Consider the following 213498-nt stretch of genomic DNA (forward strand, 5'->3'; position numbering starts at 1 on the left):
CAGCATTGTCCTAGATGTTCAATAAAAATCCCACGAAGAAATTTATGTTCCATTCATTGGTCTACACCCCAGGTCCACTTCCACAACTTTGCTGAAACCCCTGGCAACAAACTCATCCAATGGCCTTCTTAATTACCAAATCTGTTGGCTTTACCTCTAATCCTCATTCTAATAGGCATCTGAGTAGCTACTGGCAGTACTATAAAGGTCATTTCAATGAAGTGTCTCTCAGAAACTTGGAAATAAGATTGACCTCTAAGAGTTAAACTAGTAAAAAGCAATTCTGTGGGAGTTTGGAAACCATCAAAACATTCAATCAGAGTTTCCTAGGAAGAATCTCAGACAGGAAGACTTGCGTTGGGATTGCAACTTGAAAAACCAAGTGTTACACTGCACTCCTTCAGGAGTAAAGAAGGAAGACGCTTGTCAGGCAACCATGTACTTAGAATTCAAGAAGGCAACTCTTCGACCAAGATATCCTTTAGGAGTGCTTTAAGCTGGGTCAGCTGAGAAATTCATGAGCTTAGCTATTCTCATTCCATAATCACAAAGTAACTTACTGAAATTTTGCCTTTCCTTCATACAGAACTATAGGGAGAAAGGAGAATGTGCTAGTTAGGCTAACAACCATCTAACAGTTGTATTTTTGTTTTAAACACTTTGTTTGTTTATTTTTAAAGATTTTATTTATTTATTTTAGAGACAGAGAGAGAGAGAACACAAGCAAGGGGAATAGCAGAGGGAGAGGGAGAATCAAGCTCCTCTCTGAGCAGCGACCTCATTGCGGGGCTGGATCCCGGGAGTCTGGGATCATGACCTGAGCCGAAGGTAGACACTTAAGCAACTGAACCACCCAGGTGCCCCAAACAGTTGTATTTTTATTAATAAATTGGCATTCTGGTATATATCCTAAATGAATATATTTGTGACCTCGAGTTAAAATCTGAGACCACATATATAAAAAATCAGTATATGTGATCTTGGATAAAAAGATTCTGTTCCTGAAAGATAGGACACTCACATGAGGGCAAGTTTGAATTTCTGGGAGGCAGACTTTGGCCAATGGGAAACTTACAAAGGTCAGTGCCCCATTGTGGGGGCCTGAGAAGTCATCCTTCCCCAGGTAACACTCCTCTGCATCATTAACCATGTACCTTAATATTTTAAATTGCACGCTGATCACCAACATCCTGTTTTTCAAAATTTATTTCTCTTGACTTCTAGGATACTACACTTTTATTCTTTCCTACTCCTCTGGCTGTTCCTTCTTAATCTCCTTTGTTGAATCATTACCTTACTCTTAATGGGAGGATTTTAACAATTTTGTCCTTGGATCTCCTTCAAGTTTTATACTCTCCAGATCACTTCCACCTCATAGCTTCAACTGCAATTTATATATTCCATATCAGTACTGTCCCACAGAACTTTCTGTGATGATGGAAATAATCTGTGCTATCCAGTACAATTGTCACTAGTCAGGGGCACCTGGGTGGCTCAATCAGTTGAGCCTCTGACTCTTGATCTCAGGTCTTGATCACAGGTTGGTAAGTATAAGCCCTGTGTTGGGCTCCAAACTGGGCATGGAGCCTAGATTAAAACAACAACAACAACAACAACAACAACAACAAAACAACAACAAAACAAAACAAAACAAAAAATCACAAGAAAGAAACAGGCACATGTGGGTGGCCTTGGAAGTTAAAGTGTCCAACTCTTGATTTCTACTCAGATCATGAGGCCTATTTAAGGCTATCTCTCTTCCTCTGGCCCTCCTACCATTCCTCTCTAAAAAATACAAAAAAACAAAAACCAATTGCCTCTAGTTGACCATCAGGCATTACTAATGCTTGATCACTAATGCAACTGAGAAACTGAATTTTAAATTTTATTTAATTTTAATTAAATTGGCCCCAGGGATTAAAATCACTGAGAAACCCTATTAATAGAGATCCTTGTTAGGTGTGGGGCAAGGTTCAAGTATTTATGCTTAACGAAAGCTCCCCCTGGTGATTCTGATCCACACATGCACAAGATTTTTCAGGCTTGGAACTTGGTAGGTATATAAAAGCTTAAAAAAGATCAGCAGTCTTTTAGAGATGTTGGTGCCCTAGCTCAAGAGTTTGTCAAAGTAAAGGAGATGATATCCCACCCTATCCACTCCTCAAGCAGCTGAGAGAGGAAATCCACCTGCATCATTGCTGATATTATAACAAATATCAAGAATAGAATACATTTTCCCTCTACGATGGCTTCAGCTTTTATGGTCCACAGGGGAGGGGACCTCCTCCATGTCACCAGAGGTGCTCACAATTTCTTCAGTCAATCTAAGCTGGGGACCAGGGCATGTTGGGCATGTACCCATGGTCTCGGAGGGGCACTGGATAGTTGTAGGGTGTGGCCTGGTTGATCATGGTGGTGTATTTGGTGAGGGGGCTGATGGTGAGCAGAACTGCAGAGTGGCCCTCAATGGTGAAGGACACAACCAGCACTGGCTCCTTGGCCCAGGCATGCTTGAAGAAAGCAACCAGTCTCCTGGCCATCTTGGTTTCAGTGGTGGCACCAGTCCATTTTTGAAAAAGACTATTTTTAAGGAACCTCTACACCCAACTTGGGGCTCAAACTCACAACCCAAGATCAAAAGTTGCACACTCCACTGACTGAGCCAACCAGGCAGCCCAAGAACAGAATACATTTATGAAATGAAGATATAGGAAGAGCCTGAAAGATCAACTCAGGAAGCCAAGTGACAAACGGAATGCCCAAAACCCTAAGTATAAATCATGAATTCTGTGAGCTAAGCCCTGGAAACAAACATTACCTGAATAAGCAAGTCAGCCAACTGTAAAGAGAGAGAGCAGTTTCAACAACTTGAGTTTTAGAAATGGAACTTAGAAGTTGGAGGATGCCATTCTCTAGGGACAAAGTAAAATGAAAGATCTTTATATAAACTGAAAATACAAATGGGGGTACCTGGGTGGCTCAGTGGTGGAGTGTCTGCCTTTGGCTCAGGTGGTGATCCCAGGGTTCTGGGATCAAGTCCCACATCGGGCTCCCCACAGGGAGTCTGCTTCTCCCTCTGCCTGTGTCTCTGCCTCTCTCTGTCTCTCATGAGTAAATAAACATAATCTTTAAAAAAATACAAACAGGAAGATTTTGAATGAGTTAAAAAGAATAATGAACAGTGGGGTCTGAAAGAGACTCTAGAAATTTTAAACTTTTAAAATTTCTTAAAATGAAGCACCTAGGTAACTCAGTTGGTGAGGCATCTCTTGATTTTGGCTCAGGTGGTGATCTTGGGGTTGTGGGATTGAGCCCCACATCGGGCTCTGCACTGCTCACTGAGCTTGGAGCCTGCTTGAGATACCCTCTCTCTCTCTCTCCCTTTGCCCCTCAACCCTCCCCTCACCCTGCTCTCTCAAAAATAAAATCTCTCAAAATATTTACCACAATGTGTTTCTAAACTTTTCATCAACATTATTTTCATGCCTCCTGACCAAATACTAAATTGAATGGCCTCTGAGCAGCCTTAGGACACTCCTTCCTAAAGTCTTTAGTCTTCCTAAAGTCTAAATTTATAAGCATTGCCTTATAAATCTCACTTATCACATGCAAATTATATTTTATTGGTGAGAATATTGATGAAAAGTATATCTTATGCCAGACCATAATACTAGTGGAACAAGAATGAAAAAGAGGCAAGATGCCTGTGTAGTAGACTGGAAAAGATATAAGCTTTAACTTATATTTTGAATCCTGAGTCTTCTACTGACAGTGAGACCTTGGGCAAACTTTTCAAGCTTCTTTTTCTTTCATTATAGATCTATACTCTCTGCAGTATGGCTCTAAGTATTAAATAACAAATTGTTTACAGTGCATGGCATATTCATAGTATGAATAGTGCCATATTCATGGCACTCTCTTCCTCTCAGTATCCAAGTTTAAAATACATTATTTCACCAACTATACCTTAATAAAAATTTTTATAAAGGATATCTTTCCCATAGATGATCCATTATGGAGTGGAATGGGCTGATTCTGATGTATATATATATATACTTTTAGGAATTGAGAATGAATTCCTACCATGATGAAAGTCCTTCTTCCTCCCTAGACTGACACTGTATTCCTAGGTCTAGTAAACCACATAGTGTCAAATACAAAATTTTAATATTGACCACCTCCGTAAAGTAATAGCTAAAAGGGTGGACAGAGGAAAGGACTTTCATATTTACTTTACATAATTAGATAGTGTGAAAAAATGACAGTGAACACATATTGCATGAATTTTTTTTAAGATTTTGAGAGAGAAAGCACAGGAGTAAGGGGAGGGAGAAGCAGACTCCCAATCGAGCAGGGAGCCAGACGTGGGGCTTGATCCCAGGACCTAAGGATCATAACTGAGCCAAAGGCAGATGCCCAATGAACTGAGCCACTCAGGTGCCCCTGCATGAGTATTTTAAAATTGAAAAAGAATTACTTTCATTCATGAAACTAATTAGGCAAGAGTGAGAATCCTTAGAATGAAGCTTTGAAGGAGAAATGTTTTCCTTTCTTTCATCCTGGGGGAAAACAGCAGAAGGGAATCTTCTTTTGAATGCCTTCCATTCAGTCCCTATTTCATCACTTACTCTTATCTAATAAGAAAATTTCCAAAGACTTCCTCAGTTTGTTTATGACTTGGAGTTCTTTAAAAAAATAAAAAATAAAAAATATATATATAATTTATTTATTTTTGTGGGGAGGGACAGAAAGAGAGGAAGAGAGAAACTGAAGCAGACTCCCTGCTGAGTGTGGAGCCTGATGCGGGCCTCCACAGGGAACTTGATCCAACAATCCAGAGATCTTGACCTGAGCCAAAATCAAGAGTCGGTGCGTAAACTGACTGAGACACCCAGGAGGCCCCGGAGTTCCTTTTTAAAGCAAGTTATCAGAATGGCTTCTTTTGTTAATCTGTGAAACTGCTCAGTGATCCTACAATAAGGGAGGAGATCTTTATTATCTGCCACAGGTGAACCGGTTGTCTGTTAGTAGCTTTACCTACAGGCCAACACTCAATTTATGAATACAAAGAGGTGTGACATGGGAAGTGTGGTCAAGGGACGCCTGGGTGGCTCAATGGTTGAGCGTCTGCCTTGGGCTCAGGGCATGATCTCAGAGTCTTGGGATCAAGTCCTGCATCAGGCTCCCTGCATGGAGCCTGCTTCTCCCTCTGCCTATGTCTCTGCCTCTGTGTGTCTCTCATGAATAAATAAATAAAATCTTTTTTTTTTTTTTTTTAAGGAAGTGTGGTCAAGTCTCAGCTTGTGAAAAAAGAAGGGCAGGAAAAGAACTATTATGCTAGAATTAGAGCCAGGGCAAGTGAGAGCAGACAGGGGCTGGGTGACATACCTCAATTGGAAAAAACCGTGTGTGCATAAGAGGTCCTAAGAAGAGGGATAAAATGTCAGTACATGTTTCCCTTAAACAAACTTGCCAGCAAGAGTACAGGATGCACCCAAATATTTCAATCATCTTCTTGAACTTTTCTTTAAAATACTCAGAAAGTGGCACCTGGGTGGCCCAGTCGGGTAAGTGCCTTTGGCTCAGGTTATGATCCCAGCGTCCTGGGATTGAGCCCCACATGGGGCTCCCTGTTTAGCAGGATGTCAGCTTCACCCTCTTCCTCTGTGGCTCCCCTTCACTCCTGCACACAACTCTCTCAAATAAAGATGCCTCCAAACATGGAAAACCATGGATTAGAAATTATTCTAGAAGGGTTATAGTGAGGTATCCACATGAAAAAGACACCTGCATGCAATATACATCACTAAATTTTGGATTACTGGAGAGATCAAAGAAACAACAACTTTTTAATTTAAAAAAGACATTTTGAGGGGTACCTGGGTGGCTCAGTGGTTGAGCATCTGCCTTTGGCTCAGGTAGTGGTTCGGGGGTCCTGAGATCGAGTCCCACATCCAGCTCCCCTGAGGGAGCCTGCTTCTCCCTCTGCCTGTGTCTCTGCCTCTCTTTCTAGGTCTTTTATGAATAAATACAATCTTTTTATTTTTTGAAAAGACATCTTGATGATTTAACTGCTTGGTGTTTTCTAAGTTTTATATAGATTTATCAATATTTACTTTGGTCAAATGTGTAAGAAATCCACATACATATATTGGAATGCTTATTTCAAGAATCAAATGACAGAATTTAAGAAGGCATATTATCAATCCATTTTCTCAATCCACAGACCCAGAAAGATTATAGAATTCCTGGAGTCAGTCCTATCAGATACTATTAGAGCTAGGACTACAGTCCAGATGTTTGGGGTCCTAATTCCATGTTTCCACAGCTTGAAAATTAAGAATAAATCTTCATAAATTTGTGCCATTGACTTTTTTTTTTTTAGCTTTATGGAATATCAATAGCTTTCTCTTTTTTAGCTGGTCTTTTAAAGATTTGAGAGAGCAAGCAAGCACATGTGTGCAAGTGGGGGAAGTGGCAGAGGAAGAGAATCTTCAAACAGACTTCCTGCTGAGCACAGAGCCTGATGAGGGGCTGGATCTCAGGAGGCATGAGATCATTACCTGAGCCTCATGAAACCATCACCTGAGCGGAAACCAAGACTCTGACGCTTAACCAGCTGAGCCACCCAGGCGCCCCGCTGGTATCTTAAAAGAAATTTAAAAGAGGCTTCTTGCTGGCCATCCACAACCTACATCTACCTACTCATCACTGGTCAGATTTCCCTTGAATAGTCTATCCATTAGCTGGGTCCCAAACTAAAGACCTTCCACCCTCCCAAATTCCAGAGCACTCACCTGGTCCTTGAGCCCCAGATCTCCTGGTGTGGCCTACTTGTGTGGTACATATTCTCTAACCTGCATTCACAAATTTGTACCAGCATTCCAGTATTTGTGCCTTATTACCTGATGCCCACTGTCCCTGCACAAACATCTACAACCACTCTTTGTTCTAAGGGGAATGGAGGGAGGGCTTTTGATGCATTTAGTCAAGTTCCCTTGCTCAGTGGTTCTTCTCTTCCTTGTTGCCAAATGCCTTCCTTTCATTGTGACCCTGAGCAAGAAAGTGATACATTTCTTTGGAGAAGAAGCTCAAGACATCTTCTCTATTGTCTTGCGAGCTTTAAAGCTAGAATGGAAACTGTCTGATGGCTACCAGGAATTTACTCAATCACATGAATGTCTCATCTAAAAATAAAAGCCAAATACACATTTCTTTGGGTTTTTGCATATATTTACAATATAAATACTAATTTGCTTTCAAAGTACATATTCTTTTTAACAATTTGCAAAAGTTATCTAGCATGGGACAGCAATTTAATGTAAAGCCTCTGTAGTAGTAATTAAGGAAAAATAGAATTGTTTGGGGGATAAGAAGTTCTAGAAGGAATATGAATGGGCATAATGATTTGAACTTGCAAAGGGAATGTGAAGCAGTTTAGTCCATACTGCACTGCCAAAACAGCATGTTAAAGGACTAGTATGTGAGGCAGCAACCTGGGTGGCGTGTTGTAAAAACTAAACCTGGGAGATATAAAAGGTACACATGCTTGCATAGTGCGTTAATCTTAAAGAAGCTCAACATTTCATTCTCATTTCCAATAAATTAAATGAATAGTACTTAAAACACATCACACAAAATTAAAGACTTGTGCATATATTTTGGATTTCAACATTAATGTCAAAAATACATAGTATGATTTTACATAGGATTTGTGCTACATTAGAACACTAGAGACAAACATCACTTGAGTATTAAGGAAAACATTAAATATTAAATAACTGAGAAATAAAATGTGTAAACACTAATCTAACTGGGGGGATTTTTGCTATTGCAACACGTCCAATGAAGTGGTTTCAACAGTACAAAAAGGATTATTAGGACATGAGTGTTTCCAGTCTACTTGGAATATGTGGATCTCATTCCAGGAATCCTTTAATAAAAACTGGTCCAGGATAACAGGAGAGGATCCACTCTCCTGGTTGTTAATTGGTACACTCCGTTCTACACTAATTTTTACTTTCAAACTTGGGTACTGAGCGAATACTTTAAATTGTCACTCCTTATCAACATCTTGGTGAAAACTGAGGGTTTGTTGGCGATTCAGTGTAAGATTTGAGTTCATATGCAGCACCGCTATCAACTTCCATGGACTTTCTTGAGAACAGGAGCCGTACATCTCTATGGAGGTAGATCTTTCCAGATTTAGAACTCTGGAACCTAAACAAACAAGCAAACAGAAAGATGCATCATTTCAGGGACTGAGTCTTTAAAACAAACAAACTTGAGTAATTAAAATTTCAAAATAGGAAGAATTAGTATTGCTACAATATTAAGAGTAACTCTCTAACAACATATTTATTTAGTCTTCTATGGCCAAAGTATGTGCTGGTATTTAAGTGCTTCTTCCTTACTACTCTCTAAACATTCCATACTCCCTTTGCTTTTCATAGTATCAGAGATGTTTCTTTCTATAAGGCTTGCTTGTTTCACACACCATCCTACTTTTCATCCCTGATACCATATCCCGTGCACACTCCCTCATCTACAGTGTCAGGTTTCAGTTCACATCAGTCAATCATACTACATTTGGGCTTTGCAGACCTAGTATCCTCTGGTCACATCCCATTTCATATAATGTGCCCTCTTCCAATTGTGAGTACATTAAAAGGGATTCCATACTTGAAAAGTCACCACAGAAAATAATCAAGTACTGAGGAGAATTACTGCTATCATTGGTAATGGCTAGGTAAATAAACCCTAATCATCATTAAAAAGATAAAAGTTTGTAGTGAAATGAAAATGGTTATGAAAACTGTGTATTGAACTGTCTATCCTCCCCTAATATCTATAACATAATACATATAAGCTTATCTGGAAGACGATCAAACATAAAATATACGCTTTAGTGCTAATCTCTCCGGTTTTCCCTTTGCAAAGCAGAAATACTCTTTGGGTTTGCGAATTTTACTTCTAAATTAGCTGAAAAATCTGGTCGTCAGTTATATGTGAGCTGAATGTCAGCTCACTCATTCTGTCTGAATTTTTTCACCTTCTCAATCTGAAGAAAACTGAGACCTTTAGGAAGTATAACATACTTGTACATATATGGTTTATTTCCCAAAGAGGTTTTTTTCCCCAGGATTTAAAGTATTTAATCACTATGTAGGGATTATAAAGGCTGGGGTAGTTGACGTTCGCTTTGGACAATGTTGGTTATGTATGGCTACAGTGGTTAAACTTCAAGAGGAATGGTATCAAATGAACGTTTAGAGAGAGTTGAATCTCATCCTAGATTGGGCTGGGAGCTATCCTTATAGTCTACTATTTCATATCATTTCTCTTTATAAAAGCCTTCCAAATCTGTTTTCAGATTTTCATTCCCACAATCTGTATAACATTTCCCATTAGGCTCATGATAGGTAGGGTAGAATTAGGTTTAAAAACACTGAACCAGTTGAACATGTCCTTAGGATGCAGAACCCCAGCAGAAGACCCCAAGGTAAGAGTACCAATTAAGCACTATGTGAGAATCCATTTATGGGCTTTTTCAAACATGGACTTGAGTGGACAGCTCATTCTTTATTCATTCCAGACACCACACAGCAGATCTACTGAAGGATAGCTGGTGGTCACCATCCACAGCAGATTAAAGAGGTCTGCTGCCTGCAGCCTTGATGAGAGGTGCCTCCTTCTTATGAATAGGGACTTTCGGAGTAAGGAGTTAGGCTAAAATGAATTACTCTCACTGATGTGATTGAGAACTTACTAAGAACAAAGTTATAAGTAAAAGGCTGATACTCAGCTCTCTGTTAAACAATAGATTTGCTCATTGCCTGAGAGCTACTACGATTTCAGGGCCGAAAACCTAACCCTAGAATATTGGCAATTTGGACCCCAAGGGCAAACAGTTTCCCACAACCTAGCGCTGTGATTTGGGTAGCAAAAGTTAGAGGAGAAAGTACTTCTGATGGAATTATTAGAATATAAACTCTTTGGGAACTGAGATTTTCACATTGCTGTTTCCTTAATGCCCAGAAGCATATCTGACACATAAATATTTGTTAAATGAATGAAGGTTAAAAACTTCCTTGCCCAATACAGTAGCCACTAGCTACATGTAGCTATTGAGCACTTGAAATGTGGCTAGTTCAAATTGAGTTGTGCTTGTTCATGTAAATCTATACTTGATTTCAAATAGTCTGATAAAAGAAAGTAAAATACCTCATTCATAATTTTTATGTTGATTATATACTCAAATTATAACATTTGGATATGTTGGGTTAAATAAAACATATTACTCTTTCCTTTTTCTTATTACTTTTTTTTAATATGCCTACTAGAAAATACGGAACCACATATGTGGTTCATATTAAAATTCTATTGGTTTTGAAAATGTTTCGACCACCCTAGATATGTCAGCATTTGTTTTCATATAAAATATTTTACATTACATAGCTACAAATGAAAACTCTCCTGATTCAACAAGTAACAATGACTGCAGGAAGATATGCCATGTGTTTTCTGCATCTTGGCATATGAAGAGTTTCCAAATAAAGCAAATTCCAAAGGACACTGGTCTAGTTAGAGTGACAGGTATTACACTAAAATTTTGGAGTTGTTCTTCTGAAGTAACGTATTTTCATATTTATCTGAAACATTACCTCAGATGTATGAGGTAGCGTAATAACCGTTCTTCTGTATGTCGGATGTTCTCTTTATTAACACTTCTCTTCATCTCTTGTTTAACAGGTACAGAAAAAGTTCTTTGTCGTAGGAATGTCTGATGATTGGCTGGCATATCTCGTAAGTCATATATCACAACAAACATCTTCACCACAGTCTTATTAGGATTAAATAAGGTCTAAAGAAACAACATAAAAATAATTCTTTAAAAAGTGACCTGTTGATTTGATGTAAGATGATTATGCCAATAAAAAAATAGGTTTTTAAATAATAAGTTAATCCCAGTGGATATAATTTTGGGAACTAAAGTTAACATTTTGAAGTTGATGAAGTTATATTCAATATTTTTAAAAAATGGTTTAATTTTTATTTCCCATTATAAAATCCTGTAACAAATAAAAAATTTTAGTCACAAATTTCATATGAGACAACACATAGCTTTTACTCTTTATTCAGATTTTAGGAAATGCTTCCATTAAAGTAAGCAAAATATACTCTTACTGAACACCCAGTTCACTTATTTCAAACATTAGCTTTATTACAGTATATCAACTGCAAAGTGCTCAGAATGTTAATTTTCCTCAAATTTTGATAGTGAGTAAATAGAAAAAATTTAAAATAAAATAGCTAGGTAAAACTAGACTTTTTTGGTATATTAGGTATATATAGTTATATAAAATAAAAAATATGTTCTCAAAAAAGAGAAACTTTATTATTTGGAAATTTTTCCAGGTTTAGAAAATAAAGTTCATTATTTTTAGTTACTAAGGAGGCTGAAAAATACTTAAAGTTCTCACAGTTGGATTCATTGCAAAAACTGTAGTGATTACTAAACTTTTAAAAAATCATCAATATCATAAGAGACCAAAATATGTATCCTTGGTGAAGACTGAAGTAAATTCAATTGATACTTGGCTATCAATAATTGGAGGAATACTATTTTTTAAAGTACTAATTTTTAAACAAGTCCCCAAGCTGCTGATCTGACTTTAACCAAATTACCAACACATCAATAGGTAACTTGGTGCCCATGCTTTCAGAAGCTCATCCGTGGCACTGGACATCACTCACTGAATCAAAATGAGAAATATATCAATATTATGATCCAACTTTCGAAATCTCGTGAGTCTTAAGATTAAGGCTAATACAGTCAACAACCACAACAACTAGTAAGCCAAGAGTTCAAACCATGTTTATACATAATTAAACCATATAAGGAATGAAAGATAAACCTAAATTTCAGATTTAAAATTAATCATTAAAGTTGCAGTCCTCAAACAGACTCCTTGCTGTATTCAAACAAAGGTGATGAGTAAAAGTGGTCTGGTAAAGCATTGATCACATTGAGGCCAAAAGTCATAAAAAGGTTTACTAAATTAGACCAGATTCCGAGTGTAAGGAACTTAGCTAGACTTTATTTTTTATTATTTATTTTATTTTATTTTATTTTTATTTTTTAATTTTGGCTTTATTGAGGTATAACTGAGAAATATCAGATTCTTTTCAGTCTGCAAGAGCCAGCTTTGTAATAGACTTCTGGGCCTGCAGGATTATCCTGGATCTGATTTGGAGATGAACTTAATCGCAAACTGGCCTTGATATCAAATAACTCTTCTGAGAATCCAAGACCAATGATGATGAATGATTGCTCTGGGCTAGAGGAATTCTCCTGAGCCAAAACTAGATCAACACCTAGACCAAAAGGAAAGGATGCCTTCTCTGCCCACACATCTGTCAGACTACATTTCTACCTTGTGTAACCATCTTAGTAAATTAACTTAGAAATTATTACACTAGGGATAATATAATTTTGTTCCTGACAAAACAATACTAATATTTGAGGTCTCCTTTTAAATAAGTCAATCTCAATCTGGCTAATTATATTAATAGAAGACACTAGTAATGTTAAATTCTAATTACATTGAAAATAGCTCTATTTAAGTTATGTAAACTGTCATAAACTATTTTTCTAAAGTATTCACCTTCATTAGATTATTTATGCTTTCCTTTTATGAAGGTCCCCAACATGGCCATTCCTGGGGCAGAGCAGGGAAACTCCAAAGAAAGCTGCAGCCCCACTGTTACTTACCAAAGTTGTTGCAGCAGCAGTAGCAGGAGAAAGGGCTAAGTTCTATATGTATGTGAGAGAATGATTATTGCAATTGTAGGCTATAAAACACATACCACTTGTATCGTTCCTGAAGGAGGTACTCGATAACCCCTTTTACCAAGGGACTCTAAAGTAATCACACCCTTGAAAAAAAGAAGACAAATTGAGTACAAACTCAAGCAAATTTATATAAAAGACTAAGAATAATAAATCACATAATTACTAAAATTTTAGAATTCTACTTATATGAAAAAATATTCCCATCAATAGATATATTAAAGGATGTAATAGTGAGGGTCCCACCCAAAAGAAAACAATTTACTGTTCTTCCTGGAGATGTTGCAATAAATAACATATCACAGTGCTTGCAGTTTCTATTAAGATATACAATACAGAAGAAGCTCCTTAACTAAAAAGGAAATAAAGGGAGAAGATAGGTTTATTCCCTTCTATATAACATGGGAAGAGGGAAATGAAGAAGCAACCAATGTATTGTTCTTTGGACATACGAAAAGTCAGGAATGCAGAAGGGCCTAGGTCTCAGCTAACAATGAAGTTAATTCTTCAGTCAGTAAGTTAAATTAAAATATGGATTTTTGACTAAAGACATACCAGCATCATCAGCATCACCTGTAAACTACTGAGAAACACAATTTATGGCTTCTCCCTACACCTACCAAATCAAAGCTGTATTTTAAGATCCCCCAGATGATATTATATATGTACATATGATAAAGTTTGAGAAGCACTACTGTACTATATAGTTTTCTGAGAATAAAATTCTCATCAGTACAGAAGCCCAAACAACGGGAAACAAGCATAAATTAAAATAAGGAAAGCTAGGATTTAATATGTGAAAGTTTCTAGGTAACCATGATGACCAAATGACAGGTGGTAACTATGATATTTAATTCTTAGATAGCTTTAAGAAAGGAAGGCTGATTCACTTGTTTTAACTGGGGTAACAGTTTTAAGTAGTTAAGTTGAATATTGCATATTCTATATTTCATATCCCATCATTTCATATTGTACATGCCAAAACATGACCTTAAGTAAACGTAAATATAAAATAGGACTGTCCCATCAAACATCTCTGTTGGATTTGTAAGACAGATCAAAGTTGAGGGGGGAATAAAGTGCACAAGGGTAAAAAGGAGGGCCAAACTCTGCTATGTGAATCAAGGGCCATCCTCAGACTATTAAATTAGCACATTAATATTACGAAATGTTCACAGAAAAGGGCACTGAAAGGACATAGGTCATTCTTGTCTAATCTGATTTACCACATGGTTATTTAAAGCATGAGAAAAAGCTTTCAACAAACTGTATTCCTAAACAAAAAGAGTCACTGATGAAGCTTAAACAATTTCTCCCTAATAATCTGCTTCATCTGAAAAACAGCTATGATATATAATGCCCCTCTACTTCCTAGTTCCAGAAAAAGTAAGTAAAATATACCCAAATAAAAGCTACTTTATAACCACATTGCTACGTGCAATACATTATTGTTCTTCCTTGCTACCTTCCAGTAAATACATATAAGAAAACTGGTGGGGCAAAACTTCTATAAAGCCTCTATTTATTTCCTTTAATACATACAATTTTAATAGTTTTCAGAACATGGTAATGGTAACTAAAATAAATTTATACAGACAGTATGCACATTTTAAAACCTTATATTTTATGCCAACACTTTACAATCATCTAAGCAATGTAAGATCAGTAGGGGTACTGGCAAATCAGGAATTTTAAACAGAAATTGAGAACTTACTTGGAATTTCATTAAGATTATTATAATTATTATTTATTGTATTTTAATAATTTATTTTAATGGGGCAGCATATTAATGCATCTACCTATTTTATTTTACATAAAGAAGAGAAATACGTTTTCTTCTGGCATTGTAGAATGGAATAGAAGGTTAATATAAACTAAGGTGGGTCAAAATCTCACACAAAAATTCCTCAAATTACTCTGCTATAGAAAATATGAAATAAGTAAAACTGAACAAAGTGTATCTTAATTTGGTGAATTACAAATACAAAAAATAATATGTGATCCTGTTAATAATGATAACTGAAGTTACCACTGGCATATATTCTTTAGACCATTTTACTGGTTTCACCAATTCAGTAATTTCTAAACAGTGAAATATTGCAATGTAGCAGTTGGAGAACTTTTTTTACCACTGATATCCAAGCTGGACAAAGAGATTATGTGACTCTGAGCTAATTTTTAAGGAATTATTTAATGAAAAGTCCTGTACCACTTCTACACCACAAGGACAAAATTTTCTGTGCAAAATTTTACTTTTATGAGTCATTTGTATTATTTGTGAAGAGCGGTCCCAAGGTAAAAAGTAGGAATTTGGTGTTTCAGTTCTGCTGGTCTATGATACACTATCTTATCAAAATGTGATCAGTCCTTTGAAAACATACCAAACTACCAAAATATAAATAAGATTCCCTGAAGAAACAAAATTAAGTTTATTAATTTATAGTAGGAAAGATTCGTGGTCTAAGATTTGAATTAGGTCATTTACAAAAGGAACCCATTCTTAATGAATAAACTAATCTAGAAAAATTTAATTACATAATGGAAAGTTTATTGAAGAATATTATAGAAAAGCAAGTCAGGGAATCTTAAAGGACAGATTAAGTCAACTCAATAACCTGATTTATACCCTTTCCAATATCAAAAGCTGTAATCATTTGTGTGTACTTTCTGGAGACAAAGTGACAAAACCTTTTATCTCTTAATCCTATGTTTTTAATTTAATTTAATTTTTTTAAAAAAGATTTTATTTATTTATTCATAATAGACACAGAGAGAGAGGTAGAAACATAGGCAGAGGGAGAAGCAGGCTCCCTGTGGGAAGCCTGATGTGGGACTTGATCCTAGAACTCTGGAATCATGTCCGGAGCCAAAGGCAGACACTCAACTGCTGAGCCAGGCATCCCAATCTTGTTTTTTAGATGTCAATCAAGGTCAAAGATTAATGCTGTTCTGCTTTTTAAAAGTGTAGTTCAGGGGATCCCTGGGTGGCTCAGCGGTTTAGCACCTGCCTTTGGCCCAGGGTGTGATCCTGAAGTCCCGGGATCGAGTCCTACAGCAGGCTCCCTGCATGGAGCTTGCTTCTCCCTCTGCCTGTGTCTCTGCCTCTCCCTCTCTCTCTCTCTCTCTGTTTCTCATGAATAAATAAAATCTTTAAAAAAAAGTGTAGTTCAAATTCTCTCTTACTTGTAAACTTCACTTAAAGATATTTATTTGAGCTGATTTCCAGCCATTTACTTTTATCTTGTTTCTAAGCCACCCTACTGGTCAATGGAGACTTTATACGTTATGACAGATTACAATATTGTAGACCTTATATCTCCATTCTGTAATTATTAAGTGCCAATAGAATATGCGAAACTGATGAGACTTATTTATGTCCTGGTAAAGCAAAATGGATACCTTTATAGCTCTATTCTAATATCATAAGCATTTTAGCATAATACATTTATTCTGATACTGAACTTAAGTCAATTGTACATTCCATGTTACTAGTTATCCGATATTAGCTGTTATTTTTTCAAAATCATACTGGAAAAGTGAATATAGCTTTCCATGGAAAATGAATTAACAGGTGGCTCAATTATCACAATTGGACAGGTTTGTGAAGGGGTGGATCTGTTTTTGATAATGCTGTACATCTTTAGGACTATGATCTATGATCCATAAGTGTAAATATTACTGGGGAAAGAAAACTTGAGTAAATGAGCAGACAAAACTGTTTTTCTTTTTTTTTTAAACCAAAGTGTGAAACACTAATCAGGCTCTTAAGTAAAATTTTCAGGGGCACCTGGGTAGCTCAGTCAGTTGAGTGTCTGCCTTCGGATCAGCTCATGGTCCTGGGGTCCTGGGATGGAGCCCAGGATTATGGGGCTCCTTGATCAGCGGGGAATCTCCTTCCCTCTCCCTTTCTACCTCCCCCTGCTTGTACTCATTCTCCCTCTCTCTCTGTCTCTCTCTCTCAAATAAATAAATAAAATCTAAAAAAAATTTTTTTCACCCTTAAAATGGAGTAAGGCTAAAATTACTTTTTTGAGCACACTGGGCCAATAATGAATAGGCTATATTTAGTCCCCCAAAATGTATAATTTCCTTTCCTTTGTTGTTTCTCAATTGCATAGAATCCCTTTTCACAACTTTTAGTCCTTGAAAATCAAGAAGGTTGAAGAGAAGGATCTTAGGAGACGAATCAATAGGACCATGTGGTAAGCTAGGAAATTCAAGTAGCAAGGCCAGAACAGTATAGTTCTGAGACTATAGCAATTTGTGCTTCTCAAAGTAAGATCTAACATGAAAACACAGATCTGACTCTGTATTTGATATCATCACTGTAAACTTCTTATAGACTTGTATCATTAGGCTCTTTTTCTTCTCTGTCCTTTGCAAAGGGCTGATACTAAACACACACTAGGATGCAGTATCATTTTTGCAGTTGAAGGCTTATTTTATCTTCAAGCGATCAGAATTTAAAAATGGGAAAGATGAAATCATAAGATCATAAAGTTCAGAACTGCTCTTACTCTCTCCATTAGAACATTAGTATGGAAACAGAAATAGCTAAGATTAGAAAAAAATCGTCTCAAAACAAATAGGAAAAAGGCGGTGAAAGGATCTGACTGAAGATTTAATTCACCAAATCTTTACCTAGATCTTCCTGAGATGAGGATCACGTGTGAAGATGACACTTGGGGACCAGTGAGCACAGTAAGCACTTGAGAATTTGTGTTAACTCTCAGAGATATGAAATTATAGTGTCACTAATCAAAGTTTTATCATGTTTTCAAATCACATAGAAACAAGTAAGTTTTCAGCAGATCCTCAAATGCCAAAGAGGAAATTTGTTGTTAGAGCTACCTGGAAAAGAAGTTATGAGGCAACATATTGATATTTTAGCCTCTACTCAGCCTTCAGTTTTGTTAGGAAATGCTTAATGTTTTCAAGCATTGCCAGAAAGCAGTCTTAAATCTCTTTGAATTTAAAGACATCTGTCATTAAATTGGTTGATTTTAGCCAACAAAGATTTTTAAAATACTTGCCATATAAGGAGAGGGAGCATTATCATCTGAAACACTGTAGAATGACACTTCGACTGGAAGAGTCAAATGTGTGGGGCAGAAAACACCACTTGCCCCTACCTCAGCAGTAAAACCATCAACAATGCCAAGAGGATCTAACCGATAGTTTAAGACAGATTCCTGGAAGACAAAATAATTTTTAAGAAAGAAATTTTAGAAGTTGACACATATTCATTTTTTTTTTCATTTAAAGAAATACATTATTATCTTTTCTGGCACTAGAAAATGGTAGCTACTCAAACAATCCAATAATACATTAAAAAAAAATCAGGGGCAGCCCCGGTGGCGGTGGCGCAGCAGCCTGCAGCCTGGGGCGTGATCCTGGGGACCCTGGATGAGTTCCACGTCGGGCTCTCTGGGTGGAGCCTGCTTCTCCCTCTGCCTGTGTCTCGGCCTCTCATTCTCTCTCTGTGTCTCTATGAGTAGATAAATAAAATCTTTAAAAAATTTTTAAAAATAAAAAATAAAATAAAAAAATAAAAATAAATAAATCATTCACCACAATCAAGTGGGATTTATTTCAGGGATGCAAGAGTGGGGTTCAATGTTTGCAAATCAATTAATGTGATATATAACTTCAATAAGAGAAAGGATAAAAACCATATGATCATTTCAATAGATACAGAAAAACCATTTGATAAAGTATAACACCCATTCATGATAAAAGCCCTCGACAAAGTAGGCTTAGAGGGAACACACCTCAACATAATAAAGGTTATCTATGAAAACCCCACAGTGAACACCATGCTTAATGGGGAAAAACTGAGAACTTTTCTCCCCAAGGTCAGGAGCAAGACAAGGATATCCACTCTCACCTCTTTTGTTCAACATAGTACTGGAAGTCCTAGCCACAGCAATTAGACAACCAAAAGCATCCAAACTAGTAAGAAAGAAGTAAAACCCTATTTGCAGATGACATGATACTATATATAGAAAACCCTAAAGACTGCATAAAAAAAACTACTAGAACTGATAAATGAATTCAGTGAAGTCTCAGCACACAAAATCAGTGTGCAGAAATCCGTTGCATTTCTATACACTAATAATGAAGCAGGAGAAAGAGAAATTAAGAAAACAATCCCATCTACAACTGCACCAAAAATAGTAAGATACCTAGGAATAAGCCTAACCAAAGAGGTAAAAAAGACCATACCCTAAAAACTATAAAATACTGATGAAATTGAGGAGGACACAAAGAAATAAACGGAAAGACTTCCACGCTCATGGAATAGAAGAACAAATATTGTTAAAATGTCTGTACTAGGGGATCCCTTGGTGGCTCAGCGGTTTAGCGCCTGCCTTCGGCCCAGAGCGTGATCCTAGAGTCTAGGGATGGAGTCCCACATCGGGCTCCCTGCATGAAGCCTGCTTCTCCCTCTGCCTGTGTTTCTGCCTCTCTCTCTCTCTCTCTCTCTCTGTCTCTCATGAATAAATAAAATCTTAAAAAAAAAAGTCTGTACTAGCCAAAGCAATCTACATATTTAATGCAAATCAAAACACTAACAGCATTTTTCACCAGAACTAGAAAAACAAAAAAACAAAAACAAAAACAAACAAACAAAAAAACACCTAAAATTTATATGGAACCCAAAAAGACACCAAATAACCAAAGCAATATTGAAACAGGAAAGCAAAGCTGGAGACATCACAATTCTAGACTTCAAGTTATATTACAATGCTGTAGTAATCAAAACAATATGGTACTGGCAAAAAACAGATATAATACATCAACAGAACAGAATAGAAAAACCAGAAATCCACAACTATATGGTCAATTAATCTTCAACAAAGTAGGAAAGAATATCCAATGGGGAAAAGTTTCTTCAACAAATGGTGCTGGGAAAACTAGACAGCCACATGCAAAAGAATGAAACTGGATCACTTTCTTACACCATAAACAAAAATAAATTCAGGGGCACCTAGGTGGCTCAGTGGTTGAGCATCTACCTTTGGCTCAGGTTGTGATCCCCAGGTCCTCGGATTGAGTCCCACATCAGGCACCCCACAGTGAGCCTGCTTCTTTCCCTCTGCCTATGTCTCTGCCTTTCTTTCTGTATCTCTCATGAATAAATAAATAAAATCTTTATTAGAGAAAATAGATTTAAAAAGTAGATTAAAGACCTAAATGTGAGGTCTGAAGCCATAAAAATTCTAGAAGAGAGCACAGGCAGTAATGTCTCTGACATCAGCCATAATAACATTTTTCTACATATGTTGCCTGAGGCACGGGAAATAAAAGCAAAAATGAACTATTGGGACTACATCAAAATAAAAAGCCTCTGCACAGCAAAGAAAACAATCAACAAAACTAAAAGGCAACCTACTGAATGAGAGAAGATATACGCAAATGACATATGTGATAAAGGGTTAGTATCCAAAAAAATGTAAAGAACTTACACAATCCAACACCCAAAAACTGAATAATCCAACTTAAAAATGGGCAGAAGACATGAACAGACATTTCTTCAAAGAAAACATATAGATGGCCAACAGACAAATGAAAAAATGCTCAACATCATACATCATCAGGGAAATGCAAATTCAAATTACAATGAGAGATCACCTCAGACCTGTCGTAAGAGCTAAAATCAAAAACATAAGAAACAACAAGTGTTGACAAAAACGTGGAGAAAAAGGAACCCTTGTGCACTGTTGGTGAGAACACAAACTGGTGAAGCCACTAGAGAAAACAGTATGGACGTTCTTTACAAAGTTAAAAATAGAATTACCCTATGATCCAGTAATCAAACTACTGGGTATTTACACAAAAAATACAAAAACATTAATTCAAAGGAATACATGCAGCATTTATAACAGCATTATTTACAATAGCCAAATTATGGAAAGAGCCCAAGTGTCCATCAATAGATCAATGGATAAAGATGTTGGGTGTGAGGAATGCTGGGTGGCTCAGCCTGGTTAAGTGCCTGCCTTTGGCTCAGGTCATGATCAGGGGGTCCTGGGATTGAGCCCTGAGTGGGGCTCTTTGCTCCCATTAAAAATTGTATTACCACTTTGTAAAACAGTTTGGCAGTTTCTTAAAAAGTTAAACATAGGGCAGCCCTGGTGGCTCAGCAGTTTGGAACCACCTTTGTCCTGGGGTGTGATCTTGGAGACCCGGGATGGAGTCCCGCATCGGGCTCCCTGCATGGAGCCTGCTTCTCCCTCTGCCTATGTCCCTGCCTCTCTCTCTCTCAATCTCTCTCTCTCTGTGTCTCTCATGAATGAATAAATAAAATCTTAAAAAAAAAAAAGTTAAACATATACCTATCATATTACCCAGACATTCCATTCTGGGTAGTTACCCAAGCAAAATGAAAACTTATGTCCACACAAAAATGCATATATGAATATTCACAGCAGGTGTTTTTGTTTGTTTTATTTTTTTTAGAGAGTACACAAATGACGGAGGGGAGAGGGAATAGAAAAGAATCTTAAGCGGGTTCCACGAGGCTCAATCTCATGACCCTGAGATCATGATCTGAGCTGAAATCAAGAATCAAATGCTTAACCAACTGAACTACCCAGGCACCCCTTACAACAGCTTCATTTGTAATAGACCAAAACTGGAAACAACCCAAAGGTCCAAAATCAGGTGAATGAATAAACAAATTGTGGCATATCCATATGGCGACAATAAAAAGAAATAAACTCTTGATACACAGGACAGCTATAAATTAAAAAGGACCTATAAGTTGGACAGTCTCAGAACTTCTCTGTACCTTTTTCCACTGAAGTCGAATGAAAATGTATGTATAACTGTACAAATGTACAAATACATTCCAGTGTACTAATCTTGTAACCATCTTCCCTTTCCTAAGGTTTTTACATGTCAGATGTTCTTTTTTCCCTTCACAAATTTTCTTATAATACAAAGGTTGCAGAACATCTGACACTCAGTGGCCTTATGCAATTTTAAAATACTGTCAGAGAATAGAGAGAGTTCAACATCTCTGAAGTGATATCTTGATCCCAAGTAGGACTATTCTTATTAAATAAAATGGCACATTACTGGAGACCTTTACCCATTCAATTTTTTAAAAATAGTCTTATTTTAGAATAGATTTAGATTTGAAACAAAGTTACAAATATAGTTTAAAGAACTATTTGATTTTGAATATCAACCTTCTTGATCATGAAGGGGGTGTTATCAGCCCACTATTCTCATTCCTGGGTATCAGAGTCAGTACTACCATGTAAGGTGTGGTTAACTCCCTCCTTTAGCCAGAGTAATGGACACCTGACTCCACTTTACGTAAGTCCTCTATCTTCCTCACAAGGTACCCAATTTGAGGATGTCACTGCCAACAATTCTAACTTTACTTCTTACAAAAAGTAAAGGCAAAAGGAAATGAAAAGGAAAGAAGGTGATTTCAAAGCTTTGAAAAATACAATCCATTTATTTACTTCCTTTTCACAAACAAATGACATAAATAACACCCTGGATCTAGGATAAGAAATGTCAACTCTTTAAATAATTCTTAAAAACATTACCTCAAAATTTCCTAAGAGACTAAGACTTGTAATAGGTGGAGCACTAGAACTCAGAAATGGTTTTTCATGAATATCTGGATCATCTTCAATGTTTAAACATGGTCGAGGACTATTAAAAAGAAAATTAACAAACGAACATATTAAACACAACATTTTCTAATTTACCTTTTGTACAAAATTAAATTAGGAGAATTTGATCAATTTCAAATTTACTTAAACTACATGATAAAAAATTAATCCTACCAAATTTTAAGATAGGAAATATCTAGTTTAAAATCCTGATTTGATTTTGTAGTCTGTGTTATAATATTTGACAAAAAATATAAGTAAAACTCTGGAAGGTTCCAGGATTGAATGTATAATTTATCATATAGTGGCATTTACTAGAAATATAATGCAGCCTTCTTTCAGTCTTCATTTTCAGTGAAAAATGAGAATACAAAGGCAAAATTATGTGACTAAAGAAAATAATGAAGGTATTTACTTGTCAACATGGAACACATTTCTAAGGCTTTTTTGCAAAGAAGCATAAGGCAAAGGAGAAGGTGACTGACCAGAAATACTCAAGCCCACTAAGTGTTAAAACCAAAGTGTTTATTATGATGACCAATATAGCTACTCATTGTCTTACTTTCTCCCTTCTTCACCCTTAATAACTGTGTGTGAAATAATATTGAAAATGACAACTAGAAAATAATATTCCTGTTAAAATTGTGATTTTTGTAGAAAATATTTATTCCCCAAGACTAGAAATTAGTGTAGTATCATTTCACATACACAAACGAGTTTTAGAATAAATACCTTCTAGACGATAAGCTTTTCAGATGCAGTAATGAAGAATCCAAATCAAAGCAACCTGATTGTGTCTTTCTTTGAGGAACCTAAGATCAAAATATTCATTTGTGATATTTAAAAACACTGTAATTTTTTTCTTGAATTGATAGAACACTTTTCAAAAGAAAGCTAAGCATATCTGACAAATAATAAAACTTCTCCCAAAACACCTTACTTACAATCATGCTCTGTATTACAAATTGTTCTTATGTTCTCATTTTATTAACTGGTAGGAGAAAACAGATAATTAATAAAAGCACTTTTACCAGGTTTTGACTTTTTAAGAAGCAGAATTTGTTTTTCTCTAAAACCAAATCTTACATGGGATCCTAATATATAAAAAAAGACTTTTATTTTTTACTTTATTATATACAGTTGACCCTTGAACAACACAAGGATTATGAGACACTGACCCTCTGCCCAGGGCAGTTGAAAATTAACATATAAGTTTTGGCTCCCCAAAAACTTTACTAATAGCCTACAGTTGACTGGAAGCCTTACCAGTAACATAAATAGCTGATTAACACACATTTTGTATATTGTTATATACTGTATTATATTCTTAAAGCTAAAGAACATGTTATTAAGAAAATTAGAAGAGAAAATACGTTTACAGAAACAAAACAAAACCCACATATATAAGTGGACCCGTCCAGTTCAAATCTGTGTTGTTCAAGGGTCTACTACACTTCTGTATTTTGTTGGGGGGAATAAAAGATTGATAGCTTTAAAATAAAAAGAAAGAATAATTAAATAGTGACGGGAGCCTGGAGTACTGCCCAGCTCTACCACTACCCCACTGTACATTTCCAAGAACCCTGGAGTTTTACAGAGAATAGGTCTGAAAAATACTACCCTGGATGTTCAACCACCATTGTATACCATATTACATTTAAGACACCAATCACACCACCGTCTAGCTAAAAATATCCTAAAAAATGAAAGATCCAGATATCAAAGGTAAAAACACATGCAACATGCAAATTAGAAAGACTTGTTTTCTAGAATATCATATATGTATCCATGCTATTTTTTGTAGTCAGAGCTCAATGTGAAGTTTTCTATCTAAACTCTCATGTCTTCGCCTGGGTGGCTCAGCGGTTGAATGTCTGCCTTGGCTCAGGGTGTGATCCCGGTCCCGGGATCAAGTGCCACATCGGGCTCTCTGCCAGAAGCCTACCTCTCCTTCTGTCTATGTCTCTGCCTCTCTTTCTGTGTCTCTCATGAATAAATAAATAAAATCTTAGGGAAAAAAACTCTCATGTCTTCAGTTCTGAAAAGTTCTTTACCTTAATTTCTTCTGACACTGCATTTTCCTTCTTCCATCTACTTTTTTGGAATTTGTACTAGACTTACACTAAACATCTCATTTTATCTTCCGTGGCTCTTTTACCTTTTACCATCTCTTTTCCCTTCTGTACTTCCATTCTAAGTGCTTTCTTAATATGTCTCCCATTCACTCAATTGCTCTTCAGCTGATTCTAGGCCACTGTTAATCCATCTGTATTTGTATGCACACGTGTGTATATACAGGAATTAAAATGTTTTTTCATATTTAGAATTTTGATTTAGTTGTTTTAGGTAGGTCAAATGTTTGGCATTATTTTAAATTGTTTAGAATTTAGCTTCTCTAAAATAAATTATAAATTAAAGTTATAAATTTAAATTCTAGATTTCTTATTCAATAATTATTTTTTAATATAGGCCAGATATTGTATGCTTTGAGTTTACTTAAAAAATACAGATAAAACAGCAAAAATTATCTTATGTTTGTAGCAAAATATACGTGTTTTTACTTCTGCTTTGATACTGATCACTTGCCTCAGGTTTAACTGAAACGGCAGGTAGAACAACTACTGACGGCTTACTATGTGTTAGAAATGATACTACTCATCCTCACAACACTAAAGGAGACATTTTCACCCCTTTTTTAATGATGAAGAGACTGAGGCTCAGATTATATTACTCAAATAAGGTCACAAATGTCACACAGGTAGAGTGAAGTCTTTGTGACTCGAAAGCAACACTCTTTTTTTTTTTTTTTTTCCAAAGCAACACTCTTAACCTTCACACTCTGACCTACAAATCTATTTGTAAATGTAGAGTGGGGAAATTTATATGTCTTAAAATAAGATGTTGCATGAGTTCCACATCAAAGACAACCACAAATTTGATTGTCAAATGATCCAGCTGTTGATGTCAACTAGCTTCAGTGTAAAGATAAAAATCTACTTACAAACCCGTTTGACACTAAATATTTCCTTTATATGTAATAATAATTAAAATATTAGACAAAAGACTTTCAGAGAAATTTTATAATCCTAATATTTTTATTCATAATTTTAGCCTTTGCCCATGTTAACACATAGTTATTAAATACATCAAAAAATAAAATGTTTTCTAACTGGAAATTTCTGTTAAAGGTATTTAAATTTTTTCAAACACAATTTGGATAAAATGATCTGTAAACATTTTAGATGTTTCCAATGTTAAATATGGAATAAGAGGAAAAAAACCTTACAGGACTTGAAAGAAGAGGCAATCCAGTTCGAGGATGAAAGGCTCTCGTTGAGATTCCATCTAAGGAATGAAAATTATGTTTCCGCCAGACACTTGAATGTTTCAGTGGTATAGTCTTCTGCTAGGAAAATAATTAGATTTTAATGTTAATATTTAAGTAATTTTTGGTTTTAGTCTTATTCTAATACGTAGTGAGGTATTACATCCTTGGTGGTGAAGATTTAATCAGAAAACAATTTCTAAATTTTTTCTAGGATACTGAATAAATTCAAATATTCTAAAGAAAGTATGTCCAAATATAATTGCCTTATCAATATATGGTCATATTTATAAATACTGAATCTAATATCTGGTAAGCTAACATTTGATATTTTTAATTTGTTAACTAAACAACTACTCACAGGTAGAAAAAATAGAATATTCTAAAATATAAAACTATGTTGATATTAAGAGCCATTCTCAGAGCATATAATTTGGTGGAGCATAACAGAGAAATATAGTAAATGCAAACTTAAAAATATATCTAACGCAGCTGCAGTACCATGTTTTTGAAGTGATACTGGAAACAAGCTAGTCCTTAACAATTAGGCAAGTTTAAGCGCAAAAACCAGAAATTCATGAAAATCCTGGGACGCCTGGGTGGCTCAGTGGTTGAGTGTCTACCTTCAGCTTAGAGCATGATTCCAGAGTCCCAGGATCAAGTCCCACATCAGACTCCCTGCATGGAGCCTGCTTCTCCCTCTCCCTATATCTCTGCCTCTCTCTGTGTTTCTCATGAATAAATAAATAAAATCTTAAAAAAAAAAAAAGAAAGAAATTCATAAAAATCCAGAAAGACTTATCTACCATTTACTAGCTTTGTGACCTTGGGCAAGATACTTAACTTCTCCAAGCTAAGGGTCCTCTTTTTTAAATTGGAGTTAGTAATAACACCTAACCTCATAGTTTAGTGGAAGGATTAAGTATGCCAACATGTGTAAAATATTCAGAAAAGGGCTTGGGTACTTAGTAAATTTAAGCATAACAATAATTTTCTAAAGTTAAAAATAGTTTGGTAGAAAGGTAAATCAAATGGAAATGACTGAAGTATCTTATTTACATAGTGCATCGAAGGTTTACAAAACTTTTTATTTATTTTTTATTTATTTTTAAAGATTTTATTTATTTATTCATGAGAAACACAGAGAGAGAAACAGAGACACAGGCAGAGGGAGAAGCAGGCTCCATGCAGGGAGCCCGATGCGGGACCCAATCCCGGAACTCCTGGGATCACGCCCTGAGCCAAAGGCAGACACTCAACTGCTGAGCCACCCAGGGGTCCCTACAAAATATTTAAAATTTGTTATTTGACTGTCACAACTGAGATAGGCACAAGAGATTTATCATTCTTATTTTAAAGCTGAGGAAACTGAAGTTTTTAAAAGTTACATGACTTAGTCAGTGTGACTTAGGGACCAAATTGTGAAGTCAGGACTGGAACCCAACTATTCTGACCAACAGCCTAGTGATTTCACCATAGACATTCCTAAAATCCTTAGCTGAGCAGTGGCATAGCACAATGGGGACACTGTTTTAGGCCAGAGCTGCTAACAAACAATACATTAAGTTAATATGAATTTCATTTCTGACGCCTATTTACTCTCCAGCAATTGTTCAGAATATTGAAACAACCAAAAATGGCAACAGGAAGAATTTACCTAACATTTGCTATTAAGATGGTTATTTTCAAAGGATGTTACTACTACTTTTATTGCAGGTTTATTTTAATAGACTGTGTGTATTATAATTAGTGGGCACCTTGGGCCTTCATAACTAAATTTCCTGTAAAACAAAATTCAAACTATAATAAATGAGAATTATATTTGAAATATTAGATGTTACCTACCAGTGCCTCTGTACTTTTTAATCGTTCACATGTAGACAAACAGTTTTTTATATTCTTTCTCTGAGAACAGTTTTGAAATTTTTCATCAATTGTCTCTTCTTTCTTATCCTGTTCATTTTTTAATTGGTCTGGCTTTTTGCATTTGAAAACTTCATTATTACTGAGATAATTTTCTATACTATTAAGTTGATTATTTTGCTCACATGTTTTGGGCCTTTTAAAGTCTTTATTTGAGCACTTGTTTTCATGTTTGTTCAAATATCCAGACATTTCCAACATAGCAGTTTTTATTTTTGAGTCATTTTTCTTAGAATCCTCAAATTGATCATTGTTAAAAGATTCTGGATTACAATTTTCATTTTTTATTTTTTCTTTATATTTATTTGTACAAATTTGTTTTTCAATATTGTTGCAATTTGAATACTGTTTATCAGTTTCATTGCTAATTTCTTGCTCCTTAAATTGACACTCAGAAAGTGTATTTTCCAATCTGACTGTCAAATCTAAGTTATTTTTTTTGCAGTGAGGCATATTTGAGGGAGTCAATATACCAGCGGTTTTGTTCTGTCTCTCTTGAAATGTATTTTGGATGATTTCACTAGGATTGTCCTGATACAGATTTCTTATTTGAGGTTTCAAAGAGGACTTGACTTTACTATCGCATTTAAAAGAACTCAATGATTTTTTGGGTATTAAGTTTGTCCCTTCACTGCTATCTTCCAAAAAGGAAAATTTTGTATTAGAAATGGAAATGGAAGTGTCATCCTTGTTTTTCTTCAACAAATTTTTATCTTCATACAAACTCCTAAACACCTTAGAAGGAACCGAACTGGAGTCATGCATGTTGAATGACTGCCGGGACAAATGTGATGCTGTTGGATCAATATGCTCCAAGTGTTGAGCAATCCTTGCGATAACATCTTGCCGCTCTTGGAGTAAGGAGCCTATCAAAGGATTAGTCTCACCAACAGACTGACGAGAATAAAGACCATCAGAAATGCCAGTTGCACTTCGAAGAGTTTCTGTTTTTACTTGAATTTTTCCCTCGCTGGTATCTTCTGAGGAGGAAAGCTCCGGACTACCAAAAGAAATGGAGAAAGGTTCTTTACATTTTCTCACGTTTTCATTTTCTTGTGCAACCCGGAAAAGTTTTGAATTAAGTGAACTAGACTCTTGCATATTAAATGGATGTCCAGGAACATGTGAAGTGCTTGGATCACAATGAATCAAATGCTGAGCAATTCTTGCAATAACTTCTTGTCGATCCTGAATTAAAGAACCTATTAAAGGATTAGTCTCACCAACTGATGGCCAGGAACTCTGGTGGCTAGATACACTGGAATCAATCATTGAAAATGATTTTAATGTTCTCACTGGTGTTTCGTGTGACTTTCTATCTCCTCTACCACTGAAGCCCAGAATATTAGCTTGACATGTTCCATAGTCAGATTTATTGCCAGTGCCTGGATACAGTTTGACATTTTTGACAGCTGCAGTATACTCTGAAGTTGTGCCATTTTTTGCGTTTTCAGGTGCCAGGGCCCAAGATTGTTTGCTACACAGACGCTGTGAACTATTTGTACTACATTGTTCAGCTTCATTAGAATTGCGGTGCTGATGGGCTTTAAGTTCATGTTCTTGAATTCTTTTCTCATAAAGGCCAATATTAGTGTGAATACTACAGGTCAACACTGGGTAATTAGATTGTCTGGGCAAGGACTGCACGCTGACTTTCAAGGCCACATTGTGAGAAACATTAGGAACAGGAAACACATGTTCAATTGGAGTCTGTGAAAAATTCCACTGCAGGTCTACATCAGCAGCACTGATTCTAGAATCATACAGAAAAATAGAGAATCAATGGATTATACAATTCATAACATTATAGTATATTATAAAAAATTTTAGGCAGTCATAGACTGATCTTTGTTTGCATTAATTACTATCAAGGCTTTACTTTCAGCTACTTTACCATGCATGTCATTCTGATAAAACCAAATAAAGTACAATAGTTTAGAACAGAGAGTATCTCTTTTTAAGATTTTATTTATTTATTCATGAGAGACACAGAGAGAGAGAGGCAGAGATATAGGTCGAGGGAGAAGCAGGCTCCCCATGGGAAGCCTGATGCAGCACTTGACCCTGGGACCCCTGGATCGTGATCTGAGCTGAAGACAGATGCTTGACCACTGAGCCACCCAGATGCAATACATTTTGAGAGATGTATTTTTTTAAGAATATTAGCCCACATAAGCATTAAAGCTTAAGAATGTTTTTATTATTATTTAAGATTTTATTTATTTATTCATGAGACACACAGAGAGAGAGAGAGAGGTAGAGACTTATGCAGAGAGAGAAGCAGGGTCCATGCAGGGAGCCCGATGTGGGACTCAATCCCAGGACTCCAGGATCATGCCCTGGGCCAAAGGCAGATGCTCAATGCTGAGCCACCCAGGTGTCCCTAAAGCTTAAGAATATTATGAGTTACTTGTCAAAAGAGAAAAAATGGACTTTGTATTTACTACTAAATAAATAGAGTCAGCTAATTCTTTTATACAAGGTGATTAAGAAATGCTCTTCATCTCATGGCCACCTGCCTACAGAGACAATTAGATAGCTGTTCAGCAGCCTGTAAATTTATAGTTTTCAAGATACAAAAATTAAGTAAGTATACCATTATGGAAACTCAGCAGCCCAGAAAGTTTTCTACTGTGTATACACTGGCAGCATTATATCCACTATTGGTTTTGAAAGCTAAAAAATGTTCTGAAAACTATTCTATGCCAAATTTAACCCAAAAAGCAAAACTCATACTGATTCCCATTTAAATTTCTCTAACTTTTGAGAAAAACTTCAGTAAATTTTATCTACTTACATTTAGGAATGAAGGAAATAAACTACTTAAAAGGTAAAATATTCAGTATCTAACCAACATAATTGAATATGCACTGTTCTTATTTTGCCCTAGACATACCTGTAAAGAATATTTCGTGGAATAGCACCATGAGAAACACTCAGCCAAGCACTTAATTGAGAAAAAAACACAAATGAGCGGACAGCCAATAGAAGAGTCTTTTCTTCAATAAATCGATCACCACTCCTAAGGGAAGTAAAAAGTATCATTTAAATGTCAGCAAGAAAAAAATAAAAAAAATAAAAATAAAAATAAAAATAAAAAATAAATGTCAGCAAGTACAAAATGACTGAATTGTAGAAAGATTGAAGCTAAAACATTTAGGATGTGTGCTTTCAAGAGTATAGAAGTGCACTTACTAGTGTTACTTCAAGTCACACAAGTATGAAATGTTTAAATTTTACTACATAAATAGAAGAATTCAATGACATGATAGATTATTAAAATAATTTATAGAAAGCAATGGAAAACCTGATCTACCAACAACTTATAACTCTGTGCAACTTACTGTCGAGGAACTGGCTCCAATATCCATCTTTCTAATAATAATGCATCTTGCTTAATTGCAGGATCATTAAGATCAATCCCTTCTGTGGTGGGTCCATCATCACTGTAGCAGCAGTCTGGTAGTAGCATCACTTCCACCATGATTGGAAGGTTGTTCTTCCACAACAATGAGACCTCAGACCTAGTTCTTCTGGCTTGGCGACACTTGAGAGAAAATGAATATAAGCAAAATGTCTTGATGGGCCAAAAATTTCATGTTTAAATTTTAAAATTATAATTGTAAAACAGACAACTCTATGACAAATGAGTTATCAATTGCAGAGCTTTGCTTAGGCTTGTCTATTTAGATTTCATCATTAAATAATGGGTTAACACTAGTGAGTTCTAGAGTGTGAGATGTAGCACTAAACATTTGTGATGCAAATTTTCTTGGAGGGATATTTTTGCTCTATTTTGCAGAAAAATAACTGCCACAACACAAATCTGACAGGCCTTGAGATGGCCCAGCCTAATATGTAAATTATATCATCATTACAGAAGAAAGATTCATTCTAAGTGGAAAGCAAAATATTAAAAATTAATTTTCATTAAATGATCAAAATAGATAAGATTTAAAAAGTGTAAAATTTGAGGCACCTGGGTGGCTCAGTGACTGAGCATCTGCCTTTGACTTAAGTCATGATCCTGGGGTTCTGGGACCAAGCCTGCATTGGGCTCCCTGCTCAGCAGGGAGTCTGCTTCTTTGTCTCCCTCTGCTCCTCCCCTTCTCTCATGCTCACTCTCTCTCAAATAAATAAAGAAAATCTAAAAAAAAAAAAAAAAAAAAAAAAGAAGTGTAAAGGGATGTCTGGGTGGCTCAGCAGTTGAGCCATCTACCTTTGGCCCAGGGCGTGATCCTGGAGTCCCAGGATCAAATCCATATCAGGCTCCCTGCTCTCTCTGTGTCTCTCATGAATAAATAAAATCGCAAAAAAAAAAAAAAAAGTATAAAATTTAAGACTATATTTAAGAAACAAACTATTGAGAAAAATCCTTATAACAAATTTTACTACCTACCAAAATAAATATTTTTAAACATTATATGATAGTAAAAAATATCTTGACATAGGAAAAAAGAAAGGACTATCAGAGAGAAATTGGCTAATGTGAGGAAAATAATCATGAAGATAATTCTACTAAATAAACACAAAGTCAATAGTAACAATAATTTTAAATCTGGCACGGGAGAAGGCAGGTATGAAATTGGTCGTCAACCTGCAAGCTGATCTACAAAGGCACCTGCTGTGCTTTCAAGAGCATTAAGATCAAGATTATTAGCCATGGTCCAGAATTAGGATTTTTTTCATTATAGTTTTAACCGATTTTATATTTAAATGTCAACATTATAATTACCACGTACCAAAGATGATGACCGAATTTAAACCAGTTGACATAAAAGATAAATAAAAAATACTCAACACATAATTCTTACCTGAGCCAGCTTGTCACTGCATTCATGTTTGGTAGTTGCTGGGTAACAGGACTGTGCTGGAGGGCAATGGAAACTTTCTGTGCGACCTTTTACAGAACATTCTGGTGTTCGTCCTTCTGTTATTAACAAGGCCAAAGAGACCAAGAACTCCTCTGCATCATATTCAAAATATTCATCTAAAGTATCTGGTACGTAAAAAAAGAAAAAGAGTCTCCAATGTAATGTATTCTTGATAAGAGCTCACCTTTTACGTCAAAAATATCTAATATCACAATCCATATTCAAGTATATTTACTAACAAAGAGGGAAAGGGAAATAAAAATGAGGCAATTAAAATACAGTAAACTCTTGATTCACAAGTTATACAGGGTAAGGAGAGGATGGATTATTCCAAATTTCAGTTAAGACAAAGATGGTTAAAATTACAGCACAAAATTGTTTCTATGTGAACTTCAATTCAAATGTGTAAGAATTCAGGAATACACTTATAATCCTATAGATATTTAGATTTTTGGATGTCAAGTGCAACAGTTTTCATATGTAAAATCCCACCAATAACCAAAAGATTAAAAAGGCTTGTGTCACATTTTTAGCTAAGATGCTTTATTATTATTGTCAAACATTGAAGATGTAAATTCAAATGCATGTTTCTCCCCTCTCCCTTGCTCCTTTCTTATCTATCTAGTTCCTTGTTCTCACAACCCCAGTTCTGTGCTGTGGACATTCAGAGTTATGGAGTCCTTCTCTGCCTATGCTATACCACAGTATTAATTTCAAAAAGAGTAATGCTGTAATTATCCACCAGGCGATGCAGACACAAATTACAACATATAAAGTGTGTTTTTTTGGTTACTGTACAGTTGAGAACAATTTAATCTGTAGCTGTTTTTACTTACTTGCAGTAACTTTTAAATTTCTCATAAATGCTCCAAGTTTGCAAACAAAACACAGTTAAATTTCAAAAGTGTTAACTTGCTACACAGGTTGAACATGTGTGCAAATGCACAAACACAAAATTCAATTTGTTGTGCAATCCAAGTAAACAACATATAACTTAAGTACTTACTACACTTATTCGGTGACGGGGATACAGAGTTGTACTGCATATAGCTCCTGGTTGCAAAAGGTTTTTGATTCACAAATGAGTTAAAAGCCAATAGGAGGGCAGCCCAGGTGGCTCAACAGTGTAGTGCGGCCTTCACCCCAGGGCGTGAGCCTGGAGACTGGGGATGGAGTCCCACATCGGGCTTCCTGCATGGAGCCTGCTTCTCCCTCTGCCTGTGTCTCTGCCTTTCTCTCTCTCTCTCTCTCTCTCTCTGTCTCTCATGAATAAATAAATAAAATCTAAAAAAAACAACAAAAAACAACAAAAACAAAAAATAAAAGCAAATAGGATACTACAGCATGTGATAAATTCCAATGTTGTTTGGATAACAGTGGTAAAATTTTGCAAAAGAGGTTGGCATTGAAATCAACAAAAAGCAGAATCAGACCTATAAATACAGAGAACAAATTGACTGTTCTCAGAAGGGGTTGGGGGATTGGCAAAATGGGTGAAGGGGAGTGGGGATACAGGCTTCCAGTTATGGAATAAGTCACAGGAATAAAAGTCTCAACACAGGGAATATAGTCAATAATACTGTAATAGTGTTGTATGGTGACAGATGGTAGCTATACTTGTGATGAGCATAGCATAAACTGAATTGCTATGTTGTACATATGAAACTAATATAACATTGTATGTCAACTATACTGAAAAAAAAAAAAAGAGGTAGGCACTGAGCAGAAGCAGGAGTTAGAAAATGGAGCTTGAGTAGAAAATTTGTATAGAGAAAGCAAGGAAAAGAAACTGGAGTCAGATGTGAATAGCCTTGAAGGGTATGATGAAGAATGCTTATTTCTAGCTTTAGGAAGGCTTTAAGGAAAAGAAGCAGCCTTAAAAGCTAACTTTATTGAGCTGGTATTTAAAAACCATTCAGAAAAATGTCCCTAAAATGTCCATGTGCAACACATAAAACAACAGCCAACACTTAGTAATATTGTCAGGCATTGCTAGTTCTAAGTACTTTCTATACATTAACTAATTTAATCCACAGAACAGCTCCAAAGGTGAGAAGTGTTAGCACCATTTTGCAGATAACTGAAGCATAGAAAAGTAACTTTCTCAAGATCATCCAGCTAGTAAGTAGCAAAGTCGGAATTTGAATCTACAGAGTCTAGCTCCAGAATCTAGGTCCTTAACCACCCCATACTTGCTTTCTTTCATTGCAACTATAAATATTGCTATGATATATCTTAACATATGTTTGTAAAATAATATATATGCTATATTTTAGTAACACATTTTAGAACATTTATTGTATAGAATTACAGACAATCCTTGATCAACTTATGATTTTTTGACTTGACAATGGTGTGAAAGTGATATATATTCAGTAGAAACCTTACTCTGAATTTTGAACTTTTCCCAGGCTAGCAATGTGGTAGGATATTCTTTTGTGATGCTGGGCAGCTGCAGTGAGCTCCAGCTCCCAGTCAGCCATATGATGGAGGGGGTAAACAACCAATACACTTACAACCATTCTGTACCCGTACAACCATCCTATTTCTCACTTTTAGTACAGTATTCAATAAATTTTACAACATATTCAACACTTTATTATAAAATAGGCTTCGTGTTAGATGACTTTCCCCAGATGCAGGCTAATGTCCTAAGCACATTCAAAGCAGGCTAGGCTAAGCTATTTTGTTTGCTAGCTAAGGAGTAATAAGTGCTTTTTTCACTTAAGATATTTTCAATTTACAATAGGTTTATCAGGACATAACCACTGGAAGTCAAGGAAGATCTGTAGTTTTCAGGAATAGGACTCTAATTTACAATAATGTGCAAACAAGAGAGTAGTCTTAGCTTTCAACTTTACTCAAGAAATCAATTAGATGGGGGATCCCTGGGTGGCTCAGAGGTTTGGCACCTGCCTTTGGCCCAGGGCGTGATCCTGGAGTCTCAGGATTGAGACCCACGTCAGGCTCCCTGCATGGAGCCTGCTTCTCCCTCTGCCTGTGTCTCTGCCTCTCTCTCTCTCTCTCTCTCCCTCTCTCCCTCTCTGTCTTTCATGAATAAATAAGTAAAAATCTTTAAATAAAAAAAAAAAGAAACCAATTAAGATTAAAAATCAAGGGTCTCCTGTGGTGTCCTTCAGATGGAAGCAAAAGATGTAAAAGATTCTACTCAATCCCCTTCTCTGTTGGTTCTGTGGATTTTCGAGGCTATTTAAGACTTGTCATGGGCTACATGGCATGATTTTGGCTCCTGGGAGATTTCTCTGGGCTCATCCTGTTTCTTCCCCTAAACTTGTCAGGTAATCCTGAAAAGCTAAGAATTGTGGTAGAGCAGTGGCTCCTAATCTATGGAATGCTGAGTGACGACGCCAAGATGACAGCTACTCCATGTGAATAACAAGGATGGTGGACAACCTAAGTAGTAAGTCTCATCTTTATGTGCTACTACTTAAAAAAAAGATCTGTAGTTCATCTGACCTGCTAAGTTTTTTCTTAAGAAAGGGGAAAGGGTGTGGATCCCTGGGTGGCTCAGTGGTTTAGCGCCTGCCTTTGGCCCAGGGCGTGATCCTGGAGTCCCAGGATTGAGTCCCATATCAGATCAGGCTCCCTGCATGGAGCCTGCTTCTCCCTCTGCCTGTGTCTCTGCCCCGCTCTCTCTCTTTCTCTCTCTCTCTCTCTCTCTCTGTGTGTGTCTCATGAATAAGTAAATAAAATCTTAAAAAAAAAAAAAAAGAAAAGAAAGAAAAGGGAAAGGGCACAAGAGTAGGGAGTATAAGAGTGTTATCCTTATGCCTGCCAAACTATATTTATCACTACAGTCCCAGCAGAGAATGGCTTACACAGTAGGAATCATCAAGTTGATAAAAACTAAACTATTGTGAAAAGTACTTTTGAATAACACAGCATTTGCTAAAACTTGGTTGAGTTAAGTCATCATCTCCTCAGATGGTAAGGTAAAAAAATTCCAGGGGTGCCTGGCTGGTACAATTGGTAGAGCATATAACTCTTGATCTTGGGGGCATGAGTTCAAGCCCCACATTGGGGGTAGAGCTTACTTTAAAAAAACCATAAAAAGCAAAAAAAAAAAGCTCTCCAAAATCATGACTGGAGTCTATAATCCTTTGGATAACTAACTGAGCTAGCCAGAGTATTAAATATTTAAATGAAAAATTTGAGGGATCCCTGGGTGGCGCAGCGGTTTGGCGCCTGCCTTTGGCCCGGGGCGTGATCCTGGAGACCCAGGATCGAATCCCACGTCGGGCTCCCGGTGCATGGAGCCTGCTTCTCCCTCTGCCTGTGTCTCTGCCTCTCTCTCTCTCTCTATCATAAATAAAAATTAAAAAAAAAAAAAAGAAAAATGTGAAACAAAGATTAGAGATGACAGTAGTTACCTATTAGTTATCTATACAAATATTACATAAGAATTACAAGGGGGCAGCCCCAGTGGCTCAGCGGTTTAGGGCTGCCTTCAGCCCAGGGCATGATCCTGGAGACCTGAGATGGAGTCTCATGTCAGGCTCCCTGCATGGAGCCTGCTTCTCCCTCTGCCTGTGTATCTGCCTCTCTCTCTCTCTCTCTCTCTCTCTGCGTGTGTCTCTCATGAATAAATAAGTAAACAAATCTTAAAAAAAAATTACAAGGAATAGCAGGGATTATACAGTGGTATTATAAAAACTAAAATACTACCTAAATGCATGTGGACTATGTGATGACAGTCTTTAGGAATTTCTCAGGAAAAATTTATGGGTGTCTGAATTTTAAGAAATGAGAATACTAAATCATGGTAGCCATTAGAAAAGTTGTATAGTTAAAATTTCTATAATGTCAATCTCTAAAACACCAGACAGCAGAGTTTACCATAAGGAATATGAATAGTAAATGAGAAATTTGTTATGCTAATGAAAATTCTATAGATATAACCTAATATTTTGAGGACACAGATTATTCCAGATATAAATTATTATCTTAGGGCTTCTGAAAACAATTTGCTTTTACAAAAAGTATTTCATATCTAGACAAATATGGACTGTTGGGGCTTACTAATAGTTTTAGAAGAAACAATTTTAGAAGAAATAATTTATTTGATGTAAAGCATAACATTGAAGAAAACAAAGCATTTATAAATTTTCAAGGTTATAAAGGATGTATCTTTGAAGACTGGTGATTAATGACTCAAAACATAGTTGTAGAGTCCTACCTCTAAGACTTCAATAAGGATTATGACTACATCCCAGTCTGTCTGGGAGCTATGCTGCTCTTGTAGTGGCCTGCACTTCTGGCTCTAGAGTTTAACCATGTTTTTTAAAGTTCCCCATCTGTTCAACAAAAGAGATAAACAATTTGGCCACTGGGAAAACTCTGATCAGAGTGATCCATAGATAAAATGGACTAACTCACATGAGAAGTAAATTCTTTATCATCACCAGTGGTATTCAAGGACAGATTCATAGACACATGCCAGGGGTGGGGGGTGGGGGTTGGAGGGATTTAGATTATCAAGTGGTAGCTCAGTTAGATTTGCAAGAGTTCTTTCCATTCAGAGAGTCTATGAATCTCTGTTATTCAGAAGTTGCTCAAAAACAAAACAAAACAAAACAAAAAACAAACAAACAAACAAAAAAACCCAGGAGAGAGGCCAAAACCACTATCTCCTTTTCAAGAGACCCTAACTAGGAGCCCATCTGAACCAGTACTCATCACATAGTCATTTAGAACAAAAACCCAGTATGGCTCAAAGCTACTTCAAGACTCTGTCTAGATGTAATGGAAGAAGAATGTCTTACACATCACTGGGCTGTTGTATATGCTGTTCAGTTTACTTTGAAAGCCTGACAAGGTAGTAGAAAGATTCCATGTTTTTCATGGCATGGAATACAATAACAAGAGAAGTAGAACAACCTGGGAGGTGCTGTAAAAATAATGTCCCTGGGGCGCCTGGGTGGCTCAGTCGGTTAAGTGTCTGCCTTTGGCTCAGGTCGTGATCTCAGAGTCCTGGGACTGAGCTCAGCATGGAGCTCCTTGCTCAGCGGGGAGCCTGCTTCTCCCTCTGCCCCTCATCCCGCTTGTCCTCACTCTCTCTTTCTCAAATAAATAAATAAATAAAATAAATAATAAAACATAAAATTTTATTGGATTTAAACTTCCTTTTTAACCTCAAGTTAGGCTCCTATATTTTTTAAAATATTTTATTTGTTTATTTTATACCTGAATTACTACAATAGTATCCTAGCTATGGTTTAGGACTCTAAGTCCCTTTTTACTCACTTTGTACCCTAGTCCAATTAATCTTCCTGAAAAGCCATTCTATTACATGCTTCTCAGCTCAAAGCTTTCTGTGTTTATTTTACTGGCTACCCAACTGCCTGTTGATCCCAAAGTGAATTCTTTAAGTTTGACATTAGGGCCAGAACCACCATACCTGGCTGTGCCCCGCCAGATTCTGAAGTGAATGCTGCCCCTTGGAGATATACAGTGAGGTGACCCTACTTCAGACTCCACCTATGGAGTCTTCATTGTCTCCACTTTTGCTTGTTCATCTCTTTTACTGCTCCTCACATAGTCTCTGTTCCAGCCAAATTGCTCCCTATACCATATTCTACTCATTTCCCTCCTTGTGCCACTGTTGCTTTTTTTTAACCTATAAAACATGGCTTCTTTTTCTCATTTCCAACAAGTCTGAGATTTCTGAAGAGTTTCCCGATTCCCAATTTTTGTCCACAAAAGAGTCCTTCCTAACTCACTTTCACACTGATCTTTCACAGATTTTATACTCTTCCCCAGAATTTACATCTAGGCTATGAATGGTTACTTCAGAGTCCTAGAGCACAGTCCCAAGCTCATGAATTTTACCTCCACATGGCTAAGTTTCACTGTGTTCTATGAACAGACTGTACTGCTAACTTCAGCCAACCTTTGCCCAGACATGGGGCACTTATCACAAATGTGGTCATGAAAAAGGAAAGGATAGTTTAGTGCAAATCAACTTTCAGGAATAACTCAGCATTATATTAGCCCAGCCATTTCTTTATAATAATATTTTTAATATTTCATGGATGAATATCTCCTAATGGATTAAAATCTATATACACCAAAAGGGTTTTGGTATCTCATCTATATGTTCCAATCTCAAAGGTATGTGTTGTATGGCTCTGTTTTGAGTGAGAATTGTAAAGGTTCTTAGAAATCATGTAGCCTAATCTACCTTACTTCCAGATGAAGAAAATAAGACACAAAGATGCCATCTTTCTTGTTCAGAGCTGTATACTATTGGAAATTAGAATCCAGTTTTCTTCAAGTGCAACTTGATTTACAAACCATAAGAAGTCTTTAAGCAGAGAATAAAAAGCAAAGCTGACTTTAGTGACTAGAGCAAAGAATAGCGGCTGTCACGATAAACAAGCAATTTCCCATGTGCACTATTATTTTATTAATATTATTTACACATAAATATTTTCACTTACAGAATAATTTCTTCACATACAAAAATATTGTTATTAAGCAACAATAAAACATAAAATGATTTTTTAAAAGTCCTCAGTACTCTATTAATAAAAAGGCAAGTGATCTATAAAGAAACTTATAATGGACTTACTTTTAAAAGCAACTTTCTGGACGTGTGTGTGGCTTGATTTCAACCAAATATTTTTGCTATACATCTACATAATACAATAATCACCATAGTGCAAAATTATAATTAAAGCATTGCAATATTCTGAAGTGTCATCTGGAAAACTAAGTCATATATATGTTTTTATAATAATCTATCTTTTCAAAAGTTGGCCATATGTTTTGTCACATAATCCAAGCATCAAATTAAACAAAGATGATTACCAACATCTTGAGTTGTGAAGTATTTTATCAAGTGCTTCTTCCTTTTAATTCTTATGATGAAGCATAGACTAATAGTTAAGAGCATGAACTCTGAGGTCAAGCAACCAGTTCTACTACTTGCTAGTTGTTTGGCTTTCTACAAGTTATATAGCCCCTCTTTGCCTCAGTTTTTCTATTAAATGGGGATGATGATAGTATCAACCTTCAGAAAGTACTTACAAGAAATAAGTAATTTGTTATAATTTTTAGAATATTACATAACACATAGTGATCACTATGGCAGTGTTTGCTAAATTTAAGATAAATACAAATACAATGACACAGGTCTTCCTTTCATTTTAAAGATGTGAAAACTAATTTTGTAAAATCATTTGCCTAAAGTCACATATATATTATCACAAAGTAGAGAATTATCTCTAAAAATCTGCTTACTGCTACCAATAGTTCTTAATTCTCAGTTACAGAAGTTCATATTTATTTTTCATTTCACACAAAAATGACTGAAGAGTCTAACCTACCAACTCAGACAGACATATCTTGAACGATTCCTGGTACTAAATGAATTTGGACTACTCCTTTCCTGACTTGTGTCTTCCCTGTTTAAAGTTCTTTCAATTTAGATATTATGGAAAGGTCTAGATTATGCACTTCTAGAAAGAGCAAGAAGATATCCCACCTAGAAACATTATTCTTATACTGTTTAGCAAAACTGTACAATTACATCTGCTTATAAATAAAGTGTCTCAATGTACTACTGTCTGCATTTAAAAACAGACAAAGGCATCCTGAAACGACCATTCTGGGAAGAATGCAGAGTAGTAGCCATGTAAAATGGTTAAGTCAAGTTAGAATTCACAGGAAGGCAATGGGACGCCTAGGTGACTCAGTGGTTGAGCGTCTGCCTTTGGCTCAGGGCATGATCCCAGAATCCTCCCCTCGAGGAGCCTGCTTCTCCCTCTGCCTGTGTCTCTGCCTCTCTCTCTGTGTCTGTCTCTCTGGTATGTATCTCTTCCCATGAAAACACTCTGAATCCTATTTTTTGCCACTGATACATAAGGGGCTTCCACCCAGGTGTATTTCCTCTATATTTATTATATGATACGAATTGCTACATGCGATGGTCACCCAAACTAAACCTGACACTTTCACAGTTGCAAAAGAAAAACTCTGAATGAGTTTTGAAAGCACCAAAGAGGGAAGAGAAGCAGGAATTAAAAGGCTTAACAAAAAAATACACTGTTACAAGCAGCATATTCTCTAATGGAGAAGTTGAAAATCTACCAACTTCTTTCTAGTTCCTGATTTCAGTTCAATTTCAACTTAGGTGGGAAGCAAATGCAGAAAAAAATCCGCTTATAAGCTTCATGCATTCCCACTGCAATTCTCACACTACTACGATGGCTGTATATCTCTAGACCATAAGCTCTACATCTGTAGGAGCCAAATATAATATAGTCATCATTCTATTACCAGTGCCTAGGACAGTGCCTGCCATATAGGAGATGCTCAATAAATCTATAAGCAAAATAAAAAAGTGTTTAAGTGTAGCTATTAGCATTTGTAGATCAACAAGATCTATGTTGAAGTATGACAAGCTCTGAAGAATTCAGATATTATAGGAAAGGTAAACTCAAATGATAAGCCCTACAACAAATGGCAGGTTGAAGGTGGTTAGGAATATCAAGAAACGTATGAGAAGTTCTTTCAGTTCTATTTTAACTTCAATTTACGTTTTTTGAAAATCTAACTTATTCACACTAGAATTATAATAAAGAGTTGTTAATTGCCTCTCCCACCACTAAAATTATTATACTTATATATGTTCCTGGACCTTAGTAGTCACTTTTCAAGATAATTTACTTAATTAATTACAACTTGATACCCACTTCTACCATCTGATAGTGTCCTCTCTAAAATACTGAGAGCAGGTAACTTTGAGGGGCAGGTCTCACAGACTTCACACTAAATCTCACAGAAACCAAAGGAAAGGCCGTGGTTCTCTAATCATAAATCCTCTACACTTAATAATTAGCACAACCAGTATAACCAATGGAAATGAACAAAAGGCAGGCTTAGGGATTTGACATGTGAAAATTAGGGTATTTCAATTATTTTCAATGCTTTAAAATGTTTTTCAAATTTTTCTAATGCTACTGCTCATGTCTGTAGACATTTGACTTACAGGAACTAGTATTTTGAAAATTTTATATACATACAAAAACTTAAGATAATTGTGAACAAATCCAACATAAGATATTCACTTAATCATTCTTAGGTATTTTAAGTTTAATAGTATTTTTTTTTAAGATTTTAATTTATTTATTTAAGAGAGAGAGGGAGAGCACAAGCAGGGGCAGCAGCAGAGTGAGCACTAGAGGGAGAGGGAGAAGCAGACTCCTAGCTCAGCAGGGAGCCCAATGTAGGGCTCGATCCTAGGCCTCTGGGGATCATGATCTGAACTGAAGGTAGACACTTAACCGGCTGAGCCAGCCAGGTACCCCAAGTTTAATAGTATTTTATAGAGCACTTTGAACTTTTTGGAACAGAATCTAAATAGTGTTTTTTTAAAAAGTTATTTATTTATTTGATACAGAGATAAAGAGAGCACAATTGGGGACAGAGGTAGAGGAAGAAGCAGGTTGCCTGCTGAGGGACTTGATCCCAGGAGGCTGGCTTGATCATGACCTGAGCCTATGCTTAACCGACTAAGCTACTCAGGCACCCCAGGATCTAAATAATGTTAAAAGCTGAATATTTCTAGTTTCTAGACTAAAAATTACCTTTAAAAATTCTGAAATGTGAGGTATGACAGGTCTTGTGTACCCAGAACTCAGGCCACACTTAGTTTCTTTTTTTTTTTTTTCACACTTAGTTTCAATGTTCTCTAAGTTAATTACAGCCAAGTAATAAAATAAGTAGTAACCGTTTTTCCATCTTTGCAAATATTGCATAATATAAAACAGCAATAACTTACCAAATTGAATTTACCATAGTCATTTACTATAGCAATTAATAATAAAATGTTTTATAGTTTTTAAAAACACTATGATACATTATAGCAAAACCTTAAAAAGGCATACATTTTATATCATTTAAACTGCTCAGATTGTATTAAATAGATTAAAAGCCTATATGACCAAAAAAATGGCCTTTATTAGCATTTACATATCTTCCATTAAAATAAAATTTTTTAAAGATTTTATCTATAAAAAAAAGATTTTATTTATTTATTCATGAGAGAGAGAGAGAGAGAGAGGCAGAGACACAGGCAGGAGAAGCAGGCTCCATGCAGGGAGCCCGACGTGGGACTCGATCTCAGGACTCCAGGATCACACCCTGGGCTGAAGGCGGCGCTAAACTGCTGAGCCACCCGGGCTGCCCTCCATTAAAATAATTTTAACTAAAAATGCTACAAAGGCATAAAATAAAATAAACAACTTTTTATAGTAATAAAACAATTAGCAAATTCATAAAAAGCTCAATGTAATTTGTGCAACTTTGTGTTGGCTTTTCCCCTCCAATTGTTAATAAAGATATTTTCTAGGCCACAAAAGAGTAGAGTTCATCAGAGGCTAAGGAAGGTAAAACTTTTATACCATACAACTCTGAAAGGCAATTCTCTTCCCTGAGGACTATAATGGGCAGTCATAACAGATATTTCCTTTCCTTCTTCAATTGCAATTTCCAATTACACAAAGCCTCTAGCTTATAAGTGCCATCTATATTCCCCTCCTGGCTCCTTACTAACTTCACTGTAGTCATTTGTGAGGAGATAAGGGTATTTTTAAGAAACAAACAGAATAAGATAATTAAGATTTGGAATCAAAATACAGAGGAAAAAATAAGAGGAAAGGAATAAAAGGAAACAAAATATATGAGGTGGAAATAACAAGAAAAATAAGAAGGGAGAAAATCTAAAAGAAGAATAAGGAAAACAGTAAGAGTAGAGCTAGAGGAAATTGAACAAATAAAGGGGGAGAAAACTTCTAAGGAAAGCCAATACTCTGTTTCCTAATTGTTCCTCAGACTCTTTTCCCAAACTCCCATCTTTCAAATACTCCAAAGTGGATAAATTGTGGTATATGCATAACAGGACACAATATAACAGTGGACATAAAGTCAAGAACGAGTGATACCTACCAAGTTATAGAAGACTATAACTAGGATGAGTCTATTTACATAAAAGTTTAAAATACAAGTAAAATTAAACAAGATACCTGGCGATTACATACAAATGTGATAAAAGTATAAAGAAGTACAAGGGAATAATTAACACAAAATTCAAAACAGTGGATATTTCAAGTATGAATGGTGGAGCTATAGATGAACAAGGCACACAGTTATCATCACATAAGAGACTGATGAGCTTGTATAGTCACTATGTGAGAAATTGTAACATACATACTCTTTATGTACTCTTTGTACTTAGAAGCAGGCTCCTCGCAGGGAGCCCGATGTAGAACTCAATCCCGGATCCCGGGATCATGCCCTGAGCCAAAGGCAGATGCCCAACCACTGAGCCACCCAGGTATCCCAAAATATTTCTAATTTTATATGGAAAACTGACATGTGGGAATTCCGCACTATTGTGAGACAGCACTATGTAGTGAAAACTAAGCTGGGATTGGGGTGCCTGGGTGGCTCAGTCAGTTAAGCATCTGACTCTTATAATATCAGCTCAGGTCTTCATCTTAGGGTCGTGAGTTCAAGCCCCACATTGGCCTCCATGATGGGTGTGGAACCTACTTTAAAGAAAAAACAAAAACTGGGATTCATATTATCTACATTCTCCCATTATTAACTTCTTTTGTTCTAAGTTTCTTTGACTTTTGTCAGACTACACTACTTCTAAAAAACTCTGCCAGCTTCAGGATTCTTGATGAAAATATTAAGGTGAAGAATCACAGTATAAAAGAAAGGGGAAAAATACTCAATTTCTAGTACTGTTTAACTTTCTATACTATAAAAAGCTGATAAATGCAAATGATAGGACAAATATTTAAACCTAAATTTTGATATATATTATTTCTAGAATAAATTTTACCTCTTTCATGTAACAACCATGCTTTCAAGCAAGACTTATTTTGCATTGAACACCAAAACTGAAAGCTATAACTAATGAAAAGTTCAAAGATTTCCTTGTCATTTGGACAAGTAACTAAAATGTTCTAAAATATAATGCCATCCCAAGTAATTGCATGGCTCACATTTTCTTATGAAACTGAAGAGGCAGCCCTTTGCTTTCAAATTAGCACAATATTTACTTTTGGGGTAAGTAAACATCACTAACTATACAATAGAGCTAGTCTATGCTACAACGAAGTTGTACAACTACCACTCACTTCCTTAGGGTGTTGTTTGCATCTTGTGAGGTAGTCTTCTAGAAGTCACGGGCCTTCATGTTTGTGACAGAACTTAAATCACTTCTATTAGCCAAACTGATTCTCCTTACAAATTATATCATTTAGTGTTTTATATTGTTACCACCTGTCTACCTCCTGAAAACTCCACAATGGCAGGGATTTTGATCAGTTCTGTTGACTGATAATAGACTCAATACCCAAGGACTATGACTAGCACATAAAAGGCACTAAAAAATATTTGTAAATATATTATTTAATTCTCACTTTGAAGAAGCTAATTATAAAAATCAATACCATACCCAGCCAAGGACCATGTTAGTATTTCTTAAATAACATTCCCTTAATTATAAGAAGTTAGCTGTATGGGCAGCCCCGGTGGCGCAGCGGTTTAGTGCCGCCTGCAGCCCAGGGTGTGATCTGGAGACTCTGGATCGAGTCCCACGTCAGGCTCTCTGCATGGAGCCTGCTTCTCCCTCTGCCTGTGTCTCTGCCTCTCTCTCTGCATCTCTATGAATAAATAAATAAAATCTTAAAAAAAAAAAAAAGAAGTTAGCTGTATATCCATTGGTTAAAAATCTTTAAAGCAAAAAGACCAACTCGATCTGAATTTTAGTTCACAAAGTGCTCAAAAGGTACAGTGCTTCAATTTAGTAAGCATAAAATACTGACTGTAACTTAAGCAAGTAGTTTTCATAATTTTTTTTTAAGATTTTATTTATTCATGAGAGACAGAGAGAGAGAGAGGCAGACACACAGGCAGAGGGAGAAGCAGGCTCCATGCAGGGAGCCCAATGTGGGACTCGATCCCGGGACTCCAGGATCATGCCCTGAGCTGAAGGCAGACGCTCAACCACTGAGCCACCCAGGCATCCCTCATAATTATTTCTCTAGTATCTAAGAGAGGATTTATTGTTTGGTAACTATATTGCTCATATCACTTCTTCTGTTAGTTTTACATAAATGATCTTAAAGATTAATTCTGCTAAGGGTTAAATAAGATGCCAAAATTATAACTCATTTTATTTTTAATGATTGTTGAGAGAGAGAGAAAGAGAGAACACGCACGCATGTGAGGGGAGGAGCAGAGGGAGAGGAGGAAAATCCCACCTCCACACTGAGCATGTAGCCTGATGCAGAACTTGATCCCACAACCCTGAGATCACGACCTGAGCTGAAATCAAGAGTGGGACACTCAACGGACTGAGCTACCCAGGTGCCCATATAACTCATTTTCAACCTGAAATATTAAAATTTGATATTCTTTCAATAGCACTGTGATGGTCCTGTAACTGTGGCCTAACTGGAAGAAAAAAATAAGCTTTATGTTCAAGTAGATGCAAGTTCAAATACTGAGTGACTGTAGGCAAGCTGAACTAATAATTCTAATTTCTAGGAAAAAAAAAAAAAAGAGACTGCCCTTGATTTGGCATACTTTGCTATGGCAGGAACTGAGATTACATTTCAATTATTATTTAACATTAAACAGCAAACTCAGTGTTAGTTGACAAATATTTAAAAACCCACTATAGGGGCACCTGGGTAGCTCAGTTAGGCATCTGCCTTTCAGCTCGGGTCATGATCCCAGGATCCTGGGATTGAGCCCCACATTGCGCTTCCTGCTCCACAGGAAGCCTGCTTCTGCCTCTTCCTCTGCCATTTCCCCTGCTGATGCTCTCTGGCCTATCTCCATGTCAAATAAATAAACAAAATCTTTTTAAAAAAATTAATAAAATAAAATAAAACCCCACTACAAATGAATGTATTCCTCCTTAAAGTCAGACATCAAAAAAAAAAAAAAACACACACACAAAAAAAAAAAAAGTCAGAAGACATATCTGGTGAAGTTTTCATATAAAGGATCAGAATATAAATCAAGAAATCATTTAAAAGAAAGAAAGAAAAATTATTGGTTTCATGGGGTATTTCCTTTATAACATATTTGATTCAATGAAACATAAACTCCTCCTAACTTCAGAAATGAAATGAAATTATATACAACACAACTGATGGTCAAAGTAAAAATTAAAATTCATGTAAAGGTTTAAAAACAAAATTGACTTTTTTTTTTTTTTTAAGAGTTTATTTATTGGAGACAGAGAGAGAGAGAGCACAGAAGCAGGAGGGAGGGGCAGAGGAGGAGGGTGAGAAGCAGGCTCTTCACTGAGCAGGGACCCTGCTGTGGGACTTAATCCCAGGACCCTGGGATCATGACCTGAGCCGAAGACAGATGCTTACCCAACTGAGCCACCCAGGTGCCCCCCAAATTGATCTTTAATAAAATAACTATTTCATAACCGTAGTAGGTAAAACATTCACTGTAGAATTTGAAATTCAAAATTTTACCATTTTCACAAAGATAGCAAGATCCAGTGAGTCCAATCCTGGGCAAATTCAGGCATGTTACTTAATTTCTTCATTTATAAAATGGTAAGCCTAAGTGTTAGGGGAAAAAGAACTTTTTACTAGGTTGGGCCTCTGTACACAAGGAAAGCAGGACTTTAGTACAAATCTGATCTTCCCACCAGTGGATATACTGAAAGGGAAACAGCTAATGTCTATTCACCCATTTTACAAATTCTTTCACCAGGCAGATGAGGTGGCTAGGCTGACTGGTTTGATTTTGGTAGTCATTGGGCTATTTCCAATCACAATGGAGTAATAGGGACCTGATTTACCCATACACCCCGAATCACACAAAATACACAAAACAATTGTTTTCAGACCCTACACAAAAGACAGTATAGGACCGTGTTCTCTGAGAGAGAAATAAACAGGTGAGCCCTACAACTGCCCATCCTTACTGTCTCAAGTAAGGTTTCAAGCTGAAGTGTAGAAGAAGGGAAGCCAGACAGAGCCTAAGAGTCTCCCTGAAGAGAGGACAAAAAAATTAGGGGGAAGGGAAGTCCCCTTAGCAATTACAGTAACTATCCTACCACTTTATACAATTGTGATGATCTGAAGTGAGGTATGTCAAACACTGAATCATTAAATTACTCTCACTCAGAATGAAAAAACAGAAAACTTCTGTTCTATGGTATAACTACTTAATAAAGTCAAGGGAAAGGCAAATGGAGAAAATTGAGAGAAGAGTGAGAAATAAAGGGAAAACAAAAATAAAGATGATAAAAACATTTAGAATTCACTAAGTCCAATATTATATCCTACTCCTCCCTACCACTCATGCTCCTCCAATGCCAAATTTGCTCCTCCTTCTTGAGTTCTCCATATAGTCTAACATTTCCCATATTTAATTGGCCAAGCAAAAAACTTGGTAATTGAGTCCTATAAATTATACTTCCTAAAGTAGCTCTAGCCACTTTCTTCCTCCGTCTATGACCTCTGTCAAAATTATTAAGGCCATGCATGATCTCTTATATGGATATTACAACGCCTCTGTGACTGATCTCCCTGCATCTAGTCTCTTACCTTTCCCATCCAGCCCCATCTCCCTTCTTAGAATTCTATCTGAAATATAAATGTGATTATGTTGGCCTAAATCTCTGTAATGGTTCTGTTATTTACAATTTAAAGCCCAAACTATATTAAGTAAGAACCAGTTTAAAAACTACATAATAGAGGCACAGGTGAAACATCCTAACTTCCTCAGGCAGATATTTCTTATGATATGTATTGGTATTAAAACTACTAAGCAGTGATACTCTTGAATAGCTCATTCATTTCTGTACCTTTTATATCAGGATTTTCTATATAAACAATTATGTCACTACAAATAGAATTTTGCTTCTTTCTTTCCAGGCTTTATGCCAATTTCTTTTTCTTTCATTATGGCAAAGGCTAGGTAAACAATATGGTATAGAAGTGAGGGGAACTAGGTGGCTCAGTCAGTTGAGCATCTGACTCTTGATTTTTGGCTCAGGTCATGATCGCAGGGTTGTGAGACTGAGCCCTGAATTGGGCTCTGTGCTCAGTGGGGAATCTGCTTGAGGATTTTCTCTCTCTCTCTCTCTCTCTCTCTCTCTCTCCCCTTCTCCCTCTGCCCATCCTCACCCCCATCCCATGGGTGCGCGCTCTCTCTCTCTCCCTAAAATAAGTAAATCTTTTTTAAAAAAATAATAAAAGAAGTGGCTAGAGTGCATATCTTCTTTCTGATGTTAGCAAAAAAGTATTCAATATTTCACCACTAAATGTGATATTAGGTATAGATTTTTCATAGATGTCCTTTATCAGGTTGAAAAGGCTTATAATAAAGTCATTTTGATTTTATAAATAAGCATGTAAAATAAATCCCTCAAAGAAATGCCATCTTTTACTTAATTTAGAATGCTCCATGAATGCAAAAGAAATTTTTTATGAAGCAAACAACTGTTTGGACAAGAACTGCCAAAAAATATCATTTTTCAATGTATATTACTTACTTTTAGTTAAAAAAAAATAACCATGTTAAAAAATATTTACCTCCTATAAAATGCCAGAAAAAAAAATATTCTTATTCACCAAGAGTGAACTCTAATGTAAACTATGGACTTTGGGTGATGATAATATGTCAATATAGGTTCATCTATTATAATAAATATACCACTGTGGCATGTGGCATGAAATGTGGATAGTGGGAGAGCTTGTATATCTGTGGGGACAAGGCATATATGGGAACTTTGTATTTTGTGCTGGTTTATTGTAAAACTAAAACTATTCTAATCAAATAAAGTTTATTAATTAAAAAAAATTACCCATTATAAAATGCTAGAAAAATATTATTTTTTACTTTTTCATTAAGAAAATAAAAATGAGAAATGAAAATAATACATTCACTTATCCCAAAATTGTACTTAAGATGTTTCCCTCTGGAAGCATGAATTACAAAGAATAAAAACAAAAATTATAGAGGGCAACTTCACAAGCAGAAATGATAAGTATCAAAGTTCAGATGAGTCTTTACTGTCCTAGAACAACAACAACAAAATAGCCTCTACACAAACTTATATTAACATAGTTTATATTTACATTAAACATTTTAATGCCTGGTAGGTATGCACATACTTAAGAAGTCTTCAGGGCCTGGATAAAAGAGGTTACTGGAGGAAGGGAGAAATGTTGCCTCTGTAACATTGTTATTGGATTTGCATCACAAGTAAAAAGTTGTTATGTGACTGAAGGAAGGATAGTTCTTATAATAACTGACATTCTGAAGTCTACTGACAATAACCTTGTTACTCATATAATCTCTAGTGCTGAGTTTCTTGGACAAAATTGCCCTGGATTAGGCTATTTAGTATCTATATTAAATTCTATATTTTGAGAATATGCCAGAATAAGAGTCCCCAAGGAGTACAATATGTTGTACAACTATCGCTTTCAACATTCTGTAAATACAGGAGTCTGGAAAATACGAATTTAATGCCAGCTGGATTTCTGTTTATAAAAGCACTTGTCTATAGAAAATAGCTGGAAAACAGTTTATTCCATTTATACTGAAGGAAAGATTGCTGTACACTGCTCTCTGGTCTGTGGTTGGGGATCTACCACGCAGTTTTAACACCAATAGTTATAATTACACCTGATAGTTCTTAAGCTCTTACCATAGTGCCTATATACTTATGAAGTTTTACCTTACTTTATTTTTACAACAATACTAATAATACATTGTTTTACCTCCAAAAATAGGCTGATAATATATTGGTCATCTTGGGTAACAATCACTATTGTCAATTTATCAAAACTAAAATATCAATTTTTTAAGATATCAATTTTAAGACAGAACCATTTTATCTTTCACTAAAAAAGAAAAAAATTTGCTAATTAAACTACAATGCACCATCAGGTACAAGAAACAAACTGATTTCAAAGATTTTGAATGTAGAAAGTGTGCACACTTAAAATCAACCAAATAACTAAAATTACCAGTTTTATCAGATTGATTTAAATGCAATATATATACTTTTTAAGATTATATTTATTTATTCATGAAAGACACAGAGAGAGAGAGAGAGAGAGAGAGAGAGGCAGAGACACAGGCAGAGGGAGAAGCAGGCTCCATGCAGGGAGCCCGATGTGGGACTTGATCCCAGGACCCCGGGACCAGGCCCTGGGCTGAAGGTGGCACTAAACTGCTGAGCCAACCGGGCTGCCCTAAATGCAATATATTTTAATAACCCTGAAAACAAATAACTAATTGAATGCTTTCTCAGCCTCTTTCGAAAAGAAATCCAGTCTTTTAAGACAGAAATAATTTATCCAACAAACTTCAATTTGTTCAATTTCAGTTTTTTCCCCCTCAATTCAGAAGGGGGAAAAAAGACACAGCTATTGTGCAGGTGTTCATACAAACTGCATTCATACTTTATGCTTACTTAAAATTTTTTTTTTAATTATTTTAGAGAGAGCGTGTGCACACACAAGAGGCAGAGGGAGAGAGAATCTCAGGCAGACTCCAAGCTTAGTGAAGAACTCAACAGGGGCCTTGATCCTACGACCCTGAGATCATGACCTATGCCAAAATGCAGTGTCAGATGCTTAACTAACTGAGCCACTCAGGCACCCCAATGTTTATATATTTCTTTGTGGTTTTTTTTTTTGGCTTATATATTTCTAATCAAAATAAAAATACTTCCATCAAAATATGTGCTTAATAATGATTGGTTAGGGATCCCTGGGTGGTGCAGCGGTTTGGCGCCTGCCTTTGGCTTAGGGCGTGATCCTGGAGACCCGGGATCGAGTCCCACGTCGGGCTCCTGGTGCATGGAGCCTGCTTCTCCCTCTGCCTGTGTCTCTGCCTCTCTCTGTGTGTGACTATCATAAAAAAGATAATAATAATAATGATTGGTTAAAGTAAATCTTTAGTGTAATAATGGGGTAAAAAGACTGGATAGTTCTAGTTTTATGGTTAACAGACAATTTGAGTCCTGGTTCTGCTGTTAATAACTATGTAGTCAAGGAAACCTATTTAGTCTTTCTAAACTTCACTTTCCTGAAAAAATGGAGGTAATATCTATCTTACAGTATCACCAATTTCCTGAGGTAACAGTATGTTCTTTAGAATACAGTATCTAGCACAGAATAAACACCATTATGTAATACATAGTTCTACTGATCCTTAATAAGCCAAAGTGCCTGAGAAATTTTCAACAGTCTAGAATCTTGTGGTTTTGAATCCTAGCAGCACATTGAACAAACTGGAGAGTTTTAAAACCAAACAACAGTAACAATAATAAAACAGAAACAAAACTCATGTATCCATTCAATACTAGGTGTTATATTATTTTAAAAGCTCCCTAGGCAATTCTAATGTGCAATGAGGACTGAAAACTACTACTCTAGTTGGAAGCTTAATATCACACAAAGGAAGGAAATGAAGATATTAGTCAAGGGGGCCCAAATAGAGAAAGTCGGGGTGGTACTAGCAAAGCAGAGACACACTTTAATTTATGAACACTGGAGTTGTGTTTTCAGTTATAACCATGAATTTGCATATATCCGTCTGTAATAACTGAGGTAGAGGTGGTTCTCATATGGGATTCTGTGGACATTCTGGGGGCCTGACATCTCTCTCCAAGTTTTTTTTTTTTTTTTTTTTTTTTGTCTCTCCAAGTTTAACATGTGATTTAGTTTCAGTGAAAACCTCCAAAAATAAGCACAAACTTATTCTGAATCATCTGAGTGGCTAATGATAATTAAAGATTGCCTTATAATTTCAGTTTTTAATTTTTTTTTATTTTTAAAGATTTTATTTGTTTATTCATGAGAGACACAGAGAGAAAGGCAGAGATATAGGCAGAGGGAGAAGCAGGCTCCCTGCAGGGAACTGATGTGGGACTCGATTCCAGGACCAGAGGATCATGGTATGGGCCAAAGGCAAGATGCTCAACCTTTGAGCCACCCAGGTGTCCCAATTTCAGTTTCACATTCATATTTACAACTATAACTTACATTTACAGTTTTGCTAGTCTTTAAATATCATGACTTTAATAGCTCTGGGCTCATTAATAATAATAAAAACAGATGATGCTTTTATATTGTGAGCACAATGTCTCTGTGGCCTATGGTAACAACAAAAATTGACAGAGGGTTATACAACAAGCAGATAGCAAGGTACATACTCAACTCAAAAGATTTGGCCTATAATACCAAGTACTATATCCACATTTTGACTTAAGTTTGTAATATATCATAATCATTTAAAGTGCATTGGTTCTACAGGTTTGCTTTTAGTTTAGTTGTTTGTTTTTCTTTGTAGGATTTTATTTATTTGACAGAGAGAGAAAGAGCACAAGTAGGGGTAGTGGCAGACAGAGAGAGAGGTAGTAGCCAGCTCCATACTGAGCAAGGAGCCCGATGTGGGGCTGCATCCCAGCATCCCGGGATAATGACCCTAGCAGAAGGCAGACACTAAACTGAATGAGCCACCCAGGGATCCCCCTGCTTTTAAGATTTTATTTATTTATTCATGAGAGACACACAGTAGAGAGAGAGACACACACAGGCAGACGGAGAAGCAGGCTACCCATGGGGAGCTCCTCCATGGGGAGCCCGATGTGGGACTCAATCCCAGGACTCCGGGATCATGCCCACATCAGGCTCCTTGCAGGAAGCCTGCTTCTCCCTCTGACTGTGTCTCTACCTCTCTCTCTGTGTCTCTCATGAATAAATAAATAAAATCTTTAAAAAAATTAATAAAAGTAAATAAACTGTTTTTGTTTTATAGTTGTATGAGAGCTATAAGAATAAGGAAATTGTACCAAGTTCATTTTTTTACATTGTAGTAAAAAATAACATGTCAGCTGACTCAAAAAAAAATTTTTTTACTCAAACATTTGTGGGGAGTCTTGGGAGAGAAACTAAATGTATTCAAATCTCAATTCCATTTTGTAATGGGGAGCCTTTAAACTTTTTATAACAAATCCTTTTTTTATATATAACAAATCTTTAAGATCTCTCTCTATTATCTTGAAGTTAGCAAAAAATCACAAATATCCTTTCTTAAACACATGAAAGAGATCCTAAAACTGAGAAAAGTTCCATCACTAAAGTGATTTTTCTTAACCTGCATCTTAAAGTCCATCTCAAAGTCAAGTTTACATAGATTTTTTAATATTGTAGGCCTAAGAGTTTTAGAATCACTTTAATTGAAGTCAATGCAGCACATTGTTTACATTGTAATTTTTCTGAGTCATTAATACTTTCATGTAGCTCATCTCAATTATTTTCACAAATTCTCTGATGAAACATTAAAGAATGATCAGAAAAAGTCTAGACAGATTATGTGACCATCACAAAATATACAAAAAATCTCTAGAAATAACATATCTTAGTACTTACTTCCCTAGTCTTCGCTCATTGCCGGTACTGGATCAAATGTAGATCTAACCACCAATTTTTTTTCAACTCTTTTTGGTTAACAATAGAAACAAAGTTCTCACGACACTGGGGTGACTCAGTGGTTGAGTGTCTGCTTCATCTCAGGGCATGATCCTGGAGTCCTTGGATGGAGTCCCACAACAGGCTCCCCTCAAGGGGCCACCCTCTCTCTCTGCCTATGTCTCTGCCTCTCTCTCTGTCCCTCATGAATAAATGAATAAAATCTTAAAAACAAAAAAACCCCACAAAGTTCTCCCAGGTAAAGTCTCTGTAATGTCTTTAAGATCTAGAAATGGGCTAATCCTAAATGTCATTATTATATTTGATTATAATTTGAAACCATTAAAAATAGTGTAGTACTTAAAAAACAAAAAAGTCTACTTTTTCACAATTTTACTACTTTTAATAAGAAAATTTTAAGTGATTATACTACTAAATGTGATAGTTAAACTTTTAAACATTGCTGATATGAACACAGAAAGCTGTTACGATGTAGCAAGTAAAAAAAAGGTTGTTGCAGAACACTGCATATAAAAATGCATAACACTGATATACAGCTGATCTTAATTATTTACAGAAAACCCCAAAACATACCAAACTACTTTTTATAGTTAATTCTGGGGGTGTGAGACAGAATTATGGAAAGTCATTTACTTTCTATGATTATGGTTGCCCAATTTAGCAAATAAAAATACAGGATGCTGGTTAAAATTGAATTTCAATATAGAACATATTTACAAAAAAAATATCCATTTATCTGAAAATCAAATTTAACTGGGCATCCCATATTTTGTTAGAAATGTGACTGAATAAGTCTGTTATAGATGGGTACTGTCTGAATTTATATGCTTATAATGTTGCAGGAAGTCAGAAAGGAAAGAATATCCACATTACTAGCTCTGGAGATGGAAGAAGAGACCATGAGCCAAGGAACATGGGAGGCCCTGAGAAGTTCCAAGAGTTAAGGAGACAGATTTTCTGCTAGGGCCTCTGAAAGGAACACAGTCCTTTGGACTCATTTTCAACTTCTGAACTACAGACTTGCAAGACTAGAAATTTGTGTTAAGACATAAAGGTGTAAATTACAGCAGCAATATGATTCTAATACAAGTATCATCTCATATGTATATTTCAAGGTCTTATTCCCAGATTCTGGCTCAGGTAGCTTGCATATTTAACAAGAAAGCTCTATATGCCTCTGATGCAGGTGATCTCTGAAACACACCTTGAAAAACAGCACATCAGATCATATATCAAAATAAATACCTTGCAAAAAAGAGGCACATGTAAAGTATGAAGGCACACTTCAGAGATAGTGCAGGTTTAGTTCCAGACCATCACAATAAGGCAAATATCCCAATAAAGTAAGTCAACTAAACTTTTGGGCTTCTCAGAAGTTATGTTTATACCATACTGTAGTCTGTTAAGTGTGTAACAGGTTTACATCTAAAAAAGCAGTGTATACACCTTAATTTAAGAAAACTTTATTAAGGGATCCCTGTGTGGCGCAGCGGTTTGGTGCCTGCCTTTGGCCCAGGGCGCGATCCTGGAGACCCGGGATTGAATCCCACGTCGGGCTCCCGGTGCATGGAGCCTGCTTCTCCCTCTGCCTATGTCTCTCTCTCTCTCTCTCTCTCTCTCTCTGTGTGACTATCATAAATAAATAAAAATTAAAAAAAAAAAAAAGAAAACTTCATTAAGATGTCGGGGTGGCTCAGTTGGTTAAGCATTTGCCTTTGGCTCAGGTCATGATCCCAGGGTACTGGAATGGAGCCCCTCCATTGGGCTCCCTGCTCAGCAAGGAATCTGATTCTCCTTCTCCCTTTGCCCCTCCCTCTCCACTCATGCTCTGTTTCTCACTTTCTCTCAAATAAATACATAAAATCTTTTAAAATGAATAAATAAGGGTGCCTGGGGCACTCAGTCAGTTAAGCATCTGCCTTCAGCTCATGTCCGATCCCAGGGCCTTGTGATCCAGCCCTGCATTGGGCTCTCTGCTCCACAGGGAGCCTGCTTCTCCCTCTCCCTCTGCCTGCTGTTCCCCCACTTGTGCTTTCTCTACCTGTCAAATAAATAAATACAATCTTTAAAAATACATAAATGAATGAATAAATGAATAAAATAAAAAATACTTTATTGGTAAAAAGTGCTAACCATCACCTGAGTTTTTAGGGAGTTCATCTTTTTGATACTGGAGGGTCTTGCCTCAATGTTAGTGACTGTTGACTGGGGTGTAACTGATGTTGGAGGGCTCTGGCAATTTCTTAAAAATAAGACAATGAACTTTTGCCACATCAATAGACTCTTTCCTTTATGAGCAATTTCTCTATAGCACATGATTCTGTTCGATAACATTTTACCCATAGTACTTCTTTTTAAATGAGAGTCAATCTTTTACTAAGCTCATGCTGTATTCTAAATCTTCTGTTGTCATTTCAATAATCTTCCACAAAAATAGATTCCATCTCAAGAAACTACTTTGCTCATCCATAGGAAGCAACTCTTCATGGAAGTTTTATCATGAGATTATAGCAATTTAAATATGATAATAATGAAAAAGTTTGATATATTGCGGGAAAATTACCAAAATATGCCATAGAAATGAAGTGAATAAATACTATTGGAAAGATGGCACCAAGAGACTTGCTCAATGCAAGATTGCCACAAACCTTCAGTTTGTAAAAAAACACAATTATCTGCAAAGCTCATTAAAGTGAAGCACAATGAGGTATGCCTATAATTTTAATATGGAAACTAGTAGAATATTCAACATGTACTTATTTGACCTGTGGAATGAGAACTTTCTCAGCTTGGAAATAGAAAAATATACACAAATGAAAGCAATGTCATATTAAACTGTACAAAACCCAAATAATCTTGAAAAAAAAATACAAGTGGAAATGTTTCTCTAGTATGTTTACAAAGTGTTCTTATTTCTGTTGCATTATTCTATATGCTATTTTAATTAAGCTATTGTTATTTCAAAAATTAAATGAAAAGAGAAAAAGAATTCACATGTGAAATAAAAAGAATAAACACAAAGAATGTTTAATCTCTCCAGAAAGGAAGTTTAATTAAAAAAAATAAAAATTAAAATCATACTGAAAATCCATGTTATAGTTGCGATAATAGGAAACTTTAGAGGCACCTGGGTGGCTCAGTCAGTTGAGCATCTGACTTTGACTCAGGTTGTGATCTCAGGGTCATGGGACAGAGCCTGGTATGGGGCTCCTTGCTCAGCAGGGAGTCTGCTTGTCCCTCTGCCCCTCCCCCTACTTGTGGCTCACCCTCCCAGGTAAATAAAATATTTTTTTTAAAAATAGGAAAGTTAGGGATGCCTGGGTGGCTCAGTGGTTTAGCGCCTGCCTTTGGCCCGGGGCGTGATCCTGGAGTTCTGGGATCAAGTCCCACATCAGGCTCCCTGCATGGAGCCTGTTTCTCCCTCTGTGTTTCTACCTCTCTTTGTGTGTGTCTCTCATGAATAAACAAATAAAATCTTTAAGAAAAAAAAAATAAATAAATAAATAAATAAATAAAAGTTAAAAAATTTTTTTTAATTTTCCTATAGAAAATAGTGAGTGATGTCAACATGATAAAATATCCTATAGCTATTAAAATAATTGTATGAAAAAAAATAAATAAAATAAAATAAAATAAAATAAAATAAAATAAAATAAAATAATTGTATGATATAGGAAAATGTATAAAGTCCATTAAGTTTAATAGCAACATATAAAATTTTATATTTATAATTTTTAATAATTTATAAACTTATACCAAGATGATCCGTATCGATGACAATATAAACAATTTTAAAAACTAAAAATTTTTAATATTTTACTTCTTAAATAAGAGCAATTTAGAAAAAGAGTATCACCTATCTTTTACTTTCACTATCATTTTGGAAAAGAAAAGGCATTTAATAATAAAAGTTGGAAAGCATAGGGGCACCTGTGTGGCTCAGTGGTTGAGCATCTGCATTTGGGTCAGGTCATGATCCTGGGGTCCTGGGATCAAGTCCTGCACTGGGCTCCCCAGAGGGAGCCTGCTTCTCCCCCTGCCTATGTCTCTGCCTCTCTTCTATGTCTCTCATGAATAAATAAAATTTTTAAAAACAAATTGGAAAGCATAATCACAGAAAAGGACAGTCCCCTTGAGAAAGGCTGTCATCTTGCCACAAACAAAGGAAAAGCTAATGCTAGACCAGTATGGGTCTAAGGACAGTCTTTGGGAACCCCCATCATAAGGTACTAAGCTGAAAGCTATCTGACTTCAGTGCCTGTGTGAATAGTAACCAAGAGCCCAGCTAACGAGGTCCTTCCCCTCCCTCTCCACTGCTTCTACCTCAATCAGTCCCAGAAGCTTATCTATTATTTGAGGGAACAATGATGGAAAGGGTAGAGACCAGGTTTCACAAAAGTGGAAAATGGCCAATTCTTAAAAAGGGAGCAAGAGACCAGAAGTCTATGAGAAGGATAGTTTGCCAGAAAAAAAAAAAAAATGAGGTGATGTAATAGCACCAAGAAAGAATACCCACCAGCTCTTCTAGTGATTCAACCAGTTGAAGCAGGCAGACAATGCCACCCTTGTAACCATTTATTTGTTCAAATGGATTCATTCATTAACCTCTGCGCAAATGTGGGGAGATCAGTTATTTAGAATGGATATTTACAGTTTAATTGTAAATGTCTTTTGTAAGGATATCACCTCAGTATAAGGTTTGTGAGAAACAATACTCTCTTCTAATTTTTTTCCTCAAAGGCAGTTTCATATTGTTCTATTTCCTCTTTAAAATGGTTAACTCTGCCAAAGGCACTATTCTTTGATAAAGATAATGATCAAGCAGTAGGATTTAATGCTAATGTAATGCTTTTAATTAATGTTTTATTGGATGACTCTGTGGTCATTATCATCAACTTCAGTCAGGCAAGTATAGAATATTTCCTAGAATCAGATTAAACTGGTTTTAGTTCCGCCAATTCACATGCAATTAGAACTATAATCAATTGAACATAGCTATTATGATCAAGCAATTATTTGTTGTTGTATTTTTCCAAAATCATCTGTTTTGAAAATAGACTTACTAATCTCCTTGCACTCCACATTTAACTTATATCTTTCCCCTAAATTTTGGCATCTAAATAACAGAGCTTAATAACATTTATACTTGTAAAGGATCTTGAAATTCACAGATCTCTCAGTAAAACAAAAACCTAATAAAAAAAAAATATTACAGCAACTTGCAGAAAGCATGAAAAAAATCCATGTACTAGAAGCCAGAAGACCTGGATTCTAATTTCAGCTTTGTAATAAACTAGCTCCAAGACCCTGGAAAAGGTCAATTAAACTCTGTGACCCTCAGCAAACTATAAAATCAAGGTGTGTGAAACTAGGTGTCTCCTTCCAACTTAAACAATATCTGACCCTACTTGTGTCCATTTTTCAAATTATAAAACACTATCTCATTTATTGTTAGTACCACTTTGGCCACAAGCACAAACTGATCCTGGTACATATATTCAACCACAAACTAAAAACAGTCATGGGGTTGCTAGCTAGTGAGATCACAAATCTTGTCCCAAGGCCAGCTATTTTTGCCTTTTGTGACTTGAAATCTCAGAATCACCTACACCTTTGTCTTGTTCACAATAAACAGTCAGTGATAAGGCATCACTTCTTCTATTAACAATCTCCCATAACTGATACCTCACCATTCCCAGTTTGGTTGGTGCATCGGATGCATAACGGAGAATAATGAGAGATGAGGTGAAAAAGAACCCTATCTACCTTTTTTCATCTCTCATTACTACCTTTATGCATCCAACGCCCTGGCCAAACTGATCTACTCATTCTCTCTTAGAGTCACCACAAGATATCCCACCCTCTGCATTTCAATGGATCACTTAGAATTCCTCCTGTTTCCAGCACTGCCCCCTCATGCAGGCCTCACAGCCCTACCTCAGTTATTTTAATCCTTCCCTCCAGCAGTGCATCTATATTCTTAAAGCCACATCATAGAAAAACCTTGTGGTAAAGAGGTGATGCATCCATCTGTGCATCAGGAGAGCACTCCAACTCTCTTAACATTCCTACTGTTTCCTGATCTTCAGACACCTAATTATCAATAATTCTCCCAAATTATAACTAGTGCCTCAAAAATCACAATTTTTTTGAAAACTGCATATTAAAGATTAAAATCTCACCATTTATGTAAGCCTTTTAAAACACTCTTTGGCAGACTTAAAATTTTCTTCATAAAAGTCTTAAATTTCTCTATTGAGTTCATCCAAGATTAGATTTGTTTGTAGTTCTTATGCATGGGATTTTTCTCATTACATTTTTTCCCACTGATTATATTTTCTAACATAATTTCTACTCATATGGGGTAAAAAATTTAACTTTACCACTTAATCAAAATTCTACAGATTAGGGTGCCTGGCTGGCTCAGCTGGCAGAGCATGTGACTCTTAATCTCAAGGTAGTAAATTCAAGCCCCATTCACAGAAAAAGTTCCACAGGTAAAAATTTAGGACAAAAGGTGGAGAGAGGAGTTAAATAGGTGAAGAGCTTATGGTAATGTCCAGAATTGTTGAATCACATATTATATACTTGAAACTAATATAACACTGTATGTTAATTATATGGGAATAATAATGAAAGAAAGAATGAGGGGCACCTGGGTGACTTTAATAGGTTAAGCATCTGACTCTTGATTTCAACTCAGGTCCTGGAATCAAGCCCCAGGTCAGGCTCAGGGCTCAGTGGAGAATCTGAAGATTGTTTCCTGGGATACTTGGGTGGCTCAAGTTGCGGGCCTGCCTTCAGCTCAGGGCCTGATCCTGGAGTCCTGGGATCAAGTCCCACATGGGGTTTCCTGCATGGAGCCTGGTTCTCCCTCTGTCTACGTCTCTGCCTCTCTCTCTGTGTGTCTCTCATGAACAAATAAAATCTTCAAAAAAAAAAAAAAAGAAGATTCTCTCCTTTTCCCTCTGATCCTCCCCCTGCTCGTACTCCCTCTCTTTCATATAAATAATCTTTAAAAATAAATAAATATGGTAAAAAATAATGAGATGATCTCTATTTAAGTTTAAATACATAATTCATCATTGGGTCTTACCCATCTCATTTGATTCCATTATACTTTTCCAGGGCTTTTTATTCTTTTGTAAGAGTTCATTGCACCTTACGCTTTTCCCTTCCTAAAACTTAACACAAATAAAATTAAATCAGAATTTGTGTCTCTCCTCTAACCCATTAAACTCCACAAGAACAAGTTAGTCCTGTTGCCCAGCCTAGCTGTTTGGCATGAACAAGCACTAGAACATTTGTTCTATTATATGGTCAATGTTCCATTATATCTTGTTTTCTTCTTATTTCAGCTTATTTCTGATTAAAGTGATAAAAGCTTGCTATTACCTTTCAGATAATTATTTTATTCTCTTGGGTTTAATATTTTAATTGCCAACTGGTTTTCTATTTTTTTCAAATTTGAAAATTCAAAGTTGTAAATAAAATTCTACAAATATATCACCTGAAACATTGTGCTAAACCTAGTTAGAATCTCCTTAACTTTGCTTCCTAAAGCAGGTCTTAATTTAGTCAAGAGGGACTAAATTTTGTACTGAAAAAGTTTTGTACTGAAAATGTTTTGTTGGTTTTCATGCCTTTTATGGGTATAATTCTTTTTAAATTTTTTAAAGTAAAAATTTTTAGGTAAACTCTATTCCCAACATGGGACTCAAAATCATGACCCCCAAGATCAAGAGTTGCTCTACCTACTGAGTTGGCCAGGCACCCCAATTTAATTCTCTTAACTGAACAAGGAAACATTTGCTTTCAAAACAATGAAGTTGGATTAGGTAATCACTAAATCTCTAGTCTAGGGCAAAAAACATTTAAACTGTCAAAAATAAGGAAAGAGAGAGAGAGAGCACTTTCTGAGTTCTAATTCCCTTACTGATTATTGGAATTTTGTTCCTTTTCCAGGAATTAATAGAATTCATCATAATAATCTACTGGCTGTTTATATGATAAACTGGGGGCAGCTTAAGCTCCAGAAAAGAAAGTTAAATTTTAAGAAATCTTGAAGACTGGCTACAAGATAAGAATTGAAAAAGAAGTATCTACCTCTCAAAAACATCAGTGAAATCTAGTTCTTCTCTCAAAGGCAATGGGGAGCTCAAGTTGTTGTGCTACCCTCAAGAAGAGGATAGTCTGATAGAGATGCTAGGTATGTCTAATTCATGGTGATGTGATAAATAATAACAGGAGTAGAGTAGGGTACCATGAGAATACTTAGGAAGAAACTCAATCTTGGAAATCAAAGAAAGCTCCCAGAAGACTTGATATTTAAAGTGTAAGAATTAAAACTAGTTGGTGTTATTGAGGAAATTTCCATTTGTCTTGCTTCTTTTAAGTCCAGGTTGCCAGAATTGTGCTTTAAGCCATGCCATCATGGATGCACAGGCACAAACTTAGAGTTATACAAATTTTATTCATTTCCTTTAACTGCACTAACCCTATTTAATTTCTCTGTGTTCTGCATAAACTGTTAGACCTAATTCTTCATCACTGTTCCAGAGTCCAAAAAATCCTCAACTGGCAAATATTGTCCTCTTCCTTGTCCTTTGTGGGAATATTTCTAATTATATGGTATTATCACTCCATACCTCAGAAAAGAATCATGGGAAAAAAGCTGAGAAAACGGTGTCAGAGAAGGAAACAAAGTACCATCTCTCAGAACCACAAATTCCAGATTTCCCTGTACACTCAGATGACCCTGTGCTAAAAAGGCAAAAAAAATTTTGGGATCCCTGAGTGGCGCAGCGGTTTGGCGCCTGCCTTTGGCCCAGGGCGCGATCCTGGAGACCCGGGATCGAATCCCACGTCGGGCTCCCGGTGCATGGAGCCTGCTTCTCCCTCTGCCTGTGTCTCTGCTTCTCTCTCTCTCTGTGACTATCATAAATAAATAAAAATTTTAAAAAAAAAAAAATTTAAATTAACACCTTTATTCTCTAAAACCAAGGTATGTTCAACAGCTTTATTAATCTAAGAGAATTTATGAACTTTAAATATTTTCCTCAAAATCAAATGTGAATATGCATAGATGTGGAGTTTTTTCCTAGTAAGGGGATTCACAGTTTTCAGCAGATTCGCAAAAGTCAGTACCCCAAACTGAGAAACACTGACATAGAGCAATCTCTCTTTTGTTCTTTTTTCTGATTTCTGTGTGGGTTTTTTTTGAGAAAAGCGATTAAAGTAAGTATGTTTTACACTCCTCCCACACACAGCCAAATACACCAATGCAATGGAATTAGGTAAAACCAGGATACTTATTTCTAAAATGGTTCTCCTATCCTTTTTGTCAGTTGCAAAATAATCTCTGGACCCAAAGCAGAAGCTAGCTAGTTGGGTAGTACTACTGAACATATTAACAGTGATAAAATGCAATACATTTGGAAAATATGGTCTTTTCTTTACACTTGTTTATTCTCTAATTCTCCATAAGCTAAACAGTATCTTCAGCAAGTTGGAGAGCTAATCAAGAGAAGTTTATATAGGGATGCCTGGGTGGCTCAGCAGTTGAGCGTCTGCCTTTGTTTCAGGGGGTGACCCCAGGGTCCCGGGATCGAGTCCTACATTGGGCTCCTTCATGGAGCCCGCTTCTCCTCTGCCTATATCTCTGCCTCTCTCTCTCTGTGTCTCTCATGAGTAAACAAATAAAATCTTAAAAACAAAAACACACGTTTATATAAGAATCACAAAATCTTAGCACTTGATGAAAATATGAAAACCAGGATGGGAATTCAGATTATCTCTCTCTCCTAAAAGAATGTTAAATTATGACCATTCAAAGCAATGAAAAATCTGTAGTCAGTTGAAATTTTGTGTACTTATTAAATTGACTAAAGACCATTTTCTGAACATACTGTCTTGGAAATTTGAGTTTACAAGGTCACCCTTAGCCTAATTCTAGCTGAGGGATTCAAAAGAAAAATCAGAAACAAGTTACTTCCCAGGAAACAAATCCCTAATGCATTTAGCAACTCTAGTCAGTCAGCTCAGCATTTGTGGATACTTATGTGCACATGCATGCACATGTACACACACACACACACACACACACACACACACACACAAGTTAACACTACATCAAACAGAATACTTTTTTGGTCTTTCCTTCTTTACTTACCTTTCTATTTTACCCATTATTTCCTTCTATTATCTTTCTCCAAAAATGTAGTCATGTACTTCTCTATGAACCCAATGCCCTTTCTTCTGCCCAAATTCCATTTATTTCTATGACTCCCTAGATCATGAAGTATTAGAAAACTGAGAAACCTAGAATTCTATCAACATATGTGAAATTCAGGGGGAAGTCTGAAAAACTACACTTAAAATTCTCAGAACTCAAATATGTACAATAATTTAAAAGACTTTATTATAAAATCTCACGTTTTTGAATGTTAACTCAGTGCCACTAACCTAAGTAGTTTCCTTACATTGTTTCATTTAAATTCCACAATTAGATCTCTTTATGTTAATTGAAACTACTGCTCAAAGAGATGAAATCATGCCCTATATTGCTAACTAATAATAAATCAGGGGTGCCTGGGTGGTTCAGTAGGTTAAGTGTCTGACTATTTTGGCTCAGGTCATGATCTCAGGGTTGTGGGATGTAGTCCCTTGACAGGCTCTACGATCACTGTCGAGTCTGCTTATCTTTCTCCCTCTAATCCTTCCCCTGCTCTCTCTCTCCCCTTTAAGTAAACAAACAAGCAAACAAATAAATAAAGCTTTTAAAAAATAAATCACACAGAATAGATAAGCCACCCCAAATTTGAACCTCTCCGCAAAAAATCTCAAAATATTAAGAAATTAGAAATCAATATTTAGCAATAAAATGTTAAATAACAGAGACATATATAACTGATTGGGAGTTCCCTTTCATACTCAGGATGACAAGAAGCTTCAAGCAAAATCTCAGGCCCAACTACGTATAAACCTTATTTTTTCGAAGCCATTTCGACAAGTTTATCATAAAGCTTATAATTCAAATCCTTTGATGTTCAGAAGTCTTTGAATAAAATTGAGAAGACTAGCAAAGAAGGAACAAGAAGCTATCTCTAGTTTCTCAATTAATGGTCATCATGCTACCACTTTTAACTTAGCCTCATCACAAAGGATTATATAATCAGACTCAAGCAATATTGCAAATGACTAAATTTTTAAAACCTAGATCTTTGATTTTAGATATAGCAACATCTAAAGATCAAAAATATTAATAAGATTTACTATATTCTTGCAAAAGTAACAGAGTATATGCAACAGCATGTCGCTAAATGAAAATGCCTGACAAAAACGTTGTCATGACTAAACTTCCTACTCAGATATGACATCAAACCTTTTTGGGATTCAGAATATGAAAAAATAATGAAATCTGCAAGAAGGAGGCAAAAAAGGGGGGGGACAATAAACAAAACTGTATCATATAGCATTCAAGCACACATATTGGAATCAAACATTTGGAATATTACTTAAAGTAAGAATGATTTAAAAAAAAAAAGATGGGATCCCTGGGTGGCGCAGCGGTTTGGCGCCTGCCTTTGGCCCAGGGCATGATCCTGGAGACCCGGGATCGAATCCCACGTCAGGCTCCCGGTGCGTGGAGCCTGCTTCTCCCTCTGCCTGTGTCTCTGCCTCTCTCTCTTTGTGACTATCATAAATAAAAATTAAAAAAAAAAAAAAAAAAAGATTTCACAGAAGATTTGGAGAAAAAAGAAAAACTCAGATTTTCACCCCTTCCTGAGGTTTTAAGTTACAGAATTTTTTTGAACTGCACATGAAACACTATTTACATATTATTGCTTGGTGATTCCAAAATAAACAAAAATAACTTTATTTAAAATAAAATCAAGGGATCCCTGGGTGGCTCAGCGGTTTGGCGCCTGCCTTTGGCCTGGGGTGTGATCCTGGAGTCCTGGGATCGAGTCCCACATTGGGCTCCCTGCACGGAACCTGCTTCTCCCTCTGCCTGTGTGTCTGTCTGTCTGTCTCTCTCTCATTAATAAATAAATAAAATCTTAAAATAAAATAAAATAAAATCAGTTATATCAGTTATTGCACCTGATAAATATTAGTAAGTGGACAAGAGAAAAAAGAAATCACTATTTTCAGGAACTGAACTATTTTTCTACCTTACAAGTACATAAAAGTATAACCAATTTAAAGATCTGAAATAGGGATCCCTGGGTGGCGCAGCGGTTTGGCGCCTGCCTTTGGCCCAGGGCGCGATCCTGGAGACCCGGGATCGAATCCCACGTCGGGCTCCCGGTGCATGGAGCCTGCTTCTCCCTCTGCCTATGTCTCTGCCTCTCTCTCTCTCTCTCTCTGTGACTATCATAAATAAATAAAAAAAAATTTTAAAAATAAAAATAAAAAAATAAAGATCTGAAATAGAGTAAGACAATAAAAATTATATTGTCAAATAATAAATTCAAAAAGTTGAATGTTACTGTATTTGACCAGACAATAAACATCAACTATTACCCTGAGGTTTTGATACTAGACAGGAACTTTCAGATGTTCCAGTATAAAAAACATCTTTAGGTACTCAGCCCAAGAACAAAACCTGAAATTCTGCCAAGACTATTCCTCCTGCAACACAATGGCAAAGCTTTTATGTGACACACCAGTAGGCTAAACTTTCTTGCCAATATCATGTTCCTTCATCTTTTGCAGCATATGAATAAAACTAGCCTGCTCTTGGGAAGTCTATTAATTCTCAAGAAAGAATCAAGAGGAAAAAATAGCAAATTAATTAAAGCAAAATTTCAGTTTTTGTGGTTCCATATTTCAAAATAAAATTAAAGATTGATGAGAAAGATAGCTCAAGAAAACAGAAACACCTACAATGGTTCCCATGTGGTTAGAGTTATATTTAATGAACTTGAGTCCTATCATCCTCTGCCTCTCAACCCCTGTCCTCTCACAGATCTTCTTTTGCACATGAGTTCTTTATACTGGGGAGGCCATCAAGGTCAAAGAATAGCTCCCTTTATTTTGCTATATAATTTTTCTTAAGGTTTTATTTAAGTAATCTCTACACCTAACGTGGGGCTCAAACTCATGACTCTGAGATCAAGAGTCACATGTTCTTCTAACTGAGCCAGCCAAGTGTCCCTATTATGCTACATTTTTTTATGATACCTCCTATCAAGTTCATGTTTTTTGGCTAAACCTAACATGAAAAAACTAAGAAATGCCAGAGTCTTATTTTAAAGTTTAGTAACAAGCATGTTCATGTGAAATACTATTAATGTTTATGGACAATTTATTTTATAAATTTGCATCTATTATCTGAAGTCTTTAACTTAACACAAATATATGTATCAATAAAAATGATTAGTGATGGGCACCAAAGCATGAGATATCTTTTGAGTTCTCTCCAAAGAAAAGAAATATCCCTCCTCAAATCATGCTAACATTGCCTGCTAAGCCTACTTAATGACAGGTACTTCTTGAAAAGAACAAAACAAATCCCTATAGAAATGAGAAATAAAGCTCTAATTTTAATTTTAAATGTATATTATTCATCAGACATAAATCACTGAGTGAATTAAAAAGCCATTTACAACCAGGTGAAAATGAATAAGCAAAAGAAAATTATTCATCAATGGCAATATGCTATTAGCCTTCTGTCCTGCTTTAATTAATTTAAAAGAATCATTAGCTAAATCAATTATGTAAACTCTACGTGAGACTATGTAAAAAACTTTAAAGATATTTTAAAACTTCCGTATCAGTTGGATAAACTGGTTTTTCCAGGTCCCATAAAACCAAATTGTAACCCATATTCTGTTCAATTATAAAAAAATATTTAATTACTGAGGTTCAATTTAGTAAGATTTTACTATATTTGCAGTTTTCAGACAAGTATAGAATTCTTACATTTAAGAGGCTTACTCTAATTTTATAATACTATCTTAACTATTTGTGGTAATGCTGTCTTAAATATCCTTTATTTTTCCACTTTCCATTTGCACATTTAATAGAACATGACACTGACTTTGCGGTTAGATTAAACTACCATCCTTTATCTGAACTGCACAGAACTAGTCTACAGATCAAATAATTACAGACTGTACAATCTGAAGTAGCATCTTTAGAAATCCTTTATAAAAAAGATAGCACATAAATGTCTTAAACTATGCCAAAATTCTAAGCTAAATTCTGACAATGTCAAATTCAGAAACCATGAAATCAATTAAAAATATGTAACTTATTTTATAAATACATTCTCTTTAACAGCTTTCATTTAAAAAAAAAAAAAATACCCCCTGCTCCCAAATAACGATTAATGCTTCTGGCTAACCCCCATTCTCTTCCCTGTATTCTCATTTTTACCACATTTTCCCTCTATCATTGTATTTTGGCTTCTTTTCTTCCTACTCATTGTTCAGAGCAGCATTTTAATAATCTTTTAAAGCAAGGCTGTTCAAAGAAAATATGAAGCTAAAGAAAATTCCCTAAGTTCAGGGTTTTTCAGTGAGATCATTTTTCTAGACCTATTTATTAAAAAATCTATGCAAAGCAAACCCCACCACTGGTAAACAGCTACAGAAAATTGGAAGTTTAAAAATAAAGCCGTTAAAAACACTTCATTACACACCTTCTCTGTGAAGCCCTTTGTTTCCACTGAAAACCATACTGGAATCCTTGTATAAAAGAAGTTGCCTTCTGGCTGTCAATAGCTACACAGTCACTAACTGAGGGATCCAGATGTCTGCAGTGGTTAAAACAAATGTTCAGCGGTGGGTGCTGATTCCGCTTCCCTCTGTGTAAGGTTTTCCACAAAGGCAGCAGAGTAAGAGCGCACATAGCAACAGCCCTCACAGCTGATTGGACGGAGCGCGTGCTCGGCCGCCCCTGCCTGCCGGGTCCGCTACAGCTTCCTGTCTACTTGGCAGCACTATCATGTTGTCTTCGCTCTTCTTACCAACTCAGCTGTGTTTAGGCAACTTGAAAGAACAGTAGAACGAGAATGACAGGAGTATTCTAGCAGAAGCCCCTAAAAAGCGTGTCTCTGGATGTTTTCAGAAGAGAGAAATTCAAAAGGCAAACATTTACTTCAGGCAGTGTTTCACAGAAAACAGGACAAAGGGGTGGTAGAGGAAATCAACTTATTATTTCACCTTTCAAGTAAGGTTCTACCAAGAGAAACCCTCTGAAACCACAGAAATCTAAAAATGTACAATTAGAATAAAACATCAACCTCCATCTACCTATAACAAAGAATTACTTTACAACAGACTTCACAAATTCCTAGAAAAGGACAACCTGTTAGATAGTTAAAATGGAATCGGGCATCAAATAGCCCCTCTCAGATTTACACAGTGCCTTTTAAGGGGTAAGGAAAATTGAGGTTAACAGATTAGAAAAAGACCTAAAAAGGGAAAATAGTTTCGTAACAAACTCTCAGAACAATGAAAATTTAACTAGGTATTTGCATCAAAACATCTTTTTACATAAAATGACATTTAGCCTGAATTAATCTATTTTATCATAAAATTATCTGGAGATATTGAAGGCACAGGAGATTTTCTTCAGGTTTCCAATCCCAGGCTTCAATGTACCAGTCTATACTAACTCCTAAGCTTTAAGAACAACAACCTACAAAGATGTTTTGGGGGAGATAGTGTCAGTGTTAAGAGAAAAACAGATACAAAGGATCAGAAAAATTCCCTTTTAGGGAATATTTCCTTTGAACATCACATAAACTAGGATAGTGTTTCTTAAGCTTTTAAGGCAATTAAACTCTTTTTATTGACATTTTTCCAATAAAATGCATTATTCGCAGTGGCTTTAGGATTTCAGTATGACAGAGGTTTGCAGGCATAGGCAGAGGCTACAGGAGCAGCACTACTGTTTATTACTCGGATCTTTGTTTATCTGGAGTGTCTTGGGGGTAGGGAGCAGAGGCTGATGGAAATTTTGGCTCTATTAAGGCACCCCATGAGCAACATGAGGCTATTTTTAAATGAGAGGCCACAAACACTGCAGTTTCAAATCAGCCCCAGTCCACAAGATTCCTACCCCTGAAAAAGCTTCTAGGATCCCTGCGGTTTTACAGTATACAAGTAAGAGTACAAAGTACAGAACCTGTAAGAGTTAAACATCATTATTACCGTAAAGAAAGAATCAGATCATTGGCTCCACAATTAGCCAGACGGAGAGCTGCTAAGCCCTCTGAGAAATAACAGGAGGGAAGATGTGTTTGGGAGCACAAGAAGCCTGTGAGGTAAGTGACACAGAGAAGAATGGCACAGTGGAGAGAACATTAGTTTGGAGTCAGGCCAACCAACCTGGGTTCAAAACCTGAAACTGAGGGCCGCCTGGGTGGCTCATTGGTTTAGCGCCGCCTTCAGCTCAGAGTGTGATCCTGGAGACCCAGGATCGAGTCCCACATCGGGCTCCTTGCATGGAGCCCGCTTCTCCCTCTGCCTGTGTCTCAGCCTCTCTCTCTCTCTCTCTCTCTGCTTCTCCCTCTGCCTGTGTCTCTGCGCCTCTCTCTCTCTCTCTCTCTCTCTCTCGGTTTCTCATGAATAAATAAAATATTTAATTAAAAAAACCTGAAACTGCCATTTATAAACAATAATACACAATATGATTTACTAAACTACTTTGAGCTTCTGTTTTCTTATCTGTAAAATAGTCAACTCACAGGTCTATTGTGAAGGCTGAAAGGTGCTGTCTGCCAGACTGGACTTTTGGTTACTAAAGATCCTAAGCTTCTTCAAAACTTGAGAGTTTTTGCAAATACTATTCCTCTTCTACTAGGAGTAGTCTCCCACAATCCCTTCAATTGATAAGTGCCAGCTTAAATTTCTCTTTCCCAGGGCAGCTTTCCTTGATCTAAGACTAGTCTTAGACTCCCTGTACCTCCTTAGTACTTAATTCATAGAAGTTAAATAATTATTTGCGAAATGACTGGTTTAATGACATTCTCCTCCAATACCTGTGCTTTAAAGAGAAGTACTAGTTTGTCTACATTATTGCTTACCTAGCACCATATCTGATTTATATCCCAAATAATAGTTGATTTGATTTCAAAATCATGGGAGGTAAACAGAACAAGTTTTTTTTTTTTTTAAGATTTATTTATTTATGATAGACATAGAGACAGAGACACAGGAGGAGGGAGAAGCAGGCCCATGCCGAAAGCCTGATGTGGGACTCAATCCTGGGACTCCAAGATCGCGCCCTGGGCCAAAGGCAGATGCTAAACCGCTGAGCCACCCAGGGATCCCCCAGAACAAGTATTATTATCTGCATTGTTCAAATAAGAGAATCAGCGCTGAGTTTATTTACTCAAGTCATACATCTAGGAGTCAAAGGAAATAAAAATTTTTTATTAAAGATTTTATTCATTTATTAGAGAGAGAGAGAGAATGAGTGATGGGGAGAGGGAGAGAGAGAAGCAGACTCCATGTGGAGCAGGAAGCCTGATGTGGCGCTGGATCCCAGGAACCATGAGAGATCATGACCTGAGCCAAAGGCAGACGCTTAACGGAGCCACCCAGGGACCCTGAAAAATTTTTTTTAATTTTTTGATGAATAAGTTTGTAATTCAAAACTGATCTCTTCCACTCTCAAAAACATAAAATGAATATATAAAATAAATATATTTAATACCTAAGTTAAATATTATATTAATTTATATATTAAATTACATAATTATATAAATATTATAAATTATATAATTTCTATAAATATAGATATATTTAATACCTAAATTATTTTGGAATATTTCCTTTCAGTTATAACCTTCAAACTTTCTAATTAAAGGCTAATGATAGCCTCTATCTATAATCTAAAACTACTGATTAACATACAAAAAGAACTTATAAAAATTAAATTTAGTCAGGGGCACCTGGGTGGCTCAGTTGGTAGGTGACTATTGATTTCAGCTCAGGTCATGATCTCAGGGTCATAGATCGAGCCCTCCATCAGGCTCGGTGCTAAGTATGGAACTTGCTTAAGATTCTTACCCTCTCCCCCTGTCCTCCCTCCTTAAAAAATTAAATTTAGTTGAAAACATGTCATTATAAATGAATAAAACATAAATAAATAAATAAATAAATAAATAAATAAATAAATAAATAAATAAATAAAATAAAACATAAGACATGCCACCTTAAAAACTAAAATCCAACAAAGAGAATTAGTTAAGTGTTTCTTCTGGGCTGCCAGTTTTCCAATAAATTTCAAAATGGCACTTTACTTAATTCTGAAGAATGCCTGCTTTTCCCTGCTTTTGTTTATCTTAGTACACAAAGCTATAAATGGGTATGCTGTAAAAGAATGGCATGTTATCTACTTTGTAGGTCTCAAAAGTCTACATGTTAAGAATCTGAATAATATGAAATTCTATACTCAGTGTTAATCCAAGGTTCTCAATTCTCAAACCCCCAATCATGAAAAGCCCTGTTTTTCCCCTGCAACACATATAGCATGGTCATAACTGTGCTCTCCAAATAGATAGCTCAGGAAATAGAAGTTACTTATAATATCCTAATATAAGGAAATAAATTAAAAAGGAGACCTTTCAGGCAGCCCTGGTGGCTCGGAGGTTTAGCACCGCCTTCAGCCCAGGGCGTGATCCTGGAGACCCAGGATCCAGACCCCTGTCAGGCTCCCTGCATGGACCCTGCTTCTCCGCCTGCCTGTGTCTCTGCCTCTCTCTCTCTCTCTCTGTCTCTCATGAATAAATAAATAAATAAATCTTTTTTAAAAAAATTAAAATAAAATAAATATAAAATGAAAAATCTCAAACATTAAATGCTTCAGATCATCTGTGCCCTACGTTAGCAGAAATAATTGGGAACAATTTGCTTTTAAGATACTTCAGAGATGGGCAGCCCCAGTGGCACAGCGGTTTAGCACCGCCTGCAGCCCAGGGCATGATCCTGGAGACTCTGGATCGAGTCCCATGTTGGGCTCTCTGCATGGAGCCTACTTCTCTCTCTGCCTCTCTCTCTCTCTGTGTCTCTATGAATAAATAAGTAAAATCTTAAAAAAAAAAAAAAGATACTTCAGAGATAATCATGCTAGCTTGGATATATTCTAAACAAAACAATATATAACTATTAGAAAAGATAAAAGAAGGTAATGATTCAACAGTTTTTATATAGGTAGGCCCATGGCTCAGGCATGGTGTTAGTCTCTTTATATATCTATCTTCTGTGACCCAGCAGCAGTTACTATCCCCAAAGAGGAGGAAACTGGCTTGTTACTTGCCCAAGTAACTAGAAGTGGGCAAAGCCAGCATTCAAGTTTAGGTCTTCCTGAATCTAACATGCATGCTCTTAACCAATCCTTCCCTTAACATCTCCTTTCTTTTTCTTTCTTTCCTTTCTTTTTTTTTTTTAAGATTTTATTTATTTATTCATGAGAGACACAGAGACAGAGAAAGAGGCAGAGACACAGGCAGGGGGAGAAGCAGGCTCTATGCTGGGAGCCCGACATGGGACTCAATCCCGGGTCTCCAGGATCATGCCCTGGGCTGAAGGCAGTGCTAAACCGCTGAGCCAACCGGGCTGCCCCATTTCCTTTCTAATATACATCTCCATAAGGCAAATATGGCATCATACAAGAATAAAATTTAATTATAGAAATCTCAACATTTTCCATTTATTACTCAATAAGTACTCTTACAGCCCCATTATACCTCAGATCTGTCACTGATACATTACCCATAGTACAGGAAAACAGGATTTGACTGCTAAACAGGAAGCTAGGCCATAGGTATGGTGTGATCACTACTACATGAAGACGCAATAAAAGATTCAATCTGTGAAACTTCACTACTTCATGATCATAGATCACATACATCATCCAGAGAAAATAAAAGGAGAAAGAACACTGACCAGGAACCATAGATCTGGGTTCTAATTTAAACTCCACTTCTAATCAATTTTATAATCTTACGTCCTTCTCTGAAATTGCTCATTTCTAAATTAGGAATCCTTTTTTCTTTTCCTTTTTGCCTGCAATGTTGGTTTGTTGTTAGGATCAAATAGCATAGGATAAAAATGGCTTTGAAAACAGCAATGTTCTACACACATAGAATATCACCTTCCCTGGTGGTCTTCTAGGGCATAGCAGTGTAAACACGCTTGCACAAAAATCAACCTCATTACTGGAATGACTCTTTAAAACAGCAAAACAAAATGAGGGAAAGCCAGAGAGTCTAGGAGTTCAAGATCTTTCTACTTAATAAGCTGTGCAAATTGAATTATGTAACCTGAGTCTATTTCTTTCTCTGTAAAAGTGGGAATAATAATTTCTCTAAGAGTTATAAATCACCTAGCCCAGGACTTGGTTCTCAAGCAATTCAAGTCTCCTCTTTCCCTATACAAATATTAGGCCTACAGAATGCACATATATACACACATACACACACAGATAAAGGGCAATTACTATTAATGAATAGTATACTATATTAATAACAAAATGATAAAATTTAAATCTTGACTACTAAAGATTTATGACACTATTTTTTTAAAAGATTTTATTTATTCATGAGAGACACACAGAGAGAGAGGCACAGACACAGGCAGAAGCAGGCTCCATGTAGGGAGCCCGACACGGGACTTGATCCCAGGTGTCCAGGATTACGCCCTGGGCTGAAGGTGGCGCTAAACCGTTGAGCCACGTGGGCTGCCCAACACTGCTTTTTTTTTTTTTTTTTTTTTTAATTTATGATAGGAACACAGTGAGAAAGAGAGAGGCAGAGACACAGGCAGAGGGAGAAGCAAGCTTCTTAAGTAATGCCACATTTAACACCACATTTCACAGTTCAATAATTTCCAGTAAAGACTAAATAACTAAAATTTAACATTGTTAATAGTTTTAGAAATTAGGAAACTTATGGTTTTTCTCATTAAATCACTTTTTATTCAAAAACAAAATGTTATACTGTTAGGTCAGTACTGGGATAAATTAAGCCATAATAAGTTAATTAATTTCCACTCACACAAAGATTTCTAGCCACCATTATAGCCGAAATAATTACCCAGTGATTTCTATTCATTATGAAATGGTACAAATTAGCTAAGTGGCCAAACAGCAATCTAAAAATACTGTTTTTAAGAACTAAAACATTTCTTAAAATTAAAATATTAAAAGTACCTAAGAGACTTAATTGAGTTTCTCATCCTTCAAAAGATTTTGGGTTATGATGACCTAGATTAGCTCCAGGAGCAGAGCCTTGTTTACAAAATCTCAGATCTTGGAGAGAAGAAAATGTTCTAGCCTGTTTTTTGGCATCATTCCTACTACATTGTTTAAAATGAGCTAGAACAGGGGTTATTTATAATCTAAGCTATTGGACAAACACTTTGTCTAATAATATCTTGTACACATACTAGTCTGACTTAATAAGTATGAATATCAGATATAACAATTCACTTTAATATCCTATAATTCTCTTTATAAGTGATTATCATCATTACATAAAACATGTGCCCAGATGCACGTGGGTTCCTCTTTACCTATACCCATTATTTCTTTAAATACAAGTTCTAAAATGCTGTTAATCTCCTGCTGTTATATTATAAAGAATGGTATGTTTAATTCAGTCTTAAAATCTAGAGCAATCATGAATTTTTTATTCTGCTAAAAACCATGTTTTACTAAAAGTATCTCAATGGAAATTAATGTTATCTTACACTCATTTGTCCCTTTGACAATCGAACTTTGTGAAATAAGAATGCTTTATAGATAAAGTGAACCTTAAAGATTAAGGCAGCTGATGGATTACCTAGTTCAATCACCTAAGCCAGGTTTCATTCCTAGTCCTATGTTTTTCTTTTTTCACAACTACCCATCATTGGTACTTTACCTCTACTACTTATGCCAAGTCATACAAATGACAGATTCTATATTATAAATTTTGGACAATGTCAGCAGAAAGCTGGTAAAGTGAAACAGTTATATAGAATTAAATAAACCTCATGTAGCTTTAAGAAAGACAATTGTTAAGTCTGCAAAATTTGCTTGCATTTTTAAAAATTTGCTAATTTCAGACTATTTCATATAGTCTTATTTCCAAATAATATGACTAAACTCTCTGGCTACCTTTAACACCTCGAATGCTAACACATCTAAAACTGAGTTAATTTTCCTCTGAACAGGATTCACCATTATTATCATTTCCAACTCCCTAAGCTTACAAAGTTTGGAAACAATTGAAAATAGCCATTAATTATGTGCTTATTAAATGCCTGGCACAACCACTTTATTCAGGTTGTGTCATTCTAACAAAATCAGGTTATGTCATTATGAGAAACCTATGAAATGAAATTACCTCAATTTCCACCAATGAGGAAACTGAAGCTCAGAGAAGGTAGGTAATTTGATCAAGGTTATACGGAGCAGGTGACAAAATCAGAACCTGAATCCAAGTCTTTCTAGTTCTTCTAAATGTGAAAACAATCCATAGGATTAAAAGTGCTGTCAAATTAATTTAAAGGATTGGAACTATCATTTTCTTTTTAAATAAAATGAGAAAAACAAAATATCAGCTACTACCACAGAACAAGACTAAATAATGACTTCTGTTTAGGGGGACAGAGTGTTAGGTTGGAGCAGCCATCCCAACACTCGGTCTGTAACAGTGGGTTGATAAAAAAATGTTAAAGCCACTTCTCCATGTGATACTCTCTCTCAATTACCACAATCCCCTGCCATGTCCCAAAAGGTATTTGGTTCAACCTTATCACATTCAACCAACATGGACTTTGGAAGTACACATTAAAGGCTGATATTAAGTTTGAGGGGCACCTAGGTGGCTCAGAGGTTGAGCGTTTGTCTTTGGCTCAGGTCGTGATCCTGGGGTCCTGGGATCAAGTCCCACACCAGGTTCCTCACGGGAAGCCTGCCTTTCCCTCTGCCTATGTCTCTGCCTCTCTGTGTCTCTCATGAATGAATAATAAAATCCTTCAAAAATAAAATAAAATAAAATAAAATAAAATAAATAAAATAAAATAAAATAAAATAAAAAAATAAATAAAATAAAATAAAATAAAATAAAATAAAAAATAAAATAAATAAAATAAAATAAAATAAAATAAAATAAAATAAAATAAAATAAAGGCTGATATTTTCATTTTACTAAATAGAGTTTTAAAAAGAAGTAGTTGCTGGAGATTTACAATCAAAACTCATACACCTCACGTGCTGCCAGTTCTATAAATCCTTCTTTACTAGGAAATGACACTACACTACCAGAGACACAAATGCTTAGAGATATTTAAAGATTCAGAATGTACAAATTCTGTAATTTATTGTGTATAGCTTTTTGTGGAGAGGTAGACAGTTGTTTTTTTCCCTCATTTAAATGCTACAATCTTTTTTTTTTTTTTTTAAGATTTTATTTATTTATTCATGACAGACACAGAGAGAGAGAGAGAGAGAGAGAGAGAGGCAGAGACACAGGCAGAGGGAGAAGCAGGCTCCATGCAGGGAGCCTGACGTGGGACTGGATCCCAGGACCCCAGGAACAGGTGCTGGGCTGAAGGCGGTGCTAAACCGGTGGGCCACCAAGGCTGCCCACAATCAATCTTTCAAAGCTGTTAATTTTCAACATTATTTTAGTTAATACAATGATGTCACCCAGAAAGCTGGTGAAAAGTACTTATCATTGACTGCCTCAATAGTTTCTAACCTTTTGGACAAGGAAGGTTTTAGTTATTACACTGACTAGGGGGCAAAATCAAGAAGGCCTCATGAACTGAGCACTTCAACTAAAACTTGCAATTACTGAGAAATAAATTTCCATTCCACATTCTCTAAAACAAATATCTAACACACACACACACACACACACACACACACACAAACACACACTCTATATTCAAACCAAATTTGAGATCACTACAAATAAGAGAGGGTAGTGGGATGTAGGGGCTCTACAGATCTGTGCAGGTATCCTCTGGGCCACGTCCCCTACTCCCCCACCTAAGCCTCTTTCAACACAGCACTGGGTAACTAACCCTCCAGTCTTGATCTGTCTGTTGACTCAGGAAAAAAGTCAGAAAAGACCACAACCAGAGGCCTTTCCAGAGGCCAAGTTAGTTCTTACTCATCATTGCATTTCCAGCACAGCATTCAATGCATATTTCTTTCAGAGAAGGAAAAGGATCCAAATGTCTATAAAGTTTTACTATATTTAACAATAAATTCTAAAAATGATGTTATTTTACCAATGTTATATAATCGTTAATTTATCACAGAAGGCATTTTTCTTAAGAATTCAGATGACTTTGAATAAAAACATTTTGTCAAAATATGTGATTTTGATAAAAACATCTCAGAAATCAAGCATTTCTGAAACAAAGTTCAAGTGTTTTGTACTAAATCCAAGTGAGCATTCCATGTTGTTAATTCCTTGATTTAAACAAGAGTCCACACAAATTATAAAATATTATATGTAATATTCTACAGAACACAGCTGGGGCAAATGATCTACCTCAAGCTATACTTAAGCTATTTTAATACAGAAAGAAATAGGAGTTACAGAGTGTGCTAGTAGAACACCAAAATGGCTAGTAATTAGGGTGACCATAAAATTCTTTGTATAAACAATGACACATTTAGAGTGAAAGAAGACAATTGTGAAATAGGATTAGACAGAGGTAACAGGTATAAACCAGGACCATCCCAGAGAGCATTTTCATCTGATCCACCAGAAAAATATGAATTTCGTGGTAAAATGGTTAACTCAAATTACTTGATTTTTCAAATTACTTTAAATAAAAATGTTTTTATTCCCTGAAACTATTTCAAAATATAAAATTTATATTTTATATTTGAAATAATTTATACTTCAGTTATTCAAATGCTCTTTAAAAAAAAAGTCAACTATGTACAATTCACTGCATCCTACCACACTTCTGTCTGAAAGGAGAAAGGAAAATCCAGTCCTCATCACAAGGCACTGATGGTGATTAAGCATACAATAGGCACTTAAATGTTTTTTCAAGTGTCTGATAAATGTCAACTCCCTACCAACTACTGTCACAGGTGTGAGGGAAGAAGTCAGATATGTCCCAACCCTTGGAGAACAAATATTCTAGTAAAGGAGATTATCTAAAATAAGCAAATGAAGGAAATACAAATTATGGTATATGGGGGATCCCTGGGTGGCTCAGTGGTTTGGTGCCTGCCTTCAGCCCAGGGCGTGATCCTGGAGTCCTGGGATCGAGTCCCACATTGGGTTCCTTGCATGAAGCCTGCTTCTCCCTCTGCCTATGTCCCTGCCTCTCTCTCTCTCTCTCTCTCTCTCTCTGTGTCTTTCATGAATAAATGAATAAAATCTTTTTAAAAAAATTAAGGTATATGTTCTTTCAGCTCCTAAAGCATGCCAGGTTCTTTCTAAATTCAAGATCGTTGCACATACTACTCCTCTGGCCTAGAATGTTCTTTCCCTCAATCCTTACATAATTGCCTCTTTCACATCCTTGCCTTACTTTCCAAGAGGCCTTATTTATTTAATCATCCTAACCAAAGATACTTTTCCCGGCCCTTGGTTAGTCACCCTCTTAGCCCTTGTAGGTTCCTTTGTAGAACATTTACAATATATACCTATTAGGGTGCTTGGGTGGCTCAGTGAGTTAAGCATCTGACTCTTGGTTTCGGCTCAGGTCCTGATCTCAGGGTGGTTGAAATCGAGCGCTGAGTTGAGCTCTGCACTCAGTGCAGAGTCTGTTTGATGATTCTACCCACCCTAGCCCCTACCTACCTCACACTATCCTCTCTCTCAAATAAGTAAATACATCTTTCTAAAAACTGTACTTATTTTTGAAGAAATGTTAATACATTAATAAGTAACATTTTACCATTTCTTCATAATCAAATACTATTCTAAGCACTTTACATGGATTACTTCATTTAATCACTATGATAGCCCTTTAAGTACTATAGCTAGCCCTGTTTTTCATATGATAAAATTAAAGACAGATTTTTCTCTGTATTTCTAAATAATAAGCTTATACTGCTAATTCATGTTTAAATTTGACATTATCTCTAATTTCTAATTTCATTATATTCTTTTTACCATCCCATTTCAAGGATGAAAGGTCTTTCACTTTGAGTCTATTACCGTTGACTTTCTTCTATTCTATTTGGAGAATAATGTTAATATATAATCACCTAGTCTTTGTTTCTTCCAAGTTCCTTGAAGAAGGCTGATTGATCATTATGTCATTTCTGGTGCAGAACCTAGAGGCAGTTGTGCTCTTGCTAAAGGTAGAAGTACAGACACACTAGACTGACTAGCAGGAAATCTGAGTTTTACTTTCATAGTTGGATAGGTTACTTCTTTTTCTCTGGGTCTTGTTTTCCTACTGTAAAAATGAAAGAGACTCACACTTTGTAATGACCTTTCCAACTCTGATTTCTAGCAACAGCATGATTTTCAAAGTAATTTCAGAATAACAAAAGGATTTTAGTGTCCTGAGCTCTTGGTAATGGAATTTAATCTGTACCACTGTGTAACCTGAGGATTTTTTTTCACTGTTCGCTATTCAGAGTTCCCTGGCAGATACCTGAACTCTGTAACAGAAGCTAAAAGAAAAAGCACAGGTCACAGTTGTTATATACTGGACTGTAGAACTATGCCTCCAGGACCAGCATTTAATGGACAAAATAATTACTCAGATTTGAATACACTTCCTCAAAGGCATAGGTATATTCCTTATCCCAACTTCTAAATGAGTTTTCTAACTTAAGAACACACATTTCAGACAATTTTGAAGGAGTTATGAATGACGGGATCTAAGATTTCCTGCTTTGTGCTTTCTACTAGTAATACATTGAACAAATCCCTCCTATGGCCAAAAAAAATTTTTTTCCTTGAAGCTTTGGTGTAAAAATGTTTATTTTGTTGGGTAGCGGGGAGGAGACATATCCATTCCCTCCTTAACACAGGTAGGAAAGCTTATTCAGTATTGGGGGGGAGGGGGATCTCCTTACTCCCATAGTTCACATGTGGTTGGAAGGTACAAAGGCCTCTAATCCCAGAGTTTATGACGTTTCTGCCAGCAAATGTCTGAAATGAGAGAAAAATTTCCAAATTTATCCTGTTTTTCTCCTATTTGTTATAACACAGAGCTGCTTTAAAATAATGTAGTTTAACTATTCTGACAAAAGAGGATCATAAAACAATAGCTATGACATTGTAATATTATGTACATGTTAATACTCCCAAGAATTTTCATATAAGGGAAAACTAATCCCTCATATATTACAAAGAATGGTGGCAAAGGAAAAAGAAAAAATTAGCCAACAGTAGAGATGAGTGTCAGGTAATTTTTAGAATACCAGGTCATAATATAACTTTGAGAGCTAAAAACTGATTTAAGACTGCCAGATACTCAATAGTAATTCTTTGCTTGCTTACAATGAAATTAAATAATACAAATATACTCTCAAGGGCACCTGGCTGGCTCAGTCAGAGGACTCTTAACCTCAGGGTTGTGAGTTTGAGCCCCATATGGGGTATATAGAGGTTAAATAAATAAAACTTAAAAAAAAAAAAGAAATATACTGCCAAATTATTCTTCCAAAAAGTTCTCTTCAATCAGACCAAACTACTTAATGGTGCCCCTCTATCAAGCGAATGAAGCTCGAACCCCTTAGTGTGACATTCAAAACCCTAATTTTCCTCATTTGTAAGTAAGCCCTACAATTCATGTTAGTCTACCTGCTATCCCTTAAACATCTTAATTGCTCAGATTGTCCTCTCTTCCAGTCCTCCCTGCCTAAATCTCTTCCACCTATCTCAAACTCCCACCTATTTATCCCAAACATAACTGTCTTATGTCTTTTAAGGCTCAACACAGCTGTTGCCTCTGATGGATCTGTGCCATGAAATTAATCACTCCAGCTGAAATTCATTATTTCCTACAAAGTCTGATGGTATGCATTTTTACCAGTCAATTATCAAGTGTCTTATGTTTATATAGTTATTTCATTTGATTCTCTAGTAACTTTGAGAAGTGGATATAAATATTCCCAATTAGAAACAAAAGCTGATACTGGAAAATTAATCCGTAGAGTTACAAAACTAACAAGTTCCAGGGGGAAAAAATGAATAAAATTTTCCAGTGATAAACACTTTTATGGGGACGCCTGGGTGGCTCAGCAGTTGAGCGTCTGCCTTCAGCTCAGGGCATAATCCTGGGAGCCGGGATGGAGTTCCGCATCGGGTTCCTTGCAAGAAGCCTGCTTCTCCCTCTGCCTGTGTCTCTGCCTCTCTCTCTCTCTCTCTCTCTGTGTCTCTCATGAGTAAATAAATAAAAATCTTAAAAAAAAAAAAAAGAAGACTTTTATGGTATATCACAAAGATACTAAAATTCATGCAACACTTAATAATAAGTATTTATTGAGCAGCTACTAAATGTCAAGCATCAGTCCACATATGGGGAAACACAGCAGTGAATAAACATCATTAAGTCCCTACCTTCATGAAGCTTACATTCCTACTAGGGAGAAAAACAAAAAAGTAAATAAATAAATAAATACAGAACATCCAGTCAAGCAGCGATATGAAGAAGAGTAATGCAGTGTACAGAAAAAATAAAAGAGCTGTGCTTTTCATAGGATGGTTGGGAAGGCTTCTTTGAGGAGATGACAACTGAGCACAAAGTCAAATGGAATAAAGGACAGGGTCATGAGACTTGTATTTCATAAGGGGACAGCAAATGTAAAGGCCCCACAATGTCAATATGCTTGTGGTGACTGAAGAAAAAGACCAATGTGCCAAGACTACAGGGATATTAGAATACTAAAAAAAAAAAAATGAGATCAGAGAGGTAGCCTGAGGCTTTAGAGTAAAAACATAATTCCTCTCAATTCAAATAATTATTTTCAATCAGAAAAAATCTTGGAATTTCATCAATACTCATTATTCTCTTAAATCTATTTTGTCCAAGTAACTTTTTGTTTAAAGCTAAATAAGGAAAAAAAAATCTGCTAATATCTTAATTGTCCTATATACATGACCTGATTTTTTTTTCCCCAAACAGCAGTACTTCTGTGCACTTCTACCTTTACATATTCTCATGATATGCTCTAAAACCTTTCTAAATGTTGTTCAACATCAGGGTTTAACTTCTTTTCTGTAATAGAAAGCAATTTGACTGAAGACTATATTGGGACAACTTGGGAAATGTGAATCTAAACTGTATATTAGATATTAGCATTATGCCAGTGTTTGATTTCTTGAGTATGATAAATGTACAGCAGGTATGTGGAAGAATGTTCTTACTTTTAGGAGGTACATGCAGTGGTGTGATGGCAAATGTCTAACAACTGGCTCTGGAGAGGGGAAAAAAAACCTGGTTTGTAGTATTGCCAATTTCCATGTTGTAAATGGCCACTAATGAGGATTACAAGCAACTAAATTGATACAGAAATGGGAAGAAATGTACATAGTCAGCTTTCACATACTGATACTAGTCAGTTCTATGTTGAAGTACTCAGGGTTGAAGTGTCATGTCTGCAACTCACTCTCAAATTATAAAAACAAAAAATAAAAATGAAAACCCCCCGTGTCTACCTATCTAATCCACCCACTTACCTATTGAAAGATAAAACGAAGGTGGTAAAGTGTTGATAATTAACCTATGAGAAGGTATTTGATTAATTGTATGATTCAACCTTTCTGTGGGTTTAAATTTTTTAAAAATTAGGTATAGGGGCAGCCCAGGTGGCTCAACGGTTTGGCGCCGCCTTCAGCCCAGGGCGTGATCCTGGAGACCTGGGATCGAGTCCCATGTCAGGTTCCCTGCATGGAGCCTGCTTCTCCCTCTGCCTGTGTATCCGCCTCTCTCATGAATTAAAAAAATAAAATAAAATAAAATAATAAAATAAAATAAAAAAATAAAATAAAATAAAATAAAATAATAAAAAATAAAATAAAATAAAATAAATAAAATAAAATAAAAAAATAAAATAAATAAAATAGGTATAAATTATAGAGCAAGCAATGTAGGAAGTTTAAAGAAATCCTACATCCAATTCTCTCATGAAATGATTAAGAGTTTTATGCGTCAGTATCCTTTCATCAAGTACACCAAATATGATATAGAACTTTAACCTGAAGTTGTTTTTAAGTATAACACCTCTTGGGACGCCTGGGTGGCTCAGCAGTTGAGTGCCTGCCTTTGGCTCAGGGCGTGATCCTGCAGTTCTGGGATTGAATCCGGCACTGGGCTCCCTGTATAGGGCCTGCTTCTCCCTCTGCCTAAGTCTCTACCCCCTCTCTCTCTCATGAATAAATAAAATCTTAAAAAAAAAAATAACGTCTCTTAAGGAGGGTACTTGTTATGATGAGCACTGGGTGTTATACTATAAGTAATGGATCGCTAAATTCTATTCCTGAAACCAACATTACACTATATGTTAACTAGAATTTAAATAAAAACTTGAGGGGGAAAAAAAGGACAACAAAGGACATCTAATTCAATAAATATAATAGCAGCTAACATTAATTGAACACTTTAGATAGAGTAGTCAGAGAAAGCCTCTGTGAAAAGTGACATTTAAGCCAAGATCAGAAGGATGACAAGGAGCCATCAATTTGATGCATGTAGCAAAAAGCTTTTTAGGCAGAAGGAATAGTCCATATAAGGCCCTGAAAGGTAGTCAAAAACCTACAAGGTAACCTGTAGGGCTGGGCACGGTGAACAAGGAGAAAAAAATGCAAAAGGCCTTATTACAATTTTATGGGAGGAGTATCTTTAATATGAAAAGGAAAATATGAAAAAAAAAACCCTCAACTTATATTATAGCAAAGTATCATTAGTATTACACATCAATTGTTGTCTAATATTTTGACTTAATACTGGCATTGTGACCCAGTCTATACTGTTTCAGTTTATTATGAAAAATCTGATAAGATGAATGAACTATTCTGATTTTTCATCCATTTGAGCAAAGACAGAATTAACTATTGACAAATTGACTTTGGTTTACATACTGAAAAAGAAGTACTGTTTCCAGGTACAATAATTCTGCTTTTACACTACAAAAAAAAAGATCAATATTAAGTTAGAATTCTAAGTTTGATATTACCGCGGTTTTTTAATATTACCTCAGTGTTTTTAATATCCTCAGCCTCAAATGGGAAAAAAACATTCCCATAACTAGATACTAGACTGAAAAGAGAAAAAAAAGTAAATATGTAAAATTTTCTTCATTTAATCCTTTTTTTCTATACTTACTTACAATGTAGCATGCTCAGTTTGCATGGGTTTCTTCACTTTTTCAAAAGGAAATCACCTTTTAAGTCATGCTCCCTATACACACCTTAGCCTCTCAAGTATACCTTCCAATTTTTTTTTCTCATGCTTCAAAGAAATGACAGTGTTCCATCCACTGAATCATTTCCTTTTTATTAGATGACTAGCAAAAACAGACAGGGAATGGCTATATCAATCCTGGTAGTATCTAATTTCAGAAGTTCTATCAAGCTAGCAATTATTTAATAGCTACTGACGTATCAAGACCCAAAAGTGTAAATGGATGATAGACCAACCGTAACTTCTGACTTGAAATCACAGTAAGTATATGTGCAGTTGAATTAACTCCTTTCTTTTGTCCTCCCCATCTTTCTCTAAATAACTGACTTTTTAAAGTATGTCTCATAATAACAAAAGCAGTTCAGGTTTGAATGTTTACTATGTACCAGCCACAGTTCTAAGCACCTTAAATACAGTTATTTAATACTAAAAATAACCCTAAGCAAGGTACTACTACTTCCCCATTGTAAAGATGAAGAGAGTGAGGCAAAGAAGGTAAGTTTTCCGAGATCACAATGCTTAACCAGATTTAGTGTTTTCTGGAGGCCAGTTTGGTCCCAGTATCTTATAATAATTTAACATTACTCACTGCTACCAGTCAGAGGATTAAGAGTATATACTTGAGCCTGCTTCAAAGCTGGCAAGCCCTCTTGTTAGCTGTGTAACCTTGGGTAACTTACCAAATCTCTCTCTGACTCAGTTTCATTGATTTATAAAATGGTGGTGACAAAAGCATCTACTTTCCTGAGCAACTGTGAAGATTAAATGAATTATACATGTAAACTACTTGAAACAGTGCCTGGCACATAGTATACACAACAGTTAGCGGTTATTACTAATATTACCACCACCACCTCCACTTGGGAATTTAATAAAAGGCTGCTCTACTTAATCTAGTCAACATTTCTTTTTTTTTTTTTTTTTAAGATTTATTTATTTATTTATCATAGACAGAGAGAGAGAGAGAGAGGCAGAGACACAGGAGGAGGGAGAAGCAGGAGCCTGACGTGGGACTCGATCCCGGGACTCCAGGATCGCGCCCTGGGCCAAAGGCAGGCGCCAAACCGCTGAGCCACCCAGGGACCCCCTAGTCAACATTTCTTTTCCTCAGACATGTCATTTCTGGCTAACAATGAATTATTTTAAGCAAATAAACAAGGCAACTAATTCCCTTGCTACTTTTTTTTCTAGGTCTTACCACGTCTTTCCTCCTATTTCAGTTGCCTAGGAAGCAATTGCCTGAGGTTAACAGGGTTGCCTTAAACCCTAGGTAAATTCATAAACTGCTAACTAACTCTAAAGTGCAATTTATAATACAATAAAAAGGAGAAGAGGGGAGTCTCTTAGTTCATTAGGCTGTAACAAAATACTATAAAGTAAGTGGCTTATAAACAACAGAAACTTATTTCTCACAGTTCTGGAGCCTGGGAGAACCACAAGGCACCAGCAGATTCAGAGTCTGGTGAGAGCTGGCATCCTCATTGATGCCTCTCTTTTCACTGTAACTTCAGATGGTGGAAGAGCTTTCTTGGGCCACTTTTATAAGGGCACTAATGCTATTCATTAGGTCCCCACCCTCATGACCTAATCACCTTTCAAAGGCTCCACCTCCAACCATCATCACTTCATGGTGTTAGGATTTCAACACATGAATTTGGTGGGGGGAGGAGACACAAATATTCATCTATTATAATAGGAAAAAACTAAGACAGTACTCCTCTCAGTTTTAACTTTAAAAAACATTTAATCAAAAAAAATAAAATAAAATAAAAAATATTTAATTGGTATTTTGTGGAACAGGTTTTACACTAGTGTTTATTTAAGAATCATAAATGCTATACTATGCATTCAAATATAAATTGAAAGACATGCTTATTAATTTATTGATGATTTACTAGATTTTATAAACCTTAGTCTTTTGTAACTGTTGGATAAGCTCAGATAACATTCTTAGAAATGTCTGATGAAAAAGACATTTGTTTCTAACCAAAGCATAAAGCATTGCAAGCTGACATTTATCTTTTAAATTAAAGAGATTTTTATTCTACTTAGGTTTTCATACAATACCATAAATTTAGAAATACTTCAGAAATACCACACATTTATAACACAAATAATTATTAAATGTTAAAAACATAAAACATTGCCATTGTTTCCATGCAAAAGCCACACTTCAGACTTCTTATACCGGGCATTCAATATCTATCTGGGACCAGGTCCAAACTTTGCATCCTTAGGTATAAGATAGACTAACATTGTTGAACCTCCCAGCTGCCCAGCTCTGGTCAACAGTTAATGCATTTAATAGATTTTTAAAAATCTATTCCCAGAAAGATTAGTCCACTCATTCCACCACTTACATTTTAAGCTAATAAATGATAGTATAAAGAAATTATACATATTATGTAAAGCATCCTTTCATAGCTTTTATATTTTATCAGATGACTATATATTAAGAGCCAATGAAACGTGCTTGAGCCTTAACAGACTGAACTATGAATGCCAAACAAAAGAGTATGAGGTTATTATACATGATAATTTCCTTTCCTCTGTTGAACATTACTTTCTAACTGGCCAACCATCAGGCATCTAAAATGTCTTAACAGGATAAAAGGTACCATTGATTTAAAACCTACTATGTGCTAACCGCTGTCATATTTCATTCTAACAACTATGAGAAATTAGAATTATTCCCATTGTACACAGAACCTGGGACTCTCCGGGATTAAGTAATTTGATGAAGATTACCTAGCTAGCAAGTAATGGAACAAGGATACAAACATAGGTCTGATCCCAAAGCCTGTGCTCATGATAACATCAAAGACTCATCTTTGGCTGCATTGCCCAAGTAATGTTATGTAACTATGTGAAAATAAATTTTTTTTTTTAATTTTAACAGACCCGGGTGGCTCAGTCTGTTAAACATCTGACTCTTGATTTCAGCTCAGGGTTGTGAGATTCAGCCCCCGGTGGGGCTTGGTGCTGGGCTGCTTGGCCTGGGGCCTATTTAAGATTCTCACTGCCTGCTCCTCCCCCACTATTTTTTTTTTTAACCTCAGACTATGGTAAAATACTATTAACTACTGTGAAATGTAGCCATTGTCCTACCTAATAACATCTTAATTATCTGAAAGTACAGTAGGAGCTCTCCTGACTTCCCCCTCATCAGTCAGCAAGATCCTCGAGTGCTTTCCACAGCCTCCAACAAAGCAAACTAGAAGACAACAGCAGCGAATAAGGTACTTTCTAGTTGTCTGCACATTTCTATTTCTACTAGGAGTTGCATGTTTAGACTCAGGTGTTTGTTCTCAAAAGTTGTTTATGCCACCCTATTTATAATTAATTCATTTAAATATCATATAAACCTAAATAAATAAATAAATAAATAAATAAATAAATAAATATCATATAAACCAATGAAATGAGTACAAAAAAATTATTTCTGTGAAAACTGCTAAATGCCTTGGAAAGAACACAGTTGATGAGCACATATATTTACCTCTCCTTCCAAAACAAATTCACTGTTGGCTTCTGTGTACATAAGACACATAAAATTGTGTGAAATTTAACAAATAATTGTAAAATGTTTTTAAAATGTAAAAGATACCATCCTCAGATTGCTCTGCAAAGTCTTATTCCACTTTTAAGAAGTCAAAACTAGAAATCTTAGGTATATATTACTGGTGTGATTTATACAAGAAAGATCATAGGTAACTGAAAAACAAACTCCACCTCCAAGAAGAACGTGGAGCATGGATAAAAGGACAGGGCAAATAATTAAACCCGTTATTTTTATGGTTCCTCACTTAAACCAGACTTTTTAAACTAGCCAACCAGCTGCTTATTTAGAATAAACTCTGGAAACATAGCTGTACCCCGTTAAGCAAATATCTCAGAGTTTCTCTCTACAGTGGAATTCACATACTTTACTCAGAGTTCTGAAAGAAATCTAAAGGGTTCTCCTCCTATTTACTCTTATTTTATAGAGAACTCAGTGTTAAGTGTGGTTACTGAGTAAGTTCTCTAGCCCAGAGACTAAAAGCATTTAAATTAAAAGGATGGAAGAATAAACATTTTAACAACAAAGACTGTTGACAGCATAAGAATTTATAATCAGATCTTACCAAAAAAAAAAAAAAAAAAGTTCATAAATTTAAATACCTCTGCAGGGCATTTCTAGATTTTAGAGGTCTATCCACATAACATCATAAAATTGAAAAATATATTTTTGGCACTTAAAAAGTAAAGTTTTAATTATACAGAAAATTCATTGTTTCTTAATCACCAATGTAGAAAAAAATGAGATATTACTGTCATCTAGCTAAGTATTGCCCGTCACTGTGCCTTTCCAACTTCAGTCAAGAAATCAATTCAGTGGGTTGTGATAGCAAAATTTAAAACAGAAAACAGAACAAGACCACACTCACATAATAAGAGTTAAATATGTTTTGTGAAAAGTTCATTTCTGTTTACCTATGCTATTTTGCAAAGTAAAAAATATTACTTAAAGGCTACGGGCCTAAAAACCCATATTATTATTATGAAATATAGTCTTAATACCAAACTTGCAATTCCATCATTTTTACATCATAATGCTAAAGAAAGCTATAATTTTAAGGAGAAAAAAGTCACTTCCTTATGAGTCTTCATGAATAAATGTATTTATTTTCCTTAGTAATCACTATTTATGTATGTGTAAATATAACATATATATGTTTTATTGTGTTTGGTACTAGTTTTGGCTAAAATAGAGACGTGTACAAATATTATTTTTTAAGCTGCTTACAACCTTAAAGCAAATTTTAACAACAAAAAACCCAAAACAAATAGCAACTTTGATTTATTTGCTTGTTTATTCTGACATGCAATTTACTGATCTTGGGGCCATTTTTCCAAAGTCACTGATGTAATCTCAAAGTCTCAACTTGGCATTTTACACAAGCAACCTCCTTAGTAACATTACACTTGATAGTATTTCATGCATATGTAGCCGATTTTAAGAAACAGCCAAACACTTAAAACTAATTTAAACCATTAACTTAAGAAGGAAGTATGGCTTTCTCCACTTCTTTCTAGTGCCATTTAAATGTATTACCAAAGACGTATTTTAACTAGAGAAGAAAATTTGTCTTTTAATACACTTTTTAAAAAGTATGGAAATATTAACCAGTTTATTACATCTTTTTTAAAAAGAGCCTTTAATTCATAGGAGGATAAATTAACATTTCCAATCCTAAAGCCTCAACTCTGTCATTTAGTCGAGCTCTCTACCAAATACAATAATCCTCTTCTAATAATGTTCCTTGGAATCAAACCTCCATCTGACTGAAAAGCCTTCACGCCTAACTACTTCTATCTTAATAATCTTCTAAACTTGGTCCTTGCCACTAATCAAAGGAAGGTTGATAAATTAGTCTTTATTCCTTTGAAGTCCTTGCAAAACACAGAGTACACATTATTCCCATAAATCCTGAAAATACAAGTTTGGAAAGGAAATGGCACACTTACTTATACTGATATTTACATAAGGCCCTGAAGTACTTTGCAAACTTTTGGTCTGCCTAAAGCAGCTTAAAAAAAAAGGCAATAATCATAATAACATATGTCAACTCTGTCTTCAATTTTCTAGATTTATCAAGTTCGAAATCTCAAGTTGAAAAAGTCTGTAAACTCTAGCTGCGGTTAGATTGACTTTATCTAAAAATAAGTAAGGTAAATCTCAAATGATGTCAACTACTGTGGCAAAAGATACAAATGCTGTTCCTGATCACCTCATTTTGAGTTACACTAGAGTATCTCTTGAAACTACTAGTTTACAAACATTTTTGAAGAATAAATCCTCCCATCTAGACCCTAACTCTCCTTCGGTGCGCCCTTGTCTATCTCACCAGCTGGAACCTGTAACAGAAACAAGTAGTCATATGTAATAGGCAAAGAATTGATCCTGCCCCAGAATTAGGTTAACACTTCTAAAATGGGGCACAGGGAAAAAAAAAAAAAAAAAAAAATCCTGCTTAAGGAAGTCATTTACCTCGGTCTGGCTTCATTTTCACATTCAATTTCCACCCAGGGTGCTGTGAAATACACTTGTGGGTTCTTTCAACAGGCTTGCCGCTGATGCTGCGGCTACTGCTCCGTTTTCAAAACGCTAAAAGAGACCAAAATAAAATTAATCGAGTCCCGCTCTGACACCCGGACCTTGCAAGTAAACCTCCTGTTAACAGGCCTCTTCCTGGCACTAACTGCGGTGACAGCACCATCGGCAGCTCTAAAAAACAAAAAAAAAAAAAAGAGAGAGAGAGAGAGAGAGGAAAAAAAAAAAAGGCAAAACTCTGTGCACCGCCTCCCCCATCTCCCCGGGACCGAGCAACCCTCTTCCCCGCCCGAGCGCTCTCCAGGCCAAAGTGTCCTTCCTTGACACAGAGTCTCCGAACCAAAGAAAGGTCTATTTATAACCTGGAGGTACAGGCAAGCGGAGGGGAGGAGGAGGTGGGGGGGGGGGGGGGGAAGGTTCAAACAACACAAGCTAACTAACCCCTTTGTAAAAAAAAAAAACCACCGCTGGGAACAGTGGCCCCTCCGCAGTGGCCGGTACGGAGATCCTCGGTCCGGGTGCGCGGGCGCACGAAGCTCTTCAGGACCCCGGCGCCGCGCCGGGAGCTCCGCCCGCCCCGCGGGGCCTCACCTGCGCGATCACCCTCGGGCTAGCCTTCCTGCCGCCGCCGCGGCCGAGTTTACACAATAAAAGGGTCAGAAGGAAACGCGAGTCATCTCCTCGCGCCCAGCCCCCAGCCCCAAACGAACTCTACCGGGCTGTCCCGGGGGCCCCCCGCCAAGCGCCCAGCCCGGCGCGGCCAGGCCGGAGCTCAGCCCCTGCCCCGCGCAGCCCGCCCCCCGCGGCCCCCGCCGTCCCCCCGGGGCCCCGGATTTCCTTCAGCTCCGCCGCCCCGAGCTCAGCGCCGGCCCCGCTCCCCGCCGGAGAGTTGTTTTCATGGCTCCCTCCGCCGACCTCTGCTGACTAACTCGCTCCCGTCTCCCGTCCCCAAGCCTCCTCCTCTTGGCACTTCCCTCCGCCGCTCGCCCGGCGGCTCACATCACACCCCCGCCGCAGACCCGAGGCTCCGAGAGGCGCAGGGCCGGCGAGAGCGGAGCGTGGCGCGCAGCGGCCCCCCGGGCTGCCTCAGAGGACCACGGGGGCCCGAGGGCACCAGCCCCCGCGGCCATCCACCCCCGCCTCGGCCGCCGCCTCGCTCCGCTCCGCTCCCAGCGCCCAGCCCGCCCCCCTGCCCGACTCGCACCCGAGCCCCGCGGCCCCCGGGCTTCGCCCGCCCGTCGCCCCGGCCGGCCCGCTTGCCCCGCGCCTCGGCCAGCTCCTCGCCCGCCCGCTGTCTCTAGCTCTGGCGCCCCAGCTCCCGGTCCCCCTCGCTCGCCCAGCTCTTTCTCCGCTGTTTGCCCTGTCAAAACACTGCCCGGGTCACGTGTCCCAACAACAGCCGACCCACCGCGCGTCACTTCCTCCCCGGCGGCCTCCGCGGCGGGCGCCCGGTTGTTATGGTAACAGCCCGCGCGCCGCAGGGCCCTAGCCCCGGGCCGGGCTCTCGGTGCAGGTGCGGGCGGCGGCGGGGGCGCGGCGGGGGCGCGGCGGGGGGGGCCCGCGGAGCCCCGGAGGCTCGGGAGGCCAGGGACGCTGCGGGCGCGGCGACCGTGCTCCGGGCCCTGCCCGCCCTGGGAGCCCGCTGCGGCGCGACTGGAACCGGGAATCGGCGCTGCGCTATTAGAGCACCGGGTAACTGGGGAGATGTCATCCAGGGCCTGCTCCAGCCGGGGAGGATAATTATAGTCTCCTCCTCCTCCTCCTCCCTTCTCCTCCTCCCTCCTCCCTCCTCCTCCCTCCTCCTCCCTCCTCCCTCCTCCCTCCTCCTCCCTCCTCCTCCCTCCTCCTCCCTCCTCCCTCCTCCCCCTCCTCCCTCCTCCCCCTCCTCCCTCCTTCCTCGTCCCTCCTCCTCCTCCTCCCTCCTCCCCCTCCTCCCTCCTCCCCCTCCTCCCTCCTCCCTCCTCCCTCCTCCTCCACGGGACGTTGGCTCCGGGCTGCGGCCGAGCCCAAGTGGATTGCAGCACATGGTGGAACCCGGGTCTGAGGTGGCCGAGACAGGGGAGTGGGCAGCCATGCGTCAGCGAGTGACGAGGCAAAGAACAAGAAGCCCCTGTCACCCTACATTTCCCCCAAAATCACTAGAGATTTTAGTAGGATTCGGAACCCAAGCTCCCGAGGTACTCGCTGGGCTAAAAATAACTTTTATAACGTCTGAAACACTGACTCATGGCAGGAGGACACTTTTGACACCGTGTTATTGTTGAGGAGCTGTAATTTTGTTGTCCTATAACAATGTGACATGATGACATTTCGTGTTGTGATTCGTGTCATCACTTAAACAGATGACAAGGATCTGCTGTAATTAAAAAAAAAAAAAAAAGGAAAAAAAAAAAGGCAGTCTTAACGAGGGCTGAAGCTATTAGCTACCCAGTTTAGAGACAGTACAGAGGGGGGTTGTGAGCTTAAAACAGAGACAGAGAAGTACAAAATTTGCAAGGCTCTTTGGTTTCATCTGAAAAAGTGGGGTTGTTTTTTTTTTTAGAAATGATTTTGCATGCAAGAATCAAAACAGGAAAGTATTAGCATAGGTTTAAAGATGATTTACTTAAGTCTTTGTACTATTCCATAGTTCCCAAAATCTTACAGTATTACTTTTACATCAGAGAAGTTTTTTTGTAAGTAAAGGATTGGAAATTGCAAAATTTTTTTGCCTCCTATCAAAAACATGAAATTTCTTTTTTTTTTTTAAACATGAAATTTCAATGATGAAAAATACTAGTTTTCTAAATGTTTTGATATGTATGGTAAAATTACATGGACAACTGCAGTGATTAATTTTAAGATTGTATCTAACCCAAACAGGGCAGACCATTCAGGAGGGTAACATTTCATTTTCAGGGAAATGTTCTGGTATCATGAAGATAAAACTTCTGTCAAATGGCAACAGTTCCATAATCTATGTAATGGCCACAAATATTAACTCCCAGTGGATCTGACTTAGATATTATTGAATACTGGATTATGTAGTTTCCTTTATGAAATTTTACTTGTTCTACAGTCACTTCTCAATTAACCTTGGTAATGGGAGACAGAAAGAACACTTCCAGATAATCCAAAATCCTAAATTTAGCACAACAGCTGAGACCAGATAACAGCTATTGTAAAAGGCTTAGTGGGTGAACAGATCTGGGAGCTAGATCTGTGATTTAGCTCCTCTTCCTCTGCCTAATTTGCAAAAAGTATAAAGACCAGAAAAATGTTGAGAGTAGAAGCTGAGAATATTGGATAATATGGAGCACAAAGAATAATCATTTTAAATAATTAAGTTTCTATAGCACATGGATAAATGATGATGTCTGAACATTTGTTAGACTAACTTGAAGCTTTTTATTAGGAATCTTGAATCTGTTTAAAAATTGGAGATCATTAGGGCAAATCATTATTCCAATTGTTTCATTCACTTAGAACACACTTACTGAGCACTCACTATTTGCTAGGCACATGCTAGTCTCTCCTTTTTCTTTTTTCAAAGATTTTATTTATTCAGGAGAGACACAGAGAGACAGGCAGAGACATAGGCAGAGGGAGAAGCAGGCTACCTGTGGGGATCCCGATGCAGGACTCCATCCCCAGACCCCCATGCCCTGACCCAAAGGCAGACACTCAACCACTGAGCCACCCAAGCATCCCTACATGCTAGTCTCAATATAAGGTGATGAAAAACAAGGTCACTTCTCTTATGGAGCTTGAAGTACTGACTACTATGTTTGCACAGCTTGGGTCAAGTCACATTTTTCGCCTATGAAAAAGAAGTGTTTTGACTCTAACAAAAGGTAATTTCTTTCTAATTCTAAAGCAATTCTATAATTGTATAAAACATATCCAGAGTGGGTTGGAAATAAGGACCTTTCCACAATGGCAACTCTTTAAGTGTTAGTGATAAATGTGTTTGCACTTTGGGGGCACCCAAGCAAAGCAAACATCAATGGTTCCTACTTGGTGAGAGGTTAAGGGTCGGTGAAGCAAGGAAGTCAAAACAGTTGACAGGAACCTTACCCTCTTTCCGTCTGATTTGCTCTCCATTTTGCTTTCCCCTAGCGTTAGAAGACTTATAATTAACTTCAAAAAAGTTAATTCATCTTCAGCAAGGACATAATCTCCTCAACTTTTACAGGTTCTGTTGAAATAGGCAGCATAGGGGGCAGCCCAGGTGGCTCAGCGGTTTAGCGCCGCCTTCAGCCCAGGGTGTGATCCTGGAGGCCCAGGGTGTGATCCTGGAGACCCCGGATTGGATCGAGTCTCATGTCAGGCTCCCTGCATGGAGCTTGCTTCTCTCTCTCTCTCTCTCTCTCTGTCTCATAAATAAATAAATAAAACCTTTAAAAAAATGAAATAGGCAGCATATAACAAAACTGTGTATTTAATGGAGGTCTTTCTAAGTTCTTTTACTGGCTGAGGTGTTGACGATAACTGGTTTGCTCACTTTATTAATACAAGGCTGTTACTATTACCAAGGTCATGGAACAAGTCCAGCTACCAAAGTGAGGTCCACCAAGCAGAGATGGGTACCTTTTTCTTCTGTTATGTCTAGCACCAAGCAAAGGACCTGGCACAGAGTAGGAGTTCAATACATGTCAAACTTTATATTGACCAATAAAGTTTTCTTGTACCTGTCTGTAAACTATACCCCTAATACTAATTGGCATTTTCTCCTTACTGGGTCAAAGCTAGAGAGTTGGGAAATCAGTGAGTAGCACTGACTTTGTATGTGAAGGATACGTTTTCACTGTCCTTGGGCTGAAGTCTCTTAATAGTAGGAACGTGTTGTGGGTTAACTGTGCCCCCCAGAATATTATGTTGAATTCCTAATTCCTGTACTTGTGAATATGACCTTATTTGGAAATGGGGTCTTTGGAGATATAGTTAACATAAAGTCATGCTGTATTGAAGTGGGCCCCTAAATCCAACTTCTAGTTTCTTTATAAAGTGAGAGCAATTTGAAGACAGAGGAGACACAGGGAAGAGGGCCGTGTGACAGAGACTGGAATGATGCAGCTGCAAGCCAAAAGAATATAAAAGATTGCCAGGAGCTACCAGAATCTAGTTAGAGGCAAGTAAGGATCTGCCCTCCCTCCCCCAGAGACTTCATGGAGAGCGTGGCTCTGCCAATGCCTTGATTTCACCCTTTTCACTTTCAGAACTATAAGGGAATAAATTTCAGTTGTCTTAAGCCCCTCAAGTTTACTGTATTTTTGTTACTTGAGCCTTAGGAAACTAATACAGAACTCTAGCAAAGACTATTGCCATACTTTTTTCTTGGCCTGTAAATTGTATTGCTGATATTGCAAGTTTTCTAAAGTTCCAGGTTCTGAATGGTCACCTAAACATGGAAATCTTTTTTTATTTTATTTTATTTTATTTTATTTATTTTATTATTTTATTCATGAGAGACATACAGAGGCAGAGACATAGGCAGAGGGAGAAGCAGGCACCTCACAGGGAGCCTGATGAGGGACTCAATCCAAGGGCTCTGGGATAGTGACCTGAACCAAAGGCAAACAATCACTGAGCCACCCAGGTGCCCCAACATGGGAATCTTTTTTTTTTTTTTTCCCCATGGGAATCTTTAATTCCGTAAAAACCACAGTAAATCAGTTGCAAATGTGAAAGAAATTGCTCAAGTACCACAAAAGAACAACTTTGTGTTCTTTCAGCTAAAGGATGATCATGAATAAGTAATTGAGAATCATCAAATGAAAATACACTATTTTAAATATGATGATTGGTAAATCTATTTCATCATCAAGTTTTGTGAAAATAAAGAACGGTAGAATTAATTAAAATGTGGCGATAAAGCTAGTCTTGCATAGTGAGTAAAAAAAAAATGAAGAATTTGTGTACTTTTAGTTCTTGAAGCAACAAGAGGAAAGGCAAGCTATCTTTTCCAAAGCTAACTTGTTTCCAATGGTTCATTAAATTCATTACAGTTCATTTGTTTCTAAGGGAGAAAGATTGGAGCTGTTGCTAAGGTAGATACTGTTTACTAGAAACAATCTTCCACCTTCCCTTAAATTGATTGGCTGGTCTTTTTTTTTTTTTTTTAGGCTCCTGTTTGTCTACCTTCTATAACCACAGGTATAAGGAAATGAAAAGTGATTCTTTCTGGTTCCTGTCTGCGAAGTGACTATAGTACTTAGAAATACAAAAGCCTCTAAACTTCCAGCCATGGAAACCCTTAATCAGATATGCTGAGTTGCTAGAGGTCTCTGAGTCATCAAGATTTAAACCTTCACAAAAGTTAATAATTGTTCATTTCTGTAGCAGTAACTGTGCTCAGCACTTCACACATATTATACATTTGATCCTGATACCACCTTCTTATCTTGTGGATTAGGAAATTGAGGCTTAGAGGGGTAACTTTCCTAAGGCTACTGTTAGTAAGTAGAAGAAGTCTGCTTCCTTGATGGGCTCACTTAATGTCTATAACATTATGAAATAGATTAAATTATTCCAAATTTTTCAAATGGGGAAAACGAGGGCTCAGAAACATTGAAAATGGTTGTACATTTAGATTGTAAATTAGTTTATATAAACTTGGGCTCACTGCTTTGAGATACAAGTTCCAAATAGAATGGTTCTGGTTGTTTTATTATATATAAACTCCAAAAGCAAGCAAATAGCCACACAGTTAATAACAGTAGCTAATATTTCTTGAATACTTAAGTGGTAAGTATTATTCTGAATAACTGTATTGAGATTAATTTGTTTAATCCTCACAACATCCCTGTGAAGTATTATTATCCCTATTTTATAATTAAATGAACAGAAAGGAGGCATCTGGGTGGCTCAATTCGGTTAAGCGTCTGCCTTCGGGTGTGGTCATGATCCCAGGGTCCTGGGATCTAGTACCACCTTTGGCTCCTGGCTCAGCGGGAAGTCGCTTCTCCTTCTGCCCCTCCCCCTGCTCATGGTCTCTCTCAAAAATAAATAAGTAAAATAATTAAAAAAAAAATAAAAAAAAAGAAGTTAAATGACCTGCCCAAGGTCAAGCAATTAGGAAGTGTCAGACCAGGATTCACACTCAAGAAGCATGACTTTGGGGATACCTGGGTGGCTCAGCAATTGAGCCTTTGGCTCAGAGAGTGATCCCAAAATGCCAGGATCGAGTCCCACATCGGGTTCCCTGCATGGAGCCTGCTTCTCCCTCTGCCTATGCCTCTGCCTCTCTCTCTCTCTCTCTCTCTCTGTCTCTCATTAATAAATAAATAGAATCTTAAAAAAAAAAAAAAAAAAGCATGACTTTGGTGCATAAGTTTTTTTTTTGTTTTGTTTTGTTTTATAAATTTATTTTTTATTGGTGTTCAATTTACCAACATACAGAATAACACCCAGTGCTCATCCCGTCAAGTGCCCCCCTCAGTGCCCGTCATCCATTCACCCCTCCCCTCCTCCCCTTCCACCACCCCTAGTTCGTTTCCCAGAGTTAGCAGTCTTTATGTTCTGTCTCCCTTTCTGATATTTCCCACTCATTTTTTCTCCTTTCCCCTTTATTCCCTTTCACTATTTTTTATATTCCCCAAATGAATGAGAACATACAATGTTTGTCCTTCTCTGATTGACTTACTTCACTCAGCATAATACCCTCCAGTTCCATACACGTCAAAGCAAATGGTGGGTATTTGTCGTTTCTAATGGCTGAGGAATATTCCATTGTATACATAGACCACAGCTTCTTTATCCATTCATCTTTCGATGGACACCGAGGCTCCTTCCACAGTTTGGCTATTGTGGACATTGCTGCTATAAACATCGGGGTGCAGGTGTCCTGGCGTTTCATTGCATTTGTATCTTTGGGGTAAATCCCCAGCAGTGCAATTGCTGGGTCGTAGGGCAGGTTTATTTTTAACTCTTCGAGGAACCTCCACACAGTTTTCCAGAGTGGCTGCACCAGTTCACATTCCCACCAACAGTGTAAGAGGGTTCCCCTTTCTCCGCATCCTCTCCAACATTTGTGGTTTCCTGCCTTGTAAATTTTCCCCATTCTCACTGGTGTGAGGTGGTATCTCATTGAGGTTTTGATTTGTATTTCCCTGATGGCAAGTGATGCGGAGCATTTTCTCATGTGCATGTTGGCCATGTCTATGTCTTCCTCTGTGAGATTTCTGTTCATGTCTTTTGCCCATTTCATGATTGGATTGTTTGTTTCTTTGGTGTTGAGTTTAATAAGTTCTTTATAGATCTTGGAAACTAGCCCTTTATCTGATATGTCATTTGCAAATATCTTCTCCCATTCTGTAGGTTGTCTTTTAGTTTTGTTGACTGTATCCTTTGCTGTGCAAAAGCTTCTTATCTTGATGAAGTCCCAATAGTTCATTTTTGCTTTTGTTTCTTTTGCCTTCGTGGATGTATCTTGCAAGAAGTTACTGTGGCCGAGTTCAAAAAGGGTGTTGCCTGTGTTCTGCTCTAGGACTTTGATGGAATCTTGTCTCACATTTAGATCTTTCATCCATTTTGAGTTTATCTTTGTGTATGGTGAAAGAGAGTGGTCTAGGTGCATAAGTTCTTAATCACTACCTCATATTGGTCCCATTTAGTTTGGTTTTCCACTCAGACCCTGTACTTTCCTGCCTCTGGGCTTTTTCCATGTCCCCCAGCATTGATTCCCTCCCGAAACCTAAACCTTTCTGGACTTTTAGAGCCCAAAGTCTTACCTTACCATGTGTTCTAGAGCCACACTTGGTCTTTTGTCTGAATACATATTTATGATATTTTTTTTTAAAGATTTTATTTATTTATTCATGAGAGACACAGAGAGAGAGGCAGAGACACAGGCAGAGGGAGAAGCAGGCTCCATGTAGGGAGCCCGACGTGGGACTCGATCCCGGGTCTGCAGGATCACGCTGTGGACTGAAGGCGGCGCTTAAACCGCTGAGCCACTGGGGCTGCCCCCATATTTATGATCTTAAAACCACATATTCACTTTATCTTTTTAAAGGGCAAAGATGAACTATGAACTCAAGTTCCTTTGTAGTTCTTACGTTGAGCCGTACCAGACTCAGCACAAAGATTCAAGTAATTACTGAAGAATACCTGAAGCCATCACTGTTCTCCAGAACTGCTCCAGCCAGTCAGTAGCCACTAGTCCCATGTGTCTACTGAGCAAATGAAGTGTGGCTGGTGAAACTGAGAAACTGAATTTTTAATTTTAATTAATTAATTTAATGATAGGTTCTTGGTTTCATTATTAGAAAATGAAGCATGGTTGGAACAACTTGAGTATGTGAATCTACTTTTTCCAACTGCAAATTTAAGGAAATTTATAGATCAACTATTTCTAATGAAAATGTAGCACACAAATAGAAATGTGCTGTAAGTATAACACCAGATATCAAAGACTTAGTAGTAAAAAATATAAACCAGGTCGCCTGCATGGCTCAGTGGTTGAGCATCTGCCTTTGGCTCAGAGTGTGATCCCAGAGTCCTAGGATGGACTCCCTTCCAAGAGCCTGCTTCTCCCTGTGCCTATGTCTCTGCCTCTCTCTCATGAATAAATAAATATTTTTTTTAAAAAAACCCACACATCTCTATTAATACTTTTAAAAGTACTGATTACAGGGGCTCCTGGGTGGCTCAATTGGTTAAGCATCTACCTTCAGCTCCTGGGATCAAGTCCTGCATTGGGCTCCAAGCTCCCAGGGGAACCTGCTTCTCCCTCTGTTTCTGCCTTTCCCCCACCCCTGCCGCTTTCTCTCCGAATAAATAAAAATCTTAACCAGAAAGAAAAAAAGAAAGAAGGAAAGACTGATTACATATTGAAATGATCATGTTTTAAATACGATCATATTTAGATATTTTAACAATGTGAAGTTACATATATAGCTCACATAATATTTCTATTAGGACTGCTTTAGAATTTGGTGGCTTAGGGACTACTGGGTGGCTCAGCGGTTGAGCGTCTGCCTTTAGCAGCTCAGGGCACGATCCTGGGGTCTGGGGATCGAGTCCCACATTGGGCTTCCTGTGAGAAGTCTGCTTCTCCCTCTGCTTGTGTCTCCGCCTCTTCTCTCTCTGTGTGTCTCTCATGAATAAATAAAATCTTTTAAAAAAATAGAATTTGGGGGCTTAGCAATAACAACAACACAAAAGACATTTGAAAATCCTCTATTCTCAACCAAGTGGGGCCTTTGAGCAGCGAATTTTCAGATAAGGGAACTTGCCGCTTGCTCTGGTCCCATCAAAAGTTCCACACATCCTAATGAGAGTGCACACATTTGATTTAGTAATTTTCATCAAGCCTGTTAAAGGATCACGCTCAGAGCTACCTACTTTATCCCAAACAGTGTAAGCTATTTTGAGAAGTAGTAATGGGTGAACTTGACTAAACAGTTAAACTCTCCATGAGCTGGTCGAGCCATTAAGTCTACTATAAAGCAAATTACAGATTCTTTACATCTATTCATCAGAATATATTAGTTCATTGCATTTTTTTTTTTTTAGATTTATTAGAGAGAAAGAGAGAGTGGGAGGAGAAACAGAGGGAGAGAATCCTCAAGCAGACCCCTGAATGCAGAGCCTGACATGGGGCTCCGTCCCACCCACCCTAGGGTCATGCCCCCAGCCGAAACCAAGAGGCAGCCGCCCAACCGACTAAGCCACCCAGCTGCCCCACCACCACCCGGTTTATTGCATTCTAAGGAGAATTCTACTATATTCATTTTCATGGTTAAAAAAAAAAAAGGATCCATACTATTTGACTTGAAAAGTAGATGTAAAGAATAGCAATAATCTCCATTTCAAAATGTGCCTGGTAAACTAAATGATCAGGTATTTCAAGAAATAAAATTTGGAAGCAGAGTGTTATCCTTCAAAAAAGTTTGTAAGAAAAAATCTTTTCTTAGGTTGTATTATCATCTTAGGTTTTTCAGAAACAAAAGGTTGTAAGACTGCACAAAAATAATGCAGAAAATCCCAACTCCTTTTTACAAATGGTAAAACACATAACTGAAACTAAAGTCTTCACAGATACTGGATAGAGCATGATAGAGTAATCTGTTATGTATTTTTAATAAATCAAACTTCCATTGCTTCTGTTGGAACCCAAAAGCTCAGTTCAGCACTAAGAGAATTCTACTAGTTTTCTTTTTCTTTTACAAGCATAAAGAGAGTTCCAGAAGTGATTCCTTTATTTGACTGTTATGTATATCTCAATAATTTCATACTGCCATGCTTCAGAGAGAAGGGAACATTAGCTGCCTCTTTATTCTAAATTGCACAGGCAAAATTCTGTACTTGCAACTCAGTGTAATTGGTCTTTATTTCCAAAATGTCATTTCTGTCTAACATAAGTCTAATTCAATTCAGCGCTCGTTGAGCTTTGTATGCCAAATACATTGCTGAGCCCAAGAGAGACAAAGGCCAGAAAAGCTAGTACTTACCATCAAATAATTTTATTAATCTAAAAAGGAGTTACACATGTAAATAAATAACTACAACTTAGTTTTATTACAAGAAAAAAAAATTTCATGCAGAAGGGAAATAGCCCAAAAAGGAAAAGTCTCTTCTCTCTAGGACAAGGAGTTACTAAAGAAGGAAAGGCGAACATATTAGCTATGTTTTGGAGGATGAAGAGGAGCTCACTGGACAGGCGAAATTGGGTGGGATGGCGATGGGGAAGTTGTTCCTAACAGATGAAACAGCTTGTTGCTGAAGCATGATAGAACATACTTTGTTCAAGATGCCATATTAGAAAGTCAGATTTAGGGGCTCCTGGTGGCTCAATTGGTTAAGCATCTATCTTTGGGCCATGATTTCAGGGGCCTGGGATTGAGCCCTGCCTCAGGCTCCCAGCTCAGTGGGGAATCTGCTTCTCCCTCTCCCTTTCCCCTTGCTTGTGCTCTCTGGCTCTATCTCTCCATCAAATAAATAAATAAAATCTCTTAAAAATATAGAGAAAGTCAGATTTAAGGAAGTTAAATGTAAATGATAGGTACAGCATTAGACAAAGGCCTTTGTTTGTTTGTCTTTTGCCATCGGCCCCAATTCTTCATCCTCCACCACAACCCCAATCTCCCTGCTTTTCCCATAAAAGTGCAGTCTCTCTCTCAAAAAAAGGGCAGTCTCTCTCAATAATAAGTCAGAATAAATTTCTCAGCTCCTGGCTCAGTCACACGACTTGCTGTGAAGAAGTGAATGAGACTAAAGTGATAGTTTTGAGCTAGACCTTAAGAGAACTTGGCTGTTTGCTCTCCTGTACCTCTGCCATTAACATAAAAAACACTTGCTAGGGCTAACATGGTGATCCCCGGAGGACGAGAGACAAGTGGAAAGAACTAACCACCTTTCCTGACCCACAGATCAATTCAGCTTTGATTAGTAGAACCACCACAGCCAACTCATATGTCCATTACTGTAAATTTTATTTTATGTCAGCATGTTTTGGAGATGTTTGTTATACCACATTATTGCAGCAATAGCAAACCAATACAGTCCTAGCAGTGAATTTGGATTTTATCATGTGGAAAACTCTAAAAAATTTTAATAAATAATTACATTATTTCAGAAACAATTGGCTTCTGCAACAAAGTGGAAGATGGTGATGGAAAAAGGATGGTGGGAGAGGTGGTAGCAAGAAAGCTATCTCAATGGGCCAACCCCAAGAATATGCAGACCTCAACCAAGGCAATAACAGTGGGAATGGAGTAATGAAGATACACTGGAGAGAGATTTAGGAGGCAGAAAGGATAGAAATTGGGTAATTGTCTATAGGCAAAAAAAGAAGACAACATTCTTGCCTCCACCATTCCACCCCAACCTGGCTTGGAATAGTTGGTAGATCACCATGTACTAGTAGGAAATACAAAAGAAACATCAGATTGGCTACTGAAGGCTGGGATAAGGGTAGGGAATAGAGTATTGAGTTTTAGACATACTAAGTTTGAAAAACCTGTATCTAGACAAACATTCTGAAGTTAAAGAAAGATTCTGCTCTGGAGCTTGGGGGATGAGGTCTAATCTAGATACATATTACTCTGAAACCATTAGCATACAAATGGTGGCCACTCCATGGGAGTAGATGAAGATACCATGGCATATAAGAAGGAAAGGTACTCAGCAATGTTGGCTGTTGCAGAGAAGTAAAAAAATAAATAAATAAAGTAAGGACCGAGAAATACTCTTTTGATTTGGCAATCGTGTCATCCATAAGAGAGGAAACAACTTCAAAACTCTTTATAAATGGACAGAGGTAGCCTGGGCCCAATTGAACTCACTGTGTATTCAGAAAGTACCTCACAATTGGGAATTTCACGGTGTGGTTGCGTTGAATCAGATCACTACTTTGCACCAGGTCAGTGTAGCATAATTCTGAGAATAGTCGATAGATTTACCCTGAACACCTATTTTGGGAATTCAACACCATTTGTACTATATCCCAGAAAGGCCATTACCCATGACTTCATGAAGTGTACCAGCAAAATCCAACATGCAGAGATCGCACCAAAATTGTTTTTCTGAGAGTAATGTACTTCAGAAATGTTTTATGATTTATAGGAATGTCACATATGAAAATCAAAACAAAAAACCCAACAAAACAAAATCCTCTCCAGCTCTTATTCATAAGTGCCTGTGTATTGAATTTCTCTTCAATGTGCTCTACATGACATTTTTCCTCTCAGTAAATTATGGCTTATTCTGTCTCTTCATCAGGATACACTGTGATGATTCTAGGAAATATGACAGGAATTGATGGCTTGTCTAGCAAATGAAATCCACACAGCAAAGATGTGGCAGCATTAAAATAAAATAAAACCAGTATGGCCATTTGTATGGTTAGATATTGATACAAGACAGACCTTGGTTATTGCTTTTATTTATTTATTTATTTTTTAAATATTTTTTTCTTTATTTATTTATGATAGTCACAGAGAGAGAGAGAGAGAGAGAGGCAGAGACACAGGCAGAGGGAGAAGCAGGCTCCACGCACCGGGAGCCCGACGTGGGATTCGATCCCGGATCTCCAGGATCGCGCCCTGGGCCAAAGGCAGGCGCCAAACCACTGCGCCACCCAGGGATCCCTGGTTATTGCTTTTAATAGTACTGTAAGACTAGGCCATACAAGATGACTTAGGGTACCTGTCTCTTCTGTAGTCTTTTTTTTTTTTTTTTTTTGCCATGTAACCCTACTCCCCTGGCCACAAGTGATTGAATTAAGGATCAATACATGACCTGAAGGCAACTATCTCTAGGCTGGCAAGTGGCCTGTGAAGTTGTTTATCACTAGAGAACTCAGCCCAGAAGTAATACATTATATTGGCTAGTGACTAGCTAATCATACTCTTTATGATGGTGGTGGTAGAAGGGTAGTGATGTGCTTCAGACATAGAGATTTACAGCTGGAACAGACACAGAGGCCTCCCTAATGGTGAGCAATGGAAAAATGAATAACAGACTTCCGGTTCTGAAAGAGCATTAAGTGCTCTTAAACCAAGAACTGCAAGTAGGCTGCTGGAGGTGTTGCCAGTCTTAAATAATGGGAATGATGGTCCATTTTTCTGTGAACCCTTTTTTGAGGCTTTTCTGAGATTTTTTGTTACTGTTATTTTCATGGTTCCATGAATCCTTCCAATAAACCCCTATAACAAAGACAACTCAAACATCTTTGATAGTTACAACTTGAAAGCATCTAATGCAATTTTATATTACTTTCAAATCATGAGTGAAAATGTCAAGATACATCAATGAATTCAATTCCCTACAGATGTTAATTCATTATTCAACTAATAATATGTACTGATTACCTGATATGTGCTAGACATGTACTAGCATTAGGAAATTAGTAGTGAATAAGAGTGACATGACTCCTGCCTGTATGGTGCTATGGTCTAGTCTGAAATACTTAGACCATTCAGGTCTTAATATGTATTATAGGGATGAACCTAAACTTAGTATGTCTCAGAAATTTGTGATCTATAGTTTGCTTTAAATATTCATGGTTTTCCAAATATATTACATTGATAAGGGTATGGCATGTGTTCACACATTAATCTAGAAATACCTACATTTAGAACAAAGTTTAGTTCAGAGTTTTCTAAGATTTACTGTATCTGGAAACAAAGCAAAGGATAGAAAACAGGATTAACAGAACTATAAATTATTAAGTAGGACATGGCCACTGAGTAGAGCCAGAAGCATAGTAACAAGATGAGGCTTGCAGAAGTCAACAGAAAAGAATAAAGTGATGACATCTATATGCCAGCATTTTACAATAGTGCCACCTACAAATGAAAGGGAGTTCTGATGTAAAAAGGCCATTTTTCTTCATCCTCAGGAAAAGATAAACTGAAAATTAATGGCATGGATTGCCCAAGATAACAAGGCTGAAAATAAAGATATAGGTGATTCATTAAGCCAGATTGAAGAAAAATGGAGAAGATGGAATCTGGCGCTTGGTGAAATTGAAATGTCAAGGAATTGACATTGATGTATCCTGCTGGTAACTCAATAGTCAAACAAAAAATTTTAATGCTATAATTCTTAGATCAACTAAAATTAAGAGTGAATGTGTTTCCCGTGAAAATAAGATGGTCCAGTGAGAGTAGAGAGTTTCAGAAACACTGTTAAACTTTTCAAAGTTGCTCAGACTCTCTAAGCTATTGTTTTAGTCAGAGCATCAAGGGATTGATACTCTTATTTATATTCTACCATTCAAATTTTTTATCGGGCTTTTCTTTCCAAGATTCCCAAAGCTCTAAGCACCTGAACTTCTAATTGCAGTATGAGAAAGTCTGATTTCTAGAGGACCACTATAGAAATTATTTCTTGTCTTCAGTTCAATATGTTGCAGTTTAAATATCTGCAGCTCTTTAAGCAACAAGTAGAAATTAGAAAGAGGACATAACTATAGCTACAGAAGATAGTTTTAATTATGACAAAATTGGGAACCCTGGGTGGCGCAGCGGTTTAGCGCCTGCCTTTGGCCCAGGACGCAATCCTGGAGACCCGGGATCGAATCCCACGTCGGGCTCCCGGTGCATGGAGCCTGCTTCTCCCTCTGCCTATGTCTCTCTGCCTCTCTCTCTCTCTGTGTGACTATCATAAATAAATAAAAAATTAAAAAAAATTACGACAAAATTTTATTCACATGATTTTTTGCAAATTTGAAAATTACTCTGAAATGGATTGTCTTATGGAAAATATAAACCATAAAGTGGAGTCAAGAACAGGTAGGTAGAGAACCAGACTAGACTTAATCATCATCTAAGAAATAGAAGAGCCAAAGATCTGTCCTAGAGAGAGATATCAGGCCCGGAAGACTTCAGGAGTTGACATGAGAATTCCACCAAACCATCAAAGAACAGAGGATTTCTTTGTTATACATACTGCCCACAGCAAAAACAAAAGGAAACAAAAAGATAAAGATAAGAAGCTTCCCATTTCATTCTGAGACCAACAATAATCCTGATAACAAACCAAATGGAAAGCATTCCCCCTCCATCAAAAACAAAACAAAAACCCACAAGAAACAAATCATATTTATGAACATAGGAAGTAAAAAACCTCAAATACATACAGTATTAGCACAGAACATGGTGGTATAGTAAAGGATTATTACATCATGACTAAGAGTTTATTGTGGGAATACAGAACAGCTTCAACATTATGATGTCTATGAATACAAATCACCATCCTATCCATTTATAGGAAACATAAACCAAATGATTATGTGAGGTTGAAAAGTACACTTAACAAAATTTAATTCCATTCCTATTAAAATGCCTTAGAGGGGCAGCCCCGGTGGCTCAGCGGTTTAGCGTCGCCTGCAGCTCAGGGCATGATCCTGGAGACCTGGGATCGAGTCCCACGTCAGGCTCCCTGCATGGAGCCTGCTTCTCCCTCTGCCTGTGTCTCTGCCTCTCTCTCTCTCTCTCTCTCTCCTCTCTGTGTATTCTCATGAATAAATAAATAAAATCTTTTAAAAAAAATAAAAAAAAAAAAAAAAATAAAATGCCTTAGAAGGACACCTGGGTGGCTCAGCAGTTGAATGTCTGCCTTTGGCTCAGGGCGTGATCCTGGAGTCCAGGTATTGAGTCCCATATTGGGCTCCCTATGAGGAGCCTGTCTCTGCCTCTGTCTCTCTCTCTGAGTCTCTCATGAATAAATAAAATCTTTAAAAAAAATTGAAAAATAAAAGCACCCAAAACCTAATCCACAAATATAATGCAATAGAAACAATTAATGCAATTTACCAAAAGAAAAAAAAATCTAGATTTCATCTATGGCAAAAATCTGTGAATAGTAAAGGTTTTCTGAAAAAGAAAGAAAAATGATAGTAATTGAGATAAATGCAGAGATCAGTGCCAACACACTTTAATTCCTTCTCTCTGACACCTAACACTCCTTTCTTTTGTTCAGCAACTATAAATGAGTTCTCTCAATGAAGTGCACTCACTATATGATGTGACTACTTTGTATTTTGATACATTTCCTTCAAACGTAGATTGCAGCTTTTCCCATCAGTCCCTGCACTTCACACTTAGTCTTCCGAGTACATTTTAATATATGATTGCTTAGAATTAAAGCAGATAATTACCCTGTCTCCTTTGACACTCAAGAATTCATAGAATTTGACCTGGTGCCTTTGTGTCAGCTAGAAAATACAAAAACACGAATAATGCTGAAACAAAGCATTTATAACACACACAAAGCATTATAACACTCACAAAACTCCACTGTTTTACAGGAGCATGGTTGCCAAAATTAGAAAAATCCATTGTCTTACCAGTTTCCCTGAACACATATATTTTTCCACTTTTAAATTTAATAATTTCTGTGTGTACAAAAGAAATAAAGGAGAGTAGAAAAAGCCATCACCCCAAATAACAAATAATTCAATCAAAAAACAGGCAGAAGACATGAACAGACATTTCTCCAAAGACATACAAATGGCCAACAGACATGAAAAAATGCTCACATCACTTGTCATCAGAGAAATACAATTCAAAACCACAATAGGTATCACCTCACACCAGTCAGAATGGCTAAAATTAACAAGTCAGGAAACAACAGATGTTGGCAAGGATGCAGAGAAAGGGGAACCCTCTTGCACTGTTGCTGGGAATACAAGCTGTTACACCCACTCTGGAAAACCGTATGGAGGTTCCTCAAAAAGTTGAAAATAGAGCTGCCCTATGACCCAGCAATTGCACTACTGGGTATTTACCCCAAAGATACAGATGTAATGAAATGCTGGGACACCTGCACCCCAATGTTTATAGCAGCAATGTCCACAATAACAAAACTATGGAAACAGCTCAGATGTCCATCAACAGATGAATGGATAAAGATGTGGTATATATGTACAATGGAATACTACTCAGTCATCAAAGAAAATGAAATCTTGACATTTGCAATGACGTGGATGGAACTAGAGGGTATTATGCTAAGAAAAATAAGTCAATCAGAGAAAATTATCATCTCACTCATATGTGGAATTTAAGAAAAAAACAGAGGCTCATGGGGGAGGAGAGGAAAAAATAAGATGGAATCAGAGAGGGAGACAAACCTTAAGAGGCTCTTAATCATAGGAAACAAAGTGAGGGGTGCTGGAGGGAAATGGGTGGGGAATGGGCTAACTGAGTGATGGGCATTAAGGAGGGCATGTGATATAATGAGTACTGAGTGTTATATAAGACTGATGAATCACTTCTACCTCTAAACCTAAGAATACACTATATGTTAATTGAATTTAAATAAAGTTTAAAAAAGCTTCTAACAATAGTTAAAAACAAAACAAAAAAAAAAAACCCTTAAGTTCAAAAAAACAAAAAGAAGAAAAAAACTAATCACTTCTTTTTTAACTACTTTTTAAACATTAGTTTTCCTCCTAAATATGTCAGTTTCTTCTTTCATCAGTCTACAGGTACTCTCTGGATGGGCTCCAGCTTCAAGTATTTCTCACAAACAGCTTTCAAATCTACAATTCTGTACAAATCACCCTTTCTCCTGAATTCCAGACCACCTAGCTATCTGCATCCACCAGCACAACCCACAGGTTGATTAAATCAATAACATTCTGCTTCATTCCCTAAAATCTTCTGCTCCTCTCCTGCCCTTCCTTTCCTGGAGATGCACCATAATCCCCTATTCATTCAAACAATATTTGCTGAGCACCTGCTGAGCCCCAATCACAGTTCTAGAGGTTTGGCACAACAGGAACCAAAACAAAGGTCCCTGTCTGCAACAGGCTTCTATTCTACTGAGAACAGGTAGGTAACAAACAGAGTAAGTGATCTGGTATGTCAGAAGGCAGGAACAAATAGAACAGAATAAGTGAGACTTGAGGAAGCCTTGCTTGCTTGTGTGCTTGCTTGCTTATTCATTCATTTATAGAGCTAGCACAAGTAGGGGGCAGAGGGAGAGGGAGAAGCAGGCTCCTGGCTGAGCAGGGAGCCCAATGTGGGTCTTGATCCCAGGACCCCCCAATCATGACCAGAGCCAAAGGCAGATGCTCAACCAACTGAGCCACCCAGGTGCCTAAGGAGAGGCTATTTTAAAGAGGGTTGTCAGATACATCTCATTGGTGTAACTTGAAGAAGGTTAAGGAAGTTAGTGTGTGGCTGTCTAAAGAAAGACTGTCTCAGATGAAGGAAGAGTAAGTGCAGATGCCCAAGGCAAGAACATTCTTTTGCACACTTGAGAAGAGCAACTGGCTGCATCATAGTAAATGGGGGAGGCCAGGGAGTTCATGGGGGTGAGAGTAGTAAGAGATGAGAGAGAAGATGGAGGTCCAGGTCACATGGGGCCCTAAGGGCTATTGGGAAGACTTTGACCATTGCATGGCTTTGAACAGAGACATTATGTAATCTTACTTATCTTTGAAAAGTTCACTGACTGCTCTGTTGAAATTAGACCTTAGTGAGGCAAGAACAGACCTCACTAGCTAGTTAGTACACAATTACTACAATCCAGCTAAAAGCTAGTGTAGTTTGGGATGCCATCATCTCTCTTAGCCAAGCTGGGAACCTGAGGGAGTTTCCTCTTAGGCATTCCCTTCTCCCACTTTCCAAACCATCTCCCCACCTGCTTCCAACACACACACCTGGATTTGATTCCAAATATGAGCCACTGCCCTCCGCCTGTTACCTCAGCCTCCATTCAGGCCCATCTGGACCACTGAAATGGCCTAACTGTCCTACCTCTGGCTTATCCTCAGGGTGTCCTTCTAATCACAGGGATCTTAGTCTGAGATGCATACCCAGACTTCACTAGATCTGTGACATTGAGAAAAGTACATTTCTATTTGCACTAAAACATCTGACTGAAATTGAGCATTTCCTTTGATTATGAATGTAAGAAACAAACAATAGTATTAGAGGAACTCATGATAGTCATTAATAGAAATTACAGATATTTTCATATCACATTACAGTTGAAACATGTACCTCATCATCTATAATCATTACTTTGAAATTATGATAATTACTAGGTCTTCCGCTAGATCTTTTAAAAATGTACTAATAGAATATCATAATTAAGAAATATTTGTAATTCAACCTGACTGGATTCCTTTTAATTCCTATGTATTCCCAACCGCCACTGCTCCTGGCACTTGGCCTTTTCATTCCTCTGGGCATTTTGCTCCTTACAGTCCCTTTTCCTTTTCCTTTTTTTTTTTTTTTTTTTTAAGTAGTCTCCACACCCAACATGGGGCTTGAACTCAGGACCCTGACATCAAGAGTCACATATTCTACTGACTGAGCCAGCCAGGGGCTCTTGTTTCTGTTTCCTGCAAGGCCTACCCACCCATGGAAAATTCCTGCCACATCTTCAAAACTCATCCTTTTCCAGTATTGCCTCCTCTCAAGGCCAAATTAGTTTTCCCTTCATTCACATTTCCAATGCACATTATACATGTCTTTTCACATTCTATGGCAGTCTTGGTTGACTTGCTTGCCTCTCTTGCTCAACAGTAATACCTCATGGGAAGAGACCATCTTAATTACTCTGGAATCTCTAGAAGCCTTTAACAGATACTTCATAAAAATGGCTAGTTGAATTGAACAAAATACCTTTTAAGAAAATTGATCTGAGATCAGGACTTACTTCTTTAATTTATGAGAACATGATGAAATAGGCCAAGATTTTCCCCTCAGTCTTCTGATAGTCCTCAGCTTAAGATCATGAAATTCCATTTACTTATAGATAAATCTGCTTGCAAGTCCCCCACTAGAAGATATTTGTAATATATATATCTGACAAAGGATTCCGAACCACCAAAAAAAGACTCCTACAAATCAATAAGAAAAAGCCAACCAAGTTTTTGGGCAAAAAGCTTGATCAGAAACTTGAAAAGGAGGATAAGCACATGGGGAATAAACAGGAGGCAAACTCCAACCGGACCTTATAGGACTCATCAGGGAAATGCAAATTAAGACCACAACAGGAGGGGTGCCTGGGTGGCTCAGTGGTTGAGCATCTGCCTTTGGCTCAGGTCACCATCCCAGGGTCCTGGGATGGAGTCCCTCATTGAGCTTCCTGCAGGGAACCTGCTTTTCCCTCTGCCTCTCTCTGTGTCTCTCATGAATAAATAAAATTGAAAAAAAAATATTTTTTCTATACCCACAATATAGAGAAATTTACCCATGTTTTCTTTAGTATTACTGTGGTTTGACCATTTTACATTTAGATTCCTGGTGCATTTAAACTTTATTCTTGTGTGTTCTGCAAAGAAAGGATCTAATTTATCTTTTTCTAAAGGGCTATCCAGTAGTATTGTGGTATCAACCCACCCTCATTAAAAAAAAAAATTTTTTTTACCTCATGATTTGAAAAATCATCTTTATCATATACTTGACTTCCTTACATACTTAGGACTATTCTGGATTTCCCATTCCATTGATCACTTTAATTCCTGTTCCAGTGGCACATGGTTTTAAGAATAAAAGCTTTTTGTATGTTTTACTTATCTAATAGGACTAGTCCCTTCCCCTTATCCCATCACAGGTCTTCCTCTTCAAGCCTTCTAGCTCTTGTTGTGTACTTATTTTCCTACATGAATTCTGGTAGTAACTTATTTAGCTCCAGGGAGAAGAAAAAAACCCCAAACCTTGTTAGTAATTTTACTGGGATCACATTAAATTTATAGAAAGAACTGATATTTTGATGACAATTAAATGTTCTAACCACAAGCAAGGATAATCTTTCCTTTTATTAGAGTTTTCTTTTGTTAAAGAAATAATTATTTGAGGTAAGTATATTAAAAAACTGAACCAGGAATGCCTGGGTGGCTCAGTGGTTGAGCATCTCACTTTGGCCTAGGGAGTGATTCTGGAATCCGAGGAATGAGTCCCACATCGGGCTCCCTGCATGGAGCCCACTTCTTTCTCTGTGTGTCTCTCATGAACAAATATATAAAATCTTTAAAAATAATAACAAATAAAAATTAAATAATAAAAAAGAAATAAATAACTGAACCAGAGATAATTTCCATGGGACAGGTAAAACAAGCACAAAGTCTGTCTTGCTTTCTTCCCAATAAAGGAGAGAAGCAATTCTAAAACAACAATATTATCAATTATCTTTGTGCTCAGGAATTGTAAGCATCTTGGTCTATAGCATTCAATCAGCTAGATATCACTTCTTTGCATGTGCTCTGGGTAAATATGAAGAGTAGTTGCTTCTAGGTATAAATAATAAGCCTAATCACTGTAAGACTTATTTTTGTTGGTTTTTAAAGAGGTCCTGGATCCCCTTGAGAATCTAAAAGCTAGACTCCCTTTCTCCCCAAATACATAAACTCACAACATTTTTCATGTCAAGGAGTGGTGAGAGACTCCCTGAAGCTAAGTCTTGAATGATCGTTTTGAACCTTTGCACTGTGAATTATGTATTACAGGCTTACAAACCTAGTGCTGCATAGGAAATATCCAAGTTTGGGCATTTTACACACTGACTTTATTTACTTTTTTAAAAATTATATTTATTTATTTGACAGAGAGATAAAGTTAGAGAGCACAAGCAGAGGGAATGGCAGAGGAAGAAAGAGAAGCAGGCTCTCCGATGAGCAGGGAGCCTGATGTGGGGCTCGATCCTAGGACCCTGAGATAATGACCTGAGCCAATGGCAGACGCCTAACTGACCAAACCACCCAGGCGCCCCTACACAATGACTTTAATACATGTTTTCATTCTTCCCTATTTCTTCTGAGAGATTTTTAGTTTAACATAATCTGGTTCTGAGCAAGTTTTAATTTGGCACGTATATATAGCCCTTCCAAGAAGATTGTAGTGTTATACCTATAAAAGTAGGAGGAAAAAGAATAGGTATCTACCTTCCTCCCCTGGTAGTTAATCTGATTTCATACCAAAGATCTAAACTTTAGATTCTGAAGGATTTCTATGTTGAGAATAAAGTACTTGATGCTACACCCATACATATTCTGAACACTACAGAAGAGGAAGCTGTGTTTGGGGAAGGCCCATGTCTAGTGTTTAATGTCCTTGAGGTGTGGAAATCTAGAAACTGTAGAGCTGACAATTCGGGGAGACAAAGGCAGGAAGGAAAATGACAGAATTGCTGCTGACATCACTAGTATCCTTCAGAATCTCGAACCCAAAATTCAGATGCAACAGTAGGGGGCAAGAATAAGACACCCTTGGAGTGGGGACATGGGGTGACTGAGTGACAGACAGGTCCTAAGGAAGGCACTTGATGGGATGAGCACTGGGTGTTATAGTATATGTTGGCAAATTGAATTTAAATTTTAAAAATGTACAAATGATCAACCATAAAAAAAAAAAAAAAGACACCCTTAGAATTCTCAGCCAGGTGATCATAACCTGGGGACATTTCCACTTGATATCACATTCTGAGAACTTGTGTAGTGTGCCTGTGGGGGAGATAAGGCTGTTTACCACCAGTTTGGAATTTTATTCTGAGACAAAGGGAAGCACTTCAGTGGAGCTGCTTTTTGGGTAAGTCATTCTGGCTGCTGGACAGTGGAATCAGGGTGGAGAGATCTAAAGCAAGAAGACGAATTAGGAGACAGGAGACTGTACCAGAGCAACATTGAGGGCCTTACAAGCCAGTGGAGGTAGGTGGAGGTAGGGTAGGGTAGGGTAAGGTTGCATTGGGGGAACCTATCTGGGATGACAAGAATGTGGGAGTGTCAGGCCTTAGAGATGGCACCCTGTGAATCCCTCTCTCTCTTGCCAAATGATCTCCTCCAAAGATATTTTTCCATCCCCTGCAGAAAGGAACAAGATGTTCTTCAGTCCCAAGTGCTAAGGGTGTGAAGACACACATGATAAAGAAGAGAGAACATAGGAAATAGACATGACAGAGGTGTTTGCTAGTGCTCGGTGGTAATCATATTGGAATATATAAATATATTAAAATCAACATGTTGGGGACGCCTTGGTGGCTCAGCAGTTAAGCATCTGCCTTCAGCTCAGGGCATGATCCTAGAGTCCTGGGATCGGGTCCCACATCAGGCTGTCTGCATGGAGCCCTGCTTCTCCCTCTGCCTGTGTCTCCGCCTATGTGTGTGTGTGTGTGTGTATGTGTCTGTATGTCTCATGAATACATAAATAAAATCTTTAAAAAAATAAATCAACATGTTGTACACCTTATACAATGTTATATAACAACTATATTTGAATAAAAATAAACTTTAAAAAATGTACTGAGGCCAATGTTATAACTGTGTTCAGTGATTCTTGAGACACAGGCTTAACTCAGGTTTTCATTGGTCCAAGGCTGGACATGCTTGTGCTAACACTGTGCATTTGTGCAGTGTGTTTTTACTTTCAAAATACTTCAATTTTCATTCTTTTACTCCCCCAAAATAACTTTATTCTTCCCACTGGGTCCACTGTTTGGGACCATATTAAAACCATTTGCCAAATGGTTATGCCATAGTTTGAGTTTCCCAAAGTACTACGGCTTCTGAGGATCTGACCAAGTTTATTATACTTAGTAATAATACATATAGTAAAGTGCATAAAGTCCCTAATCTTAAGCATATAGTTTGAATTTTTACATATGTATAGATAACCACCATTGAGATAAAACTATAGAATATTTCCTGTATCCCATGAGATTCTCTTATGTGCTTCTCATTCTATTTCCTGAAGCATTAATCACTATTTTGATTTTCATAAACACCTTTTACTTTTGCTTGTTCTTAAACTTTATATAAACAGAATTATATACTACAACTGTTTTGTGTCAGGCTTTCATAAACACAGTATCTGACATTTCTCCATCTTGTTGCTAGAGCCAATTATTTCTTTTTTTAATTGATGGGTAGTATTCCATGATATAAATGTGTCACAATTTATTTGTTGATAAACATTTGGGTTGTTCCATCATTTGGATATTATGAATAAAGCTGCTTTGAATATAATGTACAAATGATAGAACATTTGCATTCATTTCTGTTAGAAATAACAATAGAATTGCTGTTTCATAAGCAAATGCACATTTAACCCTAGTTAACGAACAAATGATTTTCCAAAGAGTTTATGTCGTTTTGCACCCTCCATTAGCAATATGGAGATCTACATCCTTAAAAAGACTCAATATTTTCAGTCTTCTAAATTTTAGTCTTTCTGGGATGAGAATAGTAGTGTCCTGTTGTGGTCTTTTTTTTTTTTTTTTTTAAGATTTTTAAATCTCTCCTCCCGGAAGCCTGCTGTGGGACTCACTCTCAGGGCCCCAGGATCACAACCTAAGCCAAAGGCAGATGCTTAACCACTGAGCCACCCAGGTGCCCCAGATATCTAAATTTTTCAATCTATTGAGACTTACATTGTGGTCTATATAGTCGTCCTGGAAAGTGTCCTGTGTGCACTTGAGAAGAATGTGTCTTCCATTGTTTTTGGGTAGAGTGTTTTGTATGTGTCTGTTAGGGCTAGTTGGTTCATTGTGTTGAGTCCTTTATTTACTTGAAGAGGAGAAGGGGGTTGTAATGGATGAAGAGTTGGAGATGGAGGAGAGATGGAAGCAATAGGACTAGGGGGAGGATGGATGGAGGGAGCATGATTGGGGAGGAGGATTTAAAGAAAAGCAAGCAACCTCATGGCTTGTCAGGATTCATTTTTTATTTTATGTCGTTACTACTACTACTAATCACCACTATTAATAATAATAATGCAGTTAGCACAAGCTTGGTCCAAAGAAGAAACTTGGTATACAATATTTAGTATTTTCTTTTAAATTGATGTGATGATTTCTTTACACAGAGAATGTGCTCATTCACTGGTTTAACCATTTGTCACACTGTGCTGGGTGATGCTGAGGACACGGTAGTGACCGTGACAGCCCACGTCCCTCATGGGGTTCACCATTTAGTCAATGGAACCTCCCTGACAGACCTATCCCCAGACAGTAACAACCCAGAGTTGGCAGGGCTGGGATGGGGGAGCATAGTAGGATGGGACAGAAAAAATAAAAACAAAAAAACATACATGAAGATAGAGAGAATAGCACAATGGATACTCATTTACCCATCAGCCCTAGATTCAGGACTTGCAAGATTTTGCTACCCTTGCTTCATCCAATGGAGCAGTACTTATCATCTTTAACATCACACACAAAAATCAACACAAAATGGACCAGGGACCTAAATGTAAGACACCATGTAAAAAAACTCCTAGGAAAAAGATAGACAAAACTTCACGAAACTAGATTTGACAGTGATTTCTCAGATATGACATTAAGGCATAGGGAAATAAAGAAAAAATAGAAAAACTGGGTTTCATGAAAATTAAGACACTGTGTGCATTAAAAGATACTATTCACACAGTGAAAAGATAACCCAGAGAATGGAAGAAAATATTTGCAAATCATATATCTAATAAGAGATTAATATCCAAAATATATAGAGATTTTTATAGATATATATACATATAAATATATAGTTTATGAAATATGTCCTATAAGATGTACATTTTTTCACTGTAACATAGAAATTGTAAATAATCGATTAAAGTGCTGCATTTTTATGAATTTTTTCTAGCCATTTTTAAAGAGAAAACTAGGAATTGAGTATTTTGTGTACGGTATGTTTCCTTCCTCCTTCCCTCCTGTCCTCCCTATTTAATTTTCATTTGTCATGAGGTTTTTGGATCTGCCATCGATCTACTGGAGATCATGCCCCACGTCATAGAGAATAAAGCTGATGATTGTACCAGTCTTAAATTATTCATGATTCAATAAAATTGATGCTTATTTATTAAAAAAAAAAAAAAAAGTCAGGGTGGATGTGGGCCCACATCTTCCTGAAGCCTCAGGAAGGCTGTCTATCTATATCTATCTATATAGATATAGATATAAACATATCTTTCATAAACATATATATAGAATTTTAGGAGTTCAACAAAATTCAACAAGAAAAAAACAAAAAACCCAATTCAAAGACTGGGCAAAATACCTGAATAAACATTTCTCCAAAGATGTACAAATGGCCAATAAGCACGTGAAAAGACGCTCAGCATCACTAATCATTAGGGAAAGGCAAATCAAAACCATAATAAGATATCGCCTCACAGCCATTAGACTGGCTACTATCAAAAAAAGATACTTCGTGAAGTGCTGGTTAGGATGTGGAGAAACAGGAACCCTTGTGTACTGTTGGTGAGAAAGTAAAATAGCATAGCTGTTATGGAAAACAGTATAGCAATTCCTGAAAACATTAAAAATAGAATTACCTTATGATCTAGCAATTCCACTTCAGGGTATATAGTCAGAGGAATTGAAAGCAGGGTCTTGGAGAGATCTTTGTACACCTATGTTCTTAGCAGTATTCACAATAGCTAATGTGCAAGCAAACCACGTGCCCATTAATAGATGAATAAACAAAATGTGGCATATCCATACAATGGAATATTATTCCACCTTAAAAGGAAGGAAATTCTGCAACATACTACAACAGGGATGAACTTTGAGGACATCATGCTGAATGAAGGAAGGCAGTAATAAAAAGACAAATACTGTATGATTCCACTGAGGTACTTGGAGTTGTCAACACCATAGACACAGACAGTATAGTGGTAGATGCCAGGGGCTGGTTGCTGGGGACCTGGGGGACAACGTGCTACTGTTTAATGAGTACAGAATCTCAGTTTTATAAGATGAAAGAGTTATTAAAATGGATGATAGTGATGGTTGTGATGGTTGCACAGTTCAAATATATTTAATCCCACTGAACTGTATACTGAAAAATGGTTAAGATGGTAAATTTCATACTATATATATTTTACCATAATAAAAAAAAACCCACTGAATTGTAGATTTTTTTTTGAATTGTAGATTTTAAAGGGTGGATTATATGATAGGTGACTTTTATCAAGACAGCTGTAAATACACTTAAAATGGCCCAGAAGGGAAGACTCTTCCTCACAGCTGATCTTGCTTAATTAAATGTGGAGGCAGTGGTGTAAAATTGGAAAATGACCATTTTGCAACCATCGTGGAAAAGATCAGTTTGAACAATCTTAGATTAATGAGAATGGATGCTAAATGTAGGAGAGAAAGCTTGATGAGGAGCAGGGTATTTGGATGAATTAACTGTCTTTTCAAAGACTGTTTATTGATTCCAAGTGTACAAGTAATAAATATACAGAGAAGAAATAAACAATGACTGGGTGGTTAAAATCATTATCACCTAGTAGATGCAGACAAATACCATATGACTCCAGATGTGAATCTGGAGAGAACACAAAATCATCAATCTAATAATCCAGCCAGAGATGTATAATTTGAATTTAATCATGAGGAAATACCAGATGAACCAATTAAAGAACGTATAAAATAAATAATCTACATTCTTAAAAAATGTCAAAGTCGTGAAAGACTAAGGAATTATTCAAGATTAAAGAAGACTAAAGAGACAGGATATAATTTTACGGGGAGAGTAGAATATTATTTGGACAACTGACAAAATTGGAATCAGATTGTTGATTATTTTAACAAGATTAAATTTCTGGAATTTGTTAATTTTATTGTGGTTATTTAAAAGAATATCTTTGTTCTTAGGAAATATACACTGAAAGTGCATGATACTTGCTACGTACTCTCAAATGATCCAGAAAAAAATGAAATAGCATGGAGGGGTGTAAGGCAGAGAGAATGATAATGCAAATGTGGCAAATGTTGAAAAACTGGTGTATCTGGGTACCAGATATACAGAAGTTCTCTGTACTATTCTTACAATGTTTCAGTAAATAAAAGTTTAATAACAGAATGTTTGTAAGAAGTGCTCATTAAAGACACAAAATCGCATTGTTAAATTCATTTGCCTTTCACATGTGAGTCCCAGAGCAGTTTTGTTTAGGATAAACTTTGCCAGGAAAATCTTAGTTGCAACTCACACTATCTCTGTGCCACAGAAACCTTATCAGCAGACAGTGGAAACACCAGGAGGTTTACAGATGTTTTCTGGGACTTCAAGAAAGGAGTGGAGTTACCCTGGGAAAATCTCAGTGACTATCAAATTAGAACAGTAGTAAATAGGACAAAGAAAAATGAACAAATGAAGGGTAGGCTAATCCCTCTGAGCGAAGCTGGGGTCAGTCCCACTTTCAGAAGCTTGGGGACTGTGATTCTACAACCATAACATCCTACTCCTTCTGGAACCTTCTCCTTTCACTGACAGGTGAGGGAATTCAAATTCCTGCTTCCTCAACAGAAAAGGGGGTGGGGAAAAGGAGAAAGACTTTCTTTCAGGTTCCAAACGGTAAATCAAGTATATTTTCTATCCAGCCTCAACAGTCAAGGCTATCAGATTCCTACCCCCTACCCAAAATAAACTTCTCACCTGAATCTTAATCCTTTGGACAGCAAAGCTTTTCATTTGTGACAAAATCTTCAAATGTGAATAATTGGCCAGGGTAACACAAACATGCAAATGTATTTATGCTAAAGTGTGATCAGTTAACTAATCAGTATAACCCATAATTGTAAAGGACAAACAAAACCAAAACCAAAACAGAAAGGAATTGGGTTTTCTTGTTTTGGAAAAAAGAGGAATTGAGAAAAAGAAAGGGAGACATTCCTGAGATGTAAAGACTGGGAAGAAAGAGGAAAGGAGTAATCCCCACAACCATTATCATTTGCTAGAAAGTTTATCCTCAGATTCCTGGCGAACCACAGCACTTGAGAGGATGGTTGTTGTTAACCAGCAGGGCACACCTGCTTGCAGTGCATGATTTGTGATGTCTGTGGGCAACCCTCTCGGGTTCCCTCCCTCCTCAGGAGCTTTGACTAGCATTTTGCTATTGCTCAAAAAACCTTGCTTTGCTGTCCACAAAAAAAAAAAAAAAAAAAGATTTGTGACGTTTGCTTATCCTACTAATTTCATAACAGAGGTCAGGATTTGGAGGATTTTTCTGAATCAAAGTATGGGTGTTGAAGTTGCCTCCGTTTCTCAGTCTTTGAAGAGGAAATAATTTTATTTTGTAAAATCTACCCCACAAAATTGTTGGGATTGAAGACAGTTTCTGTTAAACTCTTTAAGGAAAGAAATAATATAGCACCAATTCAAAATGATATATTTTTTCTATTCCAGGGCCCTGAGCAAATTCGGCTTTAGCATTTCACTTTAAACCTTGTGTCACTCACCCCAGTATTATCCAATTGTTTGCAGATAGGTAATGTTTTTATTAACACATCATACAAGTCTTCTCCCTTTCTACCTAGCAAAATGGGGTTTCTTGGTTGACTAGTGGTCACAATGTCAAATTCTATGGGGCCCAGCCATGTAACACAATTCCGTGGCGTTGGCTGACAGGAGGTGAGCGTTAGGGACTGGTGACAACTGAGTCAGTGGAGGTAGCATGCTCTGCCAGTTGGCCTTCATGATACAAAACATGTCTAGGCAAGTGGGTCAGTCTTGCCTCCTCCAGATTAGAGGATGTCTAAATTCCCTTTTAGTTCCCAAACCCTGTGATCGATTATTTTGAAATTTTATATTTGGCATGGTAGCTAGCTTGGAGCTCCTTTGTCAGTATTTATTAACCTGCACGGCTCTTGCTGATCATCTATCATTGCAAAATCATTGGACTTTACGTAGTAAAGTGGTTACTACTGAATTGAAAAGTTCACATAACATCTTTCATGTTTTTGCAGAACTTTGCCCCAAAGCTTGAATTCTGCTGTCTCTCTTAAAGGACCAAGCTACTGGTTACAAAATGTCAAGTTATAGATTATTTTTTCACAGTGACCTTTTAACATAACAATGTATACAGGCCTGGTTCACCTCTCCCAAGGTTGCACCAAAGCTCTGCTTTATCTCCCTGGAATATTCCAGATCTCTCTTACCTCATCCCATTACAAAGCTGAGCCCTCCATCCAGCTTAATCTCTTCAACCTCTTCACCCCACCACATACCCCCATACACCCTCATCTCCCTTTCACTCCTCCGCTTCTCTGGACACATACCTCCTATCCCTTCTACCAAGGCCAGAAGCATTCTCTGCCACAGAAGACAAAACCGGGGTCTGGAGACAACAGCTAGGCCCATCTAGATTGCTGCTTCTGGTGTAAATAGGCAGAGGGCGGGGTCTGTGGTAGGAGCAGCCAGAAGGAAGTCCCTAAAGGGGGAGGCCTGGGGCCCTGGCTTACTGGAAGAGGGGGCCCTTGGACTGTGACAGCCTGGCCCACCCCAAATAGTTTTGTTGTTAAGGCCTGGTTCCTGATGATACTGCAGTCTGATTCCTTCAACCTACAGTAAAGGAGTTGAGGCTGTTTTTTAATGAGATAATGATAATGATCATGATGTTGAATCAGGTTGATATCTGCCGCACAAGAACTCAGAACTCCAAGTTTCTAGAGCTAGTGAGTGGCCGACCAGCCCCCAGGGTGCTATATTGCTGGCAGCTGATCCCAAAGAAAGGCAGCAGGTGTCCTTAAGTTCAGAATCCTGGTCTGAGAATAGCACCTGAAAGACTGCAGCTGTAACTAGTGAGGTTTCTGTTCCTCATATATGCGCATTTATACGTTATTTTAGGTCCACGACGATGGACAGGCTCCTTTGACTCCTGTTACAGCTTGCTGCTCTGCAGCCCTGGAATCCCATTGTGTTGTGGCTTCCAAGGCCTTTCCTGTTCTGTCCCTGCCAGCATCTCAACTTTATCCCCAGTCACATGACCTCTTCCACTGTGGTCCAGCTACTCTGTGTTCTCAACATATCATATCCTCTAAATAAGCCAAATCCTGCCCTGGGACTTTTGCACTGGTTATACCTGCTGCTGGAACACTCATCCCACTGTTAACTGCTCTTCCCTTTTATAGATATCTGGCTCCTCATCATTCATTAGCTTAGTGATAAGAGTCTTTCTAAGGAATAGCCAAGACTTTCCCCTCAATCACCAGACACTGCTTTGTTTTTTTGTTTTGTTTTTTAATTTTTATTTATTTATGATAGTCACAGAGAGAGAGAGGCAGAGACACAGGCAGAGGGAGAAGCAGGCTCCATGCACCAGGAGCCCGATGTGGGATTCGATCCCGGGTCTCCAGGATCGCGCCCTGGGCCAAAGGCAGGCGCTAAACCGCTGCGCCATCCAGGGATCCCCCACTGCTTTGTTTTCTTCAGAACTATTAGCACTACCTGAAATTATTAAGTGTATTTGTTTACTTGGGTCTTTCTCTCCAGGCCGCTCCCCTCACTAAATTTTAAGTGCCCCAAGGCAGAGTTGGGCCTCTATGTATTGGCCCAGAGTTGGCCTAACGTATTGCTCATAACGTTATCCTACCTCCAAGATTTTTTTTTTGAGATTTTATTTATTTATTTATTCATGAGAGACACAGAGAGAGGCAGAGACACAGGCAGAGGGAGAAGCAGGTTTCATGCAGGGAGCCCAATGTGGGACTCGATCCTGAGGCCCCAGGATCATGCCCTGGGCTGAAGGCAGGTACTAAACTGCTGAGCCAACCTGGCATCCCCCCTCCACCTCCAAGATCAATACCTGACACACAGTAGGTGTTTACTGTATGTGCATGGACTAAATGAGTGGGATACAGTTCATTCATTGACTAAGTATTATTGTAAGTATACTTAATGTGTGCCAGGCACTGTGCTGAATGCAGAGGATACAAGAACAAACAAGACAGGCAAAGCCTCCCCCAAGGAAGCTTCCCATCTAAAAGGGAAGACAATCATTAAAATAATAATCTATTGATTGAAAATATATCTTAAAAAACAATAAACAAGGAATTGCTTGTTTTTTCACAGGTTACTATGAATGTACATTTCTGAAGTGTTGGTGGGGGAGACAAACTGTTGCTCACAGAACCCAGAATTCTCAGGAATCCAAACCAAATTTATGAAATTGATAAAAGGATTTATCCCTGGAAACTTCATGGGATCCCATAGAGCAAATGACCTATTTCTAGTTCTCAGACTAATTTTTTGCTGAGGAGTCTAATCAAGACTACCCTGTGGCACCAGCATATTTGTCAGGCTCAGTGAGTTTAATTTGAGAATGACCTTTGAATCTATGTTTCAACATCAAAAGAATTCAGATTCTGGGGATGTCCCAGGGCTCTAAGTGTCCTTTGGAGCTTGTAAAAGAGATCTGGTGCAAGGCAGGGATTGCAATGGGCCAATAGGGCTTCCTCAAAAGTTTCAGAAGGAAGTTGGGACCATGTGACTTTCCCATGGAAGTCACACACTAGTAATTTGGTTGAAAAGCTCCTGTTTTCCCTAGGCCACGTCTCTTCTTCACTCATTTTATCTCTTAGGCTCCTCAAAGCATTTGTTTTCATGAGCTCTGCTTCTAAACGTTGAGTTGCACATGCTGATCGTTTTAGGATTCTAAAATCCCTGGACATTTTCTGTTTAACAATAACTTATGATTTGGAGAAATTCAAATGCTAAATGCTGGTGATTTGGGTACCAAATCTAAACATCTCTAATACAAAGAGGTCCAAGATGCAAGGATGATAAATCTCAAATTCTAAACATTCACGAAATAAAACTTTTAGCACATTCTTTTGAATTTCCTCAGCAGGAACACATTTTATCCATTGCTGATTGTTTAGTTACTATGACTGCCTAATAAACCACCCTGAACTTTTTTTTTAAGAGTTTTTTTTTTAAAGATTCTATTTATTTATTGAGACACACAGAGAGAGAGAGGCAGAGACACAGACAGAGGGAGAAGCAGGCTCCATGCAGAGAGCCTGAGGTGGGACTCGATCCAGGGTCTCCAGGATCACACCCGGGGCTGCAGGCGGTGCTAAACCGCTGCGCCACTGGGGCTGCCCCCACCCTGAACTTAAGGTCATAAAATAATCATTGTATTATGATCACGGATTCTGTGCACTAGGAATTTTGACCCAGCAGAGAGGGGACAGGTTGCCTCTGCTCTGTGATTCTAGGTTTGCAGCTGGGAAGAAGGGTGGAGTGATTCAATGGTTGAAGTTTGGAATATGATGGAGACATCTTTACTCATTTTTTTTTTAAGATTTTATTTATTTGTTTATGAGAGACACAGAGAAAGAGGCAGAGACACAGGCAGAGGGAGAAGCAGGCTCCATGCAGGGAGCCCAATGTGGGACTCGATCCCAGGACTCCAGGTTTACACCCTGGGGCAAAGGCAGCACTCAACTGCTGAGCCACCCTGGTGTCCCAAGAGACATCTTTACTCATATGTCTGGCAATTGATGTGGGTGATTGACTAGGCACCTACACATGGTCTCTCGATGTGGTCTCTCTGCACATGCTCTTTGGACCTCCTCATAGCATGGTAGCTGGATTCCAAGAATGAGGGTCACAAGAGAGTAAGACACAACAATAGAGTAAGGGTACACAACATAGGGTGCCTGGGTGGCTCAGATGGTTGAGTGTCTGCCTTCAGCTCAGGTCAGGATCTCAGGATCCTGGTATCAAGCCCCACGTCGGGCTCCCGGCTCAGCAAGGAGTCAGCTTCTCCCTCTCCTTCTGCCTTTCTCCCCTGCTCATGCTCTCTCTATCTCTGTCTGAAGCAAATTTAAAAAAAAAAATCTTAAAAAAAAAAAGAGTGCCTGACATCTTTATAATCTGGCTCAAGATTTCATTGTAGGAAGAGTTTGTGGGATGGAATTATTGCAGGCATCTTCACAAAATACAGTCTGCCACAGGGATAGATTTGACTTTCAAAAATAGCTAAAAGTCATTGGAGTTAAGTTTGATGAAAAATGTTAATGAGAGGTGCCTGGCTGCCTAGATCAATAGAACATGTGACTCTTGATCTCAGGGTTGTGAGGTCAAGCCCCATGCTGGGTTAGATTTTAAAAATGAGGAGTAAATAATTAGAACATTAAATAATAAAAAGACTTCCTTCCGTGGATTACATCCAGTCCAGAATTTTATTTCAACAGACCTCTTGGGGAACCTTTATTTTTTATTTTAATTAATTTATTTTTTAAAGATTTTATTTATCTATTCATGAGAGACACAGAGAGAGACAGGCAGAGACACAGGCAGAGGGAGAAGTAGGCTCCATGCAGGGAGCCTGACGTGGGACTCAATCCCAGGTATCCAGGATCACACCCTGGGCCGAAGGCAGGCACTAAACTGCCAAGCCACCTGGGGCTGCCCTTGGGGAACTTTTAAAACAACCAGTATCATTCCCCCCAATTACCATGACAGATCTGATTAGGCATTGCATTAAGTATATTATCTCCTAGGGGGAGTATTTGAAGACCTGACATGCAGGCAGGTAAATTCTTGCACTTGGGTTTATGAGGGAACAAACAAATAACCTCATCATCTTATATCTCATTTAGCCATCACCAAAAGCTACATTTTGATTTGGGTATAAATTCTGAGGTGCTAGCAACAATCAGTGCATCCCAAATGTTTCCCCAAATGTCTTCCAAAGCTATGTTGCAAGCATTAATTCTTAAGAGGTGAGAAATATTCTTCTGGAGATTAATAATTAATAATCTCTATAAGTATTAAAGGGTTCTCTACAAAGGAAACTAATTTGATATTGTTTAGCCAAGTGACAAAAACAAACAAAAAAACCCCTTCCCTTTTCAAGAAGATCCTATTAATATCCCTTGGAACAGGAATACTATGGAAAATACTGCCTGTGGCCTTGCCCCTAAAAATGTTTGGAAATAGCAAAAAAAAAGTACTGTTGATTTGCCATTTTCTCCCCAGCATTCACATTTAACTTCTGATTAAACCGGTGCCACTTGATCTGATTAACCTACGAGGATGGAGGACACCCAGGGCCATTTGATAAAGACTCATTAATATAACACAGTGGTACTGCCCAGGTTTGAGAGCCACTTTCACAAGTGTGGAATGCAATCTGGGGTATAGACTGTAAAAGAACCAAAGGGCTGGAAGAAGCCCTAGAGATCATCTACTTTAACTCCTTTATCTTAAAGATGAAAACTGAGGCTTACCTTTATTGGACGACTTCCCCAAGAAACATTCGTCAGTGCCAAACCGGAGCTGGAAGCCAAATGTAGTTTCCTAGAGTAGGTTTTGCAAGTATAAAAAAGCACATGTATGAGTCTTAGAGTAAGCCTGGATCATGTACCTCCTAGAAGCAAAAATTTGGAGTCAGAGCTTAGGATTCTCCGTCATTTATGAGCTAATTTTACGCAACTAACTCCCCTGCTCCAAGCATGTTATCTCATCTATAACTGTGAACGATATTGCACCTAGTTGCCTTACCAGCGTAGTTGTAAGGGTCAAGTGAGGTAATGTACTGCGTGAGGCTTATGCAAATATCGGTGGCAGATTGGTTTGCTTGGTCTCTGCTCATATGTAGTTCTCTGTGTTCCTAGAAATGTGACTCTGGACTCCTCAGTAATTTGATTGGTTTGAGATGTTGATAGACTCCCCAATGCAGTTAGTCATTTAAATTCACTGCTCTCTTTTTTAGCTCTTTGTGAATGACACAAAATAAATAATTGAGGGCAGAGCACAGAAGCACATTTCCAAAGATTATTAGAGATGAAACCCAAGATACCACTGATGTCTCCCCACTGTGCTTTAGGAGCAGGAGACTCTAAGGCTCATCTTGAAAAATTTGGGGCATAGGGAGGCCAGTAAGACAGGCCTTTTGCTAATGCTAATAGGGCTCAGGCAAGAGTAAAAACAGAGGCCCATATACCGTATGTCCCTGAATTCTACAGTATTCTTGCTTCGTGGGGAAGGGTACAGCAAGAAGAGGGCCAAGGCAGGGACCGTCTTGCCTGGGTCTGACCTGACAGTACTATGATTAGAAGTCTCTTACAAAAATGCCAATGAAGGATGACAAAGCTGTGACCAAAGGAATGAAAAGGAGACAGCAATGGGGAAGGTCACATAAAAAAGATTTTGTGATACTTAGAAACTACCAATATATGGGAGAACAAAAAGAAAGGAGGCAACAGAAGATGCCAAATGTTTCAGTCCTGGGTTATCGGTGGGGCCAGGAAGAACCTTCTGACACAGTTAATCTCAGATTTCTGTTAGCATGTACATTTTTCATGACTGAGCAAAATTCTTTCTCAAATATTTTCAGACAGAATTGTCACCCATTCATATGTGTTCAGAATAGTGCAGGTACTTAAGTATTTGCTCTAAGCACCAGATATAAGAACATGTTTGCTCAGAAATTTTTTTTCTTTTTCAGAAATTTTAATAGTAATATCTTAGAGCAACATAGCTCAGAAAAATATGTAATTTCTATTTAAATATTATGTTACCTCAAGTCATGCAAATAAATGTTGGCATAAATGCCTTTATGGTGAAGAATTTGGTCAGCTGCAAAATGGGGCTATTAAAATTGTTTTATCATCAATTTTTAGAATACACTTCTATAGTGGAATGGAGTGAGATTTTACTAAGTCTGAGACCTCAAAACTTTGAGATATGACCTTTCCTATTACAGATCAGTCCAGCTGAATCATAGGTAGAAATATATAGATGGAATATAATTATTCTAATTGGAATATGGCCATGATACCAGCTAGCCAATATTCTGATCATAAAAACAATGGTTATTTTTTTGTCTCATTGCTTTTTATGAGACATTGCAATAATAGTTTGTGCCAAATGACTCTGACAATGTAATAGAATTCTAGAGTTACTGTTCTAAACTTGTAATATAAGAAACACCTGTAATGTAAGAATGTCTTTCTTTAAAGGGATTCCATCAAACATTTGCTTGAAAGATAAAAGTATTTACTCTTATGAAACATCCTATTGATAAATAATAAGTTACAGAAGTCACATTGGTTTTTTTCCTAAAGAAGAGGGAATAACAAATGGTATATTTTTTAAATGGTCCAGTCTTGGGCAGCCCGGGTGGCTCAGGGGTTTGATGCCGCGTTCAGCCCAGGGCCTGATCCTGGGGTCCTGGGATCGAGTCCCACATCAGGCTCCCTGCATGGAGCCTGCTTCTCCCTCTGCCTGTGTCTCTGCCTCTTTCTCTCTCTCCTCTCTGCTGTGTTGCTCATAAATAAATAAAATCTTAAAAATAAATAAATAAATAAATAAATAAATAAATAAATAAATAAATAAATGGTCCAGTCTTTCTTAATATTGATAACTATGAAAGGAAACCACTTAAGTGGTTTTAAGTGTATCTTGGGATGAGGGCCCTTAGAGCATTGCAAATACCCTGGTAATCCACAGTGTGCCCCAAATCAGAGCCTGAGGAACAGGGAGCAGAACAGGCTGTAATTTGAGGGTGATTGGGTCCTCATCACCAACTTTAGGTGTTCTCTAGGCCACAGAACACTTTTGACAAACCCCAGATCTCAAATGGGGATGGGGGGTGGTGAAGACTAGGGTAGAGGTAAAAATGGTGGCTTAATCTCTAAGAACATATATCTGAATAGGTTCTTGCTCTTCAAAGGGCACTGAGAAGCAAGGGGGTAGAAGGCTAAGCAATTCTCCCTAAAACACCACTGAAATCTTAGGGACCCAGTCCGTCATGTGCTTCCCCCACTCTTGTTCTGAATCAGTTGAGAAATAGGCATGCAAAACTGGTAGGAATAAAATTACATTTTTTTCATTAATGATAAAGCTGGACTAGAGAACCCTGCTTGTACCTGGGACCAGGTAGGCCTTCAGTTCTACCTGTAGGTAGGGAAAGCTGTTCTGTAGAGCATACTTGACCTGCCTCTGCAGGAAAGGATTTCTACCCTCACTCCCTATCAGACTCAGAGAGAGGCCCAGAGAGACAGCCTCCGGAAGGTAGGCCTGCACCCCCATCCCAGGTCCACTTGCTTCACAGGAACAAAATCAGAGAGGAGGTGCAGGCAGGTCTCAGCTGGAGAGAATGAGCAAGCAGTGTGACCTTTACCCTTCTCCCTGGCCATTTCAGTCACTCCTCCCCAAAAGGCAGAGCTAGAAGCTACTTTCTCACTTTCCTGGAGAGGACAAAGTGTAGGCAGAAGTCACTATTTTAGAGGTCAATGATGGAACATGAGAAGAAGGAGAGAAGGGTTTCCTCAGCTGCCATGTGATTCAGTCTTATCCTAGCAGAAGAACATTCTAGAACAGGTGGGTCCTGGAAGTTATATTTTTACATAAACCCAAGTTTTAATCAGGCCAAAGCTAGGTAACACTCACTCCCTGTGGCTCACGGGTGGGTGAGTCGGGGGAGGCAGATGTAATTTGCAGTTAAGCATTTGCAACTGAAACTCTGAGATCAGTCCTGAAAAGGAGCCAAGGATTGCCTTCTGAGAGCCCTGCGGACTTGTTTGGAGGGAAAAAAGAATGTGTATTTATTCTTATTTGAAGCTGCTCTGAGGAATGAAAGGTATCTCCCTTCTGGTGCTGTCAGTCAGGGGAAGAACAGCCTGGGGTGGATGTAGGGGTAGGAGGGGGAAACCTCGATATGTGTACGACATGGGTAAGGTTGAGTTCTGGCCAAAGTCTGAAAATTAGGTTCGTCTCTGGTATCCTCGTTCTGCTTTTCGTTTGACCAAGGCCCTCCTGCATGAGTCGCTCATCTTCCCAATGACCACTTAACTTTAACTTCCACTTAAACTTGTCAAGCAAGCATTTCTTCATCCCTTCCAGGGCAGCTCGAAGGTAGATGGTAGGAGAAAAATTAATTAAAATCATGAGCAGTGAAGTGTGAGTCTTGGCCTTCCTTAGCCACCTTGGATGTATTTGTATTTTGAAAGAAAAGACTGGTGTACAGGTATCAATATCTCAGTGGTTTAAATTTCAGGCAGAATTATGAAGCTATTTCCTTGGGAATCAGGGGTGGAATTGTTCCCAGCACTGAGTGGACAATACAGCCTTCTGTGAAAACGTGGCATGAGTAAGGACCAGGCACAGACTCAGCAGAAGTCAAGAAGGATGAAGACAAATGACCATTGGTTGGCATAGAATGAGGTCATTGGGAGCAGAAAGGATTTGGGGAACAGTGGTAGCAGTGATGACAGACAATGATCAGGTAGTATGGATTCAGTTCAGCCAGTAATGTCCAGAATGAAATGTTTTAATTCTCTGGACATCTGCTCTGGTAAGTACACTTTGCCTTTTCTAAGCAAATCACTAGTCTTTTTTTTTTTTTTTTTTTTTCCCAAACCACTAGTCTTGAACAAAGGAAATGCCAATGTATCCCTTTCTAGCTGCGGGACCCATGCTCTACCTTGATGGTGAGATCTGCCCTGGGTCAGCCTCCTCATTCACCCAAATATGTGTTCTATTTATACCCTAAGCAGTCCTTATGCTCAGCCTAACAGGCACCTGACTGATGCCTCCTATCCTTGACACTTCCTTCCTTGCCTCTGGACACACTGTCCTCCCCACCACCCCTTCAAGCCTGTTTGTGCCCCTTCCAAATTCTGCTCATCCTTCAGAGCTGGCTCAGGTTTCCAGACTTTCTTCTCTGGGCAGGTTTTCCTGAGTACCAGTATCCCTTTCCCTTTCTGAGCTTCAAGTAGTATATTAATAATCATAATGGCAATAATTACAGTAATAATAATGATGTCCTACGTTTAAGAATTTTTTAAAGTGCTGCCACATTCTTTTTGTTACATGTGTGCATCACAGAATCATTCAACAGATAGTAAGGGATTAATATTATTCCTACCTAAAAACAAAAATAAAACAAAAAGCAGGGGAGCCCAGGTGGCTTAGTCAGTTAAGCATCTGCCTTCAGCTCAGGTCATGATCTCAGGATCCTGGGATCAAGTGTTGGGGCTCCCTGCTTGGCATGGAGTCTGCTTCTCCTTCTCCCTCTGCCCCTCCCCTTTGCTATGTGAGCTCTCTCTCTCAAATAAATAAATAAAATCTTAAAAAAAAATCAATAAGGAAATCGAGGTCCAGAGAGAGTAACTGCATCTTTTAAGGCCACATACCCCAGGGTGCATTGTATCTGCCATTTTGGTCTCTCTCATTTAAGTTACAATTTCTGATTAAATGCTATCTTGCACCGTTTTCAAAATGTTTCCTGTTGCTAGTCTTAGCTCTGTAATGAGATTACACTTTCTTCAAGGCAGGAAAAATATCTTGTGCATTTTGAAATCTTCAGCACCCAGAATTATATGAAGTACACAATTTTGGCTTAAAAAATGATGTATTGATGATGTGGAGGGTTACATATTTGTATTTCTGCACATTGTGAGTGTGGACATTTGAGTTTGCTGGAAGGTATCATGGCTCTGTGATTCCACTGGACCTGATTTCAGGTATTGGAGATCCTGGGGCGCACACACACACACACACACACACACACACACTGAGGAGAACACTCTACTACTATTAGTACTGGTAGCTACCATTACTGACCTAAAAGATTTCAGTGTTGGTATCAAGATGGGAAGGAATGAAGTATCTGTGTTTAATGTGTCACTTCCCTATATTATTAATTGGGAAATATGTGCCCTGCCTCTATCTGCTTTGAAATTCCTTGCTTCCCTCTCTCCCATCAATAGTGACCTCTGACCTGTGCCAGCTTCAGTAGGGAAGACGGAAAGCACTTGACCTGCTGACTGACACAGCGATAATGCTGGTGAAGAGGGTGAGCAATTGTGCTGGTGACTTTGGCCATCTGAGAAGGAAATCGGGGAAGGCACAAATGCTGTCTCTTTCTCCTGGGGCTTTGCAGAGAAGGATGGTCTATGGGTTATTGTTCTGGCTCAGTGACTGACCCTGGAGAGAGAGGAAAGAGAAGAGGGCCGCACAAGCTCCAAACCAGATTCCTTGAAGGTGAAGCTATGGAAGATCATTGCATTGATAGGATTAGGGAAATTTGGGGTTCAATTCAAGGATAGGCTGATCCCATGTCCCAAGAGTGACGGATCCATTGGTTAATGTATCCACTGGGTTGTTGCCATGTGGATTATGTCTCACAATTAGGGTGTACAGTCTCAAAATACAATGACATCATGAAAATTTGCTTAAATGTACATCTGTAAATAGAGTGGAACATTGCAGTTTCAAAACTTGAAACAAATCCTACCAACTATTGATCATTCTGTAAAAGATTCATCTGAGCCAGCATTCAAGTTCAAGTATACAGACATGCCAGTAAGATTACTGATGCAAAAAATATCAATGCATGCCTCCTGGTTTCTGAATCAATCTTGTGTAGCACTTTTAATAAACATGTAATATCTACTTCATCTCTAAATGATGACATCAAATGTTCCAGGGAACTTGACCTTCTCCAGAGGGAAATGAATCAAACTATGACAATATAATAAATATCTTGAAACAAAAATAAGAAGAGAAATATTTCAAAGTATTTATTATAAAAGAATTATTTCCTTTCCCAGAATTTTGACCCTCTCATTATCAGAGAGATAAGTCCTAGAATTGGCTGTGCAATAAAAACAGAGTAGTTTTAAAATTCTGAGCAAGGAATATATTTTACACATATTAAAATATAAAATCTGGGATCCCTGGGTGGCGCAGCGGTTTGGCGCCTGCTTTGGCCCAGGGCGCGATCCTGGAGACCCGGGATCGAATCCCACGTCAGGCTCCCGGTGCATGGAGCCTGCTTCTCCCTCTGCCTGTGTCTCTGCCTCTCTCTCTCTCTGTGTGACTATCATAAATAAATAAAAATAAAAAAAATAAAAAAATAAAAAAAAAATAAAATAAAATATAAAATCTTATTAGAGAGCCAAGACTAGCAACAGAAAATAATTAGAAAACAGTGCAAGATAATATTTAATCAGAGGCCAAACTCAAAAATCAAGAGACTAAAGTGGCAGATATAATGCATGGATGGGGGTAATGTATTTTTTTAAATTTATTTTTATTTTTATTTTTTATTTATTTATAATAGTCACAGAGAGAGAGAGAGAGAGAGAGGCAGAGACACAGGCAGAGGGAGAAGCAGGCTCCTCCATGCACCGGGAGCCCGATGTGGGATTCGATCCCGGGTCTCCAGGATCGCGCCCTGGGCCAAAGGCAGGCGCCAAACCGCTGCGCCACCCAGGGATCCCAAGATGGGGGTAATGTAGTTGCAATCTAATTCATAATTGAAAATAAAATAGCAAATATTCATATAGTGATAATTACATGCCAGGCACTGCTTAAGTGATTTAAATATATTAATTGATTTGATTCTTATAATCTGCCAATAAGGCTTCATTATACACATTTTACAGATGACAAAAGTGTCACACAGATCAGTTAGGTAATTTGAGCAAGGTCACACAGACAATAAGTAACAGTGCTGAGGATATGACCTCAGGCAGTCTAGTTCTAAGGTCTAAGGTCTTAACCTCATGATAACTCATACTTCTGCTCCTAGTAGTAATAATAGTAACTTTTAAATTCTTATTTCCTATGTTATACCTAAAGTAGAGCTTCAAGTGTTAAGTGAAATATACACATGCATATCACTGGTTTTAGTTTCATAATAAGCCACATCCAGAATATCCCATCTTCCTGTCTCCCAGGCTATAACGGACTGACTATATCAGCACCCGACTCAGTACCCATCTCATGTATATGCCAAACCTCAGCTTCTTTGTAGGTCCACAGCCTATTTGTAGGTCCTCTGCTGCTTCATCAGAAATGTAGGTTGCAGGTGGCCCTGGGTGGTGCAGCGGTTTAGCGCCACCTTCGGCCCAGGGCGTAATCCTGGAGACCCTGGATCGAGTCCCACGTCGGGCTCCCTGCATGGAGCCTGCTTCTCCCTCTGCCTGTGTCTCTGCCTCTCTCTCTTTCATGAATAAATAAATAAAATCTTTAAAAAATAAAAGAAACCTAGGTTGCATAGGTGGCTTTAATTTGTGCCAGGGAGACATGACCCACCAACCCAGGCGAACACCTGCTGGGAGGCAGCCGTCTAAAGGCTGGCTGAGACCTTTGGCCAACGCTGTGGTGATTGGGCCAGTCAGATTATCTCCCCTTGAGACTTTAACTGTGAGACAGAGAGGGGATGCTGAATGAGTGGATTGGTGTTGAATTAGAGAGAGAAATGGAGAAAGTAGCGAAGAAGAGTCATGAGGCAATAGAAACCATGAAGAAGCAGGATTCGTGAGGTGGACAGGAGGGAAAGGAGTGAAGTCAGTCCACGGAGGGTGGGAGGGAAAAACCAAGAGACAGCAGGCTCTGAGGAAATTAATCACAAACCTGGCCCCTGAGGAGAACTGCGGCCAAACCCTGAGAGGATACTGGATGACCAGAGCCACGTTTGAAATGTTGAGTGACATTTTCATGAGGCCTGCAATGCAGTTCAGAGCTGGTTCCCAGTCCCCTTTAGGTTTCCATGTATCCTTATAATCTAATCCCGTTCATGGAGATATTTGGATTAATTTCTTGCATTTTGCAACCTGAAAGAATCTCACTAATTCAAGGATTTATAATCCCTTTTCTTCCATATGCTATCACCAAATCCTGTCAAATTTGTTCTCAGATCCCTCTTTCTATACCTACCTCTTGACTGGAGGACCTTAACCCTCCTACCCATATGGCTCCTGACATAGCCTGCTTAAAACTTCAGAAACATAATTTTCTAATTTGTTTAAATATTATTCTGATGAACAATTTCAGTGGGGTTTGCACTCATTTGTTAAAAAAAAAAAAAAAAAAAAAGCCCTGTAAATCAGCCCCTTCTGATTAGTATGCTATCACCACTGATTGAAATCAGAGAACATGGAACTTTCCTAGGTGAATTTCAATAAAAATCCTTGCATAATGAGTATGTGGGATTGAAGAAATAATGCTTATCACAATTTATAAGCATACTTCTTCCTCTGGGTCTGCTTTACTTCTGTAAAGTATCCTTTATCAGCCATGATAGCCACTAAAACCCAAAGTCAAAATATACCCGTCCTGGAGCACCTGGGTGCTTCAGTGGGTTGAGCATTTGACTTTGGCTCGGGTCATGATCTCAGGGTCCTGGGATCTACCAGTTAGATAAGTTAAATAAGCTTTAAAAATAGTTCTTGGGATACCTGAGTAGCTCAGCGGTTGAGCATATGCCTTCAGCTCAGGGTGTGATCCCAGTTTGGGGATCGAGTCCCATATCGGGCTCCCTGAGAGGAGCCTGCATCTCCCTCTGTCTGTGTCTCTGCACCTCTCTCTGTGTCTCTCATGAATAAATAAAAAAAAATCTTTAAAAAATAAAAATAGTTCTTAATATCTGTTCTTAAAAGCAATAATTAAAAAAAACAATAATTTATATATGAGCAATAAGGTTGGCTATGATTCATTATTTTGGAAATCTTGACTTACAAAAGACATTTTTAAAATATTTTATTTATTTATTTGACAGGGAGCACACATGAGTGAGGGAAGGGACAGAGGGAGAGGGAAAAGCAGGCTCCCTGCTGAGCCAAGGATCCCAGGGTCATGAGCCAAAGGCAGATGATTAACCAACTGAGCCACCCAGGCACCCCAGTTCCTAACTTTTAATTTCTCGCCCATAATAGTGTTGTAGACCCTAAAATATACTGGTTGCCCATATTTTAGTTCTGTTTTGTGTTGGACTATAAAGTAGATGCTAACATTCTCATTCTATACCGACAGTTTGTTTAGATGTATCTACATGGTTGTAGTCACTAATTATTCTTTATACCTTCCTTTGCACAATTGTTTCGCAGTTTTTCTGCAGTCTGTGGGTAGTAGGCTTTGCCAGTGGCCCTTCCACATCACCTCAGCACTTAACCATCTCCAAGCTCAGCCAGTTCTGCTTCCAACTCTTAGCATCTGCCTCTCTGCAAGCATCCCCTTTGCTCCTACCAGGTGTAGGTAGGACTGTGAAGGAGTAAGACCTCCTGGGAGCAGCACACATCTGAGTTCTGAAGGGGGTGGTGTATATCCCAGAGCTCCTGCCCTTTGGGTAAGAGAACTCTGACTCCACCCTACACCAGCCCCAGGCTCCAGAGTTCCTCAGTTGGATGAAACTTCAGTTGCTCCTGGTAGTAACTTGCTTGACAATGCATCTCTTCTGGCTTCCTTTACTTTTCTGTCTCACGTCCCTACTTGCTTGCCTGCAAGTGTTTCCTGGGGTCACTTCTCAAATAAACTTTCATTTAGTCAATTTACTTTGGGGGGAACCCCAGAGAAGATAAGATCATTTTGAAATTCCCTTATTGCAGGCTTACTGGTGGCAAATTCAGTTTTCATTTATCTGAAAACATCTTCATTTCATTCTTATACTTGCAAAATGTTTTTTTTTTTTTTTCTTTTTAGAAAGAGAGAGAGGCGGAGACACACAGGCAGAGGGAAAAGCAGGCTCCATGCAGAGAGCCCAATGTGGGACTCCATCCTGGAACTCCAGGATCACGCCCTGAGCCAAAGGCAGATGCTCAACCGCTGAGCCATCCAAGCGTCCCTGCAAAATGGTTTTGATGCATACACAGTTCTAGGCTGTTCGCTGTTTTGTCTCCAAGCTTTGAATGTTAATCCACCGTCTACTGCCATTCTGATTACTCTTCCTTTGTATATGATCTGCCTTTTTCTGCCTGAGAAAAGATGTTTTCTTTGTCTCTGGTGTTCTGCGGGTTTCACTACAATGTAACTAGGTTTAGATATTTAAGAAATTATCTTCCTCGGCATAGGTCGTTTTTTGCTATATCTTTAAATTTTTGTCTTTCACCCTTGGGGAAAATCCTCAGCAACGATCTCTTTGAATATTGCCTCTCTTGCATTCTCTCTAATCTCTCCTTCTGAGACTGTAATTAGACTTACGTTAAACATTTTCCTTTTTTTCTATCTTACCTTCTTTGTGCTACATTCTGGTTAATTTCTGAAGCTCTCTTTTTCAGTTAGCCAATTTTTGCTTCAATTGTTTCTAATCTGCTATTTAATCTTTACTGAGTTTTAATTTTTTCTGTATTTATATGTTTTGTTTTAAAAATTCTACATGGGGATCCCTGGGTGGCGCAGCGGTTTGGCGCCTGCCTTTGGCCCGGGGCGCGATCCTGGAGACCCGGGATCGAATCCCACATCAGGATCCCTGCATGGAGCCTGCTTCTCCCTCTGCCTGTGTCTCTGCCTCTCTGTCTCTCTCTGTGTGACTATCATGAATAAATAAATAAAATCTTAAAAAAAAAAAATTCTACATGTATCTTTTTTTTTTTCCAGTTAGCCCCATCATTTTTAAAAGATTTATTTATTTATTTATTCATGAGAGACACAGAGAGAGGTAGAGAGGCACAGGGAGGGGAACAAGCTCCATGCAGGAAGCCTGCCGTAGGACTTGATCCCAGGACTCCAGGATCATGTCCTGAGCCAAAGGCAGACACTCAAGCACTAAGCCACCCAGGCACCCCTAATATCTCTCTTTTTTTAAAAAAAGATTTATAAAGGCATCCCAATAAATAAAATCTTTAAAAAAATAAAAATAAAAGTTGAAATCACAAAAATGAAAAAAAAAAAGTTGAAAAATGCTGGGGCTGGAACACCTGCCTGGGTGGCTCAGTGGTTGAATGGGAGCCTGCTTTTCCCTCTGCCTATGTCTCTGATTTTATTTCTTTATTCATGAGAGATACAGAGAGAGGCAGAGAGGGAGGGGGCCTGTGAGGAGCCTGCTTCAGTACTGAATCCTGGACCCTGAGATCATGACCCGAGCTGAAGGCGTCCCCCAACTTTTATTTATTTATGATGAAAGACAGTTGAAAGAAAGGCAGGCAGGGACAAGGGAAACCACCCGTAAGAGGACTTTACACCACCCTGGAAGGAGCCCTCCACTCTTTCCCACATGATGGATAGATGACAAAAACCTGATTGGATGACAGGCACAGAGGGGTTAATTAGATAAATATGGGCCTCCAACAGGCCCATAAAAATCCCTAGACGTAGAAACTCCAGTGGCAGCCCTCTTGGGTTCCCTCCCTCTTCAGGACCTTCGTATCTATCACTCAATAAGCTTTGTGCTATCACTCAATAAACTTTGCTTTGCTGCCCACCACTCTTCCTTCGTCTGGCCTACTGCTTCATTCTTTGAAGCAGTGGGGTCAAGAAGGAAAAAGAAATCCTGAAACACTTAGACATTTTATTATTATTATTATTTTATAGTTTTTATTTGGTAATTCTAGGGTTTAAAGTTTGGAAAGTCCTTAACTCTCTTTAAGGCATGACTTATGATGAATGTTTTTGCTGATGTTCTCACTCATGGTGCTTTTTTTCCTTATTGATCTTTGGTAATAAGTGTTTGATCTTAATCTATAGGAACCCTCAGAATCCAAACCGAAGTTGCTGTTTTTTCAGGAGAAACTTTCATTTATAGCTGCATGCAGGGGCCACTACCTTCAGGGACTGTTGGGCCCTTTCCAGAGTCCTTAGCTTAATCTAGAGTGTGAGGTTCATCTTTGTGATCCAAGGCATAGTCTCTTTTATAAGCTAAAATTGTTTCCTCCAAATTCATGTGTTGAAATCCAAATCCCTAGTACCTCAGAATGTATTCAGAGATAAGCTCATTACAGAGGTGATAGAGGTGATAGAGTGAAAATGAGGTGGGTCCCTAATCCAATTAGGGTCAGTCCCTCATGCAATAGGAGTGGTTTCCTTCTCAAGAGGCAAGAGCACAGAGGGGAACATGTGAAAAGGCAGTGAGATTGTGACAATCTTTAAGCCAAGGACAGAGGCCCCAGGGGAATCCAACCCTGTTGGCATCTTGATCTTGGACTTCTAGCCTTCAGAGTTGTGAGAAAATGAATTTCTGTCATTTCAGCCAGCCAGTGTGTGATATTTTGTGATGGCAGCCTAGCCAACTAATACAGGCTCCCTAGTGCAGTTCATTAGGATTTGGCCTCAGGGTAAGTGCAACTTTCCTCCAGTGTGCTTATTATTCACCATCCTGAATAGCTCACATTTTAATCTCTGCCCCTGGGAAATTTCCCTTACTTCCTACAAGCTCACTGATGCAAAGAAAATATGTTTCATTGCAGATCTAGCTGTTTTGCTGGGGTATCTATTCAGAGTATCTAGTCTGCCATGCTGCCAGACATGCTTCAAATTCTATTGCTTTCTTAAGTACCAGTTTAACTCTTCTTTCTTCGTGATATTGTCCTGAGTGACCTTCTCCTATGATATTCCTTTCCCTCCTCAAAATCATACTATTATACATATATCATTTACTGCCATTCAGTCTACCCTAGAATTAGTCACTGACTTTCCTTGAAAACAGAGGCCAAATCTTACACTTCTCACACAGCTCACAGGCAATCCAAAGCACCATAGGCATGTATTTCAGGTTTATGAAATGAGTGAATATAAACAAAAAACAAAGGACCGAAAACTCTTGTCTGTTAGTACTACACGGAAGAGACTGCATGAACCCTAGAGTTCAGTGTGGCTATTAATGATCCCAACATGTTTTAACTACAAAAACATCACATCTGAGGCCAGATTCACAGAGAGCCCTTGAGGAGTTAGCAAAAAGACCTTCCATTATTGGTCAGAAACATCCCCAAGGGAAATGAAAACTGAAGTGAATCAGATCAGCAATCCTAATTTACTTTGCAAGTCCTGCTCTTCCTGAGAAACAACAAAAGTAATAGAAACTAAATTTATCTTGCACTGCCTCACACCAGAAAGGAAAATACAGTCACCTGTTGTGACTCATGAAGTCTGTTTGGCAATGATTTCTAGATTCCTCTTCCAGTTAAGAAGCAAGGCAGAAGAAGTAAGATTGTTTAGTTAAGTCTATGTGGCTATAGATATTAGACCATAACCACATGGAGGTACGTACAATATAAAGATTTAGTCTGTAAATGAATTCTGATTTTTAAGTTTACTTAAAAATCTTCTGTCAGCTGTGCCATATTGGGGTGCCTGGCTGGCTCAGTCAGAAGAGCATATGACTCCTGATCTTGGAAACATGAGTTCAAGCCCCATATTGGGTGCAGAGATTACTACAAAAACAAATTTTTAAAAATTGTGCCATGTCATATTGTTGAAGGAATAAAAAGGAATTAAGTGGAAAATAAAGATTTAATAGCTATATAACCATATGGTCAGAAATACTTTGTTACTGGATGCCTGGGTGGCTCAGCATTTGAGTGTCTGTCTTTGGCTCAGGGTGTGACCCTGCAGTCCTGGAATCGAGTCCTGCATCGGGTTCCTGGCATTGAGCCTGCTTCTCCTCTGCCTGTCTCTGCCTCTCTCCCTCATGAATAAATAAATAAAATCTTAAAAAAAAAAGAAAAGAAGGGATCCCTGGGTGGCGCAGCGGTTTGGCGCCTGCCTTTGGCCCAGGGCGCGATCCTGGAGACCCGGGATCGAATCCCACGTCGGGCTCCCAGTGCATGGAGCCTGCTTCTCCCTCTGCCTGTGTCTCTGCCTCTCTCTCTCTCTCTGTGACTATCATAAATAAATAAAAATTAAAAAAAAAGAAAAGGAATATTTTTTATTTTAAAGCTTGATTTTTGTTTGTTATTTATTTATTTAAAGATTTTGTTTATTTATTCGAGAAATTAGACAGAGACAGAGATATGGGAGAGAGCATGAGCGGGGAGAAGAGGGAGAAGCAGCCTCCCCACTATGGGGAAAGGCTGATGCGGGGCTCGATCCCCAGACCCCGGGATCATGACCCCAGCGGAAGGCAGATACCCAACCAACCGAGCCATCCAAGTGCCTCTGTTTTTTATTTGTTTTAAAATAATCTCTACAGCTTACATGGGGCTCAAACTCACAACCTGGAGATCAAGAGTCACACACTCTACCAACTGAGCCAGCCAGATGCCCCTAAGTCTTGATTTTTTTTTAAGATAGATAGATGATAGATAGATGATAGATAGATAGATGATAGATAGATAGATAGATAGATAGATAGATAGATAGATAGATGATAGATTGAAGACAGAGAGAGAGGCAGAGGGAGAAGCAGGCTCCATGCCAGGAGCCCCATGTAGGACTCCATTCTGGGACTCCAGGATCACCCCATGCCAAAGGCAGGCGCTAAACTGCTGAGCCACCCAGGGATCCCCCCTAAGTCTTGATTTTTAAAAAGCTAAGAAAGTGGTGCCTGGGTGGCTCAGTCAGTTCAGCATCTGCCTTCAGCTCAGGTCATGATCCCGAGGTCCTGGAATTAAGTCACACATGGGGCTCCCTGCTCAGCAGGGAGTCTGATTCTCTCTTTGTGCCCCTCTTCCATGCTCTCTCTCTCTTTCAAATAAATAAATAAAATCTTTTTTTTTAAAACCCTAAAAGCTAAGAAAGATGAAAGCTAGGAAGGAGGAGGAGCTGGGAAGGAGAATGGGGTGTCAAATGCAGGGATGTTGCCACCCACTCCTGAGAGGAGTAAGGAATCGAGGCCACTTTGGGGGTGACTCAGGAATCTGGAAGTGACTCTCCTCCCTTACAGCCCCGAGGGGCTTCTGGAGAGGTTCCAAGCAGGCATTTAGAATCTGGAACGAGACAGTCAGCTCTACTGCACTACTCATCCTGCCTGGTACCTGGGGCATTCTGGGTCAGGGGTACGGGAGCGTCCACTTCTTAGCTGTGATCTGAGAGAATGCTAGGCGCAAGCTTATTCTCGCATCAGTGGGAACCCAAAAAGACCCGGACTAAATTTGGTTTAGATATTTCAATGGGCTCCATTTTCTGAAAGGCCATGAAATTAAAAGATCACCTAACCTTATAATCCGAGTTTTGATGGTTTCTATAGATTTATTTTCCTATTGTGTGTGTGTTTGAAACAAACTCACAGCCTGCTTAAATGTATCTTTCTTAATCTTAAGGGAAGGAACAATTACCCACATATGGGCCCAGACTAGTTGCTTTCTAGCCCAGTACTTGCATAGCTGGTGGCTTGGAGGGGTGTATATTTACTTAAGTGATATGTTTGTATCCCTCTTTTGTTAATAAATCGATAAATCAATACCCCTTCATCCTCATTTCATGGAAAAAAAGGCCCCACAATCCCTGAATTTCCTACAAATCTTTTTGTGTAGCACACACCTTTCAACATCTGTCTCCGTCTCACAAAAACATGATCAATTTCCTGTTGACTTGATGTGTCTCATGCACGTGCTATTACATCTGATGACTAATGCACGCCACCTTCTGAAGAGGACCTAAATAGCTTACCTGTAATTCTAGTTCTTTTACAATAGACCCACATCTGGTTTCTCTTCCTGGTCTAGTCTAGTTAAGGCAGGTGATGTGGAGGTAATTTTTCTATCCCCTTCCCTACCCCCAACCCCCACTCCGGGGTGGGGGTGGGGTGAGCTGCCCCTCCCTGCACTGCATTCTGTGTCAGAAACCAAAGAAATATGATATCCAAAGGGTTTCTGGGGAACTGTAACAAATAGTTTTCACTTATTACAGCTTTTATAGTCCAATTCTCCAAGGTGCATAAAACCAGCACATTGAGGTAGGGCAAATGAGTCTAAGTGTTGGATCTCAGCTTTCTTGTCTCATAGTACACCCCAGAGAATACCTGAATCTCTGTGTAAGCCAACACCAAGGTTAAAAATACCTCTCTCTGCTCTGGCTGGGGGAGAGCGGGGCTTCACCTTGGAGAGGAGCGGTTGGGGTCACAGCCACCCCTGCCTGACCAGGGCATCCTGTTTCTGGAGAGCTGCCCAAATACAAGGGTAGCTCACCACATACTTTGCCTAGAAGTGTAGTGGAGACAGTCTTGAGCTGTCACGGAAATTTCAGAAGAATTGAGAGAGGCTTTCTCCTGGGCAAAAATACCTTCCCTATTCTAATAACCAGCCACCTAAAAGTCTATCTCTGATGGATGCCTTTAGCTGATGACACGTGAAATGCAAATCCTCCCAAGAATGGTAACATATATCAATGCACGAAGCAAACAAACAACAACAAAGAAAAACACCTGTAGTTGATGAAAAAGTCATATATGCTAAAAAAAATATTCAGATAGTATGAAAGTCTATACGTTAAAATTAGTCTTCCTCCCACCCCAGACCCTCAGTCCCTCTGCAGTCATGCTCATCGGACTCAGGCAGATGTGAGACAGGTGTCCCCCTATAGCCTCTCCCTTTTAAAAATTTTTTAAAAATTTTATTAATGAGACACAGAGAGAGAGAAAGCGCAGCAGAGACACAGGCAGAGGGAGAAGCAGGCTCCATGCAGGGAGCCCGATGTGGGACTCGATCCTGGGTCTCCAGGATCAGGCCCTGGGCTGAAGGTGGCACTAAACCGCTGAGCCACCTGGGCTGCCCTATCCTCTCCCTTTGTTTCTTTCTTTTTCTTTTTTAATAATAAATTTATTTTTTATTGGTGTTCGATTTGCCAACACACAGAATAACACCCGGTGCTCATCCTGTCAAGTGCCCCCCTCAAATCAAAACCACAATGAGATACCACCTCACACCAGTGAGAATGGGGAAAATTAACAAGGCAGGAAACCACAAATGTTGGAGAGGATGCAGAAAAGGGAACCCTCTTACACTGTTGGTGGGAATGTGAAATGGTGCAGCCACTCTCCCTTTGTTTCTTATCTACAGTTGTGGCTTGTTATGTCCTTCCAGCCTCCATCTTTTTTTTTTTTTTTTTTTGGTCTCCTTGCTTTCTTTAATGGACTGATTTATTCTGAGGGTAACTTAGTACTTGGAGATGGAGCATATCCTTCCAGCTGTTGCTCCGTGTTCCATGATCATAATAACAGGCCAGAGCTAACCTGTGTTAAGATGATCCAGAGGCTGGAGCACCTGGCTGGCTCAGCTAGAAGAGCATGTGAATCTTGATCTCAGGGTCGTGAGGTCAAGCCCCACATTCAGCATAGAGAGTACTTAAATAAACAAAACTTAAAAAATAAAAAGAAAAGAAAGATAATCCAGAGGTTCCACATTTCCTTGAACAGAAGAAACAGCTGAGATCACTTTAAGGTGGATTGTTGGAGTAGGACACATGTTTGTAGAATAAATTCTTTTTTTTTTAAGATTTTATTTATTCATGAGAGACACACATAGAGGCAGAGACACAGGCAGAGGGAGAAGCAGGTCTCCCACAAGGAACCCGATGTGGGACCCCATTCCGGATCTGGGATCACTGCCTGAGCCGAAGGCAGATGCCCAATTGGTAAGCCACTCAGGTGTCCCTAGAATAAATTTTTTATTCCACAAAATGTGGTAAAATATTTAGAATTTGGGGTAAATTAAATTTTGAAATTAGAAGCTCTTGTAAACTTTGACCATAAGGTAAAACTTTAAAAGTCCAATCTTCGGGCAGCCCAGCTCCCTGCATGGAGCCTGCTTCTCTCTCTGCCTGTGTCTCTGCCTCTCTCTCTCCTCTCTGTGTATTCTCATGAATAAATAAATAAATTCTAAAAAAAAAAAAAAAAGTCCAATCTTCTTCTATTTGGATTTGCTGCAGCTACTCTCAATTTGTCACTTATGGGGTTAGACCTGAGGGAAGTACCAGGCACAGCAGGTACCAAGTAGACAGACTAGGATCAGAAGCAGTGGGATCAGGGCTGTGAATCAGAAAGTGGAAACAGATCTATCTCCCAAGAAAAAAACAGAGGTGTTTCCCATAAAAGAATTAAATATCCTAATTTCTTTTATGTGGATTTCTTCCAAGCCATATCACAGCACACACTTGTGACTTATGAGATTCCAAAGGCAGAATTATAAGAAGACTTTGGTCCATATAATGAATAAATAAGTAGGTTTTGTGTTTCGTGAGACTAAGATAAATGTGGTCTAATTGAACAGTCCCAAATGATATATGTGTGATACTTTATACAATTGTCATTTATGTCACTCAGCATTTCTGTGAACCACTTTCCCATTTTATAAAACAGACTGAGAATTCTGGCACCTTAAAAATGTTTAACCTGAATCTCTGTTTTAGATCTAGCTTCCAGGCTATGGGAAATTTAAGGAATAGAGAAACAAGCTAAACCACATCTGGAAGAAGCCATCAGACACATCCAGGGGGCAGGTGTTCTACAAGTCAACCCATCCCTAGTCCCCCAGGGGTCAGTAGCATGAAAAAAGGAAATGTTGTAGATTAAGAGACAAGAGGGACATGAAAAACAGGTGCGATGTGTGGTCCTGCTCTTGGAGCCTAGTTTATTTATTTGTTTATTTTCAAAAAGATTTTAAAGTAATCTCTACACGCAACCTGGGGCTTAAACTCAAACCCTGAGACCAAGAAATCACATGCTCTACCAATTAAGCCAGCCAGGCGCCCTGCCTCTAGGGCCTACTTTAGAAGAACAACTATAAAGAACATTTTTGACAATTTGAGAAATCTGAATTCCAGCTGGGAATTGTATAGTAAGGCATAAAATCATGTAATTTAATTTGGTCCAATGAGAAAGGTTATTTTCACTATAAAAAATATTCTTATTGTAAAAACATGTATACTGAAGGTAAAAAACAAACTGTGTCGTCACCCAACTCTACCAAACTCCGTTCTTAAAATGAAGGTTACCAGATCAGGGGAGGGTACAGGGCTAGGCTACATTTTTATTTTCCTTCTGGTTAAAACCAAGCGTCCTCATTGACAACTGGAGGGGGGATGGCGGTGAAGTGTGTAGAGAGGAAATTACAGCAAATCAAAATGTTTACACCCATGCACGTCTATCTTGAGTTGCTTCTTTGTGGGCATTGGGTTCTTGTATTAAGTTTTGCATCATCAGCAGAGCGGTGCCTATGTTATGTAAAGCCACGGATTCTTGCATCACAGTATTTCAGCCCTCTTACCCACATCCTGTCGCATTCAGCTGCAGATGTGGGAAGCATCTCCAAAGCAGCATGTAAGGTCTACCCTTGTAGTGGGTCCAGACCAACTACAAGGACCCTGGGTTCGGAAGGAAGACAGATGTAAATCAAGGGGGCCCCTGGGCTGGCTGGTTTGGACTAGACCTTGTGCCTCCCACAGTCACAGCTGCCAGCCGTGGCCCTGACCTGGGCCTGAACCAGACCCTCAGGAACAGCTCCTTTTGGGATGCTTTAAGCTCATCCCTGTCAGTCCTAGGATCTCAGGCCTGGCACCACGGAGGCCTGCTGGGTCTGGCTGATTCTGAAGGCCACGTCCTTCTGGGCATCCAATCTGCTGTTTTGCTGAAGGGGCCAGGAGGGTGGAAAGGGGGGAGCGATGTCTGAGGATGCCAGGCCAGGAGTGTGCACCTGGTCTTTTAATGCTGTGGGAGGGCTCTCTGAGCAGACACCACAATGCCCATCTGTCCATTAGCAGTAGGCTATGGATCAGAAGTGGTAGCAAGGAGATCTTTAAATAGATTTCTTTTTTTGTTTGTTTGGTTTCAGGCCTAGTGATTGAGGTCACTCTGGGAGAAGCTTCAGAAGCAGCAGGAAGCTCTGGTCAGAAGCTTTGGGTTTTACATTTCATAACCATGATTGTTCCTCCCACTTCAATGGAGGGAAGAAAAGTGAGGTGGGTGGAGGAGTGGAATGAGGAACCAAAGTCCTCAGTCTAGGAAACTCAGGATAAAACACTGCAGTGCATATTTCATGCGTCTGAACCACTGGGGGAGGGTTCGCAGACGCACAACTCCCCGTAGACAGGGAATCCTTGGTGCCTACCATGCCCGACCTCCCGGATCCCTGCTACCTTCCATCCCACTTACACGTAGGTAAAAGGCGGGAGCTTGGACCCGGTGTCTGCTCCGTGGAAGGACTGGACTTCTCCAGAGTCTGGGCTTCAAGTCCTCGCTCTGGCACTTGCTGGCTGTGGTGTTTTAAACAATTCTACCTGGGGCTTAGCAATTTAGCAAAGATGGTTGGCATCAAAGGCTGGGTAGCAACCAGGCTTTGATGGGGAGCAGTTGTGGGGTTTGGGAGAGAAGACAGAGGGGAGAGAGAACCATGTGGAGTTTCTTCCAGGTCCACAGCCCTCCCCCCAATTGCTGATAATTGTATTTAAACATTAGTATTATTTTTTTTAAGGATTTAATTTATTTATTCATGAGACACACAGAGAGACACAGAGGCAGAGACACAGGCAGTGGGAGAAGCAGGCTCCATGCGGGGACCCCAGGATCATGCCCTGGACGGAAGGCAGACGCCCAACCGCTGAGCTACCCAGGTGTCCCATATTTGAAAATTATTAAACCTCTTATAATATTAATAATTTATCGTTTCCTTGTAATTCATTCTTTGAAAGTTTAAAAAAATTTGCAAGCCATCCTTTGTTGCTCTTTGACAGTGTGGCCGGCATTAGCGCCCAGTGGCAGCAGTGCCCCAGGCTGGGGGGGGGCAGGGGGGGGTAGGGCGGGGTGGATAATTTGGCTCCAAGCCTTACCTCACTGTTTACCAATTCTTTCCTCCCCGCCTCATCACTTAAATGCCCATAAAAATGGCATCTCCCTATAGTGACTGTACATCTAAATAATGACAGTGTTACCTTCGGCTCCCGGGTTGGGGATGTCTCATTGTTCCACCTCCCTCCTTGCCACCTCAGGCTTCTTCTGGAGTTTTGCTGAAGAGAACCTGGTTGCGTGCTGCCACCTCCTGGCCAAAGTGTGGATAACTAAGGAACTGTGACCAGGAAAATGTCAAAACCTGAGGTTTCCAAGACCTTGCGCGGCGATGTCACTGGGTTGCTGCTTTTCACGTTATTCTGTTACCAACCTGTAAAGCAAAGAAGTCATTCATAACTGACTTGCAGATAAAAAGAACTCTAGAAATAGTTGTTTAAATCAGTGTTTACACTTTTTAGTTGAAATAACTTGAGATTCACAGAAAAGTTGTAAAATAGTACAAAGTTCCATTTACCTTTTACCCAGCTTCCCTTAATTTTAACAGCCTACATAACCATAGTGCCATTATTGAAACTAGAGAATTAACATTGACGCGATACTTTTAGCCCTATTATGGACCTAATTTGCTTTTTGAATGTTTTCGCTCAAATATTCTTTTTTTGTTGTTGTTCTGGGATCCGATTCAGGAGCTCACATTGTCATGTTTCCTTAGTTTTCTCCAACAGTGATAGGTCCTCAGTCTTTCTTGACCTCCACACTTTTGAGGAGTACTGGTCAGTTATGTTGTATAATGTCCCTTAGTTTCTCTGACACTTTCTAATGATTAGATCGAAGAAATCTATTTTTGTCAGTTCATCATCATATAAAGGCATACATGATGTTAATATGACTTAGGAACAGTGATGCTAACTTTCTTCTTCTTCTTCTTCTTCTTCTTCTTCTTCTTCTTCTTCTTCTTCTTCTTCTTCTTCTCCTCCTCCTCCTCCTTCTTCTTCTTCTTTTTAAAGAAGCACAAACTTTTTTTTTTTTTCTTCAAGTAATCTCTACAACCGGCTTGGAGCTCAAACTCTCAACCCCAAGATCTAGAGTCATATGTTCCACAGATTGAGTCAGCCCAGCAATCTGTCATGATACTAACTTTGACTTCTTACTTAAGGAAGTGTCTGTCAGGTTTCCCTGATGTAGAGGTATTATTTTCCTTTTTAAAATTAATAGGTATCTTAAAAAAATTAATAGGTATCTTGTGCAATATACTTTGAGATTTTGCACATGTCCTGTTTATCGTACTTTTACTATTAGCCTTCACCAATGGTTGTCACTTGCAGCAACTATTACTGTGATATTTGCCTAGTGCATCTTTCCTACATTTTTAAATTGGAATTCTACTGTAAGGAAGGGCTGTCCCTCCTTCCCTTCCTTTCTTCCTTGTTTCTTCCCTCCCACCTACCTTCCCTTCCCACCCCCTCTTTTTCTTTCTTTCTGCATGGATATCTCATGGATATTTATTTTTTTCTATGGGTTAGAATCCAATGCTATCATTTTTTATTTTCTTGTTCATATGGTCCAAGCTTAGGCTTTTGGGAGCTCCTGTGCCCTCCACATGCACCATAATTTTTTAAATAACAACATTATTGAGATATAACTCACATGCCATAAAATTCATGCTTTTTTAAAAAATTGGAGTTCAATTTGCCAACATACAGCATATCACCCAGTGCTCATCCTGTCAAGTGCCCCCCTTTGTGCCTGTCACCCAGTCACTCCAACCCCTCGCCCACCTCCCTTTCTACTACCCCTTGTTCGTTTCCCAGAGTTAGGAGTCTCTCATGTTCAGTCTCCCTCTCTGATATTTCCCACTTATTTTCTCTCCTTTCCCCTTTATTCTCTTTCACTATTTTTTATATTCCCCAAATGAATAAGACCATATAATGTTTGTCCTTCTCCGATTGACTTATTTCACTCAGCATAATACCCTCCAGTTCCATACACGTCAAAGCAAATGGTGGGTATTTGTCACTTCTAATGGCTGAGTAATATTCCATTGTATACATAGACCACAGCTTCTTTATCCATTCATCTTTCAATGGGCACCAAGGCTCCTTCCACAGTTTGGCTATTGTGGACATTGCTGCTATAAACATCGGGGTGCGGGTGTCCCAGCGTTTCACTGCATCTATATCTTCGTGGTAAATCCCCAGCAATGCAATTGCTGGGTCATAGGGCAGATCTATTTTTAACTCTCTGAGGAACCTCCACACAGTTTTCCAGAGTGGCTGTACCAGTTCACATTCCCACCAACGGTGCAAGAGGGTTTCCCTTTCTCCGCATCCTCTCCAACATTTGTTGTCTCCTTTCTTGTTAATGTTCACCATTCTCACTGGTGTGAGGTGGTATCTCATTGTGGTTTTGATTTGTATTTCCCTGATGGCCAGTGATGTGGAGCACTTTCTCATGTGCTTGTTGGCCATGTCTATGTCTTCTTTGATGAAATTTCTGTTCATGTCTTTTGCCCATTTCATGATTGGATTGTTTTTTTTCTTTGCTGTTGAGTTTAATAAGTTCTTTATAGCTCTTGGATACTAGCCCTTTATCTGATAGGTCATTTGCAAATATCTTCTCCCATTCTGTAGGTTGTCTTTTAGTTTTGTTGACTGTTTCTTTTGCTGTGCAGAAGCTTTTTATCTTGCTTAATTCCCAATAATTAATTTTTGCTTTTGTTTCCCTTGCCTTCATAGATGTATCTTGCAAGAAGTTGCTGTGGCCAAGTTCAAAAAGAGTGTTGCCTGTGTTCTCCTCTAGGATTTCGATGGATTCTTGTTTCACATTTAGATCTTTCATCCATTTTGAGTTTATCTTTGTGTAGGGTGTAAGAGAATGGTCTAGTTTCATTCTTCTGCACGTGGCTGTCCAATTTTCCCAGCACCATTTATTGAAGAGACTTTTTTTCCAGTGGATAGTCTTTCCTGCTTTGTCAAATATTGGTTGACCATAGAGTTGAGGGCCCATTTCTGGGTTCTCTATTCTGTTCCATTGAACTGTGTGTGTCTGTTTTTGTGCCAGTACCACACTGTCTTGATGATCACAGCTTTGTAGTACAACCTGAAATCTGGCATTGTGATGCCCCCAGCTCTGGTTTTCTTTTTTAATATTCCCCTGGCTATTCAGGGTCTTTTCTGATTCCACACAAATCTTAAGATGATTTGTTTCAACTCTCTGAAGAAAGTCCATGGTATTTTGATAGAGATTGGATTAAATGTATAAATTGCCCTGGGTAATATTGACATTTTCACAATATTAATTCTTCCAATCCATGAGCATGGAATATTTTTCCAACTCTTTGTGTCTTCCTCAATTTCTTTCAGAAGTGTTCTGTAGTTTTTAGGGTATAGATCCTTTACCTCTTTGGTTAGGTTTATTCCTAGGTATCTTATGCTTTTGGGTGCAATTGTAAATGGGATTGACTTCTTAATTTCTCTTTCTTCAGTCTCATTCTTAGTGTATAGAAATGCCACTGATTTCTGGGCATTGATTTGGTATCCTGCCACACTGCCGAATTGCTGTATGGGTTCTAGCAATCATGGGGTGGAGTCTTTTGGGTTTTCTAGGTACAGTATCATGTCATCTGCAAAGAGGGAGAGTTTGACTTCTTCTTTGCCAGTTTGAATGCCTTTTATTTCTTTTTGTTGCCTAATTGCTGAGGCTAGGATTTCTAGTACTATGTTGAATAGCAGTGGTGAGAGTGGACATCCCTGTCCTGTTCCTGATCTTAGGGTAAAGGCTCCCAGTGTTTCCCCATTGAGAATGATATTTGCTGTGGGCTTTTTGTATTTTAAGATGCTGAGGAATCTTCCCTCTATCCCTACACTCTGAAGAGTTTTGATCAGGAATGGATGCTGTATTTTGCTGTATTTTGTCAAATGCTTTCTCTGCATCTATTGAGAGGATCATAAAACCAAGAACCCTTGGTTTTTCTCTTGTTGATATGATCTATCACATTGATTGTTTTACGAGTGTTGAACCAGCATCCCAGGGATAAATCCCACGTGGTCATGGTGAATAATCTTCTTAATGTACTATTGGATCCTATTGGCCACTATCTTGTTGAGAATTTTTGCATCTGTGTTTATCAGGGATATTTGTCTATAAATCTCCCCTTTGGTGGGGTGTTTGTCTGGTTTTGAAATTAAGGTGATGCTGGCCTCATAGAACGAGTTTGGAAGCATTCCATCCCTTTCTATCTTTCGGAACAGCTTTAGTAGAATAGGTACTATTTCTTCTTCAAGCATTTGATAGAATTCCCCTGGGAAGCCATCTGGCCCTGGACTTTAGTGTCTTGGGAGATTTTTGATACTGTTTCAATTTCCTCCCTGGTTTTTGGCCTGTTCAGGTTTTCTATTTCTTCCTGTTCCATTTTTGGTAATTTGTGGTTTTCCAGAAATGTGTCCATTTCTTCTAGACTGCCTAATATATTGGCATATAGCTGCTCATAATACACTTTAAAAATCATTTGTATTTCCTTGGTATTGGTGGTGATCTCTCCTTTTTCATTCGTGATTTTATTAATTTGAGTCTTTTTTCTTTTGTTTTTAATAAGGCTGGCTAATGATTTATCTATCTTATTAATTCTTTCAAAGAGCCAACTCCCAGTTTTGTTGATCTGTTCCACAGTTCTTCTGGCCTCTGTTTCATTGAGTTCTCCTCGAGTCTTTATTATCTCTCTTCTACTGCTGGGTGTAGGTTTTATTTGCTGTTCTTTCTCCAGTTCCTTTAGGTGTGAGGTTAGCTTGTGTATTTGAGTTTTTTCCAATTTTTTGAGGGATCCTTGTATTGCGATGTATTTCCCTCTCAGGACTGCTTTTGCTGTAATCCCAAAGATTTTGAATGGTTGTATCTTCATTCTCATTAGTTCCCATGAATCTTTTTAATTCTTCTCTAATTTCCTGGTTGACCCATTCATCTTTTAGCAGGATGCTCTTTAACCTCTACGTGTTTGAATTTCTTCCAAATTTCTTCTTCTGATTGAGTTCAAGTTTCAAAGCATCATGGTATGAAAATATGCAGGGGAAAATCCCAATCTTTTAGTATCAGTTAAGACCTGATTTGTGACCCAGTATGTAGTCTATTCTGGAGAAAGTTCCATGTGCACTTGAGAAGGATGTGTATTCAGTTGCATTTGGATGTAAAGTTCTATAGATATCTGTGAAATCCATCTGGTCCAGTGTATCATTTAAAGCTCCTGTGTCTTTGGAGATGTTGTGCTTAGAATATCTGTCATATACAGAAAGCGCTGCATTGAGGTCTCCCAGTATCACTGTATTATTATCTAAGTATGTCTTAACTTTGGTTATTAATTGATTGATATACTTGGCAGCTCCCACATTAGGGGTATAAATATTCAAGGTTGTTAGGTCCTCTTGTTGTTAGATCCTTTAAGTATGATATAGTGTCCCTCTTCATCTCTTACTACAGTCTTTGGGATAAACTTTAATTTATCTGATATGAGGATTGCTACTCCTGCTTCCTTTTGAGGACCATTTGAATGGTTAATGGTTCTCCAACCTTTTATTTTCAGGTTGGAGGTGTCCTTAGGTCTAAAATGAGTCTCTTGTAGACAGAAAATAGATGGGTCTTGTTTTTTTATCCAGTCTGGAACCTTGCACTTTTTGATGGGATCATTAAGCCCATTCACGTTCCGAGTTACTATTGAAAGATATGAATTGTCATCATGATACCTATTCAGTCCCTGTTTTTGTGGATTGTTTCCTTGGACTTCCTCTTTCTTTTACAGAGTCCCCCTTAATATTTCTTGCAGAGCTGGTTGGGTGGTCACATATTCTTTCAGTTTCTGCCTATCTTGGAAGTTCTTTATCTCTCCTTCTATTCTGAATGAGAGGCTTGCTGGATAGAGTATTCTTGGCTGCATGGTCTTCTCATTTGGGACCCTGAATATATCCTGCCAGCCCTTTCTGGCCTGCCAGGTCTCTGTGGAGAGGTCTGCTATTAACCTAATACTTATCCCCATAAAGGTTAGGGATCTCTTGTGTCTTGCTGCTTTAAGGATCTTCTCTTTATCTTTGGAATTTGCAAGTTTCACTATTAAATGTTGGGGTGTTGAATGGTTTTTATTGATTTTAGGGGGGGATCTCTCTATCTCCTGGATCTGAATGCCTGTTTCTCTCCCCAAGTTAGGGAAGTTCTCAGCTATGATTTGTTCAAATACACTCCTCTGTCCCTTTTGGCGCCCTCTGGAACCCCAATTAAACATAGATTTTTCCTTCTGAGGCTGTCATTTATTTCCCTTAATCTTTCCTCATGATCTATTATTGTTTTTCTCTTGTTTCCTCAGCTTCCTTCCTTGCCACCAACTTGTCTTCTATGTTGCTCACTCATTCTTCTACCTCATTAACCCTCATTGTTAGGACCTCCAGTTTGGACTGCATCTCACTTAATTGATTTTTAATTTCTGCCTGGTTAGATCTAAATTCTGCATTCATGAAGTCTCTTGAATCCTTTATGCATTTTTTCCAGAGCCATCAGTAGCTTTATAATTGTGCTTCTGAATTGGCTTTCTGATATCGAATTGTAATCCAAATTCTGTAACTCTGTGGGAGAGAGTACTGTTTCTGATTCTTTCTTCTGTGGTGAGTTCTTCTTTCAAGTCATTTTGCTCAATGCAGAGTGGCTAAAAACAAGTTGTACTGGAAAAAGGAAAGAAAAAAAAGAAAAAAAGGGAAAAAACAAAAACAAGAACAAAAAACAAAAACAAAAACAAAAACAAACAAACAAACAAAAAAACAAGGAGGGGGATCCTCCAGTTCTATATACTGTAAATCCCTCGACTTCCCCTGGAGTTTTTCCAGTGCTGCTCAGTCCTGAACTTGCTCTTCCCCTGTTCTTCCAGCTGGTCTTCTGGGGAAGGGGCCTGCTGTGCTTATTCTCAGGTGTGTCCACTTGGGGAGCTGCCCCACCCCCTGCCAGGTGCACGGCTCAGTGTGAGCTGTTTATTCTGTGAGGCCCCTGCTCAGTCCCAGGTACAAGGTGACACCAGGAGGAACACCAGTGTCGGCGGCCAGCTCCCCAGCTCTAGAGTCAGCTCTGCAGTAACTACCGCAGCTCCCAGTCCGCAGGGGCCCGGATGCTCCGGGGGCGGGGGCGCTGATCTGCACAGCTTGGGGGAGCCTGGGGCCAGGACCGTCCTCCCTGTTCTGTGCCCTCCTGGCCTCCGCCTGTCCTGGGGGCGTGGGGAGCGCAGGATCCCGGGCTGTGTCCCCCGCGCCCTGGGCTCCCGGGCCTGCGCTGCTGGGATCGCGCTCCTGGGGGCGCAGCCCCCTCCGCCCCAGCCGCCGCCCGAGCTGCTCCCGGCCCCGCCCGGCGCGCACTGCAGCCCTTTATAGCGCTGGGCCCACGGTGTGTGGGGCGCTCTCCCCTGGGGTGCAGGTCCTCTGTTAGTGACCCCGGGCACCTGGGGGCTCCACTGCCCCTCCTGGGATCCTGCCCGAGCTCCCTGGGAGCACCTTTCCGTCCGGGAAGATTGGTAAAGTTCCTGCTTCTCTGGGGCTGCGCCTCCCTGTCCTGTCGTCCCCCGGCCTTAGCCCGGCTCCTGGGGGGCCCCTCCCCCTTGGATGCTTTTTTATTTATTTTTTTTCCATCTTCCTACCTTGTTAGAAGTGCGAACTCTTTTCTCTGTAGCATTCCAGGTGTTCTCTCTTTAAATCTCAGGCCGACTTTGTAGGTTTTCAGAATGATTTGAAAGTTATCTAGGTAAGTTGGTGAGGACAGGTGACTTGGGGACCCTGCTCCTCTGCCATCTTGCCCCGCCTCAAATTCATGCTTTTAAAGTGTACAATCCGATGGTTTGTAGTTTATTCATAAGATTGTGCAACCATTACCACTATCTAATCCTAGGACATTTCTATCACTCCCAAAAGGAACATCATACCTATTAGCAGTTACTGCCCATTTCCCTTTCCCTCAGCCCCTGGCAACCACTAATATCTGCTTTCTTTTTCTATGGACTTGCCTATTCTCAACATTTTAATTTTTTAAAAGATTTTATTTATTTATTTGACAGAAAGAGAGCGAGAGCACACAAGGAAGGGGAGCAGTAGGTGGAGGGAGAGGGAGAAGCAGGTTCCCTGCTGAGCAGGGAGCCTGATGTGGGGCTTGATCCCAGGACCCTGGGATTATGTCTGGAGCTGAAGGCTGATGCTTAACCAACTGAGCTACCCAGATGCCCTGTGCACATTTCATATAGATGGAATTGAAGGGGAGCAGACACCCTAAAATGTGTCACTTTGGCATGTGGATTATTTTGAGCTGAAGTCAATCAAGACTCTGCAGACTCAAGAAAAGCTTTTACCTCTCCCTAAACTACCTAAGAGAATTTAGATAGAAGGCCTGGCTCAGAGAGAGAGAGAGCTATTACCACAAGTCACTTTTTTATTTCAAAGACCTATCTATATGGCAGGGTGAACATCTGATTACCAAACATCTGCTCTGTGAAGCCCCGGGTCCATATCCCATTCCTTTGCTCAGGCTGGCATATAAGCCTCAACTACTCCACTTGCCTTTAAGTCTCCTACCTCTGGGGCTCCCATATATATGAAATTAAATTTGTTTTTCTCCTGTCAATCTGTTTTATTCAATTTAGTTATTAGACCAAAGAACTTAGAAGAATTGGTTCCTCATTCCTTTGTATGGTTGAATCATAGTGCATTATATATAGACATACCACATTTCATTGATCTGATAAACACCTTGTTTCCATTTTTCAGCTATTATGACTAATGCTGTTATGAACATTTGTGCATAGGGTTTTTTTTTGTGCATAGGTTTTTGAGTGAACATGGTTTCAGTTCTTCTGGTTATATACCTACAAATGTTCATTTGTGCATAGGGTTTTTTTTTTTGTGCATAGGTTTTTGAGTGAACATGGTTTCAGTTCTTCTGGTTATATACCTACAAATGGTAACTCTATGACTAGCTTTTTGAGGAAATGCCAAATTGTTTTCTGAAGTGGCTGTACCTGTTTACATTCACTTACACCTAGTCATATGTGAGTGTTTCAATTTCTCTACATCCTCACCAATAGTTGTTATGGTCTTTATCATAACCATCTTAGTGGGTATAAAGTTATATTTCCTTGTGATTTTTTAAAAAAGATTTTATTTATTTATTTATGAGAGCCACAGAGAGAGAGGCAGAGACACAGGCAGAGGGAGAAGCAGGCTCCATGCAGGGAGCCTGATGTGGGACTCGATCCTAGTACTTCGGGATCACGCCCTGGGATGAAGGCAGATGCTCAACCACTGAGCCACCCAGGAGTCCCTTACTTGTGGTTTTGATTTGCATTTACCTAATAACTAATGATGTTGAGCATATTTTCACATGCTTATCTTCCATTTGTATACCTTATTTAATTTTAATTTATTTATGTCATTTTAAATCTTTTTCAATAATGAACTGCAGTTTTTAGCATACAGGTCTGGCATTTCTTTTGTTAAATTTGTTAGTTTTTTATTCTTTTTGATACTAATGGAAATGGGAGTTTTTTTGTTAATTTAATTTTCAGATGATTCATTCTAGTGTGTAGAAATACAATTGATTTTTGTATAATGATCTTGTATCCTGCAACCTTGCTGAGTTTGTTTATCATTTCTAATATTTATAGGTCCCTTAGGATTTTCTGTATACAAAGTCATGTCATCTGTGAATAAAATTTAACTTCTTCCTTTTCAGTATAGACCTTTTTGCTTCTTATCTCTTCCCTAATTGCCCAGATTAGCACCTTCAATACATTTCAGTATAGACATGTTGATAGTGGACATCCTCATCTTGTCCCTGATCTAAGGAGGAAAGCAGTCAATCTTTTGCTATTAAGTATGATGTTAGCAGTGAAGTTTTTCCTTTTTTTTTTTTTTTAAGATTTTATTTATTCATGAGAGACATAGGCAGAGGAAGAAGCAGATTCCCCACAGGGAGCCAGATGTGGGACTTGATCCTAGGACTAGGATCATACCCTGAGCTGAAGGCAGAAAGAAGCTCAACCGCTGAGCCACCCAGGCGTCCCAAGGTTTTTTCCTTTTAAAAAATTTTTTGTTCTTTATTTTTTTAAAGTAGGCTCCATGCCCAGTGTGGAGCCCAATGCGGGGTTTGAACTCATGACCCTGAGATCAAAACCTGAACTGATATCAGACACTTAATTGACTGAGCCATCCAGGTGCCCCAGCAGTGAGTTTTTCATAGATATGTTTCATGTGGTTGAGGAAGCTCCTATTTCTAGTTTCTTGAGCGTTCTTATCATGAAAAGGTATTGAATTTTGAGAAACTTCTTTTTTCTGCATCTATTAAGATGATCATGTGGATTTTGTTCCTTATGGTAGTAATGTGGTACATTATATTAATTGTTATTCAGGGCAGCTTTGGTAGCTCAGTGGTTTGGTGCCACCTTCAGCCCAGGGCGTGATCCTGGAAACCCGGGATCGAGTCTCACGTCGGGCTCCTGCATGGAGCCTGCTTCTCCCTCTGCCTGTGTCTCTGCCTCTCTCTCTCTCTCTGTGTCTCTCATGAATAAATAAAATCTTTAAAAAAAATTGATATTCAGATGTTAAACCAACCTTGTATTCTTAGGATGGATCCCCCTTGATCATGGTGCATCATCCTTTTTGTGTGTTGCTGAATTTAGTTTGCTAGTATGCACGGGGGCTAAAATCATCCCTAGTTGAGAATCACTGTGCTAGGGACACCTGGGTGGCTCAGTGGTTGAGCTTCTGCCTTCAGCTCAGGGTGTGATCCTGGGATCCAGGATCAAGTCCCATATTGGACTCCTTGTAGGGAGTCTGCTTCTCCCTCTGCCTGTGTCTCTGTCTCTCTCATGAATAAATAAATAAAATATTAAAAAAATCACTCTGCTAGAGGAAAGACTAAATTATCTTTCTTTTCCCTTTATGGTGAATATTTATATAAGGAGGCAATCTAACATAACAGTATGTAGCCAATGCATTAGTCTGATGGAAGGAGGCTTTATGTAAAGAAATAGCCTCCCCAGACACCTCCTTCTGGTGTGCTCTATATGGCAGCTCTAGATGCTATGGAACTGAGAACAGATGGGCTAATCCTTGAGTCAGGCAGAGACTGAGGAGGCAATCAAATGTTTACATAGGAGGCACCTGGCACATAAGGTAGAATTGCAGTTAAGGAAACAAAAAAGCCTTTTTTTGTGATTGGATGGCTCCCAGGTTGGTCTTCGCTCTTCCCAGAGGATGATAATATACAGATAACCAAGTGTGCCTCGGATGTTCTGGGCATATGTCAGGATATTCTTTGAGCCAGCTGGTTGACTGGGCTTAGCTGGGTTATTACTAGGTGGACGAAGCACACACACTTAAGGTACCAGCAGTGCTGGGGCACCCAAAATGTGAGAACAAATTTTGGAAAGACTATGATGTTTGATCTATTAAGAAAAGCATGGAAGTAGTTATCATAATGGGGGTGGGGTGGGGTGGAGAATGCCTGGGTGGCTCACTGGTTGAGTTTCTGCCTTTGGCTTGGGTTGTGACCCCAAGGTCCTGGGAACAAATCCTGCATCAGGCTCCCCATTGTGAGCCTGCTTCTCCCTCTGCCTCTGCCTGTCTCTGCCTCTCTCTCTGTGTTTCTCATGAACTAATAAATAAAATCTTTAGGGATGCCTGGGTGGCTCAGCAGTTGAGCATCTGCCTTTGGCTCAGGGCGTGATCCTGGGATCCAGGATTGAGTCCTGCACTGGGATCCCTGCAGAGAGCCTGCTTCTCCCTCTACCTATGTCTCTGCCTCTCTGTATGTCTCTCATGAATAAATTAATAAATCTTAAATAAATAAATAAACAAATAAAATATTTTTAAAAAGTAGTTATGGGAAAAATGGAGAATTTGTTTAACTTCCTTCTATGTACTTTAGGTTTAGTATGGTCTTGAGTTTGAATTCTACATCAATGGTATTGGAATTAGGTGAAAGGAGGTACATCATAATCTTTTCAGTGCTTAGTGCCTCTAAAGATCCAGCCCTCTTGGTGGGTTTATCAGAATGTACTCTAGTAGGAAGAGCTTCTGAGTTTTATTCCCTGATTTTACAAAAAAGGAAGCTGAGGCTCAGAAAAGTTAAACCCTTGCTGTATGAAGTGTGGTCTGTGGACAGCATTGCCTGGAAACTCAGGTCTCATCTCAGACTTACTAAATCTAAATATGCATTTTACAAAGATTCTAGGTAGTCTGAGAAGCACTGGATTGAGAGACTTATTGAGAGTCATAGAGATAGCAAAGCCAAAAGTGGGACCTGACTCCTACCTACCTTTTTGATATCACAATTTACTTCTTTTTATTTTGTGTATTCATTAATAAGTTATTGTGGCTATACTTATTTTTTTAAAATATTTTATTTACTTATTCATGAGAGACACAGAGAGAGAGGCAGAGGCAGAGGAAGAAGCAGGCTCCATGCCGGGAGCTTGATATGGGACTTGATCCCGGGTCTCCAGGATCTCGCCCTGGGCCAAAGGCAGGCGCTAAACTGCTGAGCCACCCAGGGATCCCACTATACTTATTTTTAATATATTTGCCTTTTAACCTTTATACTAACACACCACTGTATTGCATTATTAATGTATTTTGAATTTGTTTTTTTTGTTTGTTGTTTTTTTTTTTTGTATTTTGAATTTGAATATATACTTACCTTCACCAGTGTGTTGCATATTTTCATATGTTTCATGTTATTAAATTAGAGCCCTTTAATTCCAGCTTGAAGAACTCCTTTTAGCATTTCTTGTAAGGCAGGTTTAGTGATGATCTCCCTCAGCTTTTGTTTGTCTGGGAAAGTTTTCATCTCTCATTTCTGAAGGACAATTTTGCTGGACAGAGTATTCTTGGTTGGCAGACTTTTTTTTTTCTTTCAGCATTGTGAATATATCATCTCATTCTATCCTGGACTGTAAGGTCTCTCCTGAGAAATCTGCTGATAGCCTTATGGGATTTCTCTTGTATGTTACTTCTTTTCTCTTCCTGCTCTACATTTCTCTCTTTATCTTTGATTTTTGGTAGTTTTATTTTAAATGCGTCTTGGAGAAGATCTCTTTATATTGAGTTTGTTTGAGGATCCATGAGCTTCATGAACTTGGATATCTAAAATCTCTCCCCAGATTTGGGAAGTTTTCAGCCATTTTTTCTTTGAGTAAGCTTTCTGCCACCTTCTTCCCCTCTTCTCCTTATGGAACTCCAATAACTTACAGATTGTTTCTTTTGATTGTATGCTACAGATCACATAGGATTTCTTCACTCTTCTTCATTCTTTTTTTTTTGTTTTGTTTTGTTGTTGTTTTCCTCTCTGGGTAATTTCAAAAGTTTCTGTCTTCTAACACACAGATCTTTTTCTTTCATCTGATCCGTTCTGCTGTTGATGATCTCTATTGCATTTTTCATTTCATTCATTATATTCTTCAGCTTCAGAATTTCCATTGTGGATATCTTTTATGGTTTCCATTTCTTTGTTAAACTTCTCATTTTGTTCATGTGTTATTTTCCTAATTACATTGAATTGTCTTTCTATGTTTTCTTATAGCTTTCTAGAAACAGCTATTTAAAAATCTTTCTTGGGTAAATTACAGATTTCCATGACTTTCAGGTAGGTTACTGGAGGATTATCATGATCCTTCAATGATGTCATGTTTCCTTGAATTTTCATATTCCTTCAAGTCTTATATTGCTGTCTTCGGATCTGAAGTTGCAGTCCTTCCCTCCAGTCTTTACTGAATAACTGTGATAGAGAAATACCTTCCCTGAGCCCTGCTAGGGATTCTGAGATTTTCTTAGACCTTCTAAGGATACACCTGCTTCAGGCTTCTTGCTTCCTCATGTGACAGAATTCTTAGGCTCTACAGCCTCTCTTGATCCTTCAGAACACCAGGTTGAGTCTTGATAGCTTCCCTTTTGCTTTCCCAAGGGTGGTACTAAAGTTCAAGTTTGTGGTCTTTCCCTGAACCACAGATTTGAGCTGGTGCAGAATTTCTGTGAGGGCTCATTAGCCATCTGCCAAAGCTCTCTCTCACCTCTACTGGGAGCACACACAGGGAACTGACCATAGGGTGTGTGGTGAGTGGAGGGGTGAGACTTGAGGAGTGCTGGGGGTGCCTATGGCCAGCTGGAGGGATCTCTGGGTGAGGCATTCCCCAGTAGATCATAGGTGAACTTTTGATGGAGTCCATGACATTAGGATCTGTGTCTCTTTAGTGCTCTCTGGGAGCCCTATCTGCCACTGTGCTAGCCACTTCCAGTCCCCCAGTTGCGAGCTCACAATTCATTACTTTTGATGCGGTGAGAAAGAAATGGGTTTCTTTGACCCAGTCCTGTACAGCTATGGAAGCTGGGTGCTTACTTAAGTGTTTTTTACTTTCTACTCGGGGAGAAATCATGGGCTAAGAAGGTCCCTCATGGAGGAAGGGTAATGTAGGTAAAGGCAAACTGTTCCTCCTACCCTCTCCAATGCATCCAAATTCTTATGTGTGTGTGTGTGTGTGTGTGTGTATATTTTTTTTCTTTCTTTCTTTTTTTTTTTCCTCTAATGGTGTTCTGGAGCCACTGCTGGACTCCTGGATTTCCACAGATTTCTTGTTCATGGGTAATTGTCTAAGGTAGTGTTCTCCAGGGGCTCCTGGACCATGAGCAAGAGGGGCTGGAGTCAGTTCCTGGTCCATTGCTGGGTCCACAGCAGAACAGAAGTCTGTATGCTTAGTACCCTGTGTAAGTGGGCAAGACTACTCCTGAGTCCCTTGGCATATGGTGTTGGATCCCATAGCTCCCAGGAAGGCATTTGTGACTTTGGACGGATATCAAATTGTTGTTGATGTGGATCCCACAAATAAGATGAGCAAGGAACATCTTATTTGGCTAACTTACTGATGTCATTTCCTGGGTGTCAATTTTTCAACAGCTGTTTTCTTAGACTGCTAGTTAAGAAAAGATGCCACAGGGATCCCTGGGTGGCGCAGCGGTTTGGCGCCTGCCTTTGGCCCAGGGCGCGATCCTGGAGACCCGGGATCGAATCCCACGTCAGGCTCCCGGTGCATGGAGCCTGCTTCTCCCTCTGCCTGTGTCTCTGCCTCTCTCTCTCTCTCTGTGACTATCATAAATAAATAAAATTTAAAAAAAAAAAAAAAAAAAGAAAAGATGCCACATCCAATGACTGAAATTCTTGTTGTTTTGGAGAGTTGGCTTTTTTTTTTTTTGAGAGTTGGCTTTTGACACCTGTTTTCCCATCAAAATGAAAAATCTTAAAGAAGCAGCAAAAGGCAAAAATATTTCTGCTTAATGTTTTCTAAGGAATTGGCTGATGTAATAAATGCTGTGTGGTCCCGACAATGGCTTAACTAAAATTCAAGTGGAGGGAAGTAAACAACTTGGTTGTGGAGATTTCTAGTGGTAACATATTAGGGGGTTGGTGGTGGGAGTAAAGTTTTAAACATCTGAAAAAAGAGTAAGGTGAATTTTCTCCCATCACCTCCTTCATGCTCATGAACACACTGAGTGTATCAAGTTTTCATGAACGTAGTCCCTGAAAGTCCCTGCCTAGTAGGGTGGAAATACAAAAAACTTTGGAAGAAATTGAAACCAATTACATTGCATGGATATTTATTTGCCATCTGCAGTCAGTATGTATGCTATTTTCAGCACTTTAATGAAATAGAAGAGAAATATTGACCCCATCTGGAAGGCTTCCATTTTTGTTCTGGCTTCTCCCCTGGGCTTCATTTACAATGTCTTCTGCAAGTATGCGTAGTTGTCCTAAGTTCTCCCTGTGGAGCTTTCCAAGTCTACCCCAAATAGCTCTACTCTGCCAAAGACTAATATTTGAAGCCTTCCTGGATACAGTGTTTGGGATGCCTCTAAGAGTCTCTTCCTCTTTGTCAGGGTCAAAGTCCACTTGCCATTCAAAAACCATCTTCTAGACAGGATGTTTTTTCCTTTCTGGTGTCCTGGTACTTCGACATTAAACTGGATATCTCTTCAGGATCAACCCACTGGACCACTTGGAAAAGCCCTATTCACATTTTATTCTATATCTTTGTTGCAAATCTCCTACCTTTAGAGAATATAAAGTAATTGCTAGAATATGCCAAGAAAGCAGTCCTGTTCTTATATTGAAAAAATGGAAAACTTGACTTAGAAATTAATTTTTTAACTAGAAAAAATCTGCGTTTTAAGATATTTACCAATAATAAAAATAACTAAAATTTATTAAGGATTTGACATATGCCAGACACTATACTAAGCTTTACTTACTTCTAATTTCTAATCCTCACAGCAACTCTATAATATAGATACTTTTTCCCATTTATGGATGAGGAAACTGAAATTTCAGAAGGTTAAATCATTGAAATTAAGAATGTGCCCAAGGCCACAAATCTAGTAATCAGAACAGCAGGCATTCCAAACCTAGTTTCCCTTTTCTCTGAACTAGGCCTCTTGATCAATCACTACACTCTATTAAAGAAAAGAAGATCCTAATTCTCTAATTCTTGGTTCTCCCCTACCTCCTGAGCATCATGACCCCCCCACCCCCCCTCCCCCACATACAGTATTTTACTGATGAGGACTTTTAAAGGCCATTCTCTCTAATAATAATTTTTATTTCATATGAAAGTCAATTAGGTTAATATAAATGGCTAACATCTACAATTAGAATGTCCCACTTCCATTTAAAAACAGCCTCCTGGGGCACCTGGCTGGCTTAGTCAATGGAGCATGTGACTCTTGGTCTCAGGGTTGTAAGTTCGGGCCCCTTGTTGGGTATAGAGATTACTTAAAAATAAAAACTTAAAAAAAAAAAAAACAAACCACCTCCTGCTTCACTGGAGAACACCATTTTCTTTTTTCTCTTGTAATGAATCTTTCATCAAACCATAAAACTGGCTTGAGTTGTCAAATACATTACCCTTTAAGCTTCATCCTTTCTCCAAAGAAAATCCATGAACTACTTGCTGAGAAATGCAGAGAATAAAAACAAAAGAAGGCAAGAATTGTCTAAATTTAAAGTGCTGGAAAATCCAACATTTTATTTTACTACATTTTGGTGACTACATAAATGCTGAAACATTTTAACACTGAAAAGCATGATGGCATCATCACTTGCTTTTTTTTCTTTTTTTCTTTTTTGCTTAGCAAACACAGCAGATGATATTGCACGGCATAAAGTGAGAACAGTAGCGAAGCTTAAAAAAAAGTGAAAGAAACCTTAATGCAGTACAGGAGATACTCATAAACAAACCAGAATAATGCCTAATGCATTACACTTTTTGTAGCTACACACAAAAATACAGAAGAAGCATTGGACAGAGAGAAAGAGAGAGAGAGACAAAATATTAGCGAACAACCATAACTGTGTACAATAATCATTTAGTCTGAAATGTAGATGCAACATAGAAACTACCACGGCTTTCTAATTGACAAAGAAAATGACAGCAACATTTGTCTTTTATCAAAAATCTTCTAAGCCCCTCATGGTTAGGTTTTTAAAGTAATTAATTATTTATGTATTTTTTTTTTCATTGCTAAGGAAGAACTCCCTCTGCTCTTGGAAGATTTTCTACTCTACTGATCTTTTTAAAATTTAATTTTAATTTTTTTTTTTACCTGATGATTGTCTTAGGCACCCTCCTTACATAATAAACCATCAAGCTAACTTGAACAGGGAAACTGAGTCACACTCAAACAATAGCTAAGGTCAAAGTGTACTGAAAACAGAAGAAGGGGAGAGACAGGTCTAAGTGAGTGACAGATGGGCTGCCTTCTGAGGGGACAAGAAACACAGGGAGATATGAAGACAACTACCGAAGCAAGTGGAAGACAATGTTTTAAAGTTTATTTGTTAAAAAATACTTGTCACTTGGTTTAGACGGCAAATCTAAAACGAGCCCACAATGATTATGTAATAAATGCAGAACATACCACAAAAAAATCAAGACTAACACAGAAACAGAAAATATGACCTTGTGAATACAACTCTGTTCAGCGTTTCATTGCTGATGGTAAAAGTCTACTTCCTCAACAATTTTCCTGGGCTTTCTGTAACTCACTGCTCAGCATTTGTATTAAAAACAAATAATTAGTCAATGCTTACCAATGATCCTGCAACTCAGAGCAGATTTATTGCCCTATTAACATACATAACAAGTATAAAAATGTTTCTAAGAAAATGGAACATTTGACCCAAATTCTAAGCCCTCCCTTTCTTTCCCCACCCCTAATACCCCTGCAAAAGAAAATAAGATAAAATTCTTGTGTTGAGAGGAAAAGTATTTACATCTGTGGTTTTATGCCATGTAGTTGAAGCAACTTATTTCAGCAAAATAAAGCAGTGGGCACCGGCGCTTCTGAGGATGCTGCTGATTGGCTGAGATTTGTGCGTGTGTGCTGACCTAAAGCAGGTCCAAGTATCTGAACAGCCTCAATTTAAGGGGGCCTGGGGCAGGGCCCATCTCTGGTTTGGACAGGAAAAGTCACGGGAAGATGAAGAGTGATGAGAGACAAATTGAAAGAGGGCTGAGTTACATTCACTCAGGACTCACATTTGAGGAGAGCTCTTGCCATTCTTGAGGGAGTGGGGCTAGGGCGTGGGGGGTAATTGTAGGTAACAGATTATAAGAAACAGCTGTGGAGAGGAACATGTAACTGTGAAACATCTTCCTTGAGAACTGGGGCCAAGCAATCAAGTCTTGCTTCTTCTATGGGTTGGCCAGACAGGCAGGAGCTGAGCCAGCTGCCTCTCAGCCTTGACTTTCTCTGTAAGTGCACGAAGCCATCATCCTTTCCTCAGCTCTCCAGGAGGAATTGCCCCTCTGCCCTGCCCCTTGCCTTGATGCAGTTCAGAAACTTGGTGAAATTTAGGAGGATTTCCAAATTCAAGTTAGCTTGCCTCTTTGAGTTTTTCTTTTCTTTCTTTTTTTTTTTTTTAATACTCTTTACTTCTCATACCCGTGTGAACGGTTAAAAAAAAAAAAAAGTAGCAAAGTATCTCACAAATGCCGGTGCTTTGAAACATTTAAACAACTCTTAAATTCTTTGGAATTTCAGGTCTAACCTGCAAAATAATCTTCTCTAAAAATGAAAAAAAATTAATAAATTAAAGGAAGAACACTAATAATGCCTTTCTCCTTTCTAAGTGACAAAAAGACTACCTTGAAACACTCATTTTGGCATGTACAAGTTTTTTTGAGGGGGGAACCTGGCAGTGTTCACAACACACATTGAAGTGCCTGCTAAGAAAAAGCCAAAGATACACCCTGCAGTTAAGAGAAGCTCTTGCCTTCAGCTTATCTTAGCATCAAGAACAAAAAGATTGTAACATAAAGCTTTGGCCATTTCAATTCTACTATATACACGGTAAAAACTACACAGTCATAAATTAAAGCAGTGATTAAATAAGCTCATATAAAATGTAATTAAATTAAAAAAATCACAGCACATTATAGAGAAAAATAGGAACCAGTTTCACAAAAAAGAGGTTATATATATATATATATATATATGTTTTTTTTTTACCCTGTGGAAACAAATTAACTACGAAACACAAAAACTTCGTAAGTCACCAACCGTCAAAAATGATAATCATTTCTTATTCCATTCTTGCATTTTTACACCTTTAACCCACCTGGGGAACATTTCCGGAAATTAAGTCTTCCTTGAGCCACAGAGCAGTTCTGCCAAGAAAATAAACCCCAAACCGAAGGGGGGAGGGCGGGGGACATCCCAAACATACAAACTACAAAATAAATAAGAATTATAAAGTTTTTTTTTTAAAGTAACCTTAACAATTATCAAACTAGTAAGTTCTGCCTTATCACATAGACTCTCTATACAACATAACCCTAAAACTTTATTACTATGAGGTATTTGGAGGAATTGGTAAAAGTGATGCACGGCCTGCCTGGCGAAGGGACTCGGGGAGGTGGGGGGACCTCGAGAGGGAACGAGGAGGAGGAGCTTTGGTTTATCAGCAAGAAATTGGGGGGGGGGGAAGTCATCCTTTGGTATCAAAGAAAGTTTCATTGCATGGTTGCACGGAAAAAGCACCACGGTGAATAATTATTCCTTTTTTTTTTTTTTCATTAGTGGCCTTTCTAAGAGGCTGAGGTATTCAAAGAGTATAAGGTGAGAGGTCAACAGCGGTTTAACACTTTGGTTCAAGCAAGGCACTCGTCCTAGGAGTTTACAAAGTTTGCAACATGTTTGCCTAGAGATTTACAAGGAGAACTAGCAGTAGTAAGAGTAGTTTTTCCTAATGTTGTTGTTGTCATTTCGTATCATTATCATTAAGAATGAAGACAAGTTTACACACTGAGTGAAGAGCGAGGAGGGGGGAGGGGAGGTGGGGGAGGGGAAGGGGTGGAGCTCCCTCTGCAGACCAAGTCCGTGCATGAAAATATCTTTGGTATTCTTTGGTATCATCAATGTGATTAAAATCACCAATGGAAATCGAGTGAGGTAGCGTCTTTGGTTCACACTATAAATAGTAGATCTTTACACTTTTTTTTTTTTTTTTTTTTTTTTTTTTTAACACATGGAAGTAGCTATTTCTTACCTTCTGCTTCTTTGTCCTTACTATTTAGGAAATAGTTACCAAATGTACTGTAAAGCTAACCACACCACAAGAATAATCCAGAAGGCCAATCGCATCTCAAAATGGCCTCTGGTGTTTGAATGCACCCTAAACAACTAGATAGGAAAGGGAGAAGTGCTTTCTCTTTGTTTGCTAAATGCATAGTTTTCATCCTTTATGTACAAAGAAGGGAGAACCTTTTTAGGGAAAATGCCTTTATAGCTCTTGTGAAAATGTCCTAGGACTCTTTGGTATAGCAAAGTTTGCATTTAACCTGCAAAGACGGATCATTCACCTGGGGTAGCAATGGGAGTGGCATGAGTCCAAAAGGAGCATAGTACTTTTACTTTTTTGTCCTGGAAATGTAATTATGCTTTTTTTTTTTTTTTTCAATGAAGAGTGACCTGTTCAGTTTGAATGCCTGAATTTCTCCACATTCTCTTTGGGTTTAGGGATCTATACCAGCTGCATCCAGGACTAAATACTTAGTTCCTGACATCCAGAATTCATTTACCTACCTGAACACTTACTGAAATCTGGGCTTTTGGAGAGTCCAGATGTCATATCTCCCACGCTCTCTGTCTTTGCCTCCTTTGAGGGAAGCTTGCAGTCATGAGAGGACCTGAATGATGTCTGGTCAAAAACAGTTTAACTTCCATTCTACCAAAAAAAACCCCAAACATGTTATGTGATGTGCAGTGTGGGAAAAAACAAATATACCAATAAAAGTGTGGGATACCTTTTTTGGATGGATTTTGCAAAAGGATTGAGAAATAATGGGTGAGCAAATGGCACGTAATCTGCTCCACTGAATGTGGTAGGTTAAAAAACCTGAGCCATAAATTTATGCTACATGCCAAGTTAGAAGCAATAATCAGTCATACATGAAGTAAGAGTGTATTGCTTGTGAGAAGCTGAGTTTGTCTATTATTATTTCTAAACAGCAAAGGTTGTGAGTATGCTTGAACAGTCTAGTAAAAAAATTGCTTTTCAGGCTCTGATTTGTGCATCTGTTCATGAGAAAATATATCTCTAGGCCCTGAAACTATGTGATGGGTGCAAATTCAATGCTGGTATGAAAATTATCTTTGGTGTTAGCAAGTAGGATCATGGATTATTTTTCAAAAAAACTATTATGATGGGAATATTAGAGATATAGTAATATTCTTTGAGACTGTGTCTACACAGTACCAAAATAATTGGTTGAAAACGTAAAATGCAATTGGATTAACCTGACGGAGTAATATAGCAAAAACAAAACAAAAAGCATGGTGTTTGAACTCAACTTTTGTTTTTCCTGGGGTGCTGAATTTGGTAAGATTGTGTGTAGACACAGCTTGAATTTCCCTGCATTTAAAACTCTCATGTTTTAAATAAATAAGGCTTTCCTCCCTCCTAAATTAGAACTATACAGCTGTACTCCTGGCCCCCTCCATTCTGGAGAGAGAGAAAAAGTTAATTAGTCTTTTCCTTTTGGTTTGTGTCATTGACAAGATCATATGTTAAGCATCTCTCTAAGGGTAGCCATTGAAATGGTCTCTTTTAATAGTTGAGTTGTAATTGTGCCATGTTTAGAAGGGAAAATTTTAAGCTGGAATTTGGTGTGAGATTAAAAGAAAATACTAAAACAAAATGTGTCAAGGCAAATGCGCTATTTCATTAAAGGAGAAGTATGTGTTGGTTTGCTTTTCTTATTCTATAGCAGACATGAAGGAGATCCCGATGGCTTGTTGCTTTAGCTTCCTCTCCAGGTGCCTGTCTCTTCTAGACCTCTATAGACCTAGATGCTCCTGATTTGACCTTAGGGAGTTAGGTTTTTGTGTCAAGGTGGTTCAAGTTTTTTTTCTTTAGCATTTTAATGAATCTCAATCAACAACTTATTGTGGAGACAACATTTCATTTTATATTTCTAATTAGGTGTGGTAATTAACCAAGAGCACCCAGTTCTTTACCTAATAGTACAAAAGGTATCCACTTCTATGAGTCACAGTTCAATGAATTCAGAGAGAATTTTTCTGAGAAGCAAGTGATTCCCTTAGGTACTACCAATGCAACTGTGTCAGCTTTTTTCTTCCCCCTTGATTTCTCCAGCTGTAGGTAAGTGATTTGGAAAAACAGAAATTGAAAATTTTGTATTTGGAAACTCAGGTCTAGTGTTTTATCTGTTCCTGTTAGAGAGTGGACTTTATGTCAAAAAACTTCCAGCTTAATGCCATAGCAAGAAAGAATGTAGTACACTTTGGAGGCTATGCTTAGTGAAATAAATAGCTTCAAGCCTGTAGAGCCCAAAGTCTTGTCTTCCACTAGAATTCTGTTTTTTTTTTCTATGCTGTTACACCATTTCTCAGTTACATCTGCTAGTTTTATTGATGTCTAAGTCATAAACTATCCGAGACTGGCAATAAAATCAATTTAACTACAAATACTGGACAGTTTATTTTTATAATAATTTGGTCTGTTCACTTTGTGTGTTTACAAAGTATTTTAAAAGGGTATTTGGTGTCAAATGCAAAAAGCAACTTTAAGTCAAATTAACCTAAATATGATATCCTTTATTTAATGGTCTTTTACTAAAAAATAGCATTACTTAGAACAAATTTTCTAATTTAATTACTTGTTCTGTTAAACTTAGTTTTCTAATTTACAAATGGGGTCCTACTTTGGAAGAATCCCCAGGTTTTCTCAGCTATGAATAGACTATGGCATCATGTCTGTGTGTCTATTTAAGTATCATTTATGGATCCCAAAAGGGACTGTGCCATCTGGACGTACATGTACACTACATTGACCTCTCTGTTATGATATTAATTGCTTCCCTGAAGCTACATTCTTTCTTGCCAGTTCTGAAAACTAATATTTCAAATGCTTCCAGAGTCATAAATAATAGTCATGATTCTATGTGGCATGTGTATTACAGCTAGATCAGTTCATACGTATAACTTTACATAGCATCTTGTGTAAAAATAGCTTTGGTTATTAAAATCATTGCAATAAAATACCTGCACTATAATATTGTGTTCTTTGGTACCTAGGTGATTTTTTTTTAAATGGATGGACTCTTGTTTCATTTCTTAAAAAATATCTGAACATTCCTTAACAAACAAAGAGAATGCACTGGTTTAGGTGTCATTCAAATTTTCTTTGCTGGGTTTGAATCTGCATTTAGGTTGCGGGCCTGGCAGGTTCAAACGCTAGGCTAGAAGGCTAGACGAGTGAAATCACACTCCTATCCAATGAACTCAGACAACCCACACTATGTTGGTTGTACTCCTATAGCACAACCCTTCCTGAAGACCAGCCCTGCCTAAGTCCCTAACCACTGGTGGTGTGTGCATATGTGTGTGTATGTGTGTGTGTGTGTGTGTGTGTATGCACTCACGTACCCACACACAGTACTGAGACACCATACACCTTCATGGCATGGTGGAACAGATGAGAAAGTCTGATCTTAAAAGATGTCCACTCAATGGCTCAAAATCACTATGCTCCAAACCACGAAACAGCCAAGCACAGCGAGAATGATCATGGATTGAAGGTGTGAGATCCAGTGGTGCTTTCCTGCTCATAATTTTTCTTGCCAAGTCGTTGCCCCGCTGAAGTGTGTGTCTCCGAACAAAGTCAGAATGCAGGTGAGCTAAGTCTTTGGTTTCTTTGGACTATAAATAACACTTTTTTTTCTTCTTCAAATATTTCTAAGTATAAACCTGCTATCTTGAGGTCCTGGTCTTTAAAAAATTTTTTTTTTTTTAATTTAAAGCTTTTCCACCGAGGTTTAGTTCGTGGTTATTCCTTCATGCTTTGGTACAAGTGCTTGATGAAGAAGATGAGTTGCCTGAATTGGAGCTGCCCTCGTCCTGCCACTTGTCCAGACTCCTCCTCCTTGCATTCATGAAGAAATTGCTCACGGTGCTCAGCTCCAACCCCAGCTGCTGGGAAATAGTGATTTGCAATTCTTTGGATGGACGCTTATTTTCCTTGAATATTGCATGTAGAGTTCGACGCTGGACATCTGTGAAGACCAACCTGGGCTTTTTGGGTGTGTTGCCTCTATCCTTCCCATGTTCTTGTTCTTTCCTTTTGCAAGCTGCAAAACAAAAACAAAAACAAAAACTCACAGCAGATGTTAGAACAGACTGCCTGGGAGATTCAAGAGAAAAAGGCAGAGCCAGTAATATTTGTTTGCCATTCCTTATGGACCACTTTGTGGCAGATGAGCTCTAATTTTAGCGCCATGGTGGGCTGGGAGGAAGTGTATATAAGGATGGGGAATTCGGAGGAGGTGGGGTTCTCTGAGTCCTGGGGGTGGGTCCTGGCATTGTAAGCATCTGCTCTTTGTCCGTGGTAAGTGGTAAATCTATTACCCCCACCTGGAACTCAGATTGCTCCTCTGCAGAATATAGGGCTCTGGCAAAATACACCTCTTGCATGAATTTTTATATCATCATCTGCGAAATGGATAGAAGAATATGTACCTTGCTGGGTTGTGGTCAGGATATATGAAACAGTATATGCAAAAATTTATGTCAACTGAAATGCTTTGCAAATGCAAAGTCTTACCGCCTAGAAGTGGCTGGAACCCCTCAAAGGCTTTACAGTCTGCTCCTGGTAGAATACTAAGAGCCTAAGAGAGTCTGAAAACAATATAAAAAGGAATTGTAATTGTTATCCTTCTGATCTTTTTTGTTTCCCAGGCAACTCTGTATGTAAGAAAGCCCTGTAGCTAGCATGCTACCAATGCTACCATGCCCGTCAACTAGTCTTCCACTGATGATTCAGTGGACCCTGGACTTTTGGAGGTGTGATGCCCACTTCCTTGCCATCAAGGCTAAACCTGTCACGTTAGGCACATTCCTGTTTGGAGTTTCTCTGTGCCTCCTTTTTGCTCTTCATGAAGGTTTTTCTGCTGGAGTGCCACTCTTCCCCTACCTTATCTCCCACTCAGAAGGCCCATTCCCTGCTCATGCCTTTTGGTCCTGTATCATGTATCATGATTCTTGGCTGCTAGAACTCTTGTGATATATCATCCCAGTGGGGCCCTTGGGCCCCCAGGGTTTGGTGTTGGAATAGGGTTTCTCCTCATCGCAGATGCCAGAGTTCCCCTTTGTAGACTAACAGGGCTCACTAGCTTCCACCTGCCAAGGAGGCACTGAGGGCCGCATTGTTGATACCACTCTTCACCCACTCCTAATGCCCACCATCAATCAATCCCTATAGCCATCCCCAAATAACTATCATCTATATAAAAACGATGCCCTGACTCCAATCAGATTGCTGCCTCTCGGCACCCTACACAGGCACTGTGGAGTAGTCTGTACTATCCTTATTTCTGGATGGCTATGCTCTGATGTGAGCTTCAATCACAGTGAGAGACAGATAGGGCATCTTCCTGGTTGAGATAGAGACTGTTACCCACCCTTCTTTCCCTCCTTCCCTTGCCTTGCCTTTCTTTTCCTTTCTTGGGTTGAGTGGTGCAACAGCCTTCATTGTATCAGTAACACTGATACAGATGTCCCATTCTGGGTCAGGGCTTCCCCCACCCCACCCCATCCTACCCCTTGGTGCTCATCAATCTGGAACTTTGGGGAGGAGGGACAGAATTCCTAAACAGAGCTGGAGAGAGGCAAGTGGAACTATTGAATGTGGGGGTTATCTGGAACCAAGGGTTCAACAAGGTCAGGATGCTTAAATTCTCTGTCCTGATGGGGGCTGGGAACACTTGCATCCTGGGGCCAAGATTTGGCAATACGCTGATTGGGGCTCAAAGCTAGGGTAGGGTGTGGAAAAGCCTTAGTTCAAGGTTCAAGAGAATGCCTTTGTCCCAGATTCCAGCTTTGGGGCTGAGCATGGGAGATGGGTGGGTCCCAGATTGGGAGTGGGGGAATGTCTCTGGGTCCAGTGTTTGAGGTTGACCATGGTTGCTCTGGCTGGGGTAGTCTGGTCCCCTAGGTAATGGGGGCTGGTAGGAGGGAGATCTCAATTTTGGAACTGGGGGGAGGGTCACAGATGTCCTGTGTTTTGAACTGAGAGAACACTGTATCTTAAGGGCTGGGAAAGGGCTCTGGGTCCCTGGTTCAGAGCCAGAGTGGGAGTGACATTCTCTAGGTCTTGGGTACAGATCCCAGACCCCTAAGATCCAGCCTCTTGCTCTTGTCTCAGCACCCCCAGCCACAGCCCCACTGGCATCTGCTTGAGACCAATACTCTCAAACTCTCAATCTTGTTCTCAATCTTTTCTTGAAGTTTTGCAGGTACAGTGAGGTGTGCACCAGAATCAGAAGCCCAGAGACACTGAGCAGGAAGGTGAAAGTGAGGATGAGGAGGCTGATGGCCACTGTGACCAGGTGGCCAGGCAGATAGTGGGTGGCTGCTTGAGTCTCAGCTGAGGGCCACTGTCACTACCTATGCCGGTTGGAGGGTGTGCAGCATGAAGGTGTACCTGCTCCCAGCACATTTCAATCACAGCCAAGCAAGCTCCCTGCCAAGCCCAGAGGCTCCACAAGTCTACCCTCCTAATCGTTCAGCTTGACCATGTCCCTGGCTCTGTTCTTTGTCTGAAGTCCTATCACTCTTTCATATCTCCTCAGACCTCCAGTTGGCTGCCCTGCCTATTACTGTCTCCTGCTCCACCTCCTGCCTCTTTGTATTCTATGTTCTCAGTATCTTACTAGATGGTTCATCAGCTCTGGACAGATGCAGTCTCTGTGCTCTCTTCACATAGTCCTACTCTGCCTGCCCCTATCTTTCATTCTTCATTGCACCTGGATTTTAGAGTTTCCTTAAGGCATTAGCATAAATTAGCTTAGCAGTCAGATCAGATGAGAAGCTAATGGGTGAAAGCTGAAGAAGACACCAGTCTTTGAAGTCCAATCTAGAGGTCTCCAGATTGTTTTTAACCATGTGCTATTTTACTCTTTTCACAGATTTTATGTTTTGTTTATGCTTTGTGATATACATCATATAGTATTAGAGTAACACATGTATATAATTTATAAATAAGTAAAAGTACTTACTGCTTAGTAAAAGATACTTTGAGTATGCACTCCTTAATATTATTTATTTATAAATTATATATATGTGTTACTCTAATACTATATGATGTATATCACAAAGCATAAACAAAACATAAAATCTGTGAAAAGAGTAAAATAAAAAAAAGACACAAATTCTCTTCTACAGATGAATTAGCTTACCTAGGCCCTAGCATGCATTCATCCCAACCAAGTGACCACTGGTCCAATTCCAACCATAGGGAAATATGAGGATAAGAATTTCAGAATGGACATGAAGGGAAAGCTCAGTCATGAAAGAGATATTTTTAGGCCAGTCAGGCCATACGGTACCTTTCGTAACATATCCTGTAGGTCACTGGCTATGCCTCTTCTCAGTATGAGGGGTAGCAACAACATAATGGGAAGTATGTATTAAATGCCCAATCCCTCAGAGCACCAAGCTACATATACTGAACCAGCTGAATTTACCCAAATAGAATTCCTGTTCCTAGGGACCTCTAGCCCTCACTGGGCAACTAGATAAGTCTTTGAAAAAAACAGCTGACTAGACTGAAGGCATCTCTAGTTTGAATTAGCCCATGTAGACCAGCTTTATACAATACTGATGCACATGGTTGATTGATTGATTCATTCACCTTTAAAAATGAGTATGACACAGACTTTGCTCTTAAGGGGGTCAGTCTAATGATCACAGAAGCAAATGACTCTGAATATCAAAAGAGTATACAGGATATTACTTCTGCCTGAGGATATTAAAGAAGGCATCAAAGAGGAGGGGTGCTTACACTGGCCTGAAAAGGATGTATAGGAATTTGCTAATGAGAGAAGTGGGACAAAATCATGCCCAGCAGGAGGAGCAGTGCTCATGAAAGATTGATAAATGTTAGTAGACAAAGATCAGAGTTGAATTATCTTGTTGGTAAGGAGGAGGTTACTGAAAGAGTTTGAGAAAGCGTATAAATTAAATTTAGGTTTAGGAAAACCCTTCCAGTGGTATTGTGGGGGGACAGGATGATATGGTACATCACCCTGGTCCCCTTAGGAGTAAGACACTCATTCCTCCACCTGCTGCAAGAGGTGGTGGCTGGTGGCTCTCAGCTGAAGGCCATTCTGGCAATTGCCCTGGTCATGGGGTGGGGTGAGAGGCTGCCTACATCCTGTGGGAGGGTGAGAGGAGTAGGGGATGGAGCTATGGAGGACGGAGGCTGAAGAGAGTGGGAATGTACCCCCTCCTCCCCAACCCAATGCATCAAGTTGGGACAATTCTGAAGGGTCATCCAGTCCTACAGCATGCTATAGAATTGGTTGAGGCTATTCTTGTAACTGGATCAAAGTTCATCTGCTTCAACCTGGTCGTTTTTCCTCCATTCCCCCAACAGGGGTTATTCTCCATCACTCTGATAACCTGCCTACATGTAAGTCTTAGAAACCCAGAGTCTGTTTCCCAGAAAACCTAAGAAAACCACTGTAGAAAGGACCCCAAATTAGTCAATGACAGTTGAGGGTGGGATACAGAGACTAAATTCAAGAGCTTCTTGGAAGGTAGAATCAAGAGAACTTAACGACAACTTGGCTGGGAGGGTGGAATTCTAAACAACTCCTAGGTTTCTGATTGGAAGGTGGTAATGAGGTCATTAGGGAATGCAGATGGAGAAATGAATTTTATGAGGTCAGTAATCACTTCTATGTGGGACAAACAGCATTTGAAGTGCTTGTTGGACATTCTGTTAAAGATCTCCAATAGGTGGTTGTCCAGTAGACAGCACAACATATGGGGCCTCCATGGAGCTCTGGGGTTGGGACAGGTCTGGGCTAGGTCTATAGACTGGGAAGTTATTAGAGGTCTAGATGGTAAATTACACAGAACATACCTATGGAAAAGTAAGTCACTGAGCATCAGGTGCAGACTCAACTTATTCACCATTCAAAAGGCAGAGTTAGGGATCCCTGGGTGGTGCAGCGGTTTGGCGCCTGCCTTTGGCCCAGGGCGCGATCCTGGAGACCCAGGATCAAATCCCACATTGGGCTCCCGGTGCATGGAGCCTGCTTCTCCCTCTGCCTCTGTCTCTGCCTCTCTCTCTCTCTCTCTCTCTGTGACTATCATAAATAAATAAAAATTAAAAAAAAAAGGCAGAGTTAAGGGAAATCACAAAGAGATATCCATTTTCTACCTAACCAGGCTGTATGTTTGAATGAATTCAATCTGGTCCTTGGCATTTGGCAGACCAAGTGGTCTGAAGCTACTTACAAACCAGCATTTCCCAAATGGTATCAGGGGAGAGGGTTCCTGGAAAACATGGTTTGCAGGTCAAGCACATTTGGAGAAATCTACTGTATATAGCTTCTTCCTCAAAATTCACAACATGTTTTAGCACATGTAATTGTTTCCCAGATTTATTTAACCCTAGAACCCTGTTTGGTAGGGGCTGTCTATTAATAACTCATACAATACTCATGTTGGGCAAGTGCAGTTTGGAAGTTTCTGCCCTGAGCTCTCAAGCATTACAGATGTCATGATGTCAGAGCCTGAGAAGTGAGATTCTCCAGGAGCATGGAACCTGGCTGACTCATGCCATATCTCCAGGGCATCCTGGCATACTGCCTGGCTGTAAGAGGAGCTCATTTACCTGCGTGGGTACTATGGAGGGGTGGCCATGACTCAGTGTATGTGGTATGTCTGGAGAGAACTCTGCAGATGTTGGAGTTGCTGAGTAAGAATGCAGGAATATCAGTAGAATGAAGAGTGGCCTAAAGCTTGCTGAGGGTCACTGGGTGACCTTTACAAAGAGGCTAGGAGGAACAACCCACAGAAATAAAATCATGCATCTAGAAGCTTGTACAGAACTACCATTGTTAGAACTGTCAAGAGAATATGAATGAGAGGAATGCTTTATACATTTTGTCTGGGTGTACAGTTTCCATTAAAAATAGAGAAATATTTATCATAGAACTGGATTATAGGCAAAAAGATTCTTATTGTTTGTGAGAGGGAGTGCTGAAGAAGTAGACGTCCTATCATAAGTCACCTTTATAAAGGTGATACATTTGCTGCAGATATATTTGCAGCACACAGTATGCAGTGGTCTATCCCAGATGGGAGACTTTGATCTTCTCTATGGGTGAGGCCACCCATAGTGAGTACTAAGTGGGAGGTAGAAGTAGGCATGGGAGATGGTAAAAGGCAGATACGACTTTGTGTATCACAAGAATAAACACTATAAAAAATTATTTTTTTATTTTTAAAGGCAGCATATAAAGATATGGGTAAAAGGCAGAGGCTTTCATTTTAGGCCTGGGACCTGTGCTTTGCCCACAGCTGGCAAGACTGAGCCAATCGTATTTCAAGAAATATGAATTCTGGGGCAGCCTGGGTGGCTCAACGGTTTAGCGCCACCTTTGGCCCAGAGCGTGATCCTGGAGGCCTGGGATAGAGTCCCAAGTAGAGCTCCCTGCCTGGAGCCTGCTTCAAATAAATAAAATATTTAAAATTTTTTTCAATTGCTTATTCTCAGTTTTCCTTACTGATCTTGCTGCAGCTCAGTAACAGTTCACAGACCAGCATGTGTGTGCCAACCACATTTTGAGAAACACTGTTCTAAGCAACACCATTCCTGAGAGAAATTCCCTGAATAAAGAATTCCTTAATCAAAGAAGTTAGGGAGAGCCTATAAGTATCACTGCACATTAGTATATCATATTTTGGGAGACCTTGTAAGTATCAGTGCATCTTAACATATTAAAGTCTCTGAGAAGTCCTGCATTAAAGAAGCTTGTTTAATCATTAATTAACTCAGCATTTCTTGAACAGACTCATTGTTCATGGAATACCTTTCAACATCCTGTAGAATTCATATTTTTTAAATATTTTATTTATTCATGAGAGACACAGAGAGAAAGGCAGAGACGCAGGCAGACGGAGGAGAAGCAGACTCCATGCAGGAGCCTGATGCGGGACTCGATCCCAGAACTCCAGGAGGTCCTGAGCTAAAGGCGGATGCTCAACCACTGAGCCACCCAGGCGTCCCAGCAATTGAAATTTTTATGGCAGTTTGATATTGCTGCAATATTCAAGTGTGGGCTTATTATTCAAGTAATGCATTTTTTATTGTATTATCAAGACTATTGCTCCAGAGGTGCCTGGGTGGCTCAGCTGGTTGAGCCTCCAACTCTTGGTTTCAGCTCAGGTCACAATCTTGGGGTTGTGAGATCAAGTCCCTGTTCAGTTCTGTACTAAGTGTGGAATCTACTTGCCCCTCTCCCTCTGTTCCTCCCCCAACTCACACTCTCTCTTTCTCTAAAATAAATAAATAAACAAAATCTTAAAAAAAAAAAAAAACTATTGTTTCAGGACAGGTGGAAATTAGAAACAGACAGCTAGTTCTTTACTAGTTTAAGAAACCCTGTCTTAGAACATACTTTATAAAACATGGTATACAGTAACATCCAAGAATCAGCTATCAGCCAAGCATTTCTTCATCAGCTTGTATTCATTTTCCTGATTTAGTGACATAAAGGACTTTACAGCATCTAAAGTGCTGATTGAGTTAGGCAAAATCCTGCCAAGAATTTGTCTAGGAACATGTGGGCACAGACTTATTGGCCTGGGAGATATTTATAAAGCTAGATAGATTTATAATACTAGTTTGTAGATGAACCTGGGCTCAGGATGCAGCTCAAGTCCCAGTTCTGTGGCCATAGTTATATGTGTGATCTTGGGCAAGTCCCTCACTTTCTTTGAGCCTTAGTTCATTCAGTGGCAAAACAGAGAACAATGGCCTTCTTTCATCACAGGATATAATTAACAAGGTGATATATGTTGAAGTGATTATCAAAACTATAAATCCTGGGCAGCCCCTGTGGCTCAGCGGTTTAGCGCCGCCTTCAGTCCAGGGCGTGATCCTGGAGACCCGGGATCAAGTCCCACGTCAGGCTCCCTGCATAGAGCCTGTATCTCCCTTTGCCTGTGTCTCTGCCTGTCTCTCTCAGTCTCTCTCTCTCTCTCTCTCTCTCTCTGTGTGTATCTCTCATGAATAAACAAAATCTTAAAAACAAAAACAAAAAAACAAAACTATAAACCCTTAAGAGAGTATTCCAGATATTTGCAAATTAATTTTTTTTAAATTTTTTATTTATTTATGATAGTCACAGAGAGAGAGAGAGAGGCAGAGACACAGGCAGAGACACAGGCAGAGAAGCAGGCTCCATTCACTGGGAGCCCGATGCGGGATTCGATCCCGGGTCTCCAGGATCGCGCCCTGGGCCAAAGGCAAGCGCCAAACCGCTGCGCCACCCAGGGATCCCGCAAATTAATTTTTTATTCCTTCCCTTCTCCTTAGTCACGATACAAGGATAAATATTGAATTTGCACAGTCGGCTGGAATCTTTGCTCTGATTCTAGCCTGTGGCATGATCTTGGACACCTCATTTGCTCTTTTTTTCTGCCTTCTTTAAATGAGCAGACTATGTTTGAAGGCCCCTATGGATGCAAAGCCCTATGAGTCAATAAACACATGGCAGCAGTGTCCCTTCTGGTTTCCAAAGTCTGTTATTGCTGGGCATGGTGGCACATGCCTGTAGTCCTACTAGCTACTTGGGAGGCTGAGGCAGGAGGATCGCTTGAGTCCAGGAGTTTGGGGCTGTAGTGGACTATGCTGATAGGATGTCCACACTAAGTCCGGTATCAATATGGTGACCTCCTGGGAGCAGGAGACCACCAGGTTGCCTAAGGAGGGGTGAACCAGCCCAGGTGGCAAATGGAGCAGGTCCAAAGTCTATTATCACCTCAAAAAATTTCCAAACATAACCTTACTCTGTCTTTTAGAATATACAGCCACGATGTTGACTCTCCTTTTCTTCCACCTTAAGGCTTCTCAAAAAGGGCAAGTAATGGCTCTGTAGCAACATCAGGCAGTGCTGCAAATAATCCCCAACCACGTTTATCTCAATGATGGTGATAAACATAAACTCACATTCCTCATAGTTGCTTCAACTTCTAAAGCTTATGAACTCTGGGGATTAAAGCAGTTACAACAAGCAGTACCACAGACACAAAAAACAGTTAAGCATTTGCCCACTTGGGATTCTGTAGTTCTAAACTACAACTGTAGTTTATATTTTTATTGAGTTGCTACTTTTTCATTACAATTGTAGGGCAATTCATTTAACTTGCTTTCTGACTTCTTGATCATCTGTCCTAGAGTTGGCTGCTTCACATAAAATGAAATTGTGGATTAGGATAAAGCTGTATTCTTGGGGGCAGTAGCTACTGAGAGTATACCGTGGGTCCAGGTAGAGTCACAGTGTACTCTATATTTCCAGTTTATGAGTGAGGAAGCTTTAGTAAAAAGCATTGCACTGGTCATCAGAAGTTTTGGGCTGTGGTTCTAACTGTCATTAATTAGTTGAATGAGTCCGTTAGGGCAGCCAGAGTGGCTCAGTGGTTTAGCGCCACCTTCAGCCCAGGGCATGATCCTGGAGACTCAGGATTGAGTCCCATGTCAGGCTCCCTGCATGGAGCCTGCTTCTCCCTCGGCCTGTGTCTCTGTCTCTCTCTCTCTGTCGCTCATGAATGAATAAATAAATATTAAAAAAAAAAAAAAAGAATGAGTTGGTTAAAGCCCTTAACCAAGCTGGGACCAGGTTCCTCAGCTGTGTACGTATAATGAAAGGACTGGACTAAATAACTTACAGTCCTTTCAAGGTGTAGCTCTATGACTTGATGTGTGTGAATAGCTTTCCAACATCACTCCAGGGGGAAGCAAGCAGCAGGCAGTACAGACCCTGTTCAGGACTACTGGTTTCCACATTATTCATGGGCACCTGGACAAGTGTGAGGGTTGAACTATTTACTTTAGGGAGTAGCTGAGCAATCCTTCCAGTACATGCCCCATCTTTTGTCAGACTGTCCATGTATCACTACTACTTCCATCTTACTCCTGGCAGGCAGAGATGGTCTAGGGGGTGGGGGGCTTAGGGAGAGATCTTTGGGGCAGCGTACCTTCTAATGAGGTAGGAAGGAAAAAATACCTGTGTGTACAGGAAGTAATATTATCAGGTAGGATTGGAAAATTAGACTTCATAAATTGTGTTATTTTTAGACATAATTTATAAAGGTCCTTTAGAAAATTCTAGTTTACCTTAGTTACACTAAGAAGGACTTATGGAGAATATGTATTTTGGAGGGGGTGGATGCATACATAGACAAGTAAAAATCAGGGATGGGGGCTCACTTCTAGGCAATCACCCTATCTGATAGAATAAGATGGGAATGGGGTCAGATGAAGGGCAAATCTTATGTCTGTCACTCTAGAGGCATTACTGAATCCAGCAACTGCTTTATGAGGACATTTAATAGGCGAAAGAAATTTAGGGACATATCCTATTGAGGAGGGCATTTTTCCTTGAGAACCCCAGAGAAGCAGGGTGAAATGACTGAGGGGTCCAGGGAAGAACCAGACCTACGTGATTCAAACCTGATTCATCTGGTGGTCTGAATGTAATGGGTTGAGGGAAGACTGTATGCCTATGGCTCCCCCATTCATACATGGCTTGTGCCCTGTGACCCCTGTGCTATGGCCAATATTTTCTCCCTCCAAACAACAGTCCGAGTGTCCACTTATCTCAACATGATTCCAGGGGAGGTGGTTCAGAGAGAAGTAAAGGGGCAAGCTGAGATTTCCAGGGCACCATGAAACTGTGGCATTTTAATAGGGGCCTGCTAGAGACCCAGTGTCTTTGCCCTAAAGGCCAAGGTTGGTGCTGAAACCTGAAACCTGCTGGGCCAAGTATTCTTGAGTAGGGAAGCCAATGATGCCCCACATCCCTCAGGGGAGGTCCAGCCTGGATTTGGAGGGGGACAGTCCAGGCAGCTGCTAAGGCTCTCTGTCCCTTTGCTGCTGTAGTGACTCCAGGGTCAGGTGGGGGTGCACTGATAACATAAAGGCGCACCCTAAAATTCTACCCAGATTCCTGATGGGCTTGTCAGAGACATCCCTGCACACTCTGCTCAGGGGAGCTCAGGGCTTCAGGGGTAGGGAAGAAAGGATAAAAAAGCAGCTGGGCCAGAATAGGCAAATCCACAAGGACAGAAAATGGGTTGGTGGTTACCTGTGGCTGAGTCGGTAGTGGGAGGAAATGCCAGTAACTCCTCATAGGTGTAGGGTTTCTTTTTTTGGGAGGTGATGACAAGGTTCTAAAATTGTGGTGATTGGGCAGCCCAGGTGGCTCAGAGGTTTAGCGCTGCCTTCGGCCCAGGGCCTGATCCTGGAGACCCGGGATCGAGTCCCATGTCGGGCTCCCTGCATGGAGCCTGCTTCTCCCTCTGCCTGTGTCTCTGCCTCTCTCTCTCTCTCTCTGTCTCTCATGAATAAATAAATAAAATCTTTAAAAAAATAAAAAATAAATAAAATAAAATTGTGATAGTTGCACAGCTCTGGGAGTATACTAAAACTACTGAATGATACACTTTAAGTGGATGAGTTGTATAGTATGTACATTACACCTTAAAAAAATTGTTTACAGAAGAAGTAGCTGGGCATGCACACAGGACGAGTCCTCTGTTCTCACTCTGTCTGCCACTGAAAAGGAACTTCTAACCTGCGGCAAGGAAAAGCAGGGGTCGGCTGTTCATGTTTACTGAGCCCCCAATGACCCTCTCTTGACAGCTAGAGCTGCTTTTCCAAGCAAACTCTACGTGGAGGAGCAAGAATACAAATAAAACAGATTTCAGTAAAACAAGATAGTGATTGTGAGAGATGTAAAATGTGAAACTCTAGAAGTGAACATGGCGGGTTCCTGAGCCCATTTTACAGCCCAACAACCACACTGTGAAGATCAGACAGCTAGTGAAAGGGCCACAACAGTTTCAGGATTATAGCTGAGACTCCAGGAGTGCTGGGTCAATGTTGGTTAAGCAACTGCCTTAGGCTCAGGTCTTGATCAAGCCCCACATAGGGCTCCCTGCTCAGCGGGTAGTCTTCTTCCTCTCTCCACTGCTTGTGTTCTCTCTCTCTAAAATAAATAAATAAAATCTTAAAAAAAAAAAAAAACCCACAACAAACCCAGACATTTCCAGCCCAAAATTATCTATAAAATTCATCCCTGTATCTTGTTTACAGTACTTAAAACATCACCATTTAACCCTCCTATATGTGATGATCCCCACAAAAGTCAAGTGAGGCAGGAGTGGATATTACTTCTTTTTAGATAAAGAAACAATGTCAGAAAGGCTAAGTGACTTGCCTATGGGCACACAGCTGATTGGGTGGGGGACCTTCAACCCACTGTGCCCTGGAGGCAGATGTCATCCCAGTGGATGCATCATGAGCACTTCAAAAATGGTTAAATGGACAGGAACAGCTGGTGAAAGAGAGCCCAGGGAACCTGCAGCCAAGGTGAGCAGAGCAGGAGCAGTTAGCCAGCGGGCAGCAGACCAGTTGTCAGCAGGCCAGTTGTCAGCAGGCCAGTTGTCAGCCAGACCTGTCGAACTGTGGCTGAAAGGATTATACTGAGCCCATCCAGGAAAGTGAGCAGCATGAAAGTTGGACTGGAGGGAGTTTGGGCAGTGTGGGGACAGCACCCCCACACTGGCCTGGGAGAGGAATCTAGTTTCAGTAGGGATGCAGAGGAGCAGGGGACAGTTATCTTCATGTGCATGTGTGCTTTGAGAGGAAGCTACACAAAACTGAGCTGACCAAATGGAAAAAGAAGGATGGGGAGCAGCTAAAGCATGTGCTCCATCAAATTCTGGTTGGAAAAGTCACCCAAACCTCTCACCATCCTGTCTCGTTTGCTTCTTTAACAAAGTCATCTAGGACAGAGACCTGCCTTCCCATGCACCTGCTGCCTGCACTCCTTCTGGAATCAGCATATAAAATATTACCATCAACCTACCTTTTCTAGGTAAAGCTCAATAGTCTGTAGCCCAGGAGGTAAAGCTATTGGACTTTATGATCCAAAGAGGCAGAGGCTGCCTGTGCTTGGGAGGGATGGAACAGGATCAGCTAAAACGTGTGGCTGCTTCCCCTGTGCAAAGCTCCACATATGTATCACCTTACAGAGCCTCTCAACAACTATGGGAGGTAGGTACTACTATTATCTCTAGTTTACAAATGGGCAGCCTGAAGTATGGAGAGGTTCAGGAACTGGCCCAAGGTCACCCTAACAGTAAATGGTGGAGCTGGGACTATAGCCTGTGCAGGAGGGCCTGGTGATGGTATTGGAAGAGATGTGGCTCAGGTATTCCTCGGGCATAGACCAGGAGGACACCAGAGAATCACATCAGCTTTCACTCTCTGTGACCCCTCAAACAGCCCTTTATGTGTGGTTCTAGGCTATCTTAGTTCTCTCCACAATCTTTGTCTTCTCCCTTTGTTCTGTGTTCCTTTTCTTTCTCATTCAGGCTGAACCGGAGTTAGAACGGTGAGCTGAGAATCCTCGCTGAATGCATACATTTTCATATCCCTATTATACTTGTATTATCCTCTTGCTGGCCATTTACACCCACACATTCATTTTCCTGAGCACAAGCTCAAGCTTTTTGACACTCACAGGAAGGAACACCCACTAGTGGACCCTCCCTTCCAGGAATGAACCTCTTTCCCTGCATTGCAGCTTCAAAGAAGCCAGTGGGAAGAGCCACTGCTGCCTCACAGTTGCTTGTTCAGTTAGTAGCAGAAGGTAATGTGGCTCTTCTGAAAGGCTGGCTCAGGAATTCTGATTTTTAAATTCCTAAACTTCTCTTCATGCCTGAACCTTTGGAGTTTTACCATATCTGTATCCCTCATCTTAAAGAGACCCTCAATAGTCTGGACCCCAGTAATTGGAAATGTGATATTGATGCCCTAGTTTTGATGTTGATTCCTCAAAAAATCAAAACAAATGGTAGACCTGATGAATTGCATGCTTATTATGTGTTATTATCTCATACAGGCCTATTGTGCACTACAAGTCTTAGTTTATTGATCCTATTTAATTAATAGCCATGTATAATACTGTATAATATTCATAGCAATTGAAAGTTATAAAATGGAATTCCTTTAAAAATAACCTACAGTTGGGTAGCCCGGGTGGCTCAGTGGTTTAGCATCGCCTTCCGCCCAGGGCCGGATCCTGGAGACACAGGATCGAGTCCCACATCGGGCTCCCTGCATGGAGCCTGCTTCTCCCTCTGCCCGTGTCTCTGCCTCTCTCTCTCCCTCTTTGTGTGTCTGTCATGAATAAATAAAATCTTAAAAAAAAAGAAACATTAAAAAAACCTACAGTTTTGATTTTTTCACTAAGTTATCAGAAATTTTCCGTAATTAATTTCAAATTTCAAATTAGTGGTTTTCCTTATTTGCATTTTTGGAAAGTTGTCTGTAGAGTCGAATTGTAAATGCTATTCTCCCAATGGCATTTTATAATTAGTCTCACAAGGGTCTCCCAAGAGCTTGAAAGGAAAGCTGTCGGTGGCTATTTCAGGACCTTGACACTGACTGCAGCCACCTCTCCCATCTCACTACCTACTATTGCCTACCCACCACCCGTACTGTGTCTCACTGCTCAGAAGTCAGTCCCAGATCCACAATTTCACACCTCTATTTCTCTCACTCCAGTTGTCCCCTCACCCAAAATGTCCTTCCTTTTCTATACAAAAGTTTCCTTATGTAATCAAAATCCAGCTCCAGTATCTCATTTCCTGCTAAGCCTTCTCCATTCCCTCTCCCATCCAAAGAGAATTGTTGTCTCCTATGCTCAGACCACCTCCCCATCAGTTTCCCAGATAATTGTTTACCTACTCATCTCTCTCCCTAGACCATGAGGTCTGTAAGAGCAGACCATGGATTATTTCTTTGGCATATTGAGCATCTTTGTTCGAAAAATAAGTTGGATGTGGCTCCATAGAAAATGAAGATGCCCGAGACACAATTTTTGAAATGTGTACAAGAAATGAAATTGAGATATTTTTAATCCTTTCACTGGAGATATTTTCCATGAGATATTTTTAATCCTTTCACTGGATAATTGTTTTTGAGCAGTTTAATGGTGCTTCAAAAACTGTGGGGGATACTTCTGAGTTGTTATTGAGAAACCAGTGAAAGAGGGGCTGGGCCCCTGGTGAAAAAACTGGTGCTGCCACCACTCCTATGACTGAGTCGGAAGGTAGTTCCAGGACAGTTAGTAAGGAGGCTGAAGTAATAGAGTGGAAGAACAGAAGATGCAGAGGGGCTGGAATTTGGGCTGGGGCATTGAAATAAGCTCTAAACACGGCAATCAGCCTTATCCAGATGAAGTGCCTCGGTGGGGGCAGTTGGTATTAGAGGGCAGAAAGCTACTGTGTCTGTCCTTGCTAAGTCTGGTGATTGGCCCACACATATGCCTTTAGTCAAATACAGGGACGCATGCAGTCAAATCAAGGGATGAGGAACTCAGATGAAGAATGTTTTATATATAAGGTGAAATGAAATATCATTTTGTTTCTTTTTCTTCTGACAACTGCCAAGTCATTGGTTTTTTTGCATAGGACCCCTCTGGGTATTAGTTCCTTGGATCCAGGGGTGAGAGGTATCATTCCTTCTACCCTGGGTTTCCAGGCTGGCATGAGTTCTGCAATAAGGCTGGAAGGACCCTCAGAAGTTCCTAGCCTTGGTTATAAATTGGAATCACCCAAAAAATCTCAAAAACATTGCTTCCTGAGACCCATCTCCAGAGATACTGACTTATTCAGTGTAGCAGAGGTCCAGGCCTGGGATTTTGAAAGTTCTTGAGGTGATTATAACATAGAGCCAGGTTGAGGACCAGTACTCTACATCAGTGCTTCTCAAATTTGCGTGTACAAACTTGAGTCATTTGAACATCTTGTTAAGACAAAGATTCTGATTCAGCTGGGTCAGGTGAAGCCTGACAGTCTGCACATGGAACAGACTCCAGGTGATGGTTCAGGACCCCATTCTGAGGAATCAGGGTCTAGAGTTCAGAGAAGACACTCTAAGCAAGGTGTGGGCCAAATATATCAGCAGCCCCTGGGAACATGAAGAGGACATTTATTCAAAATACATTCCAGAACCCCATCCTCTCCTGACTGAATTAGACTCTCAGAGAGAATGGGATCCACAAACATACATTCTAAACAAACTTCCCAGGTAATTGAGAAGCCCAGTAAAGTTAGAGAGACACTTGCTCCTAGGCCAGTATTTCAGCACTTGCCAAGATCAAAAGAATCACTCTACACACTTGCCAGGAATACCAACCAACTGAATCAGAATTTTAAGAGTGGCCTAGGAATCTGTATTTTAAGAAGAGCACTAGGTGAACCAGTTTGATCTTAGGTTTAGGAAAGCCTATTTGGCAGGATCCTTCATTGGGGCTGGGAAAGGTCTAGGTAGCCCTTCTCCCTTTTTCCACCATGAAACTGTTCCTGTAAAACCCGGCTACAGTGACTGTTGCAGACAGTCTGCAGAGGAAAAGAATTGGGAGGTTAGAGCAGAAGCATCACAGTGTTCAATGCTGGAGGCCGAGGGATTTTGTATTGTGATTTTGTATTGTGATGCATGTATATAAATATGCATACACATATGCATACATATATTTCTTGGAAAGAGGAGGTTAGGTGAGAACAGAATGGAACTGATTAATGGCTGTGAGCTTTTCAGCACTGACGACCCTCCATCTTGAGTGTACTGTCAAATGTCAAATGCAGTGGGGTGCAGGGGTGGCAGATGAGGGATTGGAGTCTACCCCTCTGGAAAGTAATGGTATTTCACACTCACCCACTCTCTGCCTCCTGATTATCCTCCTCCTGGCACCAGGAAGAGAAAATAGAACTGGGGTGTTTATTTTCTTTTACTTTACATGTTCACATCCATGCGGTGACAGAAGAAAACCTCTTGGTTGGCACTGGACGTGTTTTGTGGCTGTTACATTTAGAATACATTTAAAGCACTATGTTACATAATTACACCTGGTTTTGTGCACACACTCATAAGTGTATCATAAACCCAGGCTGCATATTTCCAGCTATGCTTCTCAAACTTTAGCTTTACTCATGAGAGACACAGAGAGCGAGGCAGAGACGTAGGCAGAGGGAGAAGCAGGCTCCATGCAGGGAGCCCCATGTGGGACTCGATCCCAGGACCCCAGGATCATGCCCTGAGCCAAAGGCAGATGCTCAACTGCTGAGCCACCCAGGTGTCCCCTCAAACTTTAGAATCACTTCCAGAGCTTGTAAAAATACAGATTACTGGGCTCCACCTCAGAGCTTCTGAATCAGTAGGACTTCTAACAAGTTCTCAAGTGATGCTGGGGCATAGGTATGGGGGAAGAAATGCAAATGAACCCTACCTAGAATTTGTTATAGCAGGTTTGCTTATTTTATGGGTATGAGTGGAGCAATTTTGAAATTATTTTAGATGTATTATAGGACTGAATAAATTAGCAAGTATGGGTGGTGAAGAGAGAAAGAAAAAGAGAGAGATGTTATGGATGCCAGGGATCTCACTGTAGAGAAGTGGTATACAGACACACTTTGTTTCATTGTGCTTTGTGGCTATTCCTTTTTTTTTTTTTAAGATTTTATTTATTCATGACACACACACACACAGAGAGAGAGAGAGGGAGAGAGGCAGAGAGGCAGAGACACAGGAAGAGGGAGAAGCAGGCTCCATGCAGGGAGCCTGACATGGGACTCTATCCCGGCTCTCCAGAATCAGGCCCTGGGCCGAAGGCAGCGCTAAACTGCTGAGCCACCTGGGCTGCCCCCCGCCCTTTTTTTTCTTTACAAGTTGAAGGTTTATGGCAACCCTCACGGAGCAAGTTTATTAGTGCCATTTTTCCAACAGCATTTATTCACTCTGTGTCTCTGTGTCATACTTTGTTAATTCCTAAAATAGTTCAGACTTTTTCATTATTATGTTTGTTATGGCAATCTGTGACCAGTGATTATGACTTGCTAAAGCTCAGATGATGGTTCACATTTTTTAACAATAAAGCATTTTAAATTAAGGTATATATCTTTTATAGACATAATGGTATTCCACACTTAATAATATAGTATAAACATAACTTTTATATACACTAGGAAACCAAATTATTCATTTGACTCATTTTATTGCAATATTTGTCTTATTGCAGTGGTCTGGAACTGAACCTATAATATCTCCAAGGTATGCCTGTACAAATATGGAATGGGAGGAGGCAAGAAGAAATCTTATGAGTATGCATTACAATTAGATATGGAGGTATTGGTGTGAACTGATGATTCAAAAATATGTATATAAGCATGCTATGTGTATGTATATTATGTATGTATGAACATATGTTTATTTGTATATGTGTATATAATGTGCCTACATATATTTCCTGGATTTTTTTTGAGGGAGCCCAAAACAAAGTCACTGTAGCAGCCACACCTAGTGTCCAGGACTTCTTGGTTTCTAATATTATTCCCCACTGTAATATACCAGCACTCATTAAAGTGGCAGATTCTAGGGATGGGACACGATACATAACAGATGAGCCTGACAGATCTTATTATAATGCCAGAAAGTTTAAAAAGGGGGAGGGAGAATGTCCTAAGAACAGAGGGCTATTAAATCTGAGATAACTTGAGCACTGAAATAGGTGAGTACAGTAAGGAATTATAAATCATTTGGGGGGGGGGAAGGAATATCTGAATCTACACCAATAATAAACGGATGAATAAACAAAAGAGAAGGGAGGTCTTAACTCATGAAGAAAGCTGAGAGCTGGCAGGACTGCTGGAAACAGAAATTCATTCAGAAACCATTGTGATAAAGACTAGATCAGGCAAGAATCTGTAGAAGCTAAGTCTTAGGGAAATTTTGAAAAGAGATATTTGCATGACCTTAAAGTGTTTCCTCACAGATTGCTTATTAGTTGTAAGAAAAAGAAAACCCCACAACAGTGATTATACACCAGAGAAACTTGGCAACAGCTTGGCTGGGTGATGGAAATGAACTCACCAGTTAAGTGAGGGACAGATAGACTTTGTGGGCCTCTCGACATGAGAACACTCCTCACCCATGCAGTGTTCTGGGTAAGAAAGCATCACCTCAATCCATTCATGAAGAAACATCAGTCAAACACAAAATGAGAAATATCTTTTTTTTTTAAATGGGGATCGTATGTTTCAAACATGTCAAAGTTATAAAAGGTAAAGAAAGGCTGTGGAGTTGTTTCAAATTAAAGAAAAAAGGAGAAGTGATGACTGAACCCAAGACTGTATCCTGTCTTGGAGAATAATGCTATGTGGGACATTACTGGATCAACTGACAAAAGTGAACTGTAGTTGCATAGGGGCATAGCCCTACTCCTGGAAACATACTCTTAAGTATTTAGGGGAAAAGGACCAGATGTGTGTACGTTACATTCAAACAGTCTATGAAAAACATTTCTCCATATGTGCGTGTATGTATGTGAGAGAGAGAAAGAGAGTGAGCATGAGTGCCTCGGCATGTGTGCTTACCCTTCAGCAAATGGGGTAAGATGTTAACAGTTGGTCGATTGGTCCTGTTAACAATTGGTCCTGTTAACAATATATGGATATTCTTTGTACTATTTTATTTTTGTACCTTTAAAAAATTTTGAAATAATTTCTCCCCAATTTTTACTTACTTATTTTTTAAAAATATTTTAATTTATTTATTTGAGAGAGAGAGAGCATGAGAAAGAGCACAAGCAGGGGAAAGGGGCAGAGGGAGAAGCAGAAGCACTTTCCACTGAGCTGGGAGCCCAATGTAGCACTCCATCCCAGAACCCTGAGATCATGACCTGAGCTGAAGGCAAACACCCAACTGACTGAGCCACCCAAGTGCCCTCTCAAATAAAAATTTTAAAAATCAAACTTTTGGATAATATTTAACGACATTGAGATACCTTCAATAGTAAATTCTCTATCAGCTCAATTTTGTGAAAAATAAAAAGTGTAGATGTATCTTTATCTTTGTACTTTTAAAAAGCTAGAAGGAAACAAATCAACATATACACAGGTATCCTCTATGGATTATGGAATGGATAATTTAATTTTGTTGTATTGTTTATAATGTTTCATATTTTCCAAAGCTTCTACATCTAGCATGTATTACTTTAATAACTAGAGAAAAATTATTTTTGAAGGAGTAAAACAAATGTTCAGTAATGTTTTATGTTTAATGTTTCTGACTGCTGTGTCATTCGTTAGTAATAGCAAAAACAAAACAAAACCAAAACCTCTGAAGTCACTGAAATGTCCAGTGATAGAAAAGGTTGTATCAGTTATGATACTTTTAAATATTATAAAGTCTTAAAAATGTATGCTTATCAATCAATTTATGGACCAACCCAAGTGTCCAAAAATATGTGATTGCATAAGTTACCACATAGATAGAAAGCACAAAATGTATGTTTTCTAAAATAGAGTATTCTAGGAATAGAAGGAACTATCTTTGTCTTTCTCTGTCCATTTCTGCTATCCTGCAAATCATAAATATCTTATCTATTCATATTTGTTAAATGAATAAATGCTAGACATGAGCTATTTGGGAGGGAGAGGGATGATGGAATTATGAGGGATTATTTTATCGTCTCCATTATTCTTTTATGTATATTCAAATGTTCTACCATAAATTTATTATTTTTTATATTTGTTAGAATAAGATTTATTGATATGCTCAGTGCTACCTTGTTAATACTGTCACATTGTCACCATAGCTGAGGTAATAGGGACAGACCCTCTGATCGCCAGCCCTGGGTGCCCACAGGAAGCAGTGTGGGCCCTTGGATGGGAGGCTGGTGGCCTGGTTGGGGGGACATGGTTATTGTGTTGGACTCCTTCCTTTGCACGCTGGGTCCACACTGTCTCAGCCCCATGCCCAATCACACACCAGTGCATACACACTTGTGCCCTAGTCCTGTCGCTCACGCCCATGCACACACCATCTTGTCTCCGGGTAATACGTACACTCAGTAGTTACAGTAATCATAGCAAAATAAAGTACGGGTATGTTGGGACTCAAGGAGAACGTGCATGTTGATTGGATGGAGGGTGGACCCCGGTGCCTCACGCTGACCTGAGCATGGCCCCTTGGGCCGGCAGGCATGGTGCTGTGACCGCCCCAGCACCCTCCCAGCTTGGGACCAGAGCTGTCCTGCCACAGCCGGGCCCTCAGGGCCAGCATCCCAGGCCCAACACAAAATCACCTAAAAAAATAAACTCTTCAGCTTGCAGCCAATGCCTGATGCAGGGTGGCTCTAGGCCTTCTGCAGGGGCTCCACTGGGGTCAAGGCTGGCCCGGGCCCAGCCAGCATCTACCATAAATTTAATAATACAGAATTTTTTATTTTAAAAGTTATAAATAATGTGTATATATCATCCTGTTGAGAAAAGATTAGAAGGATATTCATAAAAAGGGGGAGTTATCTCTGATTGGGAGTGTCATGGGTAAGATTCTTGTCATCCTTTTCCTTGTTTAATATTAATATTTTTACAAAGAATCTTTTTTAGAGCCCTGGAATTATTTTATTTTATTTTATTTTATTAAATTTTATTTTATTTATTCATGATAGATACAGAGAGAGAGAGAGAGGCAGAGACACAGGCAGAGGGAGAAGCAGGCTCCATGCAGGGAGCCTGATGTGGGACTCCATCCTGGGTCTCCAGGACCAGGCCCTCGGCTGAAGGTGGCGCTAAACCACTGAGCCACCGGGGCTGCCCAGAGCCCTGGAATTAAAAAACAGATTATAAAAAACAAAACAAAACAAAACAAAAAAACGGATTATAAAAATAAGATACAAGGCACTTGGACATGGTAGGTATGCATCAAATAACAAAAAAGTGTATTTATTAAGGCTATGTCATGACAAAAGCGGGATCTAATAATATACAGTAGAATAACTCATGGAAAAAATTCTACTTTTGTGTTGAAGGTAGTGTTCTAAAATGATATAGCAGTTGTATTCAGGTATTGTATTATTTTAAAGCAAGGATGTTAGGTGGTAGATAGCATATATTTATAAACCATAGACTATCTCTAAAAGATACACAAACTGGTACAAAGTTTACCTCTAGGGGAGGAGAACTGGGAACTGAGGGACTAGATGAGGAGGAGAGCCTGGTTTTCTCTGTATATCTTTATATGTTGTTTAACTTTTAGAACATGATATATACATACTACATACTCAAAAATAAACAATTAAAAATAATTCTAAAAAATTTGGGGCTCATGGGGTAACAACTGTGTAAACTAGATTAGAGACAAGCCAAAGTTTGACTCTGGAATGGGTAGTTCCCATCCCAGACTAATGTGGATGTGACAAAAATCAAGACTTGCCAACACCTATCTGCCCTCCCACATTTCTGTGCTTCTATACCCTCCCCTATTGTCTTTGCTTTTAGACAGAGGGCTCCTGATCTACTATTACAGGGGATTCCTTTTGTTTCTCTACCAGCAGGAACAGATTTGGGGTCTGACACTGGTTCTTCAAGGCTCTTATATACCCAATGGCAGGCAGCTGGTTGGAATGAAAGCACCCATCACTGCCCACCAACACTGGGAAATAAAAACCAGACCTAAAGGACTGAACGCACAATCTTCACCATAGCACGATGCTAACATCATGTCTCCTCCATTAAGTAACATGTTCCTGTGAGGAAGAGGCAATTTACCCCATTTTACATCTCAAATTTGTGTGGATGCTAGAGAGCTCACCTCTCTTAAGAATATGCTTGACAGTTGTGGGCTATTCTGAAATGTTCTATCTTTATATTCACATCAACACAGCTACCCTATGGCTAAAGGTATATCTAAGCACCCAGCTTCCCAAATCAGAACCATATGAGTCAGTTCCTCTCTCACTTTTGCTCTCCACAATGTCTTCTCAATTTTGAGAGATCGATCGCTCAAATTTTGCTCACCCATTTTTTTCAACTCTGTTGACCATGACATACAATCAGACCCTCATAATCTATTTCCACCCTTCCTAGCTAGTTTCTTGTTATTGATAGTCTATTATTTTACTCAAGTTTTCTTTTAAAAGCACACATCTGACAACTTCATTCCACTATATATTATATCTGTATCTGTATATCTGTATATCTATATCTGTAAAAAATAAGTAAATAAAATCTTTAAAAAAGTAAAAGAATCACCTGGGAAGCTTTTTCTTAATTTTTGTGTGTGTGTGTGTGTGTGTGTGTGTGTGTGTGAAAGAAAGAGCATGAGGGTGGGGGGTGGGGAGAGGGCAGAGAGAGAATCCTCAAGCAGACTCCGTGAGGAGCAAGGCCCCAGGAACTGGAAGTGGGGTTCCATGTGGGGGGCTGGATGGCAGACTGGGGGGGCTCCACACTGGGCTTGAATTGGGGCTTGTCAATCTCATGCCCCATAAGAGCATGGCCCAAGTCAAAACCAAGAGTTGGATGCTCAAGCACCTGAGCCACCTAGGTGCCCCTCACCTGGGAAACTTTTTAACCAATGCACATTTTCTTCCCCCCTTTCTCCACCAATCTGATTTGCTCCCTTGGAGGAATGTAAAATCCTCTGCCCACTCCTCCCCAGCACTAAAAACCACAGCCTTGGAGAACACTTTTGTTACTGATGGGAAGGTATTATGTCACTTAGCTGTGCTAGGGAAGAAACAAGCTTTCAGCTATGTAATAATTCAGATTCTAGAAATCTGCAAAAAATATTTTGGCCAGGACATCCACACATACTGTCATTCTCTCTGCATGGGGGCCTTTTCTTTCATTTCTGACTCCAGTCCTATTCATTTTCCAGATCTTCAAAATTGTCCTTTCATCACATCCCAAACTTCTTTCTTGGGAGTGCTCATGCACACACACACACACACACACACACACAAAACAATCAAGAAGGAAATGAACAGCTATTTGTTTCTCTTCCCCACTAGACTGTGTGTCCTCAGGGACAAGTCTGCTGTATATGCCATTCCCAGTACTGAGCACATTTAGTGCTGTAGCTGGTGCTCAAAGGAATGAAAAACAAACCCCACTTTCCATATCTAATGAAATTTCCTCTCTCACTTTTTAAAAACTTTTAATTTAAATTTCAGTAGTTAACATACAGTTTAATAGTAGTTTCAGATGTACAATATAGTGATTCAGCACTTCCATACAACACCTGGTGCTCATCACAGCAAGTGCCCTTCTTAATCCCTATCATCTGTTTCACCCATTTCCCCATCTGCCTTCCCTTTCGTAATCATTATTTTTTCTCTAGTTATGAGTCTGTTTCTTGGTTTGCCTCTCTCTTTTTTCTCTCCTTTGCTCATTTGTTCTGTTTCTTAAATTCCACATATGAGTGAGATCATATAGTATTTGTCTTTCTCTGACTGACTTATTTCACTTAGCATAATACTCTCTAACTCCATCCATGTCATTGAAAATGGCAAGATTTCATTCTTTTTTATGGCTGAGTAATATTTCATTGTATGTACATACCACATCTTTTAAAAAATTTTTATTTATTTTTAGAGAGTGCATGAGGAGGGGAGATGCCCAGTATGCCTGGCATGGAGCTTGATCTCATGACCTGAGCTGAATCAAGAGTTGGATGCTTAACCAACTGAGCCACCCAGGTGCCCCCATACCACATCTTCTTTATCTATTGATCAGTCAAAGAATACTTGGGTCATTTCCATAATTTAGCTATTGTATATAATGCTGCTATAAACATCCTCTTTCACTTCTTATGTCCTGTCCACAATTGGTAGAACATAATTTCTAAGAGGGCTGACATGTAGTACATGGCTAGGAACTGTGTACAAATGCTGTGGGGTTTGTTTGGGCCAAGCTGTTTGGATTGGGAAACCAGAGGAAAAAAACAGTCTTTTTCCTCCTCAATGTTAAAATTAAATAGTATTTACCTCCAGGAATAATACATATATTTAATTTTTTTATTTATTTATGATAGTCACACAGAGAGAGAGAGAGAGAGAGAGAGAGAGGCAGGGACACAGGCCGAGGGAGAAGCAGGCTCCATGCACTGGGAGCCCGACATGGGATTCAATCCCGGGTCTCCAGGATCGCGCCCTGGGCCAAAGGCAGGCGCCAAACCGCTGCGCCACCCAGGGATCTCTAATACATATATTTAAGATAGGAAGCCTAGTAAGAAAATGAACATTTGTGAAGGCAGCATCCAACAAAAGAACTACAATATAACTGCCTTATAAAGCTGCTTATCTTCTGACCTTCCCTTAATAGTACATAGCTATATTCTGGAATGTGAGTTTATTAATTCATTTGTTTTTTTTTTTTAAATAGCTTTACCATGTGCTTATGTATCTCTAAACAATAAATTGTTCAGCACTGCTTGCTTTTGGGCTTTGGAAAAGCAATATTGTTCTTATGAGATCTTCCACAGCTTTTTTTGTTTATTTTATTCAACAGTGTTCTTGAGACTCAACTATGCTGTTGTATATAGCTGTGTTTATTCATTTTCATGGTAGTATGCTACTGCATCATATGAATACATCACAATTTATGCATTCCTTGTCAATGGACATTTGGGATGTTTCTGGCTTCTTTGATCTTAAGAATAATTCTGCTATGGTCTTGTACACATTTCCAGGAGCATCTCTGAGTTTACCTAGGGTATATACCAAAGAGTTAAAACCACTGGATAGGTGTAAGTTCAAGTTTATAAGGCAATACCAAGTTATCTTTTGAAGCAATGGTCCCAATTTACATTCCAGCAGTATATGAATTCCTGTTGATTCAAATCCTCGCAAAAGGCTTGTATTATTAGGACACAGGAATTGTGATCTTAAACTGCAAGATATTTGTGCCAGAAGCCAGCACTCTTGACTGGATGGGCTGCTTTCTCTTGACCATCTGACAGTAGAGCCTGATCTGAGACTTTGCCCAAGAGATGAGCCCCTAGACCTTTCCTTGTTGAATCTGGACTTTGGGACAGAGCACTAATAAAGACAAGAGACTTTACCATGGACACACAGGCATCATAGAAGGCAATCAATCATAGAATAGGACCTAGAAGGACCCTGAGGCCAAATCCTTCATTCTATATTTTAGGAGACTGAGGCCCCAGAAAGGGTAAATGACAAGTTCTCTGAATTAATTAGTACAAGAAGAACGTGCCTCTGGGGCTTTTGATTCTTAGTCCGGGGCTTTTAATTTTAATTTGTTTGTTTTAGTAATGTAAGATGGTATAATATAATCTATTAAGTTAATAATAACTGTAAGTATCCAAATAATTGCCAATTTCTTTTTTAAAGGTAGTGGTTTGACTTATATGACTGATGAACTCAGTAACTTTATCTTCTTTACATATGAAAGAAACAAGGATAATACTGAATTCCAATGGGATAGAGGGGAAAGATGCAATTTCCACATTTATGATTTTGAGTATACAAATTTAATAGTACTAAAAGACACCTATCTCTTGGCAAAAATAATCCTCAATTTTATGACTGACCACCTTTGTCCTCAGATCATCCTCCCCACACCAGGCAAATGCTAAGCACTGCCTTAGGAAGCCATTTTTTCGAGGAAGGCAAACTTCAAATTCAGTTGTTTCAATTCATCTTCTTCTTTCCAGCACTTACAATTTTTTAAAAAAGATTTTATTTATTTATTCATGAGAGACATAGAGGGAGAGAGAGAGAGAGGCAGAGACACAGGCAGTGGGAGAAGCAGGCTCCATGCAGGGAGCCTGATGTGGGACTCAATCCCAGGACTCCAGTATCATGTTCTGAGCCAAAGGCAGATGCTCAAATGCTGAGCCACCCAGGTGTCCCAACCAGCACTTATAATTAAGCCATCAAAGAGGCTGGGAACTGTTTGTGGGCATTACAGTAAAATAGCCTCAGTAACCTAATGGTTTATAATCTCAGATGGCTTTACATGAGCATGCAGAAGAATACTGAATAAGACTTATTTGCACCTGAGATATACTTAGCGGTCTTCAGAGTGTGCATAATAATCAAATGTGGCATGATCCTGTGCAGAGGAATCTGTCCTCCTGCACCAAAGGCAGTAGCAGTGGAACTAGGGAGGCGGGGAGGGACTGCTTACTATGAAGGGTGCTTACATGAAGGGAGGTGGCCTCAGAAACCTTCAGTGGAAATCTTCATTCTGGAGGTGTGTGCTCCAGGAGTTCCCTTCCCAGCCCATCTGACTAGCTCCTCCCTGTGCTGAGCATCCATTTAGCACTTAAAAATATCCTTTAGCACTGAAAAATAACAATGTCTGTAGGCTCACAATAAGGGCTTTCTCTGAAATGCTCCTTTTAAAATGTCATGACAAAACTCAGGAGTTGCTTATTACTTTGGGATGAGGGACATGGAGGGAAAGAACACCATGAAATTTTGCTTGGGATGCTAACCAAACTATTGAGGTGCTCCTGGTTCAGGTTTTCCTCCTAGCAGTCATTTTAATCAGCACTTCCCCTACTTAATGAGCTTGTAGTGCCATTACATAATCACCCGGCTCGGTGGATTAATGATGAAAAGAGGAACTGATTTTTCCAGTTGCATCATTTGAAGTAAATGTTAACTTTCTTTCTGAGTCCTTAGTTAACCGCATTAGTGTGACAAATATGTCTTTGTCTAGCATAAGTAATTAGAATTTAATCACTTTAACTGCATCTTAATTATCCCAAATGAATTGAAAGGACATTTAATAGCAAAGATTAAATTGCCTTAATGAACGATTTTTGTGACTCCATCAATACTTGAATCGCGTTAGCCACTCCTCTCACGCACCTCATCTGCAGTGAGCACGGAGGTCACTAGGTGGCGCGCTTCGCTCGTTTATTTATTTAATTTCCCCTGCCATTGATCTGTTTTAGAAGACAGGAAAGAAAGCGAAAAGCTCATAGTTTATTGTGTTCCTTTGATAACCTCTCTTTGGGACTATGAGATCATCACCAGATGCAAAAACGAAAGTAGTGATTTCAGAAACTGTCGATTCTGAGTACCCTATGGCATATGCGAAGGAAGATGAGAGACATGGATAACTGGAAACACCCAGTGTTTGAGGGAAATTGTAAGTTGTCCTCTGGATGATTGCCAATTTGTGCACAGAGTTTTACTTAAATTATTATTTTTTAGTGCGGAGTCCTAAAACATGAGTAGCAGGCAAGCGTGGAATAGCAATATAGGCACTGATCTGAAGCAAAGAAATGTAATTGCTGTGCAAGTACAGATCTCAGAACACCAATGCCCTGAAAGTATGGGAGGTTTGGGCCTTTGGGCCCTCCTCCAGGCAGGAGTCCCAATGGACCAGTCCTACCCACAGAACACATCTAACCATTGGGTCTTGCCCATCAATAATTGTTTAAGTGAACAAATGGATACGGAGACTCGGGTTCCACGTCTACCTCTCATTCTGCCTTACATTTCCTCTGGCTGCTTCTTAAAAAGAGAGCAATAAGAAGTATCTCTTATAAGTTTTGAGTAAAAAAGAAATAAGTTTCCATATGTAACTTTCCTTGAGAGTCCCAGAGGAAGACTCTCCAATTTCAAGACGTTTATTATGCAGACACTTTCTAGTCAGGTGTTTATGACAGTAAGTCAGACATCTCCACATTCTAGGTCCACTGATCTGGTGGGTCTGTACTAGTAGGCACAGCGTGGAGAGTAAGAGGGTTCTAGGGTTTTGAGCTGGGAAAGATGAGTTCCGGGTACCAGTGCTTTCCAGTTGTGTTACCAGAGATAAGTTATGTAACCTTAATGAACATAGAAACAGGGAAAATAATAGTAATTACCACATAAATTAGTGTCTCCTCAACTCTGCTGCTCATTAAAATCACCGGAGTTCTTAAAAATCCCAATGCCTAGGTCAGTGCCCTGGGTTTTAGCTAGGAATCATATTTGTAAAAATCCCTAAGTTATTCCAACATGGAGTAAGATGTGGGAGTCACTGAAATAGAATATTAAAGGAGAACATTTATGTTCTAGTTCAGTACCTAATGAACATACACAACAGACACAAGCTCCTTCTTATCAAATGCCACGAAAAATTGGATGGGTAGTATTTCAAGGACTGGTTTCTGTTCAGCTGTTGTTTTATCAAATTGTTTCATCTAAAGGAGAAGAAAAATTCTAGAAGCTATTTTTTCCAACTTTATGATAATGTAACATCTTTTGAGAGGAACAATAGATGATTCTATATCAAGACACAGTGGTAAAACATAAATTCCCATGTTTGTATCAAAATCATCAGACTGTCTTATGACTGGTCTAGTCATGTAATCCAATCTTATCACTTCAAGAGGAAATTAAACCTTATTGGTATTAACTTACTTGTCACAAAATAAAAACCTGTGCAAATCTATTGGTAGAAGATAGGGATTTATGATTGTGCAGTAAATTCATACACATTAGAAATCCGCTTTTTCTTTTTACTGAACTGTAGGAGGCTGACACTTTTTATGTAGAAATAAGGTGGTTTTCTTCTCCCAAAGGTGCTTATTCATCTTATTTAAATAGAGACATGATGAAAATAGTATTTAATGAATACTTGTTGAACACTTTTATTCAGAATTATGAGAAATCTATCCTAACTGCCATGACTTCAATAAGACCCTTCTTCTATTTCTACCCTAGGCTGGGGACCATTCCATTTTACCAAAAGTGTGGAAATTCTGCTGTTTTAACTGAAATGAAACTATCCACTTCTCATCCAATCCATCAAGGCTCCTTGGTTGATTTAAAGCATTAAGTTAGTGTTTATTCCAAAATGCAGAGTCCACAAAAAGCACTGAGCACTTACTTGAAGCGCAAGGCTTCTAACTATGGATTTTGAGGAGCAAAACACAGAGAACCTCTTTTTAAATTACCCAACTCCATCAGACTTGAGGATTTTCTTTCTTACAAGGAAATCAAGAATAAATTTTACAGTTACACTCTGTAAGAACTATTCCTTCTGAGAACTTTGGGTAGCAATGTCTTTTTGATTAGCTGAATTTGCCATGAATGTGGAAATGATGACATCAAAACAGCTCGTGTAACAACCTTCTTAAAGACCTCGTAGATTAGAGATGACTATAGATTTTCCTCAGCACGGATCAAAGTGACTGAATTGAACGTTTTAGCTTAATGATCCAACCCCTGTCACACCCATAGGGACTCGAATTCCGATTTTTATAAGCAGGTGTGAGCATGTACTCAGACATACATAGAAAGCTGCGGGAGAGGGAAGAAAAGATCAATCATCTGATCGACGAGGATAGGTTTGATCTTTTTGATTACTTGACTGTGCTGGTGTATATTCCTGGCGGGGCCTCGAGATTTCTCATAAACTTCAGAATATTAGCTGTTAGTTTTTGCTTCCTTAGTACAACTCTTCAAAGGCATCCTACCCACTTTCCAGCAGCGAGGAGACAACGCGACCAGGCAGGCGCTGGCGGGGCCCTGTCCAGGGTCCTGACGGCGCACCAAGGCTCTGGGCTGGTGGGCCTCCGGAGGCCCTTTCACCCACCCCACCCAGAGGACACAAAGCCCTCCAAGCTCAAAGCCTCAGGGCAGCCTCCCTCCCGACTCCCCGACTCCCCGTCAGTTAGCTAGAGGGGGAAACAACAAAACAAAGGAATCACTAATCCAGGTTCCCAGTACTACATCCTCCAGCCGCAACCTCCAACACAGGATTGCCTTCTCTACGCTGACCGTGCTTTGCTCAGATAAAAACATGCCAGCAAAAGTATAATTTGGATAGAAAATCCAAATACACATCTTGTTTAGAGAGGTCAGAGTTGGGGTGTACTTTGGCGGGGGGATGGCAATTTTGTTTCATCAATGGGGTAATACCTAGACATCAGTGAGGACCAAGATAGATTTCTCCTTCCCACCCCTTTTCTATCAAAAAATAATTGTTTTGCTAATCACTAGGACAAGGATGTAAAAACAAAGCCATAGCAAGCATCCCTTTCCTCTCCATAGCATGTTGAACCAAGAGCTTGCTTGGCGGCCGGTGGCAGCCCACAGGGGGCGTGCGGAGCTACTGCAGCACACAGCCCATCAGGCTACTGGGGGAAGGTGAGCCCAATGGAGGGCATCTGGGAGGACAAGATTCCAGCTCCCTGCAGGGCACTGATGATCAAAGCTTGAAGATGAAGAAAGATGCAGCCTGGGCTTTGAGTTGCTTTGCTGCTACAATATAACTGCTTTGTTGGCACAGTCTGTCCCAAGTCTCAGGTGAAACGTAGCTATGGCAGGGCCTGGGTCTCTAGTGACCACTACAGCCCTGGGGCCAGTGGGTCACTCTAACTGACCCTCATCACCTTTTGGGCATTTCCAAGGGGTTTGGGGTTGCACCCACTGGCAGGACAGCCAGCTGTCTTCAGAATGTGGTTATTTGTCTCAGGCAGTCATCCTTCATGTGCTGACACTAGAGTCCCCACACAATAACCACCAGGTCTCCTCAAGCGTCAGAAGCAGGTCTTCCTACTCTCGTCAAACAGTCAACTCCAAACTTCACCATATGCACACTTCTTAACACTAGGCATTCCTTCCTCCCTTCACTGTGGTTTGTGCTCCCTAGTGGGGACTGCAAGAAGGAACTATTGACCCCCAGCCCTCAAGGTGTCAGGCATGGGCTCAGAGAAGGGCCCATGCAGAGTTTTTTGGTGACTGGGGTGAAAATTTTTGGTATCCTGCTGTGCTGGTGTGTGTGTGTGTGTGTGTGTGTGTGTGTGTGCTGGGGTGGGGGTGCCCAGCCAACTTCCTGGGCACATGGCCACCATTCACCCTGAGAGGATGAAGATTCTTTGGGACTCTTCCTGATAACTGGCTGCCCCACCACTGCACATTCAGGAGGAGGCCACACCAAGCCTCTGGAGGAGGTGCATCTTCCCCTCCACCCTGGGCAGTCCCTCTGGCTTCTGGGCTGCTAGCTAGCGGATGTGGTTGGCCGCGCCCCACAGGCCCTTTGTTAGAACCGCCCGCTGGGAGCAGCTGCACTGTGTGAGAAGTGGGGCATGAGGGAACCAGTCTACTTGGTGTCTTCTTTTGGGCCCAGGAAACCTTTCAGTTCTGGAGTCCCAAATGCCCAGTTCCGGTTTTTCTCCTGGCTGGGGGGTCTTTGAGATTTGGGGAAGTGAGGTTCCCAAGGCCCAGCACAGCACTCCTTCTTGGCTCACTTGGCCTAGGGAAGGGGGTGGGGAACGGGACAGTTGAAATGTCACCGGCTGGGATAAATATTAACAAAAAGCAAATGGACTTGCGTGGAGGCCAGTTATCAATCAACCAGACCACAAGGCCACTTATGGCAAACACAGTCCAGGTTGGTCCCTGTGAGACTTTCTCATGGTCACCTCCTGGCTGGACATCCCTTCCCCCACTCCCACCCTCTCCCAGGCTCAGGCTCTCCTTCAGGCCATTCTGGGGCAAATTCCGGACAGGAAGGGGGCACAATCCCGGGTATAGGCTCTCCAGTGATGTTTGGAGGTACCCTTCCTTCAGGTACCCTAGGGTTAGAGAGGCCCAGCACCTGCCCCTGCCCAAACCCACTGGGACTTGCCTCCTGCGTTCTGAGGTACTGTGCTGTACTCTGTGGTGGGTGTGTGTTGCAGCCTCTTCAAAGGCTGACAGCTTCCCTACTGTGGCCAAAGCCTTCTGAAATCTTTAATTGAAAACTAATCTCTTCAAGTCTTAATAGATGCCCACGTCAGAGGCCAGGCGCCCACCCACCCATACAGTCCAGCCCATCCACCTCACCTCGGATGAGATGCGGCAGGGAGCCTAGTTGTACTGTACTTTAATGGGGCAGCAGCAAGTATTACACTGAGGGAACACGTATTGATTTTTTTAAAGGTAGTTAATTTAGTGAGAATTTCCTCCTGTCTTCTACCAAGCTGACATAATTTTGTAAGGAGAAGGCACCTCCCCAAGCATGCTGCCCAGTGTGGAGGTTTTGACACCCTGCAACAGGCTTCGTGGCACCTGGTGTAACCAGAAAGAGCATGGAGAAGCCATTCTTCGCCAAGGAGTGAAGGAAACTCCCCAAGGGATAGGGACAAGGTTGAGGGGTCTTTAGTGCAACAGTGAGCCGAACTGCAAGGGGCACCTCTGTAGGTGAAGGCTGAAGGAGAGGAGGTCGAGGCAATGTCCCACAGCCTTGGCCAAAGTAACCTGAAATGCGAGTAAGTCTGCAATTGGATTCGGAGAGTTCAGGAAACAGCCTCACTCCCTCCTTACCCCATCCCCAAAGGAAAATGTTAAAGGACCCACTCAGTGATTTCAGTGATTTTAAAGTAAGTCGTAGTTCCTGCAGGGTAATGGATTGCTCCCAGTTAGGCTCACTCTGCAAGAACTCCCATGCCAGCCTTTCCCACCCTTTCAATTAAGTTAAAGAAAGGAAAATTAAACATTCGACGCTCCATCCGGGTCTTAGGATGCGGATTCCACTTGGGGTTGGGCGCCAAAGCTAGCCCTGCTAGAGTCTCTGATTTTCCTTTTTTCTACCCCCAAAAAGTCACGTGCCCCGGGCGACCGTGACTCCCCTTAGGCTGTTGGGTGCCAGACTGTCACCCCTTAGATGACCTCCTGGGTCCAGGGAGTACAGGAGTGCTGGCCCTGGCTGGCAAGCAGCCCACGCCTCCCATAGGAGGGTGGCAGTACTAGTGCTACCCCTTCAAACGGTACTGAGGCGCCCACGCCAGTAGGTCAGAGGGCTCACGCTGGTCGCGCTAGGCCGGGTTTCCAGGGCTGCCGGTTGTCTCTGAACAGAACCTGTCAGTCTGACTTTCCAGGGCATGACAGGGGGCAGTGGGGAATGGCAGTCATTGAAGTCTCCATCAAGTGCCTTCACTAGGTGTGGGGAGGTGGTAACATACTTCCCTGGGTGGGAAATCCCCCTTCATTTCCACCCCTTACCTCCATTTCTCCCCACCCGACTGGTAAGCCTGTGTGAGCACTGCCTGGGTTCAAGGTTCTGAAGCGGGGCGCTAGACTGAGGTGAGCCAGCCAAAAGGCACTGACTACCTTGGGCGCCGGCAGCTGCGGAGCAGTCGGGGAGAAGGGCATCTGTTTCTCCCACCCCTTCTGGAACTTGAGCTGCCCTTGAGTCTCGGTCAGCTCACAGAGGTGGGACGCGATAGGGTGGATGCACACAGGGCTCGGGAATGGATTCGCGGGAGCCCCAGCGGGCACCTCTGTCAACCTCTCCCTTACCCTTCCTGTCCTATCACCACTTCGCTGACTTCCAGGCATAAGCTGCAACAGCCTGCGTGGGGATTTTGCTTGGAATCGGTAGGCACAGGGCTCGGACTGAAAACTTGGCGGGGCAGAGGCTCCTCCAGGACGGCGCGGGGAGGGAGGCCACCGGCGCCCAGACCCACGGAGTGCTTTGGGGTGGCTTCCGCTCCGGCTCCGGCTCCGGCTTCTGGCTCACTGGCACGCCGGCACCTGCCTCCCTCTAGCTCCTCATTGGCCCGCAAGAGGTGGGGGAGGGGGCTCTCGCCTCTCGCTTTGATTTTAGACTGTGAAACGGCTCAGTGCCCCCGGCTCTGAGCGGATTGACTGTCTCTCATTCTCCAGGGACGAATTAATGGAGAACGATCAGTTAATTAACAAACCCTCATTCCGGCTTTTACCTCTCTCTTCGCCAGGACTCGGGCCAGGGCACCAGGCTGAGGCTGGGGCGGGGGAGTAGCAGGGACCCAGGAGTCAATCAAGTCGGCGGGGTCTCATCAAACCGTGTCCGCCCTCGACTGCCCTTGGCTCTACCTCCCCGAGTGTCCTCTGCCCTCGGGGGTCGCCGAATCAGCTTGAAATCTCTGGTGTGATTCGGCCGGGGCTAAGCGGTCCCCTCGCTAGCTTCCCGGCGCCTCCCTTGCACCTTGGCTAGAGGGGCTGAGCAGGCGAGGCGCCGGCGGGCTGCTAGCGCCCGCAGACCTTCCCGCTCAACTCGGAAACGCCCGGACCTCGGGGTTTCGGGCCGCGAGACCTCTGCTCACAGACTTGGGGGCCATGTTCACATTCCCATCCCCATGCATGGGGATTCATTCGAAACATCATGCAGAGGAATAAAACGAAATGTGAAGTCGTAAAGGAGTCGGCAGCAAAGGCGGTCCGTGGGCTCAGCCGTAAGCTCCCTGGCTGCTCCGCTGCCCTCACCCTTACCTCCGAACCGTCTGCCTTCCTCTCCTTTCCACAGCCGGTTACCAGGGCTGAACGCGGGCTAACTCTTAAACAGCTTCGTTGCCAAACACACACCTTCCCGCGGCTTCGGAGCCTTTTACGGAGCCCTCAGAGTGTGCTCCGCATCCCTCCCACCCCTGCCCCGCGCCAATAGAGTGAGCGCGGGAGGGGGTCGCCGCACCAAGTTCAGCCAAACGTGGGCGGGCGGCTCCGTCACTTTCCAACCCAACTCCGGGGTCTACGCCAGGGGTACTAGCTGACAGCATTTGCGCGCAATTGCACACACGCATCGCCTCCCTCTTCCCAAACCCGGAGTGCCTAACTGAGACGCGACACACACACCGTGTGCCGCCAGGTGCGGGGGTGGGGGGGTGGCTTCTCTTCGCCTCCGGCGGTGACCGCTTCCAGCACCGTCTCCGAGCACACATGCGTCCCCGCACACGCCCAGGCCGTACCACTCAGCTCCCGGAGCCTACCACAGCCCGATGCACTGAGTCCCGGAGGAGGCGGTCTGCTCCTGGCAGCCGTGCGCTGGCTTTTCCAGGCCCGGGGAACTACTCCCCCCGCCTACCCTGAGGGAAAGGAGAACGGAATGATGCGTGCCCAGCTCTCTTTTTCCCTCCTTCCTTCGGTCTCTTCACTTCCCCAATCCCTCATCTCCCCACGCGCCCAGCTCCTTGGCCCGCTCACCTGCTAAGCGGAGCGCAGACATCCGCTGGAACTCCGGCTCCTGCAGCCACTTCCACATCCTCCGGAAGGTCTCCCGGCCGGACTTGAGTTTGCTCCAGGGTTTGGGGTTGCGCAGCAGGTCCGAGAGGGTCCCTTGGGAGCGGCAGAGCACCCTCTGCGCGAAGATGGCCTGTGGGATGCTGTAGCGCTTGAGCTCGGTGGTGATACGCTGCGCCACCTCTTTGGTATTGATCTCTTCCATCTGCCCTGAATTACTTCCATTGCTGACCTGTGCTCCGGTCACCGAAGGGTTGGGCTCCCGGGCCGTGCCCAGGAGCTGCCCGTGGCCCTGGGCGTTCAGGTGGGCGTGGGGGTGGTGCGGAGGAAGGCCGTTTATGGGCACCATGCCGGCCGAAGTGGGGGTGAGGTGCTGCTCCCCGTGACGGCCGAGCATGGCCGGGTGGTGGGCTTCAAAGCCGTTCGGGGTGAGCATCTTGTCAGTGGGCATGGCGGCGCCCGGGTGGGCATAGTGAGGGAGCCCTTGCTGGGAGTTGTGGATGCCGCTGAGACCGGAGCTGGAGAGGGGCGAGAGGCTCTGGCCCATGCCGGCCACGTCCTTGTGGTAGGGGGTATAGAGGTTATTCATAGAGGCCAGCCCGCGCTCGTCCCGCATGAGCGTGAAGCTACCGCTCACGTTGCCCGCCAGGCGCTGGTGGTGGTGCGGATGGTGATGGTGGTGGTGGTGGTGGTGATGGTGAGGGAACTTGTCCGAGACGGTGGAGATGGGCGGCAGCGGCTGCAGAGGGGTTAAGGTGGTGTAGGTGGTGGGCATGCTCATACCTGGGGGAGTCTCGCAGGCCATGGTCATGGTGGGGTGCAGGGGGCCAGCCAGGCTGTGCTCGGGGGCCCGGTGGTGGTGGTGGTAATCGCCGCCGCCGCCGCCGCCGTCCAGCAAGGACGCCATGCCCATGGAACGCGGGTGCGCGGGGGGCAGGTGGCTGCCACGGTGCGCCACGGAGCTTCGCGCGTGGGGACTGCCGCCCAGGAGGTCGGCAGGAGCGGGCACCGGCTCATGGCTCACCCCGTGCAGCTCGCCGATCGCCTCCATGGTCAGCTGCGCGTTCATCGTGATCCGGGCGAGCGGGCGGCGGACACAACATCGATGAGGCCGGGCAGAGGCGGCGAAGGGCGCGCGCAGTCCGGTCTTCACATCGGCTGCTGGCGACTGTCGCCTGCCCGCCTGCCTTCCTCTCGCTCTGGGGCTCTGTCTCCCTTTCTGTATATCTCGCCTTCCCTCTTGCCCCCACCTTCCCCTCTGCGTCCTCGGCTTTTTTTTAAATATTAATTTCCAAAAAGGATCCGTGCCGGTGGGCGAGCGCGGCGCCCCCAGCCCGCCCGCCCCTGGCCCCCTCTCGCCCCTCTCCTTCTTAGGATTCTGAGGCTCCCGGCTCCCCTGACGCAGTCCGCGCGTCTTCCGCGGCTGCTGCTTGCCCGCGCCGCTGGCCAGCTCCAGCCATGGCTCGGTTACTGTTGCAGACTCTGTGGCCGCGGTTCCGCCGCCGCCGCCGCCGCCGCTGCCGCCGCCGCCGCCGCCGCCGCCGCCGCCGCGGCCCGCCCTCACGCCCGCGGGGCTCAGCGCGCAGGCGCGCGGCTCGGCCCCGCCCCCTCAGCCCCCGCGCGCGCGGCCCGTGACGTCCCCGTACGAACGATGCAGGGGGGCCCCGCGCCCTAACAGCGGCGCCGGGTGGCCCTGGGCCGGCGCGCACGTGCGAAGGCCTGGCGGGGAGCGCGACCCGGGGCCGCCAACGCAACCCGCGGAGACTCGCGCGCCTCTCGGCTCTGAGCACCCGCCGGGCTCCGGCTCCCATCCCGGGTGGTGTGCCAAGGCTGCAAAGTCCTCACCCCTCTCTCCAGTTGCTGCCACTCGGTGTCGGCTGCCCGGGGAGCCTCAGCTTGTGTCGTTACTCCTTCCACCCTGACCTACCCAAGCTTTGTTTCCCAAAGGGCTTCCGGGAGCCCCTGCTCTCACCTTCAGGTGCTTGGCTGTTTTGGAGGGAGGAGAAGCAAATATCTTAAATGTCTTGGTCCGCTTGGGGACTGTGGCCCCTTTGCCCACCCTTCCTCCTCCGTGAGCCGGAGAGGGGAACGCTCGTGCCAAGAGTTCTGGCCCCGGCCATACCTCGTAGTCCCCCGCCGCCTGGGTCCTTCTTCGTCGCAGCTGATAATTAAGGCGCCGCGCCGCTCCGCGAGTACCTGGGCGTGTGTGTGTGTGTGTGTGTGTGTGTGTGTGTGTGTGTGTGTGTTGGGGGTGGGGAGCGCCCTGGCGGGTTCCCACGCTAACTTCTGGGTGCTGGTGGGGCTCCCGAGGCTTGGGCTGTTCCTGCGGCTTCTCTGTGGCCCTCCTGGTAACGCACCCAGAGGCCGCTGCTTGAGGGAAGGACTGACGCTTGCAGAGTGGACCAGGCGCGCTGCTCTCCGCTTGGCCCGTAGGGACGCCCTCTTCCCGGCGTCCCCGCGAGAAGCCTCCAGATTTGAAAATCAATTCAGCTTTGGGAGTGATTGTCCGCTTCCCACAATCACGCTCCAATCTGGAATCGAACCTGGTCCTTGCGCTCGGTGGGGACGCAAGCGGAGGCCCCCAGTGTGGGACGTACACCCGGCTACCACATGCCGAGGCTTTCTTTCATTGACAAAAGAAAGAAAGAAAAAAAAACCGTAACAAAAGGCAGAGCCGTGTCTGCTTAGGTGCTTTCATCCCTCAGAGAAAGGACAGATGTGCCCATTGTCCAGCCCTTGGCAGTTACGACCCGGTCAGCGCCGAGCCTCAGCCCCGGGCAAGCAGTGGTCACAATGGGGGACAGCCTCTCAGAGCCTGGGTATCGGGACCTGGATGTGGAACAAAGTGTGTGTGGCCTTCGCTGGGCCAAACTTGGACTGTAGGTTCCTTTCCTGAGGCAATTGGAGCCCTCCAGCAGTGTTCCTGCTG

At 39.7% G+C, this 213498-nt stretch overlaps 2 protein-coding genes across 13 annotated transcripts; both read right to left on the reverse strand.

Moving 5' to 3' along the window:
• Positions 1–7640: 7640 nt before the first annotated feature.
• ATOSA (atos homolog A) lies at positions 7641–129196 on the reverse strand. Of its 12 annotated transcripts, none has more exons than XR_012022480.1 (13): positions 93018–93366; positions 92514–92630; positions 32551–32735; positions 31081–31283; positions 30633–30758; positions 27659–29489; positions 25775–25894; positions 23221–23300; positions 22420–22528; positions 17887–18045; positions 12776–12939; positions 10665–10864; positions 7641–8220 (listed from the first exon to the last, which is right to left on the reverse strand). XR_012022480.1 is itself a non-coding variant. In XM_072808567.1 (13 exons), exons 2-13 carry the CDS (start codon positions 92527–92529, stop codon positions 8067–8069), a joined length of 3252 nt encoding a protein of 1083 aa, XP_072664668.1. In that variant the 5' UTR covers positions 92530–92630; positions 128973–129196; the 3' UTR covers positions 7641–8066. The 12 variants fall into 12 exon arrangements, 10 of the variants coding, with proteins under 10 accessions (XP_072664668.1, XP_072664666.1, XP_072664667.1 ...); XM_072808567.1 differs by lacking the exon at positions 93018–93366 and adding an exon at positions 128973–129196 and having other exon boundaries at positions 12871–12939; XM_072808565.1 differs by lacking the exon at positions 93018–93366 and adding an exon at positions 93985–94102 and having other exon boundaries at positions 12871–12939.
• Positions 129197–173953: 44757 nt separating this feature from the next.
• Positions 173954–211888, reverse strand: ONECUT1 (one cut homeobox 1). The gene is made up of 2 exons (XM_072808571.1): positions 210534–211888; positions 173954–174830 (listed from the first exon to the last, which is right to left on the reverse strand). The coding sequence occupies exons 1-2, from the start codon at positions 211636–211638 to the stop codon at positions 174538–174540; spliced, it is 1398 nt and encodes a 465-aa protein (XP_072664672.1). The 5' UTR covers positions 211639–211888; the 3' UTR covers positions 173954–174537.
• Positions 211889–213498: the final 1610 nt, after the last annotated feature.

The sequence above is a fragment of the Canis lupus genome, chromosome 32, assembly GCF_048164855.1.
Source record: "Canis lupus baileyi chromosome 32, mCanLup2.hap1, whole genome shotgun sequence".
NCBI classification, from domain to species: Eukaryota; Metazoa; Chordata; class Mammalia; order Carnivora; family Canidae; genus Canis; species Canis lupus.

What these genes read in the sequence shown, in the direction of transcription:
- ATOSA (XM_072808559.1), bottom strand. Translation starts at nt 33,656, where the DNA reads ATGCAGTACAACTCTGTATCCCCGTCACCGAATAAGTGTA. An exon ending in CCACGAAATATTCTTTACAG is followed by an intron (nt 29,490 to 30,632) that starts GTATGTCTAGGG and finishes GTATGATTCTAG; the next exon opens with AATCAGTGCTGCTGATGTAG. An exon ending in TAAAAAGTACAGAGGCACTG is followed by an intron (nt 25,895 to 27,658) that starts GTAGGTAACATC and finishes TTATTTTCCTAG; the next exon opens with CAGAAGACTATACCACTGAA.
- ONECUT1 (XM_072808571.1), bottom strand. Translation starts at nt 211,638, where the DNA reads ATGAACGCGCAGCTGACCATGGAGGCGATCGGCGAGCTGCACGGGGTG. An exon ending in GTCTGCGCTCCGCTTAGCAG is followed by an intron (nt 174,831 to 210,533) that starts GTGAGCGGGCCA and finishes TTTGTTTTGCAG; the next exon opens with CTTGCAAAAGGAAAGAACAA.